This window comes from Zootoca vivipara, chromosome 6 (assembly GCF_963506605.1).
Source record: "Zootoca vivipara chromosome 6, rZooViv1.1, whole genome shotgun sequence".
Taxonomy (NCBI): domain Eukaryota; kingdom Metazoa; phylum Chordata; class Lepidosauria; order Squamata; family Lacertidae; genus Zootoca; species Zootoca vivipara.
The window spans coordinates 14,292,848-14,558,060 of record NC_083281.1 but is presented as its reverse complement, the minus strand read 5'-3'; the positions used below and the strand labels follow the sequence as shown (position 1 = coordinate 14,558,060).

The window sequence follows — 265,213 nt, the reverse complement described above, 5'->3', positions numbered from 1 at the left end:
TCCCCCTCCCATTGGGCAACGCGGCACGCTGTCCGCTCGGAGTTCCCGCCCTGAAGAGATTTTTTTTTTAAAAAAGAAAACACCCGGCCATTGAGTGGGACGCGTGATTGGCCGAGGGCCGACAGGTGGGCGGGCAACCGTGGGAAACGTCGGCGGATTGGCCAGCGCTGGGCGGGACCAAGGCAGAAACGTAAAACGGGGGGAGAGCGGGCGCCACTTCTGGCCTTTCTCACCTCTGATTGGCTGGAGAGCATCCTCAGTCCTACTCCTCTCCCCCCCGCCCTCTCTGATTCCTTTAGCCTGATTGGCCGAGCCCGGCGCATGCGCCGCTCAGTGCAGCGCGAGGAAAGATGGCGGCGGTTGTGGCGGCCGCTCGCGCCTTGTCCGCGGCGGCTCTGGTGGGCGGGCTGCGGGCACTGCAGGAGGGCGGCGGCGGCCCTGGCGGGCGGTGCTGCCGGCGGTGGAAGCGGCGAGGCGCCTGGGCGGTGCCCGGGCGAGCGCTGAGCGGGGGGTTCCCTCCTCAGGCGCCCCCTCAGGCGGTCGGGGTGGGGCTGACGGAGGCCATTCTGAGGGACGCTGTCAAGCAGCAGCAGCAGGTGAGGCGAGTGGGCGGGGCCAGGGAGGGTCCCCGGATGAGGGAGGAGGGGTCTCGTGATGTCGGCGGCTGCCCTGCAAGACGGATCAGCGCGCCCGCCCGCCCGCGGCGGCCCCTGGGGGAGAGTAGCCTTCTCCTGCTGGTTCTTATCATTATTATTGTTGTTGTTAATAAATTTATATACCACCCTATCATCATCATTCCTTTTAATTCGTATACCGTCTTTCTCTCTTACAATACCCAAGGCGGTTTGCAAGCTGAAGAAACAACAAAGAATGTACACCTTGTAACAATCCAATGCAAAATGTGATAATAAAACATAACTTTAAGCAGCTGAACATCAAATAAAGTAACATTCAACCATCGTTAGAATAGCATATAGAAGAATAATATCAGTATATGAAAATGAAACAGAATCCCACTCTTAACATATCACAGTAATTAATTTCTAAATTACAGTCAGTAAATTAACGGCATGTCACAGTGCATAAAATAATACCACACAAATTGAGAAGCAGAGACTGGAGGGTGGGGCAAGGCAGGTGGAAGAAGGCCTTGCCTGATGAAGTCTCTCCCCTCACAAGATAAAATCACAATACAAAAACATGAAATGCACAATCAACATAAAAACGAAAACAACCCAGTTACCCCCTCCCAACACATTTTAAAAGGGCACCCATTGGATGTTAATCAGCCCAAAGGCCTGGTTCTTCCGACTGGGAAATACTGGGCTCCGACCCCCAAGGTCTTCTGCAGGCTGAGCACATGCTCCACCGTTGCCCCCTAGTCTTCCCCTCCCCCAGGTCCTGTTATTTGTTAAATTTACATACCCTCTTTCATTAGTATGTCAAGAGAGTCCTATAAAAACACCTTAAGGCTGACTGGTTTGTATATGGAATTAGGTTTAACGGACCAGAGTTCATTTTGACAGCAGGGTAGATGTTCTGAGATTCAGTTGTGTTTGCTGTAACAGACTTTAACATGGCAATCCTGTGGAATTTTTCAATAACAGTCATTGTGACCTGTCATCTCATTAATGAATTCTTAGTTGACTTAATGGGTTTTAGCTGATTCATCTTTATTTGGATAAGCAATGATTCTGAAGGGCAGAAGCATTATTCTTAAATCAGGAGTGGGGAACCTTTTTCACATAAAGGGGCAAATTTACTTGTGGGGACCACGTTCAAGTGGTGGGCGGAACCAGATGCAAAAGTGGTAGAGAAAGGGATATGACATTTACCTTTGTACGTAGGCTGCTTCAGATGTGCAAAAGTCGGAGGGTTCTACAGACACTTGTTCACCTCCCATCCAGACAAGCAAGAAACATTATCAAAATTGGTTTGTTAAATTAGTTCGAAAGCACATCAAAGTGCAAGTAGATAAATATGGACCGCTCCGGCAGGAAGGTAAACAGCGTTTCCGTTCGCTGCTCTGGTTCGCCAGAAGCAACTTTGTCATGCTGGCCACATGACCCGGAAACTCTGCGGACAAACGCTGGCTCCCTCGGCCTATAGAGCGAGATGAGCGCCGCAACCCCAGAGTTGGACACGACTGGACCTGATGGTCAGGGGCCCCTTTACCTTTTTATACCCTGGCCATGGCTACTTAAACAGGAAAAATAGGTTCCTGCAGTTTTAGGAAGCCATTTATTTCCATATGTGTTTGTTTCTCTCTCTAGTCAGCAGAAGGTGAAGATGGAAAAAGTTCTGATGAGCAGCAAGAGAAGAAGCAGAAGGAAAATACTGCCTATGCAAAGAAGATGGTCCTCAGGATAGCAGGGCTCATGGGAGCTGGCAGTGGCGTAGCAATTATTTACATCTTTGGTGAGTTTGTATTCATCCACTGAAAGCAATGGTTGTTCTTTATGGTATACTCTAAAAATAAATAAAAAAACAGTCTACGACCTTTTAAATGTGCTTGCTTATATAATATATGTTACATATATATAAATAAGTATATGTTGCGTTGAGACTGCATCCCCAATCCCATTATCAGTACGGTACTATTGGGAAGGGGGGGGCGGTTCCACCCATGGGCGTACCCAGCGCGGGGCAGCTGCCCCCCCAGAAGCAAAAAAAAAGCAAAAAAATTTAAATGGTTATGACCCGGCAGGGAGGGAAGCGCTCAGCTGTGCTCCGCTCGGTTCTGCTGCAGCGTGCCTGCCTCGTTCGCCACGGCGGAGAAGGAAGATTCACAAAGGAGAGGGATAAACGCTGCAGAATATAAATATCCTCAGCCTCTCCGATGTCCAGCGGCCCTCGTGCCAAGGTGCAAGGCGAGCTCCCAGGCAGGCGGGCGAGCAGCTCCCTCCCTCTCCCCACTTATTTCTTCTTCTACTTCCTCCGCCTCCTCCCCCCCTCGCCGGAAATGCCCAGGGCAGCATCCGCAGCTGCACCGGTATCCGGCGCCGCCTCCTCACCTCTCCCCCGGCCGCGATCCTCAGCCCGCCACGGGAGAAGAGCCCCGGTAAACCCCGGCGCCTTTCCAGGACCCACCGCTGCGCCAGGCCAGGTGGGCACTGGGCAGAGCAACAGGCACCAGCCCCTGCCCAGCACAGACCGCGAGGGTGGCCCCTGGCAGACACTTCCCTGCGCCCGGGCCTCCCGCTTTGCGTTACAGTTCCTGCCTTACTTACAAGTAGGTTGGTATCTGAAGAAGTGTGCATGCACACGAAAGCTCATACCTATGACAAACTTAGTTGGTCTCTAAGGTGCTACTGGAAGGATTTTTTTTTATATAGTTCCTGCCTTGGCAGCTTCCCGCTGCAGCCGCCTTCCGAGTTACATTTCTGAGGTTTCTTCTTCTCCTCCTTGAGGGGCGAGCGGGAGGCAGGGGGCTGCCTTGCAAGCAAGGAGGGGTCAGAAGGGGGAGTGGAGGTTGTGTGCGCCTCAGAGACGTTTCCTGACAGTAAGAGCTGTTCGGCAGTGGAATTTGCTACCAAGGAGTGTGGTGGAGTCTCCTTCTTTGGAGGTCTTTAAGCAGAGGCTTGACAGGCATATGTCAAGAATGCTTTGATGGTGTTTCCTGCTTGGCAGGGGATTGGACTGGATGGCCCTTGTGGTCTCTTCCAACTCTATGATTCTATGATTCTATGTTTCCCTCCCACACTTAAACGGCCCTCTTGTGGGAGGGAAACGTCTCTGAGGCGCACACAACCTCCACTCCCCCTTCTGACCCCTCCCCTCCCGTGCCTTGGCCCCCCCTCCCCCCCCCCTAGTTTTGATCCTGGGTATGCCCCTGGTTCCACCTCTTACTCACTTTGACAGGTGTCTTCCAGCTGATCTGTATTGTGGAAATTCCTGGTTCATGTTTCTGTTCTTTCAGCGATACAGCGTGGGTTGGAGGTTCTGTGGATTTCAAGTTGGGGGGTTGTATAGCCTTGCCAGGAGAGCATTGCTCTCTGCTGTGAAGAGCTTGTGGCCTGGCTGTGTCTTCCCTGCCTGCATAAGTGGCTGGTTGTCTGGTCATGAAGACTTCTCACTGGGAGGGTTTGCTTGACAAAAGACAGTTTACAATTTCTGCTGCAAATTCCCCAAATCTGATTCTAATTACTGCTGGAAGATTCAGCAGTAATTCCACGCCTCCAAAGGTGGGGTGGGGACAGATTCAACAGTCAAAAAGCCTGTGCTGGTCAATGCAATACATGCAGGTCCCGCTATCTGAAAATATCAGCACATAAAGAATTACACATAAACCTTGCTATACACTCTGCAGATTTATCAGGGAGATGGGATTGGGGGGGGGGCTGAAGCTAGGACTGGGAGCAGCAACACCACCTCCTCCAGCACTCACTGCACTGACAAGATCCATTCACTCAGCCCCAGCAGCAGTCATTGCCCTCTTCTTCAGCCCGGCTGGTGCTCTGCAGGCTGGGCTCCAACATGCTCTCTCAGGCGCTTTCCACTCAGGGGCGGCAGCAGTGACAGCTCAGGGCTCAGAAGTGACTTCTCTCTCGGCCTTGACCACGTCCCTGGCACCAGAGGCGGGAAGAGCAGGAGGAGGAAGGCAGCAGCAGCTGCACCAGAGGAGGAGGCTTCACCATGTTGTTCAGCTTGGCCCTCTTATGCAAGGGGAGAGGGAGTGGGAACTGGTTCCAAAACTGGCGGCAATTAAGGCAGTAGGATAGATCAGAGGCAGAGGAAAATATGAGGCAGGGTAAGAGGGAAGGGATCCTGTCAGTGTAGATACATGGTAGGGAAATGCCAGGCTATCAGGAACACACTGGGATTTTCCCTATAGAAAACAACAGAAATGGTTGGCGCGTTATGTGCCCACTTGCCTAACAAACAATTTTTGAAAAACGCTTAACGTTCTTAAAATGGCCGGTGTGGATATAGTTTGACATGTAATTGGAGTAATTGTGATAGTCTCTTGTTTATCTTGGGTTGAGCTCTAAAAGTGGCAGTAACAGAGGAGCTCCAGTTGCTGTAAGCAAATCAATATTTCTTGCAGAAAGCATGGGGGCCCTTATTGGATCACAACTGACATAGGAGTTCGGTAACAGTGAAGAATTCCCCATGGAATCACTCTGATATTTCCTGAAATATGATCTATGTTTTCAGATGGTTATCTCTCTCCTCTGACTGGTAAATGAAGGACCTTATTCCTCTCTTCTTCTACTTGCCAGTAAGGTTACAATATGATACTGAAATAACACCCTTTATTCTTACTGAATTGGTATTATATTTACTTCTTGGATGTTGTAACACACCATTCTGTGAAATGATGCAAAGTGACCTGTTTTGTTTTGTTTTTGGTGGCAGGTAGCAATTCGGTGGATGAGCATGGTGTCAAGGTAAGCTGTTTCTTTCCTGAGTCTTTGACTTGTTAGGTGTCTGCCACTAGGGGTCACTGTGGGCTTGAAATTTGCTGTGCAGTTGACTACTGAATGCTAAGGTATATCAATTTTGCAACAGAGTCAGGGCCGTCTTAAGCATAGCTGGCGCCGTGGCGCGAACTATCCCTCCGGCGGGGGGGGGGGCTGTTTCCGAGCGCAGCTGCCGCGTGGGTGTAGCACGGCTGCCGCACAGGCAGAGCAGCGCAGCGCCCCCCTGGCGCCTTGCCTTAGGGCCAGCCATTAACAGAGTGAAGGTTAAACTTGGCAGACCGTTAAACTTATTACTGTACCTGCTAACATAGCTGCCAAGTTTTCCCTTTTCTCGCGAGGAAGCCTATTCAGCATAAGGGAAAATCCCTGTTAAAAAGGGATAACTTGGCAGCTATGCCTGCTAAGGTTCTGCTCTGGTTCTGCAGAAGCGGCTTTGTCATGCTGGCCACATGACCCGGAAGCTGTACACCGGCTCCCTCAGCCAGTAAAGCGAGATGAGTGCCGCAACCCCAGAGTCGCCCGCGACTGGACCTAATGGTCAGGGGTTTCTTTACATTTTAAAAAACTGAGTAAATAAGCAAGCTATAGAATATTGGAGGCCAGCAGCATGATTCTGGTTGCCCCTCGTGTAGAAGATGGGAGTAGTTTGTGTACAGTTTTCATGAGTGGTGGCAGTAAAGTGCACTGCTATTTCTATAGCATTTCTCAGCACCCAGAGAATTTACTGGTTGTCACGTTCTTTGAGATCTGTGGATCAAGGGTGGTTGTTAATAATAATAATAATAATAATAATAATAATAATAATAATAATAATAATAAATAATAGAATATTAGGCTGTGTTGCTTTTCCAGTGCCATGCAATGGGCTCAGGTCTTTCGTGCCTATATTCAGCTTTATTTATTTATGTTTATGGCTCACCCTTTTTATGAGTTTAAGGCAATTTACAAAAGGAGAATCAAAGAATTGTAGAGTTGGAAGGAACCATGTTGTTAAAAAAAAACACAGCTAAAGATACAGTAGTTACAAAACTGTACTGAAAAGCAACTAAATACAAGTTTTAAAAGCAATACAGAATGAGCGTCCAAGGCAGAAACCTTTTAATCCACCCAGAAAAGCGTGCCAAAATATACACGTCTTTCTTTGTTTCCGGAAGCATTTTAATCATTGTAGTATGCTGTGAAATGGCAAGAACCCTCCAGCCTACAAATCAACAACTGGAGGCCCCACGGTCAAATCTGGACCCATCAGGAGGGGCAGGTGGCCCTCATAGTTTTCAGCTCATAAATCAAGTGAGAGGCATAGAGTAAGACATGGACTGGCAGCCCTTAAGGGCATCCTGTAAGGCCTTCCACCTCATTCTCCCCAGCTCCTAATAGCTCTCCAGTAAACTCGTTGCTGACAAGCAGGGCTCAGCCTTGAACATGTAAATTTTCAGAATTCATTGCACTGCTGGGGGGGGGGCAGGTCTGCCAGGAAGTGATGTATTTAATTTTAAATATTTACAGATTTTATATACTGCCCAGTTCCCAGGATGGTTTACTATACAAACTAAAACAAGCATCACTCTAAAACAGAGTAAAACCAGAAGCAGAGTAAATCAAGGTTCAAAACTTGCAGTGGAATAGCAACAGTATAAAATACCTTAAAAGCACACACACACGAACTCAAGCTTGAAAAGCCTGGGAAAATGAGGCTGCAACCTTGATGGAGAGGGCATTCCATCACTGCTGTGGTGTTTGCTGAAATAGCCATATCTCTAGTAGTCACCCACTAGACCTCATTTGATGAAGGCCCCCAAACAAAGCCCTCAGAAGATATTAAGATAGTTAATATGGAAGGAGGCAATCCATGAAGTAACCCAGCCCCAAGGCTAATACCGCTAGCATAATGAAAAGGGTCATAGCTTAAAGGTAGAACACATCCCTTGAATGCAGACGATTCCATGTTCAATCCCCAAGTAAGGCTGGGAAAGATCCCCCAGCTGCTCCCAGTCCGTGTAGATGATACTGCACTGCTGATCTGCCTCGGTATTAGGCAACTTCCTATGTTGAACTGGGCCTGGAAATGTATTGGAAGCCAAAGTAGATGGTAAAGAACTGGACTGGATGTGATTTGATCATATCATATCAACCAGCTCCACTTAACAATCTTGTTGCTCTTGACCAGTTGAGGTTTCTAGACTGCTTTCAGAGGTGATCCAACAGATATAATGCATTTCATTAATCCAAAGGGTTGCAGCGAGTTGATAAAAGACACTCCCAAGCCTCCAATACCATTTCAGTTTTTGGCACCAGTGCTTCTGCACTCCCAGTTATTTCTCTCTCCTTCCTGGTATTATCATCTGCCCCCTGCAGCATACCTTTCCTGCCACCCATTCTGAAATGTCTCTTGCCACTCCAGGCTCTCTCACTTGCGTCGGCTCTGATCCTGAACAAACTATATCAGCAAACCAGGCAAGCATAACTTTGAGCAAAGCGAACATATGTTTCTTCATTAAGCACAGGATATAAGCTAGCCTGAGCCAAGTCCCCACCTTTTCCAAGTCCCTTTTATGCCACCAAAAAAAGACGTGGGTGGCTGCTTCCTGTTCCACTATGACTCAGCCCTGAGACCAGCAAGAGGCTGTGGGGAGAAGTCTGAAGCCAGGTTCCCATAAATGTTTTGTGGTCCTTATTGTAGCAGGCACATGTTGCCATGGATGTGTGAATGGGCCTTGCTGGTGGGAGTTTGTGCTACCTGTTGTCCTGGGAGCTTAGGCTGGGTAGCTCTGCATATTCAACTGTGGCTTTTACTGGCTCCCTTTGCTCCCTAACGCATCCCTTTGGAAATGATTGCCTTAATTGGGCTAATTGATGAAAAGCCTCCTGCTACAGCCCATTTGTGGGTTTATTACATGTCTCCTCTGAGATTTCACTGCTGGTGAGAGGAGCGGGAACATAGGCAAAACAATTCTTTCCTGGTCTGCTTCCTTCATCTCTTGTAGGAGTCTGGATGGGAAAATCTTAGTATATAAAGTTCACTGCAATCTTCTGTAAACTATTGGGTTTATTTGCTTGTTATTGAACACCTGGAGCAAAGCAAGGTTATCGCACAACAGCTATACCTGCTTCAGACGGTGGTTAAGGGTTACATCATATCTGTCTGAAGGACCCTGTTCCATGGGCCTCTTTTTTGTAGCCCCCACCCCTTTAACATGATCGGACAATAAGTGGATTCTTTTGGCAAGTGCAATTAATTTGGGTACCTTGAGTTCAAATGTGTTTGTGGAGGTTACAGCTTTTTAACTGTTCATTCTTACATAAGTTTGGTCAGACTGGAGCTTACTCCTATGTAAGTGGGCAGGCTTTTTGAATTAACATATTACAAAGCTTGGAAATTAGGTTACAGTTTGTGGTGGGTTTTTTATCAAAACTTCTTAATTATTGGTGCTTTGTAAAAAAAAATGGTTCACCCTACATAGCTTTTCATGTGGGGTGGGGGAATATCTCTGCTTTCTACACTAGTACCCTTCTGTAACCATTTCAAGGAGGCTGATTAGGGCTGTCTACTCTCTTTTGATATGCAGCACAAGCCTTGAGTGCTCTTGAGGGAAGGAGGTGTGAAGTGCTAGTGGTCTTGCATGTCACATACCCAAATTAACTGTTTTGAACTGTGGGTAAGACTTCCTTATTGCCTTTCCATAACTGGGCAGCTTTTGATGTTCAAGACAAAGCTGTCACTTCTCACTGTGCTGTAAACAGCAGCTAAATTGTCTTGGGGAAGTTGCCTGCAATATTCCTTTGCAAAGAGTTCTCCCAGGTGAATGGCCCTTCTTTCTTCCCTTCCCTCCACCTACCTCCTTCAATTGATGCTAACACGCTCCTTTCATGCTTCCACAAATTCCTTCTCACTTTGTAGGCAGCAGGTCGGCTTATTGCTGGCACATGCCAGCTTACTGCTTTTGATCATTTGTGCTAACAAGGGCCTTCCGGGCACAATTGCCCTCTTTTGCAGAGGTGTGTGTTATAAGTGTGTATGCTGGGGTGGGGGGAGTCTCAGAATGCAAGCCTCTTTTGCCTATGCCTTGCTTCTTTCCTTTCTAAGTGAAGGAAAGGAGTTGCTGCAATTGCCCCTAGCATCATGCATGATGTTGTCAGAGGACTTGATCATTGCTTTCAAAAGGGCCATTTTATGTGGTTTTGATCTGCATTGTGGCTCTTAACCATGATACCTAAATTTACTTTTCGTGTTCAGTGAAATGTGCCTCTGAGCACCAGAGTCCCCAGAGGGCAGCTCCATTCTCCTTGAACTCACGCTTTACACTCAGGCTTCCTGCAAAATGTTGGTGATGGCTGCTGGAGTAGAATAAGTTGGAAATGGGCACAGCTGTAAGATGATAGCAAAATTCCCTTTATAGGAATGTCCTCGGGGAGCATGGTATCTGCCAAGCTGATACAGGGGATGCAGAGTTGAGGGTTTTCACAGCTGAAATTTCTATGGAGATATTGGGGGATTGCCATGCTTTGAAGTGGTTGTGTGCCTGCCTTTCTCAAAAGGTATTTGTGTGTCTTTTCCCTTACCTGCTGTTCTTGAGCCATAATAAAACCCCTTTGGTTTTGTTAATAGCCCTTTTTAGGCTGCCTGTCACATTCATGTGAATGGCCGCAATGAGGCTTGGGGCTGCCGGTGCTGGAGCAAATGTGTTTTCTCCAAAGGCCTTGGCACACTTCACAGCTTCCTGCAAGTCGCATGGCATCGCCTGGGTGCAAGAGGATCTTCAGGGGGACCTGCTTTGTCTGGACATCTTTGCCTAAGTGGCTGTAAAATGGGGCTGGCCTTTGATCTGCCTCTCTTTCCCACACTGTTCTTTTTCTTCCTTCTCTGGGAAGTGTGGATTTGCAGAAGGCAGTTTCTTGATCTTTTTTTTATTACAAATTTCCTTTGTCACTCTTCAAGACTTCATGTGCACATTGATCTTCCAGCTTCTGGTTTTAAACAAAATGCAAAACTAGGTTCATTCTGGTGAGTTCCAAAAATATCTCAGTACGGATATCTTGAAAAAAAAAAGGCTTATGGGTCCAGATGAAACTTGGAAGGTGGGAAGCTTTGTGACAGTTGAGAAAAGAGGGAGCTAGAAGATAGCACATTTTAGGTAGAGCAAGGAAGAAGATGGAGAGAATTTGAAACCAGCTTCCTGTTGTGTCTTATCACCAAGATGCACAACTGGAAAAAATTCAGAACCTGGTCAACCCATATATTTGTGCATACTGGAATTGCACATCCAACAGTTTGTTTGCTTGTTTGTTTGTTTGTTTGTTTTAATTTTTGCACATCTCTTAGGGCTAGAAGAACTTCCTAGCTCTTGGCAGCTTAAAAGTTGGAGACTTGCACCGAGGGGCTTGGATTAGTTTGTTCACAGTGTTTTGAGCTATTTGGTCCTAACAGCTCCTAAACATTTTGGAGCTGATGTTTAAGAAGTTAGCATCTTCTCCAAGGATGTCTTATGAGTTGAGGTAGAAAGGTAGAAGAGGCTTTTTTGTTAACCAGGTGTGTATTTAACCCTGGTGTCTGTGGTGTGTGCTTTTCCAGATCTAATCCTCAAGGTGGCACTGTTGAACTTTCAAATGGAACTGGTTTTGAGATTCCTGTGGAAAGTGTTTGGTTGTGGAAACATCCACAGAGAGCTGAAACTCAGATTCTCCTAATTGCTGAGACTGGTTAACCCAGGGAACAAAATACAGTACCGATCTGAATGCTTTTTGCTAGCTGATGCACCCCAGTCTGTGTAATACAGGTGTCCCATCTGCTGCTTCTCTGGATCAACTTGGATGGCTGCAGTGGGATAGCATCCTGCACCCTCTCTCTTGTTCTTCTTTGCTTATCTGGCCTTCTGTATACTCACAGAGGCACTTTTAACATTCTGTCTTAGTTTTCTTTTGAAGGAACCTGGAACCCCTGTCCTGCAAAGTGGATTCAGACGACTAGGGGAACACCAGTCTAAATGACAAGCACTAAACAACTTGAGCGTCACTCTTTAATCAGTGCTTTTCAAACTGTGTTCTCCAACACTAGAAGCAAATGGGGATCCTCGATGTAGTGTAGTGTGTGAGCTTGTTTTGAAAGGCAGCTTCTCTGCCCCTGCACATTATCTCTTGCAGTGAGCAGGTGCTCGTGGAGAGATATTATTGAAAAACAGCCTTCCCACAACTTGGTGCCCTCCAGATATTTTTGATGACAACTCCCGTCAGCCCCAGCGAGCACTGGGAGTTGTAGTCCAAAACATCGGAGGGGGCACTAGGTTGGGGAAGGGCATTCTAGATGGTTTTCTTGTGGGATATACTCACATTTCATGCAGGGAAACATTGCAGCCAAAAGCCCTGTGAGTCCTTTGTTTTTGCACCCTAGAATTGCCAGAATATTCTGTGAAACGCAGTTGTTCCACAGCAGTCGTGTCAGGGTGCATTTGCTCCCTGAAAGTGCAGGGATTTGAAGTGTGATGACTTCAACAGACTTCAGTGAATCCCTCAGCCTTTATGATCCCTCGAGTCTTCTTGGATTTAAACCAGTATAGAGATCTATCTTCTAAAACCCAGCCAGACAATGCAGACTGGTGCCCCTGGGGATGCCATCTGAATTGGGGAGCTGCTTGACTTGGGCCAGCAAGTGCCAGGATGCTCTTCAGTATTTATATGCCCAGTTGGGCTGACTTGGTAGCAATGGTTGCATTTGGTAAAGTACAAGAAAAATGGGGCTTGGAGGGCCTCTGACAGCTGCCACTTCTCTGCTTGGGCCCAGTCATCAGCTCCAGTTTCCTGCTCTGCCAAGTCAATGTTCCACAGCCCTGTACAAAAGGGAGTTGGGAGATTAGACACTGGATTAGTTTTGCTGTGCCTTAAAGTCCTTCGCCTTGCCATTTTCCAGTTATTTTACATAATCCCAAACACCGGAGGAAAGGCAAAACAAAGTGATTCTTAAACTGTGTGTGTTCAGTGACGGACTGAATTAGTTTCACCCAAGAGCGCTTACTGATACCTTTCTCCGGACCTGATTCTGCCTCTGCTCTGACAAGGACAGTCCCGGTATAGTTCCTTTGCAACTTATCCACAAAGCCAAGAGCCGCCCTAGCGTCCAGAGCAGGTCAGTGCCGAAGACGTTGTGGGATTGTTTCAAGTCCCTGCAGCTTGTTTGACTAGAGGAATGGATCATTGTTTTCATGGGGGGGGGTCTTGCCCATTTCAGGTCAGCAGCTGCTGGGCTCCTGCGCCTGTGTCTGCGAACAATGAAATCTTGCTTGCAGCCATTCTGTTGTGGCTTTCAAGGACTCTGCTGCACTCAAAACAGCTGGTGCATCGCTATAGAGCCTTTCAAACTGGGCGGGGCTGGCGGGGCTCCTTTTCCAGTGAGTCATCTTTGCTCTGTGCATCAATGAAAATATCTGTTACAAGTGTAAAGTAAAAAAGATTCATAATTTGCAGGGCCTTAATTTCAACCAGCCCAGAACTTTGGCAACCTGGAAAGCAAAGTCCCTTAGGCAGATAAATCCATGCATGCAAAACTTTGACCCATTTAAGAAGACAGTCTCACTTGACCCCCCCCCCTTTTCCCACCGCTCTGAAGACTTGCATCCTGTTCAGAATTTGGATGTTTGCAGATAACTTTGAAGCAGTGCTCATCATGCTAGAGTACAGAAGTACAGAGTACTTCATTCTAAGTCCAGATTAATAAAGGAAATAAAGCAATTATGTAGTTTTGGCATAAATGCAGAGGGGAAATCCCTGGAATTTTTAAGAAACAGTAGAAGCCAATATTGTAGTAATATCCAAGGCTCAGAACCAGAGAGCTATTTCAGAGGCAAACAGGAGTTGGAGCAGACATGATAGGAGATAGATAGATAGATAGATAGATAGATAGATAGATAGATAGATAGATAGATAGATAGGTATAATATGTATAACAGCAGGCAGACACACACACGTCCCCCAGGTGTACCACAAACTGTTTCACAGGCTGTGCCCATGCGATGGTTGTGGGGCTGCTAAAAATATCCTTAGGCATGTAGAACTGGTTGCATTTCTTTGGATCTTAATCTGATGTTTGCAAGTCTGAATGGCTCCTTTCCAAAGAGGAAGTGGTCTTGTTTTCTACAGAGAGGTTGGAGGCACTCTGGGAAAGAAGAGATGGAGAGAATCGTGTCCTAGTAATGCCTTCAAAAGTAACAAAGGTTACTGTGGGCAAGAATCCCGTAGAAGAAATGGAGTGGCCCTCATAGTCAACAAACGAGTGGCAAAAGCTTTACTGGGATGCAATCTCAAAAATGATAGAATGATCTCGATACGAATCCAAGGCAGGCCTTTTAACATCACAGTAATCCAAGTTTATGCACCAACTACCGGTGCTGAAGAAACTGGCATTGACCCATTCTATGAAGACTTACAACACCTTCTAGAAATGACACCAAAGAAGGATGTTCTTCTCATTATAGGGGATTGGAATGCTAAAGTAGGGAATCAAGAGATAAAAGGAACAACTGGCAAGTTGGAGTTCAAAATGAAGCAGGGCAAAGGCTGATAGAGTTCTGTCAAGAGAACAAGCTGGTCATCACAAACACTCTTTTCCAACAACACAAGAGACGGCTCTACACATGGATATCACCAGATGGGCAGCATAGAAATCAGATTGATTATATTCTCTGCAGCCAAAGATGGAGAAGCTCTATGCAGTCAGCAAAAACAAGACCTGGAGCTGACTGTGACTCAGATCATCAGCTTCTTATAGCAAAATTCCAGCTTAAACTGAAGAAAGTAGGAAAAACCACTGGGCCAGTAAGTTACAATCTAAATCAAATCCCTTATGAATACACAGTGGAAGTGAGGAACAGGTTCAAGGATTTAGATTTGGTGGACAGAGTGCCTGAAGAACTATGGATGGAGGCTCGTAACATTATACAGGAGGCAGCAACGAAAACCATCCCAAGGAAAAGGAAATGCAAGAAAGTAAAATGGCTGTCCAATGAGGCCTTACAAATAGCGGAGGAGAGGAGGCAAACAAAAGGAGAGGGAGATAGTGAAAGATACAGGAAACTGAATGCAGATTTTCAAAAAATAGCAAGGAGAGACAAGAGGGCCTTCTTAAACGGGCAATGCAAAGAAATAGAGGAAAACAATGAATGGGGAAAACCAGAGATATGTTCAAGAAAATTGGAGATATGAAAGGAACATATTGTACAAAGATTACCATAATAAAGGACAAAAGTGGTAAGGACCTAACAGAAGCAGAAGACATCAAGAAGAGGTGGCAAGAATACACAGAGGAATTATACCAGAAAGATATGGAGGTCTCGTACACCCCAGGTAGTGTGGTTGCTGACCTTGAGCCAGACATCTTGGAGAGTGAAGTCAAATGGGCCTTAGAAAGCACTGCTAATAACAAGGCCAGTGGAAGTGATGATATTCCAGCTGAACTATTTAAAATATTAAAAGATGATGCTGTTAAGGTGCTTCACCCAATATGCCAGCAAGTTTGGAAAACTCAGCAATGGCCAGAGGATTGGAGAAGATCAGTCTACATCCCGATCCCAAAGAAGGGCAGCGCCAAAGAATGCTCCAACTACCGCACAATTGCACTCATTTCACACGCTAGCAAGGTTATGCTCAAAATTCTACAAGGCAGGCTTCAGCAGTATGTGGACCGAGAACTCCCAGAAGTGCAAGCTGGATTTCGAAGGGGCAGAGGAACCAGAGACCAAATAGCAAACATGCACTGGATTATGGAGAAAGCTAGAGAGTTCCAGAAAGACATATACCTCTGCTTCATCGACTATGCAAAAGCCTTTGACTGTGTCGACCACAGCAAACTATGGCAAGTTCTTAAAGAAATGGGAGTGCCTGATCACCTCATCTGTCTCCTGAGAAATCTCTATGTGGGACAAGAAGCTACAGTTAGAACTGGATATGGAACAACTGAGTGGTTCAAAATTGGGAAAGGAGTACGACAAGGTTGTATATTGTCTCCCTGCTTATTTAACTTATATGAAGAATTCATCATGCAAAAGGCTGGACTAGATGAATCCCAAGCCGGAATTAAGATTGCCGGAAGAAATATCAACAACCTCAGATATGCAGATGACAGACACAACCTTGATGGCAGAAAGTGAGGAGGAATTAAAGAACCTTTTAATGAGGGTGAAAGAGGAGAGTGCAAAATATGGTCTGAAGCTCAACATCAAAAAAACTAAGATCATGGCCACTGGTCCCATCACCTCCTGGCAAATAGAAGGGAAAGAAATGGAGGCAGTGAGAGATTTTACTTTCCTGGGCTCCTTGATCACTGCAGATGGTGACAGCAGTCACGAAATTAAAAGACGCCTGCTTCTTGGGAGAAAAGCAATGACAAACCTAGACAACATCTTAAAAAGCAGAGACATCACCTTCCCGACAAAGGTCCGTATAGTTAAAGCTATGGTTTTCCCAGTAGTGATGTATGGAAGTCAGAGCTGGACCATAAAGAAGGCTGATCACCGAAGAATTGATGCTTTTGAATTTTTGTGCTGGAGGAGACTCTTGAGAGTCCCATGGACTGCTAGAAGATCAAACCTATCCATTCTTAAGGAAATCAGTCCCAAATGCTCACTGGAAGGACAGATCCTGAAGCTGAGGCTACAATACTTTGGCCACCTCATGAGAAGAGAGGACTCCCTGGAAAAGACCCTGATGTTGGGAAAGATTGAGGGCACTAGGAGAAGGGGACGACAGAGGACGAGATGGCTGGACAGTGTTCTCGAAGCTGCAAACGAGTTTGACCAAACTGCGGGAGGCAGTGGAAGACAGGAGTGCCTGGCGTGCTATGGTCCATGGGGTCACGAAGAGTCGGACACGACTAAACAACTAAACAACAACAACAAAGACATACCCACTCCCTGCTCCCTTATTCTTGCAGCAAGAGGGCATGAAGGAGTAAGCCAGCCCATAGAACTTCTTGAAGGCAGAGGCTTTCTCAGTTGTGGGTCCCTCCCCATCGTCCATCAGACACCTGGAAGGGAGCTGGGCAATGCAAAAGCAGTTTTTGAGACTCGTGTTGAATCAGGATTACTAAAAGAACTCCCTGCTATAGTTACCCTTTGAAAAATATGTTGGCACTGTGAGCTTGAGATCTGTGATTGAAATGGGGGCTCATGGGCTCTATAGTATCTAAACATGGGGCACATGAGGGTCAGGGTGATTAGGGCAGTGTTTATAGAAACATGCTGTGTGGAGGTTGCTGAAGCCTCTTCATTGATTGCACAGCGCAGCTCTGTCCATTTGATGCAGCGCCACGGCTTAAAGGTGTGAGAGCCATTTGGCTGCAGCCCCAAAGCTCAAGTTACTTTGTCAAGCACAAAATGGAATACCCCCCAACTCAAAAGTGGTAGCTGACTCCTAAAAGCAGAGGTGTCAGGTGTTGGGGATACGTCCCCTAGTCATGGCTGGTTGTGGTTAATGCAAAGAAGCACCCCGGACATGCTCATTGTTGCCTTCAACATTGTGAGTGTAGTCTCGTGGCAGTGGGCTGAACTCTCACTAGTAGCTATACTGTAGATGCCTTTGTTTTGCTTGGGTGTCTGTCACTGGTGGGGCCCATCAGGATGTGCCAAACCTGGACAAGGGACAATTTGTGCTAACCTGGAGGAAGAAAAATGGGTCAGAGCAGTTTCCTTTCCCCTACGGCATTTAACGCATCATTTTGCATCACAGCTGGGCAAATTTGCCATTTATTTATTTATTTATTTATTTATTTATTTATTGCATTTATCTCCTACCTCCAAAGAGCTTAAGGTGGCGCGCATGGCTTTCCCCCTCCTCAATTAATCCCCACATTAACCCTGTGAGGTAGGTTAGGTTGAGAGGGAGTAACTGGCTCAAGGTCACCCTGTGAACTTCATGGCTGAGTGGGGGGATTTGAACCCTGGTCTCCCAGGTCCTAACCCAACCTTCTAACAACTACACGTGGGCTTAAATCTGCAGTGTGGCAACTATTTGGTGACTTGAGATCACCAAATACTCACCAATTGCTGCCTGAAAAGAGTTAAGGGATATTTCTAATGGTGATAGCAAGTACTAAGAGAAAAGAGATTGATCGAGGAGCGTCTGATTTGTTTCTGTACCTTTCACACTAATTACATTTGATTCCATTGGCCATTTCATTGAGATTCCATTGGGAAGAGGCATATAAATGGAGAGGCTTTTCATACCCTGCCTTTACACAATAGATCAGGGAAGCTCACACCATTGATCGAAACAATTTGTAAGAGCTTTATACAATAGAAGAAGTAAATAGTCCTGTTCGATGGACAGCTGACTTCCAGAGCCACTTGCTCAATGCCACCTCCGGAATCCGTGACAAAACCTCCATTGCTTCAAAATCCTGTTTCTTGTCTTCCTAGGGCAGCCTTCGCCAACTCTGGTGCCCTTTGGACTACAACTTGCATCAGCACCAGGATGCAAGTCCAGACAGCTGGCGGACACAAGGATGGCGAAGGCTGCCCTAGGGCATCTGTGCGTAGGTGCAGCAAAGGCAACTCCTGAACCCAAATTGTGGCTTCGACCAGCTCTGCAGAGCAAACAAAGCCCCCCTAAGCCATATCAATTCCCCTGTGTGTGTGTGTTGTACCAAAGTGTTGTCTTGCTAAGCTTCCTCCCTGTCTGGGTCTCTACTGTATCCTGCCTGACCTTTTTAAAAATAGGTCCCTGCTCCTGGAAGGGTGCTGTGGGTTATGGGAAATAAATACACCCCCGCCACAAACACACACACACAAAATCCCAACAATAACCCATGTTTTCTGTGTGTGCCACTCTTCCTTCCTGTTGCCCATTTTGACCCTGCCTGTTTTCCACTGACCCGTCTGCATTGGCGGAACAGCCAGCACAAAACCGCTGTCCACAGCTGCCACATCCCTGAGGTAGTTGCTGCTCTGTAAACATTTAAGGAAGGAAGGAAGGAAGTCGTGCCGCTGCTATACAGCATCGTTCCAAGAGCATTTTAACTGGGGAGATTTGGCTGGCTTGTTGGAGACACCTGAGCAATGTATGCATCCATTCTGCTACAGAGCTCTAGCGCATGGGTAGGCAAACTAAGGCCCGGGGGCCGGATCAGGCGCAATCACAGACAGTCTGGGAATCAGCATGTTTTTACATGAGTAGAATGTTTCCTTTTATTTAAAATGCATCTCTGGGTTATTTGTGGGGCAGAGGAATTCGTTCATATTTTCCCCCAAAATATAGTCCGCCCCTCCCAAGGTCTGAGGGACAGTGGACTGGCACCCTGCTGAAAAAGTTTGCTGACCCCTGCTGTAGCATGTAAGAATTGCCTCCCTGGATCAAGCTAACAGTGGGGAGGCAGCAAGGCGGGTGGCCTTTCCGAATGTCCAGCCTGGGCTATCTTCACCCTTGAAGATTATCTTGATCTCTCATGGCTCATTGACCCACATATTGATCTGTGGTGAGAGAGAAGCCTTTCTCACTGCAATACCTCAAGGACCACCTCTCTCCATATGAACCTACCCAAACCCTGCAATCATCATTTGAGGCCCTTCTTCATGTGCCCCTTCCACGAGGGGTCCAGAAGGTGGCAACACTGGAACGGGCCTTTCCTGTGGTGGCTCCCTGTTTGTGGAATGCTTTCCCCAAGGAGGCTTGCCTTGGGCCTTCATTACATACATTTAGGCACCAGGTGAAAGCGTTCCTTTTCTACCAGGCCTTTGGCGAATTAAGCAATCTATGGCCTTTTAAACTGGGGGGGGGATATGGTTTTGTTTGTTATTGTGCTATGTATTTTTGTAATTGTATACTGTAAATCATCCTGTGATCCTCAGATGAAGGGGGTGTATATAAATTAAATGAATAAAACGAATCTAGGCCAAATGAGTCTATAAAGATGCATTTCCAATTTCAGGGTTTTCTGGTGCCCATCAAAGGTAAAAGGCAGCTGCATGTTCCCAGGTGGGAATTTGGATCCTCTTGGTCCAGAATCTTGAATTGGTTGGGCTTCTCTGTACAATTTTCTTTTATTGCTGATAACATAGGAACACCCGGGCTCTTGCTTCATAGGGCTGAACAAGCTGAAATTAGGTAGTAAAACACTTGCATGAAAATTTTTCCTCTAGCTTTGCTTGCTTTCAGGATAGGTGTGTTGCTGTGATTTTTTTAAATTGTGTTTTAAGGCTGATGTGTTTGCCTCCCTGGGCTCCTGTTCGGGGGGAAGAACAGAATATAAATGTAATAAGTAAACAATCGATGAAGCCCGAAAACTGTAAAATGGTGTGGGTACAGCTGTTGCGGAGGTTATAAGACATAAAAGATAAAATAGTAATTGTAGCTAAGCCTTACTTATGCTTGGTCAGAATAAATGAACTGCGAAATAGACGCACTCACAGGCTGTTTCCCCTCTGCTCTTGCCTTGTGACTTGAAACATGCTGTGGAGTCGAAAGAATTATACAACCTTCTCTTTCTCTTTGCAGATCCCCGATGAGTTTGATAATGGTGAGTAGACAGACCATCCTTCCTGCTTTTTAAAAGTCGCCTTGATATGTTGGAGTCACAGCCAGCTAGGCGGAGGAGAACCCTTGTTGGTAGCATTGGAACACTTGAGAAAGAGATGTTGGGGGAAATACTAGGGGCCTTTCTGTGCCTCAGAATACCTTAGTCAGCACTTGGGCTTTTTATGTTTTAAGAATCCCATGCTTTCATCCCTACAAATATGCCAATTCCCACCTCAGATCTTTCAGTACAGATGCTGTTTTTTTGCAGGCGTGTGAATGTTTTGAATTATCTCCTGAAGTTGTTGTAATGGCTAGTCAATCAAAGTGGAACTGGAGCAGCTGAAAAGCCGTAAGGTTCATGCTTTTGATAGAGGACCTGACAACTAGTCTCTGTGGTACTTTCTCAGCACAGTGATGAGCCCTCAACATTTGTGTGGACCAGATTTGAGAGCGAAACAGGTACTCTGGTGGCTTCTAAGGCCTGTTGGGCAGCTTTCTGAGTGCTAATAGAAGAGAGCTTTATGCATGCTCTGGATGGAAAATTGGAGAGCATGATGACTAGCGGAAGTGTCATTGAATGCAGCATTCCCCAGCCTGGTGACCTCCAGGCACTTTGAACTCTCCTTAGCCCCACCTGGCATGGTCAGTGTTTTGGGCATGATGGGAGCTGCAGTCCCAACAACATCTCCAGAGAGCACCAAGTTGGAGAAGTCTGAAGTATCCTGTGTTGCAGCCTGACCTTAAAGCTGCACAGAACAAATTTTAAAAACACTAGAATGGGAGAAAGCGCCACTGTTCTTAGTTCTCATGGTTTTACATTAAAGTTGCTGTTTGACCCAGGTGCAACTTGGGACATGATAACATTTCGTACCTTGTGTGCATCAGTAGATGTTCCCTGCTCAGGCACCTTCTTCGCAGCTCAAGGCACATCTGATAAAAGCCTGAGCCAGTTTTTAGAGTTTTAAATTTGTGCCGCCAAGTGCCTTCGACACTTCAGTATTTAAGCAGCTGAGAAGTCTGGTGGGGCAGGCTGGGAGAGATGAAATGCCCCAGAAGTTAAGCTATAAATATGTTAATTCCTTGATGTGTTAAACTGGAGAGTAAGGGAACTGCAACAGGCATGACCTGCTCACCCACCCACTTTACAGGGGGGGGTTAAAACCCCATGTAACACTTCCAGGAATAAGCTGAATTGCTTTACATTTCTAATTGGACGAGTGAAAGGTTTGGGGAGGAGGCTTTTTTCTGCGGCTGCCTTGAGAGCAGATGTACTGGTGCATGAACAGCACTCCTGCCCCTTGTCGAGAACAGAAGGTCAGGCGGAACTTGTGCCGGGGGGGGGGGGGAGAGTTCACAATGCTTCTGCTGCGTACCACATACACCCAACCCCCCCCCCCAGTGCCCGTTCTTGGGGGCTCCTAGAGGCAAAGAGCAGTCACTGAGGTTACGATGTGAATGAATGAAGAGACAGGGGAGAGGGGGGTGCGAGCGTGTGTGTGCCTATCCCCCGGGGCAAGGCAAAGCCATAGGCATTCCAGATGTCCTCTTTAGCCATTCCGCTTTTTGAAGAGAGAGGGGCAGGTGGAGAGGCAGATTTCAAAACAGAATCCTGTGGGGAGCAAGAGCTTTGGGCCAGACTCTAAAGCAGCTTCCTCCAACCTGGTGCCCATTCAGGTGTTTCAAACACCAGAATGACCAGTGGCCCAGAGCGATGACGGGGGTTGTCGTCACAAATACCTGGAGAGAATCAGGTTTGCGGAGGCCTCGCCTTTTCCGTACCATTGGCGTGTCTTGGTTGCCTGAGATTTTGCTTTGCAGCTCCCAGTTTAACTGGGACGACACCCTGTGTGAGCCTCTGGCCCACGGGGAGGGGGGGGCAGACGTGATTCTCTCCTCAGAACGCTACTTGGAGTGCTTAGTTTCGACTCTTAACTTTGGGTGTCTTCGAGGGTCCCGTTCCGCTGAGCAACAGTCTTCTTCCCAGCAGCCCCTCCCTGGTACATCGTCAACAGCATTTGCCCCTTGCCAAAAATGCACACTTTTGAGCTTGCTTTAGTGAAGACACTCAGGCTATTTCTAGCTCCCTTGTCCTGAAATACTTGCACATGAGTGGGGTTATTTATTTATTTATTTATTTAATAGGCTTTCGTAGTCCAGGAGTTTCAAAAGCAAATGGAGGCTCTTGGGGGGGGGGAGTCTGTACAATAGAAGGCCAGATGGAACTTAGTGCAGGGCTTTCAGAAAGCAGATTGCCCAGTTAGGGGAACTTTTCTGATTAAATGTGTAGGAAACCAGTAGGGAGGGGAGTCCGGCTTTGGGGAGGGTGGGTTTTTTTGTGTTGCTTGTTTTTGGGGGTTGTTTTTTTTTTGCCTGGGATAGGAAGCTTCTTTCACCAGCTTCTTTCAGCTGGCCTGGCATATGCTCCCAGCAGATTAAAAGGCATTCTCCAGTCATGGCCCCATTGTTGCCCACAATAGATTTATTATTTCTCTTCCCCACCCCCACCCCTCCTCACCCCATTTACACTTCCCACCACTTTCCCTGCCGTCCAGATTTTCAGTTAACTCCCCAATCTCATCCACTCATTGACAGAAAGTTGTACAGGTTCCTGTTGGCACGTTTTGTGTAAGCTGCTCTGTCCCAGTCCTTGCACTGGGAGCACCGGAATTGCTCTCTGTAACCCTTCTTCACTCTGTTGTTGTTTAGTCGTTTAGTCGTGTCCGACTCTTCGTGACCCCATGGACCATAGCATGCCAGGCACTCCTGTCTTGCACTGCCTCCCGTAGTTTGGTCAAACTCATGTTCGTAGCTTCGAGAACACTGTCCAACCATCTTGTCCTCTGTCGTCCCCTTCTCCTAGTGCCCTCAATCTTTCCCAACATCAGAGTCTTTTCCAAGGATTCTTCTCTTCTCATGAGGTGGCCAAAGTATTGGAGCCTCAGCTTCACGATCTGTCCTTCCAGGGAGCACTCAGGGCTGATTTCCTTAAGAATTGATAGGTTTGATCTTCTAGCAGTCCATGGGACTCTCAAGAGTCTCCTCCAGCACCATAATTCAAAAGCATCAATTCTTCGGCGATCAGCCTTCTTTATGGTCCAGCTCTCACTTCCATACATCACTACTGGGAAAACCATAGCTTTAACTATACGGAGCTTTGTCGGCAAGGTGATGTCTCTGCTTTTTAAGATGCTGTCTAGGTTTGTCATTGCTTTTCTCCCAAGAAGCAGGCGTCTTTTAATTTCGTGACTGCTGTCACCATCTGCAGTGATCAAGGAGCCCAAGAAAGTAAAATCTCTCACTGCCTCCATTTCTTCCCCTTCTATTTGCCAGGAGGTGATGGGACCAGTGGCCATGATCTTGGTTTTTTTGATGTTGAGCTTCAGACCATATTTTGCGCTCTCCTCTTTCACCCTCATTAAAAGGTTCTTTAATTCCTCCTCACTTTCTGCCATCAAGGTTGTGTCATCTGCATATCTGAGGTTGTTGATATTTCTTCCGGCAATCTTAATTCCTGCTTGGGATTCATCTAGTCCAGCCTTTCGCATGATGAATTCTGCATATAAGTTAAATAAGCAGGGAGACAATATACAACCTTGTCGTACTCCTTTCCCAATTTTGAACCAATCAGTTGTTCCATATCCAGTTCTAACTGTAGCTTCTTGTCCCACATAGAGATTTCTCAGGAGACAGATGAGGTGATCAGGCACTCCCATTTCTTTAAGAACTTGCCATAGTTTGCTGTGGTCGACACAGTCAAAGGCTTTTGCATAGTCAATGAAGCAGAAGTAGACGTTTTTCTGGAACTCTCTAGCTTTCTCCATAATCCAGCGCATGTTTGCTATTTGGTCTCTGGTTCCTCTGCCCTTTCGAAATCCAGCTTGCACTTCTGGGAGTTCTCGGTCCACATACTGCCTAAGCCTGCCTTGTAGAATTTTAAGCATAACCTTGCTAGCATGTGAAATGAGCGCAATTGTGCGGTAGTTGGAGCATTCTTTGGCACTGCCCTTCTTTGGAATTGGGATGTAGACTGATCTTCTCCAATCCTCTGGCCATTGCTGAGTTTTCCAAACTTGCTGGCATATTGGGTGTAGCACCTTAACAGCATCATCTTTTAAAATTTTAAATAGTTCAGCTGGAATATCATCACTTCCACTGGCTTTGTTATTAGCAGTGCTTTCTAAGGCCCATTTGACTTCACTCTCCAAGATGTCTGGCTCAAGGTCAGCAACCACACTACCTGGGGTGTACGAGACCTCCGTATCTTTCTGGTATAATTCCTCTGTGTATTCTTGCCACCTCTTCTTGATGTCTTCTGCTTCTGTTAGGTCCTTACCACTTTTGTCCTTGATTATGGTAATCTTTGTACGAAATGTTCCTTTCATATCTCCAATTTTCTTGAACAGATCTCTGGTTTTCCCCATTCTATTGTTTTCCTCTATTTCTTTGCATTGCTCATTTAAGAAGACCCTCTTATCTCTCCTTGCTGTTTTTTGGAAATCTGCATTCAGTTTCCTGTATCTTTCCCTATCTCCCTTGCATTTTGCTTGCCTCCTCTCCTCCGCTATTCGTAAGGCCTCGTTGGACAGCCATTTTGCCTTCTTGCATTTCCTTTTCCTTGGGATGGTTTTCGTTGCTGCCTCCTGTATAATGTTACGAGCCTCCATCCATAGTTCTTCAGGCACTCTGTCCACCAAATCTAAATCCTTAAACCTGTTCCTCACTTCCACTGTGTATTCATAAGGGATTTGATTCAGATTGTATCTTACTGGCCCAGTGGTTTTTCCTACTTTCTTCAGTTTAAGCTGGAATTTTGCTATAAGAAGCTGATGATCTGAGTTACAGTCAGCTCCAGGTCTTGTTTTTGCTGACTGTATAGAGCTTCTCCATCTTTGGCTGCAGAGAATATAATCAATCTGATTTCGATGCTGCCCATTTGGTGATATCCATGTGTAGAGTCGTCTCTTGTGTTGTTGGAAGAGAGTGTTTGTGATGACCAGCTTGTTCTCTTGACAGAACTCTATTAGCCTTTGCCCTGCTTCATTTTGAACTCCAAGGCCAAACTTGCCAGTTGTTCCTTTTATCTCTTGATTCCCTACTTTAGCATTCCAATCCCCTGTAATGAGAAGAACATCCTTCTTTGGTGTCATTTCTAGAAGGTGTTGTAGGTCTTCATAGAATTGGTCAATTTCACTTTCTTCAGCACCGGTAGTTGGTGCATAAACTTGGATTACTGTGATGTTAAAAGGTCTGCCTTGGATTCGTATCGAGATCATTCTGTCATTTTTGAGATTGCATCCCATTACAGCTTTTGCCACTCTTTTGTTGACTATGAGAGCCACTCCATTTCTTCTACAGGATTCTTGCCCACAGTAGTAGATATGATAGTCACCCGAACTGAATTCACCCATTCCCTTCCATTTTAGTTCACTGATGCCCAGGATGTCGATATTTATTCTTGTCATCTCATTTTTGACCACATCCAGCTTACCTCTATCCATGGTTCTTACATTCCAGGTTCCTATGCAATATTTTTCTTTACAGCATCGGACTTTCCTTTCGCTTCCAGGCATATCCGCAACTGAGCGTCCTTTCGGCTTTGGCCCAGCTGCTTCATCAGCTCTGAATCTACTTGTACTTGTCCTCCGCTCTTCCTCAGTAGCATGTTGGACGCCTTCCGACCTGAGGGGCTCATCTTCCAGCGTCATAACTTTTATATGCCTGTTGTCTTTGTCCATGGAGTTTTCTTGGCAGGGATACTGGAGTGGCTTGCCAGTTCCTTCTCCAGGTGGATCACGTTTAGTCAAAACTCTCCACTATGACCTGTCCATCTTGGGTGGCCCTGCATGGCATAGCTCATAGCTTCTCTGAGTTATTCAAGCCCCTTCGCCACGACAAGGCATTGATCCATGAAGGGGCTTCTTCACTCTCCTTGTATCTTTTACACACACTTATTTAACAGTCAGCTTACTTCACCCTAAGGAATATTTTCCCAAGCTGAAGTCGCTTAGCTTTTAAAATAGCCCATCATTCATTGTGAGGTGTCTTAACACAGCGTTCCCCAAACTTGGGTTTTTTTGGACTACAATTCCCATCATCCCTAGTTAGCAAGACCAGTGATCAGGGATGATGGGAATTGTAATCCAAAAAAAAAAACAGCTGAAGACACCCAAGTTTGGGAAATGCTGTGCTAGCATTTTACAACATAGAATGGAAACAGCAGTAAACAGGCAGGTGAAATCAATAGCCCAGGTTCAATAAACAGAAGCAGAAGCAGCGCAAGAAACAAAGCCAAGCATCTTTAAAATGAAGGATGTTTAAAAAAAAAAAGACTGTCTTCAGCTTCCTTTGAAAAGACAGCAGGGAGGAGCTGGATCTCAGGAGAGAAATTTAAGGCTGCCATAGCGAAAGCCCTGCTCCTTATAGAGCAGGGCTGGGGAGCCCATAGCCCACCAGGTGTTGCTGAACTACAACTCCCATCAGCCCCGTCAAACATGACCAGTTGCCAGGGATGATGGGAGTTGCAGTTCAGCGGCATCCAGAGGGCCAAAGGTATAGTTTTAAATGTTTGACGTTTTACTGTGTTTGATGTTTTAATTTGTTGGAAACCGCCCAGAGTGGCTGGGGCAACCCAATCAGACGGGCAGCACATTATTATTATTTTTATTTTATTTTATTTTATTTCCCACGTCTGTTGTTGGGGCTAATGTACATCAGATGGAAGCCAAAGCAAAGCCTCTTCAGAAGCTCCCAAGTGCAGGTGGATGAGTGGGAGGAGAGCATTCCCTGAGTCAGAGAAATCCAGTCTATTAGATAATTTAATATATGGTGCAAAATGATCTAAATTATGCTGCCAACCCCCTCCCCCCTTCTAATTATCTAGCCTATTTACATATACAGAGCTGGAAGACTGATCCTGTCCTTGGTTGCAGCAAACCAGATATCAAAAGCTTTAGGGCAGTTACAGTTTATGTAAATAAATACCAATTATTTGAGCTTTGTCCTCCTTTGTTCTTGACCAGCGAATGCCTGCCAGAATTTTTAAGCTGGTTTCTAGAAAACAAAACTAATGGCCTTAATTTTTTTTATAGCGTAACATCATAGGTCACTAGAAATGTGCAGACATTGAAGCAAGTGTTTGAAGCGGTGTGGCTTTCCAGGCAGCTTCCAAACAAAAGTAGCAACTCGCTTTGAAATCAGTCGACAACATAGACCAGGGGTCCCCAGACTTACGGAGCGGCGGGCCGGTGCCCGCCGCGCCGACCGCGCGGTGGGCCGGACTGCAGGGGAGTGCGCGCGCAGCGGGCCGGAGGGCGGGGGAGTGCTCGCCCGTGCGCATGCGCACACGCACACGGGCGGAAAAAAAATCGGCGAAAATCGCTTGTGCGCATGCGTATGGGCCTCCCCCGACCCGGAAGTGCACCAGAAATGACCTCTTCCGGGTCGGGAGAGGCCCGTGCGCATGCGCACAAAGGATTTTCGGCGATTTTTTTGCCGATTTTTCAGATCGCCGCTGCGCCGCGCGCCGTGAGAGCGGGCGGCGGCAGCGGGCGGCGGGGGTCGTCGCGGGCCGGATTGGAAGGCCGATTGGGCCGCATCCGGCCCGGGGGCCGTAGTTTGGGGACCCCTGACATAGACCGTATTATCGTGGCCAGTTGCATCTTTCTGTGGTGCACCGAGCCTCCTCAAGTAAAGCCTTGTTTCTTCTTACAGGCTCTGTTGAACAAGAGAAGAGATTGATCTAAAACTTAGAACAGATTCTGGTGTCTCCAAGTTGGATGAGCATTAATACCAGTTTAACTTCATTCCTTCCTGTTGCAGCCAACTGTTTAAAAATGAGGCATTTCAGTCTGGTGGTGGCCGGCAGCAGCCTCTCAGCCAAATTCCACCATATAAGCCCCCAGCAGACACCTGAATCCCTTTCGCTTGTGTGTTGGTGCAGCCAGTCATCCACCCCAGCTGCTCAGCTTGAATTATCATGACAATGGCTCCCAAATTACGCTCCATTCAATGCGCCTGCCTTTGATTGATTAACTTACAGTTTCTGTTTGAATAACCCTGGCGCTAAGATGCTGAAGCTGTAATCTCAGAGGGATAGTTAACAGCGCTGGTGTGGGACTGTGGTCTCTGCTCACACGCTCTTTCTTCTTCAGCCTGACCTCTGCTTAAGTGAGCTGGTAATTGAGGAATCCATTAGTATTCTTTTGGAAGGACTGCAGGACTCCGCATATGTTCAAACTGCATCAGATGGCTTGGGGGGGACTGGAAAGGGGGTGTTACAGAACAGGGAGCCCCGGCTAAGCTGCCAGCCACAGAGCTGTGCTTGGTTAATACCCATTCACAGATAGATTTAACTTTTGGCAGCCTTACGCTTACTAGCTGCAGCAGCAACAGAATCATAGAATTGCAGACTTGGACAGGACCCAAAGTGTCATCTAGCTCAATCCCCTGCAAAGGCAGGAATCACAGCTAAATATAACTTCTCTTGGTTCTGGGAACGCTTTTCAGTCCAGGGGGGAGTTTTTTCTTCCCAGTGATAAATGAAACAACAAGCGAGGTTGAACATAAACTGGCTTGGAACAGATATAACTGGAATAGCTTATCCAGCCCCCCCCCCAAAAAAAAGATCCCCAGGAAGTGTAGTTCTTGATTTCTGAGGGAGCTGATACTGTTTTGCTAGGTCCCCCTAGATTCTCTGCCTGAAGCCTTGACAGTTAAAGCAGAAAGGTACATCTACGTGACTAAAGTCTACTACCTCCTTGACAAGAAATCCCCTCCCAAGGATTTGGAGGGAAGAAATGAAGTTCAGACACGTGCAGAGCATGAACTCAGGTGCCTTGCCATTTTTGCAAACTATTTCTCAATTGGCTTTCAGATCCAGTAGTGATCCAGCAGCTCCGAAGATCCTACAAATACTTTAAAGATTACCGGCAGGTGAGTGAGGCTTCCCCTAAGTGTTGGCAGGAACTGTATCCTAACTGGGTTTTGAAAAAGGTAAGTCGCTGTGCAGGCACTTCTGTGTCCCAAGTGCTCAGGCCCTCAGATCTGTTCCTGGTTGTGGAGAAACACAATGAGACCTTAACACTCCTTTGCCAGTATTAAGTGCCGTGACCAGAAGAAAAGCTGGTTTTGTTTTCTCCCGTTGCAACACCTGTTTGCAAATGGATGCTGCTACTCTGAATTCTTAGCAGCAGTTTTGTTGATTTCAGCCCAAGGGCACCCAGAGCCTTTGTGTGCGTGTGCCAGTGGCTCTGAACTCTTTCTTCTGTCGGCTTTATGCTCTGCATTTAAGCCAATGTCATGGCTTATTATGGGTTTGTATATTGAAAACAGTTGTTTCTTTTCCACACACACACAAAGCTCAGAACTTATAAGTGGCTTTTGAAGATGGACTCTAGGCATCTTACCGATGAGCTAGTTTTATTTAAACCAAATCTTACACAAAGGAATGCAGGAATCACAGGTAAAAAGCCCCTGACAGATGGCTATCCAGCCTCTGCTTAAAAAACAGCCCAGGTTCCAGCAGAGTCCATTCACCTGTCAAATAGCTCTTCCCTGCAGAACGTTCTTCCTGACGTTTAGTTGGAATCTCCTTTCTTGTGATTTGAATCCATTGGCTCAGTTTCTACCCTCATGAGCAGCAACTCCCCCCCCCAAAAAAAACAAGCTTGCCCTTCAGATATCTGAAGATGACTGTCATATCACCTCTCAATCTTCTCTTCCCAAACGACCCTTGTGAGATTGAAGTGTGTGCAGGTGGATGGACTGGTTAAAAAAAAGGAAACAGACCACCAATCAACAAGCCTGACAGGCCTTGAGTTTCTTGTGACAGTATCTGTATGGTTTCTGCTCCTGGTTTACACCTCTGTGCCTCTTGCTGCTGCTGTGTGCTGAGAATCCCATCTGCCGCCAGGGTAATAAAATCGCTGGCCTGAACTCTGCCATTGCCAGCTTGCAAGCTGCTTTGAGCCTGACAGCTTTGCTTTGCTTGGGCGCTCATGTTCCTTTTAAGGACCATCACCAGGCACAGCTGGGGGGGGGGGAGTCCGCTCTACAAAGACTTTATCCTTGTAGCAGCTGCAAGAACACACCTTGGCTTTTTGGTCTGTCTGGATACTGTGAAGACTGGCTTTAAAGCGAACTGCAAAGTTTGAAGGACTTTGCAAAAAAAAGAAAGACTTGCACTTGTACTCTCGTGTTGTGTTTCTCCGCTTAATTGAAAGAAATAATAAAATGTACAGTCCTGGCTTGACTTGCCCTCTCCCATAAGGCAGAACAACTGTTTGGACACAATTGAAGCAGTCTGGATCCTCTCCTCTCTATGCAGCTCCAGAACAGCAGCTGCTGCTGTTGCTGTTGCTGTTAATTATTTCCCTCCTTTTTACCAGACCAGAACTGAAGGTGTCTTACATCAGATAATGAAAGATAATAGTTAGAAAGTAATTAAACTCCATTAGCTTTGGCTGGTAGCCCTACTGTGCCCCAGTGTCAGGGGTCCTCAAACCTTTTCAGCAGGGGGCCTGTCCCCTGCCTCTCAGACCTTGTGGGGGGCTGGGCTATATTGGGGGGGTGGACGAGGGATGATGAGCAGTGGGTGAAAGGGCTGTGGAGAGGGACTGGCACCAATAAAGCCCAGCCCCCTTCCTCCTCTAGGCAGGGTGGGGAGAAGCCAGGAGGAGGAGGCGCTGCCGCCATGTGAGGGAGAGGGAAAGAACGTGCGCGCTGGCGATCCACGTGGCTATTCCTGGACCGTCCACAGGCTGTATTTAGAAGGCAGTTGTGCCTGATTTGGCCCACAGGCCTTAGTTTGCCGACCCATGCTCTAGGTGGACAGAGACAGCCTAACTTCTGTCTCTTACACTCTGGTAACCTCTAAGTTGGACGCCCCAAAGGAAGGAAGGACCTGTCCTCCACTTTCTTAACTGCTGCTGCTCTCCGTTTGTGTCTTTTGCAGATGATCATAGAGCCAACCAGTCCGAAGTTGCTCCCAGACCCCCTGAAGGAGCCCTATTACCAGCCCCCTTACACTCTAGTCATCGAACTCACAGACGTTCTCCTTCATCCGGAATGGTCGGTGCGTATCCACCCTGGTGCAACATTTAGGGAGATGTAGCAAACGTACTCATTTCCCCCCTCCCCATCTGAGTATTGCTTGGTCAGATTAAGTGATATGGTAGCCTGTCCCTTGACGGACAGTATAGGGGGAGCCATTGACTGTTGTCTGCACTCCTGTTTGCAGTGCAGTAGCTGAGATATGCAGTAAGAGCTGCCTTAGTATTTTGTTTCCCGGGGGGGGGGGGGCGCTGTGGACTTTTCCTGGTCTCCTGCCAGCATTGATCCATGCTGGTTGGCAAGTGCTCTTTCTGTGCAGCTGGTTCTGTATCTTTCTCCCAAGGCTCCACTTTCTCGCCTCTTGTACCCCAACTGCCCTGACGCTGTCTCTCCCCCCCCCCCCAGTTAGTGACCGGCTGGCGCTTCAAGAAGAGGCCAGGCATTGACAACCTGTTCCAGCAGTTGGCACCTCTCTTTGAAATCGTCATCTTCACCTCTGAAACAGGCATGGTAAGTGGTCTGTTGCTGCGTCCTGCCAGGCATGGCTTGGCTTCCTTAGTCCTTGAGCTACCGGTAGAGCAAGGCAGAGTCAGCTGCTGACGCTGGGAGCATCCCGGGAAGCAAAGATGGCTCTGCCTAGGCAGAAATATAGGTGTGCACCACTTTCCTCCTCCAGCAGTGTATTCCCACACAAACCCTCTCTCCTCCTCTTGTGGGTGTGATTTTGTGGGTGTTCAGGGTGTTTTAAGGAGGGCTGCAGGGGTGCTTCTCTACCCGCAGCCACTCAGGGGGGCTAGAAAGTGGGAGAGCCGTGAAGGGGGTTGTAAGAATGAAGGACTTAAAAGGGTTGTGTGAATGTAAGAGCCCAGAGAAAGCAGATCAAGGCTGGAGGCCCCCCCCCCAAAAAAAATCTTACACGTTTACAGTAAATCATGCAACTCAAGCACACTTGCCATATTTTGCTTTTGATGGATGTGGGGGCAAGGACATGAAAGCTTCACCCCAGCTGCTGTTTCCGCCAGCAGACTGTTGCCCATACGTTCCCATCTTATCTCCGGAACCATGTTAGATGTTTGCTGTTTCATTAAAAAATAAAGAAACACTGGGCTTCTTGAGATTCTGAATTCTGTGCCAGGTGCCACATCCCACATCTGCATGGTGCAGGGGCTGGCAGGGGCCCACAGTTGTGGTTGGGGTCCCCAAAGCCTTGCAGCGGACTCAGGAATTTGTGTCCTGTAGGAGAGGGCCTGCCTGCCTGCCTAGCACCTCCTGGGTCAGCCTCCTCCCTTCCACTTCTCCTTTCTCACGCTTGAGTGGCGGGAGGGGAGTCCCACAGGGGAGCGTGCCGCTGCTCATTTGAATATGTATGGGTCCAGTCGGACCGCCATTCAGCCCATTGAATCCAGGCTATTACTGTGCTAATTGAGTGGGCCTGTCCTTGTGGGGAGAGAACAACAGCACGGCCAGGAGACTTGTGGGCAGAAGACAAGGGAGCAGCCTGGCTTGTTTGCTCTTAGCACATGTGATTCTGTTAAACCCAAGTCTAAAGCGCTATCTGCGTTCAGAGCTGTGGCTCCGGTAAACGGGGCAAAAGGACAACGTGTGTTAATCTGCAATGCTTCGCAGTTTTAGCAACCACTCGGTGACCCCTTCCTAAGAGAGCAGACAAATTAAAGAGGGTGTTTTCTGGTAGCTGGCCCACGTTTATGGAATGCCTTGCAGGGAAGCTCTGTCGAAAGCCTAGCCTGAGCATATTTGGGGAGTGGTGCAGAGTTGTCCAGTTTTGAACCGGATGTTAGCACCTGTCTGTCTTGATGGGAGAGTGTGCCTTTGGGTGTGAAGTCAAACTGTCAGAAGGTTACAGGAGAGATCTGTTTTGTTGCAGCTGGGGCAGATGAATTTTAAGCGGCAGCCCTGGCCTATGAGAAGCCGCAGCCAAGTCCCGTTAGTGGCAAAGTGCTCCACAGCTGGCCAAGACCTGAGGCACAGGTTGGCACAGTATCCTTTGGGGGGGGGGGATGCGGCTTGTTCCCCAAAGGATGTGCCTGAGTTGCATGATTTACCGTACACAAGATGTGTAAGAATAGGCAACCCAGACCCTTGAGACACGTGCTTTATCTTTTTGTGTGTGCATGTAATCAAGCTGTGTGTTTATTCGGGAAATAAATGTGCCGATAAGGCCTGCTGAGCAAGTATAGTAAGCAGCTAAACGGCATCATATAGAAAGCACCTTCACTTGCTCTTCCCACTGTTCCAAAGACAGATCTTGGAAATGTTTGGGGCATGTGAGATGATTCCGCTTTACCCTTCTCCATTCCAGACCGCTTTCCCCCTCATCGACAGCGTGGACCCTCATGGGTTCATCTCCTACCGGCTTTTCCGCGATGCCACACGCTATATGGATGGGCACCACGTGAAGGTATTTGCAGCCAGGCTTTACACGGCAGGTGGGGTGGGGTGGGGGGAAATCCCCAGTGGTGTCTATGGCCTTGTGTGTTCGTGCGCACGTTTATCTCTGGGTGGAGACATCTGGATGGCACCAGGTTGTGCTTGTCATCCCTCTGGGGGAAAGTTATGTCTTTCACAATCAGGATTTTGCTTTTTCTTCCTCCCCTCCACCTGCAAACGCATCTAATACTTCTGGGAGGGTTTGCTCTTTAGTGAGCATCGATTAGACCACCCGCTTAGATTCCCAGGTTGGATCCCCGGTGCCTCCTTTGAGAGCTGTTGCCAGTTAGGGGTGAGGGTGGGCTTGGCGCTTGACGCAGAGTCCCAAAGAGGAGAGCGCCGGGAGGAATTCTTTACCCTTTTACCAGTTGCATGCTGAGTGCTGGCTGAGCATCTTGATCTTGGCCTCTTCCTGTATTGCCTTAAAATCACTGAGAACTGGCACGCTGGAATCTTGACGCTTCACACTGGCACAGGGTTAAGTTCCAGAGAACCCAGAGGGGCTTAATGCGAGTGAAAATCCACAGGAATGCACCGCAAGGGGGACTGAGACCCTTTGAATGTCCCGACGCTCCCAGTGGGCCTCTGGCAAAGGGACGCTGGTCCTCCCTATCTGCATCTCCTTGCAAAACGACGTTATGCAGCAACCCGAGCCTCCCTTGCAGCCCTGTCTCCACAGCTGTGTTTCGAACCTGTGGCCCCTCTACCCAGCCTAGGCGAGTGTGAGGCTGAAGCAGCAGGTGCCCTCCTTATGTTCCGCAATGCGGGTTCCCCTGTGTCTGCGCTCCACAATAGAGTGCGGATGGCTTTGCGTAGTCGCTGCAAGCCAGCCTGCCTTCTGTCTGTCCTCCTCCCTCCCTCCCTCCCTGCACCTCCCATCTGCTGCCCCAGAGTCCGTGGGGTGTCTTTTTCTCTCCATGGCATGTGCGCTTCTGCCTGTTGTGGATTCTCTTTCTTTTTCTAAGTGAAAGCGGGGCAGGGGTGGGGGGAGGGGTGGCAGGCAGGCAGGCAGGCTGTGGAAGGGAGCAAGGAGTTCTCCCCCCACCTCCTGTGAGGAGTGGTCCTGATGTTCCTCAGAGGTGGTAAAACTGCAGAAGGCTCGTACTGTAGCTGCAGAGTTGAAGGCGGGGAAAGAGGAAATAACAATCCTATAATGAGGGAGCTTTTGATACAGCTGGAATGCCCATGTGAGTGAGGCGTGGGGGTGGGGGGGAGTATTTAATGGGACAGTCGAAAGAGGAATTGCTTTTATTCTTTCAAAGAAAATAGTTTTGCATTGTAAGGGAGATTCAAATCAATTTCTCCCTGCCTGGCCCCCTGAAGTTTCTTATTTGGAAGGAAAGTCACAGCAATCTTAACGTTATTGTGACACAAGGCAGGTCCTGTGCCTGTATTGCAGAAATTGTTACCTGGATTAAGATTATATATTAAATTCAAAACGCCAAGGAAAGACCAAGTTTCTGAAGCAGAAGGGGGGGCAGGGAGGAATCTTCACCAGGAAATTCAAAGGCTGTATTAGATTGCAAGACACAGTTTCCATTTCAAGCTCTCTTGAACCTCTCAGGGCCTTTGACCCGTTTCTCTTATTGTCAAGTAGGCTGGGGAAATTGCACCTTGGAAAGTTTCTGCATCTCTTGCAGTGTGCAGGCCCGTCCTAAAATGCCTGTTCAGTTTTTTCGGGGGAAGCCAGCCATGTCTGCTGGTGACCTCTCCAGCCTGCCTCTGTGTCTTCCTCTCGCTAGGATATTTCCTGCCTGAACAGAGATCCTTCGAAAGTGGTGGTGGTGGACTGCAAGAAGGAGGCATTCAGCCTGCAGCCCTTCAATGGCATGGCTCTGAAGAAGTGGGACGGGAATTCGGATGACCGGACACTCTTCGACCTTGCTGCCTTCCTGAAGAGTAAGGAGACATTCGCCCAAAATAGAATCCTAGAATTACAGGATTGTAGAGTTGGATGGGACCCCCAAGGTCCATCTAGTTCAACCCCCTGCAATGCAGGAATCTTGGCTGAAGCATCCATGACAGGTGGCCATCCAACCTCTGCTTAGAAACCTCCAAGGAAGGAGAGTCCACAACCTCCTGGGGGAGACTGTTCCACCGTCAAACAGCTCTTGCTGTCGGAAAGTTTTTCCTGAGGTTTAGTTGGAATCTTCTTTCTTGTAACTTGACTCCATTGGTTCGAGTCCTGCTCTCCAGAGCAGAAAACAAGCTTGTTCTCTCTTCCACGGGAACTGGCTAACCCAGCCTTTCTCAACCTTGGGTTCCCAGATGTCGTTGTACTACAACTCCCATCATCCATAGCCAGCAGGGGCAGCAGTCAGGGATGATGGGAGGAGTTTTCCAGCAACACCTGGGAACCCAAGGTTGAGAAAAGCTGGGCTATAGGTCGTGGGACGAGCCTGCCCCAAAGCATTTGTAGGTTTCCCAAACCCTGTCCAAGGGTATTCAATGAGTGCCTGTTCCACATATCCATGGCAGTGTCAGCGTGCAGAACTTCAAGGCCAGACAATCTCCTGTTTCGAAACACAGCAAATTTCTGACTCCTACCGCTGCAGAGAGGAGCTGCATAACGTGTAGGCACTGCTGGGTGGAATACAGGAAACCAAGGAGGAGACAGGTCTTCTGCCTTCTTCACTGCCAAGGCTAGGGCTGGGGAAAGGATCCTTGCCTGAAACCCTGGAGAGAGTAAACAGTACTGAGCTAGATGGAGCAATGGTCTGACTCGGGGACATACGGAAGCTGCCCTCTACTGTGTTACTAATACATAAAATGTGTTCCATGATCCAGGCTGATTCTCCTTTAATGCTTGTTGCCTCCTTCTTGCCTGGCAGCCATTGCCTTGAGTGGCGTAGAAGACGTCCGGACAGTGCTGGAAAACTACTCCTTGGAAGAGGACCCACTGGAGGCATTCAAGCGCAGGCAGTCACAGCTGGAACAGGTGAGGAGGAGTGCAGAGTCAGGGCTGGGGGCTTTTTCTTTGGGTGGGGGAGGCTGCTACTATGGTGAAGCCCTTAAACACGGTCAGGGTGCTGGGATTGCAGAGTCACTGTCCCAGTCACTTTGTTGGGAATTCCTGGTTTCTCTGCTAATAAAGTATAAATATTTTAGCTCATTTAGAATGTTCAAAGCCCAATGTATTAACACTACCATCTCGTATGGTGAGGCCAACCCAGTGGGCAAAAATGGTGCAAAAAAAAGCTCACACTGAATCCAGATCTTAGTCTGAGAGTGGCTTTTGCAGATAGTGGGGTCCCAGAAGATTTTTTTTCCTTCCATTGCCATGTCTTGGTTGGTTCTCCTTTTTCTCCTTCCCAGTGGATCAAGGGAAGGCAGGTGCCTCAGAGGATCTGCAGAATGCCTTCTCCGCGCAGTGGCCTAGTTCAGCCTCACATTAAACCATAGTTTAAAGCAAACCATGGCTTACTGTGATGTGAGCAGCATGCTGGTGCATGCAGCAAAAAAAAAAAAAAGTTCACGCAGCTCTTCCCCTCCACTGCTGTGGTCCTGCAAACAAAACAAGCACCTGAGTCTGCCCTGCCCTGCCATTCGATCCTGGGCTTGTGGTTTGTTTTTCTCCAAGCCCACCCTGGGCAAGCAACCAAGGTTTGCTGATCATCTGCATGAAGGCAGTTTAAAAACAAGTCTCTGGCTTAACGTGGCATGTGAGCCAGGCTGCTGAGTTACTCTGCTAGCCTCCTTGACACATCCACATGTATGGGAATGGGATCGGCAGGGCTTGGGGCGGCAGCCTTCTTGATTCCTTGGTGATGACCAGGCTCTGTTTGTGTTGCGTGTCCTTTTGCAGGAAGAGCAGCAACGCCTCTCTGACCTCTCCCAGCACAAGAAGCAGCAGCTCTTCCTGGGCTCCCTGGCAAGCCGGCTGTGGCCTCGCTCCAAGCAGCAGTGACGCCGGCGCCTTCAAAGGACAGCCACACTGCCTGCAGAAACGGACTCCTCAGCCGCTCTGGTCTCTGGAGGTGGCAGCCACACCCGAGGGTGCGGCACAGACTTTGCCCCACAAAGCCAGGGGTTGCAAGAGCTGACACCCTCCGTCTCATCCTTCCCTTAAGTTCCAGCAGCAGTATCCCCATCGAGGCTTGGACCGCTGTGTCCATGGACTGGGATCTCTTTTTTCCAGGGGAGGAACTCTTCTGGAGCAGCAGGATCTTGGGTGGCCTGTTGAGCAGCCTCTCCTGTGCGCAGCCAAGGAAGTGAGCCTCGCCATCCCAGCCAGGAAAGGGGGGAGGATGGGGGCGCGCGCCGTGTTCTCCTAGATAGCCTCCGGACCGGTCTCTCGCATCCTGTTATCATGTTCCATTCAGGCTCCAGGCCGTGCTGCTACTCTTCTGGGGCAAACGGAAATGAATGTTGGGTGTACTCTGAAATAAATGGCCATCTTTCTAGCGAAGGCACTCTCGGGCCTTGTTTCCCCAGCCAGAATGTGTGAATGCGTGCGCTCGAGTCTTCATACTCTTATTAGATGGAAACCTGCTTCCTAAGAGACTGCCTCTTTTCCAGCGCGACTTGGAGGGAGCCAGATTCCCTGGCCCCACCTTCTCCCCACCTTGACATCTCAGTGCAGGAAAGTCCGCTCCAGTCTTCATCCGGAGTCCAGATCCGGATGTAAACAGGAAAGAGAGCCAGCTGGGGATATGCTGGGCTAGGGTGGGGTGGGGTGCGGAGGGCTGCGGGCTTTTATAGGGGAGGAGCACACGGCCGCCTGAGGGGATTTAGCTACTGCTCCACTTTTGTGCTGCATTTTTAAAAAACGACTTGTCAGTAAAACCCTCTGGGGCAGGGATTTCTACTGGTGCTCGGGACTTCCCCGCTCAGCCCAAATATATAATACATGATTTGCTGCGCAAATAACGGAATGTTGGACAGCTCAGCATCTTAGGAACACCAGTTTCAGTTGACCAAATTGCCGGACTCAGGAGGAAAAGCTGGGCAATAGGAGTTGGGTGGGAAGCTAATACGTTGGAAGTGGAGAGGAATTTGTAGATCAGGGGGTGGGGAGTTGGACTGTCTGTAGCTAAGGAATGTGGTCAAAAGCAGCTTTGCCCAGAGCAGCCACCCAGGTAGCAGGAGAGCAAAGATGTGCTGCAACAGCTCGGAGTTGCTGCAGCAGGGTCAGGTGTGATCAATACCTACAGCGTATACCTACAAGTGTGAGTCCTTAGTTCCAGCTTCTCTGACTGTGAACTGGCCGTGACGGCTGCCAAGTGCCGTGTGAGCAAACCAGTTTCAAACCAAAGCACAGAGCATGCCCCCGACCCCCAGCATCTGTGCCCAGCCCACGTGGCACAGCGAGGCCTGGTCCCTCTTGGATTAACAGCAGGCCTGGTGAGTCCCTGGCACCGTTTCCCTTCCTGGTCTCTTTTCCAGGGCAGCTGAAAATGCTGTGTTTGTGTGTGTGTGTGTGTTTTTCCGCCTTCCTTACCTTATTCTTCTTAGAAAGAATGTAAGGGGGGGCGGGGACAGACACTTCCTGACAGGAACTGAATCCAGATCTTTCCCACACTCTCCCCCTCCCTTCTCTCCTTCCCCCAAAGAAAATCCCTTTCCAGGCTGTCTTAAGGTGGGGAACATGAGGGGAATAAACAGCTGGAGGCGGAGAGGCACAGAAGTGTTTAGAACATAAACAGGACGTGACTCTGGAAGGAGGTCTGCATCCCCTCCTGGCTGCTTTTTAAATGCAAGGTTACTTTGCACTGATATCCCCCCCCCTTGCAGCCAAACAACAGGAAGGAGAGGGGGTGGCTTCTCTGTGCGCCTTTTGTGTTGGGCGGAGTAATTTCAGACTTGTCGGAGGAGAGGGGTGGCTTCCAAAAAGCCTTGCATAGGTTTGTTTGTTTTTCAAAAGCATACAATGCCAAATTTTAAAAAAACCAACAACACTGGAAGGTCAGAAATTAACCTAAGCATGCACATCCAGCTACACCGTAAAGAGGACACCTCCTACCCTACCAAAATGAAAGATGAAGACCAATTAAGAGCCAAATCCCTTGGGAAATAGGAGTGCCTTTGCCTGAGCTCTACAGGTAGGCAATGATGGTGCCAGGCAAGGTTTCCCAGGGAAAACATGCCACAGTTGGGGAGCCACCACTGAAAAGGCTCGTTCTCTCTTGACTTCTTCCTGCATCCTGAATTGGCTGTTAACACTTTGGGTAGCGTAAATAGTGTGGTATTTGTTGTATTGATCAGTGCTAAGCTGATCCCATCATCGTCATCATGTGATGGAAGAGTTCTGTTTATTATCTATTCCATTTATATCCCACTTTTTCTTCCAAGGAAAAGGTGGGATGTTATCTCATTGTTATGAATAAGATAACAAGGAAAATAAGGTTTGTTGATGGCCACACATTCCATGCTTTCTTGACTGCCTTGACTCAAGGGGTATCGCACGTGGTTCTCTTCCTCCCCATTTTATCCACACAACAACCCTGTGAGGTAGGTTCAGGCTCAAGGCCTGTGGCTGGCCCAAGGTCACCCAGTGAGCATGACTGAGCAGGGATTTGAGCCCTGGTCCCTCCTGGGTTTTACACACTAACCACTACACCATGCTGAGGGTTGAGGCCCAGGTGCTGGTTCTGCTGAAGGTGGCTTGGCTAAGGCAGCACAGATGCTGTGTTGAAAACTATGGACAATCCAGCCTTCACACACACCCCAGCTGTTCTGTACAGCAGTCTGCTGGGTCTGATAGTCCAAAACAGCTGGAAGACCTCAGGTGTTTGGGGGGGGGGAGGCTGCATTAAGTGTCCCCTAAAAAGCTGCAGGTTGCTGAGCTGATGTTTTGCACCTAATTCAAACCTCATGCTCTGCCTCGAAGCTTGGGAGGCAAGAGGCTGCTAATCTGGGATGTAATTGTCCTCTATTTCCCCTTCTCTCACACACACAACAAGGTTGCAGTTTGACTTGCAGGGCCTGCGTCCTTCCCCCCCACCTCCGATAAATAAATAAACCCCAGTGTTGCCAAGGTCTTGTCTCATTGCTTCCTGTTTGGCGTGTATAATGAATCCGTTTCCTGCACCTTTTGACATTACCTCACCCTCGGCTTGCTGTTCTGCATCCCGCTTCTCCCCCCCCCCCCTCCAGCCTCCCGTTGCTCACCCAGGCTGGTTTAGTAGAGCAGAAGCTGCAAGAGGCGCGATTCAGCGTGTGTTGAAGATAACCTGGAGGGTAATGTGGCTGTGCAATTTGCTGCTGCAAAGTTGTATGTTTCGGAAACGAGCACTGTCTGTCCATAGCTCAGTGGCTGAGTACATGCTTTGCCTGCAGAGTGTTGCCGGCCCTGACGGTGACCTTCCCAGTTAAAAAAGGATCTTGACGGACATAAGAAGAGCCTGCTGGATCAGGCCAATGGCCCATCTAGTTCAGCATGCTTTTCGCACGGCGGCCAACCTTTGGGGAACCTGGAAACAGGACCCAAGCAGAAGAGCTAGCTTGTCCTGTGGCTTCCAGCAACTGGTATTCAGAAGCGTTGCTGCCTCCCAACTGCAGGCAAGAGTATCAGCATTGGGGCTAGTAGCCGTCAATAGCCTCGTACCTGAACTTGTCCAATTCTCTCTTAAAGCTGTCGAGGTTGGTGTCTGTCATTGCCTCCTGTGGGAGGGAGTTCCATAGTTCATGAACGTTGATCTGTGCGCTGCTCTTCTATGGCAAACTCGAAGCAGCTCACAACCACAAAAAAAAGTTTACACGATCTTTCGCTAAGAAATACACGACATTGAATTACTGTGGTCATATAAATGACAGGCAAATGAAAGCCTTTTGTATCAACTAATATGCAATAAAATTAAATGGTCCGCTCACGAGTAAATCCTTAACAGTGCACAGCAATACCATAATCCAGCAAAGATCTCCAAACCTAAATGTTGACTCTAATCAATACCCCTAATCAACAGTCCCTAATCAATACCCCTACCAGGCACTCAAGGAGCAATGAATTTCAGAGTTTCCTGGGAATAGTGATTGATTGACAAACCATTCTGAGAATTGCAGCTGTGTGAGGGGAATAGGGGACCTAATGATTCTCAGCGCTCTTTACAAACTACAGCTCCCAGGATTCTTTGGGGAAGCCATGACTGTTCCAATGACTGGTATGATACTGTTTAAAATGTATAGTGCACATGGAGCCCTTGTTGATCATTCGTTCCAATTTGTTGGCAGGGGGGTGTTTATAGGTTTTCCCATTAATCATTGGTTCGTCCCACACTTCTTGGTGTGTATCCCTGTCACTTTCCTAGCTGCAAAAAGTCTTGCTTTTTCTTTTCAGTGGATTTGTTGCACTAGAACAGGTATCCCCAAACTGCGGCCCTCCAGATGTTTTGGCCTGTAACTCCCATGATCCCTAGCTAACAGAACCAGTGGTCGGGGAAGATGGGAATTGTAGCCCAAAACATCTGGAGGGCCAAAGTTTGGGGATACCTGCACTAGAACAACAGAACCCTTTGATCCCCTTTAATTTTGCAAGCCTGAGATTCCTGAGAAGCAGTGATACTACTCTGAAGGCACCCTCGACTCCCAACAGCAGCGAAGAATACGGGGCAATATCCCCTTCAGCTATAGCATTCAGCCAGGGAGGAGACCTAAACTCGGTGGGAATCGCTTTTTTATTTGTTCAGAATGCATACTTTTCTTTTTTCTTTTTTCTTTCCTAATGTATCCCCACTCACTGCCTCCCCTCCACCAAAAGAAAGCAAAAACCCAGCCCAAGTTGCTGGCAGCAGACAGGTTGGAGACACAGCCCCCTGTGCCACTTCCTTCCATTCATGTTTACAGCAAGGTTCTGTGCTTGTTGGGCCTCCCACGCCCTGCATGCAAGCTTGCTGCCTCATATACGAATAGGAAAGTCTTTGCGTACACCAGGGGCGCTTCCACGCAGCAGATCATTGTGGTCTCGGTGCTGCCCACGCGTGCAAGGTTTTCGCAGCGTCGGCATGATGTCGCTCTGCTTTGCCTGAGAGGAGGGCCGGCTGTGCCAGCATCAAATTTGAGACTCAAAAAAAGAAGCAACTTGAGCTGGGGTTTTCTTTCTTGCTGATTTGCCACAGACTTCGATGCAGCAGCACAAAGAACACGTAACAGCCACTTTCAAAGAGCAGGAACATGCTAGGAAAGGCTTCGCTTCCGCTCATTCTCTGCCATGGCAGCGGAGGTGTCTTTGCAAAAGACTTTGTGCCTTATTCTTAATTTTAAGGAGGAGGAGGAAGAAGAAGAAGAAGAAGAAGAAGAAGAGGGCTCCACCTGGAAGCCACAGAGCTCCCTGGCCACCAGAGTCCCTTCTTTCAAAAGCTATGTCTTGTGCAGGCTGAGAAAGGTCTTCTGCACATGCTCAGACGCTGCATGCCCACACCCTTGAATGTTTTCACAGTTGTGTCTCTTCTTTCCCCACCTCCTTTGTGCCTACTATTTACAGGGAAAACACAAGCAGGGGGGAAAGGAGGGCTGTAAATTATTGGGGAACACCCAGCGCTGACAGCAGGATTGTTGTTTTTCTCCAAAAAAAAAAAGTTGGTGCTACAAAAATAAATCATCTCTGCAGCCGTGCTATCAGAGTATACGGTACTTCTCTAGCCTGGGGGAGAAAGGGGGGGTTGTTTCCAGAAAATGCTAGCAAGCCCCAATATAAATCAAAACCCCACCCTTATTTTCCCTAGGCATAAATTACAGAGCGAGTAAATCGCACCCAAGAACATAGGAGCATACAAAATTGCTTTTATGCCAAGTCAGACCATTGGTCCATCTGGTTCAGTATCACCTGCACTGACTGGCAGCTACTCTCCAGGATTTCGGACCGGAGTCTCTCCCAGTCCCGCCTGGAGATGAAGTTTGGGAAAGCGTTGAAGCTAGTGAACTGTTGTTCAAAGTATCAAGAGAGAAATATAAAGAGCTGACTACCTGAAAAGGTCATAGCTCCCTAGACAAATCTGCCCAGGTGGCAAGATCCTTGGGTGAGTCCTTTCAGTCCCATCAATATTGGAGACGAGAGGAAAAGCCTTTTCTGTGGCTGCCTCCAGATTGTGGGATTCCCTTCCAAGAGAGCTCAGCCTGGCTCCCTCCTTGTTATCCTTCTGCCGGCAGGTGAGCATCTTCCTGTTCAGACGGGCCTTTGAAAACTAAGGCACATAGGATACTGGTCACTGGGCTGCTGTTTGGGCAAACTGCATTTTCATTGCTGGTTCTAAATGTATTTTAATTATTGCTTTTAACATCTTTGCTTTTTATTACTTTGTATTTTTTAATGGGTTTTTTTTTAATGTTGAAAGCCACTGTGAATGCCAGCTTGGGAGAAAGGCAGAATATAAATACTACTACTGCTCATAGCTGCCAAGTCTCCCGTTTTTCGCGGGAAACCCCCGGATTTTAATCCGTTTCCTGCTGTTATCCCAACTAGAAAAAAAAATCCCGGAAATCCCCTGGATTTCCTACCTGCCAGGGAGGCTCCATTTCGGGTGCCGCTCTGCCCATGTCTGGGCACCGGAAATCGGGCAGCGCCAGCACCGGAAGTTGCTTCTACGCATGTCCAGACATGCGTAGAAGCGACTTCCGGTCTTGCGGCGCTGCTGATCCTGCATTTTTCAGCGGGAGACTTGTCAGCTATGCTACTGCTAATAATAATAATTTTATTTATTTTATTTTGTACAATTGATATACCACTTGATTGTAAAAAAGAAAAAAAAACCAACATCAACACAGTTTACAGAAATGATTAAACAATAGAATTATCAGTTAGAAAAATACAGCAATAATTTAAAACTTTCAAAAAGTTAAAAGCACTTTAAAAAACTCGCATCAACTTTCTACCTATCTGGGTAGGCTGATCTGAACAAAAATGTCTTTAGCAGGTGCCGTAAAGAGTACTGTGAAGGTGTCGGCCTGGTGTCAATAGGCAGGGAGTTCCAAAGTGTAGGTGCAGCCACACTAAAAGGTTGATTTATTACAAATGCAGCAGAGCAGCTTTTATGTGGCTCCTGTTGCCAGTTCTGCAGATCAAAGCAGTTGAGTGGGCATCTATGGCCAGATCTGGGCACTAATCTTCAAAAATGGTTTCCCCCAACCTGGTTTTGGCATGCCTGTGGCTCTGGGCTCTCACCCTCCTCAGAACCATACAGCTGTGCTGGCAGGGAATGACAGGAGTTGGTCACCCTAAATATCCGAAGGGTGCCAAGTTGACAACGGCGCCTTTCTTTTTTTTAAAAAAAATATTTTTATTAATTTTCCAATTAAAACCAATTATATCACATTCAATATTTCAAATTATACACATATATATATCAATCAGACCGAATGTTATGCCAAATCATCTAAAGAATTTTTTATTTGGGTTCCCATGCTTCAAGAAATTGGGAATTCCTCGCAACTGTCCACTGCCGTCTTTTTTCTAAAGTTCAAATCGTCCTTCAAGTTCATAATAATCCAGATCTTCCCCTTACAGTCACGTAGATGTTTTCCACTTTCACGATTGTTTCCCAGCTGCTGATATAAATATCAAACAAAGTCTCACAGATGTTCTTTCTCCTGTGTGAGTTAATCAGTCCAGCCTCCCCATAAATCTTCTTAATGGAGCTCCTGTTGCGTTGAAGCAATTCGAAGTAGCGCCATCTTAAAAAGCTCAAATCACTTTCGCTTTCCTCTCATGGCCATGAAAATTTACGATCATTATAGAATTTACAGCTTTTCCAGGCAGGAGACCCAAACATCAAACCATAGACTCTTGGTAAATTAATGGATCTCCTTGCCCTATAGCTGAACTTAGCTTCAGGTCGCTGCTCCAATTTAAAGTGCGTCACAGCTCATAAATCCTCCGAACGCATTCAGAACTCCTTCCGTCCGACTAGGGGGGGGCTTTTCTCATCGGCAACTCCACATCTTTAAAAAAATATGCTCAGTAACAACAGTTATAAGGTTCAACTCACACAGTCTTTTGCTTCTCTTTCACTCCAAACAAGCCAGGACATCGCGTCCGGGAAGGTACGAGGCAACAATATGAAGAAAAAAATAAAATAAAAACTCACTCCCCTTATCGCTCCGTCCCCATCAATCCTTCTTCCAGATGCAGTACAATCTTTGACTCCTCTCACTCGGCAGCATAAATTTCTCAGCAGTAAACAGCGCTTCTTTCCCTCCTTCTGAAGTATGTCCATAGATTTAAGCCTAATTATCTTCTTTAACCATGGAAATCCCCGCCATGCAGATTAGCGTCCGGGAGTCCTGGCCCTTGTAAGTGCTCAGCCCAAGCTCCCCCCACTCCAAAAACAGTCGGAGTGGGTCTGGGGGCATCGCGGGCCAGCGGCCCCTCTCCGTAACCCCCGGAGAGGGTAGGGGGTTGCCATTTACTCCCCTAGCAACCGCCAAATTCCTTACAAAGGTCAGAGAGATGGAAAACAGGTCCGCCATTCCTGCAGGCGGAAACCGGAACCTCAAGTTGACAACGGCGCCTTTCAACCAACCTGGCCGAGACTGAGATCAAGGTTTCCTGCTGCCTCGTTTCAAGTTCACCAGGCACCACTGCAAAAGGGGTCTTCTCAATTGCTCAGTGTGCAGATGCTGCCTGGGAGGTCTGTTTGCAACGATGCCTGCGTAAGATATTAACGCTGTAACGGCTGCCTGCCATGAGTTTGCCAGAGCTGCTCCCTGGCGTCAGTTTGCAAAATGGGGGATTCTCTTAAAAATTACAGCTTTCTCTTCCTCTCCCCACTCACCTCCCCCCAAATAACCTTCCTTTCAGGAATTAATTACCCCTCTTTTGCTTTGGCAGTGGCTGTGCCAATATTTTGACATCCCCGGACTGTTCTTAATGCAGCCATGATGTTTGTTTGCAGATCGGCACGGCAAAGGAAGCGAGACCATGCCTTTTTTTTAATGGGTAGTTTGAAAGGAGTATTGGCTGCCTTCCCAATAAGCCTGCCCTTTTCCTTATTGATAGGAGGGAGAAAATGTGGCTTAGGGTATACATGTGCTCTTTGGGTACATCCATCCATCTGAAAAGCCTTGATGAATCTGACTTGATGTCCATCCTAGTTCAGAGGCGAGTACAGTCGTCCAGGGTCAAAGACCCATTACTGTTTCTGCCTCCAACATCCAAGAGCCTTTCTATGAGCATGAAAGGAGAGCTTTTCAGCCACTGAGAGGACATCTTCTCACCCTTTGTAACCAGAGTGAAAGAGGTGAGGATCGGCTCCTAGGGTCACTCTGGAGAAGGCATGCAGGAAGAACAGTGAGGAGAGAAATTATGGTACCCACAGGAGGCAGTGGTGGCCACCAACCTTGGTGGCTTTAAAAGAGGATTGGAAAAATTCATGGAGGAGGAGAGGGCTATCGATGGCTATGAGTCATGACGCCTGTGCTCTGTCTTTGTGGTCAGAACAAAAATTTTAAAAATCCTTCCAGTAGCACCTTAGAGACCAACTAAGTTTGTCATTGGTATGAGCTTCTCGGAGGCAGCCATGCTTCTGAATACCAGTTGCTGGAACCCACAAGAGGGGAGAGGGCTCTTGTGCTCGGATCCTGCTTGCAGGTTTCCTACGATGGACATCTGACTGGCCACTGTGCGTACAATATGATGTTGGCCTGACCCAGCAGGCTCTTCTCATGTTCTGCGTGCTCCAAGGCTGAAAACACAAGATGCTTCACTTTCAAGAGAAGAGTGTGCAGGTTCTTACACTGGAACTTCGGGGAAAACACAACTCAAGTCGCTCTGAAGGAAGATATTGGAGCACTCCAGATCATTTGCCCCTGGTGTGTGCACAGAAAATAGTAGATCCAGCTAAAAGGCAACGCGTGGAGATCTGCATTGACCATTGCAATGCACCCGCATTTGTATAAGATTGGTGTATGATCCTATAAGGTTGTAAAACCTTAGAAGGGGTGTGGCATTATCAAGAAAAGATCCTGCAGTTCTGCATTTGCCACTACACTACTGGCCATACATAGCTCCAGGGTAGAACATCTGCATCTCCAGACAGGCAGGACTTGGAGAGTCCCCTGCCTCAAACCCTGGAAAGCCGCTTCCTGCCAGTGCTGACAACACTGAGCTCGATGGACCAATGGTCTGACATGGTATAAGACAGCTTTCTTATGATCCTAATGTGTAGCTCTCCATAAGTCAATGGGTTCCAACTCCCATCATTGCCGATTATTGACTGTGCTGGCTAGGGCTGATGGAGACTTCTGAATACTGTATAGGAGCTCCCTTCCGAGATAAATTTGACTGGCTCCTTTCTTCTTGTCCATCCTCTGGCAGATGAAGTCTTTCTTATTCCAACAAACTGTTTCTAAGGAAAGAGCCGATGCTGTGATGTTCTTTATTGCAATCATCTGTATGTTTTAATAGATCATACAGTATATAGATAGACAGAATTCTATCAATGCTCTTTTTTTTCATGTGTACTGCCTCTGAACAGGGAACCATCATTTAGCTGCCATTGGTTTCATAGCTGTCCAAAGCAGTTCTCATCAGCACATCTGACTGTAGTGTGCTGCAGTGAGGATTTTATTCATTCTGACCTGTTTAATTGTGCAACTCTTAGCTATTAGTGAAACACTGTGATCTAAAGCTCTCTAATGCACCTCCCAACTTTTTTCCTTCTTAGCAAAACATCTCCCAAACTCTTTAGCCTTTCTTTATAGGGAAAATTGTTGCTGGTCTTATTCTTTTATTGTTATGGCCATCCCTTTTAATCCATTTTAGTATCACTGGTGCTGCTTTATTCTACTGAGCGCCTTATGCTGGAAAGTCTCGAAATGACGTACTATTTGGACATTTTGTTTTATTGTGCAGATATTTGAAGATGGCTATCGTGTCACCTCTCAGTGTTCTCTTCTCCAGCTGAACATACCCAACCCCTCAAACGTTTGTCAATTTTACCTCTGCTGGATCCCCGAGTTTGCTTTTACTCAACTCGGGAAATGCTCTCTGAGACCCTCTTCTTGGCAATGTGAGAATGGGTATGGTCCTTTTCATTAGTCTGGCCAGGGTTGACCACCCCCCTTCCTCACCATGTGTCGAGGTGCGAAAGAGTGTGCCTCCTATTCAGCTGTGTGTTGCCCACCCCCAGGGAGAAGTGGGCTGCATTTCACACCCTGGCGGCACATGGCAGGAATCTGAGCACATGGCAGGAATCTATCACCTTTCCCATTGTCTCGACACCTTTGGCTGGCAAATGCATTGGGGGTGGAGCAGGGAGAAAGTGTGTCCCTGGGAAAGGCATTAAGGCCTTTCTGTGGGGGGGCGGGCTGCAGCAATGAATCTCTGACCTTTGAAGAATTGGTCAGTTGTCCTCTTGGACTAGTCATCCAAATCCCATGCTGCTTTTTTGTGTCTGTGTGGGACAGGGAGGGAAACCTCGGAGCTTTTTGCCTGTTCAGCATAATTGAAATCTGTTTAGGTTGAATAAGCAAATAACGATGGCTCTAGTCCTTATGATTGCGGGAAATGGGGTTCCAGCTATGTCAACAGTGCTCGAGGCTTGATTTGCAACTTAATTTTAGGAAGTGGGGAGATTTGAAGTGGCCCCCAATCAATGGAAGAGTTGGGAGGGAACGTTCCAAACATTGTTACCAACAGCTGAACAGAAGCAAAGGTTGGCCGTTCTTCCAGTTGAGTGAACATGGAGATCATCTTAGCTACTGGGGGGCATGTTTGACTGAGCATTCCCCCCCCCCCCATGCTTCAGTGCATGGACACAACAGCTGGCACCTTCTGGACTGAACCTGTCCAGGGGTCACAGCTGAGGCACGGGGCACCTCTCTCCCCACCTTCAAATAATAAAGCGATCAACCGTTTGCCAAAGCACTTGCGGGTCAGCAGCCGAAGCTGGGGGCATGTGGGAGGGCCTGGGGGGAAATGGAGGTGGGGGAGCGGGGGGAAAGATGAACACAGAATCAGACTCTGTTTTCCAACACTAGCTGGAAAGCAAACAGAAGTGATGTGTGGGGGTTTTAATCAGGGTCTCAAGTTGTGTCGTGTTAAAACACTTGTGGCACATTCAGTGAACTGGTGGCCATTGTAGGGTGGGGAATTGTTAGGAAGTGTAAGCTTTGGGGTCCCACAGATTCCCTCAGTCACTCAGATCAAAACCTGTGTGCCTGAACACCACGGGATGTTGAAAATAAGAGAAAGGGAGGACAAATTATGCTAAATACACAGAAGGCCTCTAAATGCCGGGAAAGGATCCCTGTGTTGTATCTTCTGATCTTGATGTGTGTGTTCTTTTAATAAGTTTAATGTTACTGTTTAAGTTTTCAAACAGCTAAAAATATTGTGCCAACTTTGGATCTCCTGTGCTAATGGAGCTCCCTGAAAACTGCCCTCTAACTGGATCCCATAGAAATGATTTTAATCCTGCTGTCTGTCTATCTATCTATCTATCTATCTATCTATCTATCTATCTATCTATCTATCTGTCCTCTATCTACCAGTATTGGTTGGTTTTCCACAACACAAGTTATGCAAAAAAACAGCCATCTCTTTGCATGATTTGATGTAAGACAGGAGTGCCTGGCATGCTGTGGTCCATGGGGTCACAAAGAGTCGGATACAACTAAACGACTAAACAACAACAACAACAACAACAACAGACCTCATTACAGAGTTGGATGTTCATAAAATGTGTCATTGGTTAATACATAACTATCTGAATATAGTTGTCCATGAGGTGTTACCAGTTGATCCCTTAAACTTTAGCTGTTCAGATATGCTGAATAAAGTAACAACAAAACCATCAGGGCAGGGCCAGGTTAAGAACTTTCGAATCCCTAAGCACTGAAAAGAATATGGTGCTTAAGTCTGCCTACTGGGAAATCCATCACAGTCTGTGTTGCTATTTTTTGCTTTTAGACGTTTCGAGAATTTTTCAACAAGTGCCGTTTGCTGTAATTTTCGGAGCCATCAATCCAGAGTCAAATGGGAAACCTCCAATAATGCTGTTTAGGTTACAGTATATGCCAGCACTCCCCCCCCGGGGGTGGTGGTGGTTAAATATTATGTTAGTTTGCTTGCACATGATGTGGATGAGCTGGGGCGCTTGATGGGGATTAAGAAAAGTGGACACAAAATTGTATTTACTTGGAAGCGAATCCAGTTGGTTATCAGTGAGACCCGTCAGCACGCGCTGGGGATGGCAGGCCGCGAAGTCAGAGGACTTGGAAGGACAGTGCTGGCTCCAGAGACTTTTAAGGGGGCAGGTGCTACGATTAGCATACAGCTGGAGCAATCCTGCTGTTCTCAGAGTGCCCCTCTCCCCAGAACCTTTCAAACTAAATAAAAACCACTGCTGTACGGTTCCAGCCAGAGAGAGAGAGAGAGACAGAGACGGGGGAGATTTTGTAAAATAAAACTTGAGAGAAACAGAGGCGGAAGCTCTTGTAGAGAACGGACAACTTGATCATCTGCTCCTTTCAAACTGTTAAAGAGAACCTGCCCTCTAGGTTCTTTACCTCTAACAGATGCCTAGTGGGCAGAAATTCAACTGGTGCCGCTTTGCTTTCCCCTGTACTGCACCCCCATCCGAGGAAAACTGCTTTTTCAGGGGGATTCCTGCTATTACAGGCGTGTATGTCATCTCAAAGCAACTGTAGTCGCCATTCTGTTGAAGGTGAGCTGGTTGGGGTCTGGTCAGACTCCCTGAGGACCATACATACCCCACTTTGGGGGTGCAAATAAATACAATAAGTAAATACAAATAAATGAGAGCAAAACAGCTGCCTGGGGCAAGGGGCAGCTGTGGGGGTAAGAGCAAAGTGGGCAGGATTCTGTCCTTTGACCGGTTAATACGAGTCTCAGCCGAAGTCACCTCACAGGTTGTTGGGAGGGTAAAATGGGAGCAGGCTGGGTGTTGCTGCCTCTGAAATCCTTGGAGGAAAAGTGGGAATAGAAACACAAAACCTTCCCGTTTAAGATAAACGAAATGTTTTGTGTAGCCTAGGATAAGACCTGAATGTTATTTGGGTGTAATTTTGCACGTGTTGCCGAAACACCAGCTCCTGGGTCAAGGTGCGATATTTCATTATGTATCTTTGTGACGTTGCTGTATGTTGAGAGAACTGAATAAGAAAGAAAGAAAAGCAAGCCTTTCTCTGCTCCAACCAACCACTCTCTACCTCGACTTTTCCAAGGGGACACAGGCGTCCTGCCTACTTCCTGCCGGCGTTCTCTCTTAACACAGCAGCTAGCAGGTCTCATTGTGTAAAGAAGAAAAGAGAAGACGTCGGGGGGAGTCTTGGAGTGGGGTGGGGTAGCGGTTTGGAAAGTTTTTGCTTCTCCGAGGGGCGTGGTCTCTGGCTACAGGAGGCGGGGCCAAGGCCCGCCCTGCCTATAAGACGCCCGGAGGGGCCCCTCTACGCTTCCATTCATAAGCTGCGCGCGTGCCTTCCTGCTTCTGTTTGATCTCCAGCCTGTTCCCGAGGGCGGCACCTGCGGCCTCGTCTGCGCTCCCCGCCGCTTTGGCTCAACTTCTCCCCTTCTGCTGCTGCTCTTGGACGCCGCTCGCCGGGGACTTGGATCTCTGCAGAGTACCAGGAGCAAGCCTTCCTCTCCTTGCGCGCCGATTTGGAGTCCCGGCTATTATGGCTCTCCGCCTCCTCATCTCCGGCTTCCTGGCGCTGCTGTGCGCCCAGCTGGTAAGTGCGCAGCGATCGGATCCCCCGCGCGCGCGTAAAGCGAGAGCGCAGCTGGACCCGCTGCCTCCGGGGTTACTGTCCCGCAAAATGCGTCGTTTCCTACGCGCGGGGAGTAGGATAGAAGTTAAAGGTCCCTTCGCCTCCCGCTCCCGATGCCTGTTTACGGCGATGTTAGGTTAATCCGAGGACCAGGCAGCAGGCAGGAGTGGTTTACTCCGAATAAAGTAACACTTGAGCTCGTGTGTGTACAAATACTTGGGTATCTATCTGCCCAAGCTTTGCTGTTGAGTAGGAGACAGACAAGAGTGTCTGCATGGCCCCCACGGTCGCGGGGCCAAGTTGCGTGCATGGCCCTGGCACCGAAATTTGTGGGTGCCCCGGGCCCCTTAATAGAATTTTGTGGGTGGCCGGGGACCCAGGGAGTTGGCACCTATGGTAGGAGACTGGTCCGTTTGCGTGCGCTCTGGGGAAGAAGGCTTTGGCACCTCAGCCTACAGGTTGCAAACTCCGAGGTCTCAGGCAAGATGTTCATTGTAAAAGGACGTGTCAGATCGATGTCGGGTTTTTAAAGTTTCTAGTCCACATTACTGTGTATACGTGGGAAATGTGTGCAGCCTTTTGGGAGGCTGCATATCTCTATATATGACTTGCCTAAAGAAGTGCTACCGTGGACTTTGGGTCCTTATAATGGCTACTTATTATTAATTGTATATCCTGCCTCTCTTCCAAGGAACTAAATGTAGTCTAGACGGTTCCCCCCATTTTATCCTTTCAGCAACAGAGGTAAGCTAGGCTGATGGAGCAAGATCATGTGGTGAGGGTCATGGCTGAATGGCCCAGTCCTCATCCAACACTCTTAATTTAAGCAACTAAATCCTTTGGAAATACTGTAGAGCAGAACAGAAGGAAGTTGTTTGGTTGGTTTTAAAGGAATCTAGTCCCGGATTGGGAAAGCAAAAGGACCTTGCATGGAGCACATCTGCTGTTGTCTTCAGAAGTTTTTTGTACTGCATTTAAAACAAAATGTGATTTTTAATTAGGCTGCTTCCAGACAAGGGCATAATACTGTAAATGGGTTGTTGCAATATCGCAAGTGGGTTGTTTGCAACAGGTGTGTGTGGTGTTTTTTTTTAAAGAAATGATCAGATTTCCCCTGCAAAGGGTAAATCCAGATTGAATGAAGAGGTGGGGTGCAGGCTGATATTTTATTGATGTACGTATCTGCATTTATCGCTTCCCCATCACTGCAATTCCAGAGGCAGCTCAGTATAACAACTTTGGGCACACTTTTGGAAAACGCTATTTGCACAAGTGATAATGGGTGTCTGGTGAAACTAGGATTCAGATGCAGCAATTGAGATTAAGATGCACAGAGATTAAAAGGGCAAGATCTGGAAATATCTTTTGTTAGGTGATTTAGAGAATTGTCTGTGCACGGCCCCTTCACCAAGCAGTTCACCAAAACTGGGATTTGAATTAGAGTGGATGGCAGTGTTCTAAAAAGACAAGTTTGGGGGTTTAAATTTGCTTAGATTTGGTTGCTGTGTGTGTCAGTGGTAAAGAGAAGAGTAGTTAAATGAATCGGGATCTTTCTTGAATCAAAGTGCCGTTTTGTGTTTGTTGCCTGCGGCCCCCATGAAAACTTGTTGCTGAATCCTTTGTGAACTGGGTTTTTCTCTCCTAAACTTTTACCTTTTCAAACCTCCATCAGCCATAGCCAAAAGTTAGGGATAATGGGAGTTCAGCAACAGCCACCACAGTTTGGCCACCACTGTTCTAGACTTTAAAAAAATCTCTAGTTCAGGAATCTGTTTGGGCAGATGAGCGCATGGATGTTCTTTCCTGTGTGCTGTTGCCATGAAATATTGAGCGGGAGTGATAAGCCCCTCTTCCTTGGCTACTCCCCTTCTCTGACCTGGCAACGGGGCCCCCGCCTGGTTGCTCAAAGCATTGACCTGGAATAAAAGAGCAGATGTTTTCTTCCACCTAATGATTGCAACTTTCAGGGTTAGGGTGTGTGTGTGACGAGAGAGAGAGAGAGAGAGAGAGAGAGAGAGAGAGAGAGAAAGAAAGAAAGAAAGTAAGTGAGCAATCAGCACATGGAAGTATTGCTTTAGTAGGGAAGTATTGCTTTGTTTAGGAAACCCAGCCAGATGGGCGGGGTATAAATAAATTATTATTATTATTATTATTATTATTATTCCGATTACATAATTTTGTGGCAAATTGTCCAGACTGGTTTAACAAAACAAAAATAAATCATTATCAGGTTCAGATAGACCTTTGGAACTAAACAGACTCATACTCACAAAAAAGGTAAAACCATACCACATAATACTAGCAAGTTGTACAATTTAATATCCCTTAGTTTTCCCATTTTTACAAAAAGTGACTTCCTACCAAACCCAAAAGTATATTCCAATCATTCCTGTGAGCATGTTCCAGCTCAGCTCAGTATGTCTATACACTTTCCATATGCTCTTGTTTAACTATATCTCCATCGGTATTTTTAATTTTTTTTTAAGGCCGTACTCCGAATTATTCAAGTGCTGGTGTGATTAGCCGGTTCCTACTATATTTTTGTACATAGACTTTATATCTTGACCATTTTTCCTGTAATTTTTGTTTTGACTCTCAGACTGTTTGTTAATTGGGCCATTTCAACATATTCCTGAAGCTTACCTTGCCATTCAATTATCGTTGGAGGTTCTGCTTCCTTCCATTTTTTAGCTATAAGAGTACGTGCTGCCGCTGTTCCGCAAAGAAACATCTCTCTTGTGTTTTTGGGAATGTCTTCATCAAAAATAATCAGTGGAAAAAATTCTGGCTTTTTATGGAGGGTAATCCCTAAAAGTTTTTTTAACTCATCATAAATTTGGCCCCAGAAGTTTTTAACCTTCCTACACAGCCACCACATATGATACTGGTCCCCATTATTTTCCCCGCATCGCCAACATATATTAGCTATATTCTTATACATTTTTGATAATCTCGCTGGGGTGAGGTGCCACCTGTGTTGTATTTCCATCATGTTTTCTTGTATATTATATGATGTTGTAAATCTCATATTTGTCTTCCAAAGATGTTCCCATTGATCCATCATTATTGGGTGCCCAACATCCTGGGCCCATTTAATCATAGAAGATTTAACCGCCTCTTCTTTTACCTCCCATTCCAAAAGTAGGGGGTATGCTTTCATAATAATTTTAGTTTTGTTTTTTATCAATTCTAATTCCAATTTTGATGGTTCATTGGCAAAACCAATTTTTAAATCTTGCTGTAGGGTCCTGTAAATTTTACCACCAAATTTACAGGACCCTACAGCAAGATATTATTATTATTATTATTAGTAGTAGTAGTAGTAGTAGTAGTAGATTCCTTGCAGCATTTGTGGTTGTTTGGGGACATCCCCAGAATTTCTCCCTGCCCCACAGTATGGACATCTATTTGGAATCCACAGATCTGGTTGGCCACTGCAAGAACAGGATACTGGATTACATGGGCCCTTGGCCTGATCCAACAGGTCTCTTCTTATGTTTGTTATATAGATATCAGTGTAGTCATAGAATCGTAGGGTTGGAAGGGTCCCAAGGGTCATCTAGTCCAACCCCCTGCAATGTAGGAATCTCAGCTAAAGCTTCCATGACAGATGGCTATCCAACCTCTGCTTCAAAACCTCCAGGGGAGGAGAGTCCACCACCTCCCGAGGGAGGCCATTCCACTGTCTACCAACTCTTGTTTTTACACTTAAATCTTACACTCTTCCTACCCACCCATCTTTTTTGACACACACACCCTTCTTCCCTTCTTTACTGTCCTCTTTGTGCGCTTCGTTCTTGCCACGATAAATTAGTCTTTCAGGTGTTTTGGAACTGTGTGTTGTCGTCCCCCCCCCACCGCCCCATCTTTATTATTCCAAAGTTGACCCTTGGTGTTGAAAAAGCAGACTCTGGATACTAGTGTGGTTAGTGTGTCAGATTCGGATCAGAGACCCGGGTTCAAATCACCACCCAGCCATGAAGCTGACTGGGTGACCTTGGGTCAGTCACTCTCAGCGTAACCTACTTCACAGGGTTGTTGTGGGGATTAAATGGAGAGGGCGAAAACAGTGTGTGCCACCTCAAGCCTCTTGAAGGAAAGGTCATAGAATCATAGATTTGGAAGTGACCCCAAGGCTCATCTAGTCCAACCGTCTGGAATTCAGGAATGAAGGAGAGATCTAAAATCTACCTTAATAAATAATGAACTCTGGCTGCAATTAGGTTGAGGCTTAGGCTGCATTCCTTCTTGTAAATCTTTCTAGGAAAGCATGTATAGGCTAGTATTCTTCACCTTCTCCAATACTGGGGTGTCTTTATGCGACCTCAAGCAAATCTGTGCTTCAGGGAGCATGTGAAGGGTGAGCTATCTGGCCATGGATTCAGTGAGGAGAAGCAGGAGAGCAGCTTGAAAGTGCTGTGCAATTGTGTGTGGAACGGAGCCTCTCCAAAAGAAAAGCAGCAAACTTGTTTCACACAGCTGTTTGTAAAAGTGTGAGGTTTTCTCACAAAAGCGGGGTGGGTACTATGTCTATAAAGTCTTTACAGTTCCTCCAGGAAGCTAGTCTCCTTCCCTCCTGCCGCCAACACACACAAATATATCTACCTCTAGACCCGGGAAAGTAGGGTGGAATTTGTGTGAAATGCTCTGTGTGTATCGATTCAGGTAGGTAGCCGTGTTCATCTGACGCAGTCGATATATATATATATATATATATATATATATATATGTATATGTATATGTATATGTATATGTATATATATACTGTATATATAAAATTGTCCAGTAGCACCTTGGAGACCAACTAAGATTGTTCTTGGTACTGTATAGGCTTTCGTGTGCATGCACACTTCTTCAGATACACACGCTGTGTGTAAGAGAGAGAGAGAGAGAGAGACTTGTTGTTGTTGTTGTTTAGTCGTTTAGTTGTATCCGACTCTTCGTGATCCCATGGACCATAGCACACCAGGCACTCCTGTCTTGCACTGCCTCCCGCAGTTTGGTCAAACTCATGTTTGTAGCTTCGAGAACACTGTCCAACCTTCTCGTCCTCTGTCGTCCCCTTCTCCTAGTGCCCTCAATCTTTCCCAACATCAGGGTCTTTTCCAAGGATTCTTCTCTTCTCATGAGGTGGCCAAAGTATTGGAGCCTCAGCTTCACAATCTGTCCTTCCAGTGAGCACTCAGGGCTGATTTCCTTAAGAATCGATAGGTTTGATCTTCTTGCAGTCCATGGGACTCTCAAGAGCCTCCTCCAGCACCATAATTCAAAAGCATCAATTCTTCAGCGATCAGCCTTCTTTATGAGATATATTCTTTATGAGAGATATACAGAGATACACAATGGAACTATCTAAGCAGAGATCAAGGGAAGGCCAAGAACTGCTTTTTCCAGGATGGAGGGAAAGTGTGCAGTATAATTAATGTAGACTGTAATCTAGATTCTGTTGTCAGTATTTGGTTCGCTATTGTTGTAGAAGGAGGTGGGGGCATAAAGAGACTGGGGAGAGGGACCTGCTCTGGATGGGGGTGGCTGGGAAAGAGACTTTGCTTTCTCTGCAAAAATAGCTCAGAGGAGGAAAGAGCCCTTTGCATGCTCAGATGATGTTGATGGGGTGGGGAACATGATGCAAGTTTCTGGGCAACATCTTCCCCACAGACATCTGGTTGACCACACTGAGAACAGGATGCCGGAATGCTATAGTCGGAAGCAGCATATGGGTGGGGAAACTACAAAATGTCTGGCAAAATTTTGCCCGAAAAGCTCAACAACTTTGGCCAGAATTTTTAAAAAGCTCGAGAACTTTTGTGTCTGGATTTTCACTTTTTGAAACCCTACTCTACAACAGTTTGTAGAAATCAGCAGGCGATTGTTAATTTTTTGACAGCACTTTCACCTGGTAAACGTTGCCATATCCAGCTGTAGTTCCTGGCGCGAGAGCTTCTGAAAAGGTTGGCAGGCATAAGTACTCTGGGAACTGGCTGCAGCGGGCTAAGGCCTCAGGGCAAGCATATTGGGTCCAGAGCATAACTTTGAGGTTGGTTATCTAGCTGACTGTTGCCCACTGTGCACACTTCTCTTCCTGCCTGGATGGTTTGAATAAAAGGCTGTGAGGAAGGACTAAGGATGGGGAAAAGGACATATTGTTACTACCACCTATCGCTGAGCTAGGTTCAAGGTTCTTGTATTAATTTACACAACCCTGAACAACTTAGGTCAAGGGCACCTCAGGGATTACCTGAACCCTTACATCCCAGCTCAAATCAGCTGCAGGCAGTGTTCAAAATTAGCTAAGCATCAGGCGCATTTTGCACCCGGCTTTCGACCATTTGCGACCAAGTGAAGATTCCTGGGTGTCAGGATGGTGCCTGACGTCTCCACCATCTGGGGATCATTGGATTTGGACTGTTTTCACACACCAATACCCCATTCTATAGTATTCTATGAGTTCTATTTTATCTGCACAATCAGAAATGAATTTCTGGAACCCAATTGCTTTTTCTGGGCAGCCTGAGCAGGAGCAGTCGCCATTAAGAAAGAGGTTGGAATAGGCCAATATATATGTGGTCTGTCCCTGGACCAAGTGACTTTTCTTTCAATTCTCAAAGCTCTTAACCTAGCTCAAAGTTGCCCTCTGGCCCATGGGCCTTAGGTTGCCAACCCCTGGTTTAGGGAGCCATTTGGTTCCCAGTATACCTGAAGGAGTGTCTTCACCCCCATCGTTCTGCCTGGACACTGAGGTCCAGTGCCGAGGGCCTTCTGGCTGTTCCCTTGCTGCAAGAAGCCAAGTTACAGGGAACCAGGCAGAGGGCCTTCTCGGTAGTGGCACCCACCCTGTGGAACACCCTCCCACCAGATGTCAAAGAGAAAAACAACTACCAGACTTTTAGAAGACATCTGAAGGCAGCCCTGTTTAGGGAAGCTTTTAATGTTTAATAGATTACTGTATTTTAATATTCTGTTGGAAGCCACCCAAAGTGGCTGGGGAAACCCAGCCAGATGGGTGGGGTATAAATAATAATAATAATAATATATTATTATTATTATTATTATTATTATTATTATTATTATTATTATTATCTGAACTAGCCACGCCGGTAAGAGCAGGCGGCAGAGGGCAGCAGGGGTCGCCATGGGCCGGTTAGACAAGCCTTGTGGGCTGCTACCGGCCCATGGGCCTTAGGTTACCAACCCCTGGTTTAGGGAGCCATTTGGTTCCCAGCCTATATAGCTGAGTTTCTAACACCAGCTTCAGTACATTGTTGGTCATTCCCCAAGTTGGGGAGGCTCATTTGACAATGAGAAACCAAGCCTTTTGTGTCATCGGACCAGCGCTGTGGAATACTCTGCCAATAGTATGGATTAACTCTGCCAACTTTTCTTTTCCACCAAGCCTATGAAGGCAGTTAAGAATTCATCCTTCCATAATGCTTAATTGATGTCTGTATTTAACCTTTGTATGGTTCTTTGTATGGTTCTCACAGCAAACTATGGCAAGTTCTTAAAGAAATGGGAGTGCCTGATCACCTCATATGTCTCCTGAGAAATCTCTATGTGGGACAAGAAGCTACAGTTAGAACTGGATATGGAACAACTGATTGGTTCAAAATTGGGAAAGGAGTACGACAAGGTTGTATATTGTCTCCCTGCTTATTTAACTTATATGCAGAATTCATCATGCGAAAGGCTGGACTAGATGAATCCCAAGCCGGAATTAAGATTGCTGGAAGAAATATCAACAACCTCAGATATGCAGATGACACAACCTTGATGGCAGAAAGCGAGGAGGAATTAAAGAACCTTTTAATGAGGGTGAAAGAGGAGAGCGCAAAATATGGTCTGAAGCTCAACATCAAAAAAACCAAGATCATGGCCACTGGTCCCATCACCTCCTGGCAAATAGAAGGGGAAAAAATGGAGGCAGTGAGAGATTTTACTTTCTTGGGCTCCTTGATCACTGCAGATGGTGACAGCAGTCACGAAATTAAAAGACGCCTGCTTCTTGGGAGAAAAGCAATGACAAACCTAGACAGCATCTTAAAAAGCAGAGACATCACCTTGCCGACAAAGGTCCGTATAGTTAAAGCTATGGTTTTCCCAGTAGTGATGTATGGAAGTGAGAGTTGGACCATAAAGAAGGCTGATCGCCGAAGAATTGATGCTTTTGAATTATGGTGCTGGAGGAGACTCTTGAGAGTCCCATGGACTGCAAGAAGATCAAACCTATCCATTCTTAAGGAAATCAGCCCTGAGTGCTCACTGGAAGGACAGATTGTGAAGCTGAGGCTCCAATACTTTGGCCACTTCATGGGAAGAGAAGACTCCCTGGAAAAGACCCTGATGCTGGGAAAGATTGAGGGCAGTAGGAGAAGAGGATGACAGAGTACGAGTTGGTTGGACAGTGTTCTCGAAGCTACGAACATGAGTTTGACCAAACTGCGGGAGGCAGTGCAAGACAGGAGTGCCTGGCGTGCTCTGGTCCATGGGGTCACGAAGAGTCGGACACGACTAAACGACTAAACAACAACATGGTTCTTATGTTTCTATCGCTGTAAACCGCTTTGAGATACACCATATTTTTCCGTGCATAAGACGAGGTTTTTTATTTATTAAAAAAATGATGTTAAAAATTGGGGCTCATCTTATACATGGGTAGTGCAGAGGGGGGATGGGAGATTGGTTTCAGCTGCGAGCAGGAGATTCTCAGCGTTGAAAGGGTAGGTGATTGGTGGCTGTTGCAAGGGCTGTTTGTGATTGGCTGCTGCTGCGGCAATTCGGCGGTTGTTTGGCGGCTGCCAGTGTTGAGCGGTCAGAAAATTGGTGACTTTGGCGACGCTTGCTATTGTCAGTGTTTGAGTGTTGAGTGACCGATTTTCGGCAATCCCCCCCAAAAAGCTTAACAACCCATGGCAATCTCCCCTATTTTCTTAATTTTGAGCCCCCCCAAAGTCTTATACATGGGGGCGTGTTGCACACAGAAAAATACATTTATATAACTATATCTATTTATGACATAGTGGTATACAAATATTGGTATAAATAAATGAATAGCTCAGTGGCAGAGCATTCGCTGTGCACGATGCAGGAAGTCCCAGGTTCAATTCCTAGCAGCATTTCCAGGAAGCACTGCGAAAAGACCCCTAGCAGAAATCCTGGAGAGTCACTGCCAGTCAGTGCAGAAAATGCTAATCCAGATGGACCCAATGGTCTGATTCGGTATCAGGCAAATAGCTTCCTGTGTTCCTGTAATAGGCCAGAGGGAGGGGGCTGCAAGGAATCTCCCGTGTTAACTGGTTTTCCCCACCCTCTCTTTATTGCTCACAGGCTGAGCTGGCTGGCGTCTTCGAACTTCAGGTGCACTCCTTCACCACGAGCAGCCTGCGGAGCTTCTGCCACGGCGGCCAGCCCTGCCGCCTCTTCTTCCGCGTTTGCCTGAAGCACGCCCAGGCCGTGGTTTCTCCAGAACCCCCCTGCACCTTTGGGGCAGCCTTGAGCGACATCGTCCCTGCTGACCGGAACGCCGTGGCCACCAGCGGGCCCATCCGGGTCCCTTTCCACTTCAAGTGGCCGGTGAGCTCCTTTTCCCCCCAGGCCTCAGCTCTGCATGTTTTGAGCCTCTCTGTTTCAAACTCAGGACAGAAAGCCGTAGCTCTGCACCCCTTTCTCCCATGGGATTCTGATGAATTCGCTACCTGTGTCCCATTTTTTTCTAATAGTGGGCGTTTTCTCTCTGGCACATGCCTTGTTTCTGTACTTTAGTGTGAAACAAGAAGGTATGGGAAAAGCTGTGTTGAGGCATGTGTGTGGCTAGGATATATTTGGGGGGGGGGCGCAGAACCTCAGTTAAGTATTTTTATTGATTTGCTTGAATATGTGGGAATGTTGAGGAGAGGATATATTGTTTATTAATATCCTTCCTAACTTGCTCTAGCAAGTTCCTTTACTTAGCAGAGTTTACATTCCCCTTTTTTACATGCGCAGCAGGTAGCTGTTTGCAGGCTTGTGAAATCCTCTCACTATTATACAATTCAGTCTGTTGCAGATTGAATTGTACGTTCCTGGTAAGTTCCCTTGAACCCTTCTTAAAAGAATAAAGACGCCGCAATCTTATTCAAAGCCCAGGGTAGTCTTTAGCATACAAGCCACCGCCACCACCCCAATCCAGAGACGAAACAAGCGCATGGCTCCGCCAGTGACTCCGACTGCCAGTTATTTCTCTCACGAGCTCCTTCTACAGTTGCAGCCTCGGGCTGGAGGCTCCTTTGCCTCGCCTTCACCTCCCCGAACCACCGCCGGAACCGCTTGCTGCCGGAAGTTTACAAGGTTTTAATTAATTTGCAGCAATTAAAGCGTGGTTAAGAGAGAAGGTGCGGAACAGCGGCGCAGCTCCCCCCCCCCATAAAAAAACTCCAGACAAAACAGGTGTGGGGTTGCCCTCCCTTGTTCCCAGAATTCTTTTCTTAGTGGGTTGGAAACGGTTTGCCAGATGATTTTTCTTTCGATCCCACAAACTTGAGCAGAAAAGCAGAGAGCACCACCGATGGCGCAGCACGTCTTTGGTAAATGAGTGCACAAAGTCGAAAGTCCTTTAGTGAAACAGTAGGTATACATTTTGGTAATACCTAGGTATATATGTATTTTGTTTCTCTAGCTTGAGCAAAGTTATTTATTACAGTGGACGCTCGGGTCGCGAACGTGATCCGTGCGGGAGGCACGTTCGCAACCCGCAGTGCCGCATCACGATTCGGCGCTTCTGCGCATGCGCAAAGCGCGATTTAGCACTGAAACCTGGAAGTAACCCGTTTGGGTACTTCCGGGTTCGGCGCGGGACGCAACCTGAAAACACACAACCTGAAGCGTCTGTAACCCGAGGTATGACTATTTCATAACAGGTAGATAGTTAAGAGCTTAGGTGGCTTCAGCTGTGGGTACTGGGCGCCCCCCCAGAATTCGGTGCCCAGGCGTCCCACACCCCTGGGTAAAGACAGCCCGGTCGAAGTCAATAAAATAAGTTTAGTTACATCAGCTCACAGCTGGATCCCTGAAGGCAGACTTAGTTACCAATATGTACAGTACATGTACAGTACCAATATGTACAGTACATGTGGATCTACACCATGTGGGGGGGGGGGAATAATCCCAGTGCAACGAATCCCCATGTAGGGGTTCTTTGAAGCTCCTTCAACACCCTCCCCTCATAGGCATCTAATTCCCCCCCTTCAACACCGTCAGGAGCTTAGATAAAGCCAGGGGCTGTCTTAGAGCTTGGCAGTACAATTACCAGCAGGCTGCCACCACTCCCTGCCCGTACAATTCCATAGAAGGTTCAGGGAGACTCCTTCTACCCTTATCTGGGTTGCACGGCTTAGCTCACAAATTATAAACCCAATTTGCAACAAAATATCTAGTAGGGTCCGAATGGTCCGGCTCTGGACTCAGCTTCACTCATTCAAAGGCAAGGAAGACAAAACAAGAAATACTTTTCAGTATTTATTGTAAAATAAAATACTTATAACGAGGGTGCACGTTTCTTAGAAAGCATACAAATCAAAATAAAACCTTATTCTAAGTAATGTACTCACACACAAAAGTTCAATCTTAAATCAAAAAGTCTCTCAGGCAGTCCTAGGTAGAAGCTAGTCAAACGAAGATGTAAGTGAAAAAGAGAGGTGTGCTGCATGACCTTTTGTTACCTGGACAGGTGAGGTCATGCCCACCTTCTATCACATGCAAAAGGAAGGATGCTCCAGGCCAGGAGGAACAGGAAGTTTTGACTGGCTAGACCAAACATCCCCTTGCATGTCCACTCTAGGAAAACAAGGAATGTTGTATGTGACTGCTCTCAGTGGATTACATCCCACAGAATGTGGGGGGGGGAGCTGCCCCCCCAGCTGCACCCATGCATTGAGCGAAGGCTCTCATCCATATACAGTATACATGTCCAGCTTCCAACTCTTTGGAGACCCAATCTCCTATTTGGTTTTTATCCTGCCTTTCTTCCAAATTGCTCAGGGGTGATAGGAATGATTTCTGCACCTTCCTTTATCCTAGGGGTAGACAGTGTTTGAAGTCAATTCCCATTGCCTGCAGCCAGCATGACCAACAGTCAGGGATGATGGGAGTTGTAGTACAACAACATCTGGGGAGGGGGGCAGCAACAGGTTGGCTACCTCTGTTTTATCCTGCAGGGGTGCGTCAGAAAAGCACAGCTGGTAAAGAAATTGAAGATTAAGAAAGAATTAAGGAGGTTCAAAACCTCTAACAACCAAAAAAGATATAGTGTGTAGACGAAAATAGAAAATCTATTGCATAGCATAGTGAAGGCTGAGAAAGTAGAGGGGAGACAGTACTGGGAGGGGAGGGGGAGGGGGGAGGTAAATAAAGACTCAGACAATGAATATACAATATATACTGAAGTTTTATTTATTCATCAATGTTATATATTGTTTTGTTTTTATTCATGTAATGCACATTTTGAAAATCAATAAAGATTGTTTTAAAAATAAAAAATAAAAGAAAATCACAGCTGGATCAGACAGTGATCCATTTAGTTCAGCGTCTTGCTGTTCGGGTATCACTTGGAAACCCATGAGGAATCAGTATTTGCAGTCATGGGGGGGGGGGCTGAAACTCGAGTTTCCATGGGGGGCCCTACACAACCAACAAGGTCTGGGTTGGTCTCTTCTTCAGTCGTGTTCTTCCACGACAGATCACAACACCTTTGCAATGTTTGTGCTACTGACTCTCAAACATTGGGATTGTTGAAATACTGTATATACGAAAAAAAAGAATAATTCATTTGAGTCGCTCGACTCAAATTGGGTCTCATTTTAGGCAGGATTTGCCAACTCAGAGGCTCTAATTGAATAAGGCTTTTTCTTTTTATATTCCCCCCGTCCTGCCTACTCATATACCTTTCAAGGTATTTTTACCCATCTCCTGTAATTTCTTCTCCAGTTCTCCTTTCACACTCAACTTTAGTCTCTCCCCCTACCATTGAAAAAGAAGCCATTTTATCTAATAAAATTCTTCCTCTCTAATTCCTTTTGCATTGAGTTATTTCTCATGGCAGAGTTTCCTCTTATTCACTTCTCTGTTGCTTTTTTTTTAAATTCTCCTCCTTTTATCTCGCTTTCTAATTTCCTTTTACACCTCCTCTGGCCTTTCCACTGCCCTTTCATCCCTCTCTTCTCCCCCCGCAAAAGTTGCTCTGAGTCTCAGCCATCTTTACTCATTTCAGTGGTCCAACCAAAAGAGTGCCTTTTCTAGGGTGCCACCTGTTACAATAATGTGTGCGCATTATCAAAAGACAAGTAAATGCTCCCCCCCCCCTTTAGCAGTTTCGTTTACCCACATGCAACAAATTAGACCGGGACTTCTTTAAAGAAGTGATACCCTTGTTAAGACGGCTGGCCCTGTCATTAAGCAGGATGAGGCAAGTGCCTCAGGCTGTTGATTTTGGGTGTCATGACAGCCAACTGTTAAGTTAATATTGTTATTATCATATATTATTTTACTGTCAGGGAAGAAGGGAAGCAGTTATGAGATTTTCTGCTTCAGGTGCTAAAATAAATTAGTCAGCTTTGGGTATTAGGTTCCTTGACTTGGAGTGGAGCCAGGGGATGGGGGTGGCATTTGCTGCTCTGCCTCCCTCAACAATATTATTATTATTATTATTATTTAAAGTATTTTTCTGTGAATAAGACGCCCCCTATTTTGGGGGAGTCAAAATTAAGAAAATGCACTATACACTATCTGTGTATAAGACAACCCATTATTTTAAACTTCAAAAATTTAGGAAAAAAATATAGTCTTATACACAGAAAAATACTGTTGTTGTTATATTTTTTGTGTGTGTGCAGCCCAGCTTAATAAGAATTCATTTGCTGTTTTTCCTCACCTGGTTAAGGGAAAACAGACAATACAATACAATACAATACACTTGATTTTAATATTTGAGTGTAATCCTAAAGGTGTTTCCCCACCAACTTGTTCTCTCACCATTCTTGTTCTGAGGAGAAAACAGGAGGAATTTTCTTCTCTTTTTTTACATTTTTGGTTTATGTGGTGTTGGGAGGGCAGCCAGTTATATTTATTTTTGGATCTAAGTGTGTTCTGCTGAATTGAATTGTTTTTTTATTAAGTGCAAGCCACACTCTGGGAGTTTGAATGAAGGCTGTTGTAGGAAAACAACAGGAGACTGAGGAGAAATTTGGAGGGAAATTGAGAGGGAAGTATTGGATGGAGGTGGGGACAGTCTAGCCGGCATCTGGAGCAAACAGAGGCCACAAACACACACCCAGCTTGTTATTTTTATTTTGAATGTGTGTGTCAGCCCTATAACAACTCTGACTCCATTTTAGCCGGTAGACAGAAAACTGCCCAGCAGCTTTTAGGCCACCATGTTCACCTTGAGGCCTTTCTCTTGGAGCAAGGCCAGATGGACACACAACTCTCCTTTCTGTCCCCGCCCCCTCAGCATTTTCCCTGACATATAAAAATGGCTGCGGAGCTGTGCCAGCTAGTTTCCTTGCATTCGCCAGCTTGTGAGAACGGACCTTGCACGCGCAGGTCCTAGTCTTAACTGTAGCTGAAAAAGTACTGAGGTGGATGCGAAATGGCTATTCGCCGGCGGTTCCCCCACACCTTATGTGTGTGTTCACGTCTGAGGCGGCCATTTCTGAACATTACAGCCTCACCTCCCATAAAAATACTTTTGAATTAAAACTAAAGAGGGGTCAAAACTAAAATACAGCATCTGCTAATTTTGTTAGCAGATATGTTACTTAGGCTGCTTCTGCCAACCAGAAGGGAACAGTTATGTGAACAAGAATTGTTGCTGAGGAGAATGGCCGAGTCCCAGTGCCACCCGCTCAAAATGGCGGCACTCTTGCCTTTCCAGAACTTGAGATTCTTATTTTTTCTAATTGGAGCCTTGCGTAAAATAGAACGAATTGCATTTAACCACAAGGAGGAGATAACCACCTGGGGCTATTGTTTTGGCATTTTGTGAAAGAATCAACAGCCTTGTTGAACACAACCTCGACCGCTGGCCCATTTGAAAACAACTGAGACTCAAAGTTGTTGTTGTTGTTGTTAGTTACCTGCCCTTTGCCCTAAGGTCCCAGGGTGGGATGCAACATGAAAATATAATATTAAGAACACACAATCACAAAAAGTAAGGGGGTTATTATTGTTATCCTTGAAGTCTGAGGAAGAAGCTGAGGCCTCTCACTGCTCCACTATAATAATAATAATAATAATAATAATAATAATAATAATAATAATAATAATAATAATAATAATAAATTAATTTTTATTTATAGACCATCCATCTATACACCATCCATCTAAAATACAATAATTCATCAAATATTAAAAACTTCCCTAAACAGGGCTGCCTTCAGATGTCTTCTAAACATCAGATACTGGCAGTTGTTTATTTCTTAGACATTTGATGGGAGGGCGTTCCACGGGGCGGGCGCCACCACCGAGAAGGTCCTCTGCCTGGTTCCCTGTAACCTCAGTTCTCGCAGGGAGGGAACTGCCAGAGGGCCCTCGGAGCTGGACCTCAGTGTCCGGGCAGAACGATAGGGGTGGAGATGCTCCTTCAGGTATACTGGCCCAAGGCCGTTTAGGGCTTTAAAGGTCAGCACCAACACTTTGAATTGTGCTTGTACTGGGAGTCAATGTAGGTCTTTCAAGACTGGTGTTATGTGGTCTTGGCGGCTGCTCCCAGTCACCAGTCTAGCTGCCGCATTCTGGATTAGTTTCCGGGTCACCTTCAAAGGTAGCCCCACGTACAGCTCATTGCAGTAGTCCAAGCAGGAGATAACCAGAGCATGCACCACTCTGGCAAGACAGTCTGCGGGCAGGGAGGGTCTCATCCTGCATAGCAGATGGAGCTCATAAACAGCTGCCTTGGATACAGAATTAACCTGCGCCTCCATGGACAGCTGAGAGCCCAAAAAAGTTATATGATCTAAGAAATTCTTTAAAAGAATCCTTCCAAAATAATTTAAAAATTAGAATGTAGCACCTTAGAGACCAACTGAGTATAATACAACTCTTTTGAAGACTTTGTTCTTTTAAGAGAGTTTTTAGGTTTTTAAGAAGAGTCTTTTTAACTATCTTTTAAAAGAATTGTTTTAATTTATTTTGACCGGCAGACCCAACATGGCTACCCACTTGAATCCTGTCTCACAGGTTTCCTTGAAGTGGTTTGGACCCTATTCAACATATTGTAAAAAGGGAGCAGATTTTATGATGGCTGATTGTGTGTGTATTTTTTTTTTTGAGAGAATGTGTGTGTGTGTGTGTGTGTGTGTGTGTGTGTGTGTGTGTTTAATGAACGTTTTAAAGGATTTTTCTTCTGTTGTGTGCTGCCACAAATGTGCTTACAGGTTTAAACAGTGGGATATAAATGTTTAAATTAAGGAAAATTGAGGTTCTTCCATGTTCCATATGCCTGGGGGCTATTCTAAACTCGGAATTGTTTTTTTTTTGTTTGTTTTTTGCCAAATTAACCTCCTCACGCATAGTGAAAACTGGCACCGTAGAGAAACATCTTCTGTATTTCCTCAAGTCTCTCACTTGTCTTTTCTTTTTTTCCTTCTCTCCCAGGGCACATTTTCCCTCATTATTGAATCCTGGAGGGCAGAATCAGGAGAGCCATCGACAGGTAAAAAAATTTATACAATGAAAATATTCGAAGTGCTGCACATTCATGATAAGTCCAAACAACAATCCTGTAAAGTAGGCCAATAGCACCCAAAGCAATAAGAGAGAGATGAAATGACGACCAAAAAATATGTTAAGGGGGCAAGAATAGAAAAGTTATTGTTTCAGAGATATAGAAAGCACTACACTCCTTTTTTGTTTGTTTTCATAGAGTTTATTTACAACACACACACACACACACACACGTCAAACTAAACTTGAAAATAATAGTGCAGAATCAAAAGAAAAACAAACAACAAAACACACACACACACACACAAGAAATAAGACATAAAGTACGAAAACATATACAAAACAAATAATAATATATACCCTGTATGTACCATATTTCAGTTCTTCTTTTCTTCTAATTGACTTCCTTCATCCTCAACATGGTTCTTTTGTTTTTGGTAAACGGTCTCCTTTTTATAATTATAATTATTTATTTATTTATACCCCGCCCATCTAGCTGGGTTTCCCCAGCCACTCTGGATGGCTTCCAACAAAACATTAAAATACAATAAACCGCCAAACATTAAAAGCTTCCCTAAACAGGAGTACATTCCTCTTTTCTTTTCTTTTTGCATATACTGTACTTTTGCATATACTATAACATAACAACCATTATCTCATTTGCTCTGCCGAGCACATAACTTCCCTCCATCCTTTTTTTTGGGGGTTTCATTCTGTTTGTTACATTTTATTTTCCACATTTGTAACATCTCCAGTCTATATTTATTTTAACTTGTCTTAACACTCTTCTTTTATCTTAAATAGAATGTTAATTCTTCTCACGAAGTGAGTCTTATCTTAAAAAGGACTACATTCCTTATTCCTAATAAGTTTTGAGGTAAAATTGTTCCTTTAAAAATGTGTACAAAAAAGGCTTATGAATTATCCTTAAAACTTCATATATATTTTTTGTATTGAAGGTCTTGAATGTTTGTGGGTTTTCACTTTTGAGTCATTCTGATGTCTGTTAAGCATATTGTTAGCCATGCAGTTCTGTGCAGATGCATCCATTTATGTGTCTGTTTATTTTGAATTGTAAAACTTCAGAGTTGGAAGAGGTACCCTTGAGGGTCATCCAGTCCAACCCCCAGCAATGCAGGAATGGTAGCTGAGAAATCCCTGGCAGATGGCCATCCAACCTCTGCTTAGAAACCTCCAATGCAGGACAGCCAACCACCTTCCAAGGGAACCTGTTCCACTGTCAAATAGCTCTTATCGTCAGAAAGTTCTTCCTAGCATTTAGTCGGAATCTCCTTTCTTTTCATTTGAATTCATTGGTTCTGGTTCTACCCTCCAGAGCAGCAGAAAACAAGCTTGCTCCTTCTTCCATGTGACAGCCCTTCGGATATAGTGGTACCTTGGTTCTCAAACCTAATCCGTTCCAAAACCAAAGTGTTCCAAAACCAAGGCGGGCTTTCCCATAGGAAGTAATGCAAAATGGATTAATCCGTTCCAGACTTTTAAAAACAACCCCTGAAACAGCAATTGAACATGAATTTTGCTATCTAATGAGACCATTGATCCATAAAATGAAAGCAATAATCAATGTACGGTACTATAAAATAAATATATCAGTATTGTAGATGATAAAAATTAAAATTAATTTTTCTTCTTGTTACCTGCACTGATGATAGTCATTGTTTGGAGGGGGGGGGGGCTTTTTATCCATTTCCGCAGTCACACAATCAATAAATAGCTGGGTTCCACACAGTCACAAAAACAAATTAACTGAAAAAGCCTCCAAACAAAAAACGCAAAAACAAAAGCACCAAATATAAGCTCCAAATATCACCTTAGAACACTGCAAGTGGAAACGGAAGGCTTGAATTACAATGGGGGGACGCAAATTAGAAGCGCAACAGGAAACGCAGGGAGCACAATCGGCTTCCGAAAAAATGTTTGAAAACCAGAACACTCACTTCTGGTTTTGCAGTGTTCGGGTTCCAAGTTGTTCGTGAACTAAACTGTTCAAAAACTGAGGTACCACTGTATTTAAAGATGTCAAATCACCTCTGTCTCTCTTTTCTTCTCTAATAATGTATGATGATGAAGAATATGAAATACGGATAGTGTAACACTGGGAATAAAAGTTCTGTTTTTCCCCTGGTATCCTCCTCCTGTTACAGGCAGGAGTGGAGGTGTTGAAGCTTTTCTTTTATAAATGTTATTTTATGTTTAATTTTCTCATATATGTATTTTAACAAAAAACAAACCACCCCAGTCTTTACATGTTCGATGCATATTTTCTTCAACTTCCCTCCCCGCCCTTCTGCATTTCCTTATTTTGTATCTTTTTACTACTGCAGAACCAATTTATATCTAATTATTAACTTCCCATTATATTCCCTTTTAATTATATTTTACTGCACAAGTATATGTCAGTCCTGCTGAAAAAGAAGTGGTTCTCTAAAGGTCTCACAGAGAGTTCATACAAAGATGAGACATGAACCAGGCAGCTCCTAGTTAGCTGATCTATGGATGAAAGGCAGTATACAAATTTAATAATAATAATAATAATAATAATAATAATAATAATAATAATAAATATATAATAATCGGGGGTGGGGGTGGGGGGAAGAAACATAGATGCTTGAAATGAGGCTTACGGTATTCTGAGCCTGAATTGTTTGAAAATAAGTCCTTCCTGAGGTGTAAAAAAATGTAATTGAAAAGTGGGATGCTGTAGGGAATTCTATTGCTACACCTTGTGGTAATGAAACCAATGAGCCTGTAAAAAAATCTCAAAAAGCCTAAAAATATTTCCCAGAGTACTGTTAAATCCTTACATGACTATTTCATTCAAAATGAGAGCTCTTCAAAGAATGCACTTACATGTAAGGAACCAGGGGCCCCGAAGAATATTCTCACCTCACATCACTAACCAGGGCTCTGTATTCAGAGTTCAGGCAATCTCAAATTCTGCACTTAAAATATTATGACCACAGTATGATCTGTGGAAAGGGAACAAATTTGCATAATTTCATATTGCATAATTCTGGTTTGGGTAGTCAAGGAGAGAGGCTCAGGAGCAAAACTGGAAATAAAAGCTTTCATGGGCACCACAAAATACCCATTTCAAAGAAGAAACACTGACTATGACCAACGCCTGCCGTCATAGACAACGCCCCTTCACAAAACAAAATACAGACAAAAAGCAGAAAAACCCCTCCTAGCAAAAAACAACCTCTATCCTTAGCAAATAAAAGTAGGAGCCTTAGTGGGAATTGTGGACTGGGGGTCCCAGATGTAGGATAGCTAATGCCCTACACACAGTGACGATCAACCTTCTTTAGCTTCTGAAATCTTTGTAGGCATCAACAGTTTCAAACATACCCCACAAGTGATAGGAATTTACAAACAAGGAAATGGTAGTTTCTTAGGAAACTGGGTTCTGCACTCATTGCCACATTTTGCATGTCTTATTTGCTTCCGCACCATCATAGAAAACTTATCAAGCCCTGGAAGTAATTGTTGGCGCGCACAGCTGTCCACCTTAATAGCATCCTTGTTTTGCTAAGCTTTAGGAAGCAGGAAAAGCCATGGTTTATGAAGTGCAAGGTGTGTTTCTGGTTCTCAGATGTGACCATTTGGATCAATTTAGAAAAACAGCCACAATCTACAATCAAAATGTCATTACTAGAAAAGCAATGAAAGGCCATAGATAACAGCTAGTTTTACGTAGTGGTTAGGGCCTGGGGGCACAAGATTGAAATATCTGCTCACCCATGACGCTTACTTGGTGCCTTGGGACAGTAACTGTCTCTCAGACTAACCTACTTCACAGGGTTCTTGTGATGATAAAACAAGGAGCAGGAAAAACTTGTACTCAAACTTGGAGTAGTAGTAAAGAAACAAGATTCTTTTATATTTATTGTGTGACTGCGTTTGTAATACTTCATACAGTTCTGGTCACCTCATCTCAAAAAGGATATTATAGAACTGGAAAAGGTTCCGAAAAGGGCAACCAAAATGTTAAAGGGGATGGAGCAACTCCACTATGAGCGAATGTAGCATTTGGAACTTTTTAGTTTAAAGGTGAGTAAGAGGTGACCTTGCATAAGTTTATAAAACTCATGCGTGGCATGGAAAAAGAGAATAGAGAAAAGTGTTTCTCCCTCTCACAACACTAGAATTCAGGGGCATCCAATGAAGCTGAATATTAGATAATAAAGTATTTCTTTACACAGTGCATAGTTAAACTATGGAATTGGCACTGGTACACCCCCAGGATGCTCACCGGCGCCAGCACACCTCCCTGGGACACTTGCTGGCACGGTGCACCCCCCCCCCGGGACGCTAGCTGCTCCACCTCTGGGAACAGGAGGCAGTGATGGTCACCTACTTGGATGGCTTTAAAAAGAGGATTGGGCCGTTTCATGGAGGATATGGCTGTCAGTGGCTGCTAGTCATGATGGCTGTGCTCTGCCCATACTTTTTCCCTCAAGTGCGCATGTGAACAGTACAGATGTGAAGTGTGCTCTCCTGACTAGCTTCTATAGAAGTATCCAGTATGAATTTGCTCATTTTGATATGCACAATTTTTTCCAGCATAATTTCTTGAAGCCTTTGCCCTCCAATAGCCTTTGATTCTTGGATTCAGAGCGTGGGTAGGCAAACTAAGGCCCAGGGGCCAGATCCGGCCCAATCACCTTCTCAATCCAGTCCGTGGACGGTCCAGGAATCAGTGTGTTTTTACATGAGTCGAATGTGTCATTTTATTTAAAATACATCTCTGGGTTATTTGTGGGGCATAGGAATTCGTTCATTTTTTTCTTTCTCAAAATATACTCTGGCCCCCCGCACGGTCTGAGGGACAGTGGATCAGCCCCCTGCTGAAAAAGTTTGCTGACCCCTGCAGAGGTTTGAACCTCGCTTCTGGCTGGAGGTGTATCTCTCTCTCTCCCTGCCCACCATTCCTCCCATTGCTTAATGACCTATCCATCTGCCCAACTTCTTTTCTCCCTTTCTCTAGAGGATGCCCAGAGGTTGATCAGTCGCTTGGCTACACGCCGCCGCTTGGCTGTGGGTGAGGATTGGTCGCAAGATGTACAGCTGGGAGACCAAAGTGAGCTGCGTTACTCCTACCACGTCACCTGTGATGAGCACTACTATGGGGAAAGCTGTTCAGACTACTGCCGGCCACGGGACGATACCTTTGGGCACTACACCTGTAATGAACTGGGCAGCCGAATCTGCCTGGCAGGGTGGCGGGGCGAATACTGCTCTGAGCGTAAGTAATCTCTAAGGAGAGGAGGATGTAGCAACCACAGCTTGTAGCAGTATGGGGAAGGAGTAGAGTTGAGACGCTGGCATTTCACTTGCATGAATTTAACATGACTCCGGTTTAACATAAAAAAATACAATCATAGAACTGTTGAATTGGAAGGTATGCCAAGAGTCATCTAGTCCAACACCCTGCAGTGCGGGAACCACATCTCAAGAATCAATGTCAGGTGGCTGATCCTAACTTTGAATGCATCTATAGTGGGAAGATGTATGGTATTTTCTAGTGACCCTATGGGCTGGCAGACTTTTGTTGTGGAATCTGTTCTGCTAAGAATTATTAGGAAAGGGATTTAAAATAGCCAGTATCATAATAGCCTTTACATATTTGTAAAGGGTGGCTACATATGGAATAATATGTGTCCGTGTGGTTGTTCCACTCTAGAGGATATTATTACTTTTATGAGGTATTTATTACCTGCCCTTCACCCTATGGTTCCTGGGAGGATTACAACATTAAACGACATTAAAAACAATAAAAAAGAAACGAAGTAAGATGGGTCATGAAGTATATACTGTAGAAACGGAAAAGGGGAGAAAAACAGAACAAGAGACTGGAACTTTTTCCATTGAGAAATGGCTATATTGAGCTTTTATAGTTTAGAAGAAAGGTGACTAAGGGCATATGATGTGCTTGTAAAATTATTTATGGTGCGGAGAAAGGAAGAGAGGTTTTCTTCCATCTCCCATAACATTAGAGTTCAGAGTCACCCCACTAATTTGGCTGGCAGTAAATCCTGGACAGACCAACTATTTATTTACAAAATGACATTCTATGCCAGAAGATTTGTGATGGTTCACTAGGTTAGATGGCTTTCATATTATAAGAAATTCAGATAGGGTTGGGTTTATTCATGGCTATTTCCTGTGATGGCTAAATGGAACTTCCAGGTATAGAGGCAGTGTACCTCAGAGTGTCAGTTGATTTTGGTGGGGTAAAAGGTTGAAATATGTCACCTTCGTGCTCTTGTTGTGGGTTTCCCAGCCACAGTTGAAAACAGGATGCTGGACTAAATGAGCTTTGCCAGCAAGGTAGTTCTTATATTCTTAATCATGGATTACTTTTCTCCCAAGTCAATCCATAGAGGTAGGAGTTTTTTGGTGGTTTAACACCTCTTTATCAAACTGCTGCCTTAACATATGGTAGCTATGGGATATATCCAGACAAGTTCTACTCAGAGTAGACGTATTAAAGTTAGCAGACTTAAGTTAATTTTGTCCATTAATTTTAATAGGTTTACTCTGGATGCAACCAGAGCTGTACCTAGGGTCCCTTGCACCTTGGCAAGGGGGTATTTTGGTGCCCTCCCCAGAAAAAAAACACTTTACTGCAGTAGCCCCATGAAAAAACCTACTTGAAGTATTCAAAGTGAGGAAGAAGCCAGGAGAAAGGGCAAAAAATAATTCACATGTCTTTTTCTCACTCCCATTAATTGAAATGGATGGGCAGTCTGGTTAGGTTTAGTGCAAAATTTATTTTTAGAATTCACTCCCAGAAGCTCTGGTGGTATGACCTCTCCTAGCTTAGATAGTATTTAGAAACCGGTAGGTAGACATGTTGGTCTGATGTAGTTGAAACAAAATTTAAAAAATCCTTCCAGTAGCACCTTAGAGACCAACCAAGTTTGTCATTGGTATGAGCTCATACCAATGACAAACTTAGTTGGTCTCTAAGGTGCTACTGGAAGGAATTTTTTTATTTAATATTTAGAAAGTTTGAGTAAACCCATCAAAGAGGAGAGGTCTTATAAACAGATATTATTCATGAAAGGTAACTGAAACCAATATGTTAATCATTCTCTTCTGGTTGAACTTTCAGAAACATTTGGCTGGCTGTTGCTTGAGGGAGATTGGTCTCTCTGACTTAGGCAATTAGGTTCCCAAACTGTCACTCTATTGAAAGCAAGGGATTTTCTTAAAATAGGCAAAACCACCGCTAGCAAGAGACACCCTTTCTTTCATGCCGTGAGGGAGAGAGAAGTCATTCCCTTTGACCAGGAAAACATTGTTGCGTGGCAAGGTCCCAGACCCTGCCGGGATGTGGAATAAAGACACATGAAACAATATTTTAGGTTAATGGGCGAAAAAGGCCACAACTTTATTGGTTACAGAATGTGAGTGGTATTGGCTTAGAGCGGTATTGGAAACCACACAACTGTATCTGACTCCTGCCTGTCTGCAGGAAGGGTTAACCACCAGTAGGGGGAGCCCTGCTGATGCACATCAACTAGGGACTCCCCCAGGGTCACCGCTAGGGGTTGTGCCATGGCCCTAGCCAGGGCCGGCTCTAGGGGTAGTCTGGGTGGCTACACGCTGCGCCCGCTCACCAGCCGTGGCTAGAAACGGAGTGGGGCAAGGGCGCCGGAGCGATCTCCACACCACGGCGCCCGGGCGCCCGACGTGCTTGAGACGGCCCTGGCCCTAGCCCCTCCCTCTGGGGCTTTGGACAGAGACCACGCCCCCGGATTCCTTTAACTGAATACCCTTGAATTAGGAGGGGTAAGTGATGGCCACTCCCTCCCCTCACCTTCAACCTAAGAAAAACAGGGGCGAGCCCTCCGCCGCGGGCAGTTTAAATAGCCCGTGCCACACCCCCGGACTGTCTGAAATGGACGGCCTAAGGATGACATGGCAGAGGACCATCCATTGTTCGCAGCCCATAATGTCATCTCCCCCGGGAATGGGAAATGGCTCTCCCTCACCTGATTACACAGTGTGGAGTGTGATACTTTCTGGAGATGCTCAGAGGCGCTACCCCTTTCACAGCAGAAAGTGTGATCAAATGTGCTACCTGTCTTTTCCTGAGGTTTCTGGGATAAGAGATGGTGATCATGTGTTGCTCATACAGATTTGTGAGTTACAGTATTTAGATGTTAAAAAGATTAGACTGGGAGGTGGGGGGGGGACAAAATGTGCACGTGTGAACCCCTTCTAATCCTCAAAAGTTAAAGCAGAATAATGGGCAAAAAGGGCAAACTTGGCCTAGCTTCACAGCCCTTGTAGGTTTTGCCAATCTCCATGGAAATGGCTGTGGGCCTGGGGAATCCTTCCTTTTACAGTCCCTTAAATCACAATGGTTTAATTGCCTCACAAAGCTTCCCCTTGGAGCCTTGGCATATGGAGGGGCTGGTTAACTTCCCAAGGGGAAAGTGGGGGGGGGGAGGGTTGGATAATTAATCAGGGTCATGTGAGTCACACATTCCCCATTCCTTTGTTATAGTGTGCCTTAGCTGGATGTGGTGCGGAGGCCAACTTTTAAAGTGGGTTGGGGGGGCACTCCCCCCTCTTTCCCCAGACACTCTGCTTTTGTTACTGAGGAACAATGGAGAGCAGCCAGAGATTAAAAGGGGGCACGTGTTCCAAGCCAGCCATGCCCTGTCCTGTGGTGGCTCGCCTTTTGGGTGGCATGTGGGCCTTTTGTTTGGTGCAGTGGCAGGCGCCAGATGTTGGCGTGACGCATGAAATCTATACAGCAACAGCACTGGCTCTCTCTCTCCCCCCTCCTCCTCTCTCTGCTTCCCCTCCCTTCTTTTCTGTTTAACTCTTTTCAGCAATTTGTCTGCCTGGCTGCAGCAACAGCCATGGGTACTGCGAGAAACCTGGAGAGTGCAAGTGTCGTATTGGCTGGCAAGGGCACTTCTGCGACGAGTGCGTCCGCTACCCAGGCTGCCTCCATGGCACCTGCATGCAGCCGTGGCAGTGCACCTGCCAAGAAGGTTGGGGCGGGCTCTTCTGCAACCAAGACCTCAACTACTGCACCAACCACCGCCCATGCAAGAATGGCGCCACCTGCACCAACACAGGCCCAGGGAGCTACACCTGCAGCTGCCGGGCTGGTTTTGCGGGGACGAAATGCGAGATCGAGACCAACGAATGCGACAGCAACCCTTGCAAGAATGGAGGCAGCTGCAATGTCAGTATAGCACCTTAACCCTCAAACTCCACCTTCCTTTCTCCTAAACCCATTATCACAACTTCTATAAATTTGTACATTTTGCACATTCACCTCGTAACAGCAGATGCGTAGATATCTCTCATAAGATTACAGGTGCATCTGTTTGGATAATGTAATTTCTGTGTGTTCTGGGATGTTTCCAAATTCACCTTTAGTAATCCTGGAAAGTAGTGTGGGCTACACTGAAGAGAGATAATGTAGGTTAAAGGTAAAGGTAAAGGGACCCCTGACCATTAGGTTCAGTCATGACCGACTCTGGGGTTGCAGCGCTCATCTCGCATTATTGCCCGAGGGAGCTGGCGTACAGCTTCCAGGTCATGTAGCCAGCATGACAAAGCTGCTTCTGGGGAACCAGAGCAGCACACGGAAACACTCTTTACCTTCCCGCTGTAGCGGTACCTATTTATCTACAGTACTTGCACTTTGATGTGCTTTCGAACTGCTAAGTTGTAGGTTACTTAATAGTAAAAGTTATAGGAGCTCTGTGAGCAAGTTTGAAGTCTTGCACCAACTATGAACTCACTTAGGGAAGCTTTTCTCAGTCTCTGCATATTAGACATGGCCTACCATACAAGGAGGTTGTAAAGCACATTGAGACCATGTCTGATGTATTTTTTACACACTGGAATTGTGGTTTAGAACTACTAGATATTATCATAGATCCAGAAGCTACCATCAAGAAGGTGTGGCTGAATCCATGGAAGTCCCACTGCCAAGTATAATGTTGATTCACGCTTAGGAACAGATGTGAATTCTATCACATATAACACTACAGACTTCCTTTGAGGGTTGGGGGGGGAAGGCATTTCTGTACTAAAGTGTGCATCTGAGAGAACTCTGCTGGAGACAGATGTGTCCTCCTCCCTATTGGTTGCAGCAAAACCCAGTGTTTCTCTTGGTTAGTGTGAATGGTACCCTGTGCTGAACTCAAAAACCAATTCAGTTGTGTAAAAGCTGGCATACCCCTAAGACCACTTATTCATAGAATCATTGAATCTTAGAGTTGGAAAGGACCCAAGGGTCATCTAGTCCAACCCACTGCAATGCTGGAATCTCAGCTAAAGCATCCATGGCAGATGGCCATCCAACCTCTATTTAAAAACCTCCAAGGAAGGCGAGTCCACTACCTCTTGTGGGAGTCTGTTCTACTGCTTAACAGTTCTTACAATCAGAAAGTTTTTCTGAATTTGTAGTATGAATCTCCTTTCTTGCAACTTGAAGCCATTGGTTCGAGTCCTACTCTACAGAGCAGGAGAAAACAAGCGTTCTCCCTCCTCCATGTGACAGCCCTTTAGATACTTGAAGATGGCTATCATATCTTCTCCTAGTCTCCTCTTTTCCAGGCTAAACCTACCCAACTCCTTCAGCTGTTCCTCATGAGGCTTGGTTTCCAGACCCTTGTCGCCCTTCTCTGCCCACATTCCAGCTTGTCAACATCCTTCTTAAATTGTGGTGCTCAGAAGTGGACATAGTACTCCAGGTGTGGTCTGAGCAAGGCAGAATAGAGCGGTACTGTTACTTCCCTTGATCGGGACACTATACTTCTGTTGATGCAGCCTAGAATAACCTTCATGTTTTTTGCTGCTGCATCAGTTTTCTCCACCAAGACCCCTAGATCCTTTCCACAAGTACTGCTTATATGCCAGGTGTCCCCCATCCTATATTTGTGCATCTGGTTCTTCCTGCCTAAGTGCAGAACCTTACATTTGTCCCTATTCCCTGTAGGAGTATGTCTACACTGTGAAGGTAAATTAGTGTAAGTGCCATGACTTCTCCACTTTGAACTTGGGGGGCTTGTAGCTAGGTATGGAGCATATTCTTTTTCTTCTATATCTAATAGGAACAGTCTTTGCAGATTCTACTCAAGAATGTTATTCATAAATGCCAACTTTGTAAGAAGAGGGTGCTGTAGGGAAATCCTCAAGGATTAGTCATTTAGCAAATCAGAAGAGCCTTATCTTTATTTGAAAACTTGCCTGTCAACTTCAGAGTTAGCACAGACAGTGATGATGGTAGCATGAAATGGTGACAGAGTGGATTAACGATGTGTATACAAACATACCAGAAGTCATAAGGGCAAACCCAGAGATGAATGACATCTTTCAAAGGTGAATTTCAGTAGCCCAAATGGGAGAGCAAATATGTTTTGTACAGACAGTCTGGCCGTAAGCCAATCACCCCATGTAGCAGATTTGGGGCAACACTTTGGGAGATGGAAGGGGACATAATTCACTAGGGGAGTTCTCCTTTCTAAGCTACGCTGAATTAAACTGAATAGGATTTGCACAGCAGGCAGCAAGTGGGCATCTGGACACTGGCATGCTGGTATCCAAGCCCTAACCCTCTAGGAATCCAGTGTGGAACAGGGGGCAAATGTTTATTCACTTGCTGATTTGACATTGCCGTTCCCTGACCAAGACACCCTTCCAATGAGTTCAGGTTTTAGCTAGCGAAGTGCCAATGGCAGGTTTGTTTAGGAAACCAGGATTATGAAAAAGAAATGGTTCATGTTGCACTTAAATGAAACTGATCCAACAGAAGCTGGCTGAAAGGTAAGGTTTCAGGGGAGGAAGGTGCAGCCTAGCTTCTATTTACAGTATTTGAAACTTTTTACACCTCTTCTTTTTCTTCCCACCTGTCAAAAAGTAAAATATAAAGGGGTGGGATTCTCACAGAAATTCTACGTCACTTGCTAAAATTAGCCTTTGTTTCCTAAATGTGAGAGTTTGTAATCATGTCATCCCCTCCCCCCTCTCCTGCAAGCACACTGGATCTTGTAGATGGATAATGTTTGAAAATGGAAAATTTATACTCAATGCCATTTCTTTAACTCGGTGGTTTCCTAGCTTTTTCTGCCCCTAGGGAGCTCTTTTATGTCAAGTGCAAAACTGGGGAGATTGGGAAATTCAGTGGGCAGCACTTCATGTTGTTGTTCTCCTATAAAGGACCTCATGTTTCAGTGTCCTGGGTTTTTCAGATGCCTGATAATGCTTTAATCTGAACTACTTGTAGAGTAAAGCGTTTGTTTGAATGCTTAAGCACTTACAAATATGTATCCTTGGATCACTAGCACATTTTGACATGTCCTGCACCTTGATTCAGCTTTGAATTAGCCCTCAAAGCTGTTTAATAGTCAGCCTTCCCACCTGATAGTTGCTTGTTGTGTGTTATATTGCAGTGATTTTTAAATGCATGAGCTGCAACTATTCTTACTGTGAACATGTGTTTAGTGTTGATATTTTAGCAAAGGGTGCCACCTACTGGAAAATCTTGAACTTGAACTTCCGACATAAAGTTTGTACAAACCTCTCCAAACAGTTCCAAGCAACTTTCATTGTTAACCTTTTTACAGATATTTCCCTCAGGACAATTCATGGAGATGATGATAATGATTACCCATGTAACTAGTTCTCTGTGCCCAAGGGGCATAAAAGCAGACCGTGAATATGGCACAGCAGAGTATGTTGTTCAAAGCAAAAATAGCACATTTTAGAATATTCAGAACATTTAATATAGCTGAGTAATCCTCACCACCTTACCCTTCCTTGTAAGCTAGGTTGTAATTATTATCCCTATACAGTATTGTAACTGAGGCAACTGAGGATGCAGAGGCAAGACCACCAAATGAGTTTGTAGCAGGGATGAGATTTGAATTGGGGTTGCTTTTATTTGTAGCTCAGTCCTTTAGTCACTTTGCTGTACCCAATCCACTAAGTACCTGCAAGTTTGTCAAAATGCAGTGTCACTGGCACTGGAATTGTGCTAGTATCCCTGCTGTTGACAGAAGAAGTGCAGAATGAAATGGGGAGAACATGAGAAGCTGCATCTTCTAAAACTTTCTGCTTCTACACTGCTATTAATGTTATAAGAGCCTTGCTGTCTTCCTTTATATCTGGTCACTCAGGAAGGTGTTGGTAGTGGAAGGAGGGCAGAGGAGAAAATAAACCTTATTGCATTTTTCTAGGAGGGGTATATTCTAATGACGGAGTTTTCCTTTATTTTTTGGAGTATGATACTATAACCCTTGGAGCTGGTTCACCTATATGAAGCCATCAGGACATGACTGAACCTGTAATGGGTGCATGAATGAGGGGAAGCAACGCCACTCTTCCCCAACAAATCTCCTTACAGCCTCACCCTTTCCCCAAACACACAGCCCTGTTCTCTTTGCAGAGTTCACTTCCAGCACTGGGGATTAGCTGAACAGAAAAGTGCCTGGTGAGACAAACTAAGGAGGTAAGCCAGATTCTGGAGGGCTTAGCATTTCCAGTAGCATGTCACTTTTACTCCAAAAACCAGACACACATCAAACATACTTCTCACTTTTTAAGTAGTGGGTTTAATTAATCCCTTTCGGGTTCACTGCTTTTAAATGGAGTCAGTTTCAACTATTATATTCATATAATATACATATTCCCCCTCATGGAAACTGGTCTCCTGTGTGACAGGCAGGGATACTTCTTCCTATACTAATGCAGAGTACGATCATCACACATGGGACAACTGCATGGGCCACTTTGGTATTGGCAGCATGAATGGCTGCTTGAGATGTGCTTGTATCACAGCCTCTGCATCACAGACACATTCTTCCCTACCAAGGCAAAACACCGAGTTCTGGAAACATCCAAGGTCAGGCCACTAGCACCAGCTGGACTTGCTCTAAACTGTGTTCTTGTCACATGGAACTACCATAGTGCTGACTGTGACATGGATCACTCCCTGGTGGCAAGCAAGATTCATCTCTAGCCAAAGAGAGCCCATGGCACAAAGCAGAAAGTGCAGCCTCGAATTACACTGCCAGATCAGTCATACCTGAATTTTGAATGCTTCTCTGATTCCGTCAAACAAGTCTCACTGAACTCCCTCAGGGATAACGTTGAACCACATAAAAGAGGCAACCAAAACACAGCTTTGTCCTCCTTTGGCAAAAGAGAGCAACAGATCCTCAATTGGTTTGAGGCTGGCATAAAGGACATGGAGCCTGTTATCGCTGCCAAGCATGAGGTTCTTGTGAACTACAAGCGTGCACCCTGCAAAAAGACACCCGCTATACTGAGAGAAGGAGTGATACCCAGCAGATTGCCAGACAATGTGCCAATGACTGCTGGCTAAAGCTGTGTCAGACCATTCGACTTCGCTGCTGACACTGGCAACACTTATAAAAGGTACGAAGGCACAAAGAAAGCCTTTTGACCAACAGTCAGGAAAACTGCACCACTGAAAAGTTTGTCAGGAGAGATCTTTACAGACTGCCACATGCAGATGAAGTGATGGGCAGAGCACTATGAAGAACAGTACTCACAGATAAACATGGTCTCTGACACAGCAATTGACAGCATCCAGACTACCTGTCCTGTGAGAGCTGAATGTCCCCCCCCCCCTTCCCTTGACAAGCTGAAGAACACCATCAACTCTCAGGCATGTGTTAAAACCCCAGGACAGGAGGGAATCCTAACAGAAATGCTGAAAGCCTGCTTCAGTTCCTCCCTCATGACACACCTCCACAGCTGCCTCTTGCAGTATTGAGATCAAGGATCAGTGCCACATGACATGTGCAACTCCAACATTGTGACCCTCTACAAGAACAAAGGACGGTGACTGCCATGGCTGTAACTATTGTGGAATCTTCTTGCTGAGTACTGTGGGTAAAGTCTTTGCCTGTGTAGTTCTCAACAGGTTGCAATCACTCGCTGGCAGCGTCTATCTATCCTGAGTCACAATGTGAGTTTGGAGCTCAGAGGTCAACAGACAACATAACTTTATGGTTGTTTCAGCTGCAGGAGAAATGCTGAGAGCAGAGACGCCCCTTGCGTGTTGCCTTCATAGACCTGACAAAGGCCTTCCCCACCCAAGCTTCACAAGATGATTGTGTCGTTCTATGAGAACATGCATGGCACTATCCAGTACAGTGGTACCTCGCAAGACGAATGCCTTGCACAACGAAAAACTCGCTAGACGAAAGCGTCTAGCGATTCTTTGTTGCCTCGCAAGACGAAGTTTTCTATGGCCGCGTCTCACAAGACTTTTTTTTGCCGCTTTTTTTTTTGCCGTCTGCTGTTTGTTTCCACAAGATGAAAATTTTTGTAAGGCGGCACAACCCGCAGAACGAATTATTTCCGTCTTGCGAGGTACCACTGTATGATGGCTCATCTGCAGAGGCTGTGTTTTTGCCGCAGTTCTCTTTGACATATTCTTCTCCCTGGTGCTCTCATATGCTTTCAGCTTAATGGAAGATGGTGTGTACTTTCATTCAAGGAGCAACTGGGGTCTGTTCAACCTCGCACATTTCCGCACCAAGACGAAAGTGTGACGGGTCCAAAATAATAAATTCAAGTGTGACGGGTCCTTATCTAAGAGATATTGTTTGCAGATGATGCACTCTGAGGAAACTCTGCAGCGATCCATCAACCGTTTTGCCCAAACCTGCAGGGAGATCGGCCTTACCGTCAGCCTGATAAAGAACAACATCCTCAGTCAGGACATCACCAGCACTCCATGCGTCAGCATTGGTGATCACATGCTTAAGGTGGTTGATGATTTTGTCTGCATGGGTTCTACCATAACTAGCAATCTTCCCATTGACACAGTGCTGGGCAAGTGTATTGACAAGGAAGCTACGGCAATGGCTTGGCTATCCAAAGGGGTATGGGTAACGTCCAATACGAAGATGAACGTCTACTAGGCTTGAGTGTTGAGCACACTCTTTTATGTAAGTGAATCATGGGCAATGTAGAACCGCCAGAAGTGAAGCTTCATTGTCTTCCACATGGGCTGTACTGTATCAGGAAGATGTTGGGCATCATAGAGTCTCAAACAAAGATGTGCTCTAGTTCCCAGCCTGTTCACACTCCCGTCTCAGCAATGTCTCTGCTGCCCTGGTCATATCCACAGAATGGAAGATGGCAGGATCCCTAAGGATGTGCTCTATGGGGAGCCGACTTCAGACACCAGGCCCATTGGCAGACCAACTCTGAGTTACAAAAATGTCTGCAGATGTAACATGAAGACTGGCAACATCAACTCTGTTGTGTGAGAATCCCTTGCAGACAACCACAGGTCATGCTTCCTCAGCAGTGACCAGAGGAGGAATGACTGCTGGGAGAAGTGCAGAGAGAAGAAATGTCATAGTGCTTCTGCAGCAGCACAACTGCACACCTTCATCTGCCCCAGCTGCAACAAAACATGTCTCTCCTGTATTCGTCTCTACAACTGCAGCAAATGCTGTAACTCTCCAACGGTTTAACCTCCAAAGGTGCTTTCCTCCATTGTCTCCCAAGACAGACAGATATCAACAATAGGTACCATATTGTGAGGGGCATAACCAGATTCTTCCACACCTAGAAAGCAGTAACATTCAAAACAAAGAGCCAGATGCAGCCTTAATTTTAATATTCACTGCATCTTAGAGTAGTAGTGCTTGAGTAAATTACTCCTGTTACTTGTGCCTACAGCAGCTAGATGCTTTATATTCAGTTCATAAGTTTATTGTCTAGCCAAAGACCATACAGGGGTCAGCAAACTTTTTCAGCAGGGGGCCGGTCCACTGTCCCTCAGACCTTGTGGGGGGCCGGACTATATTTTGAAAAAAAATATGAATGAATTCCTATGCCCCACAAATAACCCAGAGATGCATTTTAAATAAAAGGACACATTCTACTCATGTAAAAACACCAGGCAGGCCCCACAAATAACCCAGAGATGCATTTTAAATAAAAGAACACATTCTACTCATGTAAAAACATGATTCCTGGACCGTCCGCGGGCCGGATTTAGAAGGTGATTGGGCCGCATCCGGCCCCCGGGCCTTAGTTTGGGGATACCCTGTGTTAAATGATAGTATTAACAAAATAATACAGACCATACATCCATAATACAAAAAAAGACTTTGCCAAGTTCCAGAGCATTAAAACAGTTTCCCTTGTGCATCTGACGGCTCCAATTCTAATATTATTTTGCCTTTGTAGAATCCAGTTTGCTAACATCCATGATGTAAGAGAGGGAAGTTACCAGAGACACCAGCAAATTAAAATCCGTCTTGATTTAAGATTAACCACAACAGTTTATAGCGGTTTTAATCTAACCCCTTTTTCCTGATTTTAATTTTATATGTGTGTGCATGTGTGGGTGTACCTGCTTGCTTATGTGAACAAAGGTTTCAGAAAGCAATCTCTTGGATCTCTGTATAAAGGACAGGCTAATAGATAAGGAGTGATGCCTACCACAAATAAAATGTCTGTCTGTGTATGGGGCTTTGCTGTAGTGGCCATCCAAAACTGCAGTGGGCATCACTTGGAAATCCATCTCTATAAAAGTATTTTTTTAAATTAAATTTATATAAAGGTAAAGGGGCCCCTGACTATTAGGTCCAGTCATGACCGACTCTAGGGTTGCGCACTCATCTCGCGTTATTGGCCGAGGGAGTCGGCGTACAGCTTCCAGGTCATGTGGCCAGCATGACAAAGCCGCTTCTGGTGAACCAGAGCAGCACACGGAAACGCCGTTTACCTTCCCACTGCAGCGGTACCTATTTATCTTATTGCACTTTGATGTGCTTTCGAACTGCTAGGTTGGCAGGAGCTGGGACCGAGCAATGGGAACTCACCCCGTCACAGGGATTCGAACCACCGAACTTCTGATCAGCAAGCCCTAGGCCCTGTGGTTTAACCCACAATGCCACCTGCGTCCTGTGTATTTATATACCACACTATGATTCTATATAAGGTAAATTTTAGCCCTTTAATCTACATAAGTTCCCACTGTTCCATCTGTACAGTGGTACCTCAACATCCGAATGACTCGACTTACGAAGTTGGCAAACCCGGATGTCTTTTCGCTGCACATGTGTTCTGTGCCTGCGCAGAAGCAGCGCGCTCAATCTGCGCATGCGCAGTGCGCAAAATTGCGCTTCGCGCATGTACAAAACAAACACTTCAACAACCGAAGACTTCGACTTATGAAGAGCGCTGCGGAACGGATCGCCTTCGTAAGTCGAGGCACCACTGTATATTATAAACATTTTTTCCTCATTTAATTACGCATTTATGTGACAGGAGTGGGTGTCAAAAGCAGGTCAGCAATAAATCACACACAGTAAGTGACGTTAACTTTATTAGAAGCAACAAGGTCTGCTCTGCATTGTCGGGCCTCATGAGCACAGCAACTCTTCTTGGTAGATCTTGCCCCTATGAGGCAGTTGTGGAGTTTAAAGGTCTCCACCTTCCCACAGCTGCCTAAGTCTCCTGTCCTGGGTGCTTCCCATGCAGTTTGAGACTCTGCTGCCATTCCTGTTTTTGCTCCTCTTCATATCTCTCCTAGTTCTGGGAGACCGGGGGGGGGGCATAGATTTTTGCAGCGTGCAGTGGGGTGAGAGAGAGACACCCTGGCTTCTTCACCAGCATGACTCATCTTTGCCTCTTGGCTTCCCTCCTCTTCTGCTTCTGATTCTGGACTTCTGTCTGCCACAGACTCTTCCTGCTTTCTAAACCCCATTACCTCTTCAGCTTCTGACACCGCCTTCTCCCAGGCTTCTCCCTCTGACCACAAATTGCAGTCTTGCCACCAATCTCCGGGCTCTGAGCCTCCATCCCTTGAGGCTTCTCCAGCTGGTGCCTCCCACCATTCATCTGTGTCCTGCCAGTCCATGATATTATCCCATACATCAGGATCCTAAAAGGTTAGTTCAACACTGCCACTCTGGTTATAATTAGACAGGTATTTACAATGTAAACTTTGAAAGATACCATCAACGGTGTCTCCAAATTTTTTTACACATTACTTGGGAAGACAGGCAAACTAATGCCAGTGTACTGGAAGAAGCAAAGATCAACAGTTTTTGAAGCAATGAGTCTTCAACATCAACTTCATTGGACTGGACATGTTGTACGGATGCTTGATTATTGTCTTCCAAAGCAACTTCTCTATTCCGAACTTAAAAATGAAAAGCATAATGCTGGTGGTCAACAAAAGAGGTTCAAAGACTCTCTCAAGGCAAATCTTTAAAAATGTAGTATAAACACCAACAATTGGGAAACACTTGCCTGCGAGCGCTGCAATTGGAGAGCATCCTTTACCAAAGGTGTCATGGACTTTGAAGATGCTCAAACTCAGGACGCAAGGGAGAAATGTGCTAAGAGGAAGGTACGCTTGGCAAATCCACACTGTGATCAACTCCCATCTGGAAACCTATGTCCCCAGTGTGGATATAGAATTGGCCTCCACAGTCACGGACTCATTGTTAAAACCGTGTTTATGGAAGACAATCTGACTTGGCTACGAGGGATCGCCAAAGAAGAAGACAATGTAAACCATTTCCTAAATCCAAAGAAGCACCTACAATGGCTTGAATTTCTGATTACAGTTCAGATTCTGTTTTCATTATTCTGCTGGGTTTCTTCACTGGCCAGTTATGAGTGACCACCTGTAGAACATATGGCGACCTTTTTCTTCTTCTTGCACTTTTTTCCAGGTATGCTTATTAATTCATTGTTCATTGCCTTTTCCTCTTGTCTGCGCGGTAGAGCAGGAAACATGGATTGCTGACCTGAAGCCTCCATAGTTCCATTGCAAGATTGAGGCTTGGACAAATTAGGGTAGGTGACAGACCAATATCATTTCCTTGGAAGGTAGCAAGTGGGTTATCAGCATACTCATCCACAATCAGGTGCCTTGGATCTGAAGGGGTTAAGTTGAAAATGGAAGCCCAGCCAGATGGGTGGGGTATAAATAATAAATTATTATTATTATTATTATTATTATTATTATTATTATTATTATCATCATCATCATCTCTTGAGCATTCATATTGGTGTAAAAGCAGGTTTCTGAGTTAAAGTTCTAATACATACTGATATATGTCATTTAATTGTTTGGTTACTGAATCTGATAGAGCCTTAGTGAACTCAGACCTATCCCTGTCTTGATGTACCTTCAAACCATCACTAATTTCAGTTTCTTTGCAACCCTGCAGTTAAGCCCTACCAGCAATAAGAATTCCTGTGTCCAGTATACAAATTATGGCATTTAAGCCTGAAATGTGTCAGTTCTGCTAAAGCTTCTCTCTGCTGTTTATTTAGACAGAAGACATTGGTCGCGTAGAAGTTCCCACAGTGAAGGAGTTTCAGTCTCTGTTGTGGCCGAGTCTACTACACCAAGATTGTTATTACACCTAATTGAGGTTTCATTATATGGAGGAAGCTGAGGTTGCCTGGGAGCATATACGGCATATTGGCTCCTAACAAGTTTCAATCAATTGACCAGTTAGCTAAGTTTTCATTAGAGGAACATGTAGCAAAACCTCTTACTTGGGATAAGGCTTCTCTAGCTCCATTACTTGCACGCTCACCATGTAAAGGACCAGGGCTGTCCATGTAAGGCATATTTAGATGCTTTATATGCACTTGGTTTCTATCATTGAACTCAACCCAATTGGTGCACAAGAGGAGAATCTGGAGGTAGAGCGAGGATAAATAAAAATGGCTGAATTGGGAGACATGATGAAGAAAAAGTCCAAGTGTTACATAAAAGGTAAGTCAGAAGGTGCAAAAGAAGTACCACAAATTCCATGAGTAAAGCACCAGAATAGAAAATGGATATTATACAGGGAAGAACAGATAACAAAAAGATTGAAAGCAGCAGGATGAAGGGAAGACGGAATTCATAGAGTACAAGAATGTTAAAGACATAAAAGCAACTTTTTGGTGAGTGCAAATAGGATACAGAAGCTGATGTAGATAGAGATGGGGTGAAGAAAGGAAAGAGATGGTTAAAGGACAGGTAGAATGAGCAAACCAACCAGCAGAATACAGACTGGAATGAGAAATAGGGCAGGGATCAGAGAGTCCAGATGAAAAATAACCATGATCAAAATAAGAGTGATGTCCACAGAGGAAGGGCTGGGGTTTAGATGTTGAAGATAAAAGCAAATTTTAGCAATCTGAGGAGCTGAAGGTCAAGAGGAATTAAATATACTCTGCTTAAGTGACTACGTGGACGGATAAAAAGATTCAGTTGAAGCATTAGAGGAACATGAATGCAGAAGAGGAAACTGGAGACTTAGTTTTATCAGCTTCAAGAAAATGGCAAAAGGAATGGCAAAAGACAATTGATGACTGGATAAGCGCTGCTGAAACAGGTTTGGCTAAATACTGCCAGAACAGGTTTTGAACACCACAAGCAGTAGAATAAGGTAAGAGGCAAAGACTGAAGGCATGGCCAGAATGATCCCAATATAGGTAAGGCTTTTGACAAAGTCCCCTATGATAGGCTTGCAGAAAAGCTGGTATAATGTGAGCTGGACAGCCCAAATGTGAGCTAGCTGCTAGGTGGATTTGTAGCTGGTTAAGGTTTACCGAACCTAAAGAGTGCTCATCAATGGTTCCTTGTCATCCTGGAAAAAAGTGAAAAGGGGGGTGCCGTGTTATGTACCCTGGGAAGGGTAACTAATGCTGCGGAAGAGAGAATCTGGATTCAATATGACCTTAACAAATTGGAAAACTGGATCCAGACTAACAAAATTAATTTCAAGAGGGACTAATGGAAGGTTATAAAGCCAGGCAGGAAGACCCAGCTGCACAAATATAAGACGGGAGACACTGGGCTTGCCAGTAATACAGGTGAAAAGGATCTAGGGGTCTTAGCAGACCACAAGCTTAACATGAGTCAAGAGTGTGATGCGGCAGCAAAAAACGTGAATGCTATTCTAGGTTGCATCAACAGAAGTATAGTGTCCCAATCAAGGGAAGTAATAGTACCGCTCTATTCTGCTTTGGTCAGACCACACCTGGAATACTGTGTCCAGTTCTGGGTGCCACAATTTAAGAAAGATATTGACAAGCTGGAACGTGTGCAGAGCAGGATGAGCAATGTGATCAAGGGTCTGGAAGCCAAGGCTTATGAGGAAAGGTTTAGTGAGTTGGGTGTGTTTATCTTGGAGAAGAGGAGACTGAGAGGCATAGCTGTCAACGTTTCCCTTTTCTTGCGAAGAATCCTATTTGGGATAAGGGAATTTCCCTTAAAAAAGGGGAAAGTTGACAGCTATGCTGAGAGAAGATATGATAGCCATCTTCAAATATCTTAAGGGCTGTCACGTGGAAGATGAAGCAAGCTTGTTTTCTCCTGCTCTGAAGGGTAGGACCGTGAGCCAATGGCTTCAGTATAAGAAAGAAGATTCCAACTAAACACCAGGAAGAATTTTCTGACCGTAAGAGCTAATGGACAATGGAATGGCCTCCTTCGGAAGGTGGTGGACTCTCTTTCCTTGAAAATTTTAAAGCAGTGTTTGGATGGTCACCTGCCACGGATGCTTTAGCTGTGATTCCTGCATTGCAGGGAACTGCACTGGATGACCAGTACCATACAACTCTACAGTTCTGATTCTGAAGGGACTGGGCATTTACCTAGAACTTCAAGAAACAAACATAAGTATTAGGTGTGCATGTTACAAGTGGTATAAACATAATAGGGCTTGCTGCCCACCTACCTTCTGTGAGGCAGGAAATTTATGAACCTACGCATGTTTACTTAGAAGAAAGTCCAACTAAATTCCATGAGACATGCCCCAAATTAAGTACACATTTGTATCCTTAAAACAGGGGTCCCCAAACTTACCTCGCCAAGGGCCGGTGCCACCAGCACTGATCATGCTGCGGGCCGGAACACGCCGCCATACGTGTGCGCATACGCGATTTCCGGCTCACTTCCAGGTTGCCGGAACACCGGAAATAGCTTATGCGCATGGGCCTCCTCCGGCCCGGAAGTGTGCCAGAAATGACGCATGTGCGCAAGCTACTCCCGATGCTCCCGGCGACCTGGAAGTGGGCAGCCGCACTGCACCAATAAGAGCAGGCGGGGGTCGCCGGGGGCTGCATAAATGAGCCTCGTGGGCCGCATCTGGCCCACGGGCCTTAGTTTGGGGAACCCTGCCTTAAAACTTCCAAATTCAGTTGCTCTCTTCTGATTGTCCAGGGCACTTCATCCCCCCCCCCCTGGAAAACTCCTTGACCTCCTATCAGTCATGTTGGAATGACTGTAGACCCAGAGTGCTGACTGGATGGTTGAATGTTTACTTTGCTTGTTTAATACCTTCATGGTTGTCTCCAATGCTCAAAGGAACCAGCTTAGTCTTCCCCAAAGATGCATCTCTTGTCCCTGGCAGTATGTACCAGAAGGTGAAGAGCTATATACGGTAGATGCACCCTGTGCTTTCAGATGTCATAATGGTCCCTAGTAATGATGTATGTAGCCAATTCTACTTTTTAAAATCCAAAACTTTATTCCAGCAACCTGATGATCCTGTTCATGAAAGACTTACTTACACTCATATGATATTAGGGCTAATAATTTTGCTTGTAACTTCAGTCCATTTATAGCTAACTTATATCTATGCTGAGCAATATTTTTTATTGACAGTAGGCTACCTAGAGAAGAAGTCAGTTGGCCATGTTCCCTTCCCAGGTGGCCAGTTAGTGGGGACAGATTTGCTGAAAGCATTGTCTGAGGGAGCACGTGCACGAGCAAAGGAGGTTTGCTTCTCTTTCTGGTACTTTCAACTCCATTCCTATTGGCTTTCCAAAGATGACAGCTCAGGGAGACAAATTCAAAGATGAAATGGATTTGCATCAGTGAGAAGTAGAGGCTCCTTCCTCTTTGTCGGTCTCTTGCTGTCTACCCCTTATTCTCTTGAGCCTTTCCAGAAGCATGGAAGGAGAAAGGTGTAGCAAGTCAGAGATCGAAACAAAATAAAAAAATACCTTCCAGTAGCACCTTAGAGACCAACGAAGTTTGTCATTGGTATGAGCTTTCGTGTGCATGCACATTTCTTCAAGTGAGAGATGTCAGGTTTGGCTCAAAAGCCTACCAGTTGTTGACTTTTAGGCTATGCATAATTAGTATGGCATATGTTTCAATATAATATATTTGAAAAATGGATTGGAAGGTACTTTAACATGTGCTAGCTTCTCATGGTGTTAGTAATGCAAGTTTTTTGGATGATCTCTCTACTTACCACTCACCTAATTGTGTTTCTCCCATTTCATGCTTGTCTCCATGTGAACATGTGCTAATGTGTTACATTGAGTAGCACAATAGTTCAAAGTACCACCTGATTTAAAATTCCATTTGTCTTAGATAATAGACAGCAGCCCAGTCAGGCTCTTTGGAGACCATTCTACCATTACCGCAATTTAAAACAGGTCAAGACCTTCCATGACCCAGTTAATTTTATGGGAGCTGCTCTCTGAGGAAGCTGATTCTGTATTATACTCATGGCTGTCTTGTAGCTCTGTTTGACACTCTTCCTGTTTTCACACACATTTTAAAGTGAATATCTTCTAGACTGGAGTGGACTAGGGTGGTTTCATGTAATCAGAAACAGGTTATATTTATAATGCCTTTGGTTTGCACAGTGTGATGTGCCTTGAGATAATGGTCTCTAAGATTTGCCCTTGGTGTGTTAAATCTGCCTTTAACGTGGTGGTGATCAGAGTGTCCCTGGTCATGTGCAGAATGCTTCTCCCATTGCTGCTGAATATAATTTCAAGGAGCATCTTCCCCCAGTACATCAGGGAGGGGTGAGAGTGAGGAGGCCTCAAAGGTAGAGCAGTCATCTGAGAAGGATTAATGCCCCCCTTTTCAGAAATTAATAAATGGTTTTACCTCCTCCCCCAGAAGTATTTCCATTTGAAAAAGTTAAGGACCTAGAGCTATTGCCAGTCAGTACTAATGCTGGTGCTTGGAATTGCCTGTTGCCTTGGCATAAGACAGGGCCTTTATTGCCCCCCACAAGGACAAAAGACAAATGGAAAAGACAATTAAAAAAGAAGGTTGAGAAGTCCTGCCCACTTGTCTCTAACTGTATGGAGTGTCAGTGGTAAGTATTCAGGACTCAGCACGAGCTTAGAAGACTGCTCTTCTCCAGCACATGCTCATCTCTGAGCTGCCAAAAGGAATCAAACTGGTCCATGAGATGCAGAGCTGAGCATGAATCTCTCACTATAAATGCCCTTGTGCAGAGATGCTTTTGTAGGCTCTACTTTAGAATGATCCTTTTAAACTTATGGGCTTTTAATGACATTTTAAAGAGGCATGTCATTGCATGAGTGGCACTACCCTAGCTGTATTGTAGTAGCACTGTGACCCAGTCTTGTGCCAATATGCCTGATAGTCACAATCTGTGCACCTAGGGCAGTGATGGCCAACCTTTTAGAGACCAGGTGCCCAAACTGCGACCCAAAACCCACTTATTTATCGCAAAGTGCCAACACGACAATTTATCCTGAATACTGAGGTTTTAGTTTAGAAAAAAAAAACTCGTACATCAACATCTTTTGTCTTAAAAGAAAAAAACAGTAAGAGAGCTTTCAATGATACAAACGACTTTTTATTGAAAGGTAAAAGTTTGCATTAAAATGATCCAAACAAAGTAAGGAAAGCAATCCCAAGTGCTTTCATTGACTTAAAATTATTTGGCAGAGAATCGCACACGTTAAGGATTCCCTGCTTTTAAGCCCAAGCAAGCAAGCGTTCTTGGTGTGGCCCTCTGAGCGCGTGCAAAGCGCACGCCCCATCGTGCTGCCGTTTCCTGAAAGGGCCCTAGGGGCTGCCCCACGTGCTAGCCACGCTCTCACCCAGCCCTGACCAGCCCTGCCGCAGTGTGTAAAGCCTCAACCTCGCAGCAGGAGGAGGAGGAAGGCGGCTGCTCGGAACTCTCGGCGACCCATCAACGCGGCAGCGTATCTCTGGGCGCGTGCAGAGCGCTGCACCCTCCCCACCCGCAGCAGAGGCTCACCCAGGGAAAACACGCTCCCTGGAGGTTGTGGCTCCATTTTGCACCCCCGATGCCCCATCTGAGGCTCTTCTACTCGGACACAAGTCCCAGGATCCATGCCCAGCTTCTGAAAACAACATGAGCACCTGCTTGGGGATAGCGTCACATATCCGAATGGGACCAATGCCCCACCTGGCCCTTCCCTTTGTGCCTCCCTGGCCACGAGAGTGCCTTCTCGGTCTGGTCATCCCACACAGAGTGGCTGAGCAAATGGAGCCCTAAAGGCCCTGTAGCAGACGGGCCAGTTTGGGGATTTCGGCTCTTTACTGTCCTGCTTCTGCAGCATCCAAAACTGAGGGCCCACCATAATCGTTGCCGGTGCTATTTCACAATCCGCTTGCACAAAATACTAATTGCCACAATATGCTCTGGAAGCCTCTGCATAATTGGGTGCAATGAACTTGGGCCAAAGAATAGCTGTGACCCCCTTTTTGGATACAGGTAGGTAGCCATGTTGGTCTGACACAGTCAAAACAAAATAAAAAAATTCCTTCCAGCAGCACCTTAGAGGCCAACTACGGTAAGTTTGTCATTGGTATGAGCATTCGTGTGTATCTGAAGAAGTGTGCATGCACACGAAAGCTCATACCAATGACAAACTTAGTTGGTCTCTAAGGTGCTGCTGGAAGGAATTGTTTTATTTTGTTCCCCTTTTTGGAGAGAGTCAGCACCCTGATGGACATTGCATCCCGCTCCTGCTGAGCAGTTTCCTGTGCCAACCTGCCGCGCACATGGCGCTCCGGCTGCCCAAGTTGAGCTGAGGACTTGATGCGCCGCCCTCGCCTTCTGCCGGCTCTGTGCTGGGGCAATGGCGTGTGTGCTCTCAGAGAAGGCTCTGAGTGTAAGAACTGAAATGCTTTGACCAAATCAAGTCTAACAAAAGCAAGGCTCCTCTGCAAGTAAAATGATATGGAGTGAAAGATCAGCTATAAGTCCAAGGTGTCTTTCTTTCCTTCTGTCCTTGAAATTGCTTTAGCTGGAATAGGGCTAGCTAACATGGAGATGTCCAGATATTATGAGACTCAAACTCCCATCAGCTGCAGTCATCATGGCTGGGCAAGCTGGTGGGGTGGGCAAGCTGCTGATGCTACTAGAGCCCCCCCCCCACTGGAGCCAAGCGGGGCCACGCTGACATGGCCCTTACCCTTGCCTGCCTCCCTCTGTCCACACCTGCTTAGTGTGGGGCTTGGTTGCTCTGCCGCCTTCGCCAGGGCGGGGATCCCTGTGGAAGCTAGCACCTGCCAGGGAGGCCTGGTTGCACCCCCCCAGAATTTTGCACCTGGGGCCTTGGACTCCCCCCCCCAGCCCCCCATTGATCAAGGATGGTGGGAACCAGGGCCCAACAACACAGGGAAGGCACCCCTGGGTTGGCAACCCTTGAGCTAGAGTATTTACAATGTTAAGTACGCTTTTCAGGAGCTGAACTAATGGGACCAAGCCAAAATAATGATCAGTTGGTTCCGATTGGAGCTTAAATGTAAGAATGTGATCAAAATGTAAACCCTATTTAAAACACATGGCAGGTATGTGTTTTGTATTGATTATATGTGAGATGAACAATGCAGTGGATTAGGGGTCTGAACACAGTGGGACATGAGCCACTGGGAATATCTCCTGCGCAAACTCCAATGAAACACATCCAATTTTTTATTGTATCTTTATCCTATTTTTAAGATTAGTATTGTCTGTCTCCTGAAAACATGAGAGTTGGGCCCTGTTTTTAGACTTATAAACTAAGAGACAAGAATGCACAAGGAAAAGAGTCAAAAGGAAAGCTAACAGTAAAGCAAGCATTTAAATCCAGCTGGGACCAAGCCGACCTCCCCTTTCTGATGGTTTTACACAGGAGACAGCCTCAGTGGGTTGTGCCTCAGCCTCTTTCATCCTAGGGAAAAAGGCCTAATCACTCAGCTGTCTGTCCTTTTTTTTGCAGGACTTGGAGAATGACTACAAATGCACCTGTCCTCAAGGTTTCTACGGCAAGAACTGCGAAGTCAGTGCTATGACCTGCGCCGATGGGCCTTGTTTCAATGGTGGGACCTGTGTGGAGAAACGGATTGGTGGCTACACTTGCCACTGCCCAATGAATTACCACGGTTCCAATTGTGAGAAGAAGATAGACCGGTGCAGTAATAACCCGTGTTTGAACAGTAAGTGTTCCTTTCCTCTCTGCACTAATTATGGGGATCCTAATTTGGATTTTGAGTATCACAAATGCAGTCGGTTTTTTTAAAAAAGCATATGCTTTTAAGAGGTGAACTATAATCTTGCTGTGTGTTAAGCAAGGCTTCATTTATCTAGCACAGAAGGCTACAGCAATTGTAAGGTTTTAAAGAATGTCCAGTAGTCTAGGTTCCACAAAACTTTGTAGGGTACTTTAGGAGGGACATGTAATGGTAAATCACATTATATTTGTGTAGGCATTTCCCATATCTGCATACTATTGTATCAAAAGTGTCAGTAGTTTTTTGGTACAGAAACCCTAGTGAAGTAGTTTGCAGTTAAGACAGTATTTGTTAATTTATTGTTAAAAAGTGAAAGGTTACAAATTGGCTCTTACGATAAGCTTTTCAAGGCTATCCTGCTAAATTACGGTACCAAAATGTATATATGGCTCACTCACTAGGAAGGGTTAAAGTTTGCTTGCATTCTCTCTGCCAAATGCTGTTGGATGATGGCTCCTGTCAGCCCGGTCAATATGACCAGGGATAATGGGAGTTGTACCACATTGGCTACCCCTGATCTGCACTATGCCTCTTGATCTCCTCCTCCCCAATATATGAGCTGTGACCACTTTCCCCAGGGAAAGAGTGAGCATGTGCCAGGATACCCTAATGAATCCTGCAGTATAGCTACTAGTTGTGCAGGTACCTCAGAGGCTTCCTTTCTTACCCAGAAACAAAGGGAGGGCAGAGTGTCAATGTTAATTAAAACTCCCATGCAAAGACAACAACAGAACATTCAGTTCCCACATGTTGAATTTCACTGGGAGGAAACTGACTTTGCTGATGTGTATAGTACTGCTTGCATAGCACCCCCAAAGACTGACTAGTGGGTGCCAGTAACATTCATGCCACACATTGTGCATAACATCCATGACAGCAGTGATCTAGACTTGGAGGATTTATTCCGCAGCCAAGGGTCCTTGAGGTTGGTTGTTAGAGCTGGGGCTTAGAGCAGAAAGCTGGAGCTGGAATTCCATTGAGCAGAAGATGCTGCTGGGTTGAATTCTCTATTGAAACTCTGTATCAGGCCTTATACCAGGCCTTGTCTGTCCAGAGCAAGGGTGGATAAACATCTGTGATTAAGAAAACCTGCATCTGATTTGTCAACCATAGTTAGTGTGCTTTAATATATATATATATATATATAGAAATCTAAATCGAAAAGAATCAAATGCAATACACCATAGGCTCTTTAAAACCAAATCCACAACACTCTGACAAGTGCATTAATCTTAACCAGAATTTTGTTGGAACAAGCCAACTACAAACTGATTTATGTAACAGGTTTCTTTCAACAAATGCTTATTAAAATTAATTACAGTTCAGGGTTTGGACATACTGTTAAACTGCAGTTAATACATAATAGAAGTGAAAGTTCTCTGCATTCATGGCCACCCTTGAGAAAAAGAGGGGCACATGCAAGGGGAAGACTAGCTTCATTTCTTTCACACTGAGTCATTGTGATGTCTGAATGCAGCCACCAAGGTAAGGCCTGCTTTTCTTTCCAAATGAACAGGCTCCTCGAGCCAAGTATTATTAATATCATCAATAGGTTAGCAATATTGTGTAAACTAGCTGTCCAACGAGGCCTTACAAATAGCGGAGGAGAGAAGGCAAGCAAAATGTGAGGGAGATAGTGAAAGATACAGGAAATTGAATGCAGATTTTCGAAAAATAGCAAGGAGAGACAAGAGGGCCCTCTTAAACGAGCAATACGAAGAAATAGAGGAAAACAATAGAATGGGGAAAACCAGAGATCTGTTCAAGAAAATTGGAGATAAGAAAGGAACATTTTTACAAAGATTACCATAATAAAGGACAAAAGTGATAAGGACCTAACAGAAGCAGAAGGGATCAAGAAGAGGTGGCAAGAATACACAGAGGAATTATACTAGAAAGATATGGAGGTCTCGTACACCCCAAGCAGTGTGGTTGCTGACCTTGAGCCAGACATCCTGGAGAGTGAAGTCAAATGGGCCTTAGAAAGCATTGCTAATAACTAGGCCAGTGGAAGTGATAACATTCCAGCTGAACTATTTAAAATTTTAAAAGATATTAAGGTGCTATACTCAATATGCCAGCAAGTTCGGAAAACTCAGCAGTGGCCAGAGGATTGGAGAAGATCAGTCTACATCCCAAACCCAAAGAAGGGCAGTGAAAAATAATGCTCCAACTACCACACAATTGTGCTCATTTCACACACTAGCAAGGTTATGCTCAAAATTCTACAAGGCAGGCTTAGGCAGTATGTGGACCAAGAACTCCCAGAAGTGCAAGCTGGATTTTGAAGGGGCAGAAGAACCAGAGACCAAATTGCAAACATGCAGTGGATTATGGAGAAAGCTAGAGAGTTCCAGAAAAAATTTTACTTCTGCTTCATAGACTACACAAAAGCATTTGACTGTGTCGACCACACCAAACTATGGCAAGTTCTTAAAGAAATGGGAGTGCCTGATCACCTCATCTGTCTCCTGAGAAATCTCTATGTGGGACAAGAAGCTACAGTTAGAACTGGATATGGAACAACTGATTGGTTCAAAATTGGGAAAGGAGTATGACAAGGTTGTATATTGTCTCCCTGCTTATTTAACTTACCGTATATGCATAATTCATCATGCGAAAGGCTGGACTAGATGAATCCCAAATTGGAATTAAGATTGCCGGAAGAAATATCAACAACCTCATATATGCAGATGACACAACCTTGATGGCAGAAAGCGAGGAGGAATTAAAGAACCTTTTAATGAGGGTGAAAGAGGAGAGCGCAAAATATGGTCTGAAGCTCAACATCAAAAAAACCAAGATCATGGCCACTGGTCCCATCACCTCCTAGCAAATAGAAGGGGAAGAAATGGAGGCAGTGAGAGATTTTACTTTCTTGGGCTCCATGATCACTGCAGATGGAGACAGCAGTCCCGAAATTAAAAGACGCCTGCTTATTGGGAGAATAGCAATGACAAACCTAGACAGCATCTTAAAAAGCAGAGACATCACCTTGCCTACAAAGGTCCGTATACTTAAAGCTATGGTTTTCCCAGTAGTGATGCATGGAAGTGAGAGCTGAACCATAAAGAAGGCTGATCGCCAAAGAATGGATGCTTTTGAATTCAGGTGCTGGAGGAGACTCTTGAGAGTCCCATGGACTGCAAGAAGATCAAACCTATCCATTCTGAAAGAAATCAGCCCTGAGTGCTCACTGGAAGGACAGATTCTGAAGCTGAGGCTCCAATACTTTGGCCACCTCATGAAAAGAGAAGACTCCCTGGAAAAGACCCTGATGTTGGGAAAGATTGAGGGCACAAGGAGAAGGGGACGACAGAGGACGAGATGGTTGGACAGTGTTCTCGAAGCTACGAACATGAGTTTGACCAAACTGCGGGAGGCAGTGGGAGACAGGAGTGCCTGGCATGCTCTGGTCCATGGGGTCACGAGGAGTCGGACACGACTAAACAACTAAACAACAACATTGCATAAACTATGAATATATAAGCACTGCCAAGCAAGCAGTTTGGAAATCTTCTTTCCATGCTGCTCTTCTATCCACTAATAGGGACATGGGTGGTGCTGTTGTCTAAACCACTGAGCCTCTTGGGCTTGCTGATCGGAAGGTTGGCAGTTTGAATCCCCGCAACTGAGTGAGTTCCTATTGCTCTGTCCCAACTTCTGCCAACCAAGCAGTTCAAAAACATACCAGTGCAAGTAGATAAATAGGTACTCCTGCGGTGGGAAGGTAACGGCTTTTCCATGCGCTCTGGTTTCTGTCACGGTGTCCCGTTGCACCAGAAGCGGTTTAGTCCTACTGGGAACATGACCCGAAAAGCTGTCTGTGGACAAACACCAGTTCCTTCTGAAATCGAGATGAGCGCCGCACCCCATAGTCACCTTTGACTGGACTAAACCATCCAGGGGTTGTTTACCTTTACCTTTTTTTACCTATCCACTAATTACCTACACTTGCTTCTGGAAAACTAAGCACTAAGATTTCAAATAATAAGTTGTTTGTGGTTTATTTGCACAATTTCTTACTGCACAGAGAACCATAATGGCTTAATTTCAAAATTGTTCTCTGGCTTTTAAAGCCAGGGCAGATTCATAGTGCAAAAAGCACATGGGCTTGTATGATTGTGCTCACAGACCATATGCTTTATTTGTAATAGTAGCTTGATCAGGAAATATATGAATGATAAACTGGAACATTTATTTGTTTTTCTTGGTGATGTAATTCAGTGATTTAAGCTAAGGAAATTTAAATGCCTCTGCGTCAGTCAAGGGTCTTGATACTGCCTACCAATCACAGAGGACAATGTTGTTCATTCTAGTTTGCTTCTGTGCCAAGGGAGGGCTCTGAGGCCAGAGCATGCACAGGACATATGCTCCCCACTTTGGACCCAGGCATGCACTTCCTGGAACAAGAATTATTCGCTTTTAATTTGTATACCACCTTTCTATATTACTATACACAAGGCATTTTAAAGGCTGAGAAAACAAAGATCACATGCCTTATAGCAATCTTATCCAGTACAAAAAAGTCATAATATTCAATAATACATTAGAATATAATAGTACACAATTAAATTAAATACTGTATCAGCAAACAATAATTAAATAGAAATTCGCTCTTAATTACAATTACCCTGTTTCTCATATTTTAAGACATACCCATAAAATAAGCCATAGCAGGATTTTTAAGCATTCAAGGAATATAAGCCATACCCCGAAAATAAGACATAGTGATAGGCGCAGCAGCAATGCTGGCCACGGCAGGAGGAGGAGGAAAAAAATAAGACATCCCTTGAAAATAAGCCATAGTGTGTGTTTTTGAGGAAAAAATAAATATAAGACATGTCTTATAATATGAGAAACACGGTAATAATTACTAAACCATAACAATAACAGTCACAATGGATAAAAACCACAATACATACAATTCACATACAGAATTTGCCAAATCCAGTGCTGTATAAGTGCAAAATCTTAACACCATAAGCACACTTTGTTGACATCAGTCTATCTTGGGAGACAATGGAGGAGTCCATCTTTGGGGTGGTCAAACTCTGTTGGAAGCTTACTGTGCCTGCTGTGGCTGATACAGGAGAGAAATGTTTTGTTGCAGCTGCGGCAGATGAAGGTATCTGGATGTGCTGCTGCAGATGCATCATGGAATTTCTTCTCTCGGTGCTCCTCCAAGCAATCATTCCTCCTCTGGTAACTGCTATAGATGCATGACCTGACTACCGGTCTCCAGGCACTGTAGTTGTCTGCAAAGAATCACCACAAGGCTGTCTTAACCGTTGGTGCTAGGGTTGCATGGCACCCGGGCACAAGGCTCTCAGGGGCGCCAGGCTCTTGCCCCAGCTGCATGGCGGCTAACTGTTTCGGCTGTGCACGCTGTGCCCGGAGTGCCGTGTAAAATTGCAGGGGCTGCGCGACACATCCTGTTGCGTGCGCTGAGGTGTGGGTTTCTTTGTTGGCTTTTCCGCTGTTGGCGCATGCTCTCTTCACCGCCCAATGTGGGGTGCCAGCACAGAACGATGGGGAATGCAAGCGGCAGCAGAGGAAACATCTCCGGACGGGATCTGCCATGCGCCAACAGTGCCAACGGCAGCAACAAAACCTGATAATAATGATTTATTATTTATACCCCACCCATCTGGCTGGGTTTCCCCAGCCACTCTGGGCGGCTTCCAACAGAATATTAAAATACAATAATCTATTAAACATTAAAAGCTTCCCTAAACAGGGCTGCCTTCAGATGTCTTCTAAAAGTCTGGTAGTTGTTTTTCTCTTTGACATTTGGTGGGAGGGCGTTCCACAGGGCGGGTGCCACTACCAATACGGCCCTCTGCCTGGTTCCCTGTAACTTGGCTTCTTGCAACAAGGGAACCGCCAGAAGGCCCTCAGAGTTGGACCTCGGTATCCGGGCAGAACAATGAGGTGGAGACACTCCTTCAGGTATACTGGACCGAGGTCGTCCAGTATACCTGAAGGAGCATCCCTGTGCCACTTTACCCATCTAATCCTTAGCCTGTTCACCTCTTCTTAGTTGCTTCCTTCCTTCCAGACATTGTGGTAGATTGCATTGTTTAGCTCGTGATATATCGTGATGTTTAACTGGGGATAACATTGCAATGTTAACATTGCAATGAAGAAGTGTGCATGCACACGAAAGCTCATACCAAAATATAAACTTAGTTGGTCTTTAAGGTGCTACTGAAGGAATTTTTTTATATTGCAATGTTTAGTTGGGGATATAGCACAGTGTTGAAAACCATTGCCTAGCCGTCACACACATTGTGATTCGTGATATATTGACAGCTCAAATATTATGAGTTGTCATGATGTGAGCTTCAAACCAGTTTTGGATGATATATTGATATATCGCCCAGCCCTAGCAGACATACTGGGAATTTTGGATGGAAGTGAGCATGCCCTACTGGTTTTCATGATACAGAGGCAAGGGAAAGCTGAGTGTAGTAAGAAATGCACTCTGGACTCTAAGAAGGCTGATTTCAAAAAGCTTAAGGAACTACTGGATGAGGTCCCATGATGAGAAATAGTCAGAGAAGGGAGTCCAAGATGGATGGGACTTTCTTAAAGGTGAAATATACTGAAGGTACAAATGCAGACAAATCCAACAAGGAAGAAATATGGGAGGCATAAGGAGCTTGCAGGTGAGCTGAGATTTAAGAAGGGCATGTATAAGTAAAAGAAGAAAAGGGAAATCACAAAGGAGGAGTAGCCAACAGTTGCAAGGAGAAGGTTAGGTGAGCTAAAGCTCAGAATGAGCTGAGGCTTGCAAGGGAGGTTAAAGATAACCTTGGCTATCTTCAAAGCAAGACAAAGAACAAGCAAGTCGTATCTCCTCTGGGTGGAGAAGATGGAGAGAAGCTATTGGGTGACAGAGAGAAAATGGAATGGCTGAACATCTACTTTGACTCCGCCTTTACCCAAAAGGAAAGCAGCGTCAGCCTGGTAACAACAGAACAATCAATTCAATGAAGGAGCTGCAGGCCAAGATAGGAAAAGAAGTAGTAAAGGAACACCTAGCTATTTTAAATGAATTTAGATCTCCAGTGCCTGATGAGCTGCACCCAAGGGTTCCAAAGGACCTTGCTGATGTAATCTCAGAGCCTTGGAGAACAGGTGAGGACCCTGCAGACTGGAGGTGGGCAAATGTTTTCCCCATCTTCAAACAGGAGAAAAAGGAAGTTCCAGGTAACTAATACCATGAAGGGTCCTAGAACAGATAATTAAATGGTAAGTCTCTGAGCACTTACAAAAAGGATGCTGTAATTGCTAATACCCAGCATGGGTTTTTCAAAAATAAGTCATGCCAGACTATTTTTAAAATAGTGTTACAAGTTTGGTGGATCAGGGAATTGATATGGGCTTTAGTGTATCTTGATTTCAGTAAGGCTTTTTGACAAAGTCCCCCATGATAGTCTTTATGAGAATCTGGTAAAATGTGGGCTAGACAAGGTAACTGTTTCGTGCATCTGTACCTGGTTGTCTGATTGAACCCAAAGAGTGCTCACTAATAGGTCCTCAGCATCCTGGAAGAAAGAGACAATTGGGGTGCTACAGGGTTCTGTCTTGGGACCATTGTTGTTCAACGTTTTTATAAACAACTTGGATGAAGGAATTGAGGGGATGCTCATCAAATTTGCAGGTGATACCCTACTGGGAGGGGTAGCTAATGCTTCAGAAGACAGAATCGGGATTCAAGATGACCTTCACAGATTGGAAAACTGGGCCCAAACTAACAAACTGAATTTCAGGAGGGACAAATGTCAGATTCTGCTTAGGTGGGAAAAACCAGCTGCATAAATATAAGGTGGGCAACAACTGGATTGCCAGTAGCACATGTGAAAAGGATCTGGCATCTAAAGAGACAAATGGCTTAGAACCTAAGTCAACAGCGCAGCGGTGCCGACATGGGCTCCAGACTGTGGGTGCTCTGCGAGAGTGCGCCATGCCATGATGTAATGACATGACATGATGTCATGTCATCACATCACTACGTCATGATGTTGCGATATGGTGTGCATGCGCTGCTACAACAACAACTGGGCTGGGGCCTGGGTCTCCACCACAGCTCCTCTATTGGGGCCTGCTGCAGCCGCGGGTGCACCCCGGAAGCACGTCTGCAGCAGCAGCAGCCCCCAACAGAGGTCCCACAACAGCAACTGGGCTGGGGCCTGCGTGCTCTGCCAGAGTGCCAGAGGAAAGGCGGCAGCTGGCAGCATCAGTGTGCAGCAGTGGAGGGCAGAGGCATTTTCAGCTCATGGTCATTGATGGCTATCTTCCATGAGTCATTGACCTGCAATAGGTCAGTGAGCAAGCCAGGACACAGGCTCCTGACATGCCAGATTGCTAGGCAAAAGAGAGTTTTTCTTTCCCCTTTTGCCTGGTGCAAAAGTTCAGTTTGCTTTCCGAGTGATACTCTGAGCTCCAAGCACCCTTTGAAGTAGGCAGACAGTTGCAGGTCAGCAATTTATTGACCAGTGGCTGCCGGGCTTAAGGCAGGCAGTAGCTGACCAGTGAGACATGATGATCTCTCCCACCGACAAAGGCAATCTTTGGTACTCGTACCTTATGCCTATCAGGTTGAGCTCATAGCTCATAGCTGCTGCCTCGCAGTCGCATGTCAGTTTTGCTGTGTTTGCAGCACCGAAGTGACCTCTCTGGGGCGTAAGTTTGAGCAGTGTATATAGAGGTCTTTGGCTGTCCAGATGACAGGACCCCTCTCTTCAGCCTTGTTGTGGTCCAAAGGAAAGAAAGCAATGCATCTGGCAACAGGTTAGCCTGCCAGTCAAAGGCATTTCTGGGGTGTGGCTGCTGTCGCATGATGACAGCTTCTTGAAGCCACAGATGAGAGCTGCGTGCAGGCCGATGGGGAACAAACTACCCAGAAGGATCATGAAATGTCCACCACAAGAGATACTGCCTCTCCCCTAACACCCCATGCACCCCATAAATTTAATAATATTAATAATAATAATAATAATACATACATACATACATACATACATACATACATACTGAGCGAAATTCTGGCATGTGGAATTTTTACTCAACAATATCTCTGTTTAGAATTATTTATGTATTAGATTTGTATACCGCCCTTCATCCATAGATCTCAGGGCAGTTTAGAGCATAAAAATACAATATAAAACACAAAACATAAAATACAGAATAAAAACGAGAACATAAACAAAACAAAAAACAATAACCCTCTCTCCCACAAACCCATCTTTTAAAGGGTATAGGATGTTAATCAGACAAAGGCCAGGTTGAAGAGGAATGTTTTCACCTGTCGCCTAAAGGTGCACAATGAAGCATCCTATGCACAGTCAAGACTGTACAATGCTTGCAGGTGTGGGGAACCACAATCTGCAATGCTCTACCCACTTATCTAGGGGTAAGCCTCATGGATTTACTTATGAGTAGGCATGTATAGGGTTGAACTGCAAATGTATCTGTGCCTAACTGTGTAGTTTTATCTTCTTTTTAAAGAGAATGAAAGCTGAAGTTTCACTTTGTTAGTTTGCATGCAGTCTTTCAATCACCTTGGTGTGATTTCCACTTGCATTTGTGCAATTTGATGGAAAGGTCGGAGAGCAGTGCTCATCAGTGTACTGAGGATGATATCTTACTCTTCATTACAGCAGTATAAGCCCTAGAAATGATTCAGCTTGAAACAGGAGGTCAGTTCAACACATCACATGCAATCAACATGAAAAGTACTTGCCATGGATCCTGTTTTTTCAAGCTGCAACAGTCTCCTGCAGCAGGAGGAAGCCCAGCTGCCTGAAACAATTGGAGAGGGCTTTTTTGGGGGGGGGGTACAAAGAAGAGGCAATCATCTCCTTGCAGCAGGAAACTCCTTTGCTGTCTTGTCCTATTTTCCCCCCCAAAAAAAACCCTCTCCAATGCTGCAGGTTTTACATATACAGTAATACATGCAGTAATACTGATACAGCTCTGCCAAGGTGAGCAGGACCAGTTACCAAGTAAGCTGAAGTAATGTTGTATTGTCAGTATCTGTACCATCCAATCTCTGCTTGAAAACCTCGAAGGAAGGAGAGTCCACAACCTCCCGAGGGAGACTGTTCTACTGTCAAACAGCTCTTACTGTTCAGATGAAGCCTATTTGGGGATGCTGGTAAAGAAGTGTGCATACGGTAGCATGGATGTTTGCTTTAATGTTTCCAAAATGGCTGCTGCTTCATCTAGTGTTTTGTGGAGTAGGGCTTACCTCCCATAAGTCACTGCCAAGTTGTCTTTCTTTCCCTCTTCTGGATTCTAACCAACTCAAATCCTCTATTAGCTGTATTTGTTCAGAAAGCATTTTGTCTAGAAGCAAACTCTGTGTTCAGCCTGCTTATGCAAGGCCCTAACACATGATGCAACAATCAAGATTTCAGAGTTCTTTGAAAGAAGTACAGGTACAGGGACCCCTGACCATTAGGTCCAGTCACAGACGACCCTGGGGTTGTGGCGCTCATCTTGTTTTACTGGCCGAGGGAGCCGGCGTACAGCTTCCTGGTCATGTGGCCAGCATGACTAAGCTGCTTCTGGCGGACCAGAGCAGCGCATGGAAACGCCATTTACCTTCCTGCCGGAGCAGTACCTATTTATCTACTTGCACTTTGATGTGCTTTCGAACTGCTAGGTTGGCAGGAGCTGGGCCCGAGGAATGGGGATTCAAACCGCCGACCTTTCAATTGGCAAGCCCTAGGTTCTGTGGTTTAACCCACAGTGCCACCCGCGCCCCCTTTGAAAGAAGTAGGCCCTCATAAAACCACATTATTCTTGATGATGAAAAGGGCATCAAACTGGAATTTGCTACCAAGAAGTGTGGTGGAGTCTCCTTCTTTGGAGGTCTTTAAGCAGAGGCTTGACAGGCATATGTCAAGAATGCTTTGATGGTGTTTCCTGCTTGGCAGGGGGTTGGACTGGATGGCCCTTGTGGTCTCTTCCAACTCTATGATTCTATGATTCCATGCAGGCCTTGCTACAGAATTATTAAAAGCTAAAAAGATTTCTAGTTTAGGGAACTGTGTCCTTTTGTTTTGTTAGGAATTTGTAGGTTTAAAACTTGACTTCTGACACTATGTCAAAGAAGGCTTTGAGGACAAACCAATCTGGAAGCTAGCAAGAACTTTATTGATTCTTATCAGAAAGATACAAACAACAGGAACTCCACTTTTTAAAGGCAGTATCAACAGAAGTAGGTTGTCCCAATCAAGGGAAGCCATAGTCCCACTCTATTCTGCCTTGGTCAGACCACACCTGGAGTACTCTATTCACTTCTGAGTACCACAATTTAAGAAGGGTGTTGACAAGCTGGAATGTAGAGGAGGGCGACTAAGACGATCAAGGCTCTGGAAACCAAACCTTATGAGGAACAGTTGAAGGAGCTGAGTAGGTTTAGCCTGGAAAAGAGGAGATATGATGGCCATCTTCAAGTATCTAAAGGGCTGTCATATGGAAGAGGGAACAAGCTTGTTTCCTTCTGCTCTGGAAGGTAGGGCTCAAACCAATGACTTCAAGCTACAAGAAAGTAATGGTACTGCTCAATTCTGCCTTGGTCAGACCACACCTGGAGTACTGTGTCCAGCTCTGGGTGCCACAATTTAAGAAAGATATTGACAAGCTGGAACTTGTGCAGTGCAGGGCGAGCAAGATGATCAAGGGTCTGGAAGCCAAGCCTTATGGGGAAAGGTTGAGGGAGTTGGGTGTGTTTATCTTGGAGAAGAGGAGACTGGGAGGAGATATGAGAGCCATCTTCAAATATCTTAAGGGCTGTCACGTGGAAGATGAAGCAAGCTTGTTTTCTCCTGCTCTGAAGGGTAGGACCCTGAGCCAATGGCTTCAAGTTACAAGAAAGAAGATTCCGACTAAACATCAGGAAGAACTTTCTGACAGTAAGAGCTGTTGGACAATGAAATGGCCTCCTTCGGAAGGTGGTGGCTCTCTTTCCTTGAAGGTTTTTAAACAGAGTTTTCATGGTTACCTGTCTTTTTTTAAAAAGACTTTATTTTTAAAAAACATACACAAAGATAAAAGAAAAGACACAAACACAACCAACACAACATAAACAAAATCTTAAACAGAAAAACATTCAAACAGCAAAAAAATAAATGTAAATACTAAATAAATCCAAATCATATATACATAAGGATAACATAAAAGTAAATCATATATGTAATAATAATAAACAATAATAGACAAAATAACAATATAAACAAGAACATCCTGAAATTTAAACAGTGCTAAAAAGCTTCACCCCACCACACACACACCCTCCACCACTTGTGACTTCCAGCCACTCCTATATACTGATTTATATTTCCTTGATAAATTGCATACTTTGTTTCTATTATAAATTTCTTTTTTTCTTTTTTACTTTTTCTGCCCATCATACCTCTGCTACAAGATTCGCTTTCTCTACCTGTTTAAGTATTGTTTGAATAATTTCCAATCCTTCCCTGCTTTCTCTTCACTTAACCCTTTCAATACCCCAGCTTTTACTGCTAAATTTTGATATTTTGTTAATTTAGTTAGCCAATCTTCTTTACTCGGAAATTTATCACTTTTCCAATTTCTTGCGATCAAGAGTCTGCCAGCTACTGTTGCATTCATCAATACACAGCTATCTCTTGCTTTTATTTCTTCATTTAGCATTCCTAAAAGGAATATTTCTGGCTCTTTTCTAAACGAATATTTGACTATCTTTTTTTTACAATGCCACCATACATGTAAATAAGTACCGACTTCTTCTTTACACCTCCAGCAGATATTATTACTTCCTTTATACATTTTCATCAGTCTTGCCGGTGTTAGATACCACCTAAATTGCAATATATATACATTTTCTTTTAAATCATAATTTGAAATATACTTTAGATCCTGATTCCATAATTTTTCCCAATTCTCATACATGATTACTTTCCCCAGATCTCGTCCCCATTTGATCATAACTTATTTTGTTTGTTCATCTTTTGTTGCCCACTCCAATAACAAATCATACAATTTTTTAATATATTTATCCTTCCCCTCTAATAATATATTGCCAAATTTTGAAATTTCTTTTTCGAAGCCAATGTTATTATCTTTTTTAAATCTTTGATTAATTTGGAAATATTGTAGCCAGACATTGCAATATACTATTATGATTTCATTATACTCTTTTAATTTCAAATTTCCACTTACTTCTTCTAATAATTCTTTATATGTCAGCTAATTTCTTTCCATATTTACTCTTTTAACTGCTACTGCTTCTTTAGGTGATATCCACCACAGCATTTTTGGCTCCAATATGCCTTGATGTTTCTTCCATGTTCTGTACAGCGATTTCCTTATGATGTTATTCCAAAAGTTATTATGTTTTTCCATTTTATCCTTTAGCAGATATAGGTGCACCTTCATGGTTACCTGTCATGGTGCTTTAGCTATGATTCCTGCATTGCAGGGGGGTTGGACTAGATGGCCCTTGGGGTCCCTTCCAACCCTACGATTCCATGACTAGAGGTGCTTACCCAACTGTCACTATCTTCAGATGGGATTCAATCACATGCCAGCAAATTTGGGTAGTACGATTAAAGTGGATTCAGTGCACTTTCACAACAATCCCATCATCTTTCTCTCCCAAGTCAGACTTTTATTTTGCAATAGGAAAAGGGAAAGTGATAAGATAATGCAATAGGAAGTGTGGAATAATGCTTAATGCAAGGTCACCTACTCTCCCTGCCCAAAAATCTGGATGAATGTTCGATAGCCAGGTTGTGTGGCTGACCTAAGTACAATGCTACTTACTGACTGAACTATATGTCAGTTGCATCCACATAACATAGACACAAGCCAGTGACAAACCTTGGGATCTCAAATTTCAGCAGTGCCCTGTGCAGTGCAAAAAATTTGATGCCCCCTACCTCTTGCACTCCATTTTAAAACATAGTTGCAATGCCCCTTAAGCTCCATGGCCAGTGCAACCAAACTGGCTTGCACTGCCTTAAATCCACCTCTGCACAAGTCACTAGGGATCCCACAGAGGCAACGGTGGAGGAAGCTGCTCGGGTGCCTGGAGCGGCGCGCACCGCAGAGCCTCCAGAGTCTGCCTGCCTCCTCTCAGGAGCGCTACAGCTGGGGGGGAAGCAGTGGTCAAACCATTTGGGCAGCGTGGAGCCTTGGTGCGCCCAAGCCACCACGTCTCTCCCAGGAGTGCTGCCCAGCATTTTGTCACACCCACCCACCCCCGTGGTGACACCCGGGGAAGTCTGCACCTACCGCACCCCCTTCTTCCGCCCCTGCACAGAGGCCTCACACAAGAAAGAGCTAATGATAGGCAAAGCTATAGTCCTATACTGTGTGAACACAGTAGGACTTACATCTGAGTAAAATGCATAGGACTGTTAGTAACCACAGCATGATTGATAAATAGGTAAAGGTAAAGGGACCCCTGACCATTAGGTCCAGTCGTGACCGACTCTGGGGTTGCGCGCTCATCTCGCATTATTGGCCGAGAGAGCCGGCGTACAGCTTCCAGGTCATGTGGCCAGCATGACAAAGCTGCTTCTGGCAAACCAGAGCAGCACATGGAAACGCCGTTTACCTTCCCGCCGGAGTGGTACCTATTTATCTACTTGCACTTTGTGCTTTCGAACTGCTAGGTTGGCAGGAGCTGGGACCGAGCAACGGGAGTTCACCCCGTCACAGGGATTCGAACCGCCGACCTTCTGATCAGCAAGCCCTAGGCTCAGTGGTTTAACCACAGCGCCACCTGGGTCCCAACTGATTGATAAATACGTATCGGTTAATCAATATGTGATTAATCAATGGAATGTGTGCACAGCACAACAGCTAGGATGATCAAGGGTCTAGAAACCAAGCTTTATGATGAGGAATGGTTGAAGCAGCTGGGTATGCTTAGCCTGGAAAAGAGGAGACTGAGAGGAGATACGACAGCCATCTTCAAATATCTTAATGGCTATCATATGAAAGATGGAGCAAGTTTTTTTCCTCCTGCTCTGGAAGGTAGGACTTGAACCAATGGCTAAAAGTTACAAAAAAAGAGATTCTCACTAAACATACGGAAAAACTTTCTGATAGTAATAGCTGTTCAACAGTTGACTAGATGAGGGTTTGGATTAGATGACCCTTGGGGTCCCTTCCAACGCTACAATTCTATGATCCTATGTTTCTGTGTTTCTGCAGTGTACCAGAGCAGTGTGGCCAAAATACCTTAGCAGTGCTTCAGAGGTGGCTAGAAAGTACTTTGTTGATCATGGATAACAAAGTGAATTGGAAAGCCTAATAAGAAGCCCCTTCATGGATTGTCATTGTCAAAGCCTTGTCATTGCAAAGGGGCTTGAATAACTCAGAGATGCTATGAGCTATGCCGTGCAGGGCCACCCTAGATGGACAGGTCATAGTGGAGGGTTTTGACTAAACGTGATCCACCTGGAGCAGGAACCGGCAAGCCACTCCAGTATCCCTGCCAAGAAAACTCAATGGACAAGAACAACAGGCATATAAAAGTTATGACACTGGAAGATGAGCCCCTCAGGTCAGAAGGCATCCAACATGCTACTGAGGAAGAGTGGAGGATAAGTACAAGTAGATCCAGAGCTGATGAAGTGGCTGGGACAAAGCTGAAAGGATGCTCAAGTTGCGGATATGCCTGGATGTGAAAGGAAAATCCAATGCTGTAAAGAAAAATATTGCATAGGAACCTGGAATGTAAGATCCATGAACCAGGGTAAGCTGGGTGGGGTCAAAAATGAGATGGCAAGCATAAATATTGGCATCCTGGGCATCAGTGAACTAAAATGGAAGGGAATGGGCAAATTCAGTTCGGATGATCATCAAATCTACTACTCTGGGCAAGACTCCCATAGAAGAAATGGAGTGGCCCTTAAAGTCAACAAACGAGTGGCAAAAGCTTTACTGGGATGCAATCTCAAAAATGATAGAATGATCTCGATAAAAATCGAAGGCAGACCTTTTAACATCACAGTAATCCAAGTTTATGCACCAACTACTGGTGCTGAAGAAACGGAAATTGACCAATTCTTTGAAGACTTACAACACCTTCTAGAAATGACACCAAAGAAGGATGTTCTTCTCATTATAGGGGATTGGAATTCTAAAGTAGGGAGTTGAGATAAAAGGAAAACTTTCAAGTTTGGCCTTGGAGTTCAGAACGAAGCAGGGCAAAGACTAATAAAGTTCTGTCAAGAGAAAAACCTGGTCATCACAAACACTCTTTTCCAACAACACCAGAGACGACTCTACACATGGACATCAACAGATGGGCAGCATCAAAATCAGATTGATTACCAGTATATTCTCTGCAGCCAAAGATGGAGAAGCTCTATACAGTCAGCAAAAACAAGACCTGGAGCTGACTGTGGCTTCTTAAAGAAAAATTCAAGCTTAAACTGAAGAAAGTAGGAAAAACCACTGGGCCAGTCAGATACAATCGAAATCAAATCCCTTATGAATACACAGTAGAAGTGAGGAACAGGTTTAAGGATTTAGATTTGGTGGACAGAGTACCTAAAGAACTATGGATGGAGGCTCGTAACATTATACAGGAGGCAGCAACGAAAACCATCCCAATGAAAAAGAAATGCAAGAAAGCAAAGTGGTTGTCCAACGAGGCCTTAAAAAATAGCGGGGGAGAGAAGGCAAGCAAAAGGCAAGGGAGATAGTGAAAGATACAGGAAATTGAATGTAGACTTCCAAAGAATAGCAAGGAGAGACAATATGGACTTCTTAAACAAGCAATGCAAAGAAATAGTGGAAAACAATAAAATGGGAAAAACCAGAGATCTGTTCAAGAAAATTGGAGATAAGAAAGGAACATTTTGTACAAAGATTACCATAATAAAGGACAAAAGTGGTCAGGACCTAACAGAAGCAGAAGACATAAAGAAGAAGTGGCAAGAATACACAGAGGAATTATACCAGAAAGATATGGTGGTCTCGTACACCCCAGGTAGTGTGGTTGCTGACCTTGAGCCAGACATCCTGGAGAGTGAAGTCAAATGGGCCTTAGAAAGCATTGCTAATAACTAGGCCAGTGGAAGTGATGATATTCCAACTGAACTATTTAAAATCTTATAATATAATACTGTCATAGTGCTACACCCAATATGCCAGCAAGTTTGGGAAACTCAGCAGTTGCCAGAGGATTGGAGAAGATCAGTCTACATCCCAATCCCAAAGAAGAGCAGTGCCAAAGAATGCTCCAACTACCGCACAATTGTGCTCATTTCATACGCTAGCAAGGTTATGCTCAATATTCTACAAGGCAGGCTTCAGCAGTATGTGGACTGAGAACTCCCAGAAGTGCAAGCTGGATTTCGAAGAGGGAGAGGAACCAGAGACCAAATTGCAAACATGCAGTCGATTATGGAGAAAGCTAGAGAGTTCCAGAAAAACATCTACTTCTGCTTCATAGACTACGTGAAAGCATTTGACTGTCGAGCACAGCAAACTATGGCAAGTTCTTAAAGAAATGGGAGTGCCTGATCACCTCATCTGTCTCCTGAGAAATCTCAATGAAAGAAGATCAAACCTATCCATTCTTATGGAAATCAGCCCTGAGTGCTCACTGGAAGGACAGATCCTGAAGCTCCAATATACCTGAGGCTCCAATATACTTTGACCACCTCAAGAGAAGAGAAGTCTCCCTGGAAAAGACCCTGATGTGGGAAAGATTGAGCGCACAAAGAGAAGGGGACGACAGAGGACGAGATGGTTGGACAATGTTCTTGAAACTACCAACATGAATTTGACGAAACTGTGGGACTCAGTGGAAAACAGGAGTGCCTGGCATGCTCTGGTCCATGGGGTCCATTAATAATAATAATAATAATAATAATGATAATAATAATAATAATAATAATATATTTATACCCCGCCCATCTGGCTGGGTTTCCCCAGCCACTCTGGGCGGCTTCCAACAGTATTAAAATACAATAATTTATTAAACATTAAAAGCTTCCCTAAACAGGGTTGCCTTCAGATGTCCTCTAAAAGTCTGGTAGTTGTTTTACTCTTTGACATCTGGTGGGAGGGCATTCCACAGGGCGGGTGCCACTACCTAGAAGGCCCTCTGCCTGGTTCCCTGTAACTTGGCTTCTCACAGTGAGGGAACCACCAGAAGGCCCTCAGCACTGGACCTCAGTGTCCGGGCAGAACGATGGAGGTATGAGACCTCCATATATTTCTGGTATAATTCCTCTTGTGTATTCTTGCCACCTCTTCTTGATGTCTTCTGCTTCTGTTAGGTCCTTACCACTTTTGTCCTTTATCATGGTAATCTTTGCACAAAATGTTCCTTTCATATCTCAACATAGTGTCCTCTTTTTTGCTCTTCAAAATATGGCAACCTTATGAATGCCAGGGTTTGCCAATGTAGCATCTGCGGATGTACAATCATGCACAGAGGCCTTCCTTGGCATCCACAGGGTTCCCTTTGCTGAAATTAGGCTTCAGATAAGCATTCTGCTGTGGCCAATAGAATAGTTTGTAGTGTGGGCTTGTTTGCAGTGTGCCCATGGTGCCCAAAGCAATTGGATAGTTTGGCAGAGTGCCCATGGGCCCCAGAAGTTGATCACCTTTGATATGTGTGTTGGCCTATGCTGTAGAAATGTGCCTTTTTTGTTTTGTAAGTTCAGCCATGTATATAAAAACTGGAAGCACAAGTTGGGAAAACCACCAAGACCAGGAATGTATTATATTTTTCATTCTGTTATTTAAACTCAGAGTTGGGGCAGCTGACAATGGTAAGAACTGGGAGGGTGAAAACTATGGGTGGCTTGAAGGCAAAGAGATGTGGGGGGGGGATCAAGGCCATGAAGGGTTTCGAAGGATAAGGAGCTTCTGCTGGATCCTAGGTAAGAAGAAAATACAGGTTTTTAAGGAGAGGTGTTCTATGGTCTGAGTAGTAAGAGACATGAATGATTTTGACAGAAAAATTCTCAGTAGTAGAGGAGTAATAGTTGCAACTGGCATTTATGTAGTAATTTTGTGTCTGAAGCAGTTAACTTACATTATTTTAGTGAAGCTTAACTCTTTTTCTTTGGAGATCACTCGTTGCTGAGTAAGATTGTCTTCCATGCACACGGTCTTAATGGTGTGTCCATAGGTGACTGTGGAGGCCAGTTCTGGATCCACACATCCTTCCACAGTGGGGACATAGGTTTCCAGATGGGAGTTGATCATGGTAAGGGTTTGCCAAACGTGCCTTCCTCTTAGCTCATTTCTCCCTTTCGTCCTGAGTTCAAGTATCTTCAAAGTTCACAACACCTCTGGTAAAGGCTGTTCTCCAATTGGAGCGTTTGCAGGCAGTGTTTCTCAACTGTCTGTGTTTATACTACATTTTAAAGATTTGCCTTGAGAGAGTCTTCAAGCTTCTTTCGTTGACAGCCAGCACCACTCTTTCCATTTTTAAGTTCAGAATAAAGTGGTTACTTTGTATGACAATAATCAGGCATCCAGACAACATGAACAGTCTAACGAAGTTGATGTTGAAGAATCATTGCTTCAACACTTGTAATCCTTGCTTCTTCCAGTTTGCCTGTCTTCCCAAGTGATATGTAAAAAATTTTTGGAGACACCATTGTGGAATATTTCGAGGAGTTGGAGATGACATTTTTAAGTGGCCCATGTTTCACAAGCATAAAGTATGGTTGGTAGTACAGTATCTTTGTAAATAAGCATTTTGGTTTCCCTGTGAATGTCCCGGTCCTCAAACACTTTGAACTTCAGTCAGGAGAAAGCTGCACATACAGAGCTCAGGCGATGCTGGATTTCGGCATCATTGTTGGCCCTCGTGGAAAGGTAACTGCCCAGGTAGGAGAAGTGATCAACACTTTCCAATGTTACAGCAACGTTACACTGCAGAGGGGTTATTTTGTGCTTGTTGGTTTTTTGGATGTTGAGCAATAGACCAAGCTTTCTGTAAGCTTCTGCGAAGATATTTAGGATGGATTGGAGGTTGTCCTCTGAGTGTGCATACACTACGTTGTCGTCAGCATACTGAAGTTCTATGACGGAAGTTATGGTAACCTTACTCTTTGCTTTCAACCTACTCAGATTAAAGAGCTTTCCATCTGTTCAATACATGATTTCTACTCTGGTGGGGAGTTAGCCTGTTGGTTTTTGGCAAGTTTTATTTGAAGGGTTGAAAGCCACTCATTAATGCCAGTAAGGACTTCTGACAAGAGCTTCACAAGATCATTTTTGATAGCAAAGCCTACTCCATGTATTTGACGTTCTTGTTTAGGTAGACCTTTCCAGAAGAATGTGTAGCCTCCTTTTTCTTCCTTCAGTTGTCCCTCTCCTGCTCTTTGAGTTTCTTGAAGCACTGCAGTATCGATGTTAAAACGTCACAACTCTCTTGCAACGATGGCAGTCCTCATTAAATCTCCCCCCAAAAAATTTTTATTTATTGATTTTCTACAGGGAAAAAAGGAGGACAGGACCAACAATTCATCCAAAATAATAATAATATTACCCTCCCCCCAATAACAAAAGAAAAAAGAACACAAAAAAAAGAAAAAGAAAAGAAAAAAGAAGAAAAACAAAAAACAAAAACAAAAATACAAACATCATATTCTTACTTAATTAACATTATGGGCTTCCCCGACACCCCCCCCCCCCGAGTTCAAATTAATTCCCTCTTAAGCAGCTTTTCATTTTTCCCCATATATCAACTAATATTTCCATTTTAACTTAATATATTTATACAATATCTTCATCTCATTTAGATACACTAGAAACGGAAGTGTCAGGCCCTTATATATATATACAGAGGGTGGTGGGATGGGTGGGTGGGGATGGGTGATGGGCTGATGGGAGTGGTAAACCTGTGGATGGCTGTTAACGGCTGCTGATGGCTGCAATTAGTCCTGGGGGGAAAAACAAGGGCTGAGGTGCTAAAGAAAGCTTGATCATGCATATAATGAGATAAGAATCCAATGTCTCTATTCATCCCAGGTGGCTCCATGGTTTTAAGCTTGGTAATTAGTTCCAATTCAGCAACTTCTCTTTCCAGTCTGTTCCTGAAATTTCTCTGTAATAAAACAGCTGCTTTGAGATCTTGTATAGAATGTCCTGGGAGATTGAAGTGTTCTCCTACTGGTTTCTCTGTCTTATGGTTCCTGATGTCAGATTTATGTCCATTTATCCTTTGGCGTAGGGTTTGGCCTGTTTGTCCAATATAGAGAGCTGAAGGGCACTGTTGGCATTTGATGGCATACACAATGTTAGAAGACGAGCAATTGAATAGTCCTGAGATGGTATGTTGGATGTTGTTGGGGCCAGTAATGATGTTGTCCGGGTGTATGTGGCAGCAAAGTTGGCATCTGGGTTTATTGCAGGCTCTGGTACCAGTGTCCATGTTAAGTCTGGTGGTTGTATTATTGTGGGTGAGGAGTTGTTTAAGATTGGGTGGCTGTCTGTAGGCCAGTGTTTCTCAACCTTTTTTGGGCCACGGCACACTTGTTCTATGAAAAAAATCACGAGGCACACCAACTCTGTGCCGCCGTATATTTAGTTTAGTTTGTCTAAATTTTGCCGCGACGTGCAGCGACGAGAAGGGCGATTTACATTGTCACGTGCCTGGCGGACGCCAATAAACAGTGCTGACCCGCCGGAAAGGAAGTTGTTGAGCTTTTTTAGGGGAGTTAAAGTTGTTGAGCTTCTTTGAGGGAAGCCAGTGATGTACCAGTGATCTACCACAGACACCCAGTGATCTACCGGTAGATCACGATCTACCTGTTGGACATGCCTGAACTAGACCATGTGAAAAATGAACATAAGGCTTTAGCTGCGGTCCGTTCATTTTCAGCTTTGTATTATTGTTATAAAAAAAGACATTCTGTTGTTGCGCCCATAACCTCGGTTTAAGGCGCCCTTGAGCTCCTAGCTTTCATATCTCAGTTTCTAGCACTGCTTTGAAGCATACACATAAAGACGGTAAGTGTGAATTTTCTAAGGACATTTCCAAAAAACACAGATTTACTCGCAGCTCCTTACTCAAGAGTGCCCTGGGGGAACCAATCAAAGTTTGCGAAATTGCCTCTCTCTCCATAGAGCTGTATACCGAGGGCAGAGCGGATCACACATACATATAAACACGCACAAAAGTTGCTTTTCTTTCCAAAACACAGAGCCTCTTCCGGATTCCTGCGACGGGCATGCAAATCCGTTTCCAGATCCGCCAAGCCAGGCTCTCGCATCGCTTCGCATCCACCTTAACTCCTCCCCGGCCCCATTCCCACCCACTTAAAAAAGAAAAGAAAAAGTGTTACACCGAATTACCTCTTCCCTTCCGTGTCCACAGCCTGGATGTAAAAATACCGGGCGGGGAGGACCACCTCTGCTCTCAGGCCGGGTCCCCATACCAAACTCTTCTCGGGGCTCAGCTGGCTCCCCGCAGCCGACTCACAAAGGGCCAGGATCACCGTCCCCAATGGCCAGTAGCAAGTCAGCCCAAGGCGGAACATTTACAGAGCTTCCCGTCGAAGGAGCAAAGGGCAATGCGGGGGGTGGGGAGGCGAGCGTCTCTCTCGCGCTTAGAGACGGCAGTTTTGCAGGACGGAAGGCAGCGGGTGTTTCCTCCGCTTCCTGCCCTCGTCTGAAAGCTGCAAGGGAGAGGCGGCCTTTGTCTGGGCAATGCATGAGCGGGGAGGGGCTCCGGGACGGCAGCCACATGCCAGTTCCTTTGTCTTGCGACGGCAGCCCCTACTAATGACGGCCGGAGCCTTTGCGCTCCTCCGCCCGCATCTCCGAGGGGGGGTCGCCAAACGTCGCGGCACACCAGCCAGCGTCTCGCGGCACACTAGTGTGCTGCGGAACAGCGGTTGAGAAACGCTGCTGTAGGCAATGAAAGTGAGCGGCGGTGGCAGCAGCAGCAGCTGCAGTGCTCATAGCTGAAGCCTTAAGCTACAGGCGCTGCCACCGCCCCCGCTCGCTCGCTGCAGCCGCTGAGGAGCTCGCGCCGTTCCCTCCATGGGTGGGAGGAGCGCGAGCGTGCGCCTTGGGAGGGCGGCGGTGGCATGGGGGTTTTGCGGGGCAGGGTAATTAGAGGCTGAGATGGGAGTAATCAGCCTCCCCGAAATCTTCCCAGGGGGTACAGGAAGATGCAGGCTCATCCGCAGATGCCCAACAAACCAGACCCAAATTTGGAAGGGAGGAAGGGCTGGGGGGCACTGGATGGAAAGCCCCCGAGAGAGTCTGGCTCTCCTGGATGTTGTCTCCGCGAGCGAATCAAGTTCCATTTCTTAAGAGGAAAAATTGGATTTAAGTTTTGGACATGCTTCAAGCGAGGAGGGAGGAACTACTCTGCTAAACAACTCAGCCACTGAGGTGCCAAAAACGACTGAGTGGAAGTAGGTTTAACATCTGTTGGTATGTTAGAATGGAACAGAAGGGGGGGGGCGAGCCTCTTTCATTATTGTATTTTACTTCATTATATTACTTGGCAAAAAAAAAAAAAAAACCAGAAGAACCGTCTACAATATTTATAACAAGCGAGATTGGAAAGTTTGGTATTTGTTGATATAATATGGCTTTAAAACTATAAACTGTGTGGAAATGAAAATATATTAATTAAGGTTTTAGACTTTTGATTTGCTTGGAAGAGGAAAAAAGATTCTCCAATTTGTTGACATCAGACAGAAGCAGGATCTCATTAGCCGCTGGAGTCTTGTTAAAAACTTGGACGGTTTCCTGGAATCTTCATGGGATGTGTCGCAGTTACAATTTGGAAATCCGCCATGCTGGAAGTTAGGAGTGGGTTGCAGTTAAATAGTCATAGGGCGAGGTGAGCCTTTAATATGTCACAATATTTGTATTTCTAGTTTTGATCTGGTAAATCTCCCCTGGAAAGGCTATGTTTGATGCAACCGGTTTTGGAAATTAGTGAGCAGATGCTTAGACTTGATTTTAGAATCAGAGTTGGAAGAGACCACGAGGGCCATCCAGTCCAACCCCCTGCCAAGCAGGAAACACCACCAAAGCATTCCTGACATATGGCTGTCAAGCCTCTGCTTAAAGACCTCCAAAGAAGGAGGCACTCCTTGGCAGCAAATTCCACTGTCGAACAGCTCTTACTATCAGGAAGTTCTTCCTAATGTTTAGGTGGAATCTTCTTTCTTGTAGTTTGAATCCATTGCTCCATGTCCGCTTTTCTGGAGCGCAGAAAACAACCTTTCTCCCTCCTCTATATGACATCCTTTTATATATTTGAACATGGCTATCATATCACCCCTTAACCTTCTCTTCTCCAGACTAAACATGCCCAGCTCCCTAAGCCGTTCCTCATAAGGCATCATTTCCAGGCCTTTGACCATTTTGGTTGCCCTCCTCTGGACACGTTCCAGCTTGTCAGTATCCTTCTTGAACTGTGGTGCCCAGAACTGGACACAGTACTCCAGGTGAGGTCTGACCAGAGCAGAATACAGTGGTACTATTACTTCCCTATTTTATCGGAATTGTGAAGATGGCAGCTGCCAGCAATGAAAAGACTTTTGGATTGATTCAACAGAAACACCAGCGTGTGAGGAGATACGGTCAACTTATGGAAGGGTATCATAGACATAAAATCTACACAGAAACACATCATTTGTTTTAACTCGCTTGTGGGAACAACTCCGAGGCTGTGAAAGAACGAAGGATAACATCAGAAAGAAATAGAGGAATCACTGAAAATGACTAGGAAATGCAGTAGAATTATGAGGATGACTAGAGCCCTCCAAGCTTGAAGCATGGGATGTCCCAGAAAATTTATAATTTGGCAGAATATTTGGATTATTTGATATGTATATGTATAATATGTATAATTTGGAATATTTAATGTGATATGATTGGACTGTTAAAGTGGAAAATTTAATAAAAATGATTTACAAAAATAAATAAAATCAAGAGAGTCTCTCCTTGCAAACTAGCTCCAACTTGAGAGCAGAGATAAGGCAGAGAAGTGAGAAGCCAGGAGCACTGCCGTGTTGCCTCACCCTCCTGTCCTTGCAGCAAGGGAAACTGGGCAACACACATGGTTCCAGCAGTGCTTTCCTGCCTCCCTTTTCTTCCCTCCCTGCTTGGTGGGCGGTGGCAACAGCAACGGCCCCCTCCCTCCCTCTTGGCCAGCCCAGGGAAGGCATGGGTGTGTCTTCACTGGCCATGAGGAGGAGGGTTGGGCGCAACTTGCCTCCTTGCAGCTCTGGCCTCGATGAGGGAGCCTGTTTTGGGGGTGCCCAGGGCCATAGCTCCCCTGCCCCCCATGCTATGCCACTGTGGGAATGGCTTCAACTGGTGGCTAAAACAGGTGAGGGTATCTGATGGTGCCTTGCACACCTCCGTCCAGCAACTCCTGCAGCCAAGCTGCTGCAAAACATATTGCTCTGCTTTCCTTTGGACCACATCAGTGAGGCAGAGGGGGAGACGGGCCTTGTTGTTTGGGCAGCCCAGGACCTCCACACACATTGCTCAGGCTTGCACGCCAGAGAGGTCACTTTGGTGCTGTTAACTTCACCCCTGGAGGCACACTCCATTGTCTCTCAAGACAGATGGGGGCCAACAATGATAATATAATAAAAGAAACAATTAAGCACGATTAAAAATCATAAAGTATCTACATGGTGCACTGCAGCTGCTATAGCAGCCAGAAAAGCCATTACGCGTTCTGCCAAGACCAGCAATTTCCAAGTGGTCCATGCAGGCGGTGGAGGTGGGAACTCCATGCACAAGAGAAGCTGGAGAATGGGGAAAATAGAAGTTGGATACTTTTTGACTTTTCTTTGAACAGGGTTCCTCCTTCATGCTAGCACTTTCAATGATAACACTTAATACAATTGCATTTCTTTTTAAAAGCTGAAGGTTTCATTTCAGTTGACTAAAGATCCTTTGATTAAAGCTTAATGTGGTTTACAGGCAGGAACTATGTGATTAACACCACTGTGTTCAATGGTGTTTACTCCTAGAAAACTGCGAAAGATTGCAGTCATGCTAATCCCAATAAATTGGGCATTGTGCCAAGTACTGCTGCTCTGTTTGCATTTTGTGTTGGATCAACACAGCTGCCTGCAATTTTCGGGGGAGGTGAAGGGGTGAGGTGGGGGGCTTGATTGGAAAATGGATTTTTTGGTTGTTTTCCTACCTTATTCTGGAACCCCATAGTGGCAGGGGGATGTCTGGAAGGGGTAGGATTTTAAAGTAAGGTTATTAAAATGAAAAGGATTAATAAAATTAGGAGGAAGGAAAATTGCTAAAGAGGAGAGTAAATTGGAAATCAGAAAGGGGGGGGGAGGGAAAGTCCATAAGACAATGATTAGGAAATGGATGTTAAAGGTTTATGTGTAGTGTTGTTATTGTGTTAAAGTGTTCGTTGTGATATTGTATGTTTTTTGTTTTGTTTTATATGTGTGTGTTTTATGAAAATTGAATAAAATTTATTTTCAGAACAGCTGCCTGCAATTTTTTATTCTCGTTGGAGGCATGGCTATGGGGGCTCACAAGATGAGTTCCTGCACTTCCATATTTATATCACTCCTTGGCAATAAACATGGGGTCATAGAATCTTAGAGTTGGGTCCTCTAGTCCAACCCCCTGCAATGCAGGAATCTCAGCTAAGGCATCACCCAACCTCTCTTTAAAAACTTCCAACAAAAGAGAGTCCACCACCTCTTGTGGGAGTCTGTTCCACTGCTAAACAGCTCTTACTGTCAGAAAGTTTTTCTGAATGTTTAATCGGAATCTCCTTTCTCGCAACTTTAAGCCATTGGTTCGAGCTCAGAGCAGGAGAAAACAAGCTTGTTCCCTCCTCCATGTGACAGCCCTTAAGATATTTGAAGGTGGCTGTCATATCTCCTCTCAGTCTCCTATTTTCCAGGCTAAACATACCCATCTCCTTCAAGTACTCCTCATAAGACTTGGCTTCTAGACCCTTGATCATCTTGGTTGCCCTCCTCTGCACACGTCCATCTTGTTCATCTCCCCATAATTTGAGCACTACGTCTCACCCTTTAGGAGGGCTTGGTGCCTGATGTTACCTATGGGACTTAGAGGTTTCAGACCCCTCAAACTAGGAACAATATGAAAGTATGTCCTATTGACAATTCCCCAACTCCCTTTGCTTCCCTATATGCAGCCAGTTGAGAAGACAGATGGTGCATACCAGGGTGCAAGGCTGCAAGCTAGGACTGTATTCCCTTAAATTTCTGCTAGCTCATGACTAAGAGGTGGTGCTTGTGTACTCAACAGGCCTGTCTCGGTATCGAGGTGCTGGGCTTGATTCAGTTACCTCCTTGTTACCTGGATTGGAACCTGATTTTTTTTCTACTTTAACTATCAAGACTTCCTAGAAATCGAAATTTCATTTTTCATTTGATCCCTGGCCATTACCTCACACCACAGTTCCCACAATTGCCTGGGAAGGGGGGGGGATGTCCTTTTAAAGCTATGCAAATATATCCTCTGGTTTTTGGATGGGTTTATTGCTTTGCTTGATGTATCGTGCTTTAATAGTGACTTGCTCTAAACATTTGCCTTAGGGTAGAAACAATGGCTTACTGCCTCAGTTGCCACAGGTGTCCAGGACTGAATAAACTAATTATTTGGCTGGTTTTAAGCAATTAATCTGTTTGCATGTATCTGTAATTTCCTCTTCTTTCCTTTCCAGGTGGACACTGTCTGGATCTGGGCCGCAGTGTGATCTGCAAATGCCGTCAGGGTTTTGCTGGCCCTCACTGTGAATTGAATATAGATGATTGCGCAGGGAACCCCTGTGCTAACGGAGGCACATGCATTGATGGCCCAAACAGCTACACCTGCTCCTGCACCCTGGGCTATGGCGGAAAGGACTGTGGTACCCGCATGGACGCTTGTGGCTCCAACCCTTGCCTGAATAGTGGGACCTGCTACACCCACTTCTCGGGCCATGTCTGTGAGTGTTCGTCTGGCTACATGGGTTCCAGTTGTGAGTTCAAAGTTCAGGTTCCCACCCCTGTTAGCAGCCAGCAGATGGCTGAAGGCCCTTTTCCTGTTGCCCTGGCAGTTTCCTTTGCTCTGGGGCTCATGACGTTGGTGCTTGCGGCATGTGCCGCCGTGGCTGTGCTTCGGCATATGAGGCAGGGCCGCAAAGCTGTGAAAAGCAGTGTCCGCAATGACCTAGCAACCATCAACAACCTCAAGGAGAGAGATGGCTTCCTCATCTCCCCTGGGCGCTTTAAGGTCTCAAACAAAGACAGCCGATTCAGTGGTGACCAGTTCAACTGCAAGAGGAAGTTGCTGGATCAGAGCTGTGAGTCTGTCTGCAAGAAGAAGCTGGAAAAGTAAGTGGTACCCATCTGTCCGATTTGGGCTCCTTCTATTTGCTTGTAACTTGAAGACTGGTGTGAAGTTCTGGGGTAGGGTGCATGGGCAAAGAGCACAAGGTTATTAATTGGGACTTAGCATTTCAGTCATATTACACCAGTGCTTTATCATCTACAGTCATACCTCGAGTTGCGTTTGCTTCATGTTGCGTTTTTTCAGGTTACGAACGCGGCAAACATGGAAGTGTTTACTTCTGGGTTCGCCGCTTCACACATGCGCAGGAGCGATCTGCACACTTCGCACATGCGCAGGAACGCTCTATCGCATCAAGCGCAGAAGCGGCACTCTACTTACGGACTTTTCAGGGTGTGAACGGCCGAACGGCACCCCGGAACATATCACATCCCTAAGTAGAGGTACCACTGTACACCAGTTTATCATCCACACCTAGTCCATTTCTGGGTCCACTTTAAAGTGCTGGTTTAAAACCTTTAATAGCTTGGGACTAGGATATCTGAGGGACGCGGGGGGCACTGTGGTCTAAACCACTGATCCTCTTGGGTTTGCCGATCAGAAGGTCCGCGGTTCGAATCCCCCGATGGGGTGAGCTCCCGTTGCTCGGTCCCTGCTCCTGCCAAGCTAGCAGTTCGAAAGCACACCAAAAAGTGCAAGTAGATAAATAGGTACCGCTCCAGTGGGAGGGTAAATGGTGTTTCTGTGCACTGCTCTGGTTTCAGTGTTTCCGTTGCGCCAGTAGCGGCTTCTGAAAGACTGCCTTCCTCTGTATATACCTTACAAAGCTTTAAGATCCTCTTCAGAGACCATTCTCCATGTGTCCCTGTCAAGAGTAGTAAAGTGGATGGCTGCTGAGGGAGGGTAATCTCAGTTGTGGAATAGCCTCCCCAGGGAGCCCTGGCAGTGCCTTTATCTGGTACTATTCACCTGTCTTTTAAAACACTTGCATTAAAAAAGCAATGATGTGGAAACTTGGACACTTTATTGAAGGCAGCCCTGTTTAGGGAAGTTTTTAATGTCTGATGTTTTATCATGTTTTTAATATTCTGTTGGGAGCCCAGAGTGGGTAGGGTATATAATTTATCATCATCATCATCATCAATTTTTTATTCTGAACTGCTACTTTGGGGGTTTATTCTCATCTGATAGAATGAAAAATTTATATTTCATTTGATTGTTTATTGTGCTGCTTGTATTGGATTTTATTTCATGCTTCTGTGAGCTGTTTTCAGTAGTAGTGGAAGTAATTTAATTTAATTTAAAAGTAAATGTAGATTTGGTCGGTAAGTACAAGAAAACAACACTATCCAAGCTAGTGATGCTCATAAGAGACACTGAGTTTATGCTAATGTGTTGGCTTATTGTAGTACATCTAAGAATATGTATATGTAGAAATCCTCATTTGCTCATGAGATGATCATGTGATTTCTTCAGGAAAAATCTATCTGAGCAGGATCCTAAAGGACTCTGAGCCTCATTCATTGGATTGTTCCAGGAAACTGCCATTTAGATTTACCTCTTCTCAGGGTTTGTGTGTACATTTGTGGGTAAACAGGAAGGAAGTATGTTTTACAATGTTCATCTCAAATAAAAAAAAACACCTCAGTTATTTCAGGATACTGTGCAAGGGAAGAAATGCCTTTGTATTTTTAGTGCTTCTGGTGCAGGCTATATAAATTCACAGAGGAACAGCCCTGTAAGATGGACCACCATTCTATTAAAGTGGTCCCTCGACTTACGAACTTAATCCGTTCCGAATGCACACTCGTAGGTTAAAAATTTCATAAGTTGAAAAGCAGATTCCCATAGGAAAAAAATATTCGGAAAAATTCGTAAGTTGAGGAAACTGCATTTAAAAATTCATAAGCTGAGGAAACCGCATTTAAAACGCAAACGGTTTCCGTTCGGATGTAGAAAAATTTGTAAGTGTGCGGCCATTTGTCCCATTCATAAGTCGAAAACTTTGGATGTCGAGTAATTCGTAAGTCGAGGGACCACTGTATATAGGCAGATAACCGTTAGCATCCATCTGCCTCAGCAGACAATGGAAAGCACCTTTGTGGGTGAAATCAAACCATTGGAGGGTTACAGCGCCTGCTGTGGCTGTAGAGACTGATATATACAGGAGAGATATATTTTGTTGCGGCTGGGGCAGATGAAGGCATCTGGTAGTGCTGATGCAGATGCACCAGGGTGTTTCTTCTCTCTGCGCTCCTCCCAGTGGTCATTCCACCTGTGACCACTGCTATGGGTACACGACCTGACTGATTGTCTCCAGGCAAATACACTGTATGATTTAAGAGCATCTGAACTGCCTTACCATACTGGATTTAGCAGTCATCTAGTCTACAACAGACAGCCTGTTGACGCTGGAAACTTGTGTGTGCGAAAGCAACTGCCTTCCTTTCTTGCTTGTACCCCAGTATTCAGCACTACCTCTGAACACTAAAGTTCCATTTTTAGCCCTCATGATTAATGGCAATCTATAAACTCCATGATAAAGGGTCCCTTTACCTTTACTATAAACTCCATGATAAACAAATTCAGATCACTCTACTGGTCAATACCAAATTTTGTAGCAATTCTATAAGTTTATTTCTGCATAGTGAGAAGAAATATTTTATTTTGCTTTGTTCTGGATCAATTGCAAATCAGTTTCATTAGATGGCCCAGATCCCAGAGTCTTCATTCTTTCTTTCTCGTTTTCTCTTTCTCAGCAAATGTTTTCTACCAGTAAAGATACAGTAACTGTGAAGATTTAGTTTTGCATTAATGTTCTATTGAAACCTTTCATCACAAAATAAAAAGCCAAAGTAATCTAAATAAGAAAAACAACAAGAAAAAGGAAAGGAAAGGAAAGGAAAGGAAAAAAAGAAGGGGGAAAACACAAAGTCCTCTCTCAAAGGTAGATCTTAACTCAGGGGTCCCCAAACTAAGGCCCGCGGACGGTCTGGGAATCAGCATGTTTTTACTGAGTAGAATGTGTCCTTTATTTAAAATGCATCTCTAGGTTATTTGTGGGGGCTGCCTGGTGTTTTTACATGAGTAGTTTTTACATGAGTTTATTTAAAATGCATCTCTGGGTTATTTGTGGGGCATAGGAATTCCTTCATTTCCCCCCAAAAAATATAGTCCGGCCCCCCACAAGGTCTGAGGGACAGTGGACTGAAAAAGTTTGCTGACCACTGTCTTAACTCTTGCCTCACACAGAAGGGGGTGGACCCCCCCCAACTCTCACTGGGGAGCTTCCCTTCCTCCTCCCAGCCTGGAATTTCTTCCCTTCCCCACTTCTCACACAGGGTCTTTCACTAGCCAGCCATCACCTTCATTAACCCAGAGTAGAGGACATTAAAGAACAAAACAAGGCATAAACAAAAGCAAAGTACGGTAGATAAAAGAAGAAAAGGAAGATATAAAGATAATAAAAAAGAAAATAAAGATAAGAGAGAAAGGAATAAAGAGGACTTCCGATTCTCTGTCAAATCTCAAAAGTAATTTTAAAAAAGGAAGGTTTAGCTGACATAGTGCTCTGAGGGCTAACCTACAGGGCTATTATGAGGTGTTTGGGAACACTGGAGGTCCCTCACTCCAAGTCACTCACTCATTACATCTGAAAATTTCCCAGTCTCTGGTGTGAAGAGTAGTTTTCTTCAGAGCACTCGAGGTTAATCTCTGATCTTCCTGTTTTCAAAGGGAGATTTTTGATAACCAAGATTTACATCTTGACCATCATTAATCACCTCATAATTATTGTCGATGGAGTGTTGGCAGTAGACAGTTAGTTTGCCACCTTCCTCCCAGAAGTTCAGTCTCCACAATAACTGTGAAGATGACAGAATTACTTCCATTTCTGCCAGTCATCATTAATATGACATGTTTTGGTCTTTTAAGCATATTTTTTTTATTTAAGATAATTGCATTCCACCTTTTTACCAATAAAATCCTTTGAAATGACTCAGAAAAAAACATTGTGAAAAATCTTTTCTCAAAAATTCTTAGTAAAATCCACCACTAAGGAAAATTAAACCAACACTATAAAATAGGCCAGTTATCAAATGTCCAGGAACATAAATCAGTTTTAAGTTAGCACCTGCAAGACAATAAAGTCATGCTAATAAAGAGGCTGTGGGAAGTGGTGCCAGCACAGAAAAGTCTCTGTGCCCAGTTACTACCTGTCTAACCACAGAAGGTTTCATGACATTTGTGCTAGAACAGGGGTCGGCAAACTTTTTCAGCCCACTGTCCCTCAGACCTTGGGGGGGGGACTATATTTTTTGGGGCGAAATGAACGAATTCCTGTGCCCCACAAATAACCCAGAAATGCATTTTCAATAAAAGCACACATTCTACTCATGTAAAAACACCAGGCAGGCCCCACAAATAATCCAGAGATGCATTTTAAATAAAAGGACACATTCTACTCATGTAAAAACACGCTGATTCCCGGACCGTCCGCGGGCTGGATTGAGAAGGCAATTGGGCTGGATCCGGCCCCCGGGCCTTAGTTTGCCTACCCATGTGCTAGAAAATGACATCAGAGAATGGGGCAGTGTCAGGATCCTGGAGGCCAGGGACCCTATGGAGAACTTTGCTACAACTCAAGACCTGGAAAAACCCACAGTAGTCCAAACAATAGTCTTTTCCCTGGAAAAGACCCTGATGCTGGGAAAGATTGAGGGCACGAGAAGGGGAGGACAGAGGACGAGATGGTTGGACAGTGTTCTCGAAGCTACCAACATGAGTTTGACCAAACTGCGGGAGGCAGTGGAAGACAGGAGTGCCTGCCGTGTTTTGGTCCATGGGGTCACAAAGAGTCGGACACGACTAAACAACAACAAGTCCAAACATAGCCTCAAGAACCACATCTCAGAGTTGATTTGCCTGCCTCCCAATTACCCTCTCAATCACCATGCCAAGCCCTGCCTTGATCTGAATTTCCCCCTCCCCACTCCTTAAAGGCAGCAGAAGACACTCAGAGAAACTAGAAGTGTGCCCATGGCTGCCAGACGACTCTCTTGTCAGAACTCTAATTAGGAGGAAGAATCTATTCAGGAGGAAGAATACGCAGCTGCAAGCAAAGACTAGAAGAGAACCAGATTGAGGAGGAGCTGGCATTGATTATATAGATGTGTCTTCTCTTGATCTTTTCTGGTTTAACAGCTCCCTTCTGAGATAATGAACTTTCTTTTTCTTTGCTTCAGCTCCAGATTGTAGTGGCTCACTCCTGTTCTAGCTCTGACTCTGGTTGCAGCTTCTACACCAGGTCTTAGTCATGGACAAGCAGGTGGTCTTCCAGATATCATAGTCCCAACAGTCCATATGACATTGGACTCCTAATTCCCGTCATCCCCAGCCAGCATGACTAGTGGTCAGGGATGTTGGGAGTTGTGGCTCTTCAGACTACTGGTTCATCCCTAGTTTAGGGCTTTATAGGTCAAAACCAGCAATTTGAATTGCACTCAGGAAAAAGAAAGCAAATGAAGGTTTTTTTAAAAATGCAGTGCTGATTAAATGTGTTCCTTTCAACAAGTCATACTTATCAACCTGACTTCCATATTCTAACAGGAGATCAAGAGGATCTGTACCCAAAAACTGGAAAAGCAAATATATTTGGGGCTGTTACCCAGTTTAAAGAAGCCTTTGTTTATTATCCTATGGGTATAACTTTTACAGGACAAAGCAACAGTTCTGAAGCAAAAAAACAAACATGCTTTTTTTAATATTGTGCATTAAAATGTTGTACATCGCAGCCATCAAGGCATTCCCTTCTGTGTGAGAAAGGAGCACCTTCTTAGTTGATTTATTCTTCTAAAGAATCAGAGTAATATATTTAAAACATTGTTGTCCAAATATATTCCATATTCTTGAGTAAGTCTGTTTAACCAGAGCCCAAGAATGAGGTACCTGAATACCCTTTGCCCCCACAGAAGGCCAAACATACCATAGGGTGGAGCCAAGGTTTTTTTCTTGACATACTGCTCAGAATTTGTTTTTTTTGGGGGGGGGGGACAACTAGCCCAAGTTCACATGCATATACATGTTTATAAATTTTATCAAAAGTGTTTTCAGCAACTAATGATAGAATAAGAAAGTCATCTTTATTTTTATTTAAATCTATTAGATCAACCACTAAACTGCTATTGTCTGAAGCTTGCCTAGTTTTAATGAATCCTGCCTGGTCACTTTTTTAAAAAAACAACAACAAATACTAATACAATAGGCATTAAAAACTTATCCAGCAGTACAGCTAATGGTGTTTGTTTCATCCATTGTCTCTAGACATACACTTACACATTTAACATTCAAACATATTACTTAATGTAACCTCTCCACTGAGAATATTGATCGGTTGGTATGAGATCTTGATTTTGGTCATTAACATAGTTAAAGACGGGGGTCCACATTTCTTGGAAGGTGTCTCTATTCTTTAAACCTTTAATTGCCCTCCTGTGTCTGGTGAGACACTCACACATTGCTGTATCCCAGATATTATTTTCCCTTATGTTCAGGGGTATTTTAGTCTGGTTCTTCTATTGCTGAGCTATCACTAATCGTGCTGTGGTCAGTAAGAAGCCTACTAGTTCGCTGTGGCACAGGGTAGAGCAGGCATCCCCAAACTTCGGCCCTCCAGATGTTTTGGACTACAATTCCCAACTTCCCCAACCACTGGTCCTGTTAGCTAGGGATCATGGGAGTTGTAGGCCAAAACATCTGGAGGGCCGCAGTTTGGGGATGCCTGGGGTAGAGCTTAAGTTTTTGTCCAAAGATAGTAGGGGTAAGGCAGGATTTGGAGAAAAGGTTGGGCCTGTAATTGCAGATATAATGGAGAATACTCTATTCCAAAAGTTTTTTACGTAAGGGCATTCCCACCAAATGTGAATAAATGACCCAAGTTTTCCACAGTACTTCCAGCTTAAAAGGTTGTTGTTTAGTTAAAAAGAGAATTATATGAAAATGATTGTTGTTGTTGTCTAGTCGTTTAGTCATGTCCGACTCTTTGTGACCCCATGGACGAGAACACGCCAGGCCCTCCTGTCTTCCACTGCCTCCCACAGTTTGGTCAAACTCATGTTGGTAGCTTCGAGAACACTGTCCAGCCATCTCATTCTCTGTCGTCCCCTTCTCCTTGTGCCCTCAATCTTTCCCAGCATCAGGGTAGTCACTCTTTATTATTGGCGATATCACTTGTTGCATTCTATTTGCCAAAATTATTGTTAAAATCTTTATATGTTAATTTGTAATATTGGACAATAAGCGCATAATGGATCTTTGTCGGGTTTTGATATAATTGTGATATATGCTTTATATTTTACTGTGTAACATTTTTTTAAAAATGGGTATTAATATCACATGGAGTGCTACCGTATATAATTCACCGGCTACTCCTCTAATACTGGGAATCAATGCCCTGTCTTTCTTTTGTTTTAAACAATTGGCAAGGTCTTGTCTGCTTTTTCACCATTTCCCAATATGTCTGCAAGCATGATTTCTGTCTGTTGAGGTAGAATATTATTTAATTCATACTTCTGTTTTGTATTTCTTTATATAAACCAGACATAGGCAAACTCGGCTCTCCAGATGTTTTGGGACTACACTACACCTCCAGTGATCATAGCTAACAGGACCAGTGGTCAGGGATGATGGGAATTGTAGTCCCAAAACATCTGGAGGGCCGAGTTTGCCTATGCCTGATATTATTATTATTATTATTATTATTATTATTATTATTTATTTATTTATTTATTTATTTATTTTTTTCCCCAGCCACTCTGGGCAGCTTCCAACCAAATATAAACAAATAGATGGATTTCTAACAATTTGTGCCCAAGATTTTTTCAACTACCGAACTTTTCTGTGTGTAAAACTATGTTTTTTATTGAAAAATCATGTTCAAAATTAGGGGTCATGGGTAGTGCATCGTGGGTCCGTGGGATTGGTTGCTGCTGCGAGTTGGAGATTGTTATTGGTGGCTGCTGCAAGGGCTGTTGTTGATTGGCTGTCACTTCAGCAATTGGCGAAGGGGCAGAGGATAGGTCGTTTTGTCTACGCGCGTGAGCGGCATTGTCAGTCTGGCGGGTGATTTTTGGCATTTCCTGCTAAAGAAAGCTCAACAACTGTTGGCAATCCCCCCCCAAAAAAAAGCTCAACAACTTCGGGGAATCTTCCCCCCCCCCCATTTTCTTAATTTTGAGTCTCCGAAAATAGGGGGCGTGTTGTACATGGGGGCATGTTGTACACTGAACCGTACAGTGCATTAACATTCTCAGATGTTAAACTACATGTTTATGCCATGTCTTGAAAAGAAGGATTTCATGCACAGGATAATACATTGTGCAGTCAGATATTCTAACATAGTTAATATAAGATAGTGAGAATAATTATCTAAGACCAATGGACACATGGCCACCCTAAAAATGATATGAAATAATCATGCCATTGCAAGTAGGTACCACTTTGCTGTAATAATGGGTAGTGAGAGAATTAATAATTTTGCCAGGTTATAAAACTTATATAAATGGATAGTCAGCAAGAAAAAGGCAAATATACTGCATCATCTGTGTAACAGCTATCTTCAGATATTTGGAACAACTTCTCTATATCCCCCTAATTGTTTTTTCTCTAGGCTCAACATGTTTTAGCTTGTGGTCAACCAAAACACTTAAATCATATTGTAAAGAGAGAGAGAAACCCTCTCTTCCCTTTTTGAAACCCTGCAGTTAAAAAAAAGTTTTTATTAAAGAGGTTCTTAAGTACAAAACTACAGATCAGTTATATTCAATGTAAGACACTAATGTTATAGATAAGACAGTCTAAGGTTGGGGAAGAAAGGAGGCAGGGGAAGAGAGTGGGTAGTAAACCTTCGTTCTTTTACATAGTGTATGTGGAAGGCTTTTGTGTTAGCGTCACATTGGTAGGTTCTTTGTATTCATTTAATAGTTTTCATTGGAGGTAAGAGAGGTTGGGGAGCCCAGGGCATGGTTGGTTGACTTCAATTGACTTCCTGTCTGGCTGCCATGGCGAATGGCTGCATTTATTACTTCAATTGACAGAAGTGAGTTTTGTTTGTGGGGGAGGAGGGATTGTTGTGAGGTCAAGTTAGCCATATTGATTTGTATGCTGGCAATGGGTTCTTGTTAGGCTATGTATGTAATGAAGGGGAGCCACACTGGAGTGAAGTTCTCTTTTGTTTGTCCTCATGCTAGTTTCAATTTGTCGGTTAGCTTTTCTAGTAGGGCTCTTTCCCATACGGTTTGGTACCAGTAGGTCCATGTTCACTTCTAACAGGTCTCTTCAGTGTCTAGTTATGATGCTCCTGGCTCCTGAGAGTAGGTGGCTTATGAGTTCTTGTGTGTTTTTGTCTTGAAAAATATTCAATAGGGCCAGTTCTGGTTTTGCTTCTGATACTACTACTACTACTAATAATAATAATAATAATAATAAATTTTTATTTATACCCCAACATCTCAAAGATAAAACCCTGCAATTTTTAAGGGGCTTAAAGAGACTGTGGTCAAAACCATCATATCTCAGCCAAAAGAAGGGAACTCGCCCTGAAATTTATCTATAGATGGTACCTAACACCATGGAAGTTGGCACTGAGACATCCAGGAACCTCACCAAAATGCTGCAGATGTTGCACCTCTTCAGGCATATACCTCAACATGTAGTGGGATTGTCCCAAAATCCAACCCTTTTGGACATCAGTCCTACTGATGTAAAGTAATTGGACCCTCGTACTTACGGGACCGCCTCTCCTGGTATGTCCCACATCGGACCCTAAAGTACACGAATAATAACACCCTAAGGACCCCAGGCCCCAAAGAAGCCAGATTATCCTCCACCAGGGCCAGGGCCTTTTCAGTGATGGCACCGACCTGGTGGAATGCTCTGTCCCATGAGACTAGGGCCCTGCTGGACTTGATCTCCTTCCACAGGGCCTGTAAGACAGAGTTATTCCGCCTGGCCTTCAACTTAGCCTGATCCTCCATTCCTTTTTCCCTTCCTTTTTTCTATGAAGAAACCTTAAAGGCCATCTTAAGCGCCCCTGCCGCCGTGGTGCGCCGAATCTCTCTGGCGCCCTCCCGCCCCGTTTCCCAGTGCGGTGGGCGGGTGGGCACAGCGCACAGCGTGGCTGCCACAGGCGCTGCTGCGCAGCGGGCGGGCAGGAACAGCGCGATCTCTCTGGCGCCCTCCCGGCCCGTTTCCCAGCGCAGTGGGCGCAGCGCACAGCGCGACTGCCACAGGCGCAGCTGCGCGGCGGACTGGCCGGCCAGCGGGCGGGCGCAGCTCGCGGCGTCCTCCTGGTGGGCCGGCGCCGTGGTGCCCTGCGCCACCGGGGGTCTACCTAGAGCCGGCCCTGTAAAGAGACTCCGTAGTTAGGGAGTTTTCTCTGGGTTGGATGGTTGCGAAGGTTTCAGAGGCATTAAGAGAGCCTTTGTTTTGAGGTAATAAAGTGCTCAAGGCAGGGGTGTAGCAAGGGAGGAGGGTGATGGGGCGGGGTGCCCTGGGTTCCATTCTGGGGAGGGTGACACTCGGTGCGCCCCCCGCGAGCGAGCAGCTAGCCACCGCCCGGTAAAAGCCTCGCTCGGTGGCTGGCTGCTCGCTCACTTGCTCGGCGCACACTTTACTTCTTCCTGCTGGGGCGGAGGCGAGGGGCGGGCCAGGGAGGGGTATCAGCGGCGGCCGCTGATGCCCCTCCCTGGCCCGCCCCTCGCCCAGGAACCAGCAAAGTGTGCGCTGAGCCAGTGAGCAAGCAAGCTGAAGAGCGAGACTTTTTAAAAAACCTCACTCCATGGCTTGCTCGCGGCTTGCCAGCGGCGCCGCTCTAGCACTGGGATCCTCTGCTCGCGGCTCCGTGAGTGGAGGATACTTGGCGGCAGCATCTCCGTATGGCGCTCAGGCGTTTTGCCGGCGGCTCCGCTGCGTAGCGCGCATGTGCAGAGCCACTGCATACGCCGCATGTGTCGTGCGCGGCAAAGTATGCTGCAAAGTATGACCCTGTAGACATGCCCATCTTTCCTTCACAACTCACTCCCAATCAACTAATTAACAGAAGCATGTCCCCACCCAGCAGTTTCATGTAGATGTTAAACAACTTGGGGGATAGGATTGAGTCCTGCGGAACCCCACTTTGAAGGTTCAGTGGGGCTGAAAAATGCTCCCCAAGCAATACCCTCTGGGGAAGACCATCCAAGTAGGACTGGAACCTCCACAAAGCAGTGCCATCCACCTCTAATTCGGACAGTCGCTCCAGAATGATACCATGGTTGATGGTATCGAAAGCCACTGAGAGGTTGAGAATTAACAGGGACATGTTTCCCTTGTCTCTCTCTCGACAGAGGTGATCTAACAGGGCAACCAAAGCATTTCTGTGCCAAAACAGGGCCTAAACCCCAATTGAAATGGATCCAGAAAATCAGTTTCTTCCAAAAGCACCTGGATGTGGTCTGGGTGGGGCACAAATAAAAATAATTGTTCTTGTTTTAAGAAACTCAGGAGATACAATCTTCATTCAAATTGTCACATGCCCTCCAAACATCAAAATAAACCCCCACTTCAGGAACTCTCACATCAAGTTTGGTGATGATATTTGAAGAGGCAGCCAAACCTATGTAAAAAATGGGCAAAGTCAAACCGAAGTCATATTTTGGGCCACCACCTTGATTCAAAATGGCAGCTGTCAACTTCAGGACTCCTCGTGCCAGGTTTGGTAACTATATTTTGAGAGGTGGCCAGATTTATAGAGAACAAACAGACAATTCTCCAAAAAATATAGTCGATATCTTCATTTGCTAGATAGCGAGGGGTGGAATTTTAGGGGACAGGTAGTCTAGGACCTCCAGGTAGTATTTTCAGGTCTGCTTACCTTAAATGGTCAGGCGGCATTGCGGCTTGGCCATGGGCCTCATTAGCGTTCCGGCAGCTGGCTGGGGAGGACTGCAGGCATGCCTGCAGAGTGGCCTGTGTCCGGGGATTCCCCAGGGGGCAGGCCCAACCAGCCAATGGGCCTTGCTTGAGTCTGCCCCCTAGGGAACAAATTGAGGTGAGCACAGCACTCCTCCTCAGATTTTCTGTGGTGGTTAGGCATTGGATCTTAGTCTTAGTCTTGTGTGGAGGGGAGGTTGCCCCTCCTTTGTTCTCAGTCTGACAGTTTCCTATTGTGAATGTAACCAGACATATTCCCTCAAATTACTCTTGATATAAAGCAGCATTAAAATAATCTAGACTAGCATCAGTGTCTAGTATGTAGGGTTTCCTACTACAGTATCAGCAAAGTTGCAAGTGTTAGGAATTTGATAGTCTTATCCATTCACATAAATTTTCAAGCAGTTCTGATATTTTATGATATCTCCAAGCAGGGGACTGGACACACCCTCTTTCCGCAAGAGAGGCTCCTTTCATCAGATCTGTCAGAGGACAAACAACAGAGGGCTAGTTTCACACAAATCTCTGGTAGCCAAATCCTTTAAATGGTCTCAAGGATTTTTTTAAAAAATAATCCATCCAGTAGCACCTTAGAGACCAAATAAGTCTCTCATTCGTATGAGCTTTCGTGTGCCTTGGTTCTCAAACTTGGTACCTTGGTTCTCAAACTTAATCCATTCCGCAAGTCCGTTCCAAAACAAGTGTTCCAAAACCAAGGCGCGCTTTCCCATAGAAAGTAATGCAAAATGGATTTATCAGTTCCAGACTTTTAAAAACAACCCCTGAAACAGCAATTTGACATGAATTTTTACGCTCTAATGAGACCATTGATCCATAAGATGATAGCAATAAACAATGTACTGCAGTCACACAATCAATCAGTAGCTGAACTGGGTTTCATTCACACAGTCACAAAAACAAAAGAGCTGTAAAAACAAAAACACAAGATAAATAGCACCTATTTATAGACCTCAGCGTAACACTCAAATTGGAAGTATAACACTCAAAACGGAAGTGTGGCACTCAAATCAGAAGCACGTTTGGCTTCTGAAAAAGGTTCACAAACTGGAACGCTTACTTCCGAGTTTGCGGTGTTTGGGTTCCAAGTTGTTTGAGTACCAAGGCATTTGAGAACCAAGGCACCACTGTATGTGGAAATCCTTCTTCAGACATTATGCATGGTATTCAAGTAAATATTACTCAGAGTAGACCCATTAAAATTAATGGATCATTGTCATATAATTCAATGTGCCTACCTCCTCCACCACTTTGCCTGTGTTTGGGAGCCAGCAGTGGTGGCAGCGCCTCTCCTTTTCGGGCCAGCTTTCCTGGGCACTAGGCACAGGGTCAGCAGGCACACCAAGCTCCAGCCCACAGCGGGGCAGCGCAGCCATGGGGAGAGGCCAGCGGGCGAGCAGCAAGGCTTCCTATCAAAGCCCAGCCCCCTTCCTCTGCAGGGCAGAAGCCAGGAAGTGGGAGGGAGGAGGGGAAATTGCAAAAAAAAAAATGGCACCCGGAAAAAAAGGGGGGGAATGGCGATTGCAGAACCGTTCACAGGCCGGATCCAGAGGGCAATTTAGCCAGATCTGGCCCGTGGGCCTTAGTTTGCCGACCCCTGCAGTAGTTCCTTACTTTTTGAAATCCGCCTTCTTAAAGTCTAGAGTGCATGTCCAACTACACTCAGCTGTCCCTTGTCTCTGTATCATGAAACCCAAGAGGACATGATCACTTCTTCCCAAAGTTCCCTGTACTTTTACTTCGTTGATCAGTTCCTCCCTGTTGATGAGGACTATGTCTAAGACAGATGACAACCTTGTTGCTTCTTCTACTTTCTGGGAAATGAAATTGTCAGTGAGGCTATGGAGGAATTTGTTTGATCTTACATTCTTGGCAGAGTTTGAATTACCGTGGTACCTCGGTTTGCGACCGCAATCCATTCCGCGGAGGCGTTCGCTCGCCAAGGCGTTCGCTCGCCAAAGGCACGCTTCTGTGCGTGCGTGAAATGCCGATAGAGTGCTTCTGCACATGTGTGCACTGCACAGATCGCTTCTGCGCATCCGCCGCCGCGGAACCAGGATGTAAACACTTCCGGGTCCGCGGCGTTCGCTCGCCGAAGCATTCATAAACGGAGGTAGTCGTAAACCGAGGTTCCACTGTACAATAGATATCAGGGTAGTTGAAGTCTCCTATGACTATGACAATGGGGATGTGGGTGGCGCTGTGGTCTAAACCACTGAGCATAGGGCTTGCCAATTGGAAGGTCAGTGGTTCGAATCCCTGAGAAAGGGTTAGCTCACGTTCCTCGGTCCCAGCTCCTGCCAACCTAGCAGTTCGAAAGTGCAAGTAGATAAATAGGTACCGCTCTGGCGGGAAGGTAAACGGCATTTCCGTGCGCTGCTCTGGTTTCACCAGAAGTGGCTTAATCATGCTGGTCACATGACCCGGAAAAACTGTCTGCAGACAAACGTCAGCTCCCTTGGCCTGTAAAGTGAGATGAGCGCCACAACCCCAGAGTCGTTCGCGACTGGACTTAACTGTCAGAGGTCCTTTACCTTTACCTTTGTATGACTATTATACCTGTCATTTTTGAATGTTTGGTAATCTGCTGGAGGAAGGCATCACCCAAGTCTTCTGTCTGGCTTGACATTCTATAGCAGACACCTATAGTAAGGACACCGTTGTTTCCCTGCTACAATTTTTACCCTTATACTCTCAATCTGCCCTCCATGCTCTAAGTCATAGATCTCTTCACAAGTGTACAATCTTTTACATATAATGCTAGTCCTCCTCTCTTCCTGATCTATTTCTTTTGAGAAGGATTAACACCTCAGTTTCTACATTCCAGTCGTGAGTCTCATCTAGGGTAGCCATATTTCAAAAAGTAAAAAACAGGAGACCCCAAAAGTTGTATTTTTTTTTTTAGGAAGATCCCAGAATTTATTTATTTTTTTTACAAAAATTCCAAAAAGAAGAAGCAGTTTTTCAATTGACTTACCTGAGATCCAGGACAAAGCGCCACCTTTCAGAAATTCCCTCCTTTCTGCCTTTGAAATCCCAGTATTATCTGGGAAAATCCAGACGTATGGTAACCCTAGTCTCATCCCACCAGATTTCAATAAAGCTTTTTAGGTCATATTTGCCATTCTGTATTAAGAGCATTCATGTAGAGACAACTGAAACCATGATTCATTCTACTGCACACTGCTGCCTATTCCCTTTCATAGGGAGTCACCTGCCACCACATATTACCATAGAGGGGGAAAATTAGAGGGAATCATGTAATACATTAATATTTTATATAATTTCCCCCCTTTAGCCTCCCCACTCTGACCAGAAGTCTGATACCAAGACCAGCTGTTACAAATCAGTGGTGGGTAGGGCCAATGTCCTCCAGGAATATTCCGGCAACCCTCCTCTTCCTTCGGGGGAGCAGTAGCAAAGCAAAGCAGGAAGATGGTAACAAAAGTTTTACCTGCTTGCAGTTGACCTGGCTGCTGCTCCTCTCCTGTTGCTGGTGAGGGTGCAGCATTGCTCCTGGCAGGCCTCCTTTTTTGTGTCATGTTCCTCCAGGGGTTCATCTCCTGCACTGGGCAATCTTGTAGATGTTCTATTAACACCCTTAGGCACCTGAATCGCTCTATGAAAAGTCATGGGTCATGCAGACAGATAGGTATCCTACCACTTTGGCAAAAACATGTCCTATTCATTTGATGAGATACCTTTGTGTTTAGATGCCAGTTGTAATTTCAAACACTCTTTCCATTCCACCAGTTAAACTGCTCTGGATCAATGCAGAGTGTTAACTCACTGTGGTCTTGCCTGTCACCAGTTATAGCAGCCTCATAGATATGAGCTCAACACTATCCCTGTACATGCCATGATTTCCCCCCTAGATTCATTCCTCAGAAGGATCTATAGTTCCCTTTTCTTCAATGGAATTGGCCATTCCCACCACCCTTCTGAGTAGTACCCCTCCCCACCCTCTGACTATACGTAAGGGTCTGGTGACTTCTGTTTCAGTGTGTCTGAAGAAGTGTGCATGCACACGAAAGCTCATACCTATGACAAACTTAGTTGGTCTCTAAGGTGCTACTGGAAGGATTTATTTATTTATTTTTTGTAATCCCACAAGGTGTAACTAGACAGTGTTCTAGAGATCTCACCAGGATTAGCATTAACCGTAACATCAATTTCAGAATGAATACAAGTAATTTTGCCACCATAATGATAAGCACATGTGACAGAACAGGCCTCAGAATGGTGAGACGTTCCCATTGCCAGATTAGACCTAATCAATCAGTTTACCATTCAAAACAGCTCTGCTGGATGATTCACTGAGGATACAATAGTGGCAGAGAAGTGTGCTTTCTTTGCTGCTGCTGCTGCCACATGTTACACAGTTATGCATTCCAACCTGTTACTACAGGACTTTCACCATCTGCACTCCAACTGTTTGGCTTGTTTCCTAGCTCTGATCTCCTCTGAGTGCTATTTGCAAGCTCCACCAGATCAGAGAGGGCATTTGGGAGTGATCACTTCATCCTTCTCATATTGCCATTCCGTAACAAGACAGGCTGATACGATTGGCACCCCCATCGAAGCCTTGGCTGACCTCTGAAACACCTGAATGGCTTGGGTTATAGACACGATCACCCCTGAATGCCCTCTACCACTTTGTGGAGCCCGTTTGGGCCCCTGGTATACTCCAGAGCTTAGGGCAAGGAAACAAGCTGGGAGACGGCTTGAACGCAAGTGGAGAACAGATCCAAATGAATGCAACTGAACACTGGTAAGGGCTCATTATTGAGCCTACGTAGTGGCAGTGAAGGCAGCAAAGAAGGCATACTTTGCTACCTCCATTGCATCCTCGTTATGTTGTCCAGGGCCTTTTACAGGCTGGTCCAAAGGAGGTGGGAGAACAACGGTAGCTTGCTGTGACTTGTTCGCAAGGCATTTTGAGGATAAAATCACTTGCATCCACCAAGACCTTGACTCTGCTGTTATAGCAGATGAATCTCATGGGGTGTCCAGAGCACAGTCTAGTCCTGTTGTGTTGGATGAGTTTCAGCTAGTAGGGCTCATGGATGTGGACACGGTGCTCAGATCGGTCAGGGCGACCACTTGCACTCTAGACCCTTGCCCCTCTTGGCTGATAAAAACCAGCAGGGAGGAAACAGCTGGATGGGCCAGGGAGGTGATCAATTCCGCTTTACAAGAGGAGGTGGTCCCTGCCTGTTTGAAGAAGGCAGTGGTAAAACCACTCCTTAAGAAACCTTCCCTGGATTTGGAAAACCAAATGAACTACCAGCCAGTTGCTAATCTCCCTTTCCTGACCAAGGTTCTGGAGCTAGTAGTCGCAGACCAGATCCAGGCGCTTTTGGAAGAAACTTATTTTCTGGATCCATTTCAATCGGGGTTTAGGCCCGGTTTTGGCATAGAAACTGCTTTGGTTGCCCTGTATGTTGTCGAGAGAGTAACAAGGGAAATGTGTCCCTGTTAATTCTCCTCGACCTCTCAGTGGCTTTCAATATCATTGATCATGGTATACTTCTGGAGTGTCTGTCCGAACTAGGGGTGGTTACAGTCCTGGATGGTTGTTCCCAGAGGGTTCTCAGGGCTGTTGTGAACTGCCCTGAGACCTCCAGGTATAGGGCGGTGTATAAGTTGAATGACTGACTGACTGAATAATAAAATTAATAACTGCCACACCAGCCATGTCTGCTGAAACCTGCCCAAGAGCCAGCAATAATCCCTCAGATCCTATAAGCCTCCTAAGGCAGACCATCGTAATAGGTTCCCACTGTGCTGGGCAGATCTGCAACAGTGCAGCCAATCCAAATCTCACAATTATTCATCCATGATAATGGGAAAACAAACACTTCCCCAACTATTGGTTCACTCCCACCCTGACTTACTATAAAGGTTGAAGCAAAATAAAAACATTCCTTCCAGTAGCACCTTAGAGACCAACTAAGTTTGTCATTGGTATGAGCTTTCGTGTGCATGCACACTTCTTCAGAATTATAAAGGTGACATCAAGAGTATGACATGAACAATGCACTGAATCAGTGATGTACTGAGACAGCCTATGGTTCTCATGGTAGCAACCCAGTCCCAAGCCTGGCCAGACAAGGCAGGGTTAGGATGGAGAATCATAGAACTGTAGTGTTGGAAATTGACTCTGATGGTCATCTAGTCCAACCCCCTGCAATGCAGGAATCTCAGCTAAAGCATCCCTGACAGATGACCATCCAACCTCTGCTTAAAAACGTCCAAGGAAGGAGAGTCTGCCACCTCCCAAGGGAGATAGTTCAACAGCTCTTATTGAAGTTCTCAAAACACCAGATACTTTATCCAGTAGGGTGGGTGGTACACCAACAAAATACCAATTCTCTTTCTCTGATTCAGCACCAGGTACAGCCTTTCACACCCAGCTTCCAGTAAGATTGGTTTCCTGGTGAGACACATACACATGGCCCCCTGACCAGCATTGAACTGAGTAACCAGGTGGGCAAAGCTGGGTAAGATCTGGTCTTCCCAGCTCACTCATCTGTTCTCGGTAATAAATGCCAAGTTGACCTCTGAATCCACAGTCACATCATGGATGGGAGATATTTTATTATGCTTCAACCTGACAATTACCAATAGCACCATAAGATAATGAGGATAAGCTGGCACAGCCACCCAACACCTGCTAGTTGAGATAACAGATAACAGCTTGCAAACATCAGTCACACTTTCTCCTATGCAGGCCTGGCCTATCTCACATGACATATCTCCCCCTGCCTGTGATAGAGCAGAAGCCCACCACCATCACCAGTATTCTATTGCTGCCCAGGCAAATGTTTCCTTTCTCCAGTGAAGTGTTATTTTACTTAGAACTAGTCAGCCCCCTATGGCTAGTTCTAAGAACCCAAGATGGGCAAGGGGCTGCCCACACTTCTCTAATTAGCTGTCCACAGACCTCAGGCTGAAATATTATGATCAGTAGTAATATTAATGATTTTTGCTATGATAAGTTGGTAAAATGTGGATTGAACGAAGTAACTGTTAGGTGGGTTTGTAGCTGGTTGACTGACCAAACCCAAAGAATACTCATTAATGGTTCCTGGTCATCCTGGAAAAAAGTTACAAGTGAGGTGTCACAGGGTTCTGTCCAAAGCCCATTGTTGTTCAATGTCTTTATAAATGACTTGGATGAAGTAATTGAGAATGTTTTGTTGGAAGCCACCCAGAGTGGCTGGGGTAATAATAATAATAATGGGGATGCTCATCAAATTTGCAGGTAACACTAAACTCAGAGGAGTAGTTAATTTGGCAGAATTAGGATTCAGAATGACCTTAACAGATTGGAGAACTGGGCCCAAACTAACAAAATGAGTTACAATAGAGACAAATGGAAGGTTCTGCATTAAGGCAGGAAGAACTAGATGCACAAATATAAGATGGGGGATACCTGGATTACTAGTAATACATGCGAAAAGGATCTAGAGGTTAGGGTTAGGGTGGACCACAAGCTTAACATGAGTCAACAGTGTGATGCAGCAGCAACTAAAAGCTGGTGCTATTCTAGGCTGGGTCAACAGAAGTCTAGTGTCCCGATCAAGAGAAGTAATAGTCCTACTCTATTCTGCCTTGGTCAGACCACACCTGGAATACTGTGTCCAGCAGGATAGTGCAGAGAATGGTTCAAATGAGAACTCAATGTGCAGAGCCTATATTTAGTACAGGGTCATGGATTTACACCCTGCCTGCACACCCTACCTGGACAAACTTGTCTTAGCAGACAACAACACATTGGATTTGATGAGGACCTATGTGTAAAGTCCAGTGTTTATAGGCATAAATAACCTGTTTGTGTTGCAGAGTCTTTTCTTCTTTGTTTTTTAGATTAGGCTTTTTCCCTCATTCCAAACCTGCCCCAGTTCATAATTGGGGGCAGGCAGGCTGGAGAAAGATTTTGTTTGCTTGCTTGTTTACATCCAGTTACAGGTAGGTAGCCGTGTTGGTCTGAGTCGAAGCAAAATAGAAAAAAATCCTTCAGTAGCACCTTAAAGACCAACTAAGTTTTTATTTTGGTATGAGCTTTCGTGTGCATGCACACTTCTTCAGATACACTGAAATAGGAGTCCCCAGGTGCTTATGTGGAGAAGGGGTGGGGAGGGGTGGGGTGGGGAGGGGGTATCACTCAGAAGGGTGGTGGAAGTGGGTGATTGACTGACTGATAGCTGTTGATGACTGAAAACGACTGCAAATGGTTTTGCATGAAAAAGCAAGGGTTGAGATGGCTGAAGATCGCTTTATCATGTATAATGAGATAAGAATCCTATGTCTCTGTTCAAACCAGGTCCCTCCATGGTTTTGAGCTTGGTGATAAGTTGTAATTCAGCAACTTCTCTTTCCAGTCTATTTCTGAAATTCTTTTGTAGTAAGACAGCTACTTTGAGATCTTGTATAGAATTTCCTGGGAGATTGAAGTGTTCTCCTACTGGTTTTTCAGTCTTGTGGTTCCTGATGTCAGATTTATGTCCATTTATCCTTTGGCGTAAGGTTTGGCCTGTTTGTCCAATATAGAGAGCTGAAGGGCACTGTTGGCATTTGATGGCATACACAATGTTAGAAGATGAGCAATTAAATAGTCCTGAGATGGTATGTTGGATGCTGTTGGGGCCAGTAATGGTGCTGTCCGGGTGTATGTGGCAGCAAAGTTGGCATCTGGGTTTATTGCAGGCTCTGGTACCAGTGTTCATGTTAAGTCTGGTGGCTGTATTATTGTGGGTGAGGAGTTGTTTAAGATTGGGTGGCTGTCTGTAGGCAATGAAAGGTCTTCCTCCCAGAGCTTGAGAAAGGGAGCTGTCATTGTCCAGGAGAGGCTGTAGATCTGTATTGTGAAACATATTTAGGGGAATTATTTTTGCAAAAGAGGCTAAATTGGTCATTTCTTGTTACATTCTAAAATGTGAGTGTGAAGCTGACATACCGGTAATCTAGAACTGACAATTGCATTATCTTCAGTTTTCTCTCCCCCATTAACAGCCGTCACAAGAAACCCCAAATTGACAAGAAGCTCAGGTGTGATTTTAAGTGTCTCATGTGTCAATTGCATATTATCTTGTAGACCAGGCGTCCCCAAAATTCGGCCCTCCAGATGTTTTGGACTACAATTCCCATCATCCCTGACCACTGGTCCTGTTAGTTAGGGATCATGGGAGTTGTAGGCTAAAACATCTGGAGGGCCGCAGTTTGGGAGTGCCTGTTGTAGACCAACTAGCAAGGTAACAAAACATTAAATATTAGCAGCAGAGCAGAAAGCTTTCTAACAACAACAACAACAACAACAACAACTTATTATTTGTACCCCACCCATCTAGCTGGGTTTCCCCAGCCACTCCGGGCAGCTTCCAACAAAAATTAAAAATACATTAAAATGCCACACATTAAAAACTTCCCTGAACAGGGCTGGCTTCAGATGTCTTCAAAAGAAACAGGACCATTTCTGCTGGGGTGTACCTGTTTGCTTTTGTGAACAAAAGTTTCAGAAAGCAGTCTTTTGAGTCTCTATATAACGGGCAGGCTAACAGATAATCAGTGGTGTATTCCACCTGAGGTTGACCACAAATACAAAGTGTGTCTGTGTACAGGACCTTGTTGTGGCTGCCATCCAATACTACAATGGGCATCACATGTAAATGCAACAATAAAGGTATTTATTAAGGAAGCTGGGGAGAGTTTGGTCAGATAACTAGCTCTAAAATGCTCTGTTCTCAAGAGTGGATACCAAGGGGTAAATTTTGTGTTTCTAATTAGTCATGGCAATGCTATTTTTCTAGAAAAAGAGGTGCCGCAACTCACCATGAATGCCTCCCTTGTTCTCTTATAATGGCGTCCACCTGAGAGGTTTTGGCTGAGTTCTGAGTTCTGGCTGAAAAAAGCCTGCTTACAGGAGACCTATGAATGCAGAGTGCATTGTGTTTTTTTTTGTGTTTTTTTGTGTTTTTTTGAAGTGTAGGGGTTATCCTACACTGTATTAGAGGTTTTACCACAAACATGCCACAAAGAGGAACAATTTGTGTTCACTGTGTATGCAAAATCCCACAGGGCCTGTAGGACAGAGCTATTCCGCCTGGCCTTCAATTTGAATTAGCCTGATCCTCCATTCCCTTTTCCCTTTACTTTTTCTATGAAGAAACCCTTCTGGGACCCCACATTTAAACTCTTCCCTGGTCTCCTTGTTGGCCCCAGCAGGACTAACTTGGCCAGTTAGCCCTGGCGATCAATTGATGTTTACTGAACTGGATCCCCGTCCCCCCCAATGACCCTGAATTTTTTAATTTTGTTGACATTGATGCTGCATTTATGTTGTATTTTATGCTGTTTTTAGCTGTTTTTTAAGTCACATTTAATCAATGTTTTATATTTGCTGTTAGCCGCCCTGAGCCCAGTTTTTAAACTGGGAAGGGTGGGGTATAAAAAATAATAATGAGGTCATTAGTAGCTGCCAGAATGGGACTTTTGGAAAAAAAAAACTAGGACTATTAGAAGGAGTATTTAGAGGTCTACTAAAAGGTGCTGTGTACTTTACCTGGCAACAGAACAACCTCCCCTGCTAATCTTAGCACACAGATTATGCTAGCAGATGATTCCAGTCACATGATGTCAGGTGATGGGCAGGTGGCTGTGGTTTAGGGAAAAACCACAGGCCACATGCAAGCCTAATTGGGCCTGGAGGCCAGAGGAGCTTCACAACTGCCATAAGAATGCCATGTGTTGCTGCTGGCAGTGTTGAACCAAGATATGGAATGGAGATGGTGGAGCCATATGGTCCTTAACCTCAGGCAGCAAGATGCCTTGAGCTACCTCTACCCACAGCCTCACCTGGCTCCAGAAGGAGGAGAAATAAAGCTGTATGTCATCTGCATATTGAGGATAATGCACTCCAAATGCCACACTTCAAGGGGCACTGTCCCCTAGTGGTTTCACAAAGAGGATGAGAGTTAATATGGAACCTTGCAGAACCCTGAAGGGAAGATGCAATGGGGTTGAACAGAAATTCCCCAGCACCTCCATCTGGAAACAGCTGTGTAGGTAAGAGAAGAACCACTGCAATACAGCCTGTCCACACCCAACTCAGGCATCCTCTTCAGAAGGATACCCTGGTTGATAGTCTTGGAAGCTTCGCAACATGTTTTCATGCACACTGGACCACTCTCAGCTTTGAGCTGCAAATTTAAGCAATTGGGAGATCTGATTATTATTTTTATTTATTTATGATGTTATCATATTAAAGAGTTTAAAATGTTCATAAATATTAATAAATCTGTCTGATGGCACAAGACCAGACCATGATGAATGTGCCCTCTCAAACCAGTTGAGTATGTAAACACTCCCCTTTTTTACAGAGCAGCAACAAGAAAACAATTCCCTTGCCATGAGCTAATAACAGACTTTAAACATGAGGAGCAAAGATAAAGCCAAGGCCTGTATGCTTATTCAGTGGGTAAAGAAAGTCTACTAGGTGTATGCTATGAAAGGGGTTAAGCAGGCAAGAGTGATCAAAGGTGCCATAAAGTCTTGATGAGAACTGAGTTTTTAATTCCTGGATTGAAAACTGCCACCATAATCAAGGCTTACTATGAGGCAGAGTCCACTGCCACTTAGTACTGTGACTTGTTTACAGTACCAGTTGAGTATGCTGTGCAGAATGGGTTTTTTTTCGCTTACTGATGAATGGCCCTAACCAGCCCACTCCCACACATTTTGTGAGGGAACAAAGCTTCCCCCTCCAGTTTTTAACACACCCCTTGCTTCTTTTCTCTTTACCGCAGTAAAAAAACTGAGCCCATCCGGTCCATTGCTCCTGCTGGATACCCCAAAGAAGGCACCTACCACCCCATCTATATCATCCCAGACCAGATGGAGCAGTGCATTTATGCAACCGAGGTAATGAATATATTCTCACCCCTCCAACCTGCCCACTCTGTTACCCTGTAACTAGCTTGGGGTCAGAGATGCCATACAGATCAAATGGTCATGTAAGGTTCTTCCCCCAGGTTCACAGCTGATGGTATAACTATACATAATCCAATAGCAGAATCAGAAAATGTGCCAGTTCTGTCATGCCCCAGGACTCATGTTGTCAACTTATTAAACACAAGCAGGGCCCCACAACAAAACGTTGCCTGTTCCAGGGGGAAGCAGCCTTCGAAGCTCTGCCTGCTCAGGCAGGAGATTGCCCAGAGCAAGTGTTGGCTGATAGAAGATTGAGTGAATGGGCGCATGCCTTTACAGCCATACCTTGGATCCCGAACACCTTGCAAGTCAAACGTTTTGGCTCTTGAACGCTGCAAACCCAGAAGTGAGTGTTCCGGTTTGCAAACGTTCTTTGGAACCTGAATGTCCGATGGGGCTTCTGCGGCTTCTGGTTGGCTGCAGGAGCTTCCTGTAGCCAATCGGAAGCCATGCCTTGGTTTCCGAACATTTTGGAAGTTGAACAGACTTCTGGAATGGATTCCGTTCGACTTCCAAGGTACCACTGTATATCTTGGCTTCCTTTTCTCTATCCACCTTTTCAAGACAAATAATTTCACGCCTCCCTCCCATCTTTCATTTTCTGCCTCCTTTCTTATTTTTAACAACAGTCACGCCTCTTAGCCAGAGTTGCAGGTAAAAAACCAACAGGAATACTTGCTGAAGCAATGTCATTTGGCTGTATGCAGCTGCCGCTGTGCAGCCTTCCAATGAATGCAGCCACAGTCTTCTAAGACTTTAAAAATCTGCCTGAGTTAACCGCAGCTGCTGAATGATATCTGAGCAGTTTCTTACTATGCTTTAGGAATAAATTATAAATTGCTAGAGAATAATCTTTTCCCTTGAAAAATATTACATCATGAAATACACTGGAAATCAAGAACCATCTACAGTTGTTGTTTTTTACTAGCTTGAAAGCCCTAAAGTGGCTCTGCAGAACATCTTTACCACTAGACCACATCTCAAGGGGCAACTTCCTTTTCAAGGAAAACACTTTTAGGGTAGAATTTTATGAAAATCTTAATGTCACACTAATCCACACAGATTTTTTTTCTAATCCCCATCTTGCACTTCAATTTCATTGAAAAGCAAGTTATTTTTTTACTGGTTCCGCTAAAAATATGAAAAATTCTCACATATTATTCATATTATCATATGCATATACATTCCAGGTTTCCTAAAGTAACCAGCACATATTTATTGTATGTATATGTTTGTGTAAATATGTCTCATACATACATTTTGCATACAATTATTTGGGCTTTTGAAAAACAGCAACACGACAATGCATGAATGGCTCTGACATAGGCACTCAATGCAAAGGCGCTCCAACGCAGGAACTGCCAAATCATGTGTAAATCCTCTTGCATCTCTGACCACTTTCTGTTAGCCCCGAATTGCTCAGAGCAATGCCATTGCAATTTTCTGCCAAGATAGCACACATCTCCCTGAAGCTGTAGTTCACTGCTCCTTGCTCTGCATCCAACCTGCATGCTCTGTCCTTGGTCCTGACACCTTTGCTCATCATCCCTGATTCTTGCTTCGGATTGCTACCTGCCAAGCTACCTACTTGACTGATGCCGTGAACTCTTGAGATATAGTGAGGGATTATCCATGTTAACAGTGTGAGAATTAAAACTAATGGAAACAAAATCACACTTTCTAATACACTAAATATTGTGCAAACCAAATACAACTACAGTGGTACCTCGGGTTACAAACACTTCGGGTTACTGACTCTGCTAACCTGGAAGTAGTACCTTAGGTTAAGAACTTTGCCCCAGGATGAGAACAGAAATGGGAGGCCCCATTAGCTAAAGTGGTACCTCAGGTTAGGAACGGTTTCAGGTTAAGAATGGACCTCCAGAACGAATTAAGTTCATAACCAGAGGTACCACTGTATGCCATTGATATATTTTAAAAATATACAACCATGTCATGTTTCTTTATTCAAGCCCTGCAGAAAACAACATACGTAAGGTATTCAATCTTGGTGCTGTAACTGATCTTTGAAAATATTTTTAAGGTTGAGGCCAAAGTGCCTATGAAAATGGAAATGTTTAGGCAACAGGTTCTGAGTTTCCAGTTTTAAAGTTTGGCTACCCTTCAACTGCAGTCCTTGTTTTGGTCATTCAGTGTAAAATTCTAAAAGGCATTTCTGAGAGCTGGTGGTATAAACAACATTGGAGATGTGTATCTGACTGAGCTAGTCTCATGTGATTGCTGTCGTGAGGTCCACCCTGTCACTCCCCAAACTTGTACACCAAACAAATCTCTGCTCCAAAGCTTTTTCCATCTTTTTCCACAAAAATAGCCAAGGTGTTCATCCCATTGGAAGCCACAGATTGCAATAACAAATTTAATCCTTCCTCCACAGAGTTGAAATGGATTACTTTATCCCAGGCTTCCTCAACCTCAGCCCTCCAGATGTTTTTGGCCTACAACTCGCATGATCCCTAGCTAGCAGTACCAGTGGTCAGGGATGCTGGGAATTGTAGTCCCAAAACATCTGGAGGCCCAAGGTTGAGGAAGCCTGGTTTAGTCACCTTATAGAAAAGAGGAGTGGGCAAGAGTGTTACTAGTCTGAAACCCATCCAGTAAGTTTTTAAACTGAATGGTTTTTTTCATGCATCCATGGCCAATTAATCTCAGCGAGCCCATTTGATAAGCATTACAGGCAATGGTATTATAAACTAGTAGACTTGATTGGTACTACTGTGCTTTGGCTGAATAACATTCTATGTCCCTTTAAACGTGTTTGTGGGAGGGAGGCTATTGGTTTTTCCTTGTTCTTGTTTTTATCGTGTATTTTGGGTTCTCATTTTCTACATTTACGTGAACTGCCCTGTGATCTTTGGATAAAGGGAGGTATACAAATTTTAATAATAATGATAATGATAAACCTCTGAAAGTTGATGGCTAGCAATAATAATGTATTTCATTATTAGCCTACGGGCCAAAAGGAATGATCAATATCATTTTGAAGGATTAAACAAAGTAGCCTTCCCCCCCATGCCTATGACCCTAATAAAATTATTAGTCATAGTGACCATCAGTAATGAGTAGCTGCTAACATAACACCTTGTGTTTTAAAAAAAGAAAACATGTAATATTCATTTTGGGGCTATACATTGCACATTGCCCCAAAGGGGTTCAAATTGACCAGAAAAATCCTTAAGATAATGAGAAAATTGAAGGCAGGGTATCGCTGAAAAGATGCTAAACAAACTTTAAATCTTGTTTTTTAGATTTTACTTATGGGCTCAATCATTCAGAGTCTGAGTTTTGCTCTACCTTCTGCACATCATACATCTGTGCCCTATTAAGTATTATAGGCAAGTGCTTTACAGTATAGTCTTAGAGAGATGTGCACCGAATCCTGAGTTTTTGCCAAGGGATCATTACATGCAGGAACAAACAAATCAATGGACACCCTCAGCATAGGGTGATGCTGGATGGATTTCCCTGTTTTGTTCAGGAAAGTTAGGCAAGACATGGAAGCTGTTGAAGTAAAACCAGTAGAAAGGTATAATGTGCAACACCAGATTAAAATGTGTGATCAGTTTCAGCATATGTGAGAAAGCAGTGGTAACATGTCTTTATTTGGGGTTATCTATATGTTGACTTGGTAACCCTTCTGTTAAAATTCATCTGTGGGTCAAGAGAGGGGAACTGAAAACTACATTTTGAAGCCATAGAAACTATAATTCCCTGGTGTTTTGTGTATGATGTGATCAACTATTGTCTTTACCTTCCATGGTACAGTCATCTCTCAACTTACACAGGGGTTATGTTCCAGGGCTAGTACTTAAAGCCAAATTTTCATATAGTCAAAACACACTCCCTGCACCTCCAAACACCTCTCCCAAGGCCACATGCACTCTCCCAAGGCTGCTGTACACTCTCCCTGCACCTCCAAATGCTCTCCCAAGGCGAGTGCAATGGTGGGTGGGATTGCCAATGGTCCGCCCCCCCCCCAATGCCCACCCTGTTTTTTATTATTTTCGGCCAAACACGCAGTGCTGAATTCGCACAAGTTAAATGTTAGTTGCAAGTTGACTGTACTTGAAAGATAGGTTAAACCTATCAGGTCACACGCACACACACACACCCAAAGTGGTGGATGTTCTGAACAGATTGGACAACGTAATTATCTTTGGAAGGATACCAATGGACCAAGCCATTGAAGACACAGTTAAAAGGATGCATTCGCCAGGTGGGACAAAAGGATTCAGTTCTTGTAAAGAAGCATTTATCAGGTATCATACTCCTGCGGATTATGGAAGTCCATGCATTTGTTAACTATGAAACATGACTGATGTTACAAACAACTGGTTTATCTAAGCCAAACGTGATAAAGTGGGTGTGAGGTGCATGGCAGACATGTTTCAAAACACATGAGTAAAATCTATTCAGTTCTGTGACTAGAACTGGTGAGGCAAGCTGGATAGTGGTTTTTAAAGGCGCAATAATTTGGGTAAGAACATTACTACAAGTTTCAGGCAGAGAGATCCAAACATAAATGAAGTACTAGGATTCTCAAATTGCAAGTGAAATGATCTTCTACCCTTAACAGAATGGCACAAGTCATAGCTAAAGGAAGAACCATATGCTGATGACAGAGCTCTGCTTGGATAGATGATTTGACTGCATAGGGTCATCATTTGTCATTTAGAGATATTCTGGACCATTTGGCCCACTCAGACCATTTCCTTTGTCATTAGTGATGTGCTGTTTATTTATCTTTTTACACAATTAAGGCTGCATTCTTATACACACCTACCTGGAAGTAGGATTGCAGCGGTGTTTTGTTTTGCAGAGTGGCTGGGGCATAAATAATCAAATCAAAAATCAAATCAAATTCATTGTTAACAGCCATGATGTTAATAATTTTACTAGGGTTGTAGGTTTGTTTGTTTTTTAAGCTACTATGTTTAATCCTTCCAATTGGTATGTTGTAATGGCCAGCGGCTACAAGCAAGGCAAACCTGACTGACTGATATCAGCCACGCCACTTTCAGATCTGTGGCCAAATTGGCCGTTTTCTGAGATTGTTCTCTTATACTGGGGGGGGGGGAGTGGCTCTCAATATTATCTGAATATACAAGCCCCCTCCTTGATGTTAACTTCTAATTAATTTGGACATCAATGGGGATTTTGTGAACGGTGAACAGGTATTGACTGATGGCCAAGACCTAGAACAGGCTGTAGCTCACACACCTGGGATCGCACCCTTGTGTGATGCAGCCGGTTCTGGGTATGTTCAAAACTTGCTATTGGTGAGTTTCACAATTTAACATTATGGGGCAGGAAACACACAGGGGCCAAAAGTGGCTACCTGGCTTTCCACTATAGCAGCAGAAAGAGGTTTATTATACAAGTTAAATGTGCATGGCTCCTTTTACACTGATGTGATAGATGAGTTCTACAGGAAGTCTCGACGGTCGAGCTCTTGTACAAATAATGTGGGTAAGCCAAAATAATTATTTATTTTCCTTGATGCATGCCTTGAATGGATAAAACAATTTACCCATCCATAGTCATACTTTTGCTGAGATTAAACCTTTCAATACTGGTTCAAAGTGATGTAATTTCCTTGTAGAAATATGTGTAAGTAGCAGAATAATACAGGAGTCTAATTGTCACAGACAAGGATGGTACAAAAGCTTCTGTTAAATTTAAAAAAAAAATGCAAGCCTTAACATTTCAGGATCAAGAATCTCAACATGAAATTCTCCATCCGTGAATAGAGTGTATACTGGAACAGGTTATACCTCCCACTTGCTCCTGGCAGAACAATGTGAATCAGCAAACTTTATCCCTTGTGGTAAGAGGCAAACCCATGCCCTGCAGTTCTGGTCCTGCCTGTTCCATGGGGACAGGACATGCGCAAGGCTCCCCCCATCACCATGCATTAATTTTTTAGTGCAATGCCTCAGAATTTGACCCACATTAACCCTGATATGGAGAAAAAATACCTACCAGGCCTCACTAGGGCTGGGAGAACTGGGAAAGGCATACACAGCCAAGACATCAAGGAGAGCCCAATGTAAGGCTCAGGTGTGTTGAAAGAGGCAACAGCCCGTGTCCATTCTAGAAGATGTAGCATCCTGATCAGAGGGTGGCACCTCCAATCACTCATTGCCCACTGGCACCAAACCCATCTGAAGCATGGCAGTCATTCCTTTCTCAATGTTGTCTTTGGTTTTGGTTTTATGGAGTTCTAGTTTTCTATGTTGTTTGTATTTTTGTGTGTAATGCATTTTGTGGATTTGATTTGATATATAATTGTTGTAAGTTGCTTTTAGTTTATTTTCCCCCAAAAATAAGATACATAATTTTAAAATAAGTAGAGTGAAGCTCCGCAGGAGTAGGCAGAAGGGCTGCTATGCAGCATGAATTATGGTCTTTCTCCATCCAGGGATTGTATAACCACTCATGTATCAATGGCCCAGCAGTCTGAGAGCTCTGCCCATGGAGATCCTTAGTGGTGGGGATGGCCCTGGGGTACCTCCCCTACTGGACAGAGAAGAACACCCAGGAATGAAATTCCTGCTCCCCTTTTTCAGACAGATGGCTTTTTTTGGCCCCTAGATCAAAGTGGTGTCTGGTTCTGGAGCAAGTGGTAGACCCTGCAACCTGGAAATTCCCCATCCCGTCTTGGCCATATAATTCCTCTCCCCAATGCCTTCAGCCATAAACAGGGACTGGTGCTCACCCCTCATGTATAAGGAGTTGTCAAACATATGGAAACACTCCCTTCCTCAGCAATGGAGGATGCACTCTTGGGCACTATACTTCCCAAGGATGGGAGAGAACAAAGTTCTTGTAGGCTTTTGCTATCTCTATTTTTTTCTGGGGAACATCTATCCTTATGGCCAGTGATTTCCCTCAGGAGAACAAATGTTGCACACAGGCTTGCTGAAGCTTTCTGAGGCTGATCACTTTATGGTTCCAAGGTCAACCTTACTCTAGCACTCTGTCATTTGGGGAGGAAGCTCTGGGGGAAGTGTTGGTAGAAACCAAGATAAAAAGAAACCTTGCCTTCTGTCCAAGGAGGAAAAGAATGTATGACCCGTGAGGTGTCCTATGGCTTCCTTCACCCCTTGTACACAATTCTGATGCAAGGAAACCAGAGGTTCCAAAATAGAACCTAGACCACTACTGCTAAGCCCACCCCCCAGCAAGTATAGAACAGGTAGAATACCTCAGCAGTCATAAGCTCAAAAGGAGAAATCAACTGTGGCTGAAATAATCAGGGAAGGCTCTCCCTTAGGAATTGACATGTTCTCCAAGGGACAGGTTTCTTCTCTTAAAAAGGATTCATCAATTGACTCAACAGTTAAGGTTGTGTGGTTAATGTAAGATATTATGTTAACATTCATGTTGTGTTTGTTTTCATGTTGTGTTTGTTGAGAGGTGTCATGTTATAAATTTAGTTTCAATACTGTTGTGTACTCAAAGCACCTCTTACCTCTCACTCTCTGTATCAGCATGACTTCAAGGTGTAGCCATTTCCTGCTCCTTCTGGGGGCACAACTCATTGTTCCACAAGGGGGTGGGTGGTTGCTTTGACAGCAATGAACCTTCAAACTTCATTGGAAGAAGTATGTAACAAAGACATCCAAGATTCATCTTCAGCTTTTGGGGAGGTAGCTACTCCAACAAGTCATTTCTCCTTAAGCCTAGAAGACAACATTGCCCATCCACAGTGTTATGTTAGCTTCTGTTTGAATTACAAGGATGACTTTTGAGAACATCTCTGCCAGAGGTACCTGCTTTATGCCTAGAATGTCCTGAAGATGTTGAATCATCAACTGATGAGAAAACACCTTCACAGTAGTACCAATGCTTCTTTCTCCATCAGTGGAAGAGCAGGTTGTTCAGATGCAGAGGATGTGGGTCCAGGAGAATAGTGTCAATGTATATACAGGGCAATAGCCAGTACATGTACATCATCAGCAACAAAGTGAGCAGTTTTACCTCAAGATTCCTAATGAAAGGAGCAGAAAGAGCAACTAGCCTAATATATCCACAGTTCTACTTCCTATGCTTTCTCCAGCCCAGCTGCTTTGAAAAATTAAAAAAGGCAAAAAGCTATCTTAATCATCCTCTTGTTGACCAAGGCATCTAGTTTTTGGACCTGACGAGGGTATGCTAAGCCCACCTGTGTGACAATTGGGGGGGGGGCTTTGGCCCACAGAGCTTTTAGTGCAGAGCAGCTTGAGTCCTGGGCTTGAGACTCTTCCTGGCCCTCTTTTTCTCTGTTAGGGCTTCAGGGAGCTTTTTTCCCTGGGAGTTTTATTGTTTTGAAGATTATTTCCAGCTGTAGAGTGACAGTTACACCAGCTTCATTATATCCACAAATGGGGGAGGGCACACACCCTCCTCTCATCAGAAGGAATAAAGTTTGCTGATTTACATGGTCCCATACATCAGAGCAAGCAGCAGGAGTGACCCACCCAGGATACGCTCCATTCACCAAGGAACCTCCACGGTAAGTCCAAGGTTTTTCTCTCCAGCTTGGCTCAGGTGTCCCTCCAAATGATGTGCTAAAATCCCTCTTGGGACTGTAGGAGGCAGACTGTGTAAGAAAAATTGATTGGAGACTGTCTCTAGGAACACTACACAGCCTCAGCTGAAGAGGGCAGGGGGTTCAAACAGGCAGATGAGCCAAGGCGTACTGTGGGAAGGTGAGCCCTTCCTCCTCCTAAGTCATTGTTTACCCAAACACACAACTGTAAGGTAGCATCAACTCTGACCACATCAGTTATCTTTTCTTTCTCACATCTTGCACATGGCCAAGCAATACCATACCACCTCAGGCCAGAGCCCAGAGAGCCAGCACAGTGTAGTGAGACTGTGGTAGCTCCCATGAGTATAGAAACCCATCTCTCTCTCCCCCCCCCCCCTGTTTTGTTTTCTTCCCCTCTTTTCCTAGGGTTGAAGCTTTAAACTTTGCAGGCTTGGGGTGTACACCAGCAGCATTATCTTTCATTTATAGGCATTTTTAAACTATGGCATCTTCAGAAGAGACTCTTTTGTGAGCTGCTCATAGCCCTGGCAGAAAAACAAAAGACCTCTGTCTCCAATAGTCTCATTTTCCTCCCTGCCAGAAACCATTGGAAAGGAAGATTTCACAGGCTCTGTTCACAGCCAAATCAACATTTTATCATTCAGGCTACTTGATATCAGTCTAAATGGGGTAAAGTGGTCCAGAGATGATCCCAGCAGCATCAGTGTCCCTAAAATCATGGCAACGGCTCTGGGGGTCTCCTCAGGGCCAAGTAGGAGGGAGGTGGTCTTGGTTCCCTGAAATATGGAGAACACTCAGTTACACTAGCTGTTGTGGACTACAGGTCCCATAAGCACTGGGAATTGTAATCTAAAATATTTGGAGGTTGGCATAAGGCCAGCTCACATGAAAGAATTTGTAAGTTCACCAATGAAATGTGTGTAATATCCCTTAGCACAAAGTACTAGCCCCCCACCCCCGCCAAAAAAGACTTGCTATTGGAGGGTACCACTCAGAAGAGACAAGCCCACAAGACCAGAGAGGGAAGAGGGTGGGACTGTTGTATTATTGTCTTAGTTCCAAGAATGAGAAGGAAGACAAATGTATTGTGAACTTAAGAAGAAGAAGAAGAAGAAGAAGAAGAAGAAGAAGAAGAAGAAGAAGAAGAAGAAGAAGAAGAAGAAGAAGAAGAAGGCGGCAACTTGCAAAACCCAGATCTTTTGAATGGGTGTTAAAATGGAACTGGACAATTTCATGAGATCAAGAGCTGTAAAAGGCATTTGTGCCAATAAGGATAAGGCTGTCATACAAGAAAGGACATCAGTTTTATTCCATTGAAAAGTGTTCTCAATATCTGATCTTGCCAGATGATCAGAAGCATATTGAGAATAGTGATCACTCTACTATGGGAGCACTAAATACATGGCTCTGCATCTCTCAACTATCTACTATTCCAGTTGCAAGAGAAAGTCATACATAAACATATCTTTTAACAGCAGTAGGGTCCTTTACTTTACCTTATACTTTTCAGTCGTACCTTGGTTTTCGAACAGCTTAGTTCTCGAATGTTTTGACTCCTGAACTCCACAAACCCGGAAGTGACTGTTCAGGTTTGCGAACTATTTTTTGAAGCCGAACGTCCAACGGTACTTCCATGGCTTCTAATAGCTCCTGCAGCCAATCTGAAGTCGCACTTTGGTTTCTGAACATTTTGGAAGTCGAACGGACTTCCAGAACAGATTCCGTTTGACTTCCAAGGTACAACTTTATTGACTTTCTATCAGGCAAATTAGCCCACTCACTGTAAAACATTCCAGCATTTCCTCACCTGAGGAAGATAGTTTCAAGGGAAAATCCAGCGTATGTTTCATGTACCTAAGAACACACTTAACAGCTTGCCATCCCATTTTGGTTGGGTTAGCTACCACCCTACTGAAGACACCTACTGCATAGCAGATGTTAGGTCTGCTCCACTGAGATAGGTACAACAAACTACCTATTGCTGAATGATAGAGATAGAGATCTGGTGAGGACAAGATGGTTGGACAGTGTTCTCGAAGCTACGAACATGAGTTTGACCAAATTGCGGGAGGCAGTGCAAGACAGGAGTGCCTGGCGTGCTATGGTCCATGGGGTCACGAAGAGTCGGACACGACTAAATGACTAAACAACAACAACAAGAGATCTGGTTACTCAAAGTTTGAGTTCTCCTCAGATTATAACCCTTTGAGGAAACCAGCCTCTACTGGAGCCCTTGCTCCTTTGCAGTTCTTCATATTCAATCTCTCTAGTAACTGAACAATTTCACCCTTCTGGCTGAGCAGAAAACATCATTGGTTCTGTGCACTTATACCCCAAGATAGGTGTGCACACGTCCTAAATCTTTTACTTTGAATTTCAGAGCTAGCTGAGTGGCAAAGCTTTTGACCTGCTTCTCAGTCTTCACAACGTATAAAATATCATCCACAAATGATAAACAATATTCATGTTTGTCTCCTGACCCCTTGATATACATGCAATTGTCTGCCACACTTCTCTTGAACCCAAGAGTTTGCAAAGTACTATCCAGGCATTAATTCCAGTTTCTAGCTGACTGGCATAAACCATAAATGTTGTTTAGTCGTTTAGTCGTGTCCGACTCTTCGTGACCCCATGGACCATAGCACGCCAGGTCACGCCATGGACATAGCACGCCAAACCATAAATAGCGTTGTGCAATTTGTACAACTCCCCTGGATTTCCAGTCTCATAAACCTGGTGCTTGATCAATGCAGATCAATTCCCCCTCTGTCTTACTGCAACTGTACCACCTTGTGGGAAAACATGTCAAGCATGGCATGGGGAAGTTCCATACAATCTGTGTACACTGACTCTTAAAGCCAAGTAGTCTCCTTCCCCTGGCTCACAGGTTACCTGCTGAAATCAGAGCTTTTACAAGCAAATCCATTACCATCCAGCAATTTAAGCCACTTTTCTCAGTGACACTCTGTTGGCTGTATATGAAGGTACACCTTTCAAAGGTTAGAAGATTATCACAGTTGGGTTTCTTTCTGTCCAATCCAATTTGTGGCATAATTCCTAAGAATATGTCCTCAAGCCCACAGCAAATTCTCCTTTTCACCATTCTCAAGATCCAGTCTTGCCACCATTGTCTTCAGACTCAATATCCATAGAGAAAAGTGTCAAACACGCTACATTAAGATGCTGAATTCCAGGACAGGTCCTTGTGGAAGAGATCCTGCATTATTTGTTATCTGCAAGGTACGTACATGCAGAAAGGCTTCAATAGCATCTGTAACAAGGCAGATAAAGTCATGCATTCTAGAAGTCCACAAGGTGCTCCAGGAAGGCAGCTTTCTGGGCCTTGCAATCCTGGATTTTTGTGCAAGAGGGATGCTGGGCATCCAAACGGCCATCATTTCTTGGTGTGGTATTGCAGAATACCTTTGCCTCAGAAGACGCGGCATTTGGGTGTGTGGTACTATCAGCTACTCTACGTTAAATTTATTAGCTCAGTTTGGGAAAGCTTAGTGGAAAAAAATTGATTGAACTCTTTCTTAAAATGCATTGTCACCTCTTCTTAGGCAGAGGTGACTTGCTTCGGTATGGTCCACCTCTTGCAGTGGCACCTGAGACCCTTCCCTCACCTCTGATTTGTCCTCCAGTTCTCTCAAGTGCTGCTCCAACCCTCCTATAGGAAGCTGCCTTATACTGTCAGATAATTGGTAGATGCACCGCAGCACTGTGTCTTTTTTGGGGGGGAACCCTGTTAAGAGTGGTTATTCCTCAGACTGGCTCTTCTCATTCAGGACAGAGACAAGGAGGGACCATAAGGAGGGAGGAGAGCCCTTCTTCAAGTTCTGCTGTCTTCTTCCCAATGTCTGTCTTCATTATTAAAATTTATGCTTATTCAGGAACTAATAGTTAACAAACTAGGGTTCTTGGAGCTTTTGGGAAGAGCTCCCTCTGGGAGGCTGCAGAAAGGGGCAATATAGTGTTCCTAGAGGCAATCTCCAAACAATTTCTGTTAGGGAAATCAACTGTACTCCTGGCCTCAGAGGCATTTAACCTCATCTTTTGGCGTGGCACCTGAGAGGATGTGAGGACGTCAACTCACAGGTGAGTACACACAGTTGGCCATCCCCTGACATTTACTGCTGGGCTGGGGAGTTCTATATATATATAGAAACTCCCTTTTCTTATTTACACCTTGAGCCGAACTATTTGCTCATATGGAACAACTCTACAGCACCAGCTTTGAACTGAAGAGAGAACTGAGAATACTTTAAATATATCTATTCTACCTTGTAAGATGATGGTTAAACACCTCTCTGCCCCCAGTACCCCTGCACCAGTGGGTATTTTTTCAGTCATCCTGGATAGGTAGGTCAGTTGTACATGAAAAAAAAGATGCAAGAATCACAATATTCATTATCTGCCCAAAATTAAGAAAAGCCAAAAATTTCACAGAGATCCAGGTTTTAGAAATGCCAAATGGCTGCTGTTGCAGGGCTGGTGGTACCCGGAATCTGGACCCCCTTCCCGTGCCTGCAAGCCTCCTCCCTCCTTATCTTGGGCTGGTTTGCCGGTTTGCTGGTGACGCAGCTCTTGGTCCTTACAAAGTTTTCCTTCAGGGAGCTGGGAATGTGAGCAGCCGCTGTTGTGCATTACCTTCTCTGTGGCATTTTGCGCTGGGCAGGGCAAAGGACTGGAGGCTTATCAGTGGCTTCTCCAGGAAAATCTTGGGTGAGCAACACGCCAGGCACAGCAGCAGTCTACCTGGGGATCCTATCTGGCATGATGATTAATCTAGACTTGGCAGGGATAATTCCTTCCTTGGAAACATGTTCACTTAGATTTGGGGAGGGGGGGAGGGCAAAAAGGCAATACTTAGTCATTGTGTTCTGTTCTAACCCTTCCTCCCCTTCTCCTTCCTTTTTCATATTCATTTTTAGGTCTGAAGAAAACCCTTCTTCCAAGCCTTGGACTCTACCACCTGAAATTTATTTTAATTTCCCTCCAAATTCTCAGCTAAAGGAATGTTTACAGAGCAGACTGAATGGACTCCTGGAGCAGCCAATGTCTTATCATTATTAATTTTTGATCTATATAGTATTATAAAAAAGACTCCTTTTTTAAAGGAAAATATTTAATATTTATTCTTGCTGCTATATTTTTTAATTTTTGCATCGAGAGCAACAGACTGACTCAGAATCTTAGGAAGTGATCCCTGGATTGGAAAGTGTTTGAAAGTCAGAGCTGGGTTTTGGAGAGGTTTGTTTGGGTTTTCTCTTGAAAGGGGGAAAAAAAGAGGATGGAGGCTGATTTGGGAGAGGGGGGGGAGGGAGGCTCCCCTAGGATTGTCTAATCTGGAGAAAAGGCAGGTCCTTTTCCCACACAAGTGCCAGGAATGAAGCAATTTTTTTCATGTTCCTATTTTTTATATGTTTTTAAACTGTTGTCGGTTCCCCTTCCATTTTGTGGGCTCTTCATCTCAGCCCACGGTGAGACTTCTCTCTCTCTCTGAAGGAGGGGAAATGCCCTTTCGTTCAGCCACCGGAGAGGTACAGAAAAAACAGGAAGCTATGATGGATTGGATTTGAATTATGCCTCACCTTTCAACTGCAAAAGAATCCCCAAGGTGCCTTTCATTGAAAAGGGAAAAAAATTAAGAAAGCACAGTGCACATCTGTTGGCTTGATGTGGTTGCAAAGAAAGGAGGAGGAGAGGATATGCGAAGGGGCAGCCAGGTGAGATACTCACCTGCAAAAGAACCCTCTTGCTAGCCAAAGGAGACCGTGCTGCTGCTCTAACACTGCCAGTAGTAGTTCCTGAAGAAGCATTTTTCAACTGGAGGAAATGGTATGGTCGCGCCACTCTTATCACCATACAGGGGCAGCATTTATACAAGGCAGGAAGCATGTGGGAGACATTTTAGTCTTTCTCCCTCTGTAGTGAAAGTTCCCTGGTTGGTTGGTTTTAATCAGAGACTGGGAACCTCTGGTCCCCAGGCTGGGTGTGACACTCGGAGGCTTCCCAGGACCTCTCTTATCTGGCCCCACCCTCTCTCCCTCCGTTCCATGGTGGTGGGGGTGGGAAGCAAACAGCAGCTCCTAGGGGCCTGGTGTGAATCATGGAATATGGCTTGCAAAGGGCTGAAACAGATTCCCTGTCACTCTTCTGAATAATTCGGGAGGAAAACTCAACAAAACTCATAGGATACCGTTGTCCTTCATTATGAAGCAATACATCAAGAGAAGATTCTGTTTAACAGGACTTTGTGTCCTTGGGGTGAGTTGCTTTAGAAGGCTCACCCCCACCCCATCTGTACTCCCTCCACAAGAACAATGCTGCCCACCCCCGGTCACCCATGCTGGACCAAAAGCAACATGGAATATAAAAGCGCACTCTGACAAGAGATTATTTTTGGCCATCAGGTCAAAATGGAACCCATTGTGGTTTATGTGACCAATTGGATGAACTTCGTGATTGCTTATTTTGCTTTTTGAATTTTCTAAACACATTTTGAGAGATGAACTTCTTGTTCTGTTACCTCACAAATGGTCAACATTTTTTTTCCAATAATGGTAAGTATTTTTTATGCAAAAAGGATGAAGTGAGTGGAATCATGCTTTGGTAGCAACTAAGTCAGTTTACTACAGCTGCAGCAACCTATTCATTCCATTAAATGTTTTTATGTTTTATTGTAATTCTGTTGGTGTCAGCCGCCCTGAGCCCGGTTTTTGACTGGGGAGGGCGGGGTATAAATAAAAATTTATTATTATTATTATTATTATTATTATTATTATAAAAAAAAGATTGACTGCAATCCTAGACTTGATTACCTGGGAGTAAATCCTATTGAAATCAATGGCTTTTACTTCTGAGTAGTTGTGTAGGATTGCAGTTACATTTTCAGCCTCTGATCCTAATGTCACAGATTTTAACAGAAATATTTTGGGATGCATAGGAGTTCTTGTTCCTTTTTAAACTGTTCCCCTCCCGCCCCATGTTTTTCTTTTTTAATTTAATAACACAATAAATGTTGTGTACAAAACAGACTGCTGGAGATGCTTTATATACATATTTAAGTTGTACATACTGTATATTTATAAGTGCCATGTTTATATATCTTTCCCTACCCTCTGTGACTTTTCTTATGTATGGTCCTTTCTCTCAAAAGAAAGTTATATAAAATATCTATTTTGCTCAGTGAAACTTAATCTGCCTGAAGCTGTTTTCTTCCACTGTTTTGCTTCATTTTTACACCACACTTTTACACAACCACCACAACCAGGTGGAACTTTTAGGATGGCTGTGACAGACACAAGCAGCCGAGCCTGTGCCAACTGGCATCCCAATTTATTGCACTGGGCAGCAAACTAGCTCAAGATGTTTTGCCACCCAAAGCGCTGGCACAATGGCAATCTGAGAGGCGCAACCCAGACTGAGACTCCTCACATCGTCATCACCACAGAGTTTGTGGTCTTAGTATTCATTGACATTGCCAAGGATTCCAGGGTGTGCCCTCCCATTTTGCATAAGGCTGTTTAAGGGACATCTCTAAATATGCTGCCACCCCAAGTGGCTGAATACATTGTTTGTTGAGTTAGGCCTGCCCTCAAGGGAGACCTCCATGCCCAGTCAGGTCCCTACCCACCACACTGAAAAATAGGCCACAGGTAGAAAGCCACCAGGTGGCGCTGTGCTTAAACCACTGAGCCTAGGGCTTGCTGATCAGAAGGTCGGCGGTTCTAATCCCTGCAACGGGGTGAGCTCCCGTTGCTTGGTCCCAGCTCCTGCCAACCTAGCAGTTCGAAAGCACATCAAAGTGCAAGTAGATAAATAGGAACCGCTACAGCGGGAAGGTAAATGGCGTTTCCATGTGCTGCTCTGGTTTGCCAGAAGCGGCTTTGTCATGCTGGCCACATGACCTGGAAGCTATACGCCGGCTCCCTCGGCCAATAATGCGAGATGAGCGCGCAACCCCAGAGTCGGTCACGACTGGACCTAATGGTCAGGGGTCCCTTTACCTTTACCTAGAAAGCCACCTAGGTGGTTGGCCTTCCATGACTCCCACCATCCCTAGCCTCGGGCCATGCTGGGTGGGCTTGATGGGAGTCCAGTAATATCTGGAGCTGAGGCTCCAAGACTTTGGCCACCTCATGAGAAGAGAAGACTCCCTGGAAGAGACCCTGATGTTGAGAAAGATGGAGAGCACAAGGAGAAGGGGATGACAGAGGATGAGATGGTTGGACAGTGTTCTTGAAGCTACCAACATGAGTCTGACCAAACTGTGGGAGGCAGTAGAAGACAGGAGTGCCTGGCATGCTCTGGTCCATGGGATCACAAAGAGTCGGACACGACTAAACAAACAACAACAACAATATATGGAGGACCACAGGTTCCCCACCCCCTAACGAGGGGGGGGGAGAGCCCTTGTGAGTAGCAGGAGACTCAGAGGTCTCACACTCACAGAAAGAAACCAAGCACAATATTTGTGGGAGACAGGCTGTGGCATCATCAAACAGGAATGCCTTTCCCTGAACCAGCCCACCCTAAGTTGCAAAAACAGTTTAACAAAGCTAATGAAACATCCCTGGTAGATGCCCACTCAGCCTCCAACTATTTGCAAAAACTTGCACAATGTTTCACAGAAGGACATTCCACAGGACCCAGTTCCTTGCACCTCTCGGGAGTTAAAGGATCTGGAAGATCAGGAGTAAGCAACCTAAGGCCCGTGGGCCGGATGCAGCCCAATTGCCTTCTCAATCCAGCCCGCGGATGGTCTGGGAATAGTCATGTTTTACATGGGTAGAATGTGCCCTTTTATTTAAAATGAATCTGTGGGTTATTTGTGCGGTATAGGAATTTGTTCACACACACCCCCCCCCCCCGCAAAAATAGTCCTGCCCCCCACAAGGTCTGAAGGACAGAGGACCGGACGCCTGCTGAAAAAGTTTGCTGACCCCTGTGGAAGATGTTCCTAGCTTTCATCTACTGCCTGACACTTGATAACCACACATGGCTTTTCGTTCTTTGGTGGGAAGGGCAAATAATTTTTCTTCCTGCTGACAGTCAGTTTGTCCACTATTGTAGTAAATGGGGGGGGCCTCTTCACAGTAGGGATGGGAGAACATTTGACTCTACACGGCCAGGTACCCCTGAATAGAGGCCCCTTGGAGATGAATTGGCTCCCTGCTTCGCTAAAGCTTTGTCCCCTTAACCCCATCCCCAGGAGCAGAGCTCCCTGAACTAACAGAGGAAAGTGTTAATGGGGAAACCATAAGGCAGGCAAGTGAGAAAGGTGCTGACCTGCTAGCCCTGGGGCAGCTGTTTACAAGCAGCTGTCAACACATGGCTGAGAAATGAGTGTGTCCACTCAGGGGGTGGGTCATGGCTGTCAATGCTTTCAGATGGGCATGCTGGGAGTCAGGAAGTTGGCGCTCCTATGAAAGGAATGTTTAAAAAATATATAAAAATATAGTCATTGGTCTAGTAAAAGCTTTTCTCCCCCAGTGACTGGGTTTAAATACAGCATCACATGCTGGTAAAAGGGCGGCGGGGGGGGGAAGGGAACCAGTCACCACCTTATCACCATCAGATAGAATTAGAGCAATCAAAAATGACACATGGTTGAGTTCCATTTAGCATCCAGGAAGGACACATTTAACCTGTAAAAACCACGCCTAGAGAGAGCCAGAGCTCCAAATACCAGGAAGCAAGCCAGAGTCTGGCCTGCCGTGCCTTCTGAACCCAGGCTCCTGTACAAATTGGATGGGCCACTGTGAGGCCTTGGGCAGTTAGCCACATCTGCCTAACAAGGAATGGTGCAAAGGTGCTAAAAATAACGAAGATTGATTATTTATTATTATTTTAAAATATATCTTACCTTTCAAAATATCTTACCTTTCTTCCATCATGGAAACTGAAGCAGAGTCCATGTGGTTCTCAGGCAGTTTCCACTCCAGGCACTGCCCAGACCCAGGGCTGCTTAGCTTCAGCAAAGTAACTTTAGCCTCAGGTGACTTCAGATCGTGCTCAATGGTGCACGCTAAGTGCCTAACATTTTAAAACAATGTTTTGTGTAAATGAAGAGGAGCAGCCTGAACAGCTTCAGTTAGCAACACTCATTACTGGGCTTCAAGTGTCGTCTAGATGTTAATCCAATTTACAGTTATAAGATCCTTCGTAGGCAGTAATATTGTCTTCCATCAATACGGTTTTAACAGTGAGTCCGTAAGTTACTGTGGAGGGCAATTCCAGATCCACACGTCCTTCCATAGTGGGGACATAGGTTTCTGGGCAGGAATGGATCACAGTGAGGGTTTGCCAAGTGTGCCTTCCTCTTAGCACGATTCTCCCTTGCATCCTGAGTTTGAGCGTCTTCAAAGCCCATGACACCTTTGGTCAAGGCTGTTCTCCAACTGGGGCGCTCGCTGGCCAGGGTTTCCCAATTGTTGGTGTTTATACTACATTTTTTCAAGATTTGCCTTGAGAATGTTTTTAAACCTCTTTTGTTGACCACCAGCATTACGCTTTCCATTTTTAAGTTCGGAATAGAGTAGTTGCTTTGGAAGACGAGAATCAGGCATCCGCACAACATGACCAGTCCAAGGAAGTTGATGTTGAAGAATCATTGCTTCAACATTGCTTCATCCATCTAACACAAGAGCTGTTGCTTCCTCAAACACAAAGCGTCTTACACGTTCACACCTTTAAAGACGGCATAAACAGAACTGCATTGTTCAAAAATTCAAAGGAAAATATATACTAAAACAGGGGTCAGCAAACTTTTTCAGCAGGGGGCTGGTTCACCATCCCTCAGACCTTGTGGGGGGCCAGACTATATTTTGGAAAAAAATATGAACAAAATCCTATGCTCCACAAATAACCCAGAGGTGCATTTTAAATAAAAGGACACATTCCACTCGTGTAAAAACATGCTGATTCCTGGACCGTCCGGGGGCCGGATTGAGAAGGCGATTGGGTCGCATCCGGCCCCCGGGCCTTAGTTTGGGGACCCCTGTACTAAAACATACCATTGGTCCAGCTATTCCATAAGCACCTAAGAACAGCCTGCTGGATCAAGCCAATGGCCTGTCTAATCCAGCATCCTGTTCTCAGTGGCCAACCCAAAAAGGGGCATCTCCTCGCCCTACATGCAGGTTGTGGGGCTTGAACCCGGGGCCTTCTGCACGCAAAGGAGGTGCTCTCTATCACTGACCCACCACAGCCCTTCCCCACAAATGGCTCAGCAACTCCTCAGTGCTTAATTTCTAAAATAAGATGAGCTGGGTTCAAACAAGGCTGGACACTTGATCTGCAGAGCTAGGAGCTGTCACCCTAATCCCAAATATGTTGGGGTTAGCTGCAAATACTCAGTATTACAGAAAAAGTGCTCAGAACACACTTAAAGGATGAGTTGCACATTTATTGCTTGATGCTGCAATGAGCCAGCACTGATCGAACTTTCGAATCAGTCAAGCACAGGGCATTTCAATGGAGTCAGTTCACAAGTTCAGCTTCAACTCAGCAAGCAACCTTCCTGCATGTGTGAGTCAGATCCCAGAGGAACGTTTCTGCCACTTTCGATTTTCTGGAACTGAACCATACCTGAAGTTAAGAAAGTCTGATTTCTGACAATGTTACCAGGGGCCCATCTTAATAAAGCTGATTTATTTAATAAGTCTGCATTCCCATGGCCCATCTTAATACACACACACACTTTGCAGTCACCCAGAGAGACCCTGAAGATCATTCCAGCAGTGCCCCCCAGTGTCTCAACAATGAATCAAAAGTCATTCTATCATGAAGTTCCAAACTGAGCACAATTCTGTTCCCTGACAGATATAAATTGCTGCTTTCGATTCACTGCTCTCCCTAATATCCCTTGATGTCAACCCTGTTTAGGGAAGTTTTCAATGTTTGAAGTTTTATTCTGTTCTTAGTCCTTTGTTGGGAGCCGCCCAGAGTGGCTGTAGAAACCCAGCCAGACAGGTGGGGTATAAATAATAAAAATGATGGTGATGGTTATTATGTCCAGGCTTAGAAAGCCTATCTAGCTACATTTCAACAAAGCAAGACTACCATCAACCTGCTTCTAAAAACAGCAAGTTTCCAGATTTTATTGTTGCATGCTAGGGGGGAAAGTATAGGCAGCTCTGAACAAAGAAGCCCAAAACAGAGAAGGTGGTCAAAACTGAAGTGGCATTCAAATGTCCTGAAGAAGTTCTCCTGCCAGTGTCTATCCCCATGGACTTCCAGATGTTGCTGGACTACAAATCCCATCATCCCGGTCCATTGACTAAGGTGAAGGAAGCCACGGTCCAACAACATGTGGGAGGGCCCCCATTCCTAATCTGTTAGCTTTCTATTGACACCAAACTAGCCAGCAAACCTCAAATGGGGAGATGGGAGGTACAGAGCCCTAATTATGAAGTGTGCATGCACACAAAAAGAAGTGTGCATGCACACGAAAGCTCATACCAATGGCAAACTTAGTTGGTCTCTTAAGGTGCTACTGGAAGAATTTTTTTATATTTTGTTTCGACTACGTCAGACCAACACGGCACCTGTAACTAGCCCTAATTATAATTTGTTTCTGAGGAATAATTTGTACAGATTTGCATATCATTTAAATATTTCTATCCTACCTTTTGTGCCAAAGCACTTGAAGGCAGCTTACGGAACAAAACATAAAAATCCACTTAAAAAACAACAACAAACCCATTAGATCCGAAACATCAGTAAACAGGCATCATTTTAAAAAATCAAGACACAGCCAGCAGCAAGAAACTACAAATGCCCTCTGATATAGTCTGCAACCAGAAAGCCTTTGGCAAAGGAGTCACACACACACACACCACCCCTGAAAGGAACGCCAGAGCCTGGGTGCCATGGTGGGAAAGGACAGTTGGGGTGGGAGCCCACATGTACAGGCCCCTCCGTAGCTGAAATGGAGAGGGGAGTTGGCCCTTAAAGTACACTAAGGACTTTATAAAGGCCAAAACTGGGGCTCTTAAGCCAACTGGAAGCCAACAAAATGTTTCAGGACTGGGATCATAAGCCCTTCTGGCAACGGCGCCAAGTCGCATTTTCTACCAACAGCGGTTTCCCAAAACCTTGAAAGGGAGCACTATAATTAGAGATCTCTTCCCCCCCCCCTCCAATATTCTGCTGAAGAAGAGACCTTTGTAACTCAACGTTCTGCAAGTTCTTCTTCTGCAATCCCTCGTTGCCGAGTAAGATTGTCTTCCATAAACACAGTTTTAACAGTGAGTTCGTGACTGTGGAGGCCAGTTCTGGATCCACACGTCCTTCCACAGTGGTGACATTGGTTTCTGGGTGGGAGTTGATCACGGTGTGGATTTGCCAAGTGTGCCTTCCTCTTGGCATGTTTCTCCCTTGCGTCCTGAGTTTGAGTGTATTCAAAGCCCATGACACCTTTGGTCAAGGCTGTTCTCCAACTGGAGCGCTTGCAGGCCAGTGTTTCCCAATTGTCGGTGTTTATACTACATTTTTAAAAAATTGCCTTGAGACCTCTTTTGTTGACCACCAGCATTACACTTTGCATTTTTAAGTTCGGAATAGAGTAGTTGCTTTGGAAGACAATCATCGGGCATCCGCACAACATGACCAGTCCAACGAACTTGATGTTGAAGAATCATTGCTTCAACACGGGTGATCTTTGCTTCTTCCAGTATTAGTTACAGGTAGGTAGCCGTGTTGGAGGGACCCAGGTGGCGCTGTGGGTTAAACCACAGAGTCTAGGGCTTGCTGATCAGAAAGTCGTCGGTTCGGGGTGAACTCCCCTTGCTCGGTCCCAGCTCCTGCCCACCTAGCAGTTCGAAAGCACATCAAAGTGCAAGTAGATAAATAGGGACCGCTCTGGCAGGAAGGTAAATGGCATTTCCGTGCGCTGCTCTGGTTCGCCAGAAGCAGCTTTGTCATGCTGGCCACATGACCTGGAAGCTGTCTGCGGACAAACGCCGGCTCCCTTGGCCTATAGAGCAAGATGAGCGCCGCAACCCCAGAGTCGGACACAACTGGACCTGATGGTCAGGGGCCCCTTTACCTTTACCTTTTAGCCGTGTTGGACTTCTGTTTCAGTGTATCTGAAGATGTGTCCATGCACACAAAAGCTCATACCAATGACAATCTTGGTCTCTAAGGTGCTACTGGAAGGAATTTCTTCCAGTATTCGCTTGCCTGTCTTCCCAAGTGATGTGTAAAAATTTTCAGAGACACTGTTGATGGAATCTTTCGAGGAGTTGGAGATGGCGTTTATAACTGGTCCGTGTAGCATACGCTAAGGTTGGTAGTACAATAGCTTTGTAAACAAGCGTTTTGGTTTCCCTGCGAATGTCCCGGTCCTCAAACACTCTGCACTTTAATCGGGAGCAAGCTGCACTCGCGGAGCTCAGGCGATGCTGGATTTCGGCATGCAAGTTATAACAGCTACTTAGCATTGCCTCCCTCTCGCTTCTCTCTGCCTTTCCACCTTAAAACTCTTCCCGGCCCTTCCCAAGTCCCTCCTCCCCTTGCAGTGGATTAGCTGTCTGGCTTTGATAACAGCTGCTGGGAGTGTGTGCCTGTGTGACTCTCTGCTGAAGTTGGTAGGTGTCCCGATATTTATATAGATGCACACACCCAGAGACAGAGAGAGGCACGCCCTGTAAATAGCTTTGGCTGCCCTGGGGAGGAGAGTCAGAACTGCTTCAAGATGGGAGGCCAAACTTCTCAGCTCTTCACGGTTCCTGAGCAGCAGGAGATCATGAAAGAAACTGGCTGTACGGGAAAACTTTAGAGAACGGTTTGCTTTCCTCCTTTCCATGAATAGGGGGGGAAATGGGGGAGGAGGGAGCTAGCAACAAAGCTCGGAATTGTTTAAACCCCTGACCTCCAAATGAGAAGCCCACCTGCCTTGCTGCGCATTTGCTAGATCTCTGGAGCTCAGTCCCAGGAGGAGACTTGGCTCACGTTAAAGCTTTGCTGGGAAGAGGGAAGTCCTGGCTGCTCTAGACTTATGAAAGGGGTGGGAATCGCGGCCAGTGGGCTTGGGCAATCGCATAGGAGGGAAAGATCCAGGACTCGTGGAGAGGAGCCTCGTGATCAGAGAGCACCAGAATCAGGACTTCATAGCTGAAACACGGCTCAATTTGGGAGCTGGGAGGAAAAGGGTCTCGGGACTGCCTGCAAGCACAGGGCAGGCAGGGAGCAATTTAAGAGGTGAAGGGGGGGGGCAGCGGTTGTTGGTCTTTGGTCCGCATCGGCTTGCCTCGGCTGTCGTGATGCCAATGCGCCCCTCTCATCACGAGCGAGAGAGGGAGCAGGCACTGGAAGAAGGGGCTAATCCGGATCTTCGGGTTCGAGTGTTCTGGGCCTGGCCCGTTCCAGCCCCACCCCAACGGGGCCACCTGCCTCCTATTCCCCAGCTCAGGGCCCAGAGAGCAGAGGTTAGGTGACTAACGGAGATCAGAGGTCCACAAAGTCTGTTCCTCCTAGCCAAGGAAATGGGAGTAAACTACAGCGCATCAGCTAGTACTGTGTGAGTACAGAACTTCTGGACAATTTGCAGCTGTGGAAGAAATTGGTTTTTTTCTTTGTTCCGATGAGTAAGCCAAATGCAGACTTGGGACACGGGAATCTTTTGTCTGGGGTGTGGTGTGCAGTCAGTTTGGGAGAGATCTTCATGCTCCTGGGGTAGAATGTGAGCCCCACCCCTGCCCCCTGTTAAGAGATATTTTACCAAGTTTTGGATGAAAAAGGAACTGTTGCTATTGAGCTTGGCACTGCGCCCCAACCAAAGCCTTGCATCTTATCTGGCAGCTGGCTTCCTATTGTTTGCAAAATCTAAAAAGGAAGAAAGGGCGGGGAGGGGGATGACTTTGAGGTTTCCACCCTGTGTTCCCCACTTCAACAAGTTGGGGGGGTATTAAATTCCCTCAGTAGGGGGCAGGAGGTTTGAATGTGTGTGCTTTAAACCCAATGTGTCACCGATTTCTTTTATTATGCTGGGCTTGTCACTTTTCCCCTGAGAGAAGATGCCGCACATTTCATGGAAAGAAATGCTGTGGCAGGAATAATAGTCACAGTGGCAGCTTCCATTTCCCATCAGCCCCAGTTAGCATGTATAATGGGAGGTTGGCCGGGGGGGGCGGGGGCGGGGAGAAAGACACCAGACTGGCGACCTTTGCCCTTACCTTTTCCCATTTCATCTGGTACTTTGGATTTTGTTTAGTCGTTTAGTCTGTCCGACTCTTCGTGACCCCATGGACCAGAGCATGCCAGGCCCTCCTGTTTTCCACTGCCTCCTGCAGTTTGGTCAGACTCACATTGGTAGCTTTGAGAGCACTGTCCAACCATCTCATCCTCTGTCGTCCCCTTCTCCTTGTGCCCTCCATCTTTCCCAACACCAGGGTCTTTTCCAGGGAGTCTTCTCTTCTCATGAGGTGGCCAAAGTATTGGAACCTCCGCTTCAGGATCTGTCCTAGTGAACACTCAAGGCTGATTTCCTTCAGAATGGATAGGTTTGATCTTCTTGCAGTCCATGGGACTCCCAAGAGTCTCCTCCAGCACCAGAATTCAAAAGCATCCATTCTTCGGCAATCAGCCTTCTTTATGGTCCAGCTCTCACTTCCATACATCACTACTGGGAAAACCATAGCTTTAACTATACGGACCTTTGTCGGCAACTTGGGATTTTAGTTGCTGCTAAAATTCATTTACATCCCGTCACTTCCATTTCTAAGGAACTCATAATATTCTTAGAACAATGTGGGTTTAAGTAAAGCTATTGTGGGGCCAACCTTCTGCCTCCCTCCCACAGTATAAAAAGGCAGTGCCAGAGGTGGGGGTGGGGAACCTCACTGAAGGGTGCTGCAAAAGCTATCAAGCTCACCCAAAGCCAATTGGAGGTTGTAACCAGAATCACAGACTTACAGAGTTGGGAACAACCTTTCACCTAACGTGGGGTTTGAAACCATAGACCCTGAGAGGGGTTATGGGACAGACTGCGAAGTCTCTTGACCCCCCCCCCACTCAGCTCACCCCCGGGCTCCACTTCCTGGTGGAGGCCCTTTGGTGCTGCCCCAAGGGGATTTCTTCTTTTAAATAATAAAAAATACTGCTGTACCATAAAAAATAATATAACAGCGGTTTGCAACAATATGAAAATATAAAACTGGACAGTAAATCACAAAAAGTTAAAAACAAGTTAAAACTAATAACACAACTAAGTTAAGTAAGTAAAAATATCAGTAAAGGTAAAAAAAAAAAGGTAAAGGACCCTTGGATGGTTAAGTCCAGTCAAAGGTTACTATGGGGTTGCAACACTCATCTCGCTTTCAGGCCAAGGGAGCCAGCGTTTGTCCACAGACTAAAAAAATTTAAAAAATCTTGAAAAGGATTATTTAAAAAAACACTCTTCCAAAAGAAATTTTTCCTTTAAAAGAATCAAGTTCTTTTAAAAAAAACTGTCCTAAAAATTTCTTTAAAAGAATCCTTCCAAAAAATAAAATAAAAATGTCCAGTAGCACCTTAGAGACCAACTAAGTTGTTCTGGGTATCAGCTTTTGTGTGCATGCACACTTCTTCAGATACACGAAAGCTTATACCCAGAACAACTTAGTTGGTCTCTAAGGTGCTACTGGACAATTTTTTAAAATTTTTTTGGAAGGATTCTTTTAAAGACTTTTTTAGGACAATATATATATATATATTTTAAAGGACTTGATTCTTTTAAAAGAATTTTTTTGGAAGTTTTTCAAATAATTCTTTTCAATATTTTTTTACTTATTTCGACTACAGCAGACCAACATACCTGAATCTGTCCACAGACAGCTTTCCGGGTCATGTGGCCAACATGGCCAAACCGCTTCTGGCGCAACGGGACACCGTTAAGTAAACCAGAGTGTGACGGAAACACTGTTTACCTTCCCGCTGCAGCAGTGCCTATTTATTTACCGGTCCCGGCGTGCTTTCAAACTGCTAGCTTGGCAGAAGCTGAGACAGAGCAACGGGAGCTCATCCTGTCGCGCAGATTCAAACCGCTGACCTTCTGATCGGCAAGCCCAAGAGGCTCAGTGGTTTAGACCACAGCGCCACCCGCGTCCCTTGTAAAAATAGCAATAGGCCATTGTGGGGGGTGTACTCTTAATTGCTTGCCTTGGCCTGGCAGAATAGAAGAGTTTTCAACAGGCATTTAAAATTTGGCACAGAAGGTGCCCACTGAATCTCCATTGGCAGAGAATTCCACAAAACTGGGCCAATGACACGAAAGTTTCTCATCATAGCCAAATGAGCCTCCACAGCTTGGGGAACGACCAAAGACACTCCTGCAGATGATTCTCAGTGATCGAGCTGGGACAAAGGGGTTCAGGCAATCCCTGAAATATCCAGGTCCCATGTTGTTTAGGGCTTTGTAAATCAATACGAGAATCGTGACCCTGGCTTGGTAGCAGATAAGCAGCCACAGTGACGCCCTCCAGTGCAGATGTGTCGCATGTTCTCGACCAGAAGCTCCCTTCAGCAATCTGTCCGCAGCATTGTGCAAGCATTTTGTCCGCAGCATTGTGCAAGACCCAAGGGCAAAGAGAGCGTGGCAGTCATCCAGCCTCTAGGTTACCAATGCATGTACTGCAATGGTCAAGCTATCTCTGTCCAGCAAACCAGACAAAGTGGATCACCAGCCCACCCTCAGGCCTGTGACCTTCTTTCCCCCAGCAACCACTTTGCATGGTTCCCAAGTGGACTAGGAGACTGCCCTGAATCTGGACACTTCATTCCCATTTCCGTACAGTGCAGGCGTGCTCAAGCCTGCTCTCCAAGTTTCAAACAGTTCGCCTTTTGATTCAGGGGAATGTTAATTGCATCTGGCTTCTTCTTCTTTTTTCCGTTTCAAGGTCATTATACCTGCTGCTCATGGCACTTTCTTGGCTAATCATTAAACCTCTCCTTTCCTCTTGCACCCAGTCTCGGAAGCTAGTGTTGTGCGCCTTTACCAGCGCTTCCAGGCCTTGGACAAGGATGAAAAAGGTTTCCTCAGGTAAGCAAGAGGGAAAGGAAGAGGATGGCAATCTGAGAACTAGGAAGAAACTCTGAGGCCATCCAGCCCAGTCTCCTGCAGCAAGGGCACGGCCTCCGTCTGTAGACATTGCCCCACAACCACCACCCCACTGACCTTTACACAGCAGAGATTCAGGCAGCTCAGTTGAGGCTTGTGCTTTTTCTATCCTGCCATGCTCTGTTCACACTTGTGGACATGGTATAGCCAAGGGAACAGGAAATGACGTGACTCAATTCACGTGAGAAGTTTTTTGTTTTTAAATTAAAAATAAAGAAATCAGGGATTTAATCTGAACTAATGCTCTTCTTCAAGCGCTATTTAACCATTTTCTTCTTTCAAGACTGGTAAAAGGTTTTAAAGCTTGATTCAAGAGCAGCCAACAAATACAGCACTAAATACGTCAGAGCAAATTGGTCAAAAAGTAATGACACATTAAAGGTGAGCGGAGTGGCAATAGGTTCACCTGTCCAATATGACAGAGCACACGTCAGAAACATACTGCTCTAGAATTCTATGATTCCAAGAGTCAGCAGAGTAGAATTAAGAACAATTGAGACCTGCAGAGAACTGCAGTTCTGCTCCATTCTGGGGGTCTTTAAAAGTTAGTTTTTCTGCAGGCAGAAGACAGGGATTTGCATAACAATGTCATGCTGATGGCCCATAAAAAGTTAGTAAACACAGCAAGGATATTCCACAGTAAATGCCTACAGAAGCCCCTTAGCCACTGCTTTTGACCACCAAATTCCTGCTCATTTGTCAACACCTTATGTATTTCAGTTTCACGGTGCTTCATCCAACTGACATAGATAGTTAGAGCACCCTGGCAGAAAGGACTACACTATCACCGCAGCTTTCTGCACAACACCTACTGCATGGGTGACAGATTTAGGGATGCTGCAATTGTAGCAGGAAGAGAGGCAATGTGGACTCAGAATATTCACTGCAGACCAGTCAAAGGAGGCAGGTGTGGGTTAACAATCACACAGACTTCGCACCAGGAAGACAAAGAAACCTTGGGAGGGTTTCTGACTATGACCAGAATTGATTCCTTTTATGTGCCCCCCCCCGGCTCATTTTGGTCATCAGCCACGTCAGATATTCACTGTGAACAGAAAAGCTGGATGGAATAAAATAAAATAAGCCACCTTTGCATTGCGGAGGGTTGGGCTAGATGACCCTTGGGGATCCCTTCCAATTTTATACATTTTGTTATATGTTTTCTCACTCTGCAGCAAAGATGACTTTGAAGGGATCGGAGAACTAGCAGTGAACCCCATTGGCGACCAGATCATCAATGCCTTCTTCCCAGATGGGTGTGTGTGTGTGTGTGTGTGTGTTTATGGAAATCTCCGGCCCTGCCCAGTGCCATAAAAAAAACCAGAAACTGCCCTCGCTTGCCCCTTGCCCTCACTTCACCATCCTGTCCTCTTCTAACAATACAGGGAATCAGACCTTAGTTCACAAGAATATTCTTGAGTCAATTCTATGATTCAGGGTACTGGAACAGCCAAGTTCAGCCTGGAGGGCCTGTTCCCCTGCCTGCTGCTGCTGCTTGATTCCAGTCTATTATGTTCTTCCCCAGACACATTTGCTCTTGGCAAACACCCACAAGGAACAAAATAAAAAAATTCTTTCCAGTAGCACCTTAGAGACCAACTAAGTTTGTCATTGGTGTGAGCTTTCGTGTGCATGCACACTTATCTGAAGAAGTGTGCACGCACACGAAAGCTCATACCAATAACAAACTTAGTTGGTCTCTAAGGTGCTACTGGAAGGAATTTTTTTTTATTTTGTTTCAACTACGTCAGACCAACACAGCTACCTACCTGTATCCACAAGGAACGTCTCCCAGTCCCAATTCCCAAGTCTCATGAAAGGGCCTGAGAGCTCACCCTGTGTCTGCCTGAGAGCCACACAGAGTTCTGCATCGCTGAAACCCAGCCAGGCAGGAGTGGCCTCTTGCAGGCAGTTCCCCAATGTCCATGCAAAGAGAAATCACAGGACTGAGAGGTGTGAGGCAGGCACAGGCCTTGTCCAACGTGATCGAGTGCACAAGGCCAGCCTCTTTTGCAGCCCTGATACAAATGCATAATTAAGAAACACCCTCAGGCTGATCAGGCTTCCTCAAGCAATGGCATGCTAAAGAGAGGAAAGGAAGTAGCTCAGGAGCAGAGCATCTGCTTTGCATGCAGAAGGTCTCAGATTCAAGCTCTAAGCATCTCCAGGTACCGGTAGGTCAGTGAAGGCAATGCAGAGCTAGATGGGCCAGGAGATTCCTGTGTTCCTTCCTAGTAGGTAAGATTCCATGAAGGGTCTTGTTTCTCCCTAGGAGAGAGACTACGGACTTCCGGACATTCACTCGTGTGCTGGCCCACTTCCGGCCAGTGGAAGGACCCGGAGGCTCGCAGAACGCTAACAGCCGGCTTAGCAAGCTGAAGTGTGAGTAGATATAATGGGTGTTCCTGGGAAAACAAGTACAGGCAAGAAGTACCCCATGTAGCTGTAAGGGCTAGAGATGCTTGATTGATTTCATTTAAATGACTGAAACGCTCAGGATGCAGAATTCTGCAGTCACTGCCAAGTTCCCCAGTTATGCTGTGCAGTAACAAAAGCACAGTATGCACATGCAACCTGGGTGCTTAATGTCCCCCCTTAAATTGAACAGATCTGTGGGCAGGCAGCACAACATGGTGCCACGCCCTAAACCTTCCCCATTGCTAACCTCCCCCCCCCCCCCCGGTTGTTTTGGTTCCTGTTCAGTTGCTTTTCAGCTCTACGACCAAGACAAGGATGGGAAGATCTCCCGAGCAGAAATATTACAGGTAACTGTTGCAGACAACTGGGCAAAGCTGCAAGGGTGGGAAAGGGATGTGCATATGAAAAATTAAAATCGGGGAGGTGCAGTGCTTAACTGTGTTACCCAAAGGCAAGACTGCCTGCCTGCCCCCCAAATATATCCTGCCCCCTAAACCTCAATGGAGGAGGAGAGCTGATGTCACCCTGACAAAAGGAATATGCTCTCTACATGCTTAGAAGCACTTCTTTAAATTCACATGTACCAGGCTAGAAAGTCTTGGGCTCAAAGCTGACTGTTGGAAGATTCAGGACGGATAAAAGAAAGAACTTATTCATGCAGTGCAGTTAAACTGTGGAACTCACTGCCGCTGGAGACAGTGACGGCCACCTACCTGGGTGGCTTTAAAAGAGGACAGGACAAATTCACAGAGTGTAAGGCGATCATTGGCTACTAGCGATGATGGCTATGCGCTGCCTCCATGGTCAGAGGCAGTAATGCTGCTGAATACCAGTTGCTAGGAATCACAGATGGGGAGAGCTGCTCTTGTGTTCAAATCCTGCTTTCAGGTTTCCCACTGGGCATCTGGTTGGCCACTCTGAGAACAGGATGCTGGACTGTACAAGCCATTGGCCTTCTTGTGTTGTGAAGGTCACAATCATGCCTGGAACCCAGGAAATTTATCCTGGGACGTCGGTGTAGAAGCATGCACATGTTTGTGCTCCAGCTGTCACAGCAGAGCAAAGCTTTAGTCCCTTATCTCTATGAAGGCAGAGGAATAGGGAGAAGCAGCGCCCTTAAGAACCCCTCATCTCTCTGGCTATCCCTCTTCCCCAACCCCCAGGTGCTGAGAATGATGATTGGGATCGAGGTGACGGATGAACAACTCGAGAGCATCACAGACCGAACCATCCAAGAGGCTGATAAGGATGGAGACAAGGCCATCTCCTTTGAGGAGTTTGCAAAGGTCTGGGATAGGGAAGGTTCTTCCACACTGGTCATTCCTGGCTTAGTGCCCTCCAGATGTTTTGGCCTCCAACTCCCATCAGCCCCCACATGGGAGCAGGAGGCCAAAACATCTGGAGTGGGACCAGGTTGGGGAAGGCTGGTCTATACGCTGCAGAGATATGGACCCTGAGGAACATAAGTTTAATTTCCAGGATTTTTTTAAAAAAGCAAAATATATCAGACAAGTGGATCTGTGTCTTCAAGACAGCCATAGCCCAGGTGTGGAGAACCTCAGGCCTGGGGGTTGAATGTATCCCTCCACACCCTTCTATCTGTCCCTCAGGACTCTACCCAAAACACTCCATCCTCTCTCCCCAGGCTACACACACACACACACACACACACACACACACACACACACACACACACATGTCCTCCGAACTCTGCTTGCCTGGATAAGCTGTCCCACAAAGGTAATTACATTTATTGCCCCACCCAACACATCATGTGATCTCCAAAAGACTGCCCAGAAGGGGGCCATGACCCTTGGGCTGAAGGAGGTCCCTCACCTCTACACTAGCCCCTTGCGGACACTCGGCTCCTTAACCCCTGAGTGGTGCTTGGGTCCTGGTTTCCCCACTCTGTTTGCTTTTTATTAAGAGATTTATAAACTGCCCTTCCTTTAAGACACCAGGGTGGTGAACAGCCATGAGGCACCTGCTCAGAGGTCTTCAGTCACATTTCCCAGGACTGGGGTTCTGGCCATGAAAAGCAGTTCTAGGTCTGAGAAAGGCTAAAAAGACCCAGCAAAGCTTTCTTCTTCTTCTTCTTCTTCTTCTTCTTCTTCTTCTTCTTCTTCTTCTTCTTCTTCTTCTTCTTCCTCTTCCTCTTCCTCTTCCTCTTCTTCTTCTTCTGTAACACCAATCTTCTCCACTTTGTTTTGCAGTCTGTGGAAAAGCTGAACATTGAACAAAAGATGAGCCTCCGGATCCTGAAGTGATCCGTCAGGGACCAGAGAAACCCCTGACAACTTGGGAAATGATTTAAGTCTGGCTCCTGGCAGGAAAGGCTGCAATTGCAAAAACGTGTGGGATACTGTCGGATCTCACCTCTGCTCCTGATGGGCCGCAAAGAAACCAAATTGGAGATATCCATCTAACAAAGATCCCTCACTGACAACAAGATGGGATCAGGAGCTGCTGACCAACAGAAGCTTGCCATTCCGTCTGCCGTGTCTAAGCAGACCTCCATGACACTATTTCAACTAGAAGCGGCTCTACCTTTTTTCCATTTTCTGAGAAGCTGTGCACTTCCTACGCCATGTACTGAAATGCACATCAAACCAGATTTTCTTTTTCTTAACAGGAGGGTGCAGAAAGCAACTTTGGCATTCTCCCCTCCCTATTCGTTGCAAGCGAGCCCAAAGTCATAACCTTGTCAAGAAACTGTTGAGCATCATGCAAAGATTTCAAAATGCAGTTGGGGGCTAAAATGATTACTTCCTTTGGAGCCTGGGGGGGGGAGTTCATACTATTGTGACCTGACCTCCCCTCCTTTTACAAAAAGCTTTGCAAAGGCAGTAAAAATTAATGCTGCCAAACAGTAAATGAACGAGTCAGAATTCATTTCTGGGAGAATTGATTTCAAGGTTTCATCAAAAAGGTAATACATACTGGAACTGTGGCACTGGTACCTGAAAACCACCTTGGGGGTTATCTTTCCTCGATCACATTTTCATTCATTAAAAGATACGCAGATTGCATCCACACAAAGCTAGAAGTGGTTTTTAATTATCTGCCCTATTTTATTTCCATTCTTGCATTCTGCAGCTACGTAGTAAGTATGTAGGAAGCTGCCTTGTACCAGGTCAGGTTTCCTCTCTTCTCTGGCTGGCAGCAGCTCTTGAGGGATTTGGGGGGGGGGTGTCACGCAGAAATGGTTCTTTCCCATCACTTGGTACCTGGTGCTTTGGGTTGAAGCAACTCCCCTGTTTCAGCTTTGGGACTTCTTCATTTAGAGCAGGCATCCCCAAACTGCGGCCCTCCAGATGTTTTGGCCTACAACTCCCATGATCCCTAGCTAACAGGACCAGTGGTCGGGGAAGATGGGAATTGTAGTACAAAACATCTGGAGGGCCGAAGTTTGGGGATGCCTGATTTAGAGCCAAAGGAAGAGGTGACATAACAGAGGTGTATAAAATTATGAACAGCATTGTGAATGAGGACAGAAAGAAGTTTTTCCTCCCTCTCTTGGAACCCTAAAAGCTCATGGGCATCCATTAGAACTGGGTGCTGGACTAAATGGGCCACTGGCCTGATCCAGCAGGCTCTTCTTGTGCGCTTGAGAAAAGGGATGCGTTGCCAGATTGAGACCTTCTGCATGCAGAACAAGGGTGGCTCTGCCGCTGAGCCAGGCGTCTCGCTCTCTCCATTATGTTTCCTACATCTTTGCTGCTCTTGGTCTACTTGCTGCATTTATACACTGTCTCCTTTCCGGATCAGCATGCTGATCTTAGGATCAGGCCCAGCTCAGGCATCGTAAAAAAAAGGAACAAGACAATTGATAAATATGCACAGACGCAGCTAGAGCCCCTTCTTCATATGCTTTGCTGAGCTACATAAAAATAAGTGGTGTGTTGTTCTTTTAGGGGGAAACTTGCAGTTGAGAATCTCGTGCAAAGCAGCTGTGCAGGGAGAAGGAAGGTATCCTGACAGACAGAAAAAGGGGTCCCATCAACCAGATGATACTAGGGGGCAGCATGTTAAAGACAACACAAACCTCTTTTATCTGGTACTAACTGTTGCCAGAGCAAATACTTTTATATGCAAAGAGCCCCACATGTCAGCTGCTAGTCAGCAGGAGACGTGTGATGAACAGCAACTACACAAAGTATTCATGGTATGCTCTGGTACAAACCATGAAAAAATTTGCTGGGGCATACATTTCCCCGAGAGTTCCTCGTGCCAGGCAAGAACTCAGATCTTTGTCTCATTAAGAGGCCAAAACATCTCCCCTCACTGAACTGTTGCAGCCTTTCTGGAAAGCTGGGCACAGAATTATAAATTTTTGATGACACCATTAGCAGACTTTCATCCAAGGTGCATCTTTTGTTCACCATTAGCAAATCTGCAGCCAAATCCAACTCGGGGGACAAAACCTGAGAAAGCCTGCATCGTCCAAGCAATGCCTCTTAGCCCAACTGTCCTGCAGACAAGAATCGCACCTCTTGCCCCAAAAGCGCACTAATGTGTGCATGTGTACAGCACACACACACGCCCACCCTTTACGTCATTATAACATTTGAGAAATACCTCAATACAAGATCGTAGCTCTGTATTGCTGTATTGTTTTTAATATGCTGTATTGTTTTTAATATTCGGTTGGAAGCTGCCCAGAGTGGCTGGGGAAACCCAGCCAAATGGGCGGGGTATAAATAAATTATTATTATTATTATTATTATTATTATTATTATTATTATTAATCCATGCTAATGGATGTGTTTCTGTATGGAGTCATTAAATGCAGATCACAACCACTCATAAACATGCCCTGAAACTCCACCCTGTGAGTAACCATGACAAGATGTTAAGCGATATTCATGACACGCCAGTATTTGCCCTGTATTTCCCCTTCAAGCCCACAGGCACCCAGCCCACCCCCCTGCCCTGCTACCCCTACCATTTCTCCTGCAGGGACCCCTCCTCCCTCTTTGCAGATCCAGCCCCCCCCTGCAAGATTATAGATACCAGCAGGCCAGTCCTCCCGGCATCATCAGATGATGTCATCTCTAACAGCTGGCCAATAGGGGAGCCCCCAGCTGGGAGCATCTTTGCTGCAAGACAGGAGGGCTGGGGAGGGAGCAAAACCAGCTGCTGGGGAAAACTGGGGGGGGGCAGGGAGGGTAGGGTGGGGAGCTCCTTTGTTTCTCTTCCCTTTGAGGCAGCAATCCCACTGCTCTGTAAATCCAACCTGGACTCTCCTCGGGCGGCTGGCTTTGACACTGCAGGTCCTAAGATATCCACCTGCGGCAGGAGGTCATTCCTCACTCTCCAGCGGATATTTCAGGAAAGGATTGGTCTCCCCCAGATTCTTTAAAAGAAGACACTTTGCCCATCCTCTTGCCTCTGCAGAGCCAGACACTCCGAACTGGACTGCACCTGCTTCAGCTAGGAAAACACAGAATCCAAGGCCGCAGAGCACGGAAGGTACATTTCCTCTTATCAACCTTCGTATCAGCATCATATTACCTTTATTCTAGAGCAGGGAGATAAATGAGGGTGGGGGTGGGGAGGGGAGAGAACAAGAAGGGAACAAGCAGGGTGGGTTTCCAGGAAGGATCATGCAGAAGAAACTGGGAGACATTTTACTGCATAGCTACCAGCTTGTGAGGTATAAGACAGCCAAAGGCTTCCAGCGGGCAGATTAAGGGAACAAAGTGTGTTTCTGTGAATGTGAATGGATATGCCAGCAATGTTGCTGGCCTTCTTTCAAGAGACGTCATTTTAAAAAATATTGCTCTTACCCTGGCAATTAGATTTGGGACTCATTTTATTGGGGGGGGGGAGGTAGAGTCAGAAATAAATCTTTTTGCAGATTCATATCCAGCGGTGCCGAGTATGATTTGCAAACATCCGCTGAAACACTCCCCCAAGTTGGGCCCAATTTTTGACAAATCTGAACATCTCTGTCAGATTCATGTCCCCCCCCAGACTGAAAAATCCCTGGACTGACCAAAAATCTGCTTCACATGTTTCTATCCTACCTCCCCACCTCCCCCCCCCCAAAAGGTTTTGCCCTTAAAAGATTGTGGAGTCTCAGCAAACTGTCAACTTGCCAGGATTTCTTTTCTTAGCTAAGGCAGAAGAATTAAGGCATCACCACCAATCGTATATTGTATTTCAGTAAACACTAGCTGTTTGCATGGATGTGAAACAAGGAGTAACTCAGGTTAAACAAGGAAGAGCAATCGGTGTCTTAACAGTGAAAATGACACAGCCCAGTAACAACTTTGTGCACATCTTAATCAAACTGGTCTGATAGTTTTTGCTCTTCCTAGGGAGGGTTCCCTGGGAACTGTAGTTTTGTGACAGGGGGTGGGATGGCTAGGGAACTCTGCCTGTTATTGCAGCGGACTACCAATCCCATAATCCTTTGACAGAAGCCATGACAGTTAACACTGTTATAAAACTATTATGGTTTGTTGTTGTACAGAAAGTCCATTGGAGAGTAGCCCTTTATTGTGGGGAGGTTTCATAGGCATGAGGCAGCTTCACCCATCCAATGCACAATGGGAATTGAAACAAGACCTAATTTGAGCCAGGGCTGATCCTGGAAGAAGCGAAGAGGCTTCTGTGCAGACTGCCTTTCCCTCGTCACAGTAAAGGCCCTGCACATCTGGGAGGAATTAAGAGGATGGGCTCATGACTCGAACTGAGAAAGCCAAAGGCAGGTAAAAGCAGAGGCAGGGAAAGCCACAGGACAGGGCACATTAACTTTTTCAGCAGGGGGGCGGTCCACTGTCCCTCAGACCTTGTGGGGGGCCAGACTATATTGGGGGGGGGAGAATGAACAAATCCCTATGCCCCACAAATAACCCAGAGATGCATTTTGAATAAAAGGACACATTCTACTCATGTAAAAACACACTGTCCGCAGGCCAGATTTAGAAGGCAATTGGGCTGGATCCGGCCCCCAGGCCTTAGTTTGGCTATCTATGTCATTAACCAAGGGTAGAATCAGGCATAATGTAGCACAGCCAACAGGTGGAAAATGCCAGAACATCAAATATTTTGGCGGTTTGACACCCGGCCAAAAAACAGGAAAACAATGTACTTTTAATGGGAAAGACTAACTGGTACCTGTGACAAACGTAAGCAGAACCGAGAACTGAATTAGAAAAAACACTAAAAATGAAAAACACATGACCATTTCGTTTGAGGCACCTTGCACACACGAATCCCACCTTACTTCTCCAAACCCTTTGAATGCATTTAAAAACAACAACAGGGAAAAGTGCAGATTCAAAAATTCTCTGCACAACCAATCTTCTTGTTTATCACACAGCAGACACAAATCAGGGAACTGCAGCCTTCCACACCTGCTTTCTGAGTGCTCAAAGCAGCGGGACACACCTGGTTTTCTGCATGCCTGCCTGCCTGCCGACATGTCAACTATCAGTCCTGAATAGTGAGTATCTAGTGACAAAGGGAGAAGCCTTGTTGGTAAGAGGCTGTCTGCACAGCGAACAACGGAGGGGATGCCAGGTGAAAGGCCATTCTGAAATCATTCCAAATTGAGCACTGGGTATTGGGTGCTCACCCAGGGAGGGAACGCAGCCACCAATAAGAGGCATCACAGACACTGTGGATTAATGACTTCCTATTCATAATTAAAGCTTGCCCCTCTTCTCTTAAGAAGAATGGGGGGGGGGGAACCATGTAAGTGGCTCCCTTCAACTGAAACCAATTTATAGTTGCTCACCAAAACGTCTTCCTCTTTTCTATCTTGTCAACAGTGACTACTTGTTTAAGCTGCTGCTGATTGGCGATTCTGGAGTTGGGAAGTCATGCCTCCTGCTACGTTTTGCGGTAAGGCTCTTTGGAAGGGGTGTTCTGGCACTTTGGCTAGGTTTTGCTGAAGTCTCAAAGAAGGGATGAGGCAAGCAGGACTCTTGGCCACATTTTCAACGTCAGGTCTTGCCCCAAGATTTAAAGAGGAAGATGCCTCTGAGCATGCGCAAATCATATAATAATAATAATAATAATAATAATAATAATAATAATGTATTATTTATACCCCGCCCATCTGGCTGGGTTTCCCCAGCCACTCTGGGCAGCTTCCAACAGAATTTTAAAATACAATAATCTATTAAACATTAAAAGCTTCCCTAAACAGGGCTGCCTTCAGGTGTTTTCTAAAAGTCTGGTAGTTGTTTTTCTCTTTGACATCTGGTGGGAGGGCGTTCCACAAGGCGGGTGCCACTACTGAGAAGGCCCTCTGCCTGATTCCCTGTAACTTGACTTCTTGCTGCGAGGGAACCGCCAGAAGGCCCTTGGTGCTGGACCTCAGTGTCCGGGCAGAACGATGGGGGTGGAGACGCTCCTTCAGGTATACTGGACCGAAGCCGTTTAGGGCTTTAAAGGTCAGCACCAACACTTTGAATTGTGCTCGGAAATGCACTGGGAGCCAATGTAGGTCTTTCAGGACCGGTGTTATATGGTCTCGGCGGCTGCTCTCAGTCACCAGTCTAGCTGCCGCATTCTGGATTAGTTGTAGTTTCCGGGTCACCTTCAAAGGTAGCCCCACATAAAGCACATTGCAGTAGTCCAAGCGAAAGATAACTAGAGCATGCACCACTCTGGCGAGACAGTCTGCGGGCAGGTGGGGTCTCAGCCTGCGTTTATTTTAGAAATACTGTAAAGCTCCTTTATTTGGCCAGCCAGACTATTGGGTCCCATACTGTCTACATTGAGCCTCAGCCAAGGGTCTTTCCTATCACCTGCTCCCAAGTGCTAGGACTTACTCTAGCCTGAGTACAGCACCCAACCACCTAGTCAATGCAAACCACAGAAGTCACAAGCTGTGCCACAGAACAAACTTACAAACAGCTCCAGACCAAGGGAAAGGAACACAAAAATAAAACACCAAGCTAATTTTGATCGGTGGTGGTGGTAGTGAGGGGAATCTGCGACCTAGGCTGCCACCTGTTCTTCATCAGTGTGCTTGGCTTAACAGAGATATGCTCCAGGTGAGCCTTTTTGAATGGTGTTATCCCATCCCATGTCAAAAAAAGTTTCCTGGGGCACTTCCAGGAAGGAGCCTTATACTGTGAACAGGTCATAAAGATCTAGTTTTTCCTTGTTCAGGCTTGGTACGTTAGCTCCCATCCACCTCCATTTTAGATAGCAAATACTATTCTGTCTCTTTTTGTCCACATTAGTGAGTGGAGCTTAACAAGAATGGAGGTGTGCTGTGATTTGTGGGGTTGTTGGTTTTTTTAAAGAAATCCCCTCCTACCCTGAAATTTCAGACTTTGAATTCCCCCGATTTTTCATTTTAGTGTTAGTATCGCCATGAAGGTAGCCAAGGAAACTGAACTGGCAATCAGGAGATATAGTGGTACAAGTGCTGGACTAAGACCTGGAAAGTTTGGGTTCAAATCCCCACTCTGTCATAAAACTCACTGGGTGACCTTGGGCCAGTCACTGCATCTGAGCCTAACCTACCTCACAGGGCTGTTGCAGGAGGAGGGGGGGGGGAACACATGCCACCTTAAGCTCCATGGAGGAAAAGGTGGGATACAAATGCAATGAATAATAGTGGGGTGGGTGTCAAGGTAAGAGACAGACCTTGTAAAGAGACAGACCACTGGTCCATCTACCTTCACTGACACAGGAAGGGCTATCCAAGATTTGAGGCAGAAGTCTTTCTCAACTCTACCTGGAGATGCCACCATGGAAAGAAGATGCTCTACCTCTTCACTATCTTACAATTTCTTGACTTACAAACACACTCAGGCACAGCACATTATCTCAGCAGAATAGCACTACTCACATGCACACTTTCTCTTCTTCTTCTCTAGGATGACACCTACACAGACAGTTACATCAGTACCATCGGCGTGGACTTCAAAATCCGGACAATAGAGTTGGAGGGAAGGACCATTAAGCTGCAGATTGTAAGTATATCCACAGGGCTCTGGAAACAGGAGGTTGGAAACTGAGCCTCCTGGATTCTCTCCCTGCGGTACAGGTTGCAATGGCCAAGAGGAACAGCAGCAGCAGAAAGCTCTTGTACCTTAAACAGCTGCACAGAATCTAGAATCACAGCAGGTGCAGCTTTTTCTTATCCATCTTGACAAATTGTTCCACTCAGTCACTTGTAATTAAGGACCCCATAAAAACACCTTGAATGTTCGGTGAAATGACAACTTTCCAGTGGAAGTTTTGACATTCTTTAAAAGCAGTCTTAGGAGTTGCTTCAAATGCTACATTCGCTGACAGGTCCAAGGGATGAATCCAAGGAAAACAGTGTGCTGAAATATACAGTATGTGTATTTATGTAAATGCTATGGCAATTGGATATACATGCATTAAAACAGACCTATGACAACTTCCCCTAGTATATAATTACCATAGCTGCCAAGTTATCCCTTTTTTAAGGGATTTTCCCTTATGCTGAATAGGCTTCCTCGCGAGAAAAGGGAAAATTTGGCAGCTATGGTAATTACACACACATATATATTTGCATGCAATTCACCTTGTATACAATGCAGTGGGAAACGAAGCCAATGTTAAGTTCCATTTCGGTTTCACTCATTTGATCATACTCTTAATACATTCTCTTGATGAAAACCGAGTCACATTTCTAACACTGCCCACTAGAAGGCAGCACTGACCAGAACAAACACATTTCTTTGCCCCACAGTGGGATACTGCAGGGCAGGAGCGCTTCCGAACAATCACGTCCAGCTATTATCGAGGTGCACATGGCATCATCATTGTATACGATGTGACAGACCAGGTAAGTTGAACAGAGAACAGCTTTTCATTCAAGAAAGGCAGGGGGGAGACACTACACCTTAGGTAGGACCTGCCCCTGAGGGCAACTGTGACCATCACAACACAGAATCATAGAATTGTAGAGTTGGAAGGGACCCGAAGGGTCATCTAGCTCAGCCCCTTGCAATGTAGGGTACCTTATCCCTTGATAAGATACATGGCAGCAAGAAAAGCAGCTGTCCCAGCCAGCTACCTTGGGCCACCAGTAATGGAGGCCAAATGCCAGACTCCCACAAAAATTCACTACCACAAGGTGCAGCAATGTCCACCCCACTAACTTAGATAGGTTTAGAAGCGGATATGATAGATTCCCCTTTTAAAGACAGAAGGAGAGCTTTATGGAATGTTCCATAAACCTCCATGTTATGGCTCCTCTTTTCAGAGGCGAAATGACACTAAGCATCATTTGCTTGAAATCATCAGCAGAGGACATTTATTGCCCAGTTTGTGGGCTTCCAAGGGGCACCTGATTGGCCACAGTAAGGGAACAGGATGCTGGACTGATGAATTTTGGTCCAAACCAGCAGGGCTCTTTTTATTGCCACCAGAAAGTTCTCTTACCAAGCCCCATGTAATGAATAAAGGTAGCACTGAGAATGCATCCATATAATTTAATAGCACACATTTTTAATTAACCTTCCTGCTCCATCTATCTCAGTGTTACTGAGATACTAAGAGAGGCAGCCGACATCACCTTGCCGACAAAGGTCCGTATAGTTAAAGCTATGGTTTTCCCAGTAGTGATGTATGGAAGTGAGAGCTGGACCATAAAGAAGGCTGATCGCCGAAGAATTGATGCTTTTGAATTATGGTGCTGGAGGAGACTCTTGAGAGTCCCATGGACTGCAAGAAGATCAAACCTATCCATTCTTAAGGAAATCAGCCCTGAGTGCTCCCTGGAAGGACAGATCGTGAAGCTGAGGCTCCAATACTTTGGCCACCTCATGAGAAGAGAACAATCCTTGGAAAAGACCCTGATGTTGGGAAAGATTGAGGGCACTAGGAGAAGGGGACGACAGAGGACAAGATGGTTGGACAGTGTTCTCGAAGCTACGAACATGAGTTTGACCAAACTGCGGGAGGCAGTGCAAGACAGGAGTGCCTGGCGTGCTCTGGTCCATGGGGTCACGAAGAGTCGGACACGACTAAACGACTAAACAACAACAACAACAACAAGAGAGGCAGAGAATTAACTTTTGGAAAGCATCCCTACCTAATCACCTGGAAGGGATTCTTGCTCACCATAGGAGACTAGGCAAGCAGCTATGAACAATATGGTTAGGGAAGAAGAGGAGTTTCAGCAAACATGAGGCCAGAGTAGCTCACTGCTGCTGCTACCCACATACTTAAACGAACCACTTATCTGACCTTTGTTCCTGCTCCTTTCCAGGATTCATTCAACAACATGCATCTCTGGCTGGAGGAAATCAACCGCTATGCCAGTGAGAACGTCAACAAATTGATCGTGGGAAACAAGAGCGACCTCACGAGCAAGAAAGCAGTGGATTACACTGCAGCCAAGGTGCATAAATAGGGGGAAGGGAAGGGCCTGCATCAAATCAGCTTTTACCCTTAAATTGCTGAGAAAGCAATTTCACCTTCAGTGAAACTAGCTGCATTCGCACTCTTTCATTTTCATTCATTCTTTGTTGTCTCCCCAACTCCTGAAGGAGATTTTAGATTGTAAATTTCTTGATACAAGAACCTAAGCAATAAACATATTGCTCATGTTATTTCATAAACTGCAATGGTGCTAGATCAAAAAGCCAGCTTCTACCTTAAGAAAAGCTGGGCAGCAGAGAGAGGGATCAGTCACGTACTGATAGTCTCCTCTTGTTCTCTTTCGGTTCACCCCATACTATTACTATTTCTACTAATAATTTTACTATTTGTACCCTGCCCATTTGATTGGGCAGCTAATAGCTACCAGGGCTGCAACATTTATTTAACAAGTTTATTTAGTTATTTTTAAAAATGTACAAACCAAGCTTTCTGTAAAAACGGATTCCAGGGCGCTACAAAAAGAAATCTAAAATTACAGAAATGCATTAAACAGAATAACATTTATTTGTTATGGAAAACAACAGAGTCTCTTGTGACATGTTAAGAGATTCTTAGTTGCTTTTGCTGCAAAAGGCTCAGCATGGCTACCTCTCTGCAGATCATCTCTGAGTCTTCATTGTTGTTTTGTCTCGACCTCCTTGCACACAGGAATACGCAGACTCCCTTGGGGTGCCCTTCCTGGAGACGAGTGCGAAAAACGCCACCAATGTCGAACAGGCCTTCCTCACCATGGCGGCAGAGATCAAGAACCGGGTGAGCAGCGGCCCCACCCAGAACGACAGCCATAAGTCCAACCTCCACATCCAGAGCGGCCCCCTGAGGCAAGAAGGGCCTGGCCAGGGAGAAGATGGCGGAGGAGGCTGTTGCTAAGAGAGCAGCCGCCCAACGAGCGAAGGAGTGGGAGGTTCAAGGAACGCACAAGGGGGAGGGAGCGGTGGTGAGCCTTGGGCCTGCAGAATGGCCAACGACGACTGGACCCCCATTTTCTTCACAGCATCCCAACGTATCTTTACGGACTTGGAATGCACAACAGAACTTCTGCTGGCAAAACAGCCTTGGCCCAATCTGTGTTTGCTTCATCCTGTTTCCCTGACTTTGGAGCTGTCCTATCTTTTCCTATTTAGCAACCACCCCCTGACCTGACCTGCTGTACCATCACACACATACAGCCCCGTTTCCTTCTCTTAGCAAATCTCCTCCCAGCCCAATGGAACATGGGACCTACCGATTGTCATGCTGCATAGAAAGAGGGAATCAAGGGTAGCAAGGGGACAAAGAGACCCTTAGACCAAATTCATTCACCTAGATTTACCATCATTGTGTGGTTCTGCTTCCACACACACCAAAATGGGCTTCGAAGCAGGCACAGCCGCGCTTTGGAGCATGCAATCAAGATCCCTTGGCAAAGTCTAACAGCCACCACCTCCCCCTCAAGCCTTTCCTGTTAAAAAAAAAAAAATCAGTACTGTATCTAATTGCTGAAGGCTGTTTGACTGACAGAAAGGGTAGGTTTCCACCCTTCTCTCGGCCAACCCTTCCCGCTGCCGTCTCCCCAAAACTCCTGCCTGCTAGCTCTGGGAGCATTACTGCATTACAAACTTACATTAGTCCATGAATCCTGGGGGTCGTAGTTTGGTGAGGGTCAAGAGAAGTTTCTATTCCATAGAGTTCCCCACCAAAGAACTACAGATCCCAGAATTAAGGGGAGAAACTGGAATAACTCTTTAACCTAACTTAAGCATGGAATGCAGCCATTAACAGAGTACACCCACGCCCAACATTTCATGGGTGAAAATACGGACACCGTTGCGCATGCGTAATATGTCTGTTCCGCTACTACAGATCTCTGTCTGGGCTCTCCCCAAACCCAGCAATACACAGATATTGTTGAAGGTTCTCCTCCCCCCGTGTACCTCAAGGCTCATTCATTTATGTTCATGTAACTTAGATAGGGACGCGGGTGGCGCTGTGGGTTAAACCACAGAGCCTAGGGCTTGCCAATCAGAAGGTTGGCGGTTCGAATCCCCGCAATGGGGTGAGCTCCCATTGCTCAGTCCCAGCTCCTGCCAACCTAGCAGTTCGAAAGCACGTCAAAGTGCAAGTAGATAAATAGGTACCGCTCTGGCGGGAAGGTAAACAGCGTTTCCATGTGCTGCCCTGGTTCGCCAGAAGTGGGTTTGTCATGCTGACCACATGACCTGGAAGCTGTACGCCAGCTCCCTCGGCCAATAACGCAAGATGAGTGCCGCAACCGCAGAGTCGGTCACGACTGGACCTAATGGTCAGGGGTCCCTTTTTACCTTTACCTAACTTAGATATCGGTGGGAAGGGCTGAAACTTGAGAAAATCCTAGTCTGCGCACATGTGCTAACTAGTTTAGAGAAGGGGAAAGCGCACTCCCCAAAGCCCAAACAGGGATGATGGTTCACCGTGGGCAGCTACTAGGAAACGGGGACATGCAACCCACCTGCCAGGGTATGGTGTGTGATTTTCAACCTCATGGCGACGCAACAGTAACCCCATGCCTGCAACAGGTCAGAAGTCCAGGGTAACAAGATTTAACATTTTCAAAAATCCACTTGCCTTTTGGAGGGTTTGCAGGCCTTATGGTGCTCCTAACACCGACAGCATCAAGAAATGGTAGCAATCAACTCTCGTTGGCAGAGCACAATGTCTAACTCCTCTCTCTCTCTCTCTCTCTCTCTCTCCATTTTGCCCTCAAGGGTTGCAATGCTAATTTGCCCTTTATTGAAATAAGTAGGTTGGCAAGTTTTCTATCCATCCAACATACACGCATAGTAGTATGTATGTTGGTACCCTACTGATTTATCTGTCACTCTGGAAAATACTGAAAAACTGAAAGGTGTTAAGAGAGAGCAAGCCTCTAGTCCTCATGGATGTGAAATATACAAAGCTCCAAAAGGTAGGAGCCCCAGGGCTTATGGGAAGGGAGCTGCGGTCCTATCTGGTTCCCTATTTCCCTTCTCCACATACCTCTTTTCCATGCAATCCTGATTTCAATACCTCTGCACTAATTTTGAGGCCATATTCCTCACCGCCACAGATGAACATCAACAGGAGGCGAGGACTTTCCCACTGTCAATGGGAAATATTGAAATCAAACTGCCCAGCATATGAAACATCTGGTGGGACTGAGAAGAGGACCCTGAAGAACATCTGTCCCCATGAGCTCACTTTGCTGCTGTCACCATATTTGGGGGGAGCACAGCCAGGAATCACATAGGCTGTTTTTTTTAAAAAAAGGGCAAAAGCATTCCCCTATAAATGTATGTATGTGTGTCTGGTTTTTTTGTTTGTTTGTTTTTTTGCTTTTTTAAAAACCGTGAACTGCTTAGAGAACAAACAGGGTTGAAAATATTTTGAAGTAAACTTCACTTCTCTCCTTGCCCTGGGTGTCTCACCCAAAACCAAATTTCTCTTTTAACAGAAAGGATTTGTCAACCGGACTAAATGCAGAACCAAGCAAATGCTCACGTTTATAATTCTGCTATTTGAAGAGCAGAATTCAGCATGAATTCCTCCAGAACTTGGATGGGGGGCAGGGGTATAAAACGAGGGCAAGGGTTTCGTGTGTTTCTGGACTGCGTCACATCTTATGAAAGCTGAAAGCGTTGCTGGATGTAATTTGTCTGATTAAAAGCTTGACAGGGTGCAGATTAAAACAGAAAACAGCTCACTGATTAAATGGAGTGATCCATCTGAACTCTCTTGGGACACTGGGAAACAGAGGGCCTGATTTCTGGCCGCAGCCTCTGAGCTTAGCCCCAGTGGAGGTCACAGGTCTGCCAGCATAACAGATGAAGGACAAAAGTGCAGGGTTTCAGAGTTGCTGTATTTGATGTTTTGAACTGTACACTGCCCTGGGAGTCTTATGCTGAAAGGCAGCCTAGAAACAGATCGATGCTGGCAAGGTCCTCTCCAGCTACACAGCCCCTTTTTCGATGCTTCTTCTTCTTAATTTATGAATTATAAACTCACCAGTCTCAAGGTGATTGTAAACATACCATTTTGACATGAAGCAGTATAAAAATAAATGAACAAGTTGAAAAAGCTTTTTTAAAAACAAAACGAAAACAAAAAAGACTTCCATTGTTTCCAGAAAGTACAAAGAGCAGGTGTGGGGGTGCCTGTCCTACCTCAATGGGGAAGCTGTTATGGCGATCATTGGGATGCTGCCATTGTGACTCATGGCCATTGATAAATAAATGTGAGCAAGGGAGGAGAGAGGTCAGGGACATCTAAAAGCTCACCAGGCACAGAGATGTTTCAGGATATACCATTTCTGGAAAACAATTCCCAGTCTTTTAAATACTCTTTAATATAGGATGGGATTTTAACTCATGCCTGGATTTCTTTTGATATTGCCTTTTATCTGATACACTGTTTTACGGTTTGCATTTTAAACCTTGCTATTGTTCACAGCTCCAGACATTTTTATTTTTAAAAAGATATTTGACATTAAATAAATCTATTGGAATTCCCCATGCAGCCTGCTAGAGAATATAAGAAGCCAGGTGCCCCCCCCCCCGGTGAAATTCACCAGCGAAAGACGGCAGAGCCGAGCCACCCGTCTTGATCCAATTGCACAGGCAGATTCATCTGGGAGGAGGTGGTCCTCAAGACATGGGGATAACAGTAAACTATTTGGCAAGTTCATTGAAAGGATTCCTGCAACATGTGTTGAAAGTATTTTGAAGATTCTAAAGCAAGGGATGGCCTAACTTACGCCACCAGCAAATGTCCTGTCCCTCCACCCTGACTCCACCAATTTTGACACTGGTGACAAAAAGAAAAATGATAATAGAGTGTGCTGCGATGGAGAGAGCCCAAGTTGCCCTGATAAGCAGAGATGGAGCACTAGCCCCCCCGTCCCTAGCTGATCCCCACATAGCAGGGGGGAAGGTTAGCAGGGGCATGGGGGGGCTGTGTGCAAGCATACAAGAGCCTGTGTCCAAGAGTGTGGACTGGCCACATCCACTGCTGGCATGGAGCTCCCAGGGGACTGGCAAAGGATGAATGTGGACCTCATCCTCAGGCCAAAAAATATTAGCCACCATCTGCTCTAAAGCACCATATAAATGTGCTTGTTGTTGTTACTACTGCTACTCATTTCTCACTCATGAGATCACAAACTTCTGAGCCCCTGAAGCTCCAAATCATCACAATCTTATTATTTGTATACCATTTTTCAACAATGGTGCTCAAACCAGTGCATCAGTGTCTGAAATAAGGTCACCAGGACATCTCATTTAGATCAAAGCATTCAGAGTTTGTACAGAAAGCCTGGCAATGCAGTTAACAAGACACGCTAGGTACTATTTTAGAGTAATAGGTAAAGTTCACAGCTTTGCCTCGATTTGCACAAGCAGCCACACAGAAATTCTAAGGTTCGCAATTCTTTACTTCAGTGGTCATGTCTGCAAAGACTGTTCTACAAAATTAGCAGCCAAAAGAAGTGCATTTCCAAACAAACACAAAATGGCCAGATCTCAAACCCCTTGTCATAAAACACATCCAGTTAAGTACAACCTGAATGTGTGACAATTTCTCATTCATTTCCACCATGAAACAGAACCATAGTGTAAAAAATTGTGGAGAGGAGCTGACAGAAACCAAGTTTAAGTGAAAAATTGGCCCAGGATGCTCAACTGGATCCTGCCATTAACTGTTAAAGTTTCAATTGCAAATAGCTAAATAAATAAATAAAGAGCCTTCAAATCCAAAGTAATGAAATCTGAAGACGCTTGCTTACGTGTTCTCTGAGATTAGTGTGTGCATATTTAAAGATCAAGGAAATGTGCAGTCTTTATAGAGGTACAGAGTAGTTTGTCACACGGTCTCCTTCTCACATGGGTTGTGCAACTCATGCGTATGTCACATGTTGTTACCCTGACCTTCCTGCAACACACAGAGACAGAAACTGAATTCAAATGTAACAATAAACTATGGTTGAACAGCCCATTGTATATTATTCCAGGAATAAACTGCAGAGAGAGGCTGCACACTGCCTGCTCTCTTCCTCCAGCAGGGTTGAGAGATCAGAAGCTTTCACTTCCTTTTTTGATTAACTATAGCCTGTCATTACGTGCAAATCCTAAACCGAGGTTAATCTTAACGATGGTCTGTGTTGAAACAAGCCTGTTTCATTACCCATCCCAGAGGAGAGACAGGGGAGTGGGAGAGCTCAGGGCTTTCTGTGCCTCATTCCCATAACAATCACCATAGTTTGTGGCTGTGTTTGGACACAGCCCCAAAGCAGGTACAAAGAAAAAGTAGAATTCTAAGTAAATGTTGTCAGAACTTTTAGCCTCAGTTACACACCCAACTTTCCTATTCCATCATAGGAAAGGACCACTGTGAAAACGGCATCACAGCAAAACAATGTATTTAAACATTTATAGCCCCATCCACCTCAAAAGTACAGCAACGTTTACAGCTCTCCATTTGCTGGGTGAAGATTTATCAGCCTTGTGCACACCCACTCATGCATCCACCTTAAGCCTGAAATGTCTTCAATATGCAGGCAGTAGCTTAGCTGGCAGGGCACTCTAACTGGGGAAGATGTCCACCAACCGCTTTTGGGGCCACTTGCCAAAGTCTTGCGAGCTCAGCTGGGCAAACACCTGGCGCTTGGCTGTCTGATAGACCTCAGCTTTGACCTAGTTGGGGGAAAGAAAGGAGGAGTCTAGAAGGGATGTTCGAGAGAAAGATTTGGAAGCCCACCAACACCCACCTTGAAATTCTCCTTATTTACATACTTTCTTTATCATCTTTTTTCTCGTTATTAAATTTATATACTGCCCTTCATCCGAAGATCCCAGGGCGATTGAGTCACAACATAAATACAAAATGAGAATACAAAATACTTTAATAAAACAAATACAAACCAAAACCCCTCTCCCACAAACACATTTAAAAAGCCATGGAATGTTAATCAGCCAAACGCTTTGCTGAAGAGAAATGTTTCCGTCTGGCGCCTAAAGATATGTAATGAAGGCACCAGGAACGCCTCCTGGGGAGAGCATTCCATAAACAGGGAGCCACTGCAGAAAAGGCCCAATCTTGTGTTGCCACCCTCTGGGCTTCTCACTGAGACGCATGATGAAGGGCCTCAGGTGTCTGGGCTTACCCAGTCAGATGGGTGGCATATAAATATATTATTATTATTATTATTATTATTATTATTATTATTATTATTATTACTACTACTACTACAGAGTCTGGGTCAGTTCATATGAGGAGAGGCGGTCCTTGAGGTATTGCAGTCCTGAGCTGTTTAGGGCTTCAAAACCATCACTTTGAATTGGGCCCAGAAACTAATGGACAGAAACTGCAGTCAGGCCAGGATTGGCAATATATGCTCAAACTGTCTAGCCTCTGTGAGCAACATGTCCAACCAAATTTTGCACCAGCTGAAGTTTTTTTTTCCTTTTTTTAAATATATATTTTTATTGATTTTCCATCATATACACATTCCATTACATCTCACATTGTTTTTTAAATCTTCTTTCTCTTTACTCCTAAGAGTTGACTTCCATCCATCTTTCCTGTTTCCTTCTGTCACTTTTATCTTTTGCTTTCTTCTATCAACTTTCATCTTCCTCTTTTAGTCTCACATCTTATCTATTCTATATATATACATACAGCTTTTATATACAGTTTACAACATCATGTTCAATATTTTATTTTATTTATCTCTACCTTGTATTTTTCTATCTTGCTTATGTCTCTGTTTTTCAAACTTTAATGGCCATCTTTTAATGTTTTTCACTGTTTTTTCTAATAAACTGTATCCAAGCCAGCTGAAGTTTCTGAACCGTTTTCAGAGGCAGCCCTATGTATAACATGTTGCAGCAATCTAACCTAGTTACCAGAGCATGGACAACAAAAATTAGACTATGCCTGTCTAGATAGGGGCACCAGCTGAAGCTGATGAAAAGCACTCCGTACCTGAGACTCAAGCAACTTCAATGGATCCAAAAGTAACCTCAAGCTATGTACCCGCTTCTTCAGAGGATGTGTAACCCCATGAAGAACAGACCACCTCAATGAAAGGAAAACAAGGGAACCAAAACCCACCCCACACTCTTTGGGGCAACTGAAAAGACTCACCTTGGCTTCATAATATGTGGGCAGCAGCATCAAGTCGTCTCTCTTCATCTCCTCAGCCACCTTCCTGAAGGATTTCAGCATGGCAGCCTTGCAGAGCCGACTGGGGTGGAACTGGTCACATGGATTTGCCATGCTGGCAGAGGCAAGAGCGATCCATCAACATGGGGCTTTACATAAATCAACAGCAACACCTCACAATGAAGCAGGACCTCAACAACAACAAAAGCCAGTGTGTCCCAGCACACAATTCAACCACAGTACCAAGAAAGGCCATGAGTGAGAATGACCAGGTTTTGACTCAAGAATCCAAATGTGTGGAATTAACAGAATCTGAATTCAGCAATTACCACTATGCCTTCCTTTCTACACAACCCATGCAAACCTGCATTTTGTGTGTGTGTGTGTGTGTGTGTGTGTGTGTGTGTGTACATGTACATACACACACACACACACACACACACACACACACACACATTCTTCATGTGATGTGGTTATGTGCAGGAGGAGTAAGTCCTCATTTTAAGAAAACAAACAAACTACACCACCACTGTATAGTGTTCCGTTGACATGTAGCCATGTAGTTACAAAGTAGCCTTTAGTATTGGATTTGAATTTCTTTATGGTTTTATTGCCAATGTTTAGAGCTTAGAGGTAGGGAAGACTGCACTGGACTCCCAACAGCTGGAGGACCTTTTCTTTCTCAGCTCCCCGCCTCCCAAAACACAGGCCTAAAAGCAAAACTTGGCATCAAACAGGCACTCAAGTAGCTAACCCTCAGCTGTTTCCCATTTCAACCCTCTGTAAAGCAGTAAATTCTCAGATACCCAAACACATAAAGACGTTGTCGGTCTTTACTTTTCACTGGCTGCCCCTGCTCCTGAACAATCCAAATGATTTATTAGCACAAGGGGTGCCTGCATAAAGAGCATAATTTACAGGAACAGAGAAGCCACCAAGTTCTGCTTGTCAAGTTCGGATCCTTTTATTAGCAGTAAAACCACAACTTATTCCTAACACCCACACACACCCATCCTAGGCCCACCACATTCCCACACCCAAGCCCTCAGTGCCCCAAACTCACTCCTGTACTGCCTTCCCAACAGCTGCATTCACTAGTTCCAGCATCTCATCTCCCCCACACCAGTTGAAGCTCAAGGAGCGAAACTCTGCTGGCGTGTCAAGGGAAGCGACACAGGGACCCTTAAAAAGGTATATCTGCCTGTGGTTAAATGGCTTTGGCAAGCTATCCGGGGTTGCCAGGTTCAGTCGCTCATTGATGACCTTATGGAGGGTGTCGTGGTCTTGGTAAGGATCAGCTGAAATGTGAAATTAGGAGAGAAAGCAAGTTACTTCCGAGGAGAAGGTGGAGAATTCCAAGACCGATGTAGTCTGGGAGCTTAGTGCACAGCCAGCCCCACATCTGCACCCCACTAGAGGACTCTAGGGGCTGCCAACCCTGCCCATGACAACTAAGCCACTGATGTAATTTAAGCTGCAGTCAGAGAGAGAGGCAAGGCAGTAAACAGCTCAGCTGCCATTTAAGGAGCCCTGACCTGTTCCTGCACTTACTGTGCCATGGGGGTATTACTATAACTATTTTATTTATTAAAACTGTACACCACCCTTCATCCTTAGATCTCAGAGCAGTTCACAACATAGAGCTACAATATAAAAGCACAAAATACAGAATTAAAATAACAAAAACAAACCAATAATCCGCCCCTCCTACAACACATTTAAAAGAGCATCAGATGTCAATCAGCCAAAGGCCTGGTTGAAGGGGAACATTTTCAACTGGCATCTAAAAGGGTGTAATGAAGGCGCCAGATGAATCTCCTTGGGGAGAGTATTCCACAAATGGGAGGCACTGCAGAAAAGGTCTGTTCTTGTGTTGCCACCCTCTTGACCTCTTGTGGAGGAGGCACACGAAGAAGGGCCTCAGAGGATGATCCCTGGGTCCAGGTTGGTTCATATGGAGAGAGGTGTTACCCCTGAAGGGAGTGTCCGCCCAATTTTTTCTTAATTTTTTTGCGATCCCCAGAGAGTTGGCTTTGGGGGCAACCCCTGCAAGAGGGTCCCCTCAGAGGCTCCTTAGGACCCTGTGTATTAGCATGCTGATAAAGCTCAAAAGGATTTTTGTTCATTTAGTGCCCCGAGGCAAGGAAAGCCTTGGGATGTACAAGCGTGGAATGCAAACATTTCTGCGGTTTAGATGCTGCCAATACAGTTCATGGGCTCTTTATGCGAGTTCTGCAGTAGCAAAAACATACGTCACCTAGGACAATGCTGGTGATGTACACAGGGTGGATGATGTGGCTGAGAAGGGCCCCCTGCACTCCCAAGGCGCTCCAGCGGGTCAGCTTGTCGCTGCTGGAGACACAGTAGACGTAGGCAGACAGCGTGCTGGGGCGGCAGTACGAGATGGGCCTGAGCACCCCTTTAGCGCTGATGTGGAGCCCAATGGATGGATTCGGCTGCGGAGACACAATCCTGCAGGCCACAGGAGGGAAAGGGGAAATTCCATCAACTCAGAGAGGGCAGTGTGGGGAGGAATGCATGTACATGAATTGGGACTGGAAGATCCCAGGGGGTGGTCTGAAGAAACAGGGTGCTGCCACTGTGCTGACGCTAAGCAGGTCTGCACCCTGCCAGCAACTGGATGCAGAGACCGCCAGGGATTCCTGCATGTTACCTGGAAAGCTATGATGGAAATAAGGCAGAATATAATAAATTAAAAGTATTATTCTTTTCTTCTTAACGCAAAAAAGCAGCCTCTTGGATTGGAGGAAATGCAAAGATCATAATTGACAAAACTTCGCCTGATGCAAGCTTGGCTGCTGAGCTGCTATTTTGTCAATTGTCAAAAAAAACCATAGAAAGAGAGGATAAACAGCTTTTACAGGTTTTGGGGAGGTTGCTTCAAAAACCTGTCTCACCAAACACAAGAGGCCAGAAGTAATTAGTGTGCACCTTACAAATTGCGAATGCCTCTCTCAAAGCACTTGCAGTTCTCCTACAATCTATTGTCTTTCTGCAACCTGAGTGGGGATCAAAACCCTTCTCCTGGCTTTCTTAGCTTTCTCCCAAATGCAGGGGCTGGTGCCCTATGGGACCAGGAGACCAGAAGGCAAGGAGGCCAACAGCTAAATGGAGCCATAATGAACAACAGGCAGAACCAGCTCCTTCTAGTTCCGTCCCCCTCCCTCCCAAGTTCTGCAGGGGCAATGCTAAGACAAGAGGAGGAAGCTAAAAGCAAGTGCCAGTCCTCAGAACGGTTACAAGTAAGAAGGCAGCTGTGGCAGGGGCTGGCTGAGGGCAGGTGGAAGTTGATAGGATAGTGCCTCATTTGCCCTATCGGTCCAGCCTCCACTTGCCACCGAGATGTGCCTCCCCGCCCCAAAGACAAAACAGCCCATCTGACCTGCACACTCTTTCCCCTCTCCCCTGCCACCTCTCACTTCCACACACTGAGACCTTTCTGCTCTGTATCCTGCTCTGAGCCACAGGCAAACACTCACCGGGTGTTCTCGGAAGCTCCTTTGGGCCTCCGACTCAGGTAGAGATGCAGAAAGTAATTTGGTTTCAGAGTCAGATGCACCCCGTCCTCTGCCAGGCGGAAGATGCACTTCTCAAGGGCGGTGGGGTCTTGGCAGCAGTACATCAGTAGCTGCTTGTATAAGTACCTGAGAATACCAAATATTGTAGCTTGTAAAGGCTGTTGTGTCTTTGGGCATTCAATCAGATCGCAGGGCAACCTCTTGCCACCCATATCCAGATACTCCCTTCTCTTCTGTTTGTTTCCCTTCCCCTTCTTCTTCTTCTTCTTCTTCTTCTTCTTCTTCTTCTTCTTCTTCTTCTTCTTCTTCTTCTTCTTCTTCTTCTTCTTCTTCTTCTTCTTCTTCTTCTTCCCAACCCCTTCCACATACTGTACATCAATGAAAGAGATGGTAGTTTGCTTACTTTACCCTCTGTTATCATTGTTTCACATCTCAGTTGATTGTTAAAGAGTTTGTTTTGATTAATAAAAAAAAACTAAAAGCATAAAATTCCAGATTTTGAAAGAGAGCTATGTTTCAGTTTGCACATTGGATAGTGAACTATGAATCCAGCAGTTTCTCATTAAAGTGCAAACAAAAATGGATTTTCTCCCCAATCCATGTAACATGTATTTTGAAGCATGACACCAAGTACCAGTAACTGGGCAATGCTTGAAGAAATCTCATTGCTCCTCCGTCTTGATGCCAAACTCCTCTGCTCCTCTGTTTGAAGAACTCCCTTTTCCAGTGTGGGGGCTATAGCTAGCTGCCAACTCCAACTACCAACTCCAGTCATGGGCTTTCTAGTGATAAGAGGGTTCATCTCTAGAACATGCAAGGCAGCATTAGAGAAGAATACCTCTGAGCAAATACTAAGTGAGTTTCCCTGACCATTAGGTTATCCCAACCAGTCCCCAACATCTGGGATTAGAAATAAGAACCTCTTGTGATTTCCAGGCACAATTCATTCCTGGCACCCCTCCCTTGTAAAATTACATCCTGCCTTCAACCTGTTGCTTCCCTCCTAAATTGCTCTTCTTTAACCTGGCCAATAAAACCAGCACTGCACATCAGCGCTGGGAAGAAGGGGTGCCTTACCTCAGAAGTGCTCTGCGGGCAACCACTAGCCCATGCATATCATGGATTCTCCTGCCTTGGAACTCCATCCAGCCTTCATAGCATACATCTCCTGTTCCCAGGGCAACCACCTCGTAGGTCTCCTTGTAGGAGCTTGGGCTGTTGGCAACCTCTGAAGGGACAGGAAAGGAAGTGTGAAAATGTTAAATGTTGTGCTGAGTGGGGGACAAGCCAAAATTGCTGCAATGTCTTACTTGGAGCTGGTATAGGACCCCAACTAGATGGAGTTTCCATCCCTCCCACCTTTAGAACTACTTTGCATTTCCTTCCTCGTAAGAATGTAAGAAGAACTCTGATGGATCAGAGCAAGGATCCATCTATGGCTCCCAAAGTGGGCTGTACCGGTGGGATTACCCAGGAGGGCACTAAGAGGTGAGGAGTCAGAAGGGGGCGTTGAAAGCGCAAATGATTATCAGTCTTTGTTGTTGTTTTTTAATATACTTTATTGGTTGAAAACTTTATAAAAGAAATATACAATAGATGTTTTAGGCAAAATAAGAAATAAAAAAAATAAACAATTATTCATACTTGCTTTTACAGTATACATTTGTGATTAATTTTTCCAAGGCTTATCTTCCCTTTGCGCTCCTGATTTAAATTCCTTAAATACATGCTTAGACTTGACTTTCTCCATGTTATTTCACTTACTATCAATTTTATTTTATAAAATTATCCTAATTGCACATCGAAGATTATCAGTCTTTGAAAAGCCGGTATCAATGGATCAAGCTCATCCATTTTGTTAACTAATTAAACTAAAAAAATTAACTCAAATTTGAATAAATATGCAATTAATTGTTACTGTTTTGAATTTTATTGTGCTATTATATTCCCAGTGGGTCTTGCAAACTGCTACTCTGAATAATGTTTTTAATATGGTAAAGGTAAAGGTAAAGGACCCCTGGACGGTAAAGTCCAGTCAAAGACAACTATGGAGTGCGGAGCTCATCTCGCTTTTCAGGCCAGTCAAAGGCGACTGTGGGGTTGTGGCGCTCATCTTGCTTTCAGGCCGAGGGAGCCGGCGTTTGTCCACAGACAGCTTTCTGTGTCATGTGGCCAGCAGGACTAAACTGCTTCTGGCGCAACAGAACACCGTGACGGAAACCAGAGCGCACAGAAATGCAGTTTACCTTCCCGTCGCAGCAGGAAGATAAACTGGAGATACATTATGGAACCAGGGGGACAGTGGACCAAAAAAGTTTGGGAATTCCTGCTCCAGACCAGCATCTCATTTCAAATAGTGGCCAACCGGTTGCCTCCAGAAAGCAATCCAGCAAGCCATGAAGTTGTTGCTTCTCAGCAGCTGACACTCAGCGGTATTCTGCCTTTCATCCTCTAAAGCAGGCATGTCAAATCTGCGGCCCTCCAGATGTTTTGGACTACAATTCCCATCTTCCCCAACCACTGGTCCTGCTAGCTAGGGATCATGGGAGTTGTAGGCCAAAACATCTGGAGGGCCGCAGGTTTGACATGCCTGCTCTAAAGTCAGTATAGCCACCATGCCTAAAATCTAGGTAGGATTCCACCCCCACCAAAAAAACAACAACAACCCAAAGAAGACAGGCCAGAAGTGGCTCACCTCTCTCCAGTATGAATGCTGCCACACTGCTCATACAGCCTTGGTACCGCACGTCTTCTCCAATAAGCATTTCACAAATATCACTGGTAATAGCGGCACAGCGTTGTGTGTGGGAAACTTCATTTTCTGATGGAGAGAAAGGGGGCAGGATGTTTTCCTTGGACACCTCTGCTTATTCTGCAAACGTGACAAGATTTAATGTACCATTTTTCAAATGCCAGATACCTCATGAAAAAGAGAGTGGACACTTGCTGACTGTTCCCTCCTCACAGAGCTGGAGACAGACAACAGTGGGAAGAAAGACGCATTTGCTTTCGTCCCACTGCTGTTTCTGCTCTAAAAGGTTTTGAAAGTCTTCAAAACAGTACAAAAACCTGCAGTAATAGCGGGATGAACTATGCCACAGGCAGCAATGCTACTCCCATTATCACCTTCACTTGTAATGATAAGCTATTGTAAAGATGATGGGTCTAGGAGTATCTTTGGTTTTTTTAAATTAATGCAGAGATACTGTGGAGGACCTCTTTATATTGCACAAAGTATCAGTACAAAAGATTGTAAAAACCCCAGAGCAAATGGAAATGAGTATTGCCTGGCTGGAATGTTTCCTTTTAATTGCAATAGTATCTCTTGCTAGCCTATGATGGAGAGGCAGGCATGTCATGTACAGTGCTGCCTTGGTTCTCAAACTTAATCCATTCCGCAAGTCTGTTCCAAAACCAAAGCATTCCAAAGCCAAAGCATGCTTTCCCACAGAATGTAATGCTAAATGAATTAATCCGTTCCAGACTTTTAAAAACAACCCCTGAAACAGCAATTTTACCTGGATTTTACTATCTAACAAGACCATTGATCCATAAAATGAAAGCAATAAACAATGTACTGCAGTCGCACAATCAATCAATCAATCAGTAGCTGAACTGGGTTCCACACAGTCACAACAACAAAAAAGAAGAGCGACAAAAAACAAAAACGCAAAATGAATAGCAAAAACAGACAAACCTCAGCAAAACCTCAAAACGGTAGTGTGGCACTCAAATCAGAAGGGTAACACTCAAAACGGAAAATGTTTGCAAACCGGAACACTTATTTCCGGGTTTGCAGTGTTTGGGTTCCAAGTTGTTTGAGTACCAAGGCATTTGAGAACCAAGACACCACTGTATGTGTTGAAAACTCTGGTTTCTGAGTGGCTGGGATGTAGCCTACTGCACAAAGCAAGAATCACATCCACTGACCCACCTGCTTTTGCCTCTGGCCCTGGCCAACACCAGGATGAGGCCCCCAGAATGTTGGAATGCAAGCCTCAGGCTGAAAAAGGTTCCCCTTCCCTTGGCACTGTTTGCCAGGGGCTCTCAAAGATCTCTTTAGGGTCTTTCCCATCCCTAAAGTTGCCCTTGTGGGGAACCCTGTACCACGTGCAGGGAAGGCAAAAGGCCACAGGCTCTTTGTCACTTGCATCTTAAAAAGCAGAAAGACTATTAAAAGGAACAAATGCATTCAACATTTGCTATGAACAACACATGAAAGTTATGGATATAGGACAAGGAATTAATAAGTTAAAGAAAAGCCGTTTTTTGAAGAATGTATTCTTACCAGCAGGCCGAGGTTTTACAGAAGAAACTGGGAGAACAGGCAAGGCTACAAGACACAAAAGGCAACTGAGGTGAGATGTACCGAGACACAGTTATCTTGTATTAAATCTGCCTGTTACAATTTGCGGTACTTTACAGTACATTGTGCCATTCCCATGATAACCTTCTTTCTATGTTTCTGTGTGAACCCACCCACACAATTTAGGATTGGAAAGGAAATGTTAAGCCTCCACCAGTTTGGAGAGACAGCACTCAACTTGAGAAACGTCTCTCGGTGCGTTGGGACATACAAGGTGGCAAGAGTAGCTCTGAACGTGTGCAGAGCACCTTCTCCTGGGAGTCGCATAACCACAGAGAACGCACCATGCTACACACCATCGGAAAACCATAGCTCATTCCTAGCCCTTATGGGAATGGGTGGGGAAGGTGTCTATCCAAGCTGTTTAGACCACTCCACTATTCTAGAATTCAGAGTATCCATGGAAAGGGAGTGAGCGTTTACTAGGCAGAAAGTGTACATTCAAAGTACACTGCTTGCCGAGAAGTAAGCTGGGAACTGTAGCTCTGTGAGGAACACACTGCTATCTGTTCCTAGGATTTTTAAAGCCACATGCTTTAAATCAGGCATAGGCAAACTCGGCCCTCCAGACGTTTTCAGACTACAATTCCCATCATCCCTGACCACTGGGCCTGTTAGCTAGGGATGACGGACGTTGTAGTCCTAAAACATCTGGAGGGCTGAGTTTGCCTATGCCTGCTTTAAATATACGGTGTGGATGTGACCAAGCTTTGCAGTTCTCACAAGACATACTTTCCTTTTGCTTCTCCAGTTGTGCATCAGAAACATCTTTGATTGGTTGATCCCATCCATCCAGGAGTGGCTCCTTAAAAGAAGCTGAGGGCAGAAGGTGTGCTGCAGAAAGAACATCAGTGGGGAAGTGAGGAGGGGTGCCAAAGCAGAGAAACAAAACACGAGAGTGGGGCAGAAAGGAAAGCAGGAACCTGCCTGTTACTCTCAACACCCACAAAATATACTGACTTTCCAGCTCCCAATGTCTACACATGAAGAGGAAAACAGGTGGTAGACCTACAGCAATCATGCAGTTTTATTTACATTAATCCAGAACTGATATAAATGTTACCACGAGGCAGGGCACAAAGACCTACTTAAGGTAGAAACAGTTGGGGTGGGTGATGGTTAGAAGACGCAGGATGCTTTGTGAGGTCACCCATACCTCCTGTATGGAAGAATGTGCTTTTAACCTTTACTAAGCTTAACAAGTTCTCATTTTTTCTATTTTTTCTTTTGCAGAGTCGAGGAGTGTCTGTTACCTTTTAACAGACAGTGCTTTGTAAAATATTTATTAAGAAGCATTTCACATACAGAAAGCTTGACAAAATAAATGGATTATATGGTTAGAATTGTGGTTACACACGAAAATGTGAAGCTGCTGCAGGTCTGCTACTTATTTGACACAGAGGCGCCGGATAAAGATCTACCCAAACAGGAAGCCCTGGATGACGAGGGAGGTGCAGGGGTTGCTAAAGATAAGAAACACTGCTTTCAGGAGTGGAAATAGGTCGCTGTACAGTTTAGCCAGAGCGGACTTAAAGAGAGGTATCTGTGTGGCCAAGGAGCCGTATAGACAGCGGTTGGAGAATCACCTACAGAGTAACAACACTAGGCAGATGTGGCGAGGTGTACAGGAATTTAAGGGGTATAAATCCAAAGATTCCCTGGCAGACGAAGGAGGGGTATCCCTTGCAGAGGAGTTGAATGTCTTTTTTGCCCGTTTTGAAGGAACAACTGCAGCGACACCTGTGGAGGCTTTGCCACCATCACCATCGTCGGTACAAAGGAATGTAGCATTTAATGTGGAAGAAGGAGAGATGAGGAAGGTGTTGAAGGGAATCAACTCAAGGAAGGCTACAGGGCCGGATGGGGTAGCTGGAAGGGTATTAAGAGACTGTGCAGATCAACTAGCAGGAGTTTTCACTGGGATTTTAAATCGATCCCTAGCCCAGGCTATTGTTCCATCCTGCCTAAAGTCTTCCATTATTGTTCCAATACCAAAAAAAAAAATCTAATCCGGAAAATCTGAATGACTTTCGTCAAGTAGCACTCACACCTGTAATCATGAAGTGCTTTGAAAAGCTGGTACGAAATTATGTTATTGCCTGCCTACCAGAGGGATTAGACACATTCCAATTTGCCTATAAAACGAAAAGATCGACAGAGGATGCTGTGGTGATTGCCCTACATGCTGTTCTTGCACATTTGGAGCAGCGGGGGAGCTATGCCAGACTGCTTTTTGTAGATTTCAGATCGGCATTTAATACCATTCTACCGTGACGCCTGATGTCTAAACTGGGAGATCTGGGGCTCTCGCCATCACTTTGTGGGTGGATATTGGACTTTCTGTCAGATTGCCCCCAGAGGGTTCGGTTGGGCCCTTACACCTCTAATATGCTTAGGACTAACACAGGAACACCACAGGGATGTGTACTTAGTCCGCTCCTTTATACTCTCTACACGTATGATTGTGTCGCTGCTTACCCTAGTAACAAGGTTGTGAGATTTGCAGATGACACAACCGTGATCGGGCTCATCTCTGATGAGGAGGGTGAAATGGACTATAGAGATGAGGTGGAGCGGCTGACAGAGTGGTGCAGAGTTAATAACTTGCTCATAAATACAAATAAAACAAAGGAGCTCCTGGTGGACTTCAGGAGACAGAAGAACAATGTCCAGCCACTTTTGATTGATGAAATCTGCGTGGAGAGGGTAACAACGTTCAGATTCCTGGGGACTGAGTTACAGGAGGATCTATGCTGGAGTGTCAACACAAGGGGGCTTGTGAAGAAGGTGCAGCAGAGACTGTACTTCTTGAGAATTCTAAGGAAAAACCATATTCCGCAAAAGCTGCTGCTTGCCTTCTATCACTGTGCCATTGAGAGCATGCTCACTTATGAGTTACGCGTGTGGTACGGAAGCTGTACTTCCCAGGATAGGATAGGGTTGTGCAGAATTATTAAAACATAATAATGGAGAGTGGAGAGCATTATTGGCTGCTCACTCTCCACCTTAGAACAAATCTATATCACCAGGTGCCACAGGAAAGCACTAGACATATCAAGAGATCCATCGCATCCTGGTCACCGTTTCTTCGAGCTCCTGCCATCGGGACAGAGATACAGAACAATGAAGGCAAGAACAAGTCGTCTCAAGAACAGTTTCTTCTCTAGAGCAATTTCGGCCTTAAATGGAAAGTCTGGACTTTGAAGTCATCTTATTTTGACTTGCCATTTAGTATTGTATTGTTTAATTAATGTTTTGTAGTTATTTTAAATTTATGCGGAGTGCCTTATCTAAGTGGATGGAGCAGCCGAGCAATTTCATTGTTCCCGCAGGGGGGCAATGACAATAAAGATTATCTTATCTCTTATCTTATCTTATTTTCAAACTCTTGAGATACATAGACTTTTCAAGAAATCACTTTCTGCATTATTCATCATATATTGTAAGAATTTGCCCTTTGAGCTCAAGCATGGATCAAGCACTAAAAGAATCCTATGGCAACTTTTAGCATACGTATTACAGCTTGAGCTTGGGAGGGTGGGTGGGATATAAATTTGATATAAATAAATAATAATAGGGCAATGAAGTGGTCATTGGAATAAATTAAGCCTTTGGATCCCTACAAAGACTGGATTTTGCAGGAAAAGGCACCGCCAAAGAGGTTAAATTGCTAGTGTTAAGAGCATCAGAGCCCTGAAGCTGGATAAGACCGAAGACCCATCTAGTCCAGCATACTGTTTTCATAGCAGCCAACCACACGCCCCTAAGGGAAGGCCAGAAGCAAAACATGAATGCTACAACATTCGGCAGGTTTAACCCAGAGGATTCGCTTTCCCTCTTAGTGCTACTGGATTAAAGCTATGGTAACAATATTCTGCCACCCACCACCAGAGCAATGGTAAAAAGGTAAGTCTAGTCAAAGGCGACTTGGGGTTGCGGCGCTCATCTCGCTTTCAGGCCGAGGGAACCGGCATTTGTCCACAGACAGTTTTCCGGGTCATGTGGCAAGCATGACTAAACCGCTACCGGCGCACGGAGGGCTGTGATGAGTGCCAGAGCGGACGCGGGTGGCGCTGTGGTCTAAACCCCCGAGCCTCTTGGGCTTGCCAATCAGAAGGTCGGCAGTTTGAATCCCTGTGATGGGGTGAACTCCCAGCTCCTGCCAACCTAGCAGTTCGAAAGTACGCCAGTGCAAGTAGATAAATAGGGACCACTGCGAAGGGAATGTATACAGCATTTCCGTGTGCTCTGGCACTTGTCACTGTCCTCCGTGCGCCAGAAGCGGTTTAGTCCTGCTGGCCACATGACCCAGAAAGCTGTCTGTGGACAAATGCTGGCTCCCTCGGCCCGAAAAGGAGATGAGCGCCGCAACCCCATACCGTCCAGGGGCTACCTTTACCACAGCAATGTTACACCCACACCATTATTCATTCTCCTTTCAGGCCCAGTTCACCCTCTTCCACATCTACCCTTTCCTTGTGTGGTACCACTAGCCGATCCAGAGAGCTCTGGAGAAGGAAGAGGCTCTTCAACGGCAACGGTTTGAAGTTGTCCTTCCCTCCAAGGGGACGGGATCCAATCTTTCTGCAGAGATGGTGCGGCCTTTTGTCTCTGGAAACCCTCTCCTGCCGCCTCTTCTTTGTCCGACATTTTGCTGGGAAGAAGGGAAACAGATAAAATTTAAAACTCTCTGCTAGCAAGCTGAAGGGATGTTTACAATTGCACCTTTTCGCTTGAATGTCTAAGTTTTGTATCAGTGTTGTGTTGTAGGGGAAATATACCGTATTTTTCAATGTATAAGATGCCCCCTACTTTTGGGGACCCCAAATTTAGAAAATGGGCATATGCACTATCCGTGTATAAGACACCCCCAGATTTTTAACCTTTTTTTAAAGTAAAAAAAAAACCTAGTCTTATACACCGAAAAGTACGGTAAGTTTTATTATGAACCAAGGCTACTGTATTGTTGGCCATCCATCTGCCTCGAGATGCTATTGTGATATTATTATATTTGTCTATTTTCTGTGAACTGCTTTAAGCAAACTATATAGCTTTGAGTTGGGAGGGGTCTGTCTGGATGCCCTCCCAAAACCTGTGATCTTGTGAGGGTAGAAGGTATAAGATGAAGTTTGCCAAACCAGTTTATTTCTAGCTATGGAGACCGACAGACAGTGTTGAGTTTGAAAGAGCTGAAGCCTGCTGGAAGAGGGAGATACAGAGACACGCATGTCTTGCCTATGAACTTTGGGGCTTCTCTGGAGACCTAATGGAGAAGCAAGATCTGTTAGGCTGTTAGTGCTGTCTGCCCCTCTATCCTGTGCTCACGCCGCACACACATGTAAATAAAGCCATATAACCTAAAGAGTCCCTGTTGACCTTCATTCTAAGGAAACCAAACCCTGGAAAAGTGTTTGGAACCCACTTAGAGAGAGTGGTATGTAACAGTAGTTTTAGAAAATGGACTACAGTAGTACATTGGTTCTCAAATGCCTTGGTTCTAAAACAATGAAAACCCGGAAGTAAGGGTTCCGGTTTTCAAATGTTTCTTGGAAGCCAAACGTCCAATGTGGTTGTTTCCGGGGCGCCTGCCCTGCACCAATCAGAAGCTGCACCTTGGTTTCCGAACATTTCGGAAGTCAAACGGACTTCCGGAACTGATTATGTTTGGCGCTTTTGTTTTTGCTATTTATTTTGTTTTTGAGGCTTTTTAGGTTGATTTGCTTTAGTGGCTGTGTGGAACCCAGTTCAGCTACTGATTGATTGATTGACTGATTGACTGTGGAAATGGATAAAAGCCCCCCATCCAAACAATGACTATCATCCATGCAGGTAAGAAGAACAATTAATTTTAATCTTTATCATCTACAATACTGTCTTATTTTACGGTACAGTACAGAGATTATTGCTTTCATTTTGTGGATCAATGGTCTTATTAGATAGTAAAATTCATGTTCAATTGCTGTTTTAGGGGTTGTTTTTAAAAGTCTGGAATGGATTAATCTGTTTTGCACTACTTTCTTTGGGAAAGCATGCCTTGGTTTTGGAACGCTTTGGTTTTAGAATGGACTTGCGGAACGGATTAGGTTTAAGAACCAAGGTACCACTGTACAGGCACACTAACTGAACAGGGCTACTAATATAAACAAAGAAAGAGGATTGTTTAAATACAGTCATAACTACACAAGAGCCCTGTTCGATTAGACCAAAGGCCTATCTAGTCCAGTGTTCTGCTCTCATAGTGGCCAACAAAATGCTTCTGGGAAGTCCACAAACATTAATGCAATTGTTGTCTCACACTCCTGATCCTCAGCAACTGGTATTCGGGAGCACCCTGCCTCTGATACTGGAGGCTGGTACACCGCCAAATTCTTTATTCATGCCAGGCCTAATTCAAAGCCTATCCTTCCACAATGGTTTACTGATGTTTGCTTTTAACTTCTTTAAATGCTTTTACTGCTTGATGTCATGCTTCTATTGTGGCACACCGCTTTATTTTTGCGATATGGCGGTATATAAATATTTTTATAAGTAAATCGTAACTAGCAGCCACTGAGAAATTCCCATCCATCAGTTTGCCTTATCCCCTTTTCAAAGCCATCCATCATGGCAGCCATCACAATGAGATAAATGCAAGGTTTGTATACCGCAGTCAAACATTCCCATCATTTTTTTCTGTAACAACGGCAGAATGTCTTGCAGTGCAATAATCCTATGTATGTCTATTCCTAAATAGGTCCTGCTGTGTGCCATGGGTGCAGCGCCAGATTTACTAAAAGCTAAACAAGCTCTAGCTCAGGGCCCCACTCTCTTGGGGGCCCCAAAAAAATTAAAGGGAAAAAAACCTGGATGTACATTTCCAGAATATAAGGCTAGCCTGCTCCCTCAAATATCCCTGGTTTGCTCCTTTCTATGTATAGGCTGATGACATTCTGCATGGACTGGTTGCACGGCTGTTCAGTTTCTGTTAATTGGTTCTCATGGGAAACTTACAGATTCTTGCTTCATACAATTAACTCAAGGCAGTGTCAATTTACTCTTGGCAGAAAGCCAAGGTCTGCCTGGCCTGGAAACTACTCTCTGATTGGTTAATGACCAGCACTGAACTCTGTTATCTAGGAATGCTAGCACAGTTGTTTCTTGTTGGGTGTTAGGAGTAGGAGTGCTGCGTATGGTTGGAGAGAGAGAGACAGAGAGGATTTATTTGCTTTGCTTTGTATGCAGAAACTCTGCTGCTTTTGTTTTCTTTTAATAAATCCTGTAAATAGTTATTCTGCGTCTAGCCGACTAGTCATTTCCACCTCAACTAGCTTCTGCACTGTGCAGGAAAACTCTGCTATGTTTGGGCTAAAGCCACTAGAGCTATGCCTGACACTTCAACATGTGCAAATGGCTTGAGATACCTATTAGGTCCACGAATTACCATCTAGCATCTATTTAACACAAAAAACAGCGGCAATTTGTTGCTGACAACTCAGCTGGACATATAAAGAGCCCCATTACCGTCAGGAGCTTAGGGTCTCATCAAACCTAAATCCAGCCCTGCATGGATGTATATGATTGTAGACCTAGTTTCTTCCCCCAAATCAGGATTTACTACTTAAATTTGCCTCATTTTCATTACTCTACAACCCCTACCAGCCCAGCAAACGGTCACCGCAGCCCACACACAACACAGACCCTCCCCACCTCTCCCCACTTGGAATATATCTCCACGGCAAAACACCACAATATCCATACAATGCCCCTGCCATGCAACTCACCGAATTTTCTCTCTCTCCCCCCCCCCGAAATCCTGCAGAATATCTCCAAATTCTGCAAGTTTGCGTCTGCATTTAGCATGATATTTTCTCAGGAGTTGGGACCCATCCCTCTGCTCTACCTCATAATGCTACCCTGGGAATTCCTCCCCACTAAAAACTCCAGGGAACAGCAGTGCAACATTGCTACTATCCGGCTACTAAGCTTGCCCCAGACCCTAAAAAATCTCCCCCTCAAGTTCCGCATAACCATTGAGGAGGGAAGGCAGACTGTCATCCGCCACAAAAAACAAGGCCTTTTCTCTGGTGGCCCCCAGCCTTGCAGAATCCCTCCCCAAGGGAAGCCTGCCAGACCCATACCTTTCTCCCTTGGCCAAGGGCCAGTTCAAGCCTTCCTATTTCACCAAGACTTGGAAACCAGGCTTTCCTTCTGGTTTGGCTTTTCATAAGTCTCTGCCGATGTTACTGTATTTCATTACTGCCGTTTTTAACGTCAGCAATTATCTTGTTTTCATACCCAATCCGTCGTTCGAATGTATTTTCAGGGCTAAACAGCAGGGAAGCAGCGCGCAAATGGAATGGATTATTTTTTAGAGACTGCCAGATTAAAGAAACATGATTTTTAGACAATTATCTGACTGACCGTGAACCATTTTGACGGGGTTCAGTTTTGTTTCTGTTTTACAATTAAGTGGTCATGAACAAAAGAATTAAAACTGTGCAAACTGGTACATGTGAAAAACGGGATAGATCCATCTTTTGTGTGCAAACCTTTATTTTCAGGGAATGATAGCAGCACACCCGCCTTTGTCCCTCAGGAGAGGCCTTCTTCTTCCCCACTTTGGTCCCAAGCAAGAAGAAAAGGCCTCTTCCAAAATGGCGCCTGAGGTGCTAAACCAAAAAAACGGCAGCCCACGTATTCAAATTCAAAATCTGTTGCCCGGCCAACCGATCAAACAGTCCATTCACAAATTACTGTACTTTCCCATGTATAAGACTAGGGTTTTTTCACTCTAAAATAATGCTCAAAATCATGGCTCGCCTTATACACGGAGCCATCTCTGCCCGATTTCTTAAAATGGAGTCCCCCAAAATAGGGGGTGTCTTATACATGGGTGTGTCTTAATAGTTGGAAATCCACTTAAGATTTAAGCCACCTCAGAGAGGCTTAAATTTTGTTAAAACAAAATAAAGAAAACACTGCAATGGTCGCTTTCCCTCTCCCAGAGCTTTTCCGCTCGCAAAATGGCCTCAGGGTGCCCCAAGTCACCTCTCGGTTTCCCCAAAGCTCTGTGGAGGACCCCCCCCAAACACAAACATGACCTTCTCCCCCCCCCAAAAAAACCTGGCGGGAATCCCCTCTGGGAAAATGGCCCCCAAGTGGCCTCAGTGAGGAGGATTTCATGGAGAAGGGGGCTCACTTTTAGTATTCCCCCCCCCCAAAGCCCCACATTCCTTCTCACTGTACAACAACAGGGTATGCCCCCTCCAAAACCTCCACAGAAGGCCCCCCCAAAAAAACCTCCCCAATAACCCAACACAGCAGCCCCTTTGCCCCAAAGCTCAATAACCCCCCCCAATAAATAAAAAATCTCTCTCCCAAAAGATTAAACGTCCCACCCAAATCTCCTTCCTTGAAATGTGAAGGTGACTCACCCCACCTATCCCATAAAAAGCTCCACAGCCCCCTCCCCAGGTGTTTCCACACAAGCACATTTATTGCCTCCCCCCCCATCTCCCCCGTTAATTCGGATTAATTGGGGAGGCGCTGAGGAGGAGATGGGGCTTTGGAGTGTCCCAAAGCCAGCGGGGGGGGGGGTGAGAAATGAAGTGGAGGGGGATACCCCCTATGGAGAGTAGGAAATGTGCAAGGCAAGGAAAGCGTTAACTCCGGAAATTTGGGGGGGGGGGTTTGCAGAAAAACGGGGTGCATGGAAGAGAAGGGGGCGCGCTGAAGGCAATCACCAAAGAGCTGCCTTGGTGCAAAGGCGCCTGCTGCAAATTAAGAGGGGGAGGGATGGGGCAGGTTCAATGCACCCCTTGGGGTGCAAAGGAGGGGTGCATTTGGGGGGGAGTATTTGGGGGTGGGAACCTGCTTGCAAACACAGCTACCTAGAAAGCTAAAGGGGCGAGGACGCGAAATGGATACAGCAGGGAGAAGAGGCGGTGGATGGGGCAAGAGGGTTCGATACCACGGGGGTAACTCATGGGGGGAGTGGGTTTTCCCTGCACCCCATGTTGGAAGGGAAGACCCCGCAGGCTTGCTCTCCCACCATCTAGGAACCCCGCTTCCAATTTCCCCTACCAGTTGCAAATGAATTAAAACCCAGCTGCTTCTCCACGTGTTAAGGGAGGATCCACACACACCCCTCTCTCCACTTTGAAGCTAACAAGAGGGGGTTGGCGAGGAAGAAATCTGCAACGGCGGCCAATCCGGTAAAAGAAAAGGAGGGAACTCGGTGCCGTCACCCTTACAGGCTCCTCCCACCCCGCTTGGGGATCCATTGCAATGCCTTCCGGGATCGCAGCCCGAGTAATGGGCGCCTTTTAATAACGTGGAGGGAAGATCCCCTGTAGTAAAAAGCAGGGTTAAGATTTGTGCTCCAGGTTTGAAAGGAACACTCACCACCCTCAGGCCGGGGGAAATCTACTTGGTTTATTTATTTTTTATTTTGCGCGTGCAATTCTTGTTGCGGTTCCCGCCCCTGTTGCTCCTGAGGGCGGTTTGCAATACGGATCCCGTGCAAATGGACTCCGAAGCAATTGCTCGCCATGTAATCCTTGTGCATGAGATTGTTGTATCTACCAAAAGATGTCGATGTCTTGCCTGGGCTCATGATGGTCTCTGCAAAATGCGGTGAAACGGGCTTGAAACATAAACATTAGGAACAAACGCGGGACTTTAAACCGCTGCAAACAGGAAATGACTCCACTTTGGCCCTCTCAAGTTACGCCTCTAGTTGGAGTATCCTAAGCATGTGATCCCTGCAAACCGGAGTTAAAGGGGTGGCGGCAGGTGACATACTAATTGCAACACCATCATGTAACATTTAAGTTTTCAGACCTTTGCAATTGCTGCCTTAAGAGCACTTGCATTAAACAGAGAGTTTTAAAGAATCGAAAGAAAATGTCTGTTTGCTTAAATAATTTAATACTTCTGTGAAGCTGGTACTGTATTGTGGAAGATTTATTACATTTATATCATACCTTTCCTCCAAGTGGGCTTAAAATGGTTCCCCACCCCCTCTGCATTTTACCCTCATTTTATCCTCACTACCCTGCAAAGTAGGTTAGGCTGAGAGTCTTGTCTAATACTCTCTTAAAGCCATCCAGCTAGGTGTCCGCTACTGGCTGTTGCAGGAGCGACTGCTGAGGCTTTGATAAAAATAGAATTAATGAAAACAACTGATAACTTGGTGGCCTGTGGTTCCTCCAAATCCACGGCTTGAGGTGGAAAGATCACCTTGTCTAATACACTGGTACCCTAGTTCTCAAACGCCTTGGTTCCCAAACGCCAAAAACCCGGAAGGAAGTGTTCCGGTTTCCGAACTTTTTTTGGAAGCCAAACATCCAATGCGGCTGCCGGCTATTGTTTCCAGGGTGCCTGCACTAATCAGAAGCTGTGCCTTGGTTTTCGAACATTTCGGAAGTCAAATGGACTTCCGGAACGGATTAAGTTTGGCGCTTTTGTTTTTGCTCTTTATTTTGCGTTTTTGTTTTTGAGGCTTTTTCGGTTTAATTTGTTTTTGTGACACTGTGGAACCCAGTTCAGCTACTGATTGATTGATTGTGTGACTGCGGAAATGGATAAAAGCCCCCATCCAAACAATGACTATCATCCGTGCAGGTAAGAAAAACAAAATAATTTTTATTTTTATCATCTACAATACTGTCTTATTTATTTTATAGTACAGTACATTGATTATTGATTATTTTATGGATCAGTGGTCTCGTTAGATAGTAAAATTCACATTAAATTGCTGTTTTAGGGGTTGTTTTTAAAAGTCTGGCACGGATTAATCCGTTTTGCATTGCTTTCTATGGGAAAGCGCGCCTTGGTTTTGGAACGCTTTGGATTTGGAACGGACTTCTGGAACGGATTAAGTTTGAGAACCAAGGTACCACTGTGGTAGAGCCCAGGGAATTCTATTAAAAGAACACACACCAGAGCAAGTATCCATTCCTAAAGTTTTTATTTTAGCTGCTTATAGCCTTTTTTCCGCCTTGCAGAATTCACATCTCTACCTGCCTTGAGTTGGGGCAGGGGTTGCGCGGATACTTCTGGCTGGCGGGGAAATAGAAAACCCTCTTCTCGCTCCTGCAGGGCTTGTAAGGGGAGGTGTTGTAGTAGGAGTCTGCAATGCAGCTGGAGGAGAAATTGCTGTGGAGGGAAACCTTTATTTGCACCAATATTTGACGCCCCTGCAAAGAGGGAAAAAAAGATTTGAGAAGAGGGGGAACAATAAGGCGGGAGCTCTCTGCTCTGGGAGAGAAGGGAACCCACCTGGATGTCAGTCACACACTGGAGTTCATATTGGTCTCCCAGGACGGGCCGCAACACTGTCACAAAGGTGCTGAGCTGAGGATGAGAATTGCAGGCAGGATGGGGCAAAGAACTATGGTTAGGACATATACATGAAGCTGCCAAGCCATTGTCCCACCCAGATCAGCATTGTCTACACAGGCTGCCAGCAGCAGTTCTCTGGGATTTTCCAGCAGGAGTCTCTCCCAGGCCTACCATTGGATGCTGGGGATTAAATTTGGGGCCTTCTGGTGGGTAGAAATATGTCATTTGCAGCCACCCAAATCCCAATAGGATTAAATGTTGGGTATGATTAAATGCATGCCCAGGGAACTGGCACCGAATGGATGGGGGCAGAGTTTGCTCCCAAAACTCTGCCCCTGAAGAACCAGGTGCGCAGCCTGAATTACCATTCACAGTAACCCTTAGCAAACTACAGTGCCCAGAATTCTTTGAAGGAAAGATTGTGTTTCGAAGAGATAGTGCGTACACAACCTTTTCTGTGTATCTTTTCTGTGAAACGCCCTGAAACCTCCTGGTATAGGGCGGTATATAAATTCAAATAATAATAATAATAATAATAATAATAATAATAATAATAATAATAATCGTATATAATAAAGTGCAAGTGTCTCTGCATCCAGATTCCCTGTGTCCCTGTGTCCGCGCAAGCGCTTCTCCAAACCCCGGGATGTCTCCTTCCTGTCGGCGGCTGGGGGAGAGGAAGGGAGGAGGAGAAAGGGCTGCTTTCTCCTCCTTTGTTCCTGTCCCCCTGCCACCGACAACAAGGACAGGTCCCGGGGTTCGGAGAAGCGCTGCGCAAGCGCTTCTCCGAACCCCGGGATGTTCTAGCGCCCGTTTACTCAACGGGCTGAATTACACTAGTAATAATAATACAGTAATACCAATAATAGCCTTAATAGACTTATTGCAGGCCAGGAGGATGAGGAGATGAATTAAAACTGTAATGAGGACCCAGCTATTTTATGGCAGCCTTCCGTAACCCACCCCCCTCTCTTCCCCAATTTCTCAGGTCTCCAGGGAAGCAAAAATTAGGACAGAATAGGTATGGTACCTGGTAGCTCTGGATACAAGATGGGATGACAGCAGCTCTTTGAAAGGCGCTGTGTTCAGAAATGGAATGTAAAACAGGGTCATTTAGCTACAGCAGCAACTCCTGCCCTCCCCTATAGACCACTTGAAAACAGATGGTGACCTTGGTGCGCCACTTAATTATTTTTCTGCCTGTGGTAGCCATTGTAAGGCACACTGTACTAGATGCCATATGGATTTTAATTGTATTAATTTATGTACATCTTTCCCACAGAATCCAAATTGCGATATACCGCACGGTCGTCACGGCTGCCGCAGGAGGACACTGCCCTTTTCAGCTCACCTGTCAATGTTATATTTTGTGCGCAGGAAGAGGGCGGCTCGGAAGTATTTGTTGGGAGAGCTCAGCGCTTCCACGCAGCCGGCGCAGCTCCCGTGTTTCTGCCACTCTTTTTCCCTGTGCGGGAGGAAGGAGTAAACAACCGTTGCCAGGCACACCCGGCCTCTCTCTACCTGAGCCTTCCCCAACTTCTCCCCCTCCAGATGTTTGGGGTTACAACGTCCGTCAGCTCCAGCTAGCGCGTGGCCCTTCTCCAACCCCAACCCCGTCTCTGTTTAGCCCCCTGCCTTGGTTACCAGAACTGGAAGTTGCTCAGGTTGATGAAGGATGGCCAGTGCTTGTTCAGTTCAGGCGTCAAGTCCTGCGGGAAAGGAAGGTGGTGGGAAACAGGCTAATTGAGACAATCGTATCATCCCAAGGGCTATGTCTGGGGCCGGCCCTACCATTAGACAAGCCAGCTCAAGGGGCAAGGTGCTGGGCCATGTCTAGGGCATCATCTGGCGAAGGGGCTCGGGGATTTGTACTTGAGATTGGCCAGTCAGAACTAAAAACAGTGTTAAAGGCAGGGTGGATAAAAATCAATGATTTTTAAAAAAAATAATTAAAATTTGATTTAAATCGGATTTTTTTTATTTAAATCGGATTTTTTTTTAAATAAAATGCTTTTTGAGGAAAATATATTACCATCCAAAGGTTATTCCATCATGAAATAAAGATTAGTTTTTTAATTATGTAGAATAAGGTTGTATATGTTTAATTTTGGGGGTAAATAAATTCCATTAATCCATTCACAATGTCATGCTCTTCCAGAGGTTTTTGTAAGATTATTGGGCAGTTTCTCTGCCTACAAGATATTATCACAGATGCTTGGTTTACTTTTGCAGTTCTCAAAACTGAATTTGACTCAACAGAGATCACATGCCTCTTCTTCACAGCAAAAATGTTATAACATGAACAGAGTTGAGAAAAAGACCTTAATCCTATTGTTCTACAAACCTATGAATACAGAAACAACCCCTTCAGTGCTAAGTTTCAAGAAGTTCAGTGAATAGAATAGAAACAATATTTTTCTGATTGTTTGGAGTGGACAGTATTTAAGTTTTTCATGTGTAGGCTGGGCTGACAGTCTAAGTTTCTTAAAATATATATATATTGTTTTTGTTTAGCCAAATTAGTTAACAAACATGGATGTTTGTTTAAGCAAATAACATATGCTGTAATGTTATTGTTTCAGTTGAATAAATCTATTTAAATTGTTATTATTAAGGTAATGGTTATTTTTCTCCTTCCTAAGTACAACAGTAAAGTTGTCCAAATATGAATGATTAACCTATTAAACTGGGGATAAAAAACTAATATGAAAAGTTGTTATTCTAAAAATTTTGAATACGTGTTGTATATATTTGGAAAATGAATAATAAAGCATTTAAAAGAGAGAGAGAGAGAGATTGGCCATGTTCACACAACACAGTAAGCCAAACCACCTGAAGCTATAAAGAGATGGGGCCAGACATACCTCAGTAGAGAGACAGTTCCACATGCAAGGAGCAACCACTGAAAAGGCCCTTCCCCAAGCCCAGCAGTGGCTGTTGTAGGGCAGAAGGCAAGGAGCCTAGCAATAGATGGCGCCAGAGCCCATGGCAGGTGGGGCAACTGATTCATGTTTTGTCCCCATCCTCCTCTCCGCCGAATGCCACAAGGGGCAACACTGAGGCTGAAGAGGAGGAAGCAGGCAGGCAGGCAGGACCACCCTTTGGACTGGTTGTAGGTGAAAAAGCTGGCAGGTGGGGGCTGGCTGAGGGCAGGTGGAGGTGGGTGGGGCAGTGCCCTATATGCCACAATGGCCCAGGGACTACACACAATGTACCTCCTGCATAGGTCCCCCCAAGCCAGATGCAGGGGGGAAGTGTTTCCACGTAACCTGTAGAATGATAAGAGTTGTAGAGTTGGAAGGAACCAACCTCAACAAAGTGTGTTATACATAGGGCTGCCTCTGAAGACAGTTCAGAAACTTCAGGTGGTGCAGAATTCAGCGGCCAGGTTGCTCATCGGAGCAAGACGGTCTGAGCATATTACACTGATCCTGGTCTGACTGCACTGGCTAGCGATTAGTTTCTGGCCCAATTAAAAGTGCTGGTTTTGACCTATAAAGCCTTAAACGACTCAGGACCGCAATACGTCAAGGACCGCCTCTTTCCATATGAACCTACCCGGACCCTGAGATCGTCTTCTGAGGCCCTTCTTCGTGTGCCTCCTCCTCAGAGTTCCGGAAGGTGGCAAGACAAGAACGGGGCCTTCTCTGCAGTGGCTCCTCGTCTGTGGAATGCTCTCCCCAGGGAAGTTCGCCTGGTGCTTTCTTTATATACCTTTAGGCGCCAAGCAAAAACATTTTCAACCAGACATTTGATCTGATTGACATCCTATATCCTTTTAAAATGTGGCTTTCTTGGGGGGGGGTGTTACTGGGTTACAGTTCTTAACTTGATTTTATATATTGTGATCATTTCTGTGAACCGCCCTGAGACCTCTGGGTATGGGGCGGTATATAAATCAAAACAAATAAACCACAAGGGTCGCCTAGTCCTGCAATGCAGAAATATTTCGCCTACCGTGGGATTCGAACCCACAAACCTGAGATTAAATGTCTCACGCTCTAGCAGCGGAGCTGTCCCAGGTCATTGGAAGCAGGGCCACCGAAGCCAAACTTTGCAGCAAAAAAGGTTCTACTCACCACCAGGTCGGAGGGGAAGAGGTATCTATATGGGCAGCAGCGCAGGACATTGCTGGGCCTGTGGATTTAAAGGGCAAGAAGAGCAGGTGAAGGAGGCTGGAACCTTTTCTGTTCCAGCAGGCAATTAAGAATCATAGAATCATAGAGTTTGAAGAGACCACAAGGGCCATCCAGTCCAACCCCCTGCCAAGCAGGAAACACCATCAAAGCATTCCTGACAGATGGCTGTCAAGCCTCCACCTAAAGACCTCCAAAGAAGGAGACTCCACCACACTCCTTGGCAGCAAGTTCCACTGTCAAACAGCTCTTACTGTCAGGAAGTTCTTCCTAATGTTTAGGTGGAATCTTCTTTCTTGTAGCTTGAATCCATTGCTACGTGTCCGCTTCTCTCGAGCAGCAGAAAACAACCTTTCACCCTCTTCTATATGACATCCTTTTATATATTTGAACATGGCTATCATATCACCCCTTAACCTTCTCTTCTCCAGGCTGAACAAACCCAGCTCCCTAAGCTGTTCCTCATAAGGCATTGTTTCCAGGCCTTTGACCATTTTGGTTGCCCTCCTCTGGACAGTATCCTTCTTGAACTGTGGTGCCCAGAACTGGACACAGTACTCCAGGTGAGGTCTGACCAGAGCGGAATAGAGTGGTACTATTACTTCCCTTGATCTAGATGCTATACTCCTATTGATGCAGCCCAGAATTGCATTGGCTTTTTTAGCTACTGCATCACACTGTTGACTCATGTCAAGTTTGTGGTCTACCGAGACTCCTAGATCCTTTTCACATGTACTGCTCTCAAGCCAGGTGTCACCCATCCTGTATTTGTGCCTTTCATTTTTTTGCCCAAGTGTAGTACTTTACATTTCTCCCTGTTAAAATTCATCTTGTTTGCTTTGGCCCAGTTGTCTAATCTGTTAAGGTCATTTTGTCATTTTGAAGTGTGATCCTGTCTTCTGGGGTATTGGCCACCCCTCCCAATTTGGTGCCATCTGCAAACTTGCTCAGGATGCCCTCAAGCCCATCATCCAAGTCATTGATAAAGATGTTGAATAAGACTGGGCCCAAGACAGAACCCTGTGGCACCCCACTAGTCACTTCTCTCCAGATGAAGAGGAGCCATTGATAAGCAGCCTTTGGGTTCGGTCAGCCGGCCAGTTACAAATCCACTGAACGGTAGCATTGTCTAGCCTGCATTTTACCAGCTTTTTACAAGAATATCATGGGGCACCTTGTCAAAGGCCTTGCTGAAATCATGCATCATATTTTCTTAATTTAACTTTGTTGTATGGTTTTAATTGTATGGTTTTAAGTATACTTGTTGTAAACAGTTCTGATATTTTTTTATATATATCAAAACTTTATTATGTTCAGTCAATACAATAAAATGAGTAATACATCTATAATGAATACATTGTTCTTATTCCGTCCTCACCCGTTTTTAAGCAGCGTGTATACGTGTGTGTATGTGTATGTGTATGTACACACACACACACACACACACACACACACACACACACACACACACTTACTTAATATCAGGGCTGGATTTAGGTTTGATGAGGCCCTAATGGGACCCTTTATATGTCTAGCTGTCCTGTTTTTTGTGTCGAATATATGCTATATGGTAATTTATGGACCTAATAGGTATCTAAAGCCATTTGCACAGGTTGCCATGAAGCCAGTCCATGCAGAATGTCAGCACCCTATAGAGTCATACCTCGGGTTACAGGCACTTCAGGTTGCGTCTTTTCAGGTTGTGTCCTGCGCCGAACCCGGAAGTACCCGGATGGGTTACTTTCGAGTTTCGGTGGATGCTCATAAGTGCTAAATCGCGCTTTGCGCATGCGCAGAAACACAGAATCACGACCCGTGCATGTGCAGACGCAGGTTGCGAATGCTGCAGGTTGCGAACGTGCCTCCTGCAAGGATCACGTTCGCAACCCGAGCGTCCACTGTATATAGAAAGGAGCAAACCAGAGATATTTTAGGGAGCAGGCTAGCAGGCGGGGCCCATGACTTACATCATAGGAGCCTACACAACACAAAACACGGTTGCTGTACCTAGGTTTTATTTTATTTGTTTTTTATCTTATATTTTGAAAATGTACATCCTTTAAATTTTGGGGGGGGGGCCAAGAGAGTGGGGCCCTGAGCTAGTTTGTTTGGCTTATACGTAAATCTGGCACTGCTTAATATATATATTTAAGTAAGAAAATAAATACTTCACTTAAGTTCAAACAATAAACACATGCCTCCCATAGCAGCCCAAATGAGATCGCCTCACCATAATCCATGAATGGTCCAGTTGTTTGCGTCTTTCGGCATGACACACTCAAACCTCTTTCCCAGAGCCTACATCACAGGAAGGAGAAGATGGGTTAGATTCCCGAAGGTACAGCATAGCCACAAACCCGTGTGTGTGTGTGTGTGTGTGTGTGTGTGTGTGTGTGTGTGTGTGATTCATAGAATCGTAGAATTGTACAGTTGGAAGGGGCTCAAAGGGTCATCTAGTCCAACCCAGGAATCATTCACCCAATGTGGGGCTTGGACCCACGACCCTAAGAGTCTCATGCTCTACTGGCTGAGCTATACTCTATTTATTAATACAGCTTAAAAATTAAGTAGAGGTTTGATTCCATTTCTGTTCTCTTCAACTCATATTTCTCCTTCTGCTATTGGACCAAGTCCAAACTCCATTGAACTACAACTCCCATCATCCCTTGCCACTGGGCATGTTGCCTGGGGCTGATGGGAGCTGGAGTCCCCTACATCTGCTTTTTTAACCCCTTCTTGCGGGTGGCACTGTGGTCTAAATCAGGCATCCCCAAACTGCGGCCCTCCAGATGTTTTGGCCTACAACTCCCATGATCCCTAGCTAACAGGGCCAGTGGTCGGGGAAGATGGGGATTGTAGTCCAAAACATCTGGAGGGCCGAAGTTTGGGGATGCCTGGTCTAAATCACTGAGACTCTTGGGCTTGCCGATCGGAAGGTCGGCGGTTCGAATCCCTGCGACAGAGTGAGCTTCCGTTGCTCAGTCCCAGCTCCTGCCAGCCTAGCAGTTTGAAAGCACACCAGTGCAAGTTACTGTGGTGGGAAGGTAAACTGCATTTCCATGTGCTCTGACACTTGCCACGGCCCTCCATGCGCCAGAAGCGGTTTAGTCCTGCTGGCCACATGACCTGGAAAGCTGTCTGTGGACAAACGCCAGCACCCTCGGCCTGAAAGTGAGATGAGCACCGCAACCCCATAGTCACCTTTGACTAGACCAGGGGTCGGCAAGGTTTACCTTGCCTGCGCTGGTTCACTCTAGCGGAGATCCCTCCATGGGCCGGATTGCGCATGAGCGCGCGCGCCTGCGATTTCCAGTATCTGTGTCTGCGAAAATGCGTTTTTGGGCATCTGCGCATGCGGAGACACGATTTCCTGCACCACAAAAGCAAGTCCCTGTGCTACGCTGTGCCAGTTTAGCACAGCGGGCGGGGACTCGCTGAGCGGGTGGCTTGGTTTGGGGGCGGCTTGTGGGCCAGTTAAACGACCCCCGTGGGCCGCTTGTGGCCCATGGGCCTTAGGTTGCCGACCCCTGGACTAGACTTAACCGTCTAGGGGTCCTTTACCTTTTCATCTTTACCTGTTGCAACTGCTCTGCAGCTGTCTTATTTAGCCAGGTAATACGCAGAGATGTTAACTGTTCAGAAAGGGAGTGTCTCCCCAAATTAGAAATTCTTACTCACTATGCAGAACGAGCCAGGCCACATCTGGACAAAGGTTATGCATTGCCAAGGACAGTGCCTGCAGTCAAAGAGAGAGAAGTCTCCCAGTTTCTCCTTCTTTCAAAAGTCTTCAGATCAGCTCATTCTTTGCAGCCTCACTTCCAACAAAAGACTGGTACCGATTCACTGGAAATATAATACTATGACACACACACACCCCTTTGATCAAGAGATAGAAGATGAACAGATTGCTTTTAGACACAGATTGTGTATGGATAAATGCAATAATACTTAGAATGCATTTATTTAAAAAAACTAGCTGGCCCTGCCACGCATTGCTGTGGCGTTGTGTGTGAAATTAGGAAGAAAGGAATAAGATGTTTGAAAGTCTGGTCTGTCTTTATGTATTTTGCCGTCTGTTCCTTTGATGTCCACTTGAGGGTGGTATATTTTGTTTTGTTTTTAAGAGAAAATCACGTTTTTAGGTGTGTTAGGGGTGGGATCTTAACAATCTAAAGTTCTGCAAACACACTTTTCTTGGAAACCGCTTGACTGAATCCGCTCAAAGTTGGACACAGCGTTCCTTGCCAATACGATTCAAGCGGTTTCCAAGAAAAGTGGACTATAACAAACATGGCCCTTCTACATTTTTATATATATATAGAAGAAGATATATTACAACTTGTTAATCATTGTACTCGTTGGAATAATCACCTTACTTATGTACCTGTATATCGAATTACAGTTTCAAGCACTTTATTTGTCCACTGAATTTTTTCAATAAAATATATTTAAAAAGAAGAAGAAGAAGATCAGTTCCCAACACTTCTGTACCAGTTTGCGGTTTTATTTATTTATTGAATTCGTTAGTCTCTTTATCTTGCCCAGGGTGACTTCCAACCAACCTTTTATTTTAGTAAAAACTTTCACTTTTAGTATATATATGTGTGTGTCCTCGTGAAAAATTTTAAGGTAAATTTCTCATTAAATACACATTTTTTGAAGCCTTCATCTAACATATTCATCTACCTTATTTTTATTTCATAACATTTACTGTATTTTTCCATGTATAACACACACACACACACACACACACACCCGTGTATAAGACGCCCCCTATTTTTGGAGACTCAAAATTAGAAAATGGGGGGAGATTGCCCCCATGTATAAGACTACCCCCTCTTTTTAACATAATTTTAAAAACCTAGTCTTATATATGGAAAAATACGGTATATACTACTTCATTGTGTAGAAAACCTCAAAGCGGTTTACAAAAAGAGCAAAACAGTAATAATAATAATAATAATAATAATTTATTATTTATACCCCGCCCATCTGGCCGGGTTCCCCCAGCCACTCTGGGCGGCTTCCAAAAGAACAGAAATTCCAAAATACAGAAATCCATCAAACATTAAAAGCTTCCCTAAACAGGGCTGCCTTGAGATGCCTTCTAAAGGTCTGGTAATTGTTCTCTTTGACCTCTAGTGGGAGGGCATTCCACAGGGTGGGTGCCACTACCGAGAAGGCCCTCTGCCTGGTTCCCTGTAACTTTGCTTCTCGTAATGAGGGAACTGCCAGAAGGCCCTCGGAGCTGGACCTCAGTGTCCGGGCAGAACGATGGGGGTGGAGACGCTCCTTCAGGTATACCGGACCGAGGCCGGTAAAACTACCAGTAAAACAAAAACCATTATTTAAAACATTCCAAAACTAATTAAAACCAACAATCAACTAAAAACAGATGAAAACACATGCCATCCTACATCTCTGCGTAGGCTTGTCTAAACAAAAATGCTTTTAGCAGGTGCTGAAAAGAGTACAGTTTTATGTGCACTTTCCTCTAATATACAGTTTTGCTTGGAGAACTGTATTGCAAAATTCAGAGAAGCACAAAATTCTAATGACAGCTGTGTTCCAGTTTGCATGTTGTTTTGGAAAGCGTGCATCAGGTGTTGCATTAAAACGTGAACTGAAATTCTCCATCCATCCATTCCCCACCTGTAATGCAGAGACAGAGTCCACAAATTCATCCCATCCCGCTTTCTGCCCATCCTCTCTCGCCCTTGCACGAGGTTCTACCTACCTAGAGTTCTCCACCTTGGCCTGCTGCTGCCTCCTCCAGAGATCCTCGGGACGAACCAGCAACCAGAAGAAACTCGTGCAGAAGAAACCCAGAGTGACTGAATTGGCTACCATCATACCTGCAAGCAAAGCAGAGCTGATGAATAAAGGGCGGGGGACAGCGAGGAGAGGAAACCAGTCTCTCTGTCAACATGCAAGCCCGGGTATAGAAACCCTCAAGTAGGGTTCAGTAATCCCAATGACTGATGGCAAAAACAGGGCACCGTGGGTGTGCGGGTGTGCCAGCCACTGCCAGTAAGGCATTGGCTATATTGTTCTCAGTCATCAAGGAGTCGTAGCTCAGCCACAGAGCCCAAGCTTCAGTTTCCAGTATCCCTAAATTAGGCTAGGAAAAACCCCAGCAGGGCCTCTGCCTGAGCTCAGATGCATCAATGGCCTGACTTTGTATAAACCAACTACCTAAGCTGTACCAGGTTGGGGTTGCACAGCAGCAATGCACATGCCCTGGTTCGATGTCGTCCTTTCAGCAGGAGAGCCAGACACCAGCTGGTGTTTAAAAGGAGAAGGATGGGGGGCTGGTTTCACTTCCCTGTGTGACGACTGAGAAGCAAAGACACAGCTCCTCGTGGAGTCCCAGATTGCAGAACGATTGCTTTGATCAGACCAACTTGGTCCCCTGTAGGCAAATGCAGACTTTAGGGTTTCACAGAACTCTTTATCAAGGAGCTCACCAGTGTCCAAGCAATGATTCTTCAACACCAACTTCGCTGGACCGGTCATGTTCTGCAGATGCCTGATGATCGTCTTCCAAAGCAACTACTCTATTCCGAACTTAAAAATGGAAAGCATAATGCAGGTGGTCAACAAAAGAGGTTTAAAGACTGTCTCAAGGCAAATCTTTAAAAAGTGTAGTATAAACACCAGCAATTGGGAAACACTGGCCTGCGAATGCTCCAATTGGAGAACAGCCTTTACCAAAGGTGTCATGGGCTTTGAAGACACTTGAACTCAGGACACAAGGGAGAAACGTGCTAAGAGGAAGGCACGCTTGGCAAATCCACACCGTGATCAACTCCCGCCTGGAAACCAATGTCCCTACTGTGGAAGGACGTGTGGATCCAGAATTGGCCTCCACAGTCACTTACAGACTCACTTTTAAGACCTTGTTCATGGAAGATAATCTTACTCGGCTACGAGTGATCACCGAAGAAGAAGATGAAGGAGAATGGAAAGGTTGACCATTTAGTTTCCAGCTCATAAAAATTACATATATATAAAAGAAGAAGAAGCAGTAGCATTGCTGCTTCCAACTGTGGAGGCAGAGCATTGTCATTATGGCCAGTAGCCACGCTGATAGGCCTCTCCCCCGTGAATTTGTCCAATCTTCTTTTAAAGCAGTCTAGGTTGGTGGTCCTCACTGCCTCCTGCGGGGGTGAGTTCCACAGTTTAACTAAGCTCTGGGTGAAGAAGGGCTGTGTCCAGGGCAGCTGTCTACCAGCTCCATCTGATATGTAGGCTGAGACCCTCCCTGCCTCGCCTGTCTCTGTCTCACCAGAGTGGTGCGTGCTCTGGTTATCTCCTGCTTGGACTACTGCAATGTGCTCTACATGGGGCTGCCTTTGAAGGTGACATGGAAACTACAACTAATCCAGAATGCGGCAGCTAGACTGGGGACTGGGAGCGGCCGCCAAAACCCCATAACCCCGGTCCTGAAAGACCTACACTCTGCCTGGTTCCCTGTACCTTTCCGGGCACAATTCAAAGTGTTGGTGCTGACCTTTAAACGGCCTCAAAGGCCCAGTATACCTGAAGAAGTGTCTCCATCCCCATCGTTCAGCCTGGACACTGAGGTCCAGCTCCGAGGGCTTTCTGGCGGTTCCCTTCCCTGCAAGAAGTGAGGTTACAGGGAACCAGGCAGAGGGCCTTCTCGGTAGTGGCACCCACCCTGTGTAACGCCCTCCCATCAGATGTCAAAGAAATAAACAACTATTGGACGTTTAGAAGACGTCTGAAGGCAGCCCTGTTTAGAGAAGCTTTTAATATTTGATGAATTATTGTATTTTAATATTTTGCTGGAAGCTGCTCAGAGTGGCTGGGGGAACCCAGCCAGCGGGGTATAAATAAATTTGTTGTTGTTGTTGTTGAAATATGTTGTTGTTGTTGTTGTTGTTGTTGTTGTTGTTGTTGTTGTTGTTGTTGTTGTCTCGAACCTCCCAACGTACAGCTTCGTTGGATGCCCAGAAGCACCAGGGCTACTAGAGAGGGAGGGAAACCTTTCTCTGTCTGCTTTTCCTGTGCTCTGTCTTGCATAACCTGATCCCAAAATACGGTCCCATTTAAAGACAGGTGCTGCCCCTTCTCCACCGCAGGCTCTCTGAAATGTCCCTCCAGCCTCCGCATTCCAGTCCAAAGTTTGAACTCGCCAGCTGCCCTTACTTCTGGCAGGCGGTCGAGGAAAACACCCGCGGCCACCCCTCCCCTCCGCCCTGGCGAGGAGGCAATGCCCTTGTAAGGCCCAGCTGGAGGTCAGCAGAGGCCCACACAGAGAGAAGCAAGTGAAGGAGAGAGATCAGGAAGGAGGCAGCAAGGACCACCGTAAAGAGCATGAATTCCCTCCTGGTAAAGACTCCTTTACCTCTGCATGTCTGCTTGCTAAAAGCAGGTCACTAACTCCGCCGCCTGCCGTGGGTGGATAGATTGGGTGTTTGTGTGCCCTATTGCATCTTTGCTCCTAACTCATAAACTACTGGACTTTTGCTGGCAAGGCCGAAACAGGCAAAACAATGTTTCAGGGGGATAGCCTTGCCAGAGTGTTGCAGAGTCCCCTTTAAAAGATATATATATATATTGAAGCAGAAAGTTCTGTGTGTGATACAGCTTACTTGGTCAGATGCATGGGGTAAAAAACAGGCATGGTTATATTTAACTGTTCCTTTATCTTTTTCTCCCCCCCCCCCCCCCGGTAAATATATTTTATTAAGTTTCAATGTTTTTAACCTACGTACAATCAAAATGCAATTTCGTCTTTTCTCTTATTTTTGTTGACTTTCTGCCCCGTTCTCTACGGAGTTGTTGTTCCTCTCCTTCGGCTGCACCCTAACTTCTATCTATTAAATCTATCAAACCGCAACACTATAATCTAATCGCTTCTGCCGCTCAGAGCTCCAATCCTGCTCGTGAGCTCATCGTGCTGTAACATTTCTTTGGATAGTCCGAAAAAGGCATCAATTCTTCCGTAAAACACTTTTAATTCCCTACTCCTATACCATGGTGTTCTGCTCTTCCTGTCCGTCGCTGGGAAGTTTGCAACAGCTTTCGGAGGAGAGCGGCTCACCAGTTTAGTTACATCACTTTATTTATCTATTGCATTTATATTCAATCTCTCCCTCCTCAATGGATCCCCACAAGAACCCTGCAATGTAGGTCAGGTTGAGCGGCAGCAGCAGGCTCAAGGTCACCCAGTTGAACTTCATGTCCGAGTGGGTTATTTCAAGTCCTTCCAAGTCCTTCCTTGCAGGGCTATTCATTTCATTTCATAAGATTTCCCTTTGCTTGTGACACAGACACAGAGACCAGCCTTAGCTGACCCCGCCCCAAACCTGCTGCTTCCATGGGAGAACCTTTCGAAAAACCTAGGTTTAAGCCTATTTCCACCTTTGCCAACCAGGTACCGTCTAAATCAGGGCGGTCCAACTTTTCCTACCAAGTGGGCTGCAAGAGTACATATCAACACACAGCCCACAGGCCCCCACACTGCCTTGTTTTGGGGAAAGAGGGGAGAAGCGAGCCCAAAATGTAATGTTCCCCCCCCCCAGCCCTTGCACTGCCTTCCCAAAGCCGGCTATGTGAGGATCATGCTTGTTTTCTCCTATTCCGGAGGGTAGGACTCGAACCAACGGCTTTAAGTTACAAATATTCAGGATCGACGGGGAAAGTCTTCACGCTGCGCATGGTTAAACTGTGGAACTCCCTGCTACAGGGCTGCAAAGATGCAAACCAACTTGGGTGGCTTTAAAAGAGGATTGGACAAATTCATGGAGGAGGAGAGGGCTATTGATGGGTGCCCTCCCCATTTGGAAGCAGAAATGCTTCTGAATCCCAGTTGCTGGAAACCACAGGAGGGGAGGTGGCTCCCATGCTCAGATCCTGCTTGCTGGTTCCCCACAGGCATCTGGTTGGCCACTGTGGGAAGATGCTGGACTAGATGGACCACTGGCCGGATCCAGCAGGCTCTCCTTATTCTCTTATGTTCATGGCTGGTGGGTTTAGTAGTCGAGAACATCTGGAGGGCCTGGAGTTGGGTGGGGAAGGGGGTGACTGTTCTGCATGTCACTGTGACTAGACCCAGGTTTCACTTGTGCTTTTAGGGCCCCCAGGGACAAAGCCCAGCGTGCTTTTACATCTCAGCTTCCGGAGAAAGAAGAAGTTCCAGCGACGGCTGTAACCGCAGCTGGCTAAATCCAATCTGTGTACCTGAGTTTACAGTGAACTAGAATTTACATGCAGTGAACTTAAGAGATTTAATGGCAAACCTTTGCAAACATTAAGCCTTCACAACAACCCCACGAGGTAGGCTGCAGTTATCCATAGTGTGTGCCCACTACTAAGCGACAGCTCTAGGTCAATTGGAGAGCATCAGCTTTGCACAATCCCAGGCTCGGTCACGAGCATCTCCCGGTAGAGCTTCTCCAGGAGGCAGGCCAGGCCACCAAATTAAAGGAGAATCAGACAAATTTGTGAAGGAAAGGGTTATCCATGGCTCCTTGGGAAGAGATGGGACTTCCTAGTGTGATTCTGCTTTTTTTGTTCCTCGTTTCCTCTCTTCGCTAGGCTTCCCGTATCAGTTCCCTCCGGTTTTTCTCCACCTCCGCCCCTCGGGGATTGAAAAACAAAGTCCCAGAATACCAGAAGCTCTTCCAGGTGAGGGATTGGGCTGCGTCCAGAAAGCAGCTGTTTATGCTAGCAACTGCTTTGCTCAACCAGACATGGCAGGAGGGAGGGAGGGAGGGAGGGAGGGAGGGAGGGAGGGAGGGAGGGAGGGAGGGAGGGAGGGAGGGAGGGAGGGAGGGAAAAAGAGAGAGAAGGGGTGGCACCTGGAAGAAGAAGGGTCTAGGCTGGTCACAGGTGTCCTACTTTTCAAAGGATGTTTCTCTCTCTGAATAGAGCGTTGGTGGACTCTCCTTCCTTGGAGGTTTCTAAGCAGAGGTCGGTTGGCCATCTGTCATGGTTGCTTTAGCTGAGATTCCTAGATTGCAGCGGGTTGGACTAGATGACCCCTGGTATACCCTTCCATAATTACTTTGATGATGATAATGATGATTTTATTATTTATACCCTGCCCATCTGGCTCAGTTTCCCCAGCTACTCTGAGCAGCTTACAGCACCTATGAAAATATCAAACATTTTTTTAAAAAATTCCAGTACATACCGAATGAAATCAAACTCCGAACCTCCCTTCCAATTACATTTCCAGCAACAGGGATCATAATCATTGTTTCCTTTGTTCAAAATAAAGGGAGTAATATCATATTGATAGCAGGTTTATAAGTTCTCCAACATCATATTAAAGAATGCCCCCAGAAATCCTCCCCAAACTGATGATGATTTTGATGATGATAGTAATAAATTTATACTTCACCTTGTTGTCTGAGACAGAGGAGAGTTTGGAGAGCCCTCTACAGGGCCAAGTCACAGAATCCTATAGTTGTGGACAGGGCCAGATTTAGGTTTGGTGAGTCTCTAAGCTCCTGAAGGTAATGGGGCGGCCCTTTATATGTCCAGCTGTCCTTTGTCAACAACAAATTGTCACTGTTTTTCTGTTGAATATATGCTATATGGTCATTTATGGACCTAATAGGTATCTCAAGCCATTTGCACTTGTTGCCATACAACCAGTCCATGCAGAATGTAATAATAATAATAATAATAATAATAATAATAATAATAATAATAATAATTTATTATTTATACCCCACCCATCTGGCTGGGTTCCCCCAGCCACTCTGGGCAGCTTCCAACAAAGCATTAAAATACAGAAATCAAACATTAAAAGCTTCCCTAAACAGGGCTGCCTTGAGATGCCTTCTAAAGGTCTGGTTATTGTTCTCTTTGACCTCTGATGGGAGGGCGTTCCACAGGGCGGGCGCCACTACCGAGAAGGCCCTCTGCCTGGTTCCCTGTAACTTGGCTTCTCTTAGCGAGGGAACCGCCAGAAGACCCTCGGCACTGGACCTCAGTGTCCGGGCAGAACAATGGGGGTAGGCAGCCTATATATAGAAAGGAGCAAACCAGCGATATTTGAGGGAGCAGGCTAGCAGGCAGGGCCCATGACTTACATCATAGGTGCCTACACAAGACCAAAAACGGTTGTTGTAGGTAGGTTTTGTTTTATTTATTTTTTCATCTTATATTTTGGAAATGTACATCCAGGTTTTTTTCCCTTTAATTTTTTTTTGGGGGGGGGCCTCAAGAGAGTGTGGCCCTAAGCTAGAGCTTGTTTAACTTATACGTAAATCTAGCACGGGTTGTGGAGTTGGAAGGGATCCCAAGGGTCATGTAGCCCAACCCCCAACAATGCAAAGATCAAAGAGGGTCGCCTAGAAGTTGCTCATCCAGAGTGAGCGGCCTCCAGTGTGCTCACTGAGCATGCGCACATATTGAAGTGGGCTGGGGGGGGGAGGGCAGGTGACTCGATGGCCCTTGGGGTCCCCTCCAACTCTGCCATTCTATGATTCCAATGAGATGGGGCTCACTCCCTGCCTCTCCCCAGGAGGACAATGGGCTGCCTGTGCACCTCAAAGGAGGCACCCTCGATGCCATGATGTACCGTGGAACCATGATCCTCAGTGTCTTTGGTAAGTGATACCTCCGCTCTCCATTCATTTCCAAATTTTGCATAATTGTTCAGAGGTGCTGTCCTCGTTTAATTTTTTTTTAACTAAAAATATAGTTACTGTTATAGTGGGTTGTGTTGGGGGTTTTTTTTAAAAAGAAATCTGTGTTGTTGTTTTTTAAAAAAAGAAATCTTTCCCCTCGTTTGCATGGAAACAGATCATTTGTGTTTGGAATTTGGGGTCTGTGGCCTATGAAATGACCTGAAGAAGTCAGTATGCATAGCAAATGCAGAACACAGATGAAACACCACAACGAACCAAATTCTCTTTTTCACTCTTGCTGTCAAAAATAGAAGCCTTCTTGCTTCTCTTTGCGGCGAGACGAACGGAGAAATGAAACACAGCAACGTGCGAGCAGATGGGCATGTGTGTTTTTCCCCTGTCCATAAATATTTCCTTTTCAAACAGCAGCCAAGCTCAGGAGGCAAATTGTGCCTTTATTTGGCCTGAGAATGATAACGGTGAGAGAAATCTCCTGAAACTTTTGCGGCCATTCTGTCCCACTCCTTGGTGGGTTTGGGGGCCAGCAACTCATTGCCCCTTCCTCTTGGACGAACGGACCTACAGGCTCACATACAGGCAGAGACACTGGTTTGGATAAACCTTGGTTGGCTTTATTTGGAGGGATACATTGGGAAGGAATGCAATGCACAAGTTTCTGGTTTCCATGCCGCCACCATCCCACCCCACCCAGGTTAGAATCCAGAAGTCAGCTTTTGAGTTATATTTAAAAAGGACATCTCCATAGACTTAGACATTATATTTGGTACCCAGTGCTGCAACCAGCAGGAAGGACCTCCCATTACGCCAGGCATCCCCAAACTTTGGCCTTCCAGATGTTTTGGACTACAATTCCCATCTTCCCCAACCACTGGTCCTGTTAGCTAGGGATCATGGGAGTTGTAGGCCAAAACATCTGGAGGGCCACAGTTTGGGGATGCCTGCATTACGCAGTGGAACATCCCTTTCCTCTCCCCGACCCACAGCCATCGTTTTCACCCCCCAAATTATTTTTGCTCCGTGTTACAGATTGTGCAACCTTAAACCTCTTTTAAACACACTTTAGCTGGCTCTTACAGATTTCAGAAAACAACTAAGCAAACCTTTAAAAACAACAACAAAAACAGGTGAAGCAATTCCCAGTTCTAACTTGATCGGAAAAAGCCTTATTATCCGAGCAAAACCCAACTGCATTTTCAGGAGTCAGCAAATGTTTTCAGCAGGGGGCTGGTCCACTGTCCCTCAGACCTTGTGGGGGGCCGGACTATATTTTTTTGGGGGGAAATGGACGCATTCCTATGCCCCCACAAATAACCCAGAGATGCATTTTAGATAATACTCCAGAGGACAGGATCACACTTCAAAATGAACTTAACTGATTAGACAACTGGGCCAAAGCAAACAAGATGAATTTTAACAGGGAGAAATGTAAAGTAGTACAATTGGGCAAAAAATAATAATAATGAAAGGCACAAATACAGGATGGGCGACACCTGGCTTGAGAGCAGTACATGTGAAAAGGATCTAGGAGTCTTGGTAGACCACAAACTTGACATGAGTCAACAGTGTGATGCAGCAGCTAAAAAAGCCAATGCAATTCTGGGCTGCATCAATAGGAGTATAGCATCTAGATCTAGGGAAGTAATAGTACCACTGTATTCTGCTCTGGTCAGACCTCACCTGGAATACTATGTCCAGTTCTGGGCACCACAGTTCAAGAAGGATACTGACAAGCTGGAACGTGTCCAGAGGAGGGCAACCAAAATGGTCAAAGGCCTGGAAACGATGCCTTATGAGGAACGGCTTAGGGAGTTGGGCATGTTTAGCCTGGAGAAGAGAAGGTTAAGGGGTGATATGATAGCCATGTTCAAATATATAAAAGGATGTCGTATAGAGCAGTGGTCCTCAACCCCCAGGCTATGGACCGGTACTGGGCCGTGGATCAGTTGGTACCAGGCCGCCCAAGGAACATTAAATACAATTAAATTAAAATTATTAAATCAAAACAATCTAAATAAAATATAAACAATCAACGTCCCCCCCCCCCTCAGTGGGCCGCAAAACAATCAACGTTCCGTCCCCCCAGCAGGCCACAGTAAAATTATCAAACGTTGACTAGTCCGTGGCGATATAGAGGAGGGAGAAAGGTTGTTTTCTGTTGCTCCAGAGAAGTGGACACGGAGCAATGGATTCAAACTACAAGAAAGAAGATTCCACCTAAACATTAGGTAGAACTTCCTGACAGTAAGAGCTGTTCGGCAGTGGAATTTGCTGCCAAGGAGTCTGATGGAGTCTCCTTCTTTGGAGGTCTTTAAGCGGAGGCTTGACGGCCATATATGTCAGAATGCTTTGATGGTGTTTCCTGCTTGGCAGAGGGTTGGACTGGATGGCCCTTGTGGTCTCTTCCAACTCTATGATTCTATGATTCTACTCTTTAAAAACACCAGGCAGGCTCCACAAATAACCCAGAGATGCATTTTAAATAAAAGGACACATTCTACTCATGTAAAAACACACTGATTCCCGGACTGTCCGCGGGCCGGATTGAGAAGGCGATTGGGCCGGATCCGGCCCCCGGGCCTTTGTTTGGTTACCCATGGAATAAGGTTTCCTTGCAAAGCAAGCAGTTTTTGGAAGGTTGCTTCCATGCTAAAGCCTTTTGGCAAGGCCGGAGCACTGCTATATGGCTGTTAGCAGGAACTGGTATTAAACTGGACATTGTATCACCCAATAGTTCCTTCCCCACCACCTCTGTATAGTAATATATAATGTTTCATCTCACGTCAATCCCTTTAGCAGGTTCCCCCCTATAACGTTAATTAAAGACTTCTTTCTTTCAGTTTCATTGTATTTCATTGCTTTCTGTTCAATATAGCTAGAGAGCAGCCATTGACTGTCCCTTAACCATTTTCTGATTTCCATTTTTTTCATACGACGTGAAATGACTGGCCAGTGACATCTTCCTGGGTTTATCATTGTTGCTTTAATATTTATCAGCAGCTGTTCAGAGATCTTATGTTATCGGGCAGCATACAAATGTCATAAATAAAGGGGAACGAAGGATGGCAATTTCAGAAAAAAGGGCTGGCGTGAAACCAAGAATGCTTCAAGCCTTGCCAACTTTTTCGATAAGTGACATGGAGTTATTCTTTTCCCCAGGTGTCGGCCTCACCCTCTTTGTCCTGTTCCAAGCTGCTTCTCCGAAGAAGAACAAATGAGAATGAATCTTTAAAGGGGGGGAAAGACTTGGAAGTCTGTCCCCCCCCCCCCAACCACCAATACCTGTTCCATCCCTCAGTTACGCCAGAGAGAGAGAGAGGGCGAGCGCCTTGTTTTCTGGGGCAGAAGAATTACCAAATCTGTCGATTCTTAGGAACTTTTCTTCAGAATGGCAATGAGCAAATGAGGTTGTTTGGAGACATAAACAAGCGAATGAATAAAATGAATTAAAAGAAAGATTTGCCCTTAAACACACACAACTGTATTTTTAAAAACAGACACCCCACTTACACCACAAATTTTAAAGGCTGTTAACAAAACTGGAATATAAAAATTCACATGCATGCCTGTCTAAACCTAAGACGCTGCCTCATTACTATTTTGTCCAAGCGGGTGCAGTCCAGCAGTTTTTGACTACATCTCCCATCAGCCCCAGCCAATATGTAGTCCAAAGCAGCTAGATGACATCAATTTGGCTGGTGCTGCTTGACTCTGACCGGCAACAGCTCTGCAGGGTCTCAAGCGGAGAACATCAGAAGAGCCCAGCTTCTTTTTTCTTTCTTTCTCCCCCCCCCCCAATATTTTTATTGGATTTTAATAACAGCAAACGAGTTACAGGGGGAAAAGATACCACCTCTTCGCATTTTGGTCTAATTTTATTTCACATACAAGCACAGCGGCTCAAGGAGCATTAGGTACCACGGGTCTATGTGAGTACCTGGGTTCCGTACAGGTCAAGATAATTTTCGAAATAAAAATTATAGTACCACAGAGTTGGAAGAGGCCCTGAGGGTTATCCACTCCAGCCCCCTTCAATGCAGGGATTGCAGCTAAAGCACCTGTGACAGGTAGACTGTTTCAACACCTCCGCATTTCTGATTGTTTAAATTTTGATTGTGGAACCCTTTGCAATTATAGACCAGGCATCTTTTCCCTCCTCGTATGTTTTATCAGGAATCACCGCTAAATAATCCCTGACAGGTGTCTATCAGGCTTCTGTTTAAAGAATTCCAGTGTAGAATTCCGGATGTAGGTTTGATGAGGCCCTCAGCTCCTGAAGGGAATGGGGCCCTTGATATGTCCAGCCATCTCTTGTCAACAACAAATGGTCACTGTTTTTTTTTGTGTTGAATATATGCTAGAAGATGGTAATTTATGTACCTCATAGGTATCTGAAGCCATTTGCCCATGTTGCCGTGCAACCAGTCCATGCAGAATGTCGGCACTCTATATAGAAAGGAGCAAACCAGGAATATTTTAGGGAGCAAGCTAGCAGGCGGGGGCCATGACTTACATCAGAGGAGCCTACACAACACAAAACATGGTGGCTGTATGTAGGTTTTATTTTATTTGTTTTTTATCTTATACAGTACAGGTGAAACTCAGAAAATTAGAATATCGTCAAAAAGTGCATTTATTTCAGTAATGCAACTTATTATTTTTAATTTTTCTTTTAATTTTTACAAATGCTTTCTTTTGGAAATTCCACAGTAATATAATAGTTACAATAATACAAAAAGAAACAAAAATAAACATCGCTATAACATTTCATTAATTACATTCCATTTATAATTGACCCGCCTAACGACAAATCATTACAATTACAACAAATAAAGGCTTGACATATCTTGCTTTGCATGTCATGCATCTATCTCATATATTGGTTTCACCTTTTAAGTTGCGTTACTGAAATAAATGCACTTTTCGACGATATTCTAATTTTCTGAGTTTCACCTGTATATCGTGTCCCTTTTAAAAAAGAAGAAGAAGAAGCCTGGCTTAAACCGAAACCAGAATTTAATAAAGATGTTCTGTTTACAGTATCATAAAATGGGATTGTCACGGCCATTCATCCCACAGTTAAAGCTTGGTTTTGGTTTGGTTTGCATGCACAAACGCGGAGAGAAATATCTGGCTTCTGAGGTGAGTAGGAACAAAGAAAGCAGCCTTAAACCCAGTCACTTGGTTGGTCCATCTAGCTCAGTATAGTCTACACTGACTGGCAGCAGAGTAGCTACAGACAGGAGTTTCTCCCGCCCCCGCCCCGACCCCCTGGAGATTCTGCCAGTGGGAATAGAACTTGGGAGCTCCTGCACGCAAAGCAGGTGGCCTACCCCTGATCTGTGGCCCTTCCCCTAAAAATTAGCTAAGACCCCAGTCCTCATGGCTGTGAATCAAGGGATGTCACAGGGAGCTGCTTTACGCCGAGTGGTATCAATGATCCTGGGATCTTCCGCTTGCAAACGCTCTACCACTGAGCGACAACCCTTCTCCCAACAGAAGTTGTCATAATAAATACTGAATTGTACTTAGTGTTGTGGGCTTTGTCCTGGACTAGTCCTAGGTGTGAAGACCAAGGAGATCCTATCTCCAGAATCTCACCAGGATCACCCACTGAGCCTGTTCAGGGTATCTTGCGCTTCTGTTTTATGTCGTCACCATCCAACATGTCACCTAAACCTTGCAACACTCCTAACTAAACAGGGTGGACACTTGGACCCCACCTATGGAGAGCCACTGCTTTTACCCGGTGAGTGCCAATCCTTGCTTATGAAAAATGATGCACAGGAGCACCCCGATCTTGTGTGTGTGTGTGAGAGAGAGAGAGAGAGAGAATAAAGTTTAGCAGGAAGCAACTCCCACATTGATCAAAAAGACTTACTTTCAAATAGGACGGCAGCCATAGCCTTCCAGTAAATGGTCTTGCTCAGTGTCCCTGCGTGGTGTACAGAAAACAGTCTCTTGTGCAAGCAGGTATAACCACTCTGCACATGGATCCAGGAGGATCGTGTCCCTCGTGTGTACAAAGGCGCTATTTCCCTACAATCCAGTGCTTTCGCCTTCATTTTCCAGCCTCCTTTTCTAGTTAGTCACATGCAAGCTTATTCAGGAAGTGGACGAGTTTCAAAATGGGAAACGTGATTTGGAATTGCCTTGATTTTAAACCAATCCAAATTCAGGTGGATGAAGCCGTTTTCTTTTAGGGGTGGGATGGGGAGGATCAAAGCTGGTCGGCGGGGCGGTTCAGACATTTTTCAGCATCTTGGTAGTCTGGTTGTTGGCTGCGTTGATGCTAATCACGTTGGCGGTGGCCTGCGGAGAAAAAAAGAAAGTGAGAAAACAGAGGCAGAGGCTGTTTCAAGAAGCAGGCCTGGCTCCGCATGGTTGAAACTACACCTCCCATCACGCTGGCTGCTGAGCCTGATGGAAGTTGTAGTCCAAAGCACGTGGAGAGCTCCAGGCTGGCAAAGGCTGCCTTAAGGGAGTCACATGTTGTGTGAAGAGTTTTCCCTCACCTGTACTAACACTAACACAACGTGTTCCAACCCCCCTGACCATTTCGCCTTTTACTGAACCTTTCCAAGCTCTGGATTAAAAAAAATATGGGGCAACCAAAACAGTACACAGGATTCCATATGAAGGTGTTAACTAGAATGATCTTTCCAAAGGAAGTAAAGTCACAGATCCTCCCGCTGTTGGATCCAGAAGTAGTCAGAGTGGGATGTAACATAGGCAGTCAAGTACAACACTTCCTGTTTGCCCAGAGTGGACACACACAGGGGGGTGTTACTGCAGCCAGGAGGATTTCCTGTCACACCTGGTCTGGACCATCTCCCCCCCCCCCCCCCGGCATGTGACCAGGTGGATGGGCGTGATCCTGTGAGACTCTGTGAAAGGGCCAGTCACGCAGCCATCTCTCTCTCTCTCTCTTGACCCTTACTCTTTTGCTGCTTTCTTCTGATACTGATGTCTTTTGCTGTCTGCTGGCTCTCAGCCAGCAGCACATGGGCTCAATCCCCAAATGGGTTGAACTCAAACCCTTTTCTGTAACTACAAGCTACAGCCTGCCTTTAAGGAACCTACTGTGAACTGAATGTAAGTAAACTTCTTGTTATTCTTAATAGAATACTGTTGTGTCCTTATCATTTTAAAGAGGGAACAAAGGGGGAATTTACCAGGAATAATCCAATCTGGACAAGCCAGACTGGATGGCTTAAGTAAAGAGATTCAAACGAATCTACCAACTAGTTTCCTGCTATATGCTGGGGAATGTACTCTGCTACTGACTCACAAGCGTGAGTGAGGAAGGATAATACTTGATCAATATATCCTCTCCTACTATCCACAACATTCCCACAGAGTAGAGCACCAAAAATATGTGCATATACAAACCCTCCCTAATACATAGCTGCCAAGTTTTCCCTTTTCTCGTGAGGAAGCCTATTCAGCATAAGGGAATTTCCCTTAAAAAAAAGGGAGAACTTGGCAGCTATGCCCTAATATGGTGTCTTCCAGTTGTGCATCTTGGGTGTAGAATTTGGAATTTTAAACTTTTTATTAAAAAAAATCACGTTATGTTCTACTGCATATGTTCTCTGCCCTGGCCCATCGCTCACCTTTTCCTTAATGCTGTCCACCTGCTTACTCTGGACGTCGATTTCGTTGCTCATGTCCACCGCCATGCTGCGAAGATTGCTCAGCATGCTGTCTACCTGCGTCAGGTTCTGTTCCATCTCTTCTTCCACGTCGTCCTTTGTTATCCTGAGCGAAACGCACACAAGAACGTTAAGAGCCTAGCTGCTGGATCAGGCCAGAGGCTCCTCGTACCCCAGCGGCCTTTCCTCGCAGTGGGCAAGAACAAGTTCGCCAACTAAGTTTTCAATCCGGGAAAATGAAAGGCGTGATTGAGCTGAGGAGGGTGGATGGTGACGATGACCATTTTCTTGTTATTATTAGTGTTTTGTTTTGTTTTGTTTTGTTTTGTTTTGTTTTGTTTTGTTGTGTTGTGTTGTGTTGTGTTGTGTTGTGTTGTGTTTTGTTTTGTTTTGTTGTAACCATCATGGTCATATCAACCACAGAATAAAAATACATACGCTAAGAATACTCTGCAAGACCCATGCTCCTAATTTCTCTTTGTAGGCAGCTAGGAAGTAATTACTGTATACAAAGTTATTTAAAAAGTCCAGTTACGTTAGGGCTCAGAGGAATGAGCTACTAATTACAGTACTGTACTCAAAGCCTCTCAAGTAAAGAACCACAAAGATTTCGGAAGTTGATTAATGATACTTCTTTCAAAAGCATCAACCAAGATACAGCTTTACATTTACCAAAAATTATAATATACAGGCTAAAAATGTTAAAATACAAAAGGGTGAAGGAACTTATACAGTACATCGAAATAATCTAGTTACCGTATTTTTCCGTGTATTAGATGAGGTTTTTTACTCAAAAATCGTGTAAAAAAAACTGGGGTACTCCTATACACAGATAGTGGCGTGGGGGGGGGGGAGCTGCACTCTAGGGAGCGTTTCTGACAGCAGTGGTAGGGGGGGAGTGGCTGCCCCCTTTGCCAACCCCCAGCAATGGCCCTGCTGTGCCCCTTAAAAATGCTTAACAACTTTGGGCCTCTTCCCTCATTTTCTTTAAATTTAGTCCCCAAAAATAGGGTGTGTGTGTGTCTTATACACAGAAAAATACGGTAAATATTTAAATCACCTGATTAAATCTTGGTTAATCACCACATTATTACTACTACTACTACTACTACCACCACCACCACCATGGATTTATTAATTGCCTTTATGCATAAGAGAATTAAAAGCACAAAACAGGACTAAAACCCGAACAAGTGGGACGCTTGTCATATCAACCCATTTATCCAGCTGGAACAAACACGCCTTTTGACCGTTTTCAGAAAGGGTAGAGAGCGGCTGCCTATCTCAACAGGAATGCTATCCCACAGAATGGGGCAGCCACAGAAAAGGCCCTGCTCCAAGTGACTGAGGTGGCTTCTGACACCTTTGGCGCTTGCAGGAGAAACTCTCCTGGAGGCTGCAGAGGAGATCTCCCGGTTGTGTGAGGTGGTCTTGGAGGAGAAGACCTCCCCACTCCTTACCTCTGGATGAAGGGCCCACTCATGACCATCTGGTTTCCATCGGCCACCACACAGGGTTGTCGAGAGACCACCTGGCCGTTGCTGGCCTTGGTGACCTCCAAGTCTTTTATGTGCTTTAACCTATGTTTCAAAAGAACAGATGTTCAGGCAGTAGTTCAACCTCTAACTTACTTTGCTCTGATTAAAAAGAGAGAGAGAGGCGTCCCTGGCGATTGCCCAGCCAGGGGACTTACTTTGCGCAGGGGCAGACGAAGAGGCCGCAACATTTCGCCATGTCTGTGAGGTTCTTCTCTGCCTCCTTCATGTCTTGGATGATCTGATCCAAGCCGTCCTCAATCCGGTCGAGCTGCTCTGAGGAAGGGAAAGCGAAGGGGAGCCAGCGGCAACACTCAGGAACCAACAAACATTATACACAGCCCTCTCCAAATACGCAGGCTGAATCTCACAGGTATTGTGGAGAGGAGCGGCCACTTTCTAATGCTCCCGTGAGGTATGTCGGCTGGTTTTCAAATCTCCCCTCCAATAGCAACGGAGCCTGGTCTGCTAGCCACCGAGGCCTAGTGGTTAGGGTTGCCATACGTCTGGGAAATCCCGGGCATGTCCTCTCTTGCGGGGCAACCTGGCCATCCGGGGTGTGTGTGTGTGTGTGTTTCATTTCCAAACAAAAACTCCGGGTATTTGTTTGTTTGTTTTTAAAAAGTGCACAGGTGGTTCAGGGTGTGTGAGCAGCCATCGTGCTGGCGCAGCTGCATGTGAAGGATCATCCATTCACGGCTACAGCTGGGGTAGGCTTGGGAGTCACAGGGGTGGGGGCACAGAGGTGGGGGGGCAGACCACCCCAGGTTTCATCGCTGAGGAGGTGACATTCGGCACCCGCCCACGACTCCCAAGCCTACCCCGAGCTGTCGATGTGGGGCGGGGGGGGGGGTTGACAAAACAATTTCCACACCGGGTACTACCTGGGCTTGCTACGCCTCTGCTTTGGGGCTCAACGACTGTCCGGATTTTTACTTCTTGAAATATGGCAACCTTATTTCTGCTTGCAATAATTATTTCCTATCATGTGGAGCCGCCCTCAAAAATAGTATTTCCCTCCCACTTTCTGAAGCGGTACCCATTCATTCGAGCACCTTATTCTGCTGCCTGTGTGCATTCAAGCCACTGCCAGGGGGTTTTGAGACTAGTCAGCCAACCCACAGAGGATTTTAAATATAGCAATTGCAAATGCAGAACCAGAACACAGCTAACACCTCCATGGTCTGTGAGCGATCTGCCATGAAGCCAGAGGCCTTACCTCCCTGGTCATCCAGCATGACCAAAGTTCGAATTCCGGCATCTTTGCTCTGTTGGGAAGGAGAGGTGGGGAGAGAAGTGAACAACTTTAAACACCTCCAGGATTCTGCAAGATTTCTGGGGCCTGATGTTGCTCACATGAGAACAAGGGATCAGACGAAGGGCACATTCACACCAGGTTTCTAGTCCTCATGCATGTGGCCAAAAGGGGGAAAAAAGCCACAACTTGAGAACTCTCTGCAAAAGGCTTGCAAAGCAGAATGGACAGGTTGTTAAAGAACGTCATCCCATCATCCTCAGGTCACTTTCGCTACACACATTTAATAATAATAATAATAATAATAATAATAATAATAATAATAATATTTTATTACTTATACCCCGCCCATCTGGCTGGGTTTCCCCAGCCACTCTAGGTGGCTTCCATCAAGAGATTAAAAATACATTTCAAGCGCTATGGGGCCACTTTAAACAGTCCAGGCTTCTGTTATGTATTCAGTGGTCTGCGTTTGCCTGAGCTTGAGTCTGGACCAGGCACCCCCAAACTGCGGCCCTCCAGATGTTTTGGCCTACAACTCCCATGATCCCTAGCTAACAGGACCAGTGGTCGGGGAAGATGGGAATTGTAGTCCAAAACATCTGGAGGGCCGGAGTTTGGGGAAGCCTGGTCCGGACTAAGGATTCTGAGCTCCTGTGTTCTGATTCGATACGTGATATCCAATCACAGAAAGCCTCTGCCATTGGCCTTTAAACTCTGAGCCATGATTCACAGCTTGGAAGTTTGGACAGCCAATCACGTTGGGCATACAGTCAAGCTAGAGCTGTGATCTCTCAGAGATTGGGCGATATTGCTAGACAAGAGGACATAGCCCTCGTGAAACCAGGGATATTCCTGGGGGAGCAGATCTATCAGGTTACACCAGTGCCTTATCTCGCGGAAATCCGCTATGTGGAATACCGTAGACTCATCACCGCGGCCAGATTGAACGGCCTCGAATCTGCGGTATTATGGGGAAGGTACAGGGGAGTTCCATACGACCAGAGAACTTGCCATTGTGCCTTGGGAGAGGTAGAGTCCACCGAACATATCCTCCTGAGTTGCCCTTTCTATGTAGATTTAAGGCAATATCTCATAGCCCCATGCCTATTTCAGCTCAGCTCTCTATCCAGAGAAAGTCAGCTTGTATATTTGTTGAATAATCCCACTGGGAAAACAGCTTTCTTGGTGGCCAAATTTCTCTTCCTAGCTCTCAAGCATCGTAAGACTAAAATCGATTGCATTGATGTGGGTTTATCTGTATAGCTTTTATTAGTGCTGCCCATGTTTCATTTTAGAGGTTTTCTTTTAGATGTCTTAGATGTTTTAATCTTGTACTGAGAAATGTATCTTTTCTGACTGACAGTCGAATAAAGAATAATGATGATGACAATCACGTTGGGAGTGGGAGTGGCCCAAGCCTTCAGAAACGTATTTAAGCAGTTGCTTTTTCCCTGTCATCCAGTTCTGATAGTTCAATAAAGGTTCTTGCTGTTATCGCTGTGCCTTCCCTCGTAGGAAGTTTTCCCCAAATAATCCTGGGGTCTGTGGTTGCATAAGGTTGCGGAGAGCTGTTAAAAGGCCAAGCTATTCCCCCTCGCAGAGTCCCCTGTGAAGAGGGACTTTTTCTTACCTCATCCACCAGGTGCAACATCCTCCTGGTGCTCTCCAAAGCCTGAAGTGAAGATAAAAAAAGAGCAGGAAATTAAATATTATTTATTTATAGATTCATAGCATTGTAGAGTTGCACGTTGCAAGGCAGGAATCACAGCTCTGGGAAGCCCTGAGGGTGATGCTGATGGGAGTTGTAGCGCAGCACCTCTTGAGGGCACCAGGTTAGCAAAAACTGCTTTTGTCCTTTTAAAAGCCGCCTCCGCCAGCAGCCCTAATGGTAGCTAGTTCTGTAAGTTAATTATGCACTCTGTGAAGAAGTTACTTTCTCGAGCCTGTCTTAAGCCAACCAGACAATCAGTTTTACTGGATTATTCACCGAGTAACCCCAATAAAATGGTCTAGTTACAGGTAGGTAGCCGTGTTGGTCTGACGTAGTCAAAACAAAAATTTAAAAAATCCTTCCAGCAGCACCTTAAAGACCAACTAAGTTTTTCATTTTGGTATGAGCTTTCGTGTGCATGCACACTTCTTCATGCACACGAAAGCTCATACCAAAATAAAAAACTTAGTTGGTCTTTAAGGTGCTGCTGGAAGGATTTTTTTTATTATTTTGTTCCCAATAAAATGGCATATCCTTTCTTGCCACCAACAGAGGAGGGAAAAAAAACCCCACCCCCATTTGGCAGTGCAATGCACGCTAAAGCAAATTAGTTACATAGTTCGAATCTGCCTCATTTGCATAAGTATTCTTGTAGCCCTTTTGCAAGAACGAGAATTGTTCTTCAGAACAAAGCCAACTTCCTTGCAATTATATCTCTGGCATATTTGGGCAGGAATGCCAAACTGGGGTTGTGGGGTGAGGGGGGCAGAAGGTTCTCCAGATTGTAGACTGGGACGCAATCATGCTGCTGCTAAAGTAAACTGGGGGCAATTTAAGGCTGGAGGAGGCCATTTCTTCCAGAAGTGGAAGCTACTAACTAAAGGTGCAAAAGCCCCACCAAGTCTTAACAGTCCTTTGCCAGTCCACACAGAGCAGCTGAGCACGGCAACTGCATTTTATGTGTGGGGATGGTCGTGAGGGCAAATTGCCACAGATCGGAAAGGATGTGGGAGGACTAGGCGGAAGATATTGGAAGGCAACAGGCTGGCAACGACGCCAGCTGGATTCGCCGTAAATCGTAAATGAACAAAGGATATCAATTCCTGGCAGGAGAAATAGAGTCGACCCAGGCGAAACAGGGAATAATCTGCCTCTGGGTTGAAATCAGCTCATGGGAGGGGGGTTGCCTTCCCATGTTCCTTTCTGCCCACCCCTCATGGCAATACCAGCAGCATTTTTATAAGGAAAAGGAGATCTGGCTGGTAGAAGCAAAACAAGTATTTTCCCGACCTCATTGTTGACCTGGTGGATGCGCTGTTCAAGGTCTTCCGACTCAGGACCCACCACACCATTGGCTGCCATCTTGGGATCTTTTGGGACAGAACCGAGGGGGACGTTTTCCCTTGTATGGATAACTCCACGGTCTCCTACAGAAAAAGACAGAAGAGATCAAAGAGAAGGAAACATCCAGTGTGAGAGATCACAGGTGCCCAGCCAGGTATCATTTCACATAGTGGCCGTGCCATGAGCCAGAAGGAACCCCCACGATCCTTTCCACGTAGCAAAGCATTCTGGGGCTAACCCACAATCCCCTGGGGCATGACTCCGAGGGATCAAACAGCAGAGTCCCAGCAGCCTCTGCTGGGGACTGGTGAATCTGTCGATTCCAGGCTATCTCTTTTCCTGACATTAAACCAGGCTTCCTCAACCCCAGCCCTCCAGATGTTTTTGGCCTACAACTCCCATGATCCCTAGCTAGCAGGACCAGTGGTTCAGAGATGATGGGAGTTGTAGTCTCAAAACATCTGGAGGGCTGAGTTTGGGGAAGGCTGCCTGAGTTCTCCCCATATCCACCTCAGTCTGTAAATGCATTCATTTTTAAGAAGCAGTCCTCATGAAAATTCACCAGCCTTTTAGTGAGAATACTCCACATTTTTGTTTGCTATTCTGCAGCATATACACATTACCCCCCCCATGGAATTTCCCATAATCACACTGCAAAAGTGTGTATTTTGAAGAATGCCTGTGTTTCTGTTTACATATTTTTCCGGAAGTCTGAATGCAGCTGATCTCCTCCCACACCCCTACTTTCTAAGCCTAACCCTACTTTCTACAGTGTGGAAGGAGATCCCAGGTCAGCAGTGGGGGATAATTTTCCTCTTGCATTCCTGACACCCTTGCAAAGACTCCTGCTTCTCTGCTTCTCTCATACAGTCCAGATCTAGTTACTGGTAGCTCATTGGTGGAGCACCTGCCTTGCAGGCAAAAGGTCTCAAGTTCAATCCCCAACATCTGCAGGTAGGCATGAGAGAGAGACTTCCTATCTGGAACCCTGGACAGCCACTGCCAGCCCGTGTAGACAGTACTGAGCTAGACAGATCAGTGGTCTGACACAGTATGAAGCAGTTTTCCATATTCACTAAAACGAAGCCAAAAAAACACAAATCTGTTCAGAGTTGAGGCAAGTTCGCAGATCAATACAAAATGTACAAACGAGCGGGTTGGACACAGGCAGAATTTCTGCTTTTTAATTCCCTGGCGGTGCTATCAGTTCGGCGCATTTAATTCCAGACCGATTTGTTACGGGAGGGGAGGACACTGAGACTGCTTGCTCACCCACACCTGCCTACCCGCAGCCCTTGCAAAGCTTATTCGGCAGCCTCTCTGGCTTCTGAGATTTAATGGCAGATTGCCAACACATATATCTTCATGGCAATGAGGACTAGAATCTTAAGGAAGCCAAGAATCTTGAGGCCCTGATTCCAGTGCCAATCCCTACTACAGACCACATTCCTGCAAAAACGAAATTCATTCAGCCATGAAGCTTCATGGGTAACCTCCTGCCAGTCACTGTCTCTCAGCTTAAACTTCCTCACAGGGTTGGAGTGAGGATAAAGGAGGGAAGGGAGAACCATGTACCCTGAGCTCCTTGGGAGGGGGTATATAAATGTACTCATAATGCAACGAACCCTGGTTAATGAACCCTGGTTAATATTCTCATATATATATATATATATATATATATATATATATATATATATATATAAATGTAAACTGGGCATGTGGGTTACTATCCACTTTTCTCCGAAACCGCTTCACCGATTGCGTTCAAATTTGAACACAACGTCCAAAGCGAATGTCCGAAGGCTTCAAAGACAGATGCCACACCTCCACCAGGTGAACCCCCCCCCAGAAACCCCTGTTCCAGAACGCCCCACTCAGCCAAAAGTGCATGCTGGGAAAAGAACCAGGGTGCAAACCAGCGCCCTCTAGCGGCGGCTACACTGGTACTGCACCTATAAAACATTCCCATTCAACAGCACCTCGGCTGCCGTTTACATACTAGGCCGAAGCCTTTACAGACTAGGCCGAATGGAGGTATTGACTCGCCTGGGTGGGGGTTGGGGGGAGTTGGGGACGGGATAGATCAGGACACGGTGGGACCAGTGGAGGGAAGAGGGGGTGTGATACGTCATGGGACAGGTTGGGGGGGATCAAAGGAAAAAGCCGGGGTGGGGGGAGGAGGGGGCGGGATACGTCATGGATCGACACAGGGTGGTGGCAGTCACAGGGATTAGCCACAGCAACGCGTGGCAGGGCCAGCTAGTTAGGGTATATAAATGTACAGTAATCATAATGCAATGAACCCTGGTTAATATTCCCTTATTAGGATATATAAATGTAATCATAATGCAACAAACCCTGGTTAATGAGCCCTGGTTAATATTCCCTTATTAGGGTATCATAATGTAATTATAATGCAACGAACCCCGCTTAATGAACCCTGGTTAATATCCTCTTATAAGGGTGGATTGCAATTGGAGCAGCTAAGCTTACCCCCGCCCCGAATTCAACCATGCCCAAGAGACATTTCACCACCATCCCTAGCCACCTTCAGGAATGTGAACAAGCAGACCCTTCATAGAATCATAGAATCTTAGAGTTGGAAGGGACCCAAGGGCCATCTAGTCCAACTCCCTGCAATGCAGGAATCTCAGGAAAGCATCCATGACAGATGGCCATCCAACCTCTGCTTAAAAACCTTCAAGGAAGGAGAGTCCCCCACCTCTTGCGGGAGTCTGTACCTTGGGGTGACTAATCCAACCAACGACAAACAATCAAGGCAGCTTTTAGGGTGGAAGCTACTAACTAAAGGTGCAATCATGTGTTAACAATACTTTGCCAGCCAACACAGAGCAGGTGGGCATTGCAACAACAGCTTGCATGGTGTCACAGAACCCCGTTGCACCACAATCTACTCCTTGGGCTCTGCCATTTTGTCACGCTACTTGCGACTATTCCTAGGGAGGAGGAACCAAGCCAGGGTGGACAGAACCTGCCATAACTCCAGCCCCCACCTCCTCCGTCAGGCGATATGATTCTTCTTCAGCAGCCCCCGAAGAAGCCGTATAATTATCGCGCTTGAAAAGTGCAGCTGTTTGCTTTTTGGGAGCTGAGAAACAGCCGCCCACCCACCCTCTCTCCCTCCCCCCGAAGGACCTTCCTGGGCTCCCACCTTCTGTTGCTCGACTCTGCCTGCCTGCAAAATTCGTGCAAATTAAAAATAGATGCTTTGTGTGTGTTTTGTGCTTTTGAACAAAGCGAAAGAGAGAGGAGGGGGCAGAGGTGTCGCTGCGGCAGCAAAACTTTTTCCCCAAGCTGACAGCAAAAGGGGGGGGGAGGTAAAGGGTGGGTTGGGTGGGAAGAAAAGCGGTTTAGGAATGATTCAGTGAGAGGAAGAGATGGCCCCTACAGATACCCTTTTGATTGGTGATTTGCACTCTTGATGGTATCAGAGCGACCAATTAGTTTCCGGGCTCAATTCAAAGTGGGGTTTTTTGCCCTAGAAAGCCTTATATAACTCAGGACCCCAATACCTCAAGGACTTCCTCTCCCCCTAGGAACCATCCTGGACTGCGATCATCATTTGAGGCCCTTCTCCGTGGGCCCCCTCCATAGAAGGTCTGGGGGTGGCAACAGAAGAACCGGGCCTTTGCAGTGGTGGCTCCCCGCTTATGGAAAGCTCTCCCTGGGGAGGCCCGCCTGGTACCATCATTTCATACCTTTAGGCAAAAGCGTTTCTTTCCTGCCAGGCCTTTAGCTCTTCATTACCTGTGGCCTCCTTTAGTGAGTGCCACGTTTTAATCCTGCCTTTTGAAAACACGACTGTCTCTTAGATTCTCCTGCGCTTTGTTTTACGATGGCTTTAATGTGCTTGCTTATTGTTGTAAGTCACTTTGAGTTACTGTATTTTTCTGTGTATAAGATGATGTGTGTTTTTTGGCTTTAAAACTTTAGTCAAAAATTGGGGGGGATCTCTTATACACGGGTGGTTAATGTACAGGTTTTTTAAAAACAAAAACAAAAAAACAACTACTACTTACCTTCCCACGGCTAGAAGATGCCCCCCAAAAAAGCTCAGCAACTTTGGCATTGTTGGGTTAATTTGGGGTTTAAAGAAATAGGGGTTGTCTTATACATGAGGGAGTCTTATACACGAAAAAATACGGGACTTTTGTTTTTAAAAAGTGATTAATAAGATTAATTAACAACAACAACAACAACAACAACAACAACAACAACAACAACAACAGATAATCCTGTTTCAACACTGTTGACACCTGTGAATATTTCTGGGGTGGCCAGACTGCTTCATTTTCAGTTTGTCTGTAACTTCCTGCTGAAATCTGGTCCCTTTTTATACCACAAATTTTCAGGAGGCAGGTGGGGAGGGTGGGGTTGTCCTGCTTTTGTTGAGCTGCAGAGTGACGGTGACCCTCCAAATGGCAGAAGGTCCCAGGTTCAACCTCCAGGTAGGGGCTGAGAGAAACTCCTCCCTGAAATCCTGCAGATTTGCTGCCAGACAGTGTAGGCAATACTGGGCTGTACTACCAACCTTACTGTGTGCTTGTGAAATATGGTCCACTTATAAACGCCATTTGCAACTCCTCCAAAGATTCCATCAAAGGTGTCTCCGATTATTTTTTTTACACATCACTTGGGAAGACAGGCAAACTAATACCAGTGTACTGGAATAATAATAATAATAATAATAATAATAATAATAATAATAATAATAATTTATTATTTATACCCCGCCCATCTGGCCGGGTTCCCCCAGCCACTCTGGGTGGCTTCCAACAAAATACAGAAATCCATCAAACATTAAAAGCTTCCCTAAACAGGGCTGCCTTAAGATGCCTTCTAAAGGTCTGGTAATTGTTGTTCTCTTTGACCTCTGGTGGGAGGGCATTCCACAGGGTGGGTGCCACTACCGAGAAGGCCCTCTGCCTGGTTCCCTGTAACTTGGCTTTTCGTAGCGAGGGAACCGCCAGAAGGCCCTCGGCACTGGACCTCAGTGTCCGGGCAGAACGGTGGGGGAGGAAACACTCCTTCAGGTATACTGGACCGAGGCCAGTAGCAATGATCACCAGTGTTGAAGCAATGATTCTTCAACATCAACTTCGTTGGTCTGGTCATGTTGTGCGGATGCCTGATGATCGTCTTCCAAAGCAACTATTCCAGGCATCCCCAAACTGCGGCCCTCCAGATGTTTTGGCCTACAACTCCCATGACCCCTGGCTAACAGGATTAGTGGTCGGGGAAGATGGGAATTGTAGTCCAAAACATCTGGAGGGGCGAAGTTTGGGGATGCCTGCACTATTCTATTCCAAACTTAAAAATGGAAAGCATAATGTTGGTGGTCAACAAAAGAGGTTCAAAGATTCTCTCAAGGCAAATCTTTTAAAATGTAGTATAAACACCAACAATTGGGAAACACTGGCCTGCGAGAGGTCCAGTTGGAGAACAGCCCTTACCAAAGGTGTCCTGGGCTTTGAAGACACTCAAACTCAGGACGCAGGGGAGAAACGTGCTACGAGGAAGGCATGCTTGGCAAATTCACACCGTGATCAACTCCCGCCCGGAAACCAATGTGAAATGATGTGTGGATCCAAAATTGGCCTCCACAGTCACTTATGGACTCATTGTTAAAACTGTGTTTATGGAAGACAATCTTACTCGGCTACGAGGGATCGCCAAAGAAGTAGAAGACGTGGACAAATGGTCTGACTCCGTATAAGGCAGTTTTCTATGTTCTAGGTAGGGTGGATGGGGTTGCCCTTGTGCCTTTACTTTCTGCACAAAAGCTAATTTGAAAAGACAATGGGTATGTTGATGTTAGAAGAGTGCCGGGCCTAGGAGCCACCAGCCATCAAAGGCAATTAATCTAAACCCTACGGATCACCATTTAGTGCAAGGCTATGCAAGAATCTTAAAGGTGGGGATATGTGCGCTCAGTTTGCCAGGCCTGGGTAATGTTGGAGAAGGACTTTCAAAAAGGTTTAACAGCCTGTTCTTTTATTTATTCAATTTAGATTGCCAGTGAGCAGTGCTTTTTAAAAGGATTTCAGGTGGCTCTCTCTTATGCATGGTAATAACTGTAACGAAGTTATCACCCTTTTAAAAAATAAGGAAGTGGAAGGATTTGATCCTTAATGCGTGCCTAGGACATTGGTTAATTAAATTAAGTGACTCCGCGTGAAGAACACTGGAAAAAGCTCACTTCTGTCTGGGAACACATATAGGGTGAGCTCTTCCTGACTCCCCAGAAAAAGTGCCCTTGAGTAGATGTAAGATTACAACATTTATTTATTTTCTCATCCTGTGCAACTGGCAGGGCCATCATAGCTAAAAGAATCATAGAGCTGGAAGGGACCCAGAGGATCATCTAGTCCAACCCCTGTACGCTGCCCCTATGCAGGGATCGAACCTGCAACCTTGACATTATCAGCACCACACTCCAGCCAACTGAGCTTTCCAGGCCGGCCCATCCATGAGGCAGGTTGAGCAACGGACTCAGGCAGCAAAATTCCAAAGTAGTTCTTTATTTCCCCCCTTGCTGCTGACGTAGATCTTCACTCACCCATTCTTCTCTGGCAAGGAAGGGGCGCCGTTTTGCGGTTCGCCTCAGGTGCCAAAATGCCTTGCATGGCAGGTGCAGGATCGGTGCCATAGATTCTCCCCACACCTCTCTGAGAGCAGCTTTCGCAGCGTCACCCAGAGACCATTTGAGTTCTTCCAGAGACAAACTATTTTGTCAAGCAATCCTAAGAACGTAAGCAGAGCCTGATGGATCAGGCCAATGGCCCATCTAGTCCTGCATCCTGTCTCCTCAAAAGATTTCATCAACGGTGTCTCCGAAAAATTTGACACATCACTTGGGAAGACAGGCGAACTAATGCCAGTGTACTGGAAGAAGAAAAGATCATGAGTGTCAAAGCGATGATTCTTCGACATCAACTTTGTTGGACTGGTCATGTTGTGCGGATGCCTGATTCTCGTCTTCCAAAGCAACTACTCTATTCCAAACTTGAATATGGAAAGCGTAATGCTGGTGGTCAACAAAAGAGGTTTAAAGACTGTCTCAAGGCAAATCTAAAAAAAATGTAGTATAAACACCAACATTTGGGAAACACTGGCCTGCGAGAGCTCCAGTTGGAGAACAGCCTTCACCAAAGGTGTCGTGGGCTTTAAAGACACTCAAACTCAGGACAAAAGGGAGAAACATGCTAAAGGGAAGGCATGCTTGGCAAATTCACACCGTGATCAACTCCCGCCCGGAAACCAATGTGGAAGGATGTGTGGATCCAGAATTGTCCTCCACAGTCACTTACGGACTCTTTGTTAAAACCGTGTTTATGGAAGACAATCTTACTTGGCTACGAGGGATCACAGAAGAAGAAGAAGAAGAAGAAGAAGAAGAAGAAGAAGAAGAAGAAGAAGAAGAAGAAGAAGAAGAAGAAGAAGAAGAAGAAGAAGAAGAAAACTGTCCTCACAATGGCCAACCAGATGTCAGTGGGAAACCAGCAAGCAGGATCCGAGCGCAAGAGCAACTCTCCCTTCCTGCAGTTTCCAGCGACTGGGATTCGGAAGCACCCCTGCCTCCGACCGCAGAGGCCAAGCCAAGCCATCGAGGTTTGAAAGCAGCCACTGACAGCTCTTTCCCCCATGGATTTGGCTGGCCCTCTTTTAAAGCCGTCCACGTCAGTGGCCATCACTGCCTCCTGTGGAAGGGAGTTCCGTAGTTTAACTCTGCGCTGTGTGAAGAAGAACTTGCTTTTATCTGTCCTGAATCTTCCAATGCTCAGCTTCATTGGATGTCCACAAGTTCTAGTGTTAAGAGAGAGGGAGAAACCCGTCTCTCTCTCTTTACTTTCTCCATGTCATGAATCACTTGCATTTCAGTTGCTCTATCTTGATTTGCTTGCCCAAAAACCTCACATGGAGGCTAGACTACACCCTGGACTCAGCTACCTTAAACAAACAGCACTTTGAATGTGTTATAAACATGCAACACCAGATGGCGCTGCAGAGCACAAAACTTTTCCATGTGATTTTACATAGCGGGTTTTTTCCCTTTGGTTATAAGGATTTAATTTATGACTTATTTATAGCGTCTTTTCCCTGTGTGTAGATCCACCCCCTGTCTTTACAGAGCATTCTTCCTGATTTGTCCGCATGGAGGATAGATGACAAGGATTACTCATCCCAATTTCCTTGCAGGGATGTTCATCATTTGCCCCACACTTTGCCCCACACTTTTCAATGCGTCTCCCTGTCACTTCCCTAACTGCAAACAGCCCACTCCTTTTTTAAAAAAAACAACAACCTGTGCACACTTGAATTTCCCAGATATGCACTGTCTCAAACCCCACCTGCAAAATGCCAACCCTTGAAACAACATAGACTCCCAGAACGGCAGCACCTGCCGTGGCTCAGTTTCCCCTTTGTCAAGGATCTGCCTCCTGGTTAATGCCGCCCGAGTGACTGAAAGCACAGCATTTGGCCAAAGCTATCCAGCATGACTCATCGGAGCCGTTCAGCTTCCCTTCGCCCCTCTTACACTGGGGGGAGAGGAAAGGAGAACAGGTCGGTTGTGGGGGGTGGGGAGCAAGAAGGATCTCGAACGCATTAGAGCCAAGAGCCTTCACAAACCATTAGGCGGGGAGGCCAAATGCCTGTCAGTTTACGAGCATCCTCCTCTGCCCCGTCTCTCTCGTCGATATAACCTTTCAGATCTTCTTCTGGCATCGGAAAGTGGGAATAATGTTATTACTATAGATGCCCCTCCATCTCACAATCCCCTGGGCTGCTGCAATTATGGAACAGGATGCTGGTCTCCAATCGAGCCGTGCTCCTCTGCCGTCCAGCGTGACGTACGGACAGAGCCCTCTGTTTTTGGCTGCACAAATCTTAAACTGTGAACCTACCCCTGGCTTAGCAGTACAGGAAACTCACTGGTACCAAGTCAGACCATTGGGTCCATCTGGCTCAGTACTGTCTGCACCGGCCGGCGGCAGCAGCTCTCCAGGGTTTGGGACAAGGGTCCTCTCCCAGCCCTACCCAGAAACACTGTCGAGGATTGAACTTGGCACCTTCTGCATGCTCTCTCGCTGACCCACAGCCCTTCCTCGACTTGTTTCCTCTGCTTCCTGCTACCTGACCTTGTCTGGCCCTTCTGCTAAGTGGTTTCTTTTGTGGGTCCAGCCAATCTCCCTCTGGAACAGAGCAGCACGGAGAAGACAAAGTGCCCATCAAACGTCCCTAAGGACGCAGGTTCGAGACCCGCTGCCGACTAGAGCGTCGGCGCATCGGTGCAAAAGCAAATCTCCTTTCTACGTACCTAAGCGCCTGGCTTCTGCGCGGTTCAGGCGTCCACGAGGGCCCCTTTCCTTAATGAGCAGAGCAGTCTTGTAACTGCCAGTGACAAAGGGCTCCCTTTTATCAAGCACTAATTTGCGGAAGGCTTTGCAAGCAGCCACTTAATGCATCGGTTCCCTAATGGCTCCTAGCTGAAATTAAAAGGCAAGCGAACAGATCCAAGCAAGATTCATCCAAGCAATTACAGTACTTGTTCGCGGAAGGCAAGGCAATCCATGGCCGCTAACCACAATGGCTAGGCTGAACCTCTGCTGCCAGAGGCCTTGCGCCTCTGAATACCAATTGCTGGAAACTGCAGGAGGGGAGAGTGTCGCTCTGGTGTTCGAATCCTGCTTGCCACTTTCCCGTCGGGGCACCTGATTGGCCACTGTGAGAACAGGATGTTGGACTAGATGGGCCACTGACCTGATCCAGCAGCCAGTCTCCTTATATAATAATAATGTCTTCTAAACATCAGATAGTTGTTTATTTCCTTGACATCTGATGGGAGGGCGTTCCACAGGGCGGGCGCCACCACCGAGAAGGCCCTCTGCCTAGTTCCCTGTAACCTCGCTTCTCGCAGGTTGGGAACCGCCAGGAGGCCCTCTAACTGAACCTCCAGGTCCAAAGGCAGTCTATCTAGATTCCTAGGTTCATAGGGCTATATGGTCACTGTGAGAACAGGCTTTTGGACTAGATGGGTTGCTGGCTGATCTAGGAGGGCTCTTGGGCAGCTCAGAAGGAGGGTTAGAACATGGTGCTGATAATGCCAAGGTTGCGGGATCGGTCCCCGCATGGTCCAGCTGCATATTCTTGCATTGCAGGCGGTTGGACTAGATGATCCTCAGGGTCCCTTCCCACTCTACAATTCCATCATTCTTTTTCCATTGGCCTACATATATCATCCTGCCAAGCCACAAAGGGAATTGCTTCCCCAAAATTTCTAAACCAGGAACATAGCTCAGCGCAGGAGCAGCTGCTTTGTATGCAGAAGGTCACAAGTTCGATCCCCGGCATCTCGGAGAGAACCATGCCTAAAATCCCAGAGAGCTGCTGCCAGTCAGTGTAGGCAACCCTGAGCTAGATGGACTCAGCATAAACAGGGCGGCTTTCTTTGTAAGCATGGTGAGGGTCTGCTCAGAGCTTTGCAAGCTTCCAGTCGGCTGAGCGGCTTCTGCGTTTGCATTCCACTGCAGCCACAGCCCAGGGGGAAAAAAAGCAATAACAGAACCCTAAGAGGTGACTAAGACAAGGAAGGTGAGCCTGCAAGGTTTACACTAGTATTTCTAAAGGGTCTGGCTGAGGAGGCTCCAAAACATTTAGGAGTGTCAGTGAATCGGTATGTGGGGAGCCCAGAGATTCCCCCCTCTCCAATTCCTTGCAATATGTCACAGCGAAGAGGATTCCCGGATAGAATTTGTGGACCGCAAGCTACCACATGCTTAAAAGGGCAAAATATCGTGGGCTAGTCATGGTTACTGCCATCCCAGAAGGGAATTCATTCCAAAATACCTGAAGGAGCGTCTCCACCTCCACCTTTCAGCCTGGACACTGAGGTCCAGCTCCGAGGGCCTTCTGGTGGTTCCCTCACTGCAAGAAGCGAGGTTACAGGGAATCAGGCAGAGGGCCTTCTCGGTACTGGCACCCGCCCTGTGGAACGCCCTCCCACCAGAAGTCAAAGAAATAAACAACTATCTGATGTTTAGAAGACATATGAAGGCAGCCCTGTTTAGGGAAGTTTTAAATATTTGATGAATTATTGTATTTTAATATATTGCTGAAAGCCGCCAAGAGTGGCTGGGGAAACCCAGACAGATGGGTGGGGTATAAATAATAAATTATTATTATTATTATTATTATTATTATTATTATTAATAATAATAATCCTAACAATGGCAATTGCTTCTCATTCATTTCTATGCTGATATCTCACTTTTCCTCTACAAGCTCAGCGGGGCATCTGTGGTTCTCGCCCTTCCCATTTCTGTCCTCACAACAGCCCTGTGAGGTAGGTTAGGCTGAGAGGCAGCGAGTCGCCCAAGGTCGCCCAGTGAGCTTCATAACTGAGTGGGGATTTGAACCCTGGTCTCCTAGTCCAACACTCTAACCATTAAAGGTAAAAAAGGTAAAGGACCCCGGAATGGTTAAGTCTAGTCAAAGGCGACTATGGGGTTGCAGTGCTCATCTCGCTTTCAGGCGAGGGAGCCGACGTTTATCCACAGACAGCTTTCCAGGTCATGTGGCCTGCAGGACTAAACCGCTTCCAGTGCAATGGGACACCATGATGGAAACCAGAGCGCACAGAAACCCCATTTACCTTCCCGCCACAGTGGTACCTATTTATCTACTTGCACTGCTATGTTTTTGAACTGTTAGGTTGGCAGAAGCTGGGACAGAGCAACGGGAGCTCACTCTGTTACGGGGATTCGAACCACCAACCTTCTGATCGGCAAGCCCAAGAGGCTCAGTGGTTTAGACCACAGTACCACATTACCCCAAACTAGTCAGATCATGGTCACAAACATGGTCACAAAAACAACTCCCTGATTCTTTCAAAATAAAGGAGAAGGGGGGGCACTCAGCCCTCCATACGCACCTGTTTTACAGAGCTTTGGCACCAGCCTCCAACTCTATTGCTGCTCTCAAATGAAAAACACAGATTTGCCACCTTTACATTTTTTACACAGCCAACCCTTCCAAAAAAAGACCAGGCTAGCCAACCACCCACTTGATATCAAGCTTTACAATCTCAGCGCTACAAAATAGTTTTGTGCCGATCTCGATGAGTTTTCTGAAACGTTTCTTGCAGCAGTGAAGGTAAACACAGTGCCCTTGCAAAAGGTGATGTGCTTGAGAAACCCTGGTGCTCTGGGAGCTCCCTCCGTCTGCCTTCAGATGCACTTTGCAAGAGGTCAGCTGTGTAAAACCAGAGCTTGCAAACAGAACCAAGCAGCAGGAAAGGGTTTACAGGTCTGCATTTCAAAATGTCTGGGTATTCTGGGAATCTTCAGGTGGAAGGGAAAACATATGGGGACTTCTAGACTGTCTCTATTTTCCAAGTGGGATTCAATCAAATACCAGCAAATTCATGTTGCACACTTAAGGTGGAACTGATGCTCTTTGAACAAACTCATTCCCCCCCCCCCAAAAAAAACCCCAACCCAAACATTTTGCAGTAAGGAAAGTGATGGTGAAAATGCTCTGGAAAGTGTGGGATGGCAATACTTCAACAGAGACATAGTGCCCAGACCAAGGGAAGTCTTGCTCTATTCTACCTTGGTCAGACCACACCTGGAGTCCTGTGTCTTGTTCTGGGCGCCACAATTTGAGAAAGATATTGACAAGCTGGAAGGTGTGCAGAGGAGGGTGAGGAAGATGATCAAGCCTGATGAGGAACAGTTGAGGGAGTTGCATGTCCAGCCTGGTGGTGACATGATAGCCATCTTCAAATACCTGAAGATCTGACACATGCGAGATGGAGCAGGCTTCTTTTCCGGTGCTCTAGACAGGAGGAGATTCCGACAAGGTTGGACTAGATGATCCCTGGCATCCCTTCCAACGCTACGGTTCTATCGTTCTAGCGGATTGATACCAAGTTGTGTAACCTACTTGCAAACAAATCAAAACAAATGCTCGATAAGCAGATGGTGCCCCTTAACCTCCCTGTAAATTTGGCGTAAGCAAATCGAGATGAATGCTCCACAGTTTTTCTGCCTCTCCTGTGACTAGATGAGAGAAGGGAGAGATGGAAACTTATAGCTGAGAGCTCAAAGATAGATAGATATATGTATGGAAAATGTAATATGAGAATCAACCCACAGTTGCTGGACCTTTATATACTGCTGTGATATATTTTTATGAAGCAGCGGAACATCTCCCTCCATCAGGCGACACTCTGGAGCAAGGGGAAGGGTGAGTTTGTACACTTCAAACGGTTGGAGCTTGCAAGAGAACCCAGGAGTCCTACCTTGGGTTCCAGAGAGAGTGTGTGGTGCATTGGTTATAGCATCAGAGGCTTGGGTTCAAATCTCCTCTCAGGCACAAAGCTCACTGAGTGCCCTTGGGGCATTCACTGCATCTCTTGGCCTAACCTACTTCACAGGGTTGTTGTGAAGATTAAAAGGGGAGGGGGGGGAGAAAAACATGCATTCCGCCTCGGGCTCCTCGGAGAAATGAATAGATGAACATTGATAAACAGCAGATTAACTCAGGCAACTTCACGATTACCCTTTTCTACGATCGTTTCAAAACCATCCACACTACAGTACTACTTCCTGCATTTCAGGGGGTTTGACTAGATGTCCCTTGGCAGTCCCTTCCAACTCTATGATTCTGCTCCATTCTCCAGCCGCCTAATTCTAGCCTGAGCTTGGACCCTCAGAAGCACCTGTTCCCCGATCACTCGTATCTAGAATTAATCCCAGCAAAACCTCTAGAGACCTGCTCCAGATCCCTGCATCTGACACAAACACACCCCTCCTCCTCATCATAATCACAACCCACCATCCATTCAGCCCCCAAATCTCCCTCTAGAATCCCCTCTATTCAATTTCAGATCCAAGACGCACCTCTCCCCTCCCCAAGGCACACAACGCACAATCCACCTCTTTTATAACGGATGAGAATCATAAAGAACTTTGCCCGTTCGCTCACAGTTCCCGACAAAAGAAAATAAACAACAGGTTGGTGGTTCAGAGGAGGAGATTTTGGCAACTCTCTGACGCATCACAGAAACGGCTTCAGGATTCACGCAGACCGACGCAAAATGAAATGAAATGAAAGACTGAAGTTTGTTAAAGGCTGGAATGAAAATGGCCAAAGGCCAGTGCTGTTGCAAGACCACAATTCCTAAGGAATTAAGCGCTGCCTTTGAAGTTTACCTGCTCATTTTCGCTCTCAAATCAAACAGTATTTTTTAAAATTCTTCTTTTAATGAAGACTCACTTTCTCGAGGGAGGCTCCCGCGCCTCCCAGATCGCAACAGCTCCCCCCTCCCGCCCCCGTGTCTTTTTTTACGGTACCTGTTTCTCCTCCTGTCCCAGACTCCTGCCTCTTGAGTCCTCCCTCATCAGCGACAAGCCCAGCGCTCAGGATGGAGCCACGCCTTCTCAGCCTGGGGATGCAGACCCCCCCCCCACTGTCCCGCCTCTGGAGCGACTCCATTGGGTGGGGAGCCTTGAAAGGCAGCCTGGGGAGGCCTCTTCTGGTTGGCTGCCGGGCTCAGGAAAGGGACAGGGCGGGGCTAGGAAAAGCCTTGGGCTGGTACCCGCCCGCCTTTCCTTTCCTCCAGGGGATGCTGTTGCCAGGGGCAACCCGACGTGAGCCAGGGGAGGATGGAGATAGCAACTTGGCACAGTCACTTGGGCAACTC

At 45.5% G+C, this 265,213-nt stretch overlaps 8 protein-coding genes across 10 annotated transcripts; 5 read left to right on the top strand and 3 right to left on the bottom strand.

The window, feature by feature from the left end:
• Positions 1–335: 335 nt before the first annotated feature.
• Positions 336–37,821, top strand: TIMM50 (translocase of inner mitochondrial membrane 50). The gene is made up of 11 exons (XM_060275460.1): positions 336–596; positions 2,274–2,418; positions 5,359–5,390; positions 19,896–19,917; positions 28,789–28,847; positions 30,868–30,987; positions 31,371–31,475; positions 33,286–33,384; positions 35,156–35,312; positions 36,245–36,351; positions 37,219–37,821. Exons 1-11 carry the CDS (start codon positions 351–353, stop codon positions 37,318–37,320), a joined length of 1,194 nt encoding a protein of 397 aa, XP_060131443.1. The 5' UTR covers positions 336–350; the 3' UTR covers positions 37,321–37,821.
• Positions 37,822–51,751: 13,930 nt separating this feature from the next.
• DLL3 (delta like canonical Notch ligand 3) lies at positions 51,752–162,981 on the top strand. 2 transcript variants are annotated; one of them, XM_035116867.2, is made up of 9 exons: positions 51,752–52,034; positions 61,398–61,643; positions 68,697–68,754; positions 73,777–74,034; positions 77,639–78,000; positions 96,798–97,014; positions 124,787–125,438; positions 149,187–149,301; positions 162,859–162,981. In XM_035116867.2, exons 1-9 carry the CDS (start codon positions 51,981–51,983, stop codon positions 162,862–162,864), a joined length of 1,968 nt encoding a protein of 655 aa, XP_034972758.2. In that variant the 5' UTR covers positions 51,752–51,980; the 3' UTR covers positions 162,865–162,981. The 2 variants fall into 2 exon arrangements, with proteins under 2 accessions (XP_034972758.2, XP_034972757.2); XM_035116866.2 differs by lacking the exon at positions 162,859–162,981 and having other exon boundaries at positions 149,187–156,869.
• Positions 162,982–172,537: 9,556 nt separating this feature from the next.
• Positions 172,538–184,173, top strand: LOC118085865 (calcineurin B homologous protein 2). The gene is made up of 7 exons (XM_035116865.2): positions 172,538–172,695; positions 176,879–176,951; positions 178,205–178,285; positions 179,302–179,411; positions 179,733–179,794; positions 180,611–180,733; positions 181,661–184,173. Exons 1-7 carry the CDS (start codon positions 172,629–172,631, stop codon positions 181,712–181,714), a joined length of 570 nt encoding a protein of 189 aa, XP_034972756.2. The 5' UTR covers positions 172,538–172,628; the 3' UTR covers positions 181,715–184,173.
• Positions 184,174–184,630: 457 nt separating this feature from the next.
• On the top strand, positions 184,631–194,530 carry LOC118087851 (ras-related protein ORAB-1-like). The gene is made up of 7 exons (XM_035120881.2): positions 184,631–184,919; positions 186,778–186,900; positions 187,229–187,301; positions 189,296–189,391; positions 190,141–190,236; positions 191,665–191,796; positions 192,486–194,530. The coding sequence occupies exons 2-7, from the start codon at positions 186,878–186,880 to the stop codon at positions 192,705–192,707; spliced, it is 642 nt and encodes a 213-aa protein (XP_034976772.2). The 5' UTR covers positions 184,631–184,919; positions 186,778–186,877; the 3' UTR covers positions 192,708–194,530.
• A 1,696-nt stretch (positions 194,531–196,226) lies between these two features.
• Positions 196,227–212,788, bottom strand: ADAD2 (adenosine deaminase domain containing 2). The gene is made up of 10 exons (XM_035121151.2): positions 212,363–212,788; positions 208,626–208,727; positions 207,816–207,860; positions 206,223–206,348; positions 204,605–204,755; positions 203,489–203,653; positions 202,246–202,460; positions 201,052–201,286; positions 199,971–200,103; positions 196,227–198,517 (listed from the first exon to the last, which is right to left on the bottom strand). The coding sequence occupies exons 1-10, from the start codon at positions 212,541–212,543 to the stop codon at positions 198,407–198,409; spliced, it is 1,464 nt and encodes a 487-aa protein (XP_034977042.1). The 5' UTR covers positions 212,544–212,788; the 3' UTR covers positions 196,227–198,406.
• Positions 212,789–219,651: 6,863 nt separating this feature from the next.
• On the bottom strand, positions 219,652–230,623 carry LOC118087447 (ribonuclease Oy-like). 2 transcript variants are annotated; one of them, XM_035120091.2, is made up of 10 exons: positions 230,549–230,623; positions 230,091–230,208; positions 228,032–228,089; positions 226,584–226,651; positions 224,297–224,354; positions 221,862–221,926; positions 221,569–221,682; positions 221,248–221,296; positions 220,155–220,229; positions 219,652–220,072 (listed from the first exon to the last, which is right to left on the bottom strand). In XM_035120091.2, exons 2-10 carry the CDS (start codon positions 230,204–230,206, stop codon positions 219,884–219,886), a joined length of 792 nt encoding a protein of 263 aa, XP_034975982.2. In that variant the 5' UTR covers positions 230,207–230,208; positions 230,549–230,623; the 3' UTR covers positions 219,652–219,883. The 2 variants fall into 2 exon arrangements, with proteins under 2 accessions (XP_034975982.2, XP_034975983.2); XM_035120092.2 differs by having other exon boundaries at positions 230,091–230,623.
• Positions 230,624–232,552: 1,929 nt separating this feature from the next.
• LOC118087983 (cytochrome c oxidase subunit 7A2, mitochondrial) lies at positions 232,553–240,557 on the top strand. The gene is made up of 4 exons (XM_035121098.2): positions 232,553–232,708; positions 234,920–235,009; positions 236,859–236,943; positions 240,142–240,557. Exons 1-4 carry the CDS (start codon positions 232,694–232,696, stop codon positions 240,198–240,200), a joined length of 249 nt encoding a protein of 82 aa, XP_034976989.1. The 5' UTR covers positions 232,553–232,693; the 3' UTR covers positions 240,201–240,557.
• Positions 240,558–242,323: 1,766 nt separating this feature from the next.
• On the bottom strand, positions 242,324–250,609 carry LOC118087020 (synaptosomal-associated protein 25-like). Its single transcript, XM_035119238.2, has 7 exons — positions 250,432–250,609; positions 249,061–249,102; positions 247,392–247,440; positions 246,331–246,448; positions 246,098–246,217; positions 244,599–244,743; positions 242,324–243,294 (listed from the first exon to the last, which is right to left on the bottom strand). Exons 1-7 carry the CDS (start codon positions 250,501–250,503, stop codon positions 243,226–243,228), a joined length of 615 nt encoding a protein of 204 aa, XP_034975129.1. The 5' UTR covers positions 250,504–250,609; the 3' UTR covers positions 242,324–243,225.
• Positions 250,610–265,213: the final 14,604 nt, after the last annotated feature.

Bases quoted from the DNA above. Each gene is read 5' to 3' on its own strand.
- ADAD2 (XM_035121151.2), bottom strand. From the start codon at position 212,543: ATGTCGGACAAAGAAGAGGCGGCAGGAGAGGGTTTCCAGAGACAAAAG. The intron at 207,861-208,625 runs GTATGTCTTGTG...TGTGTCTTGTAG, and splicing joins ACTGGAGAAGCAAAAGGAAA to CCTTGCCTGTTCTCCCAGTT. The intron at 200,104-201,051 runs GTGAGTTTGGGG...TGCCTCTGCCAG, and splicing joins GTTGGGAAGGCAGTACAGGA to CATGGCAAATCCATGTGACC.
- LOC118087851 (XM_035120881.2), top strand. From the start codon at position 186,878: ATGTCAACTATCAGTCCTGAATA. The intron at 187,302-189,295 runs GTAAGGCTCTTT...CTTCTTCTCTAG, and splicing joins GCCTCCTGCTACGTTTTGCG to GATGACACCTACACAGACAG. The intron at 189,392-190,140 runs GTAAGTATATCC...TTTGCCCCACAG, and splicing joins GGACCATTAAGCTGCAGATT to TGGGATACTGCAGGGCAGGA.
- DLL3 (XM_035116866.2), top strand. From the start codon at position 51,981: ATGGCTCTCCGCCTCCTCATCTCCGGCTTCCTGGCGCTGCTGTGCGCC. The intron at 61,644-68,696 runs GTGAGCTCCTTT...CTTCTCTCCCAG, and splicing joins CTTTCCACTTCAAGTGGCCG to GGCACATTTTCCCTCATTAT. The intron at 97,015-124,786 runs GTAAGTGTTCCT...TTTCCTTTCCAG, and splicing joins TAATAACCCGTGTTTGAACA to GTGGACACTGTCTGGATCTG.
- LOC118085865 (XM_035116865.2), top strand. From the start codon at position 172,629: ATGGGAGGCCAAACTTCTCAGCTCTTCACGGTTCCTGAGCAGCAGGAG. The intron at 176,952-178,204 runs GTAAGCAAGAGG...CTCACTCTGCAG, and splicing joins GATGAAAAAGGTTTCCTCAG to CAAAGATGACTTTGAAGGGA. The intron at 179,412-179,732 runs GTGAGTAGATAT...GTTCCTGTTCAG, and splicing joins CCGGCTTAGCAAGCTGAAGT to TTGCTTTTCAGCTCTACGAC.
- LOC118087447 (XM_035120092.2), bottom strand. From the start codon at position 230,206: ATGATGGTAGCCAATTCAGTCACTCTGGGTTTCTTCTGCACGAGTTTC. The intron at 228,090-230,090 runs GTAGGTAGAACC...CTTTGACTGCAG, and splicing joins GCCAAGGTGGAGAACTCTAG to GCACTGTCCTTGGCAATGCA. The intron at 220,230-221,247 runs GTACCATACCTA...TCTCATCCTCAG, and splicing joins CTTGTATCCAGAGCTACCAG to CTCAGCACCTTTGTGACAGT.
- LOC118087020 (XM_035119238.2), bottom strand. From the start codon at position 250,503: ATGGCAGCCAATGGTGTGGTGGGTCCTGAGTCGGAAGACCTTGAACAG. The intron at 246,449-247,391 runs GTAAGGCCTCTG...TCCCTTCCTCAG, and splicing joins CATGCTGGATGACCAGGGAG to AGCAGCTCGACCGGATTGAG. The intron at 246,218-246,330 runs GTAAGTCCCCTG...TTTGAAACATAG, and splicing joins TTCGTCTGCCCCTGCGCAAA to GTTAAAGCACATAAAAGACT.
- LOC118087983 (XM_035121098.2), top strand. The intron at 235,010-236,858 runs GTGAGGGATTGG...GCCTCTCCCCAG, and splicing joins AATACCAGAAGCTCTTCCAG to GAGGACAATGGGCTGCCTGT. The intron at 236,944-240,141 runs GTAAGTGATACC...TCTTTTCCCCAG, and splicing joins CATGATCCTCAGTGTCTTTG to GTGTCGGCCTCACCCTCTTT.
- TIMM50 (XM_060275460.1), top strand. From the start codon at position 351: ATGGCGGCGGTTGTGGCGGCCGCTCGCGCCTTGTCCGCGGCGGCTCTG. The intron at 5,391-19,895 runs GTAAGCTGTTTC...TTCTCTTTGCAG, and splicing joins TGGATGAGCATGGTGTCAAG to ATCCCCGATGAGTTTGATAA. The intron at 35,313-36,244 runs GTAAGGAGACAT...CTTGCCTGGCAG, and splicing joins CCTTGCTGCCTTCCTGAAGA to CCATTGCCTTGAGTGGCGTA.